We start from the raw sequence: 256,605 nt of genomic DNA on the forward strand, positions 1-256,605 counted from the left end.
CCAACCTCAGCCTAAATATCAGGCATTTTCCTAATTGGTGACTCAAAGAGATTGTGATTGAACTCAGAACTTTTTTTTTCTTAAAATAAACTCTCTAAAACAGTAGAAGAATGAACTAAATTAAATTTAGTGGCCATCATTTTGTCTTTAGGCTTAAAATGAGCTAATTATTGTAACTAGGAATTATATAAATAACTGGGTGATTAAGTAAATTGAGTGAAGTGACCAAGAGTGTATATGGTGAATGAAGCGAATAATAGTTATTTGATTGACCAAATCATTAAGTGTCTTATCTTTCCTTTAAGAGTATATTTTTAGTTTTGGCTGATTGAAAAAAAAACCAACAACAAACCGTAATGTCATGAGTATTCGTACTTGAGAAGTCAGTAAAAGAATCTTTGAGAAGCTTAATGGAGACAATCACTTCTTGAACAGAGGCCATCACTGGAATTATGCAGCAGCCTGTCCTGTACATATATTTATTGAGCTTTTGTTCACCTGCAACTTTGGTTCTTCAGAGGCTATAATGTTCCAAGATTCACATTTATATAGTATTGCCAAGAGAACATTTGTGTTGAAAAGATGGGTCTTTGTGCCACTGAGTAACTTGAGATAATTAAAAACGCTGCACAATTTCCCAAATGCAATCCAGCCTGCTCTCTATCTACTTTTATGTGGGGGCCTAGCTCGTTGTCCATCTTCAATACCTATCCTAAACATATGTACAGATTTGCTAGTGCAATGAACTGACCATCCAACTGAATGTCAGAGCCTAAACAAGAGAGTCGCTTTTCATCAATTTGTTTTTGCCAAATAGACTTTTTAAAAAATTATCATGTATCTTATTAAGGAGGCTCTGTAATGTTCTAAGGTCTACTAGGGATTCCTAGGTAAATTTTAGGGGGTTCATGAATTTAGACAGGAAAATATTCCTTTGTAATCATATTATTTTATTTTGTGGATTTAAAAATCTTTCTGGAGGAGAGTGTTCAAAATACACAAAAAGGTTAAGGTTTAATATTTCATGAGCACAACATTATCTATAAACAATAACGTCTGGAGGACCTTACCATCCATAGGGAATCCTTCTTCTGTTTGGAGTCTTGTACAATGACTTCAGGAATCACGTTTGGCACGTCTACCTCTTTTTGTTTTATATCTTACTTGATGTTAATAATCTAAGGGCTGCCTAATAAAGACATCTCTATGCTTGCATTTCTTGTGGGTTCTTACATGATCTGAACATATGCATATAGGAGCTGAGTTTTTAGACTACAATTTGTTTTACCAAGTCAAATGCCTTTTGGTAATCAATCAATAAACAACCTGGGATCTTGTGCTGCCCAAATGTTTTTCAGACATTTTATAAACTCTAAAAATATAATTTTCTTTAGTATAATTTGTGAGAGCCTACTTGTCTTTGTCTTGTTTTCATCAAAGATACCCTTGATGTGTATACAGATCATTCATTTAAAACTTTCCAAAGATGAGAAAGTAGATATACATTATTGCTATAGTCAGTGATTTCCCCATTTTAATCTACTTGATATTTCTCCCATTCTGACCTACTTTCGAAAGTGATCACCCAGTGTTTTTAAGACTGTATCACCTCCAGCATATACCACATTAGTGCATACTTGGCATGGTCCAACCATTCTTCCTGACTTTGTCTTCCTTTGTGCCATTTCTACTTCTTTTGAGTACCACCTTGTGAACTGAATAGAAGAAAATAGATTTATGGTAGAGAGTGATGAAAAGAAATAATTTCAGATATAGTAACAGATTTTTTTTTCCATTTTATATTTATTATTGTCCTCTTGTCATTTTGATCCATGGACACAAGCTTTTCATATGTTTGTTTTTGCTTCCACTACCTTCTTTCTGTTTTCAAAGGCGATACTACTCATGATATTCTGTCATCCTCCTCCAGAGTATTTTACAAATGCATGTGTATTCTAAACTAGTGTTGTGCTTGGGCTAATGTCTTGTCTGTTGCTACTTATCAAGAAGATCAAGCATCTGCTTGAGGAAGTGATTTCTAGGCCCTTTGTGCCTCCTTATTGTGATGACTGGTTTATGTCAATTAACTTTTGCAGGAAATGGTGATTTAATTATATTTAATTGATTTAATTACATTTGATTACAATCAATATTGACTTTTTCCTTTTTTTCATTTCTCATTTTTTTTTGTCACTAATGGTTTGTTTGCATAGTTCTGGTTAAAGCTGTTGCAACATAGATGTATATTATGTTATATTATACATATATGTGTACAAACATATGCACATATGTATAATATATACATATATATCTTGTTCAGTTTATAGAAAGTATGTTTGCTTATTATACTGAGTCATTTTTTTTTCGAGATGATTCCAGCTAACATGAATTAGCAAACCCCGTGCAGTAAGTCCACTGACCCCCAGGAGCAGCAGTCCACAGGTTGGAAACCAGTGTTCTACATGTGTACTTGTTTATTTTTTATTTTTTGAAATTTTAGTGATGTGCCTCTGTCCCTCATTGAAATTGTAAGCTCATTAAAAGGTGGAAGTAACCACACATAATAGTCATTTCCCACAGATTTTCCATTTAACCCATAGGATTGTTGTTGTTGTTCAGTCATTTTCAGTCTTACCTGACTCTCCTTGATCCCATTTAGGATTTTCTTGGCAAAGATACTGGAGTGGTTTGCCATTTCTTTCTCCATCTCATTATACAGATGAGGAAACTGAGGCACAGGGTTAAGTGATTTGCCAAGGGTCACAAAGCTCATTAATATCTATGGCCAGATTTGAATTCAGGAAGAGAAGTCTTCCTGAATCCAGACCTGGTACTCTATTCATTATGTTCACCTAGCTATCCTGAAACTATAGGATTAGGCCATAGAATTTCAGATCTAGAAGGAGCCTTAGAGACAGTCTAGTTTAGCCCCTTTTATTTTAGAGAAAAGAAATCTGGGATCCAGACAAGTGAAATGAGGTCATTCTAATAGTAAGGAGTAGAGGCAGGATTTGAATTCAGATCTTTTGGGCTCCAAATCCAGTGCTTTCCCTACTATCCCACACTGCCCTTTCCCTTGTATTGCATAATTAAGTTCGCAATATTGGCATGCAATACTGATGGACTGCTCTTCCCTGAAAACAAATATGTGTGAAAGAGCCTCATGCAGCTCTCACAAAAGTCAGTAAGACAAAAGTCAGCCAGAAGTAAAAATTTAAAAATTTAAAAATTTAATTTAATTTAATATTTAATGATTTAATATTAATTTAATTATTAATACTTTGTTTAATAAATACTAAAAATTTAAAAAAATAAAAAATTAAGTGGTAAGCCTGATGAATCTTGTGCCTAGGGATTCAGCATTCTTGGCAGCAAGACCATAGATTTAGAGTTTATTGGCTCCAACCTCTCATTTTATAGAGGAGGAAACTGAGGCTGAGAGAGACTTGCCTAGGATCACACAACTAGTAAATGTTTGAGGTAGGTTTTGACCTCAGTTCTCCCAGACTTCCAGTCTAGCACTCTATCCACTGTGGCACCCAGCTACATCAATCAGTTTGTGAGTTCCCTATGTGCCTGATGGATCTGTATCCAATATAGCTACGACTAGTTTAGGTCATGACTCTCTGAAAATGTGGGTAGTATTGAGATAGAGTATGTGATAACTTTTGTATTTTAAGAAGATTGTGGAACCATTAGAAAGTGAGACAAGGAAGCCAAGTTGGCACAGGATAAGGCAAGACTGTTCAAGAAAACGTAAACATTCCTGTGTCGTCATAACATATCATAGGCTAAACAGTAGACATTCGTCCTTCACTTGGTTTTTCCATTGTAAATAGTTCAGATGGACTCTTGAGTAATTATGTCAGTCAGTAAACATTTATGAAGCACCTACTATGTGCCAGGCACTGCTAAGCTCTGGAGATACAAAGAAAGGCAAAAGACAATTTCTGCCCTTGGGGAGCTTCTGGTCTAATGAAGGAGACAACATGCAAACAATTCTGTACAGACAAACTACATACAGAATAAACTGGAGATAACCAACATAGGGAAAGCACTAGCCTTACAGGAGATCTTATTTAGGAGACTCTGCAGTACTTCAAGTACTGATGATCCCTGAAGTGAGGTCATTTGAATAGTAAATCATTCACAAACAGAAGCATCTGTAGGGCATTACCGGCTCTAGGAAATCCTTCATCCCTCCAGCCTCTTTACCGTGATCCTCCATGAAAATGGCAAAAACTTATTTTCAAGAATATGTAAACCCAGAGAGTGGATCTATTAATTGGATAGATGCTTTTCACGGATGGTGAGCTGGGCCCCAAATTGGACAGGATGAAGAAAGTGGGTGGATTTAGGAAATTGGATTGTGCTTTTAATGACTCCAAACTTCTCCCCCAAAGACCTCTTTCTCTTTCTCTACTCTTCTCCCTTCTCTTCTTTTCTCCCTTCTCTTCTCTCCTCTCCTCTCCTTTCCTCTCCTCTCCTCTCCTTTCCTCTCTTCTCTTCTCTTCCCTTTTTTCTCTTTCTCTTTTTAACAACAAAACTCTTTGTGTGGCCATATTGATGCAAAGCATGGGATACAATAGTCTGATGAATTAAAATTATGGAACACCCAAAAGGCAATGGAGAAGTGCATGGTGGGTGTTAGTAGCTTGTAAAGAATGTGCTAGCCAACAGCTGCTCAAGTGAAGCAGCATAAAGGGAGATGGTATAATCCAGATAGGTGGCACAGTGCATAGAGTTCCAGGCACAGAGTCAGGAAGACCTGAGTTCAAATCCCCCTCAGACACTAACTAGCTGTGTGACCCTGGGCAAGTCCTGAACCTTGGCTGCCTCAGTTACCTCATCTGTAAAAATGAGCTGGACAAGAAAATGGCAAACCACTCCACTATCTTTGCCAAAAAAACCCAAATGGGGTCATAAAGAGTTGGACACAATTGAACAACAACTATGTCAACAAAATCCAAAAAACCTGCTCTTGAGTTAGATGACTTGGGTTCAGATACTGCCTCTGACACTCACTACTCATGTGTGCCCTCGGGCAAGTCACAACTTCCCTGGGGCTCAATTTCCTCATCTACAAAGGAGTTGAAATCAATGACCTCTGAGATCCCTTCCAGCTGCAGATCTCTGTCTCTATGACCTCTGAAACACATGGAGCACAGGCAAGGTATAACCAGTGAATAGCCTATGTGTTCCATTTGCATTTACACACTGGCAAGAGAACTTGAGCAAGGCCTTAGCACATTTGGTGGAAGAATATGGACAAGGGTCACATACGCTGTGACTGTATGCAATCTGAATTATAGGAATGAGTTGCAGCATAGATGAGATCACAGATCCATTGATGTTTCAAAGTCACATGATTTCCATTTTAATTAACAGCTGAAAATATAACAAAGTATTAGTTTACCTTTTACTTGCAAGACAACCGAGGGGGGAAGGTTGAGTGAAGGAGGTGATATTACTGAGCCTGCTTTCTCAGAAGGTTGTTTGATTATCTCTGAACCAAATATTGTTACTCAGAGGCAAGGGCTTAAAGTTAATAAAAAATGTATCAAATTCATAATTAAATGGAAATGCTAAGAGCTCAGAATATGTTCTTTTGTTGGACTCTGTTTTTTCTTCCTGTGTCACAAATTTAACCAACTGAAATTATTTTCTCAGAACCAGATATTTACTTTATGCTCTGAAATAACAGATAACTTTGCATATCAGATTTATTCCATGGTTGGTTTAATGAGAAAGCAGTCAGTGACATGTATTAAACACCCACTGTGTGCAAAAGCACTATAAGTAAGTTGGTATTGTATGAAAGAACAGAGAACACTGTGGTCCCTTCTGAAAGAGTTAGCTATTCATCCAAGTGGGAGAGAAGATGATATTGCAAGATGATAACCTTAAAAATGCTGAAGAAACAGAAATAAATACATGTTGATGTAGTTCAGACAATACCAGAGACTGACATTTAGACAGGGTGTCCCAAAAGTCTTAGTGCAATTTTAAGCTTTAATAATTTATATACTGTATAGCACTTGGAAGTTTACAAAGTGTTTTAAAAACATTATCTTGAGTACAATCCTATGAGACAAGCACTTTTTTTTTTGGCTAGGCAATGGGGTTAAGTGACTTGCCCAAGGTCACACAGCTATTAAGTGTTAAGTGTCTGAGGCCGGACTTGAACTCAGATCCTCCTGACTCCAGGACTGGTGCTCTATCCACTGCACCACCTAGCCGCCCCTGAGACAGGTACTTTTTTTAGGGGTGGGGAAAAGGTGAGAGAACCCTGCCTGTAATTTCATTGATGTGCGGGACTCCTCGTTCGAGTGACTTTCTGACATAGCCAATATATATATTCTAAGCAGGACTTGAACCAAGACCTTTTTTCCAGCTCTTAAATCTAACTGTTTATCCACTGTGCTGCAATGCCTCTTGAGGTAAGTACTGAAAGTATTATTATCCACATTTTACAGATAAGAAAACAGAGGCTTAGAGAGTGATTAAGAGATTTTTCTACAATCTTATAGCTAGTGAGGATCAGAGGCAGGATTTGAACCCAGGACTTTCTGACTCTTAATCTAGCATTCCACCCACCATGATTACTCAGCCAAGTATTGAGAGAACATAGAGTGGCTATTTGAGGGTCAATTAGATGAGGGAGAGAATAGTTAAAATAGAGGTGAAGTCACCTCTCATGGTGTTTGGATAGACCCTTGAAAAGAATTCATGATGCATAGCAAGGGCATTTTTAAGGACAGGGAACCTTGAAGAGACTAAAAGCAAAATAATGGAGTAGGTATAAGTAAGTAAGAATGGATAGAAAGACTGAACATTAAGTCAGAAAGACCTGGGCTCAAGCTTATTATTCTACTTACAGGCTGTAGGAGACTTGCCAAATCAAGGAAACTCCCTCAAGCAATGAGTACAGTGGGTGGTCATTTGCATTCCTTGAGGTGATTTCTTCATCAGGAATTTCCCATACCAATGGAATGTCATTTTATTTAATATTTTTTAAAAATTTCCCCCAATTACATGTAGAAATAATTTTTAACATTCATTTAAAAATTTTTTTTGAGTTCCAATTTCTCTCCCTCCTTCCTTTCCCTCTCCCTCTCATTGAGAAGGCAAGCAATTTGATATAAGTTATACATGTGCAGTCATGCAAAATATATTTCTATATTAGTCATGTTGTGAAAGAAAACATAGATTAAAAAAAACCCAAGAAAAATAAAGAAAGTAAAGAAAAAGTATGCTTTGATCTTCAGTCAGACTTCATCAGTTCTTTATCTGAAGAGGGATAGCATTTTTCATCATAAGCCATTCAGAATTGTCTTGGATCATTGTATTTCTGAGAATAGCTAAGTCATTCACAGTTGGTCATCATATAGTGTTGCTGTTGCTTAATACAATGTTCTGCTGGTTCTGCTCATTTCGCTTTGAATCAGTTCATGTAAGTCTTTCCAGGTTTTCTGAGAGCATCCTGCTCATCATTTCTTATATTACAATTGTATGGAATGTCATTTTTTTTTTTTAAAAATCACTCATCTAGTCTAAAAATGGGAATGCTGGGCAGCTAGGTGGTGCAGTGGATAGAGCTCCAGCCTTGGAGGACCTGAGTTCAAATCCAGCCTGAGACACTTGACACTTACTAGCTGTGTGACCCTGCAAGTCACTTAACCCCATTGCCTAGCAAAAAAAAAAAATAGGAATGTCTTTTTTTTTTTTTTTGGCCACCCTAACCATTTTGGTCTCTCGTCCTACTCTGCAGGAAGGACAGTCACACAAGACTATTCCAGCTCAAAGTTTAAGACTCAAGGCTCAAAACAGCACTGAGACTTTTGGGACACCTATATAGAATCATTAATATAAGTACACGTGTAGTGTGTGTGGTGGTGGTGTGCTATAGAACTATTTCAACATATCCCATGCCTGTTACTTTCCTTTAATCTTCCTCTGCCTTCCTTTCCCCAGCTCTCCATTACATTTCCTTCTTTGGCCCATTGTCTCTTTCCATCTTACCTCACCCTGTTTGGCCCTTTTTTTTGCTCTCTATTTCTCTAGATTAAGACTGGAATTCAGGTGGAATATAAGGAGATGAACACCCAAGAGATGGGTACAGATGGAAGAGACAAGAACCCTAAAATAAGAGCCAGAATGGACTTTACAGCTTTTCTAGTTCAAGCCCATCTTAGGTCATTGCATTGCCAAGAAGAGCTCAGTTTATCAAAGTTGATCATCACACAATGTTGCTACTGTGTACAGTGTTCTCCTGATTCTGCTCACTTCACTCAGCATCAGTTCATATAAGCCTTTCCCAGTTTTTCTGAAGTCCTCCAGCTCATCATTTCTTATAGCACAACAGTATTCCATTACATTCATATACCACAACTTGTTCAGCCATTCTCCAATTGTTGGGCATCCCCTCAGTTTCCAATTCTTTGCCACCATAAAAAGAGCTGCCATAAATATTTTTATGCATCTTCTCCCTTCTCTTTTTAAATGGATGAGCATATGGAGGCTGATGGAGGTTAAGCAGCCTGCCCAAAGTCAGGATTCAAACTCAGGTTCTTTGACTCCAAATCTAGGGCTTTCCCCACTGTACCACATTGCTTCCATGGAGTGATAGAACATCAGGGGGGACCAGAGAAGGCACCCTTTACAAAGTTTTGATTGGGGTCCTAGGATTAAGTTGCCTTGCTAAGTTATAGGGATTTGAGTTTCAAAACTCACCATACATTAGACCTTCTACTTCAGTCTGTTCTAGTCCAAGGACAAGTACAGTTATCCCTTCCACATCAATGGCGTTAGGGGCACAGTACCCCCCATGATCTGGAAAATCTGTGCAAAATTTTCTGTCCCTCCCTTTGTACCAGAGAAGACTTCTGAATTATTATAGTATTAAAAGATAAAAAAGTGGATATTATATAATCATATATATATTATACATTTCTGAATTTCTAAACTTTATCTTTGTCATCAGTGGCTTCTGCAAAACCCTCCAAATTTCCAATTTAATTTCTTATGCTAACCTGCCATATATCGAAATCGCAAAAAGGAAAGTCATGATGTGGAAAGAATAACTGTACATTGGCTCTGAACTGCCACCTATAGTGTTTCTACCCTTCAGTAGCTTTCTCTTCTACCTACTCCAAACTACAAACTGACTCGAGGAGCCATGACATTGCTTCTTCTGACTTAGAGAAAGAGATTTTCATATTTTCTAAAGGGATGTTACCATACCTTGTTAACATATTAACATTTCATCATTCAAGATGGATGAGAACTGAATCCTCCCCAGTCCCCTAGACAAGTACTACTATATTAATAATAATGTAGATCATAAAACTTACACGGAAATAGGAATTAGAAAGGGATGAGGTAATAATGAAATAATAACTGAAACTACAGTCAACAGGGAGTCAGTGTGGGTTACTAAGTAGGGAAGTGACATGGTTCAGACCTGTGCTTAAGGAAAATAACTTTGCCAACTTTGCAGAGATTGGATTGGAGACAGAGAGATAGATGGATAGTTAGATAGATAGATAGATAGATAGATAGATAGATAGATAGATAGAGAGAGAGAGAGAGAGAGAGAGAGAGATAGAGAGATAGATAGACAGATAGATAAGAGCATTCATTAAGTTTTTACTGTACCAGGCACTTTTTCTAAGGTCTGGTCGTAGAAGCAAACAAGGAAGTCCCTACCCCCTGTTGGGGGAAGACAGCAAATAAAGGGGAGCTGGAAAGATGACCTGGCAAAGGGGAAAAGTACCCAATATGGGCAAGGTGGCTGTTGAGAAGGAGGAAGTCTAGAGAGTAGGGTTGAGAGTGAGGTGAAGGGAGATAGGTGAGAGGTGATGAGGGCCTTAGCTAGGGTAGTGACTGTGGGAGTAGAGGGAGGGTAGCTTTAGGCGATATTATAGAGGGAAAAATGACTTTTGGTGGTTGATTAGGTATGTGAGTTAAGAGAGAGTGAAGAGTTGAAGATGACCCCAAGGTTTGAATCTAGCTCACTGGAATGGTGGTGATCCATTCACCAGTAATAGGGAAGTTCAGAAGAGTAGTGGGTTTAGGAGAAGATAATTTAAAGAGATCTTTGAAACAGACTTTGAAACAGATGGCAACTCCTCCATGTTCATCTTGTTCGACTCACTCTGTTTCTCCTAAGATTAAACAGTAGGGGGTAGGCTCTTACTCACTGGTCATAGTGGGCAGATCCTGTAGTCCAATGGATATTTGTCCTAGGAACAAGATGATCTGGGGTGGGGGTGGGGGAGGTAATGTATTGGTATGTTGGGTAGGATTTTGCCCAATGGCACCTACATAGCTATTACTGTGGATGTCTGGGTGGCGGTTAAGTTATAATTACCCTGGAGAACAAATGTCTAGGCTCCAAATAGAGAAGGTTGGGAACTTCCTATGTAAAAGGAAGGAGGGGTTGAAATGAGGAAGTGTTGGGGGATAGAGATAGGTATGGGCATTGGAGACAAGTCCTATGATTGTTAATCATGGAGAAGGGTGGGTTTTAACTCATCTTCCCATAGTCTGGTTGATCACATACCCCTTAAGATAATGCCATGGCCCCCATTTGGAGCCCACTGCTCTAGTATACAATCTAGTGATCAAGCCTATAAACTGTACCCTGAATTGTATTCTTTTATAGTGTTCTAAGTGAGGTGAAGAATAGGGATCCTTTGAAAAAATTTCCAATGGTGATATTTTCCCCTTCTAAAATCTTTAAAATGTAATGACATAGGCATCAAAAATACTATGTGTGGCCATTTAAGGATATGATATGAGAATAGATGAAATTCTTCCAAGTGATGTTAGTGCAGTCTCACCAGTGAAAATAGAGGCTCCTCTAGGGCATAGATGGCCATGACTCATATTTGTCTTGTAAGCCCTGCAGTAGCCAGGCCGCTGTGAAGGGCTCAGTAAATACATACTGGGTTAATTTATCACATCACTGCACCTTTTTTCTTGCATTCATCATCTTCCTTCCAAAACCTGGACAACATTGTGCCACTCTGCCTCACTTAAATCCAATTCATGAGCAAGTGAAGACATAATCTATGATGTCATTGGTCCTCTTCGAAAACAAAGGACAAACACCAACCACAATCTTCCTAAATTCTCCATTTCATTTTATGGCATCACCATTCTCCCAGGTTGGAAAACTTTGGAGTTATTTTATTTTAAAAAATAAGTTTTATTAATGGATTTTGTTTTACATCATAATCATTTCCATATAGCCCATTTGTCTTCACCACCTCCCGACCAAAAGAACCCTCATGATAGAGAGCAAAAGTAACAGTACTGACAGCATACACACCATTCTGCACCCCCAGCATCTCATTCTGAGATTTTGTCTCCCTCACCCCCTAGTACGACCAAGTATGGTCATGCTTATCTCCATAACATCTTGCTTCTAAGTATACTCCTCTCTACTCACTTTGCTAAAACTGAAATTTACAGTTTTATGGTTATGGTAATATTCTAGTCTCCTTTAATTCCAATCTCTCATCTCCAACATCTGCCATACAGTTACTAAAATTACCTTCCTGATTTCACAATTCTGACCATGTTGCCCTATCAAAAAAAAAAAAAACTTTAGTGGCTTCCCACTGTCAAGAGGATAGAATAAAAAAGTAAAAAATAAATGAATAATAAATTTACTAAAGAAAAAAAATTTAATGGAAAAATATAAACATAAAAAAGAGTAAACAATACAAATTCTTTGGTTTGTCATTGCCCTTCACAATTTGGCTTCAATTTGCCTTTCCAGCCTTCCATTCTAATTCTCTTTGCAAATTCTATTCCAGCCAAACTGGACTGAGAGCTATTCTTTTATCTTATTTTGTGGTTTTCAGCCACCAGGTGTTATTGATGCAAGCTCTCCTTGATGCTTGGAACACTAGTCCCTTCTCATCTCTGTTTGCTAGAATTCTTCTCTTCCTTCACTGACTTCCCTAATCCAGTTGGATCAAGGCTCAAGAGCTGGAAGATCTTAGAGGTCATCTAGTCCAACTTTACTCCTGTACAGATGAGGCAACTGAAGCCCTAGTATCTTTCCTTCCTATTTCTTGTAGTAAGTTACCTAGACCTTTCCTTTGCCTTTATCGCATTTTACTTATATTTCTTTCTCTGGTCTATCTCTCCAATTAGGTCCAAGCTTCTATAAGGGCAAGGATTGTGTCATTTATCAATTTTGTAATCCCTAGTAGACAGCACAGTGCCTCAAAACTAGTAGACATTTAAGAAATGTTTGTTGAATTGAAATGTACAGCTGAGTAAGCCAGGGACCAAATGAATTCACTTTTTTTTTTTGGCTTTTTGGTGAGGCAATTGGGGTTAAGTGACTTGCCCAGGGTCACACAGCCAGTAAGTGTCATGTGTCTGAGACTGGATTTGAACTCAGGTCCTCCTGACTTCAGGGCTGGTGGTGCTCTATCCACTGCACCACCTAGCTGCCCCCATGAATTTATTTCTTAATGAAGCACTTTATTTTGGCTTTTATTTTTAAGAAATTATTTAGTATTTTGTTTTCCCCCAATTACATGTAAAAAACAATTTTTAACATTCATTTAAAAAACTTTGAGTTCTAAATTCTCTCTGTTCCTCCCTCCTCATCCCCCATCATTGAGAAGGCAAGCAATTTGATGTAGGTTAGTCATGTATAGTCATGTAAAACATATTTCCATATTAGTCATGTTGTGAAAGAAAACATAGACCAAAAAAAAAAAACCTCAAGAAAAATGAAGAAAGTTTTAAAAAGTATGCTTCAATCTATATCCAGACACCACTATATTCAGACACTAGTTCTTTCTCTGGGGATAGATAATATTTTTCCGCATAAGTCCTTCAAAGTTGTCTTGGATCACTGTATTGTTGAGAATAGCTAAGTCATTCACAGCTAATTATCTCACAATATTGTTGTTATTTTGTACACAATACATTTCACTTTGCGTCAGCTCGTGTAAGTCTTTCCAGGTTTTTCTTAGAGCATTCTGCTCATCATTTCTTATAGCACAATAGTATTCTATCACAATCACATAGCACAATTTGTTTAGCCATTGCCCAAATAATGGGCATACCCTCAATTTCCAATTCTTTGCCAACAGAAAAGAGCTGCTATAAATATTTCTGTACATGAAGGTCTTTTTCCTTTTTATTTTTTCATCTCTTTTTGGATACAGACTTAGCAGTGGTATTGCGAAGTCAGATTTTATAGCCCTTTGGGCATAGTTTCAAATTGCTCTAAAGAATGGTTGAATCAGTTCACAACTCCACCAACAGTGTATTAATGTCTCAGTTTTCCCACATTGCCTCCAACAATGGTCATTTTCTTTTTTGTCCTATTAACCAATCTAATAAGTATGAGATAGTACTTCAGAATTGCTTCAATTTTTGCATTTCTCTAATCAACAGTGATTTAGAGCATTTTTTTCATATGGCTATAGATAGCTTTGATTACTTCATCTGAAAACTGTTCATATCTGTTGGTCCTTTGTCAAGTGGGGAATGGTTCTTATTTTTATGAATCTGACTCAGTTCTCATTTGAGAAATGAGGCCTTTATCAGAGAAACTTGCTTCAATTTTTTTTCACAGTTACAATTGCTAAATATATTTCCCTCCATCCTATCCCCCCTCCTTTATTCTATTCTCTCTCTCCTTTCACCCTGTCCCTCCTCAAAAATGTTTTGCTTCTGCCTACTGCCTCCCTTTATGCCATCCCTTCTATCACACCGTCATTCCCTTCTCTTATCCCCTTCCTCTCCTGCTTTCTTGTAGGGTCAGATAGATTTCTTTACCCAAGTGAGTCTGTGTTATTCCTTCTTTGAGCCAATTCTGATGAGAGAAAGGTTCATTCACTCCCCCCAACCATTATCCCCTTCACTGGAAACACTTTTTCTTGCCTCTTTATGTGAGATAATTTAGCCCGTTCTACCCTTCCCTTCCTCCCTGTGCATTCTTCTTTCTCATCCCTTAATTTTATTTTTTTAGATATCATCCCTTCAAATTCATCTCACATCTGCACCCTCTGTCTATACATACTCCTAAGTGCCCTAATGATGAGAAGGTTTTTATGAGTTACAAGTAACATTTTCCCAAGTAGGAATGTAAATAGTTTAATCTTATTAAGCCCCTCATAATTTCCCATTTCTGTTTACCTTTTATGCTTCTCTTGAGTCTTGTATTTGAAAATCAAATTTTCTATTCAGCTCTAGTCTTTTCACCAAGAGTGCTTGAAAGTTCTTTATTTCATTAAATACTTATTTTTTTCCCTTGTAGGATTATACTCAGTTTTTCTGGGTAGGTGACTCTTCATTGTAATCCTTGCTATAATATTCCTGGGAGTTTTCATTTTGGGATCTCTTTCAGGAGGTGATTGGTGGATTCTTTCAATTTCTATTTAATCCTCTGGTTCTAGAATATTGGGGTAGTTTTTCTGGATGATCTCTTGAAAGATGATGTTTAGGCTCTTTTTTTGGTCATAGCTTTCAGGTAATCCAATAATTTTAACATTATCTCTCCTGGATTTGTTTTCCACGTCAGTTGTTTTTCCAGTGAGATATTTCACATTGTCTTCTATTTTTTCATTCTTTTGGTTTTGTTTCATTGTTTCTTGATTTTTCATAAAGTCATTAGCCTCCATTTGCTCAACTCTAATTTTTGAGGAATTATTTTCTTCAGTGAGCTTTTGTACCTCTTTTACCATTTGGCCTATTCTGTTTTTAAAGTGTTATTTTCTTCAGTATATTTTTGTATCTCCTTTACCAAGCTATTGTTTCATTTTTCATTTTTTTTGCATCACTATCATTTCTCCTCCCAATTTTTCCTCTACCTCTCTTACTCTTTTCTTACTCTTACTACTTTTCAGAATCTTTTTTGAGCTCTTCCATGACCTGAGACCAATTCAAATTTTTTAGAGGCTTTGGATTTTGGATTTTTGACTTTGTTATCTTCTTCTGAGGGTGTGTTTTGATCTTCCTTTGTCACCATAGTAACTTTCTGTGATCAGAATTTCTTTCTACTGTTTGTTCATTTTTCCAGTCCATTTCTTGATTTTTAACTCTTTTTTAAAGTGGGGATCTGTGTTCAGCGTGGAGGGTGCATTGTTCCAAACTTCAGGGGTTTTATGCAGCTACTTTCGAGATACTTCTAGGAACCTGTAAGTTTTCAATTCTTCCAAGGTGTTATGATCTAAGGAAAGGAGTCTACTGCTCTCCTGGTCTGTGCTCTGGTCTGTATGTGACCAACAAGCACTGTTTTCTGCCCTGAAACTGTGATGAGGTTCCTGCTCCACTGTGGCCACAAGCTCTGCTATGCTAGCTCTCCTCCTTGCCCTGGGACTGCCACCCAATACTGTGACTCAGATCTAAGTACGGGCAAAGCAACTGAGTCCTGCCCCTAGTGCCAGCAGAAAGACTGCTGTACTCTCCTTCTGATCAGTTTTTTGAACCTGTTACTGCCACTACTGATTCAGTGTCTCCCAAGGCCTGCTCCTGGTTTGCTGGGGCTGGTACAGCCTTCACTGAAATGTACTACGTTCTCACCTGGGTGTAACGGACCTTTCTTGCTGACCATCTAAGTAGTCTTTGGCCTGAATATTATTTCACCCTGTCCTTTTGTGGGTTCTGCTGCTCCAGGAATTGCTTTATGGCATTATTTAAAGGTGTGTGGAGGGGTTTTGGGAGAGCTCAGGTGAGCTGCTGCCTTTTCTCCACCACTTTGGCTTCCCCCTCTTAGGAAATGAGTGACAGGGATGTTCTCTCCTTTTACAGATTATGAACCAGTAGTGTTCCATTGTAGAGATCACCAGGGATCGAAGGATCATATAATTAGAGCTGGAAGGGACCTTAGAAGCTACTTGAATCAAAGTCCCTCATTTTACAGATGAAGAAACTGAGGCACAGAGCAACAAAATGACTTGACCAGGGTTACACAGGTGGGATTTGAATTCAGAACTACAAGATTAATGCCCTGTCCACTATACTGCTCAGGGGTTTGTGTTGATATGTGAGGGTTGATCTTAAGGATACAGTCCAAGATATCAGATCAATTTAAGTGTAAGTACTAGGGAGCAAGAAATAGGAGGCTGGAAGAAAATACTGAAACAGCCCTCAAGATGAGGAAAGAATTGGGGCAAATGAGAATTTGAATTTGTCAATCACATGTGCAGGTCTTATTAACCAGAGGACCCAGCAGGAACGGGTGCTATGAAGAGCTCTTCTCCCCAGTCTTCCTGCCAATGCTCCTTTCTTTCCTCCTTTCTAGATGCCATATTCCCAGCCCCCCTTCCCCCTTGATGCTGACCTTCCCTTAGTCCCTCTCCCAAAAGGAAGAAACCCTGTTCATACTGCTTGGATGAACAGGGATTCCAGTGACAAAGCTTCTAGTATGATGATAGATCACTTACCCTCTGCCCTGCCACAGTACCTTAAGGACCACAGATTTTACTGTTTGTCCTGCTTCGCTGTTCTCCAGACCTTCAGGTGTTGCCATCTGACTTGCTGCAAAACATTCCTAGGTGAGTTGCTTCCCCCAGTTTGAATAAGAGCTCTTTGAGAGCAGGGGCTGACTGCCCTTTCTATTTGTATACCTAGGGCTGAGCCCAGTTGCTTGGCACATAATAAACCCTTACTAAATGTTTTTACGTTTATTTTTACATGCATGCAAAACCTAACTATGGCCAAGGAGATTCTGAAATAGCGAAATTGTATTTGTTCTTCGGGAGCCATCATTTTTATCTTCTTTTATTCAAAGGTATTAATTCTATTTTGTGATAAAAAAAAGTCTGGTAGGATGGCTATATTATTCATTATAGAATTTCTAAAAAGGTAGAATATTTTAAAGAGTTCTGAAAATTATTCTTAGCCCATAACCAGACTGATTGACAAATAAGATCTAAAGTAGGAAAATTGTAATTTTGTAAATATCAAGAAACTTTAGAATACTCCACAGTATTACATTGACAGTAGGTTTCATTTATTCAACAATTTTCTTCAGATAAAAAGGTAAGGTAATCTAAAACTTCCACCTCACTCCTGTTACCCCAGGGCAAGCTTTGTATTCCTAGCTTTTAGTGCGCTGCTTTGGACAGAGCAAAGGTTAAATAAATATTTGTTGAAATGATCGCCTCAATTCTTGCACTTTATCCTGCAAAAAAGATTACAATTCCCTCCAAATTATATTTTACTATTTCCCGGTTGAGGCCAGAGGGTGGAAAAAAAAGTCCTCAGATTTCTAGGATAGTAGACAGTGTTGGAAGGAATTGAAAGGTCAGTGAATACAAACTCCTCATTTTAGAGATGAGGAAACTGAGGCTCAGAGAATTAAAAGACTTGCCCAGGCATATGAGGCAAAATTTGAACCCAGATCTGATTCTATGTCAAGGGTTCTTTCTGCTACTGCACATCCCCACTCTCTTTTTCACTCACCTTGCTGAAAAACAAGAGGGCAGTTCAGAATGATAGTCTTTGGAGTAAGGGAGCACAATATCCACTGGAAGGTGCTACATCCACAGGGAAGGTAGTGTGAGTGAAATGAACTAGGGTGACAAAATTGGCACTGATTGAAACTACAAACAGTCTCCAGCTGGCTTGGTGTTGAGTGCGGGTAGAAAGCGCATGAAGTCTGTGACATCCAGAGCTAGTAGAGGAGGCCAGACCTTCCCTGCCCGGCTAGGTACACAGTCCAGCAGATTTACCTAATTTTCACCACACTTTGGAAAGAGAGCCGGCCCCTGTTGAGCCCTTCCTGCAAACCCTCCATTCCAGAGCTGCAAAGCCTGGTGGGCCTTCACCCGGTGGCCCAGAGCACCTCACTACTTTCTCTCCCTTTCTCTCAGTACTCAGAACTCAATACTCCCCTTCTCTCCTCCAAAGTAGTTGCCTGGTGAAAAGGGGAAGTCGGCACTAGGCTAAGAGAAAGCAGCGTGGAAAGCACTCCTGGTTCCCTTGCCAGAATAGGCTCCATCCATCAGGGTGGTGAGCTACCTCTGCCGCTCTCCCCCTTCCTCGCCCTCCACTCCCACCCTAGTGGTGCATTTACCTTCTGGTTGTTTGCTAAAGGCTAGGGGAATGACAGGAAGAGAGAGAAGAAAGACTTATGTATATTTTTCTTTTCTTCCCCTCCTTTAATTTAAAGAAGTTAACCGTGCTGAGGGCAAGGCTCCACGGAATGGGCATGGGATAGGAGCGAGAGGGTTTGATGTGGTGCAAGAAATCTCCCTCCCTCCAGAGCTGTGCACTGGGGGCACCAGAGTACGCTAGGTAGTGGCAGCGGCGGCTGCACCCGCGGCTGGCACTTAAGCACGCGCGCAGCCAGGGGCGGGGAAGAGGGAGAGGATGGGTGGGGGGGAGTGGAGGCAGCACACGTGTGTGGGAGCGGCGGAAAAGCGGCGAGTGCACAGGACAGGTGCAGGCGCGCAGCCTTCCCATTGGTCCCGGGCTGCGACCCTCCCGCCCCCGCTGCAGCTCCTGCTCCTGCTCCAGCTCCAGTTCCGACTGTGGGTACGTGTGCACGCGCCCGAGGAGGGGAGGGGAAGAGGGGGCAGGAGGACGGCGCGTGTCCGTCCTCCTCAGGTTCCAACTCCCCCGCCCCTCTGCCCCAGACTGGGTACATCTTCCTCTGTCTCTGCTGCCGCCGCGCGCTCGCGGACACAGGTATGGGGGAGCGCGAGCGCCTCGGGTGCGCGCTGTGTTTGTCATTCCCTCTTGTGCGGGCTTGGGGGAAGCGGGGAGGGAAAAGAAGGGGCGGTCGGGGTGGGGGGGAAGGTTGGAGCTGCTGCTGCTGCTGCTGCGGCTTTCCTCTCGCTCGCGCAGCGGCAGAGGTCGTGTACAGATGCGGGTTAAGCTTGGGGGGGAGGAGGAAGAGGAGGAGGAGGAGGAGGAGTAGGTGCAGGAGGAGGAGGGGGGAAGGAGAGCTGCGTGCATGAAACCCACAGGTAAGATTTCCAGGCAGAAAAGGGCATCCCCATACGGGAGAAGGGGCGTGCGGAGGGAAAGAGTCAGTGTTTTGGTAACACCGCCCCCCAACCCCCTAGCCCCCGGCTGAATGTGACAGCGCGGGGGACATCTCCTGAAGACTGTGCAGTAGGACACATTCTGATCCCTGGGAGGGAAATAAACTGAGAACTAGCTGCAGGAATCCAGGGCCACACTGGGATGTTCTTAAGAGTGAAATGTATAGGCCTAAAGGGGGAAGAAAAAAAGTATCGTGTTAGCCAGGAGACCGTGAGAAGCTGCATACTTTCCTGGCATGGTCGTAACTGCTGAATTGCAGAGACCGGTGCAACACAGATTTGCCTTAAATCCCTGCCCTCCCACACCTCCATTACTCTTTCGCTACAAGAGCATCCCAGAGATTGGCACTCTCCGGACCTCAGTGAGTGTCGTTATTGCACAATGGAAAGAGGGGGTGAGATAGGATGAAGTGGGGATGGGGAGGGCCCAGGGTGCTGAGCATGGAAAGGGGGCGCTCCGGCTTAGCGGGAGCTGGAGAGGAGAGTGCCCTGAACGAGCTCGGGGTATTTTTGTATTCCGCCTCTTGTTTCAGACTCTTGCAAACCTGATGCCCTCTGTGGATAAAAGATGTATCATGGAATGAACCCGAGCAGTGGAGATGCATTTCTAGAGCAGCAGCAGCAGCAGCAGCAGCAGCAGCAGCCCCAGCATCAGTTCCCCCCGAGACTCTTCGCAGTGGTTTTGTGGTTTCAGCTAGCGCTGTGCTTTGGCCCTGCACAGCTCACGGGTGGTGAGTGACTTCCTCATGTGACAGTGTGAAGGGAGACGGGACAGCACTAGAAGGAGAGTCTCTGGCAGGGTCGATGGGGCCTCCCCACCGTCACTTTCAACCTCCGGGGGGCTACTAAGAGATCCTTCTCCTCCTCTTGTGCCCTCTCCTTCCTTTATACCCCATCTACATTCATATGTTTAGAAAAGAAAGCCCCCAGCATAAAGCCAGAGATCACCCTCCTTCAAACGCACATTCCAGCTTACTGAAAAATGCCTTTCCTTTTACTTACTGCCCGACACTAATACACTCACATTTGAAACAGGAGCTTTCCGACAGCAACACCCCAGCTTTTTTGGAGAATCAAACTGAAACCTCCCCCCAACCCCCCCCCCCAATATCCTAATCACTTCAACAGACATCCATTACTAGTTCACTATCCTCGGGGGTTGGGAGAGGAAGGAAAGCGTTGGGTAGCTTAGTATGAATGGTTGTGGATTTCGGTTACCAGTGGCAGTCTTGAGAGAGTCCAATATTTCATCACTGAAGATTTAGGCATATGCTGCTATGGCTACTCAGAGGGGGCAAATTGGAAATTTGGTTCAAAACTTGTGACGTAATTGCCTAAGAATCATCTTGGAAGGAAAGTTAGTCTTTCTTTGCTCTATGTTTCTTCAGGTTTGAAAGGGCTGTTTGTGCAGAGACGTGTCTAATAAAACTGCTTTGCCAGGATTTCTCAATTCTGATTTTCAGTGAAAGAAAGCATAACAAGTCAAGGGCCCTTCTGTGAGGTAGAAATTAGTAGAAATTATATTAATAACCTCAGTTTCATATGTTTCTAATCTAAGGCATATTTAGTTCTTGAAGAGGGGACGTCTTATGGTTGCATTAGTAGAAGACAGAAAAAAGTCCTCTTTACAGTTTTAGAACCCTGAGGGTCTTAACCTTGTCCATCATAGCAGTCCATCCCACATTCACTCTACAAGCTTTTTGATATGGAAAAGTTAAGGTGAGGGGAGTGTGGGGGGGATGTGTTTCTTTAGCTTTCTTTATGTGCTGTTAACATTAGTAAATTACTGTTGGTTGGGAAAAGTCTTGATTGCAATAAGCAAAACTTGAAAAAATACTTTCCAACAAAATAAACTCAGAAGATTTACAATGAAAGAAAGCATAACAAATCAAGGGCCCTTTTATGAGGTAGAAATTAGTGGAAATTATATTAATAACCTCAGTTTCATATGTTTCTAATCTAAGACGTATTTGGTTCTTGAAGAGGGAACATCTTTTGGTTGCATTAGTAGAAGACAGAAGAAAGTCCTTGTCAGAGTTTTAGAAACCTCCAAGGTTCTTACTTCGTCCATCATTGCTGTCCATCCCACATTTATTCTATGGACTTTTTGATATGGAAAATTAAAGTGAGAAAAAGGGATGTGCTTTCTTTAGCTTAGGTACTGTTGACATTAGTAGATTGCTGCTGGTTAGGAAAAGCCTTGATTGCAGTAAGCAAATCTTTAAAAAATTCTTTCCAACCATGTAACATCAGGAGAGTTCAATGTTGAGAACAGAAAAATTGGTGTCAATGAAACTCTGCCTGTTCTATCTTCCTTAAAGGAAGAAAAGAGTTGGGGGAGAGAGAAGAGGTAAATAAAAAATAGAGTTATTATCACAGACAAATTGAAAGTTCAGACATTGCGTTTGGGATTCTGAGTAGTGAGTGTAAAGTTGTTGTGGTTGTGTTCATCCTTCGTTCTCCAAGAGGACTGTGACATCAGGGGAGTGACGTTGGATTTGAGTGAGGAAGGGCTGTGCAAAGCCTCACTCTTTCCTCTGGAGCCATCTGGGTCCAGTGTCAAGATATAGATCAGGATGACTACAGATGAACCTGTGAGTTTAAAGAAACTTGCTATGAATATGCATATCTGGTTATATTTGACTACCACATAAGTTGCGTTGCTTTCCAAGCTCTGCTATTTCATTGCCAATCAGTATCAATGTCAACCTTCCTTCGTCCTTGGTGGAGAAACTTTGTAAGGAAAACATTTTTGAGTGTTTGTATGTGTGATTTTGTTTCCATAAAAATGCTTTAGGTGAGGATAGACCGCCTGCTTATGTTGAGCAAAGTCAAAATTTCACAACAGCAGATCATCAGGATAGGGCATGGTCATAGACTATACAATTAAAATTCCTTTTGGAGCAAAGCACTTCTTTGTAGCCCAAGTATGTAATAATGTTTTGTGAGTAAAAAGTAGTTGGTTTGAGCTGGGCTTTGAATGGCAGAGGACATTTCACCTTTTTCTTTTTTAAAACAGTTTATCTTCTCTTTTCCCTTTTTTCCCCAGCCTCACTTCTTCCATTCCCTTCTCCCAAATGAAACATACTCTGCCTTCTTGCTAGTCCATTTCTGTCTTGTAGTAGACTGTGGAGTGCTAGACTTGGGATCAGGAGATTTGATCTAAACTTAGAATTCTGGGTAAGTCTTTTTGGCACTCAGTTTCCCTCCTGTGAATTGAGGACAAGATGACCTCTAAGTCGTCTCAAGTATTAAGTTTTATGATACTGTCTCTGACACTTACTAGTTGTGTGATCATGCTCAAGTCCCACTCTTAACCTCTCTGAGGCAAAAGAGGGCAGTGTCTATCTCAGAAGCTTGTTGTAAGAAAAGTTCTTTGTTCACTTTAAAGCACCGCATAAATACAAGTTATAATTAATGTAGATATTTGTTAATAAGGATTCAGCCAGTTGTCTTTCAGTGAGTTGTCCTCAGATCGTACTCTTCATAAAGTGAGAAGTTTAAGAAAAGAGAGCCTTTAAGATTCAAAGGCAGAAGTTATTTATTCAGGTCTGACTCTTCATGACCCCATTTGGGGTTTTCTTGGGCAAAGATACTGGAGTGGTTTGCCATTTCCTTCTTCAGCTCATTTTACAGATGAAGAAACTGAGGCAAACAGGGCTAAATAACTTATGCAGGGTCGCAAAGCTAGTAAGTGTCTGAGAATGGATTTGAACTCATGAAGATGAGTCTTCTTAATGCTAAGGCCAGTGCTCTTATCCACTGTACCACATAGTTGCCCTCAAAGGCAGAGGGCCCATATAGCATCATTGCCAGCGCATCCATTTGATTGGTTTCATAGAATTTGGAGCAAATTCAATTCTGGGCTGTATTAAAAGGGCAATGACTTCCAAGACTAAGGAATATTCTTGGCATATTGGAAGTGATAATCCTGTTGTTTGCTGCCATCTGAGACTTCATCTGGAGTATTTCATTCAGTTCTGGGGACTTCAGTTTAAGAAGGAGCTTGATAAGCTGGAGAGTATGCAGAGAAAAGCAACCAGAAGTTGCAGGAACTTGAGACCCCATCCTGTGAAGATTGGGTTGAAGTCCCTGGGCATGATTATCCTGGAGAAGAGAAGCTTCATTGTCGGGTGGGGGCCATGATAGCTAGCTTCAAGTGTTGGAAATACCGTCATATGGAAGAGGGATTAGACTTCTTCTCTTTGGCCCCAGAAGGCAGTACCAGGAGCAGTGGTAACAAAGAAGCCAGTGGAAGATTGGTGTTGGGAAAAGCTGCTAACCATTAGAGCTGTCCACTACTAGTATGGGATATTTGGAGAGGTGGTAGCTCCTCTGCCTTGGAGGTCTTCAAACAAAGGTCTTGATGCAATTGTTGGGTCTGTTTTTTGGCCATTCTTTGGATCTATTGCTGAAGGTCCTTCCCACTCTCAAAAGTCCATGATTCGAGCTGGTAGGGACCTTGAAGGTCATCCAGTCCAGTCTGTTTATTTTGCAGATGAGAAAACTAGGCTCAGAAGTTGAATAACCTGCCTCTAAGATAATAAATAGCAGAGCCGAATTCAAACCCAGTCCCCTTCAGAGTTTTTAAGTACTATTGAGAGAGTGTTGTATTAGCTCTTAAGTTAAACAACTTTGAAATCTGTAAAGAACATGTTTTATCCCTGTCTTCCCATGGAGGTAGGCAATAAAAGAAAATATCTAGAAACTTTAAAAGAATGCTGTAGTGCATCACCTCGCATTTTTACATCCTGGTTTCAGAGAACTCCTTTTGGTCTGCTCACTCTGGAGGAAGTTTCAGCTCTGTTTCTTCTCAAGCTCTTGCGGACTGAGAATGTCGTCAGTAGTAGTAGAGTCATTATAATTGGGTTCTCCTTCAAGCCAACAATTTGGGAGTTCCTGCCAAGATCATTCTTACCTATCATATCTAACAAGACTTAGGGAAGACATTTTGTGCCTGGTCCCAGGGCCATAAAAGTAATACCAAAGCTTTTTTGAAGAAAGAACCAGTGCACATTTGGTTTCAGATTCCCCACTATTCCTGATATCATGTTGCTCAGTTACCCAACTCAATCTAAATGGAAAATAGACATAGAGCCTGAAGCACAGTTGGGACTGGTGGTAGGCAAGGGAGATAGCTTCCTACAGCGCGGGACACCAGGAGGAGCACAACAAGGGATATTTGTAATAGTACCTTTTTAGAAATGCACATTTTTAATGCCAGAAAATTATGCTCTCCATGATAACACACATATTTATTTTGTTTAATGTGTTTATAGTAAAGGCTCAAGGCCTCCAGAATGCTGCTACACACAGGGGGAAGGGGGACAGTTTTCAAATGCAGGGGTCTGGTGTGGAGGAATATTCAGACTCAGTCCAGGACATGTAAATGCCTTGTCATGGTACAGACCTGAACAAGTTTGGTCCAGCGTCCAACCTGGAGGTGATTCACAAAACTGTACGTCAGGCCCCAGCAGGCAAGACTTCCTATAAGCAAAAGGTGCATATTTAATAGATAATCTATTCTTAACCTGAGATTTTCATCTTTGACTGCTTTCAGGGGAAAAAAAAGCCCAAACTCAACAATAGTGGATATATAATAGCTTCATCTAGGAAAAGAAAGGCAGATGCTCAATTCAAATACTATAGCAAGAGCCTGAATCAGAGAGGGAGAAATGGAGACAATGTTCAGGCCCCCCCCCCAAAAAAAAGGAAGTTTTCCCCCAGGATCCATAGATTTCAACCTTAGGGTGGTTTTTATCAACCTGAGTTTATATGTGGGTAGGTTTCTTCCAGTGTTCTTTTGTTAAGTGAGGAGAAGCTAGTTTAAAAATAATAATCAACATTTACATAATGACAGTAGCTAGCAGGAATAGAATGCTTTAAAGTTTATATGGCTATTTATGCATTGTCTCATTTGATCTTGACAATAATCTTGGGATATAGGTACTATTATTATTCCCATTTTACAGATAAGAGACAGAGATTAAATGACTGGTCCAGGGTCCTGCACCTAGTAAGTATCTGAGTCTAGATTTGAACTCAGGGCTTACTGACTTCAAATCTAGCACTCTATCCAGGGGGCCCCCTAGCTGCCACCATTGGGCTTTAAGGTTTGCAGGCTGCTTCAGCGCAGAGGTGGCTGCAGACACTTCTGAGCACCTTGAAGTAGATTAAAATGTAATTGGGAAATGTTGAATAAAATAAATAAAAATACAGTGCAGCATAGATCATGTTAATTTTTTGTTTTCTAAGTCAGTATATGGCTTCAGGGATCTGTTTCTATTTGAGTTTGACAGCCCTGCCTCTTTTTTTTACAACACTGAGATAGGTCTTCAGAGTCTTTTTTTTTTAAAAATCCCTATTTTAGAGATGAGGAAACTGATTCTCAGAGAGGTTAAGCAACTTACCTGTAGTCACCCAGCTAATGTGTCTCAGAGGCAACATTTGAACACTGGTATTCCTGATTCTAAAGTTAACACCCTATCCATTAAGCCAGGATTTAAGAATTTAGGACGCCATGTCACACTAAAAGTAAACCATTTCTCAGGGTGGTATAGAATGGCTGCTAGCATCCTCAGGATCCTTATATCCTAGAATGTCATCAGGCCTTTGCCTGAGGTTCAGAAGCAGTAGGCCATCATTGTCTTAGAAGGGATGAACAAAGAACTTGGCCACAAGTAGATCTAATGGAAGAAGATTAGCATACCTTGGGTTGTGGTGGTACCCACCTCTCTGTCCTCCATCTGCTTTGGGCTTTATTACCAGTCCCAGGAAGAGAAAACAGTTGCCACACAAGTTCAATAAATAGTGGCAATTAAGAAATGAAACATGGCATAGCACAGAGGGAACCGGTCTTGAAACCAGGAACAGCTGGTTTCAAGTTCTGCTCCAATACATACTGGCTATGTGACCTCAGGCAAGTTACTTAACCTGTCAATGATGTAGGCAGCTCTCTAAGACTACAAGTTGAAGAGAAAGTGCTAACTTACATAAATAGAGGCATTTTTATCACCTGGAAATTCCCCGTAGTAGTGAAATTACAGGCCTGGGCTCTATTGCTTTGGCAGTAAACCAGATGACCAGTAGACCAGGTGACTGGGCCTTTTAACAAATTACTAGAACGGGAGAGTACCATAGATATAATATATTTGGATTTCAGGAAGATCTTTGAAAAAATCTCACATTCTATCATTGTGAACATGTAAAGATACATGGACAGGATGGTAGTACTGTTAAGTCGAATGTGTTCAGAACTACTTGAACCATCAAGGCTAAAAAAAAGATAACTATGATCTATATGGCCCCAAAGGAAGGGTTTCTAGTAGGATACCTCAAGGATCCATCCTTGGTCCTCTACTGTTTAATATCTTGATCAGTGATTTAGATAATAAGAATTCTAGACCTACATTGAAATCCTGCCTTTGACACTTATGAGCTGTATGATTATTGAAAGTCTCTTAACCAAAATGAGAATAATAGTAACACAATATAGTGAATGGAAAGCTTGTCTTGGGGGCTAGTAAGACCTGGGTCCAAGTCCAGCTTCTGACACATAGTGACTGTTTTTGCTGTGGGCAAACCACTTAACCTCATAGTATTCTTTTTTTTTACTCTTATTGTATCTTTTTTATTAGTCTATTTTATTTTTTTCTTAATTTTTAACATTTTTATTTAAAGTCTTGAGTTCCAAATTCTATCTTGCCCTTTCTTCCTTTCCACCTTCCTGATATGGTAAGCAATCAGATATAGGTTATACATGCACAATTATATAAAACATTTCCATATTAGTCGCTTTGCACAAGAAGACTCAAAAGAAAAAAAATGAAAGAAAGTCTTCAGTCTCTATTCGGTCAATATCAGTTCTTTCTCTGGAGGCATATAGTATGCTTTATCATTAGTCCTTTGGGATTGTTTTGGATCATTATATTGCTGAGAATAGTTAAGTCATTCACAGTTCTTCATCCAACAATATTGCTGTTACGGTGTACAATGTTCTCCTGGTTCTGTTCACCATGCATCAGTTCATGTAAGTCTTTCCAGGTCTTTCTGAAATCATTCTGCATGTCATTTCTTATAGCACAATAATATTCCATTACAGTCATATACCACAGCTTGTTTAGCCATTCCCTAATTGATGGGCATCCCTTTGATTTCCAATTCTTAGCCACTACAAAAAGAGCTGCTATATTTGTTTTTTGCACAAATAGGTCCTTTTCCCTTTTTTTGGATGTGTTTGGGATATAGATCTTGCAGTGGTATTGCTGTATCAAAGGGTATGCACAGTTTTATAGCCCTTTGGGCATAGTTCCAAATTGCTCTTCAGAATGGTTGGATCAGTTCACAACTCAATCAACAATGCATTAGTGTCCCAGTTTCCCCATATCCCCTCCAAAATTCAATATTTTTCTTTTTTGTCATATTAGCCAATCTGATAGGTATGAGGTGGTACCTCAGGGTTGTTTTAATTTCCATTTCTCTGATCAGTGGCGATTTAGTGTATTTTTTCATATGACTATAGCTTTGATTTCTTTGTCTGGAAACTGTCTGTTCATATCCTTTGACCATTTATCAAGTGGAGAATTACTTGTATTTTTATAAATTTGACTCAGTTCTCCATTTGAGAAATGAGGCCTTCATCAGAGATACTTGTTGCAAAATTCCCCTCCCTTCAATTTTCAGCTTTCCTTATAATTTTGGTTGCCTTGGTTTTGTTTGTGCAAAAACTTTTTAATTTTTATATAATCAAAATTATCTATTTTACATCTTGTAATGTTCTCTATATTTTCTCTATATCCTAAGTTCTTCCCTTATCCATAAATCTGACAGATAAACTATTCCATGATCTGTTAATTTGCTTATGGTATCACCCTTTATGTATATATCATGTACCCATTTTGACTTTATTTTGGTATACAGTATGAGATATTGGTCTATACCTAGTTTCTGCCACACTTTTTCCTATCAATTTCTGTCAAATAATGAATTTTTGTTACAGAAGCTTGGATCTTTGGGTTTATTATATACTAGATTACTATGGTCATCTTCTACAGTGTAATTTGTAGATAATCTGTTCCACCGATCCACCACTCTATTTCCTAGCTAGTACCAAATTATTTTGATAATTACCACTTTATAATACAGTTTAAGATCTGGTACTGCTAGACCACCTTAGACTACCTTCTTTTGCATTTTTTTCATTGATTCCCATGATATCCTTGAGCATTTATTCTTCCAGATGAATTTTATTATTTTTTCTAGCTCTATAAAAATAATTTTTTGATAGTTTGATTGGTATGCCACTGAATAAATAGATTAACTTAGGTAGAATTGTCATTTATATTATATTGGTTTGGCATTTGAGCAATTAAAATTTTCCCAGTTGTTTAGATTTGACTTGATTTGTGCGAGAAGCCTTTTGTAGTTGTGTTCATATAGTTCCTGGGTTTGTCTTGGCAGGTAGACTCCCAAGTATTTTATATTGTCTACGGTTATTTTAAGTGGAATTTCTCTTTCTGTCTCTTGCTGCTGAGCTAACCTCATAGTATTCTACAAAATTCTCCAAGACTATAAGCTGCAGAGCAGGTACTGACTTGCTTTGATAGAAGGAATTTCCTTATCTGAGGGTTTCCTGTACCAGTGAAATCACAGGTTTGGTAGCTATCCATACCCTTCATACAAGTGGTGCCAACCTCACAGGTTTGTTGTGAGGATCAAATGAAATCATGCATTTCATGATGTGTAAGCCTGAAAGCACTATATAATATGATGATGGTGGTAATATGAAGGCGTAGATAGAATGCCTGTAAAATTTGTAGATGATGCAAAGTTGGGAGTGAAATTAATAGTGTGTAACAGAGTCAGGATCTAAAATGATCCAGACTGGAATAGTGGGCTACCACACTTGCCTTCCCACCTCATAGGAATTGGGAACCTGTGCTTTCATTATATGAGAAATTCTTTTTACTGATGCAAATCTGCAGCTGCCCTACAATTTAAAGTCTTTGAGAGTTGTATGGGGAACTGAGAGACTTCTCTAAGGTCCTACATCCAGTATGTATTAGAGGTATTACTTAGACCAAGTCTTCTTGACTCTGAGGCTATTTTTCAGTCTATTGGGCCTCATCTGGAATATTGTGTTCAGTTCAGCTAAATCACTATGATTTAAGAAGAATATTGTTAATTGGGTGAGTGTTCAGAGGAGGGCAACTGGGATGGTGAAGGACCTTGACTTCATGTTGAATGAGGGGACATTGAAGTCTCTGGGCATGTTTAGTCTAGAGAAGAGAATACTCCAGAGGAACACAGTGACAGCTTCGTTATCTTTTAGGGAAAACTAATCCCTCTTGTGAGGAAATGGGGTTCTATCACAAGGTAGATTTTTGGCTCAACATGAGAAAGAGAATTCCTAACAATTCGAGCTTTCCTAAGGTAGACTGGGCTAAGTGTATGTATAGGGTGGGCAGTAAGTTATCCATCTCTCAGGATATACAAGTTGGGGATGGATGACCACTTCATTATCAGAGATGTTGCTGATGGTGTTTATGATTGGGTAGAGGTGTTAGCCTCTCTGAAGAACTTTATTGTAGATTGTGAGACGTGGGAGAAGGTGACACAGAAGTGCCCAGCATTGAATGCCCACATCAAAGAAAGTGCTGTGCTCTATGAGCAAAGTAGGATAGCCCAAAGACAATATGAGATGTGCACATCTAGAGACATCTCCATCCCAAATGTTCAAACCGACTCTTTGTGCCCCACCTTTGGTAGAGTCTCCTAAGCTCGAACTGAACTGATCAGGTACAGTTGATTGTTTTAGTGTTGGTTTTTTTTTTTGGTTGGGCAATGGGGGTTAAGTGACTTGCTCAGGGTCACAGGATCAGCCACAGTTGAACACGCTTTAACCTTGACCCCAACATCATGATGTCATTGGTCCTCTCCAAGTACGAAGGATGATGAACAAAAAAAGAGGTGTTGGACTAGATGACCTGGGAGGTCACTTTCAGCTTCAAGTCTATAAATTTCCTGGCTTTCCTTTTTCTAGCTTTATATCTTTAACTCAGGGAAAACCTCTGTCTATAGGTGTTTTGGGTTTTTTTTTCTGTCAGCATGACTAAACAAGTGTTTAAAGAACTGATGGTGGCTAAGTTCCTGAAGACAAGGACATTGCTGTTTTATTTGATCTGTGTGTACTCAGAATAGTCCAAAAGAGCTTTACTTAAACAAGTTTTCTGGTTTATGAGTGGAGACTTTTCATTTACCACTTCACTGAAAAACTTAAATTTCAAGCTATACTTTATTCAAACTGTAAACAAAGACACAATCTATAGACTAAAGAATTGAATTTCTCCAAAAAGGCAGGAAAAAACCCCACAAACACCTTTTCATCTAATTGTAAGATGAACTCTGAAAGCCCTTGGCAACATTTGAATGGTTTCATACGCAATCAACAAATCTCTAGTCTCACCAAGTGTCAGGGAAAAATTGGAGAATCATTGATGGTGGGGAAATCCTCTTTTTATATTCTTCTTGGTTTTAAGGCACATTAGAAAACTCTGCAAAAAGGCCAAAATGCCATAATCCTTATGGGAGCCAGATTTCTATCGTAACCTAGTGACCTGGGTTCTAATCCCATCTCTGACTCTTGTTATCTGTGTAATCTTGGAAGAGTTCCTTAATTTCCCTGGGCTTTAGTTTCTTCCTTGTGTAAAATGGGGAGGTTGGATTAGATGACCCCTGCAGTCTCCTCTAGATCTAGATCTGTGATCCTACTGCCTTCCTAGGGTAATGTGAAATTTCACAAATTCATTCATTGTAGGAATTTGGTGACTGTTTGTACCTGAATTTGTACCTTGCTTTTGCTTGTGGCCAAAACATTATTTCATGAAAGTTCACTAGTGAAGGCTAACAGTACCTTATAAAAATAAAATCCTGGTCTGTTTTATGGGCCTTATTATCTTATTATTATGTTACATATTGTATTAACATATTACTTACCAAAGGAAATGAGAAATAATGAAGAAACAAGTGAGAAAAGAGATGTTCTAGGTGCTCTTCCCTTTTCTCCCCCATGTTTATTTGTATATCTTGTGGTAAAATAAACTCACATGCAAACAACATCCCCAAGTGAATTGTTGAACAAATGGCTGTGGATAGATTTATCTGAATTAAGTAGACAGAGAGAGAGAGTAACAAAGGGTTGAGGGGCTTTCTCTTTTGTGGCTTTGAAATGTGTGAAAGAGGAGTCATGAGTGTACTTGGTAATATACTGAAAAATACACACACACACACACACACACATTGCTTAGATACGACTTCTTAAATCAATTTTTTTTAAAAAGGAAAAATAACTTCCTGTAATGGCCCTAAATACCCGAAGATGGGAAAGGCTGCTTATTAGAAAACTCCCTTGGGGTATCATTTCTTTTTTTGGGGGGGGTATCATTTCTTCAGGCAATGTTGCTAACCACAAAAAGACTAGGGAGAAAAATGGGAAAAATTTTTAATCTGTCACCATTTTAGGAATTGTAGCAAGTTTTTAAATAAAAGCAAAACTACGCAGTGGCCAAAAAAAATGGTCTGTAATATGATTTGCTACTGTTAGGAATTTAAAAATCATAGCATCATAGAGTTTCAGAGTTTGAAGGGACCTCAAAGGCGGTGTACCTTCTACCCGACATGAAGTCATTCAGCTTTTGCTTTAGGGGCTCCAGTGACATAAATCCAGTGATGTAAATTCCACTTTTGGAATGCTGTAATTATTGAATCAAAGCAGTGTGGAGGAGAGAGCTGAGCCTTGAAGCCGGGAAGACCTGGTTTCAAGTCCTACCTTGGACACATTGGTTGTGTGACTCTGGGTAAGTCCACCATTTTTCAGTGCTATAGGCCAGTTGTATCAGACTCAAATAGAAACAGGGCTACTAATCCATACATGGGCAGCTCAGCGTCTCAGTGGATGGAGCGCAAGGCCTAGGATCAGGAAGATCTATATTCAGATCTGATCTCAGACACTTATTAGCTGTGTGACCCTGGGCAAGTCACTTAATCCGGTTTGCCTCAGTTTCCTCATTTATAAAATTATCTGGAGAAGAAAATGGCAAACGACTCCAGTATCTTTGCCAAGAAAACCCCAAATGGGGTCAAGGGGAGTTGGACATGACTGAAAACCACTGAACAACAACAAAAATCCATATGTATGGATTCTCACCAGCCATATGTTGACTTTGTTTAAAATGTAATGTTATCTATGTTTTATTGTATTTTTATTTATTTTGTTAACTATTTCCCAATTAAATTTTTACCTGTTTAGAGCCTTAGTTGGGGGTGTTGCAGGCTGTGTTTGACACCTCTGCTTAGGCAAGTCTCTAACATTATAAATTACAGAGACGTTACTGACCTGAATTGATAAAGGAAGTTTTCTCACACAGAAGTTCTCCGTACCAATAAAATCACTGGACCAATCCCTATGACCTGTAATTGTTAGGTTTTTTTTCATAACCTGCTTTTCATTTTATCTTGGTCTAAATCTTGAATCTTCGTTTTGCATAAAAAGTTAGTTATCTGTAAAACAGGATGATCATACTGGCAGCATTTACCTCACAGAGCTGTTGTGAGGATCAAATAAGAAAACTATGCAAAGTGACATGGAAACATTGAAGTGCTGTAGACATGCCAGCTTTTCATTTTATGCTTCTTCAGATGTAGATGCTTCCTTTAATGTTGTAGATCACAATCCATTTAATCCTTGTTCCTGGCAATTCTAATCCATGTCTTCCCATAAATATTCATAGCTAGTTCACCCAATGTCCAGAGGGCCTTCTTCTAGATCAGGGGTTTGTAATCTTTTTGATGTCATGGACTCCTTTGGCAATTAGGTGATACCTATGGACCCCTTCTCAGAATAGTGTTTTTAAAAGCATAAATATAAATACACAGGGTTACGAAGGAAACCAATCATTTAATAGTTATCAAAATATAATAATCAAAAAAGAAACAAAGTTCATGGATTGTAGATTAAGAACACCTCCTCAAGGTCTTCTGTACAGAGCAGTAGAGCTTTCAAGTTGTCCATTATTTACCTCCATGTGATTAGTCTATCTTTTTGGGGAGCAACCAATGAAACCAGAAGAATATTAGGTTAAGGAGATGCGCCTTTATTCCAGGGAGTTTTGCCAACTGACTAATTAAAAATATCAAGCAAGGCTTAAAACGGGGAGTTATGCTTGTCAAAGATGTTTGCCACTGTCTTAGAAGATGTACAGAACAGAATCCAAGTAGAAGAGGAATTTCCTCTAGATGACATGGTCTTTCAGACACTCCTGTTTTCAGATGAACATTGTGCTGATTACTTTTGGAATATTACAGAGCCTTCCACTAGATGAGATCCAGGTGTGCTCAAATAGTCTAATTTAACTATCCACACAAGAAAAAAGCCACAAATAAATGAAAATGCTTATTGCCCAAACTATGATATGTGGTTGGATAGACTAACTCTATGGGATATCTATGTATCTAGACATATAATATCTTGGACAGATTCTGTAGATAGGTCATGAATTAGGCCTAGACTTCAAAAGGAAGAGAATGGAGCAGATTTCATTTGTGGAGTGGCCACAAGGTTTTCCTTAAAACAAAGGCCCAGCTGATTTCATAATAGTTAATGAAAATATTTTGTATCTGTGAATCTACCCACCTACCCAAAACACTGAAACCAAAATGGCATATAATGACAGGAGCTTCAGGAACTGAAAGGAAGAGAATGATAAGAGGACCATTTGCTGCATCAGACACTTGTTTCTCTGGGGAAAAGGGAATGGGGACTGAATATCTCATAATTCTACCTCTCCCCTGCTCTAGGAGACAAAGGGTATTAGTGGAAAAATGGTCGGTCCCTTAGATGTCCTTCTTCATCCCCAGGTTACATTGCCTGTTCCCTTGGCCTCTATAATCCTGTTGATGGCACACAGTTTTATAATGTGGGCTCAGATTGGTTCACAGAAATTGTATGAAAAGGATAGGCCAACTGTTCAATTGTTTCCACAACATTTATAGTGTAACTGATATCTTAATTTCAAAAAGGTGTCTTATTAATCTTATTAATAGACAAGAGTTAACAGGCATCAGAAGCTAAAAGAGAAAAATGATATATGAGATGCTTTTCACTTAAATTAGGTATAAATCATCAGAGTAGGTGTAGATTTTTTACCCCCAATAGTTAATTTTTCAGCAACAAGATGTTTCAGTGACTTGTGTGTGGCAAGAAACATGAGTATCTTGGTCTATAGTTTAGGACAGCTAGGTAGGAGTGACATTGATTTAAGCTGTAGTGTTTAGGGGAAAATTTCCCCAATATTTTCCCTTCTTTAAGATAAGCATGCTGTGGTGCTGTGAGAGAGGAAATTATTCACTCGAGAAGAAAAACAAATAGTAATAATTAAGTGAGTTACACATGAACTGGAATTAAAAGTGCATTTTAAAATAGCTTCTTAATTGATAGTATTGTAATTGCTTTATTAATCTTAAATAAGGTAAACGGTGTGCAACAGAGAAGTAAAATAATTCTTGAAATTATTTGGAAGTGACAGTGAACTTGGGAATGTACTAACTAGATAAAACCCATATTATTCTGCTCCAGAAGAAGTAGCAATGATCCTAACACATATTTTGGGAGGACATCATGAAGATATAGTCAAGGCAGCTGCATTTGTGTGTTTATATTGAGTGAGTGGGTACATGCCCCTAGGAAAGAAAGATTCTTAGAAGAAAAAGCAGAAACCCCAAATCTCAGCCATCTGTAACAATAATGAACTTCAAATCTATCTTCCAATAAATTTAGCTTTTTAATAAATAAGATGAGGAAGAGCAGATTTGTTTGGAAATGATGGTTTGACTTGGTGTCTCATGTTTCTATTTGGGACTGAGTACTCTTAGGTCTCTGTGAATCACTAGTGTGGGAGTTACAGAACCAGTAGGTTGGTAGTATACTAGTTTATTCCATTTTCCACATTAGAGCAAAGAAAAGAAAACTTCATTTCTTTGGAAAAATTCCACTTGAAAAAGAAATGTGTGGTTGAATTAGGTACAGTGGTAACAGATTCTTTGAAAAAAAAAGAAAATGGAAGAAAAAGGCATATTGAAAGTAGAAGTTATTAAATAGAACTTGAAAACTGTTGATCAGATTTCCATATATGTGAATGAGACCTACTAAGTTCTCTAAGCCCATGAACGCAGAAGAATTTGACAGATCTTGGGGGTTGGGGGAGTGAGGAGTGACAGAGGAACTTTTTTTTTTTAAACAATATGCTATTATGTTGTAGAGGATCAGGGAGTATCTATCTTTAGATCAGTTTTCTAATTGTTATTGTCAAAGACAATTTAACATCAGGGTTTTTGGGGTCTAGACCTGCATTTTCAGTATTGTCAAGAACTATATGTGTGTGTGTAGAGGGAAAGGAGAATCCCCTTTACTGATATAGATTGACAGCTGTTGTCTTGGTCTTTGAGCATTGGGCACTGAAAAGTTAAATGAATCATCTCACCAGTAACTGCTGCTCCTTCATTGTTTTATTATTAAAAGAGAATCTAATTTCAGGATTTGCTTTAAACTATCACTTTATCAATTCCATCCCCAGAGTCCATTTTCGAGTTTGAGTTAGAGTATTTAGAGTTGGATATTAGGAATGAATTTTTAAGGTGTAATGACTCTGTTAAGTAGTGCTGGAAAGCTCCTGTCTAGAGTGTTGTCCTTCATCTGGTTAGACAGATAGTCCTAAGGATGCACAAGAGACCTGAACAAACACTGTCAGGTCAATTAAAAAGTAGAGCATGTAGACTAGATTACCATGGTGTATATATATCACCTGCACTTGTCTAATTCTGTGCATACAGAGGGCACTCAATTATTTTTAGATGATGGCTCAGTCATCTGTACTTGAATATCCCCCACAGCACATAGCACAGTGCCTTTGGATGCTTGCTGCTCAATAAATGTCTATGGAACAAATGAAGGAGTTATACTGGGTATGCTTTGATTTCATGTCAGAATTAATCTGGAGCATAGGGTTGATGAGGGATATCCTCTAATGGAAAATGCACAGAGCCTGGGAGCCAAGATACTTGAGTTTTAGTCCCTGCTCATAACTTTCTGGGTCATCTGAATCTAATCTGTGACTCCGTTTCCTCTCTTGCAAAATATGAATCAAGTCATGTGGAGGAACAAGCAACATAATAGATTTGAAAGTTTTTTTTCTTTCTGAGAAGTGCTACATAAAATGTGCTGGGTGGCAGCTAGGTGGTGTGGTGAAAAGAGTGATGGGTCTGCAGTTAGGAAAACCTGAGTTCAAATCCAGCCTCAGACATTTACTAGCTATGTGACCTTTTATAGGTCAACTTCAGTTTCCTTATCTATAAAATGAGCTGGAGAAGGAAATGGCAAACCACTCCACTCTCTTTTGCCAACAAAACCCCAAAGGTGGTCACAGAGAGTTGGACATGACTGAAAACAACCAAACAACAACATAAAATGCAGGGTGGGATTGTCATCATCAATGAACCTTTATGGAGATTGTAGATACTTGCATTTTCTGAGATTACAGAAATGAAAAATAACCTAATTTGTAATACAAATGTGAAGACTTGACTCATCCTCAAAAGGAAGAATAGGAAGTATTGTAGGCTAAGTGCCAGATGAATGATAATAACTGCTGTAAAGAGGTCATGGGAAAGAGAAATCAGCTTAATATATTCAGCTCTAATTCAGTCAGTTATTCAGCAAACATTTATTAAATGTTTACTGTTTGCAAAGCAGTGGTCTAGGGATATATGACATATCTTTTGTTTTTATATTACCTTCATTTCTCCCCAAAGAATACACCCGGAGAAATAAAAAAGAGGGAGAACCCAAGTTGGATGTAGTATGCAGTGTTCCCCACACATAATCCCCTTCCTCTACAAAGAAGGAAGGGAGGTACATTTTTCCCATCTCTTTTTTAGGATCTGGTTTGATCATTGTAATTTCACAGCATTCAGCTTGGATTTTTTGTTCTTTTTTTTCTATTGTACATTATTGTGGTTATTGTTTGTGTTGTGTTCCTGGTTCTGCTTAACTCACTTTTCAGCAGTTCATAAAAATCTTCTTAAGCTTTCTCGTGTTCTTCATATTCATTATTTCTTATAGTAATAGTATCTGGTTCCTGTCTAATTGCTGAGCATCTACTTTGTTTTCCTTTCCATGCCACCACACAAAAAGAGTACTGCTGTGAATAGTTGGTGTATTTTGGACTTTTCTTTTTCTCTTTGACCTCTTTGTGGTATATGTCTAGCAGTGGGATCTCTGGGTTAGAGAGCTGACTGCTAGTCATTCATACCGCTCTCATGGAGATCACATCTTGTAGAGAGGCCTGTATTAATGAAGGGGAACGGTGGTGGCAATAATAAATCATTTACATTCAACTTTTGGGTATACGAAGTTATGTTTTTGACCTGTGGGGACTCATGGGTCACCTTCATGCCAGTGAAGCAATGGCATGCTAATAATCCTATTAACAGGGTAGGATTTTGAGAACCCTGAGTTCCTAACAACCATAGTGGAAATAACAAAATCTGGAAGTTTTGGAAGCATCTAGGCAGTGCAGTGGATAGGATAAGTGGCATGACCTTGGAAAGACCTAAATTCGAATTCAGCCTCAAACACTTAGTTGTGTGATCCTGCATAAGTCACTTTATCTCCCTCAGCCTCAGTTTCCTCATCTGTAAAATGGGAATAATAATAGCAACTAACTCGCACGATTATTAAGAGGATCAAATGAGTTAACATATGTAGAGCACTTTGTAAACCTTAAAGAGTTATACAGATACCAGCCATCATGATTATAATTGAGCCAGAAAAACCATGAATTCAGTCCAAGTTCAGAGAAGCTCATTAACTCATTAATTGTAGGATAATGAATTTGTCAGCTATACCAACTCTTTAAAAATGATTATTTATTACCTGCACCTAGAACTGGAGAGGGCAAATGACATAAGACCAAAATGCCAATTAATTATTATTAGTATTATTATATATTTATAAATATAATGTGAAATTGTATTTGTATGTTTTAAAGTCTTTTTAAAAAATTAAATTTCAAATTCTCACCCTCCCTCTTACCCCTCTCCCGTCCTCTGAGAAGGCAAGCAATATGATACCAGTTATACAAGCGAAATCATGTAAAACATATTTCTGTATTAGTCATGTTGCATTAAAAAAGGAGGAAGAATAAAGAAAGTGAGAAAACTGCACTTCCAACTTACATTCAGAGTTTATCAGGTCTCTCCCTGGAGGTGGATAGCATTATTTCATCATGAGTCCTTTGGAATTGTCCTGGATCATTGTATTGATCAGGCAGCTGAATCTTTCACAGTTGATCATCATTCAGTGTGGCTGTTGCTGCGTACAGTGATCTCCTGGTTCTGCTCACTTCATTCTGTATTCGTTCATATAGGTTTTCCTATGTTTTTTGGAAACCATCTCCGTTATAGCACAATAGAATTCCATTACAATCATATACTACAACAAGTTCAGCCATTCCCCAGTTGATGGGCATTCCCTCAATTTCCAATTCTATTCTTCGAGTTTCATGATTCTATTTGTGCATGAATGGAATCATTGGTGCATTACATTCTAGTAAGGGGAGATTACCCTACTAAAGGCAGGATGGCCAGGATAGGGTGTTTTAGATTGTTTTGCAGTTCTTTGTATCCTCAGAATTTAGCACTGTTTACCTAGCACATAGGCAAGAAATGCTCATTGACTGACTATAAATTCACAGAGATGGTGAGTAATACCATAGAGCAGTCAACTGACAAATCCTTTCCAGAAGTAATGGAAGCATTGATTTGATTATCATTACATGGTTTCCTGGACTTGGAGTCAGGAAGACCTGAGTTCAAATCCTACCTCAGATGCTTACTTGCTTGTATGACTCTAAGTCATATAACCTGTCTTAGCCTCAGTTTCCTTAGATGTAAAGTGGGGATAATAACATCGATCTCTCAGTGTTGTTGTGAGGATAAAATTAAATGATATGTGAAGTGTCGTGTATACCTTAAAACACTATATTTAAATACTAGCTAGTATTGTTTTTATTGTTGTTCTCAGAGCAGGGGATAGAAAGGGGTAAGGGGTGAAGGGAAGAAAAACATGGCAGTTGGGTGAATGGAAAAGAGATATATGGGACAGATGGGCAGATGAAATGTGAACTGTGGCCTGGAGTCTGGAACCAGTTAGATCTGGCAGCCCTGTACGTTTTCTTTGGCTGACTCCCAATCAGGACAGCATGACCCTAGGGTGTTAGTTCTAAAGCTGAGTGCATTAGGTCACCTGGGGCATGGTCTCACTAGGTCCAGTGGTCTGGAGGGAGCAAAAGCAGGCGAGCTGAGAATACTGAGATAGCCAGGGTAGATGCTTTGGTGGGACATGACACTCAGGATCAAAATCTGACTGCAAATAATTTATTTGAAGAGAAGATCATTTTCATCCAAATAACTGAAAGTTGATCACAGCACAGTTTGAATGCTTCCTATGTATCTTTCTGGGCACCAGTAGAAGAAACATCAAGCGAAGGGGAACCTCAGTGGGAAAGGGGAGGAGGCCACTCGTAAAATCGTGCATTGCCTCATCCTGAGAAGCTTGGAAGGAGTGGCACAGTGGATAGAGCACTGGCCCTCCGGTCAGGAGAACATGAATTCAAATCTGCCTCAGACACTTACTAGTTGTGTGACCCTGGGCAAGTCACTTAATCCTATTTTCCTCAGTTTCTTCATCTGTAAAATGAGCTGGAGAAGGAAGTGGCAAACCACTGTAGTATCTTTGCCAAGAAAACCCCAAATGGGGGTCATAGAAAGTTAGATATGACTGAAATGACTCAACAACAAAATGGGAAAGATTGGGTGGACTTTCCCCTGCTGGTGATTTACCTTCCTAGTAATTTGCATGTTTGTCCTTTTGTCCTTGCTAGTTGGCAATCCTGCTATCAAGTCCTATTAATGGAAGAGCAAGGCAGAATGACATGTCAAATTCAGTCTTCCCAGGCTGTCAGTTAATCCCTGAGGATGTGGTCAATGATGCCTCAGCCCTGCTTTCCTCTCCACCCAATTGCTCTGAGCTCTGTGGCCAAGTCAGCTTCTGCCCTGCAGATCACCTGCCCCTACCCACCTCTGGGTACTTCATGGGAGGTTGGGGGGAGAGAGATAAAAGAGGCATTGTTCGAAGACAATGCATTTTATTAACACAAATATTTATGTTATTGCCAGTTTGGAAGGAAAAGTCCCTGTGCCGTGCCTTGGGCTATTCTCGCCTTTCGCCTCCCTCTGTACCAAATGAAGCTGAGGATTTTCTCCACAGCATGTAAATGACACCCCACATGTGGGTCTTGATCTTTATGAAAGCTTAATTTGTGCAAAGTGTGATGTTAGGCAGCTGGGAGAGCTGCTCTGCCGCAGAACACACTGTGCCAATCTGCTCTCACTCCCTGTTCCTGGGTGCTCAGTGAATGCCTGTGTCTAAAGATGGAGAAGGTCCTTGTTTGGTTGAGAGGAACTTCTCAATAGCTGTTGGCCCAAGCCCAGTTAGCTTCTTTTGTGTGAACAGAAGCCTCTGAAAAGGGAAGTTAAACAGATGAGGCAGGCTAGAAATTTATTTTAGGTGCTGTGGAGGTGCATGACTCTATTAGGAATTTTTAAGCACATGAAACTGCTGGAGTGTCACCTCCTCACTGCAGAGTGTACCTGACTTGGTAGGATTTTTTCAGGCACAGCCGGCGACATCTTTGCTTCTAAATGAATGGGGAGTTTATGGGTCCATAGAACTAGGGTTGGAAGGGATTTCAGAGGTCATCAAGGCCAGCACCCTCATTTTACAGACAAGGAAGCTGAAGCTGAGGGAGCTTATGTGACTTGCCTACAGCCACAAGGCCAGCAAGCATCAGAAGTGGGATTTCAGTTCAGATCCTCCGATTTCAGGGCCAGGATTCTTTTCACTGTACCATGCCATCTATGCCTACAACTGTAATAATGATGATGATAGCTCACATTTGAGAGTGCTCTACAAAGCAGCAGAGGAGATAGATAGGGTCAGAAGACCAGGCACACCACCAACAGACTTGGAGCTGGGTGAGATTTTTAAAGGTCATCTAGACCAACCCATTCATTTTATAGATGATCAAAATGTGGACCAAAGAGACTAAAAAAGTGACAAAGTCAGTATTCAAACCCAGAACCTCTGATATCAAATCCAGTAATCTTTCCAATGTATCACACTGCTTCACTAAATGTCTGAAGTTATCAGGTTTTAATATTTGTATTTTAAGGGGGTCTTTTTAGCCCCCTTCACATATATTATCACTTTGTGAGCATCCTATGTTCAGTCTTCATGCAGACTGGTAAATAGGCAGATAACTTCATGAGCTGAGCAGAGCAAGTATTTCCCTCATTTTAGAGATGGAGGAAACTGGGACTCAGTGACTTGATTGAGGTCATGTGTTAGAGCTGTGGCCCAGAAGACCTGAGTTCAAATTTTGCCTTAGACACTTACTAGCTGTATGGCCCTGGACAAGTCACTTAACCTCACTCTGCCTCAGTTTCCCTAAAATAGAGAGAACAATAGCTTCTACCTGACAGGATTGTTGTGAGGATAAAATGAGGTTCTCTGTAAGCCTTAAAGTGCTACATATGCTGGTTATCATTTTTATACTGACCTTTTACCAAACCTGGAGATAACTTAGTGACTCTTTCTTTCAAAATGCCTTTGCTTCCATTGCCAGTGGCATATTTTGAGCTTAATGATTTGGTAATAAAAAGACTTCCAAGAATTGACTCTGGTGTTATTCTTGATATGGGCAGCCAGTATTTGGAATCAGGTTTAAGGGACCCCAGAGGTCATAGAATCCACCCCTCTTACTTAGTGAGCCTCATCCTAAGTTCTGAAGAGTTTACGTCAGTTAACATGTCTCATTCCTCATGTCTCTTCTCCTCTCTAACATTTGTCATCCTCTTCAACAATTTACCAACTGAAGGAGATGTCACCAAACTGGATGATGTTCTTGGGCATGTAAAGTAGATTCAGATATGCCACACTTGAATTCCCTAACCTGAGATGGACTTCAAGTTGGAAGGGACCTCAATGGTCACCTTCTCCAACCTCTACCTAAATCACGAACCCCATCTATGACATCCATGATGAGTGGTTGTCCAGCCTCTTTCCTGAAGACCTCAAGGGACGCACAGCTCAGCCCTCTCCCATCCATGGCCCCCTCCACTACAAGACAGCTCTAATGATATATTTGTCCACATGTTGAAGCAAAATCAATCTCTCTGTAAACCCTGGTGCTTGATTTAGGTATGCTCGAAGGTCCAAGTGGACTTCAAGTTGGTTAAGGAAAGCAGAGTTAACAAGAATTTAGCATTAGATGATGTGAGTTAATATCCTGATTCTGATACTTTCTGCCTGTGTGCAACTGACCAAGTCAATCCACTATGATGACCTTCAGTTTCCATATGTGTAAAATGAAGCATTGGACTAAATCAGGAATTCTTTTTTTTTTTTAAATCAGGAATTCTTAACCATTATTCGTGTGTGTTTGTGTGTGTGTGCATGTGTGTGTGTGTGTGTGTGTCTGTGTCTGTGTGTCTGTCTGTCATAAATCCCTTTGATGGTCTCATGAGGCCTATGGACCTTTTCTCATAATAATCTTTTTAATGCATAAAATAAAATATATAGGATTGCAAAGGAAACCAATTATAATAAAAAAAAAGTTATCCACATGTTTAAAAAAATAGTTCATGAATCTCAGGTTAAGAACTCTTAAACTGAATGAGTAACTTTGAAAATTCTCTGATCACATGAACTCCATAAACATACCACTTCCTTTGAGAAGCCTTCCCTAATCCCTGTAGCCTGAGCTCTTCTGCCTATTTTTTTTTTTTGGTGAGGCAGTTGGAGTCACACAGCTAATAAGTGTTATGTGTTTGAGGCTAGATTTGAACTCAGGTCCTCCTGACTCGGGGCTGGTGCTCTAGCCACTGGTACGCCACCTAGCTGTGCCATCTTCTGGGTACTTTTAGCACTTACAGTCTGTCTCTAGTATCTAGAGCCATATCTAGTATATGGCAAGTGGGACTTTTCCACAGGTTGCTAACAGAGACCATGGGAGGGGGCAATTCTCTTCCTGCGGCAACAACTGTTCTTGTTGTAGTTATCTCTGGGCCTCACAATGGAATCCTCAGGAAGTAGAAGATGATCCATGGCCCATGACCACCCTACCCCTTCCTCCCCCAAGGTCTTGTCATAATAGTGCCCCTTTCCCAGGGCTTGCTACCTCCTGCCACCAAACTCTGTGGGAAGTTGGAAGTGGGGTGGACCAACCCCATCAGGTATGACTACAATGATAGTGGCATTGCCCTCTGTGCTGCCATACGGTATTCTAACCCCAGGCTGAATTTGTTCCAGGAACAGTTTAGGCTAGTTATAGACCTTCTAGGTCCTTTGTGAGGAGCTGGGGGTAGGTAGATGGGAGAAGTGAGGTTTATATGGGCAGGAACCCCTGGACCATCACAAAGAAAAACCAAAAGCAAGAGAGAGGAAATGGGAAGAGAAACCATGGAGGGACCCAAGCACCATCATTTTCTTTCCTATACCTAGTTGAACCAACCTAGGGCTCTTTTCATCAGAGCCCCCTCCCAGCTTACTTTCTTTAGGTCACTAACCTTCTGAAACTACTGCCCTAATAGCATGGCACTCAGTGAGACCCTGTTCCCATGACTTTAGCCAGCAGTCCTAGCTCGAGGGCGGGATGGAGGGGCACTAGGTAGGACATATTCCTGGCATCCCACTTGGGAATTTGATCATGTTTTCCTGTAGAAAACACAGGGATGTGCAGAAGCTGATTATTAAATTTTTAGTATGAGCATTTATACCTCAGAAATTGACGAATGCTGCCAATTATGGCTCGATATATTGTTTTGTTGATTGCCTAGACTAAATAGAGAAAATGTTTATAATGCAGGTTAAACTTAAAAATGTGTTGTTGGTCATTTTTTCTTCCTAGAGAGCTAGTTATTAAACATTCATCAGCACACCCCTATGTTAACTTTATGTTAAATGGTGGTTAGAGTCTATACTTTGGATTCATTGTGGGTTAAATACATGTGTGGGCTGGCCCAGAGGCCTGAATGTTTATAAAATTGTTTCTGTGGAAAAAATAGAGTCTAAGTGACAAAGAAAATGGAGATTGCCTTGTCTATGGCTTATTGCCTTTTCATGTATTTATGTCATCTCCTCAAATAAGATTTTAAGCTCATTGAGGGAAAAGATTTGAATTTATCCTATTACAAGAAAAACCAACAGTAACCAAGCTCATGCAGACCCTCAAATCCTTGTCAATTGGTTGTTGATTTAGATTAGATGAGAAAGTCCCTTGTCAGTAAAAATACCATACCAATTTAACATATTTATGGAATCAAGGCATTTTGTTTTTTCGTGTATAATCTTCTCTTCCTACTGCTTCTGCCACCTGGCAAGCACTGTGACAGTTCTGGCAGGAGGAGGGAGCCTTAGAGCAGCTAGGAGATAACTCCTGATGGTTGCTTACTGGGTGACAAGGCTTTGGGAAAATTCTTCACTCCTTCCTGCAGAAGTTCAAAAATGCCCTTGAGAACTAATGGTCCTCAGTTTCTTTATTTGTTAAAATTAGGAGCTTGGATGAGATGACCTCAAAGGTCCCTTCAGACTCTTAATCTCTGGCCACTAAAAGGGGGCCATCTCCAGTCGTCCTGATCTATGTCTTGCCACTGGACCCAGATGGCTTCAGAGGAGAAAGTGAGGCTGGTGACTTTGCACAGTCTCCCCTCACTCAAATCCAATTCACTTGTAAGTCATGGCATCACCTTCATAATGTCATGGTCCTCTTTGAAAACAAAGGACGAACAAACAACAGCCACTAAATTCAGCCTGTCTCCAAGATGCCCACAGAAGAGGCTTAATAAAGTTTAAAATTGAATTATGAGTAGTCCCCCAAGTCACTCAATGGGGTCACGACTAGTCTAGGTGGTTAAATACTGAATCCAAAGGGGGTGGGTACAGTGAGAAATGAGAGATTCATCCTTGGGATAATAGCCCATCTTGAGCCTGGTTTAGAAAATCATGTGACTACCTTTTGGAGGAAGTCTTCTTCATGATTCTGGATCCCTCTCCTTCCCTCTAAGCTCCCTGCACCCCCATGTCACCATACACAAAGTGAAACAAGATTAAAGCCATTACTTTGTTCACATCACTTTCCCTCTTGTTTCTGATCTTTTTTGTCCACCATGGTGATAAGGAGTTATATGAGCCCTTAAGTCCTGGTGTGCTGCCTCCTTAATAATAATACCCTACATTTGTATGCTGTCTTAAGATTTATACATTATCTCATGTAAACCTCGGATCATAGAGGTTAAGAAACTAGCCCACAGAAGTTAATGAGCTAGTATATTTTGGAGGCAGATGTGAACCCATTGGAGAGGGTGGTACAGTGGAAAGAGCACCCGCTGACTTCATGGTCAGAAGACCTGGGGATATCACTTAACATCTCTGGGCCTCAGTTGCCTCATCTGTGAAATGAAGGGCTCGGACTGGATGACCTCTAAGATCCCTTCCAGCCCTAAGTTTTACATACTACCCGCCGTGCCAGGCTGCCTGCCTTTCCTTAGACTACATACATTTATCATTAAAATTCTTACCCATCCCACACCCACTTATTTAAAAAGAGTGGCTTAGCAATCAGCAATCACGTCAACCACTCTAACTTTCTCCCAGTTCTTCATTGCTTATAACCAACCAAACAAACAAATAAAACCCTGCTTTCTCTCAGGAAGCAAGTATGCTCATGAGGAGGGAAAGGTGGATAATGTGTAACGGTTTGAAAAGTGGTCCTTATAGTGGGCTTTGAGTCCAGAACAACCCAGGTTCAATCCCTAGCCCTGATGCTAGCTGTGTGGCAGGACTCATCACCCTCTCTAAGCCCTGATTTCTCATCTGTAGGGACAATAATGTTTATATGACCTACACTTCAGAGTTGTTTTAATGAAAGCACTTTGTAAACCTTAAATTTCTAAATCGTCACACATCATTATCACCATCATCCTCGTTATTAAGAATTTCCTCTCTTGGGAACTTGAATACCTTTCGTCTAGGGGGAGAAGAACCAGCTGACTATGACAAGAATAAGCAAATTCAATGCTTATACTTTCCCTCAGGATTGGAGATTTTTCTAAGACCACCTATTCTTTACTCTTCACTCTGGGATGAATTGCAGACAAGTTCCCAACTCACTTTCGCCTCCAACCAATCATGCTTGTTCTGCCAGAGACATAGTATTAAGTTCAGAAAAATTTCTATCTACAAAATTGCTGTTTCAAAGCAGGAAAACAAGTGTGGGCCTGCTGGGCATGTACCTGGTATGTTTGCACTGGGGGAAAGGGTGGTTGTAAGGAGAAAATATTTTTCTTTTGTTTTCCCTTACAAGTGTGGGTGGAATGAGAAACATTAAAGTAAATAGGGAAGGACCTAGCTTTTGTCTCAGTTATCTGAGTAATTCAGTGTGCTGATATGACGTTTTTATCAGAGTGATAATGACATCACCTGGCTTATAAGCTGATACTTTAGTTATTTGTGAAGAGAGTTTTCTACCATAAAGAATATCAGACACACGAGACAAGCCATGCAGGGTTAACTTTATATACCCTTTGGTCCATTCAGCCGAATTCAACAAATGTGAGTGTACTGCCTACGATGTGCCATGTACTATACTGGGTGCTGGAGTCCCTTCCCTCAAGGGTCTTAACTCAGACACACCAAGAACCATTTGGTAGGAGTGCATGGTGTGCCCGCATCAAAGAAGGTGTGGTGCTCTATGAGTAAAGCAGAATTGCAGTAACTCAAAAGAAACGTGAGATGCACACATTTAGAAATGTCTCCTCTCCAAATGTTCATATGGACTGTGTCTGATGTGTGCTAGAGCCTTCTGAGTTCTTACTAGTGTGAGCAGCCACAGGCGGACACACTGTACCTTGACCTGGACATAGCGATATCATTGTTTCTCTGAGAACAGAAAGCAATAACCAATCAGAATGTTCTTCAAAAATTCCTGGCTTTTAAAAATTGCCCTAATTGAATCAAGCTATGGTGCAACAAATAAAGTATTCAGCTTGGATCAGGAAGACCTTAGTTTAAATCTTGTTTCTGATGTTTACTAGCTATGTGACCTTGAGTAACATCATCTTTTGTGCCTCAGTCAACTCATTAGGATAACAACAACAGCAAGCATTTATAAAGTGCTTTAAGGTTAGTACAACCCTTTACAAATATGACCTCATTTTATCCTCCCAACAACCCTCAGAAAGAAGTACTGTTGTTATCCCTATTTTACAGATAAGGAAACTGAGACAGACCAAGGTTTAAACAACTTTCCCAGGGTGATACTGCTAGTATGTGTCTGAGGCCAGATTTAAACTGTGATATTTAAAAAGGTTTGAGAGACATAATTTCTGGGTAATTTAATCATTTTATTAATAATGCCAACATTTTAAGAAAAGGATGGTCATTTGGCAGGCAAGCTTACTAGTGGGCATGCTTGTGCAACTCTCTCTCTCTCTCTCTCTCTCTCTCTCTCTCTCTCTCTCTCTCTCTCTCTCTCTCTCTCTCTCTCTCTCTCTCTCTCCCTCTCTCTCTCTCTCTCTCACCAAAGACAGGCTTGAGGGCTCAGGCTTGTATACCCCTAGAAAGAGGGGTGTTCCCGAGGGTGGCAATCAACTCTGATTGGTTAACCAATAATGAGAGAATGGACATTACAGTGAGGGGCTGGATCTGTATTTTGATTGTGTCACTTACTTCTTAAATTACCCCCAGCCTTGTGCAATCTATTCAAAGAATTTATTCCACCTAAACCTGAGTAGAACACTAGTGCTGTATATATTGGCAATAGCTGCTCCAACCTGGGTGGGGTCTGGATACAGGAGTAGGTTATCTCAACCTTCAGAGACTGAAGTCTTGAAATGAGGATAAAAGAGAAAGGGAGGAAAATGCCATCCACATCCAGACAAAGAACTATGGAATCGGAATGCAGGTCCTTTTTGTTTGTTTGTTTTTGTTTTGTTTCTTCTTTCCTTCCATTGGTTCTAATTCTTCTTTACCACATGACTAATGTGAAAATATGTTTAATATGAATGTATACATAGAGCCTATATCAGATTGCACACTGTTTTGGGGAGGTAAGAAGGGAAGGGGGGGGAGAAAATTTAGAACTCAAAATCATATGGAAGTGAATGCTGAAAACTAAAAGTAAATTAATTTAAAAAAAAAAGAAAAAGGGGGAAATCTGAATCTTCCCATATCACTAGTTATTAATAATCACCTCTCTCACTCAGGTTTTCCTGGTGTTCTATCCTTTTCCTTCTTTCCTCTCCCCTCCCTTCCCCTTGCCTCCACTACCACCTAGCTGCCTTTACCAAGTAATAGGATGTGATTTTGCTGTCTGGGGGAGATGATTTCTTTATGAAAATACAGGTCCTTCTTTGCTTATTTGCATATGGATTGATTGTTCATTAATTTCTATTGAATGGATTTTTATTTTCAGCCTGTACCACCTCTTTGGTAATGTATTCTACAGATTTGCTCCTTACCAGGTCACATAGGCTTTTATTTGTCCTTTTCTTTTATTTGATTCAGCAGAATAAAATGCCACCTTACAAGCTATTTCATAACACTTCTGTGTCCAATACATATATGAAGATCATCCAAGACTCCTTGGAAAGTGGAACAAAAGAAATAGCCCTCTTTGGTGACCTTCTGTTAAGAAATATCTGGTGAGGCATAAATAAGGTAGGGAAATGTCTGCTCATCAAAGGTATTCCTATTGTGATGGAGCAGATCCAGTGAAGGTACAGGTTAAGCAACAATTTACTTTGGATGGTGAGGTCCTTGAGATGCCCCCATTTGTGGATCATATTGTGCTGTTAGTATCAAGCCACACAACATTCCAGAGACTCTCAATAGAGATCTGTAATGACTCAAAGGAATTTGGCCTATCCATCTACAAAGGAAAGCCCAAATAGATGAATGATGATTATTGCCCCGAGTAAATGGACACCCTGTATAGTTTGTCCAACAGTATGTATATCTGTGAGAGACGGTACAGTTGGACAACAATTTAGGGCCCAGTTGAACCAGAGGAGGAGAGTGAGTTCAGGTTGTTTTCAGGTTTCTACTGACCCCAGGTATCCTATGAAAGCAAGGGCTCATTTCCTCAATATGGCATCAAGACCTGGATTACTCTTGCCTCAGAAAAACTGAAGATGAGTGTCAAATAGTGGGCCATGGAAAGGCGCATGGTGGGTATGATTGGACTGCAATATAAAACTAAAAGGAATGCCAAAGAAGAACAGGAGTAAAGGATGTCATCAGGTATTACATGAGAGGAACAGACGATGAGCTAGTCATATGTCAAGAGCAAGGGATAGCGCTATGACAGCCACTGTTACCCTCTCAGTGTTGGGGGAAACTGAGGAAGACCTTGTTTCAGCACATTGGGTAAAGCCTCTGTGAGTGACTTTTTGGGAGAATATGGAAAAGAGTAACACAACATGGGCAGGCATGAAAGGGTCATGATTTGCTTCCATAGAGGAAATCCTCAAATTGATGATATCACTGATACACTTGAATATTTGTACTAAAACTGCCTCTTTTACACCTCAGTGATTCCCTAATTATTATATTTTCTAATTTTGTGGAATTTTTTCTTACTGCTCTTCTTCTTTTACCTGGCATTTGAACTGGCCTTGAAGGGTGGGTAGATGAGTGGACAATAGGTTTGTAATGAAGAATAAATTTTCATGTATGGTCAACTTGTTTTGTTTTAAATGTACTCATTTGTTACATGGAGTGTCTGTTGTGGGGCAAGGAATAGTGGGGTGGCAAAGGGGAGCAGTGGTGATGTCTTAAATCTATAAAACTTTTAAAAAAATAATAAAGGTAGGGTTTCCATCCTCATGATGAATGAATGACAAAACATTTATTAAGCACTTAATATGGGCCAACCACTGTGCTAAATGCTGGGGATATAAAATAAGAAAGTAAGGCAGTTCCTGCTCTTAAGAAGCTTACATTTTAATGCAAGAAGATACATAAAGAGGAGCTAGAAAGGGGAATGGTGGGATGTACACAGAGGCACAGTTTGGAAACCACTGGAAATCACGTGGAAGACTGGTTGTGGACAAGATAAGGCAAGAGGTCACCTATTTGAGCCACAGTTGGTTCCAAGGTCAGAGTTCAGTGTTTCAGTGAGAAGGAGATGAGGATGATAGCCAGAGTGCAGGCTTGGAAATGGCTGGGAAGTGACCTGAAGGTCTAGTCTTGAGCAAAATAAAGTGCCTATTTTGCTTACTTTCTTTTCTTTTTCCATCTTTGCTATTTTTTCATTGAGGTATGTTGATTGGCTCCACACAAATATTTCATATTGAGAAGCACTTTGATTTGTGCAAAGTTATGGAAGCCTTTTTGTTTCCAGGTTTGGCTGATAATGCCCATCATTTTTGTTGGACTCTTTATTTATCCTTAGCAACACACTGAGCTGTGTCTTTAGGGAATACTACACAGTGATGCCTGGATTCCTTTACTGAGTGATGATGGAAGTTCAAAACTTAATCTCTTTTAAGTATAGTTTGGGCTATTCCAGCCCACCCCATCCCCCATGCATTGCTTTACACTGATCCACAGTGAAGTTCGTCTGCTATTTTCTTACCCACTAAAATAGTCACAAGAGAGTTTTATGCTGCGTGTTTCTATTGGCTTGGCATTTTACAATCCAGGCTCAGGAATAGACTTTCTGAAGAACCCTTAGAGACTTTCATGCTTATGAACATAAGCTGTGATATTTTGCTATGGTGAAACCATCAAAGGGGGTCACAGGAGCAAAACTAATAGGGAGGCAATTAGTGACTTAGAATTCCTAGTTTATGTGAGAATGTTCCTTTTATACTTGTATTTTTTAAAAAAGTATAAAATGGTGTTACTTATGATTAAAGTCTTGTAATTGAAGACACATAGAGGAATGAAATTTATTCCATTCCAGACTTATTTAATATATTGATGCGCATCTCATAATTCATTGGGTTGGGAACCAAGACTTGGCTAGCTTTTCTTCAAACAAATTACTTTATATAACTCTAAGGCATTGTAGTATAATAAAGCAGCAACTTAGGTTCACTCATTCATTCAACAAATGTTTTTTGGATACATAAGATATCCAAAGTACTGTGTTAGGTGCTGTAAGGGGATACAAAGATGGAGCGAATTGCTAAACTTATGAAGCCTATAGGCTGAAGAGAAAGCTAAGAAATGACCCTGAGCAAGTCACTTTACTTCTGAACTTGTTTCTTTTTCTATAAAATGAAGCATTTAGACTAGATGCTAAGCTTCCTTCTAGCATTGACATTTAAACAATTAATTTTTGACATTTTTATTTTACATCATCCAAATATGCAATGTATCTCTCTACCTGTAAAGAAACATTCCCTTATAAAAAACAGAATTAAAGAGGTAGGGGGAAAAGGTAAGCAAAACTAACCAACTCATCAAAAAGTTCTGATACCACCTGTAGTGTCCCATACCCTAAGTCCTCTACTTCTGCTAAGAATGGGAAAGATGCTTTCCTGTATTTCTTCTTTGCTGCAAAACTTGTTAATTATAATTTTACAGCATTCAGTTTTAGTCATTTCATTCTTCTTTCCACTTACATTGTTGTAGTCATTCCGTATATTGTTTATCTGGTTCTTGTACTTTGTATCAGTTCACTAAGTCTTCCTATGCTTCTCTATGTGCTTTATAGTCATTGTTTCTTAGATTGAAGGAATGTTCAGCAGCTTTCATGTACAGCAGTGTTTTAACCATTCTCCAAATCAATGGGCATCTACTTTGTTTCTAGTTCTTTGCTACTACAAAAAGCAGTACTCATACTCTTTGATTCTATTTACAAAATGACTGTTATACAAAGCAGTGTGTTATTGGTGCTCTAGTGTGGCACTTTGCAAACCTTTATATACTATACAAATTTGAGATATTGTTATTATTAATATAAACACGGATGGGAATTCAGAAGAGAAGGAAATCACTTCTTGCCAAAAGGAACCAAAGAATTATAGAATCTGAGTCAGAAGGGACTTCCAAGGTCATCTGATCCAAGCCACAAAGAAGCAAATATCAGCTTCATAACAGAGATAGCAAGTGGCCATCTAACCTCCTGTTAAATAAAGCAAGACCACCAGTGATGGAGAGTGCATTACATCCCAGAGCAGCCCATTCCATTTTAGAAAAGCTGTATTTGTTAGGAAGTTTTTCCTTTCATCAGTTCAAAATCAGTCTGTGTCTTTCACCTATTGTGCCTAGTTTTGCCTTCTAGGCTTAAGTGGAACAAGATTAAAACCTCTTCTATGTGACATCCCTTCAAATATTTTCATTTTCTTTTATGGTTAAACATCCCCAGTTCATTCAGCCTGGTCTACATTTGTCATTGTTTTAAATCTCTTCACTGTTGTTGCTAGATTATATTAGGCCATTTACACAGAAGCATAGCATCCAGAAGAAGGAAGGTTATATATAGTATATAGTATATATATAGTAAATATTGTGTACTTTGCCCTGGTTATACCACAACTGTGTCAGTCAGACTATTTAGTCAGTCTAAAAACCAATGTATCCTTTGGATAGATTCAAGCTTAGCAGTGTTTTTACTATGATATGGCACCCAGAACTGGGATTATCATCCGTTTAAGATGTTTGTCTCGTTTATATAGTTCCTTACTCTTCCTCATCAGAATATATGCTTCTTTAGGGCAGAGACGGTGTTTTTGCCTTTGTATCCCCAGCACCTGGCACAAAATAATAAACACTTAATAAATGCTTGTTGACTGACTCATTGATACAGTTGTGGTCTAAGTGGGGCAACTAAGTTATACACAACTATGTATAACATCCCTCGTTTTGGACACTGTGCTTCTGTTAATGTGGTCTAATATCAAATTCATTTTTTTGTTACCGTGTCACACGAATGACTCAGCATTGAGTTTATAGTCTGCTAAAATATCACAGTATTTTTCATGTGAATTATAGTTTAGTCATGTCTCTCACATACTGTATTTGTACAGTTGCTTAAAAAAACCCTCAAGTGTCATAAGACTTCATAATTATTCTTATATTCTCGTTGTTCTAGTCTCAATTCTACCTTTCGATGTATTAGCCATCTTACCTACTTTTGAGCTATTTGAAACATTGGCAAGCATGACTTTATCCAAGTCATTGATAAAAACCTTGAACCGAGGCCAAGAACCATGCCGGGGCACTCTACTGGAGACCTTCCTGTAGGAAGGTATCACTATGTTGTAGCTCCTTCAAGGCTACATCCCTAATTCCCACATACATTCGAAGTCTGAGTCTCCTAGAAGGTGGTTGACTACTTCTCTCCTCAAGGCTCTTGAGGTAACCCCATTTCTAGTACTATCAATCACAAACCCCAATCTCTGAGGATGGCTTTTAGAAAGTGGTACTTACTAAGTGAAAAAGTAACAGCAATTGGCATAAAGCATTGCTCCCTCAAAGTCTGGGGGCCAACCACCTACACACACAGTTTCATGCAGAGCACAATGATGATGGTGCACAAAGGTAGAGAATACAAGGGGAAAAGGGATAACTCACAGCTCCTGGTTACCAGAAACCCCTTCTTGAGTACATAGCTGGTGTTCTGCTCCAGTGCAAGGGAAATCATACTCCTTGAAACTACTTCTGCCCTCTAGATCTCTCTGTGCTCCATATTTGTATTTGTCCTTGCTATATCTCTCTCTGCTCCAGTTGGTTATGTTTTCTCCTGTTAGTCCCTTCTCTCCAGCAATATGGTCAATGGAAAGCCAGGGGTAAGAAAGATCAGAAGGAACTCTCTCCTCCCAAGAGCAGTTCTCTCTCAGGGCCTTGGCATGAACTGGAATTCTCAGCTGCACAACTGCGAACTTCTCTTGTTGTGCTGGAGCCCTCTAGACTGATGTCACTAATGGATTGACTGATATTTTATACCTAGACTCTGGTCTTGACATCCTTTCAGTCAATGATATTATTCTTTCTTTCTTTCTTTCTTTCTTTCTTTCTTTCTTTCTTTCTTTCTTTCTTTCTTCTTTCTTTCTTCTTTCTTTCTTTCTTTCTTTCTTTCTTCTTTCTTTCTTTCTTTCTTTCTTTCTTTCTTTCTTTTTCTTTTTTTTTGGTTAGGCAATGGGGTTAAGTGACTTGCCCAGGGTCACACAGCTAGTTAAGTGTCAAGTGTTTGTTCTGAGGCCAGATTTGAACTCAGGTCCTCCTAAATCCAGGACCGGTGCTCTATCCATTACGCCACCCACCTGCCCCTATTATTTTCTTTCTTGACCCAAAGAGATTCACACTTCCTCACCAGATCAATGGGTATAAACCATCCTGTTTACATATATAAAACCTCATCAAGTGGTTGGTTGGAGTTGTGGGAAGTCTACCCATATAGCTCCATTAAAACACCCAGTTCTGAATCCCTTCATACCATTAAGCATATATCTCTGCCATCTTGTCCACAGAGATATCATGGAAGGCATTGTATTACTCTGAGCACTTCACTCTAAAAAATTTTCAATTTAATGTAATGGAACAAACAGTTTCTAGTTAATGCTTAGTACAGTGTCTGGCACACACAGGTGCTTAATAAACATTTATTGACTGTGTCCCTTATGTGATCTTTGATACCCCGTAGCATTGTGCTGGAATTATGAAAATTGGCCTGCTTGCTTCAAAAAGAAACCCAGCTCTACCTTCTGTTTTCAATTGTTGAAGCTTCAGTGAACTAGCCAGGCCTCCCTTTGCACTTTGTGTTCACCAGAAGGAGGGAAACATCTGGAAAAGGATGATGCAGAGGGAAATGTATTCTAATTAAATGAGGGTCAGGGGATCTGGAGAATGGGTACCATGGTCTTCAGTTTTCAAAGGAGCCTCATGTAGAATTTTAAATCTTACTCCAGGCAGATTAAGCTTACTGATCAACTGAAAAATAAAGCTGATGCTAACCTTGACAGCCTCTCAAGGACAATCTTTATTTAGAAATAAACAATTATTGAGCAATTTCTCCAGCATATTAGGCACAAACTAGTTCTCCCCTTACCATCAAATCAGCAGGCCAGTTTCATTCTGTAGGAAACATCTTGACTGAAAAGTTAAAGCTTTCTGATATTGGGGATGAGTTTTATCTGTTTGAACATTGAACCCCTATAATAGCATGTTATTTTTTGTGGTCATGGCCCTGATATGGAAACCAGAAAGCTTAAGACCTATTTCTGATTTCATAATGACCTGCCTGGATCTGTTTTCTCATGTATAATAATGGCAATATCTTTTCCTTATCTACCTCACATGGAAATTATAAGATTGCATGGAATCATAGAGACCATTCAGTTCATCTAGCTATCTATAATTAGACCTTATGTTATGCAGTAGAGTCATAGAACATTAGGCACCTTAGAGATCATCTATCCCAGAGCTTCTTAACCTTTTTTGTGCCATGATTCATTTTGGAAGTCTGGTGAAGCCTATAGATCCCTTCTCGGAAAAAAAAAAATTAACACATAAAATAAAATAAATGGGTTTGCAAAGAAAACCAAAAGTTATAATAAAGATGTAATTTTTCTCCCATCCAAGTTCATAAGCCCCCTGACATCTATCCATTTTCCACCTGTGTCCCTCTGCACCACCTATTCCCCATGCTGGAAATGTACTGTCTTCCAACTTCTGACTGTTAGAATCCTTGGCTTCATTTAAGACTCAGTTCAGCTGTCACCTCCTCCAAGAGAGCTTTCCTGATTCCCCTGCTTCTTATGCAATCCCCTCTAAGGTGATCTTCCATTGACTTTGTGTTTATCTGGTGTGTTCTGATAGCTCTCTCTCATATATATATAAAATAAACTCTATATAAAGATAAATGGCTAGTAGTAGAGACTGTATATGAATATATATAATCTATGTACACTAGATAGAGGGATGGGGAATGTGTATCCTCGAGGCCACATATGGCCCTCTAGGTCCTCAAGTGCAGCCTTTGACTGAATCCAAACTTCACAGAACAAATCCCCTTAAAAAAAGGGTTTGTTCTAGTGACTGGAATGTAAGCTCCTTGAGGGCAGGTGCTGCTTTTTTCTTTTTCTTCATATTCTCAGCATTGAGCACAGTACTTGGTACATAGTATTTAACAAATGCTCATTGGTTGGAATGACAACTGTACACATGGTCATTTTCTCTCTCTTTACCATGAACACAGAAGAGGGATCACTCACACCTTCTGGTTATTGGAAGCCCTTTCTTGAGTACAAATCTGACAGTCTCTGGTGCAAGGGGTATCATACTCCTTGAAGCACTTTTCCTCCTTCTTAATCTGTGTCCCATGTCTGTATTGCTGCACCCATCTACTCACCCCTCATAGCTCTTGTAGCACTTTTCAAACTCCTTGCTATGTAGGGGCTCCTCACCAACCAGAGTCCTCTCCTAGTGATGTGCCATGGTATCGGCTCATGTACAACTTAGATGCTTTATTGGTCCCAAGCATCAGTCTTAAAGACTTTTTTCTTATGTAACTACACACACAATTCTACCCACCCCACCTGTAGTAAAAGCAAAACAAAACTGAACAAGGACTTTTGTTTAATTCACCATGGCAAGGATAGTCAAATGAACAATCATTTACTAAGTGTGTATTATGTGTCAGACACTGTGCTAAGTCCTGGGAATACAAAGAAAGAAAGAAAGGTCCCTGCCCTCAAGGAGTTCACAATCTAGTGGAGACCACATGCAAATAACTATATGTGAACAGGATATGTGCATGATAAATTGGAAATAATCATAAAGGGAAGGTACTAGCATTAATGGGGGCTGGGAAAGGGTTCTTGCAGAAGGTGAGATTTTAGCTAAGAGTCAGAGAAGCCAGTAAGCAAAGATGAGGAAGAAGAGAGTTCCAGGCAAAGAGATTAGCCAATGAAAATGCTTGAGGTTGAGAGGAGTGTCTTGTTTGAAGAACAGCAAGGAGAGAAAGGACTCTGGGTCATCAACGTATGTGAAAGGGAGTATTAATGATTTCTTTAAGTGGAGAACACCTATGCATACTGTGGTGTTATTGCCATCATATTTAGGACAGTGATCAAAATGTTGTTTTTGTTGCATTTGCTCTGTGTGTGTGTGTGTGTGTGTGTGTGTGTGTGAGAGAGAGAGAGAGAGAGAGAGAGAGAGAGAGAGAGAGAGAGAGAGAGACCAGTTGAGGGAAGTCTTCAGCCTTCTGGGCACTTTGATGCTGCCATGGGTAACTCAATCATCGTCATACTATTTATCGACCCTCTACTCTGTTGGCTACAAATTTTGTCTCTTGTGCTCCACATGGGAAAATTTAATCATAAGCTGCAATGCTCCTCTCCACTCCCACTCCCCCACCTCACCCCTTTGCAGCTGGCACCCTGATGCTTGGGAGGGCAGAGGGTGAGTGGGTGGCCCTGCTGCTTTTCAAGCATCCTTGGCAGCTGGAATGCCTTGGCATGTGGAGACCCGGCTGAGGAAATTCAGCCACAGCTTTGCTATTTTTAAGCTGTCCGCTATGCTCTGGTGGCGACTGCCTCTGCTCGGATGCTGAATCATGATCTCGCTTGCTAATTGCAGCAGGGCCTGTGACTGCCAAGCACCTGAGCAAGGCATTCTCATCCTTTGAGTCCCCTTGATATTTGGGGGTGGAGGGTGGCAGGACACATCCTCACTGAGAGGAGCACTAGCTGACTTTGATACTATCAGTCATTTTCATAAACCACAGACTTTAATAAACAGTTTTTTTTAAAAAATGTGTTGGGAACAAGTCATCATACCCTGAAGAATTCTACTGCATTAAACTACCTGCTTCAAAATAAGGGAAATATTTTTGGGTCTTTGCATATTAAGAGGTTTGTGTATTATGGTCATTGAAGCAACACTTTTTCTTCTCTTGCAAAAGCAGTCCCACCTTCTACGTCTGATTAAGGAAATTACTGTATATGTGCTATGATGCCAAAGTTGTTTTGTTTTGTTTATTTTATGTCAGAGGAGGAAATGCATATTATATACCCAATTTATGAAGGTTAAACATATATTTAAAGAGAAATTTGTAGCTTTTAGCTTTTCGAACCAAAAAAAGATATGTATCATTCTGTCTCCCTTTGCAATGGAAGACTTAAGTATCTAGGAAGAGAGGTCACAGATTCTATTCCCAACTGAACCTTCTCTCTTCCTAATAAGAACCCTTTAGAAGCCACTGCCCTGTTCTTCCTGAACTGCTGAGGGAGGATGTATACTGTAGTGGGAAAGCTGGGAAGAAGCTGACTTTGGATTTGCTTTCTTCATATATTCATTCAACAAGCATTTATTAAGCACCTACTATGTGCCATACACTGTGTACTAGGGCTAGAAATACAAAAATAAACAGTGCCCCTCCTCAGGGAGCTTTTATTGAGGAGGAAGTGAGGGAGCTTAAACACAGATAAGTACCTGCAAATGTTTGAACGAAGCATTCTCTGATGAAAGGAAACAAGCATTTATTAAAGACTTACTATGTGCCAGGCATTGTGCTAAATGCTCTGCAAATACTATCTCATTTGATTGTCACAATAATTCTGGGAAGTAGGTACTATTATTTTTCCTATTTTATAGTTGAGGAAACTGAGGCAGACAGAAGGTAAGTGACTTGCTCAGGCTCACATGGCTAGTGAGTATCTGAGGCTGGATTTGAACTTAGGTCTTCATGATTCCATCCCCAGCATTCTATCCACAATTCTAGCTCCCTAATCAGGGGAGGGAGGAAGGGAAGGAGGGACAATGCTAGCAACTGGAGGAAGTGGGAGAAGCATTGTGTAGGAGGTAATACTCGAGCTGAGCCATGAAGGAGCTGAGATTCTGTGACGTGGATATGAGGATGGGATGCCCTGTGGTAATGTGGGACAGCTTGTGCAAGAATGTGGAGATGGGAAATAAGATTTCACGTACCAGGAACAGCAAATAGGCCGGTTTGGATAGATCACAGCATTCGTGGAGGGGAGAGCAATGTGCAATAAAAGTTAATGTAAATCCAGATTAGGACAAGGCTTTAAGTGCCAAACAGAGGAGTTTGTAATTTGATTTTAGAGGCGATAGGGAACCACCAGAGTGCCTCAATCAGGGGAATGACATAATCGAACCCGTGTTTTAGGAATATTAATTCATCAGTCACATGGAGGGGGAAGGCTGGATAGAGAAAGATAGGAGGTGGAGAGAACAAGTATGAGGCTGCAGGAATAGACCAGGAATGAAGTAAGGAAGGCCTCAAAGATGATTGTGGAGAAGAAAGGGACAGATTCAGGAGACTGAAGATAGAATTGCTAAGACTCAGCAATTAATTGACTGGGGTGGGGCGGTGGTTAGAGGAAAGAGTCAAGGATGACTGAGGTTGAGAACATAAATGATTGGAAGAATGGCTGTACCTTTAACAGAAATCCAGTATGGGGGGGGAGAAGCTAGAGAGACCTGTTTGGGGCAAGTTGATTTTAAGATACCTGCAGGAAATTCAGAGAGAAATATCCAATGAGACGAGATCTCGGGAGAGACAGAAATGGATATATAGATCTAGAAGTTATCACAATAGAAATGAAATTTGAACCTGTGAAATCTGTTAAGATCATAAAGAGAACGTATTTTCAAGGACCAAAGATTGGTAGCCTGAAGTCTTACCTTCTGAAAATGACATGTTAGTTTTTACATCTTTCAATGCATAAGGTTTTTTTCTTCCTTACTTACTCTAACATGCAATATTATAATTAATGTGATATTATATAATATTTTATATGTAATATATTATACTAGAGCTGGGAAATTGCAGCTAGGTACTGTGAACTCCTTACTCTGAACCCCTAAGTGAACAGCTTCCTGGGGTGTGAAGACTCCTCTGTGTCTTTGGAGCTACCCGTATGTTTTCCCTGCCTCCTTTCCTTTTTGAAGCTGGCACAGAAGCAGGTTTGACAGTACACCGGCTCTTCTGGAGCTTCAGAGAACCTGGATTCCTATCAACTTCCTGTCTCAGGGTAAAGTGTGAGGAAAATATATTTATAGCATGATGGACACTGTGTTCTGTGGAACCACCACCAGTCCCATTGCCTGAGTGTCTCATCTCAGGCAAGGTGGACAAGCGTCAACCTCTGGGATTGTTTTCTTGGAATGCTGCCTATAGGATTCTGCCTTTATTACAGGACATAGCATTCTCTTGGGCTTTTAGAATATGTTACTCTATTTTGGAAGACATGAATTGAACCTCAATATAGCTGAATTCATATAATCATGAGCAAAGTTTTGGAACTTAGGGAATCAGTGATTCAGTCAAGTCTGGGTATAGGAAATCTGTGGTGGGAATTATTTGCATTGTTTGGTGGAGGACAGCTAAGAAAGGCAACTGGAATGGGTCGACACAACAAGATCTATGAGACGGACTTCTTCCACTCACCATTGAGGGATCTGGTATTCATGGTACCACTGGGTTTTTCTGTTTGTTTGTTTTTGTTTTTAGTGACAAAGTCCATCAGCCAGTCATTCCACAAGCATCTAATAAAGCCCTGATATGTGTCCAGGAAGTGTGCTAGGTTCCAAAAGTGAAAGACAAAGGCAGAAGTGAAACACAGTCCCTGGCTTCAGGGAGTTTGCATTCTATTGCTATCACATTCTATTAGCATATAAACATATATACATTATACACAAAAAATAAGCACAAACAGATTTGGGGAAAGAAGTAGGACCACAATAAGGGCATGTTTTAATTCATTTAAGGACAGAAATTAGACTGCAGACTCCTTGAGGGCAGGGACTGTTTGTTTTGCCAGTCTTGGTATCTCTAGAGCTTAGTAGATTGTAGCCCATAAGTGCTTAATAAATGTTTATTGACTACCTGACATAAACCTAAAGAGTCACCCAGGGAGCTTGGGCATGGGGTACATAAGTGCTTAATAAATGTTTATTGACTACCTGACATAAACCTAAAGAGTCACCCAGGGAGCTTGGGCATGGGGTACAGGGACAAGGAAAGAGGAGTTTGGGATACAAGGAGACCACTAGGTTTCAATTGTTGGAGAAGAAAGGGTGGAATTGACTCTCAGGCCTTCGGTATACTGATCATCAGGAGAAGAGCACATTTGGGTGGAGGCCAATAAAGGAAGAAACAGAAATGATTTTGTTATTTGGGTTTACTACAGACCACCAGTACTGAAAGCAGAAATAGATGATGAGCTTAGAAATCAAATTACTGGCTTGATGCAAAGGCATGATGTAATAGTGATGGGGAACTTCAGTTATCCAGATATCTATTATATCTCTCTTGGCCGAAAAGCAGAGAGATCACCCAGAGATGGAAAAGATGGGGGGGGGTGTTGTCATATGAGGATCAGTTGAAAGAACAGGAGAAATTTAGCCTGGAGAGGAGAAGACTGAGGGAAGATGTGGTAGTTTTCTGTAGGTATTCAATGGGGATATACAAGTAGTGTTAGACTCAGAGGGCAGAGTTAAGAAAAATGGGTGGGGTTATAAAGAAGTAAATTTGGACTTAATGTCAGGAAACATCCTAAAAATTAAGGCTGTTCAAAAGTGTAATTGACTGCCTCAAGAGATGGGTGTCTCCACTGCCCTCTACCCCCCCCCCCCAACCTCCGGAGGTCTTTAAGCAGAGGTTGGAGGTTGGGTATGTTATAGTGAGAAGTCCTTTGGGGTATGAATCAAAGTGGGTGGCCACTGAAGTCTCTTCCAACTCCCAATTTCTGTGATTCTTTGAGTAAATGTTAGAGTCTAGATTGAACATCTCCAAACCAAGCTGTTAAGCACATATTCTACCCCTCTTTCTTCTCCCTTATATGTATTGTGGCACATATCTTCCTGGAGAAGTTCATCAGTATTGTATACCAGTTTCACAACGGCATGGTTGCATAGCTAGTGGATAATTGATGGTGCTCTTGAGCTTTCCCAGCAGGGCTATGTGCTCACTCCCGTGCTTTTTAACATGATGTTTTCAGCAATGTTGTTGGACACCTTCAAAGAGGATGAAAACAGCATCAAAGTCATCTACTGCACTGACAGTAAATTATTTAACATGAAAAGGCTACAAGCCAAGACTAAAGTGGAAGGAGAGATGGTGGGTGACTTTTTGTTTGCAGATGATTGTGTACTCAGTGCAGCCTCTGAAGCTGAGATGCAGCAGAATATGGTTTGATTCTCTGCTGCTTGTGCTACTTTTGGCTTGACAGTTAACATCAAGAAAATAGAGATTCTTTGCCAGCCAGCACCATTCCATCCATAATGTGGTACCATCAATTACAGCAAATCAAAACATTTTAAATGCTGTGGATAAGTTCACTTACCTTGGCAGTATACTTTCCAGGAACGTACACGTAGATGAGGAGGTTGATGCATGCATTGCCAGAGCTAGTGCAGTGTACGGGAGGCTCCGAAGGAAAGTGTGGGAGAGAAGAGTTATTAGGCTGCCTCCCAAATTGAGGGTCTATAGAACCATTATGCTGACCTCATTGTTGTATGCCTGTGAAACCTGGACAGTAAATCAGCACCACACCAGGGAACTGAGTCACTTCCATTTCAATTGTCTTGGAAAGATTCTGAAGATCACCTAGCAAGATAAGGCACCAGACACTGAGGTCCTTACTTGAGCTGAACCGCCAAGCATTCAAACTCTGCTGGATAGAGCACAACTCCAATGGGCTAGCCACATTGTTTGAATGCCAAACATGTTTGCCTAAAAGACTATTTTATGGAGAACTCACACAAGGCAAGCACTCATGCAGAGGTTAGAAGAAGTGATACAAGGACATCCTCAAGGTCTCTCTGAAGCCCTTTGGAATTGATTGGGAGACATGGGAGACACTGGCATAGAACCACTCATCATGGCATGCCCACATCAAAGAAGGCACTGTGCTCTATGAGTAAAGCAGAAGTGAAATAGCTCAAGAGAAATGTGAGATATGCAAATTTAGAAATATCTCCACTCCCAGATTGGAAAGGGGTTAATCAGAAGTAAACACTTCTGAGGAGAGACAGGGTCAAAAGAAAGAATAGAATAAATGGGAGGGCAGGATAGGATTAAGGGAAATAGAGTTAGTTTTTCACAACATGTCTACTATGGATGTGTTTTGCATAACTGCACATGTACAACTTATATTGAGTTGCTTGCCTTTTCAATGAGGGTGGGTGGGGAGGGAGGAAGAGAGAAAATTTGAAACCTAAAGTTTTAAAAACATATGTTTAAAAAAATGTTTTCACATGCTACTGGGAAATAAATGTAGGAAAGGGGGTACAGAAGTGTATCCTGCCCTACAGGAAAATAGAAGGGGAAGGGGATAAGAGAAGGGGAGAGAGATAGAAGAGAAGACAGAGTAAGGAAGGGATATTCAGAATGCATGACATCTTGGGGTGGGGGAGGGGGGAGATGGGGTGAAAATTTGGGACTCAAAAACTTGTGGAAGGGAATGTTGAAAACTAAAAATAAATAAATTTATATTTAAAAAAATTAAAAAAGACTATCTCCACCCCAAATGTTCATATAAACTATTTGTGTTTGACCTGTGGTAGAGCCTTCTGAGCTCATATTGGTCTGATCAGCCACAGGTAGAAACACTGTACCTTGACCTGGACATAGTGATGTTATTTTGATCCTCTTTGAGAATTATGGACAACAATCCTGTATTGTCTTTTACTATTAGAGTATAAGCTTCTTGAGGGCAGGAACTGTATTGCTTGCTTATATAATATCCTCAACACTTAGCACAGTGCCTGGCTAAGTTCTCTGTCCCTGCTTCTCTTTCTCTGTCTTTCTGTCCATCTCTCTGTCTTTGTCTCTCAGTGTTAATGATAGAAGAGGCCACCTCGGGTTCTGGGATATTCAGGTTGTGTAGAACTCTCATCCCTTCTCTTGGTTGATAGGGGAAACCTCATATCTATCCTCCACACTAAGACACTTGGAGACAAGGTCAAGGGCTATGGTTTTCATGTATTTCACAGCATCATTGTTGAAGGAAGATAGCAGGAACAGAACTCAGTCCTTTAAGGTCTCATAGGGATGCTATTGCCTTCCAAGAGGAGAGGGAAGCTGGAGAAAAGAACTTGGTGAGGAATGTAGTATCTGGGAGGACAGTTGGGTAGAAGGTGCAAAGTGATGAATCTGTTTAGGATTCTTAGTTGAGATGGCAGAAGTTAAAGAGAGTGGTGAGGGAAAAGGCTTGGAGAAAGGGATGGGAAAGGGAAGCTAGAATTTTACCTGTGGGCCTAATGAACAAGGATCAGCATTACAAGGCCAAGGAGCAATCTTTTCCTCTGGCTTAAGGATGTCTAGGCTTATTTGTGGAGACTTGAATGCTTTGTCCTGATGGAGAGAGAGAGACTGCCTGCATAATCAGACCAGGTCCAGAATGTTGTCACCCTCATTATACAAGCACTTGGCTTTGTTTCTTAAGGCTTTCACTTTGCTTTAAAACCAAATATGTTTTCAATTTCTTTTTATTGTTGTTGTCTCCTGAGATCATACTAAAAAAAATAGGCCTGTTTCTTGCAAACACTGGAGTGATGGCATTGTAAACTAATACTGGAGCAGCTTTTTAGCTGGCACATGCAAGGGAGGGGAAAATGTGTCCTGACAGTCCTGCACACGATGAGCAAATCAAAACATGCGGATGTGGGCTTGGAGTTGGTGGTGTGCTAATTGCTGTCTTTTGAACAAAGAACTTGTGCTGTTATTATTAAGGTTGTAACATAGCTTCCATTATTAACACCAAGTTGCATCAGGAGCTGCAGGATGAGTGTTGGTTTTCAGCTGTTTATCTCTCAATGCCTCACAGCATTTCTCCCTTGGCACCCTCTTTTCTCCTTGTGTTATTCCCTCTCCTCACCCCACCTCCACCCAAGTTCACATGTGTCTTTTCATAGAGGTGGCTAGGTGGTACAGAGATAGGGTGCTGAACCAGGAGTCAGGAAGACTTAACGTAGAATCCTGCTCCAGTCACTTACTAACTGTGTGACCCTGGTCAGGTCATTTAACTTCTTCCTGCCTCCCTTTCCTCATCCATAAAATGAGGATGATGTCATGATAGCATCTATCTCCCAGGGTTGTTGTGAGGATAAGTTAATATACGTAAAGTGTTTTACAAATCTTAAATTGCTATACAAATACAAGAAATTATTGTTATTTTAATGAAGGCTCTGGAAGGCACCATCTTAGCACCATTTCAGGGTACTAACCCTTACCAAAAAATTCAGAGTTCTAGAGTTAATGTTCCTTGTACCAGGCATGGTAAAAACAGGGCCAGACTTTTACCTTCATGTGGTAGAACCAGGGCAGGCATCTATCCTACTTCCATACTGGTGTCAATTTCCAGATTTACTCTTCAATATCAGCCTGATAAAATACTTTGAAATCTCATAAGGGGCAAAGGGCAATGAATGCATTGTTTTCTAAGGGACCACTTTAGTAATATCATTTGTATTCAAACAGTGAATGCACTCATTGTAAATTATTTTTATCTACCTGTTAAAGCATTAAGGAAACATATTTCAATGTCCCCTTTTCTATATATAGAATGTCCAAGTTGTTACTAGATCATGCAGTTGTGTTCAACTCTTCCTGATCCCATTGACCACAGCACACCAAGCCCTTCTCTCTTCCACTATCTCTCAAAGTCTGTCCAAGTTCATGTTCATTGTTTCCATGATACTATCTATCCATCTCATCCTCTGCCATTTCCTTTTCCTTTTGCCTTCAATCTTTCCCAACATCAGGGTCTTTTCCAATGAGTCCCATTTTCTCATAATGTGGTCAAAGTATTATTTAAGCTTCAGCTTCGGTATTTGACCTTCCAGTGAATAGCCTGAATTAATTTTTTTAAGTATTGACTGATTTGATCTCCTTGCTGTCCAAAGGACTCTCAAAAGTCTTCTCCAGCAATTTGAAGGCAATTGTTCTGTGGAGCTCAGCTTTCCTTATAGTCAAACTCTCACAGCCATACATTGCTACTGGAAAAACCATAGCTTTGACTATATAGAACTTTGTTGGTAAGGTGATATCTCTGCTTTTTAGTATACTATCCAGATTTGCCATAGCTTTTTTTTTTCCCAAAGAGCAAGAGTCCAAGTATGTGTTTCAAAATATTAAAATTACATTTCACTTCTAAACTTCTAAAGGTGAGATTTCGTTAATTCTCCCTGACTTCACGCCAACCATTTAACAAGTAGGGGGCAGTGGTAAGAGCCCTAGTGCTAGAATCAGCAGGTCTGGGTGCAAATGCTGATTCTGATGCTCACTACTTGTGGGACCTTGGATGAATCACCTAATTTTCCTTGGTGTCAGTATCCTCATCTGTAAAATGATTGGGTTGAACTAAATGGCCTCTGAACTCCCTCCTATCTCTATATCTGTGATCCTATAATTGATTCAATATATCATGATTTATTTATTTAGATTTGTTGTTGTATAGTTTCAGTCATGTCTGACTCTTAGTGACCCCATCTGGGTTTTCTTGACAAAGATACTGTAGTGGTTTGCCATTTCCTTCTCTAGCTCGTTTTACAGATGAGGAAACCAAGGCAAACAGCGTGAAGTGACTTTCCCAGGGTCACATAGCTAGTAAGTGTCTGAGGTCAGAAGATGAGTCTTCTTGATTTCAGGTCCAGCATTCTATCTACTTTGCCACCAAGGTGCTCCATTTTAAACAATAGCCATGCAGATTAGCACAGGTCCAAAAGGCCAGGGTCCAAACACAAAGAAGTTAAGGCAAATAAGAATATAAATGAATACTGAAAAGAGTTTTGTGATAGAGACTACCCATTCTCACTGTATCACTCTAACTCAAATGTTGATCAAATGTTGATCAGGCGGAAAGTTCAAACAAATCTTCCACTGTAGGAGTACTTTACAGGCACATTTTACTACCTGGTTCATCATCCCTAATTCAAACCCTGTACACTTCTCTTCAATTTCAAGGATACATGATTTTATTGATTCAGGAACTCATTTTAATGACACAGATCACAACCTCCCCAATAACTTATGAGATAGGCTTTTTGAGTGGTTGAGGCTGAAAAATTCACCATCCTCCAGGCAGCCTCATGATGGTCAACCTTAGAGGATAATCCTCTAACAAGCAGATGCAGATCTGTCACCAGGCCTATATTCAAAACCTTTGTAGCTTAGTAGGACTTTCTAGAGCTTATACAGCTAGGAGAGTCTACAGGAACTCAGGTTCACCTACAAGGCATTATGCAGCATCAGAGTAGAACTTTAGGAGACCCTGCATGCATAAAGGACAAAGTCTTCATTACCCTGGGATTTTATATCACAGCCCACTGGCCTAGAGTCTGAATCTGTCGTACATGATTTAGGACCACTTACTAGGGGAAAGCTGTGGGAGGATGTTTTATGTGAAGGAGGCTTCTGAGGGAGTTTGCACACAATTGTATACAGGAAGACATCTGTAGTTATAGTTGGAGAAAATGATAGTAAAGAACATGCAGTTTTTGTTTGCTAAAGTACCAGAGAGAGGGGAGCGGAGGAGACTTGCTTCAGAGGAGAATATTTGGCAGATAGAAAGGCTGAGAAAAATAGATATGGAAGCATCTACTTTCCTAGCAAGACATAGTTTTTCCCCTCCTCCAAAGGTCAGACACATGTATAACCCATGGGTAATGTAACAAGTCTCTGAAGGAGAAAAGACAATCAAGCAGAGAGGTGCCTTGAGGCTTCGGGGAGCTCATCCTCCATCTAATAGTGAGGCAAAAGGTATTTAAATAACATTGAAATGAATCTATTAGGTCCCTTTCCCCTGCCTGGTGCCCCTTTGCTAATTTGTGACACCTTCCCATTCCCGATTATTGCAGAAGGATCAATATCAGTGTCTTCTAGATAAATCCAGGACTAATGATACCTGTGGTCTGGCCCACTAAGATTCACCTCAAGGAAACCCTAAGGTGTTGCTGTCATTGAATAGAGGTGGGAGGAGGGGAAGGGAAGCCTGAATGTCTATACCATTGTTAGATGTACTATATTACCTCTAACTTTTATTACCACGGCCTTCTTATTTCAGGCTCCATCCAGCCATTTCCCCAGATTTAGCTTTGCTCGGTCATCATTTGGGTGTCCTCCATCCCATAGGACATTGATCTTTTATAGAATCTCATCACTAAAGCAAGACTTCTTAACCTTTTGTGTGTGTGTGCATCGGGTCCCTTTGGCCATCTGGTGAAGCCTGTGGAGTCCTGCTCTGAATAAGGTGAAGAATTCTTCCTAGAAGTTCACAGCAGAAAAATATTACTTATGTAGAATTATAATAGCACATGATACCCATTTGTAGTAAGAGAAAAATCATTTTGTAATAGCTCCCAAAGAGAGCAGCAAAAATACTCAAATAATACAGTAGACCTATCACCTCATCCATTTGGGTATTCTCTCCAGCAATGCAGATCATAGCCCACCTTGTCCATGTGCTGCAATAGGTTTTCCAATGTCTTGAGTTTTTTCATTTCTTCTGACGTTATGGAAAACTTCACTTTTAAATTTTGCCTTGGGTGGTCTCTGTCTACTTTCCTGTTCACTAAAACCCAAATCAGCTGTCTTTTAAATACTAAGACCTAGACTTTACCTCCCCCATGTTGCCTGAAATTCTAGCAATTAGAAATTCCTTTAGGTGAATAAGTGAACAGTTCTGCATGGAATAAGGTACAGAACTGGTAGGGAGTCATGGCTAACTATTAGGAAAGTGATCTGATGATGCCATTATGTACTAAAGGAATGGAAATTTTGATTAGAGCTGGGTGGCTTCCTTTAAATCACATTATTCAGCCAAATAGCTGATCATAAGAGTAGGGAGAGGAAAGAAGCATTTGTTAAGTTCAAGTTTGTAATATAGGCTATAGGTGTACCCTTTGAGAGAACTGAAAAGACTTGGGTTCTGCTGATTTACACATCCAGTGGTTTAAAGGGGAAATATCGGTATAATTTCCCATTTTTTTATTTACCCTCAATTCTCCATACCAACCGACCCTTGACATGCTTTTGGCTACTTTAAAGTAAGAGTAGAATCACAGGAATTTTTTTGTAGTTGTTGCTTTTTCTCTGCACCTTTGATAGCATTGGTGTAGGGCAGAGGTATAAAAATGCTGCCCGTGATACTCCTGAATATAGCCCAAACCAGTTTAAAATGTAATTGGGAAATATTTACCACAATAAATAAAAATACAATAAAACACAGATAATGTTAATACGTGGTTTTCTAAGATGGTACTCACTGGCAGGGATCCTTATCTATGGTTCAGTGGCCCTTGGTTCCATCTGAATTTGACACCGCTGGTATAGGGAACTCTTCAAAGCGTATTTGGTCTAACTATCTGACCAATAGAGAAATCATTTTTACATTGTCAGGATATTAGGAACGACAACAAGATGAGATGTCAGAGTGGGAAGACAACATCTAGGGCGTGTTTCCCTTCCTGTTACCCATCAGTTTGAAGAAGGACACAATGAAGGCACTGCTGGGGTATATTGTTTGGTTGAGTGGCAGCTGTTTTGGTTGTTGATGGGCTGTGTACAGAGAGGAGGAGCCAAGTAGGATGTCAGATATGGCAGAGCAGTGGGATTTGGGGGATCGTGTTTCCCGGGCATGTCTCTTTCATCTATGTTAGTTTGCTTTACTGATTGCCTCTCCCTGTAGGAGTAGTGATCAAGGCCATAGGACATCTATTCCCCAGCATCTCCTAAGGATGCAGCTATGGTTCTGCTGTCTCAAAACCATGCATGTTGTACCTAGAAGACTGGTCTGTGATGACCGAGTCTTAAGTTCAGGAAACATTGTATTGTATATAGCTTGAAAACCCTTGCCCTGTCCCTGGTAGGTTACCTTACAGGGAGGATAGGTCTATAACATATCACATTATTCATTTTTAGAGGCAGCTAAATGCTGGGCCTGGAGTCAGGAAGAACTTAATTCAGATCCAGCCTCAGACACTAGCAGTGTGACTCTGGGCAAGTCGCTTAACTTCTATCTGCCTCAGTTTACTCAACTGTAAAATGGGGATAATAGTACCTCCTTCTCAGGATTGTTGTGAGGGTCAAAAAAGATAATTCTTGCACAGTGCCTAGCACATAGTAGGTACTTAAAATGCATATTTCCTTCATTTCTTTCTTTTAATAAAGGGATCAGAGTGATAAGAGATTACTCAGAAAGACTTTCCAGGATAAGTTGGAATCCATGATTTCTAAGATAAAAAAATATATACATATGATTATAAATGAGTCTTGAATAGACTTTTGGAGGAAAAGAGGGCCCCCAAATGGAGGGAGTGGCTTGGCCAAAGGCATGAGTAAAATTAACATTATGTCACCACACTTATGGAAGTGTTGTTGAGTTGTTTTTTAGTTGTGTTCAACTCTTTGTGACTCCATTTGAGGTTTTCTTGACAAAGATATTGGAGTGGTTTGACATTTCCTTCTCCAGCTCATTTTATAGATGAGGAAACTGAGGCAAACAGGGTTAAGTGACTTTCCCAGGGTCACACAGCTTGTGTGTCTGAGGCTAGATTTGAATTCAGGAAGATGTCTTCCTGACTCCACGTCCATCACTCTATCCACTGCACCACCTCATTGCCCCATTATGAAAGTAGCATCATGTAGTGCATAGAGCACTGACTTTGTATTAGGGAAGACCTACCTCAGATAATTACTAATTTTGTGACTTTAATTCTACTAACCTCAATTTCCTCATCTATAAAATGGGGATAAAAATAGCACCTTCTTCACAGGATTGTAGTCAGGGTCAAGTGAGAGATAATATATGTAAAGCATTTTGTAGTGCTTTGCTACAGTTATAGCAACTGCACTTAACAGGCTATATAAGTGTCAGCCATTAATTATTTTTATTGGCATGTAGGTTTGCTTATTCACACTGCATAGTCTATGTTGAAGAGTAATAAAAAAGATGGATGGCAGCGTTGGGGACATTTGGTACCAATGCTCAAAACTCAAGCTTTATCGTCACTGAGATTGAATTCCTCTGACCTTCTACCCTTCCACCAACATCTCAAAGATCAACTGAGGGCTATTCTGAAAACATTTCCGTTGTGTTTGCTGAGTTCGCTTTCAGGAGCCTTTGCTTTAGCTCACTCTGACCATGTGCCTGGGCCTGATGATTGTCAACTTCTCTTCACACTGCACTTGCCTACCCATGTATCAGTCACAATGCTAGAAGTAGCATCTTTGATATTGAGGGACAAAGGTTTATTCTGCAGAAGGATGACCCACACAGTAGTATTGAATCTGACAGGGCCCCTCTCTTAAATGAGGTTACCCAGCCTATGACTAAGGGTAACAACCTAGAAGACTATTTCCATTTCTTTTTTCTTATCCAGGGTGCCAAGTAATAGAGTAGAATGATTCAGTACAGCGAGGCCAGGTTCTCACAATTCAAAATTTCAGTATTTAAAATTCAAAAATTCAGTATTTAAAAATGATTAGTGACCCGACTGGATTTAAGTGGACAGATCCTAATAAACACTGTAACTTAACCATACATTGAAACAGGAAGGCAGATGGTAGGCAGTATTTGTCTCTGAACATTATCGCAGGTATCAGTGGGCAGTAAATGCCCAATTTTAGCCAGAAAGCCCATGGAAGTAATTCACTCCCATTGATACTTACTGGAATTCAGATACCTTGCCTGAATATAGACATGTCATTTATAAGTGTACTGTCATATCTTCTGCAGATATGTGTATATATGATCACATATAAAAGAAGTTGCTTTGAGGCAGTCTCGCCTTGCTTCCTAATAGCATACTCCAAATATTTTATGAACCACATTTTTAGTATTTTATGGCCACATATAGCATTGCTGACACATCACCCGGAATGTCTGTTTAACTCAGCAAGGGAGACCTGAGTATTTGGCATTTGACCAAAAGGATTGCGTTTTGGATGCTAGAGAAAACACCATGCCTTGTACCTAGTGCTTATTTTGACATCGAAGTCTCCAATAGTTGAGCACATTGTCAGTTCACAATGAAATTTCAAACCAGCAAGGAATTCAGGAAGCAAAGGGGTGGGGTATAGTGTGGTGTGGGGTGTGTGTATGTGTGTGTGTGTGTGTGTGTGTGTGTGTGTGTGTGTGTGTGTGTGTGTGTGTGTGAAGATGTAGGGGCCAAAATGAGCTGGGGAGCCAACATTGAAAGTTTTGGATTTAGAGTCAAAAAATCTGTATTCATTCTGCTGTTTAGAGTAGGGAAGCAACTAGTCTCTTCCTCTCTTTTTATAGATGAGTTTCTTTGAGTTTTAGTTTCCTTCAAATGAGCATGATAATAGGTATGCCACTGACTGACTTTGTAGGACTTTTCTGAAGATCTAGTGAGATTATGTGTATTAAAGCATAAATGTAAGCTTGAAAAAAAGGCACTGGTGGTACTATCTACCTGGTGAGTATCATGTAACGCAGACTGGTGACTCATCACTAGCTTATAGTCTTACAGAGCTGCCTGGGACACTAAGAGGTCCATGGACTTTGTGGTCACACAGCTAGTATGTGTCAAAGGCAGGATTTGAGCCCAGGTCTTCCTGACTCTAGGAATAGCCTTTTATCCACCATATCATTCTTCTTTTCTAGACTCAAATCATCAATGGAAAAATGGTCCTCCAAGGTTTTATATAATTTTTTTAGTCATTTTTCTTTCACATCCAACTCTTTGTGACCCCACTTGGGGTTTTCTTGGCAAAGATACTGGAGTAGTTTGCCATTTCCTTCTCCAGCTCATTTTATAGATGAGGAAACTGAGGCAAATGGGGTTAAGTGACTTGTCCAGGGTCACACAGCTAGTGTCTGAGGCCAGATTTGAACTCAGGAAGATGAGTTTTCCTGACTTCAGGCTAAGCACTCTATCCACTGTACCACCTCGTTGCCCTTAAAGTTTTACAAAGGATTTTGATAAATATCATATTATATGTTCTTTCCTGCTCATAGAGTGTAAGCTCTTCGAGGGCAGGGACTATTTTGCTTTTGCTTCTGTTTCTTTAGTGCCTGGCATATGTAGTAGACACTTACTAAATGCTTACTGATTGATTGGTTTTCTGTGCCTTGTTGGTAGGTACCAATATCGCTTCTTTCAGAATTGCTTTTTTAAAATGCAGGCTGGATCTAGCACCAAGTGGTGCTTTGATATCTCCCGCATGGCTTCCTAGTGTAGAGCAAACAAGACCATATGGTCTCCTTGGCACCCCTTGATCAGAGCCATTAGACCATAGCTGGTGTTCCTTAGCTCTCTCACGCTAGGGCTTTGATTACAGGAGCAGATGATTTGGTCTTAATGTTTCCAGCCTGGTTAAAATAAAGACATGAGAGGTCATGTGAACCGGCTGCTTTGAGAATGTGTAAAGCAGGCAGGGTTGGTTTTTTTTTTTTAATATAATCTCAAGCCTCAAGAATCTTTCTTTATGCCTGTAAGATAGGGTCAGAAGGTAAGTAAATTGAGTGCTTTTAGGTAAATGGATGGTACAAAATGACTCACTTCCAGGGCATGTTGGGAGCTGCTTTGCTCTGATCTGACAAGTATTTTAGATTCTACCTACCATATGCAAGACACTAAGCTGACTGCTTAAGACCACAGAAAACAAAGGAAAGAGGGTCCCTGGCCTGAAGGGGTTTGCATTGAGGGGAGGGGGAGGCTTAAGTCTATAGTATGTAGAGAAATAAGTATCTCCATGAGCGTTAGAGAAGAGAGAAAAGAAAAGGCCTCGTGTAGGAGGTGGCACCTCAGGTGAGCTTCCAATGACATTAGGGACTCTTAGAGGCAAAGATCTCTTTATCCTGCTAGATTGAATCAGCCTTTGTATTCTCATCTCATCATTATCCTCTGCCCCTTTGACTGGATGGGAGAATCATGGGCTCTCTGGGCCTCCTTTGTGTGGGGGGCCTGCCCGGCACAGGCTTCTTTGGACTTTTCCATCATGCCTGTGTTCTGGATACCCACCCCTGCCTTGCTTCTTTGGCTTTTGTGCATAAGCTCCTTGAAGACAAGGGACTATCTTTTTAAAAAATTTGTACTTTTATCCTTACCACTTAGCACCGTTCCTGGCACAAAGCTCCTTGAAGACAAGGGACTATCTTTTTAAAAAATTTGTACTTGTATCCTTACCACTTAGCACCGTTCCTGGCACACAGTAGGTGCTTGATAAATGCTTTTTGGTTATTATTGACTAGTTGAGGAGGGAATGGATTTCAGACATGGGAAGTAGATGATGGAATCTTGAAATCAGGAGATAGAAACCACACATTCTCTGGCTTCTCATCTTCTCTTAAAAGCCTTTCCCAATTTCCTTTAATACTCATGCCCTCCCTCTGTTGAATAGCTCCAGTTCACCCCGTGTATAGCTGGTTTGTACGTAGTTGTTTGCATGCTGCCTCTCTCATAAGACTGTGATCTTGAGGGCAGAGACTGTTGTTTTTTTTTTTTTTTTGACTTTGTGTTTCCAGCACTTAGCCCAGCACCTGTCACATAGTAGGCGCTTAATAAATATTCGTTGACTGGCTAACCATTGACTGACTGGCTATGCTATAGAGTACATTCTGAATTTTTTTTTTAGTGGTGCCTCCTCCCAGCTGTGTAGACCAAGAACTCTGGTAGGATTTTTATGTGTTTGGTTTGTTCAGAACTATTTCACAACCAGTTTTAAAAGAGAAGAAGAAAAGGCAAAGAAAAGCTACTATTTATTTGTGGCTGGGAGCTGTGAAGACGAAACGAGACAATATTTGGAAAGCTTAAAGCAATATTTAAGTGCCGATTATTATCTAGAGGACTCACTTTCTGTGTCTACGTTACAAGCTACAGCTGAGCTAACAGCATTTTAAGCTTTGCAGAGAACATTACAAATATTGTCTCATTTTGTCCTCACGACAATTCTATGAGATAGGTGCTATAATTATCCCCCCTTTTCAGATTCAGAAACTAAGGCCAAGAAAGGTTAAGTGACTTGCCCCGGGTCATGCAGCTAATATGTGTCCAAGGATGAATTTGAACTCAGGTCTCCCTGACGCCAGGCCCAGGGAGCACTCTATCTACTGTATCACATAACTGTCTCCATTTGATGTCTGTGTGAAAGCTTATGAATTTGGCAGGTGACCTCAGACTAGGGCCATAGATTTAGAGTTGAAAGAGTTCTTAGAGATCATTTAGTCTAAGCTTTTTATTTTGTGGATGATGAAATTATACCAGATAAGTGGAATGACTTTCCCAGCCTCAGACAGGTAAGTAAGTAGCAGAGCCAGAATTTGAACCCAGGTCATCTAACTCTAAATTTAGTGGTTTTTTTTCATTTGATAATGATAATTGATACGGGCTGTCATCAAGCAAGGGGCAGCTAGGCAGCTCAGTGGTTGGATAAAAGCACTGGACCAGGAGTCAGGAAAACCTGAGTTCAAATCCAGCCTCAGATACTTACTAGCTGTGTTACCCTGGGCAAGTCACTTAATCCCATTTTCCTCAGTTTCTTCATCTGTAAAATGATCTGGAGAAGGAAATGGCAAACCATTCTAGTATCTTTGCAAAGAAAACCCCGAATGGGGTCATGAAGACTCAGACATGACTGAAACAACTGAACAGCAAGTGGTGCAGTAGACAGGACACTGAGCCTGGAGTCAGGATGACGTGAGTTCAAATCCGGCCTCCGACACTTACTAGCTACATGACTTAGGCAAGTTAAACCCTATTTGCCTCAGTTCCTCAGCTGTAAAATGGGGACACACTTGAGAAGGAAACAGGAAACTACTCCAGTATCTTTGCCAAGAAAACTGCACGGACAACATCCATGGGGTCACATAGACACAATTGAAGGACTGAACAACAATAACAAAAACAATCATAGAGCAAGCAAGTATTTATAAAGTACCTACCAGGTGCCAGGCACTATGCTAGGCGTCTGGGATACAAAGACAATGGAAGTGGCAACATGCAAAAATATAGGAACATAAAAAGCAGATTCATTCAAAGAACATTTATTAAAAGTCTACCTGGGGCAGCTGGTGGTGCAGTGTATAGAGCACTGGCCCTGGAGTCAGGAGGACCTGAGTTCAAATGCGGCCTCAGACACATAACACTTAGTAGCTGTGTGACTCTTGGCAAGTCACTTAACCCCAATTGCCTCACCAAAAAAGAAGTCTACTAGGCCTGGGGTAGCCCTATAGCCCTGTGCATGCAAAAATTTGTAGGGCACAGGAGGTTACAATTTAATGGTGGGAAGACATAGTAATTTATGTACTATGATACAAGGGAGAGGAAGAGAAGTGGAGGCCAAATGCTATGAGAAACTTGAGGAGAGATCATTTTTACTTCAATTAGGAGAGGACCAGGGAAGGCTTCTATGGAGGAGATGGCACCTGAGTTAAAGTATTGGCAGGTAAACAGAATGTCAGAAAAAGATAAAATTCTGGGCATGAGTGCGCCTTTGGAATGAAATGTACCAAAAGTCACTATTGGGGGTGGTACGGGTGCTGTGGTGCAGTCTAGTGTAGACCTAGGCTGAGAGTTGAAAAACTTGGGCTCTAGTTTGGGTTTTGTTATCAACTAGCAATATCAAATAGACTGTCAAGCCTCCCTGGACCTCAGTTTCCTCATCTGAAATATGAAGGTATTAGAATAAAAGATCCCTAAGGTCCACTCCAGCTCCACTGTTCTGTGATTCTATGCAATGGAAAATGGAAAATGCAATGGAATGGAATGCAATGGAAAAAAAGATAGCAAGCTACTGATCAGCAACACTCACCGTCCCATCCCATTCTTCTTTTACTTCTCCCTACTCGTGCTTACATATCAGTGGGTTGACCCTCTCGTTGATATGTAGGGGCTGGTTGCATGAGAACACCCCCAGAACATTTTATGGAATTTTTGTGCCAGAAGATGCAAAACAAGCCCCTCCTACCCTCCCCTTTAATTTTTTTTTAATACAGTTGAGGGAACTGAGGTCCAAATTATTTGCCCATTTTCTTTCTCCTTTCTACATGGCCACTACCAGCTACAGTGATTATAAATGCTGGATTCATTTGTATCTACAAATCTTTTTCTTTGAATTTGTTCTCACTACCCTTGCACTCTGTGTCTACCATTGCCTGGGGTGCTGATTGTATATAGGCCGCTGGAAGCTGGGGACATGCAATTTTATTTCACTTAATGCCAGGAGAGAGAAAGTTAAGAACAGTTAACTAAAACAAATGTGGTTTTTTATTGGCAGATATTTCTTTCACCTTTGACTAGCCTATTTTCTTTTTCTTGGTATGAAGTTTATTTTCTTGTTTTCTGTTTTCTGAATCTGTCCCTGTGTTCTCTGCTTAAAATGGGTGGTGGTGGTAGTGGGGGACCCATCAATATAGGACTTAGGAAAGAGTGAAGATGTTTCAGGAGAACTAGGAAGACATAATAAACCATTGAAAGAATGCCTGAAGAATTTCCGGCCAAGAAAACATTTCTTTATTAAAAATAAAACTAGATCAGTAATATCTGGGTCTTGTTTTTAGTTTGAAATCTAACCTTCTCCTCCTCCTCCCACCCCGCTTAAAAATGCCAGTATTTAGTAACAGATACAGAAAGATAACAAAACCTCCAAATTGGGAGTGTGCAAAGGAGTCAGATGAGTGTGATACTGAGGGTGAACAGTTGCTTTAAAAAAAAAAGACAGGAAAGGAGACAATAAGTTGTAGCAGTGTATCCTGTAGAAAACAAAAAAAAATATTCCTTTCCTGATAGTTGTAATTGAGGCACAGGAGTCTGAAGCTAAAGGTCATAACTAGGTATAGAGAACTCCCAATAATACATGTTAAAATGGTGGAGGAGGAGAGGCAGGGATGAACTATAGTCTATATAAATGAATGCTACTGCAAGAAAATCTCTTCTGGATATGAATATCAAAACTCTCTATTAGATCTTTTAGAAGAATTGCTAAAGAATTATTTACTTAAGTTCCACTTAGTTCTCTTCCTGCCTTTAGGGGAAGATGCCAAAGTGACTTTCCTAAAGCACAGATCTAACCATAATCACTCCCATGTTCACAAAGCTCCACAGGCTTTCTTTCCTCTAGGATAAAACAGAAACCTCTCTGTTTGGCCCTTAAGAGCCTAATTTTCCAGACCTGTTACATGTTACTCTCCTTCACACACAAAGAGACCAGACAGTCAACAAGCATTATTAAGCGCTTACTGTATGCTAGATTCTGTGCTAAACACAGGGGACACGCAGGAAGTAAAAATTCTACTATCTTTGCTCTCCTATTGGGTATAGCCAATTCTATACTAGTTCCTACTCTAGAGTCACTGAAGCTGTGATAAGTTCTTTTTGTGAGAGCGAAGATCCTAATCCTAGGATCTATAATGCTATTCAGGTCAGTTTTCTTGACTAAATTCTGAGCCAGTGTCAGCTCTCTCAGAAAAACTGTTCCCCTAAGTCTAGAATCCATAGAGCTATTCAAGTTTGGTCACCTAGCCCCTTCTCAAGCCATAGGTGGGATTTAAAAGCAAGAAGGACAGACCTTTGAGGGGCTCCATTTTTTAAGTTGTAGTGACATTAAAGAACAAGGCAGTCTCACCTTTCCTTTCCCCAGCCAGCTCTTTAAATGGCATAGGATTCTGCTTTCCTTCAATTGTTTTTTTTAAATAAGAGGGCTTTCCTTCAATTAGTTCTTTTAAACAGGAGGGTTTTCCTCCAATCAGAGCAGCTCCCATCAGCAGCTGCAAAGCCTACTTTCCTATACTCAGCTGGTCTTGGCTGAACTTAGCTTGAATCAGCTGCCCTCCTCATCTCTCTTCTCTGCTCTGCTTCAAACCTCTGCGTTTCTATGCTTGGCTTTTGTACTTTGGTTTCTGGCTGACCCCTGCTGTGAGGGAAGATCTCCTTGTGTGAAGAGATTCACTTCTACCTTAAAGGGAGAATGAATTTTTTTTGTGAAATTCATCACAAATAGGCAATGTACAATTGCCCCATAGTTACCAAAAAGGTTTAGTTATCAGGGTTTCTCAACTATCATCCTCCTAGTCTTTACAACAGTCAAATGTCAATGAGCTGCTGGGAAACAAAATACTTTGGCCATCTTTACCACCAATAACTCCTTTTTCTCTGAGTGGCTGCTTTCTCTCAGGGTCTCTTAGAACTATGTTTCTGCCCAACTCTGAAAGGCAGTTTTCTCAGAGGTTTCTCACAAAATGTCTCTCCCCACCCATTGCCCCTTTCAAAAGTAAAAATGTCCAAATAGAAAGAGGTTCTGTTTTTTACTAGCAGAGTAGCAATTCTCACTTTAACACAACTTCTGGGCTAGACATGAATGGTGTGTGGATGGCAGCATGTAGGAATAGGTAACCCCCACCCCTCAGATAAAGTAAATGCTCATGAAGCCATGGCAGGTGGTAGGGATTTAGGTTATCTGTTGTGTCCTCCAGGATTTAGGTATAAAGTACAGTGATTGTCTCATTAACCAACTGCTGATACTTCTTTATCCACCTTCTTCAATAGTTTAAAGTACTAACAGCATAGCTGCCCAAATGTCCATTTAATATTTCAACCTCATGGCACAAGGAATTGCTGTGATTTGACCTAGACCTTTGATATTATGTCCTTCAATACTATGGTCCTTGATGCTACTGTGAGAGATGGAATACTCACTGGGTAGATCATAAATCTAACCTGGGCTGATAGTTCTTAAGGCGGAGAAACTAAGCTGGAACAAACACCCTAAGGACCGTATGAAGTGTAATTTCAAATTGATATGGCCTGGCTGTAAAAACAGTGAGAGAAAACAATGGCAAACAGACTGACTGATGTGTAGCCATCCAGAGACATGTGGTGCATTTTGAACAGACTGAGCTCGAAGGATAACTGGTCCTAAGGCATGAACTTGGTATGAATAATGAATTGGACTTTCTTGTAACTCAGGTGGTGGCTACGGCTGCAAAACTTGTAGGTGTGTTCTGCATGGCAAGGAACTCTGGTAACACTTCAGTTATCTCACTCACACATGAGCCTGTGGATAACAAACTGTGGTGAGAGTAAGCATTGGTGATTATATTAGGGGCTGCTAAGTGGTTAGAGTGTTGGGTGTGGATTCAGGAAGACCTGAGGTCAGATATGGCCTCAGACACTTACTGGCTGTGTGACCCTGGGCTAGTCACTTAACCTCTGTTTGCCTCAGTTTCCTCATCTGTAAAATGAGGATAATAACAGCATCTACCTTCCAGCATTCTTGTGAAAATAGAATGAGATAATAACTGTAAAACACTTAGCAAAATGCTTGGCATGTAGTAAGCGTTACATAAATGTTAGCTATTGTTATTGTTACCCGGTGAGAGTAGACACTGGAAAGCGTCGATGAAGGTCATGAGACTTTCTGAACCCAGATGTTCAAGAGGACTCGTGGATTTAAAGCAGCTCTGCGTTGTCCTGCCTGGGTGTTTCAATTCAAGGTTTCCCTCTAAGGTACAGCTCAGGAGCCTCCTTCTGTATGAAGACTGTCCTGATTCCTTCTGCTTCCTACTCTCACCCCCAGGGGCAAATGCTGTCTCCACCATCCTCAAATTTTCCTAGAGCTCTTTGTCTAAATCTCTCCCTTGCCCTAATCACATCTTCCTTTGTAGCATACTTATTGGTATACATATCTGTATCCCTGGCAAACAGACTTCTGGAGGGCAGAGATTGTTTGGGTTTTCATTTGTTTATCCTTGGCTGCTGGCATGATGCTTTGTACATTGGATGCTTACTAATTTGGATGACCAATAGAAAAGTCCCTTCTAATCCTATGAGTCTGGGATTATCATGTTTAGAGTAGTGTGATAAAGAACTATGGACCACCCAAACAAAAACTTCAGAGAGGTCTTATTCGTTACAAATTAAGTATATCTTCTTTCTCTCTCCCTAGTATTGCAGGAAGAAATATTTACCCCCTAGTTATTTACCTTTGTTCTCAAAGAGGATCAATGACATCACAAGGGTAATGTCTTGACTTGCAAATGAATTGGCTTTAAGTGAAGCAGAGCTGGACAAAGTTGTCAGCCTCACTCTCTCCTACTATGGAGGAAGATAAAGAAGGCAGCTCCTTTAGGGGAATAGTGCCATCTTGCTCTGAAAAATAGTTTGTTCAGAGGCCCATGAGGCATTACCTCACCTCAATAAACCTGCTAACTCATATTCAGCATGAGGCATTTTCTGCAATCTTAAAGTGCTTAGCTGAAGTGCTTATCGTATATAAATACATTGTTTTATGCATTCTCAAAGAACGTGGCTCCTCTTATCACCACCCCTGGCCACCCGTGGTTTATCACTATGCCCTGACTGGCATGTGCCAGCCTATTGTTCTGAGCTATTTTTGCCAATTTGCATCCTTGGGTTGGGTCCCCAGTGGGCATCTGTTACTCTCAGGTTCTAGGTGGGATAATCCGTGTGTCTTGATCTCATGCGATCATTCACAAGCCTCCATCAGTGAGCTTACTTTTAATAACAAGTGGATACAAGTAGCTCAAAGCAATTACATTTACTATAATGACATATTAAGAACAGTGCTGTAGTTACAAAATGTCCACTGCATAAACCTGGGGCACACTCTCCCACAAATACAGCACATATATCCATGGTCAATCTTTTGCTGGCCATTGGCCAGACTCTTTGTTAAAGGATGACAAGATAGTAACACTTTTCCATAGTTTAATAAATTCATATTTCATTTATCACTGTTATTTGCCCCTAGCTTTCCATGATAATATTAACTGGGGGAGTGTGTGGGAGGCCCAGATCCCCTCTTGCAATATACCTACACACATATAGATATATGTATGGGTATGAGAAAAGATTTCAGTTTTGAGTACCGCCTCTACTACACTGGCCCTTTGAACCTGGGCAAGAATCTTAGCTACTCACTGCCTCAAGCAATCTTCCAAGGCCACGAATTAAAATGTGGACTTGTGATTTCATTGGTAGAGAGAACTGCCAGATAAAGAAATTCCTTATAGCACCATGTTTGGTTTTACACCCTTAAAAATCGTGTGAGCACCTCCCTAAAGAGCTTTTGTTGATGTGAGTTATTGTTATAGGGGGTTAGATCTATCAGTATTCATCATATTATAAATTAGAATGTCATCGTATTATTATGAAAATAGTTTTGATCTTGTTGACCCCCTGAGAAGGCCTCTGGGATCACCATTTTGAGAACGTCTTTCTAATGCCAACAGACGCTTGCTCTGCCACTAATTACACTCACCTATCCTCCAACCCCCACTTCCCACCCAACTCACATTCTCACACAGAATCTGAGAGTTGATAGGGATCCCAGTGGCCATCTGGTCCAACTCATTAACCCAAAGATTCCCCACTATGAAATATATGACAAATGGTCACACAACCTGTGTTGTAACATAGACACATACAGAGATACACACATATGTATTCATATACACATGTGTATATAATATCTATTTGTATATAAAAGTGCATATGTATTTATACCGTACACACACATATCCTACCATATATGTAGATATAATATGTTTATATCTATCTATATATCTAACTACATGCATGTATATATTTTTATATAAATATAGATTTACATCTATATGTACATATCTTACCATACACATGCATATGGCATATTTATTTATAAATACTTATAAATTTTACCATATATAATATTATATATCTGCATATAAATATTTATATACATGAATTATATATTTGTATATAAATATATTTATATCTACATACATATATCTTACTATATACATTATATATGAGAGGCAGTATGACAAAGTGCACGGATAGCTGCTTCAGAACCAGGAGACCTGGGTTGAAAGTCCTACCTCTGAGATATACTGGCTGTGTGACTCTGGGCAAGTCACTTAACCACTGACTGCCTCAGTATTCTTATCTGTAAAATGGGGGTAACAATAGCATGTGCCTTTTAAGATTGTTGTGAGGATAAAATGAGATATTTTTAAAGAGCTTTACAAACCTTAAAGTGATATATAAATGCTAGCTGTTGTTGTCATTATCATTATTGTAATTATTATTATTGGCCTTTGCCAAGTTATTTCTCTAGACATGTCTTATGCTCTCTTCCACCTGCAAACTCTCAAACTTCTCAGGGTAGTTTGGTTTGCTGCTAGTAGCACAGTGAATGGAGGGCCAGGCCTGGAATCATGAAGACCTGAAGTTCATAGCAAGCCTCAGGTGCTTTCTAGCTGTGTGACCATCAGCAAGTTACTTAACTTCTGTTTATCTCCATTTCCCCAGCTGTAAAATGGGGGTAATAACACCTACCTGTCAAGGTTGTTGTGAGTCTCAGACGAGCTAGTCCCTGTATGTGGTAGGCACTTAATGTTTATTCCATTTTATCCCCATATGTGCACATGTGTATCTTATCGAATTAGAATCTTTGAGAAGGTGGCACTGTGGGGCAGCCCTGGAAGAGCCCTCCTCCATGACACTGGAAACATTATGGTGCAGTGGAAAGAGCACCGGACCCACTCCCAGCCCAGACCTGAGTTGACATCCCACCTCCATTCCTTACTAGCTTTGTGATCATGGACAAATTCCTTCATTTCTCTGATCCTCAATTTTCTCACCTGTAAAAGGGACATAATCTTGTCTGTACTAGTTATTTCACATGGCTGTTGTGAAGACCAAATGAGATAATATATACAAAGTACTTTGTAAACCTCACAGGCTATTATTCTTATTATCAGTTTATGAGTTGGTTTTTTGTGACCCTCTGATCTTGGTGGATCTTGGTTGGGAGGTAGCTGTGGCTATGATTGTATCAATCTGCTAGAGACAGGACCTCACCATGAAAAAGGAAAACTGTTTTCTCTCTTTAGTTTTCTTCTCTGTTGGTGAATGGGTGAAATCATATGATGAGTTAAACCTGATTTACAAGAAATTGTGCACATCGGTATGAGCTTGGCATGAATTATGAATGGTACTTCCTGGGAACTCTGCAGATCTACTATAATTTTTAAAATAAATTTCCCCCTGTCATTTACAATATATTTCTGTTAGACTCGTGGCTTTCTTGGGCTTTATCTCTCTCACAGCCAAATTAAATCAAATAACGGTATCACTGGGGATTTGTTTGTTTGTTTAAAAAAAGATGATTTTCAGCAGAGTGGGAGGTTTTCCAGCTCTTTCGGGGGACAGAAGACAAGCCCTTTATGGAAAATTCTGCTTTTCGGAGCAGTCTTGTCACTGTCTTTCATGAATGACCTGGTCTTCAGACTGTGGCTTCCGTGTGCCTCAGTTTCCCTTCTGCAAAACAAAAATGGAGAATTAGTTTGCCTGAGTATGCTGTGGAAGTAGGAGCCCCATAGACCCAAAGTGAATATGCCACATTGGTAGTGAAAGGGTTTGGGTTGTGGTTAAAAGGAAAGATCTGTTGTCACAAACAGCCAGTATCATCAGAGAAGACGTGGATCATGGTTCTGCAACTCCCATTTTTGTTGTTTCCTCACTAATTATTGACGCAGAAGGACTAGATTCACTCCCCAGACTCTCCAAATATGGATTCTTTGGCATCGTATCCAACTAAAGAAAGTATGCAAATGACTTTTAAAAGATTGCCTGTGTGGTAGAGTTGGATGGCCTCGTTTTATGTGAAATATGGGAGGTAAAAGAGTATGAGAATGCCTCATTTCTCCAGTTTGGAGCACGAGGTGTTCTCTTATCCATTTTCTATGTAATGAGGATGTGGCCCAATGAGGGCCCAGTTCACGAGATGTTTGGTGATCCTGCTTCTGGAAGTTTGTGATGACATGAAAGGGGGTCAGTCTCTCTACTTCACTGCATATGCTGGTATTCTGTAGCTGGTCCATGTTGGCTCACTGCATGGTGGAGAGGATATGACTTTTGATCGGCTGCTAAAATAGCACTGAGAACTTAAGAAAGCGTTAACTTGCCAAATCAGCCTCTGTCTTTCCTGGTGGTAAGTGAGGCGATCACTGCTGTAATAAGCCCGCAGGCAGAGAGAGATGGGCTTAGGAGCTAGGATAAGGATAGACTGGCTGATTCTACACTCTTCCTGGCAGCCCATCCCATGTAGTTGCATAAGCTTCCATTTGTTTGTGAGTCAGGTCCCCAGAGGGCAGCTACCTCCCCATTAGTATACTGGGGGTGCCACTGAAAGGCAGCAATGATATTCTTCTAATACTGTTATCTTTAGCTCCCCATTCTAGTGTGTTTTTCCCAGTATTAAAAATTGCCAGTTATAGTTAGTATCTCTGCTATGTCAGGGATAAGACACCTCTTTCAATTTAACCAGCTAACATCAATTAGCTTTTACAAAGGGATATTTATTGAGAAGACAACAAGAATAAAAGTCCAGCACTGGATGGACTTTCCCCTCTCTGTTGCCTCACTCCATGGGGAGAGTATACTCAGATTTAAAATGGTAGCTACAAGTTCACTTCACCAGGTTCACTTCAAAGTTCTCCTGGCCATTGGATTAGTCAATGCATTGTTGCAGGACATGACATCTCAGCTATTCAGTCAAGCCGATTACTTCTTGATGCTCCACGGGGGCATTTGGTTTTCCTGCAAATGAACTCTTATAGGGCCTCCAGTTTCTGAATCTTCAGCAGCTTGAAACGTATAAAGTCATATCTATCTCTAGTATTCCTCCATCTAAGAGAAGAAAAGAATAATATATGTATATACACACATATACACACATACATATCTGTCTCTTACTATGTCTGCCTCTCTATGTCTCTCTCTCTTTATCTCTATCTGCCTCTGTCTCTGATTCTGTTTTTCTCTATTTGTTTGTCTCTGTCTGACTCTCTGTCTCTCTCTGTCTCTCTTCTCTCTCTTTGTTTGACTTTCTTCAGCTCTGACTCTGTCTCTCCTCTCTCTGATTCTTTTTTTTGTTCATTTGTTTTGTTTTAGGCAGTGGGGTTAAATGACTTGCCCAGGGTCACACAACTAGTAAGTGTTATGTGTCTGAGGCCAAATTTGAATTCAGGTCCTCCTAAGTCCAGGGCCAGTGCTGTATCCACTGCGCCATCTAGCTGCCACCTAGCTGCCCCCTCCTCTCTCTGATTCTGTCTCTGTGAAACTCTTTCTCTCTGTGTGTGTCTATCTCTGTTTCTGTCTATCTGACTCTGTCTCTTTGTCTCTCTTTGTTTTTCTCTCTTTTTCTGTTTCTCTATCTCTGTCTATCTCTCTGGAGGCTTACAACAATTCTTGCCTTGATCAGCATGGTAGAAGAGGGGAGAGAGAGGGAAAGGGAAAGGGGGAAAGAGAGAGAGAGAGAGAGAGAGAGAGAGAGAGAGAGAGAGAGAGAGAGAGAGAGAGAGAGAGATTGATTGATTTAGCTGGCTGATGGTTTTTGTATTCATTTAGTTCCCCGTCAGCTGCCAATCTAAAGGTTCCTCTCCCCCATGTAGTAACCAGCCTGAACCAGCCCCAGAATAGCTGCATATGTTCTGGAGTAAAGAACTTGGGTCCTCCCCTCCACATCAGCATGGACTTCCAGGACCATGGTCACCAAACATCTATAGAGAACACTACATCATACAGAAGTAGGTGTCTACTGACCACACACTCATTATACCTAAATAGCTAAAAATTCATAATAAGATCACCATTTTAGACTTTCAAGACCAGCTAGTCCAATGCCATTGCTTTACAGATGAGGACATACCCAGAAAGATTAAGTGACTTTCCCAGGGTCACCAAGGTATTAAGTGATTGAAGGGAGATTTAAACCCATGTCCTCTGGCTCCTTCCCCTGTACCATAGAGCTTTTTAATATATCCCTTTAAGAAGAGAAACTTTTGAAATGTTCACTGTTTTAGATGGAAACCTTTCTAAAATGTATTATGCACTTCCTTGCCATCTTAAGCATGGGACACTTAATATGATTTAACATCTTTGAAAAAAAATTAATGTCATCATTTTGAACATCCGTTATTGTACCATGTTGTAATGCAGTTTTGCTTTCAGGAGTTACTGAAGTGTGTAAGACTATTTTCCCATGTACTAAATGGTCCCTAGTGGGCCTGCTTCTATTAGTTTTCCTGTCTCTCTCTTTGTTGTTGTTGTTGTTCAGCCATGGCTGATTCTCTGTGACAGCATGAACCATTCTGTCCATGGGGTTTTCTTGGCAAAGATACTGCAGTGGTTTGCCATTTCTTTCTGAGGCAAATGGAGGTTAAATGACTTGCCCAGGTCATACAGCTAGTAAGGGTCTGAGGCTGAATTTGAACTTAGGCCTTCCTCACCCCAGGCTCAGCACTGTATCCATTCAGCCATCTAGCTCCCCCCCTAAAATAATAGGTAGCATTTATATAGCACTTACTATGTACTAGGCACACAGATAAACGCTTTTACAAATATTATTTTATTTGATCCTTACAACAACCCTGGGAGGTAGGTATTATTATTATTATTATTATCATCATCATCTCTATTTTACTGTTGAGGAAACTGAGGCATACAGAGTTTAAATGACTTATCCAAGGTCATACAGCTAGTATCTAAGGTGGGATTTGAACTCAGATCTTCCTGATGCCAAGCCCAGCACTCTACCCTCTACTCCACCTAGCTGCTCTTTCTTGCTGTCAACCAATCAACAAGCATTTATTAAGCACTATCTGCTGAGTCATGAGGATATGTAAACAACAGTGAAAAAGGTGTTACCCTCAAAGAGCTTACATTCTATCCCTCAGTTGTAATTTTTTAGTCATTGTACCTGCCTCTAGCATTCCTTCTTCCCCAGACTTCTCCTTCACATGAATATTTATTTGTTGTTTTTAATCTGCTCTGGGTTAGGAAACCAGATAATCAAGCTTGAAGGTTCAAATAAATGACTTCCTCTAAGCATGACTGAGTTAGAGCCAGTTTGAAGGAGTTCCCAAGAGCTGATCGTTAAGAGTGTGTGTGTGTGTGTGTGTGTGTGTGTGTGTGTGTGTGTGTGTGTGTGAGAGAGAGAGAGAGAGAGAGAGAGAGAGAGAGAGAGAGAGAGTATTTACACCTCAGAAATTAGCCATTGCTGCAAATCAGGGCTTAATTTATTGTTTTGTTGATTGTCTAGACTTAAATCTGGATGGAAAAAATGTTAATAATACAGATTAAACTTAAAAGTGTGGTATGCCTCCATTTTTCCCCTACTGGAGAGCTAGTTGTTAAATGTTTACCAGCATACTTCTATCTGGAGGTATTATCCATGGATTCCACTATCATGGGCATTTATATTAATGTAAAAAGCACAGTTTGTTTCTTTATTATGATTCTTTATCTTAGGAAGAAAGAAGTAAGCAGGTAGGTACCCTAGAGGGAGGTGCCCTTTTGTTGGGTTTTCAGCCTTGGATTCCTCCTCTTGCAGTGTGTTTAGGGTTGAATTCCTTGCATGGCAAAAGGAAAGGTATAATAGAATTAGAAATAAGCCTAGACAACTGCAACTAAATGTCAAGATCCAAGGGCATATTGGGGAGAAGTGGAGGCTGGGATGATGGTTAAACCCTTTGAAATGTGAGCAGTGTCAATCTAGCACAAATCTCTCCCAGTATGGTCTGCTTCAAGCTGTATTCAGGTTCAAGGTACTCTTCGCATTAACATCTGTTTAAATCCACCTGAGCCCCCATTTATTATCCACTTTTACAGGACTCAACTAAATTACACATTAGGCAAAAGACATTTAATTAAACAGAGCAGCAAGATAAGCAATAATGAAAGGTAGCCCCCCCCTTCTTCCCCAGTATATTCACAGATTATAAGAAGTGGAAGTCAGTCGGTCAATGATCATTTATTAAGACCTGCTATATGTCTGGCACTGTGCTAATCTGGGAATACGGATACAAGTGGAAAAATAGAAAGACAGCCCCTGTCCTCAAGGAGCTTACATTCTAATGGGAGAAGAAGCTGATAGATAAAAGGAAGCTGAAAAGGGGGGGGGAGGTGACACAAAGGTACCCAGAGCATGGGGACATGGTAGAGGAAGTCTGGAGAGCAGCCTGGAGAAGAATGCCGTGTGGCTAATGTGGACATCTCCCTTATGTGGAGGTTCTGGAAGGAGCCCTCCAACAGGAGAGAGGCCAAAGGGGCAGAGGGCAATTCCAACATATGAGTTCCAGGGCTAGGGTGGAAGGAGAGCCTTCTATACAAAAGAAACTCCCTGTGCCAAGGCGCTATCATCCACGGAGAACAGCAAGCAGGCCAGTTTGGCCGAATGGAAGAGTCCCCCAGGAAGAGTAATTGGATGAAAGTTTGGAAAGCCAGGTTGGGGCCAGATAATGAAAGTCTTTGGTGCCAAATAAAGTCATTTTTATTTTCTCTTGGAGGCAATAGGGAGCCAGCAGAACTTGAATTAGGGGATGACAGAGTCACTATGCTTTAGGGATATTGCTTTGGCAGCTGTATAGGGAATAGATTGAAGAGAGGAAAGTGAAGAGACCAGGAGACAATTGTTTCAACAGTCCAGGTAAGAAATGATGAGGGCCTTCCTCAAGGGGCCATAGAGGTAAGGCTAGAGAAAGGGACAGATAATAGAGACAGAAATGTATGAAGATGGATCCATTAAGACATGGCAACTGAATGCACCAAGTTTCTGGGTTTTCGTTTGTTTTTGTTGGGAAGGATAAACTGATTCAAAAAGGGTTTAATTACACACACACACACACACACACACACACGTAACAAACAGCCAAACCCTAAATGTATGCCAAAAGAAGCTAGGTCAAGGTTGGCATCTGGGAGAACCTTCCAGTGGGGCATGTCACTTGGGGCAGCTATATACTAGCTGTATACTAAGTTAAAACAACAGTATACTAGGTTAGCATGACTCTTCTGACCTGAGCCTGTGGCTATGTTCTTATTATAGCAGAATTTATTAGCAATCTGGAATGAAAAGCAACTTCCGTATAAGCGTGGACCAATATTCTCTGGGGCAGGGTCTTTATGACCAATGCAGTGCCTTTCATAGCCCAATTTGCAGAGCCCAGGGACTAAAAGAAAGTTGTTTTTGAATGCCCTCCTGTTTGAAAAATGTTTAGTATGTCCTCCAGCACATCTCTTGCTTCATTGCCTCTGTGCCTTTGAAGGGAAATGTTTATCTTTAGCAAGGAAATATAACCAAATTGGGACACCCACATTCTCTTGGCTCAGGGCCTCCATGTAGGGCCTCAATGCAACCCCACGGGTAACCAGAATGCCTTCCCAGCCCACTGGCAGTGGCCCTGGAACCCCTGGTATCTGAACAAGGAATGTTTGTCAGAGTGGGAGAGAGCAGTCAGATCTGTGCTGGAGCCCCTGGGGTCTGGCCAAGAGGGAGTTCCCAAATATCAAGAAATTGTTCAGAGCTGAATGATGAACACACCTCAGGTCCAGCTGGTCTGATGTAAGTGGTGTTATTAGCCTGGATTTTTCTTTTATCACAGCTTCCCTTAATCTCTTAATCATGATTCCCTAGAAACAGCCCAGAAGTTCCTCCCCAGAGGCAGGGTTTAAAAACAGAATAGAAAGAACACGAGTCATTATTTTCCTTTTTTAAAGGTGTGATGATGGTGGTGGTGGTGGTGGTGGGGAAGGGGAGTTAAAAAGTCCTTTTTCCTAGTTTTACCCACACTCTGGGAAGCTATTCTGATTCTCCCCCCATTGCCCTTCTTCTGCCTCAAGATATCTAGGAAAAACCACTCTATCCTCTCCTGTTCTTTCCATCCCTCAAACATACAAAATGGAAACTGAAGCCTTGGAGGAGATTTGCCATTTCTAAAGGGACCAAAGTTTCCACTGCTAGCATAAATCAGACAATAACATCTTCCCTTTATACAAACTGTGTGTGTTGTTGTATTTTTAACATCCTGCATGTTTTAACTGTGCCAGATGGGTATGGAGTGCTGACCTAACTGCAGTTGTTATATAGGAGCTTGTCATAAGGGCTTCCCCCACTCCCCCTTTCCCACACTTGATTTAGGGACAAGGTCAGAAAATCTCACCCCATGAAACTGAGAAAAAGACAAAGACTGACCATAGGATCTCATTGGTCTAGGAAACTCTTAGGTGACGAGAGGTCCTCTGTGAGTGTAGGTCACCATCTTCTCTGAAACTTAGAATCTTACTTACCTGAATACTGAGAAGTTAAATGATTGAACCAGGAAGAAATGGACAGAATTTGTCAGAGGTCAACCTAGATCTTGGTTTCAAGGCCAGCTCTCTAGTCCCCATGACAGGCTGCCTCTTCTTTTTTGAAACAGAAGCTAACAGCAAGCAAGATAAACGAAAGAGATTGTCTGTCTACAAAAAAATATCTCCCACCCCTGAAACGGTTTGTGAATGGGACGCTAAGACTCTTGCAAGCTCTCTTTGGGAGATAGCACTTTTAAAATGTAGCTGATGTAGAATAAATTGGAATCATTTTAACATCTTTAAACTAATGCGATATCGAAAGGGAGAGTGTTTGAATATGTAATCTAGAAAAGAGAGAGAGTGAAAGAAAGCAAGAGAGAGAAAGACAGAGAGTGAGAGAGAGAAAGACAGAGGGAGAGAGAGTGAGAGAGAGAGAGGCAGAGAGAGAGAGAGAGACAGAGTGAGACAGAGAAAGAGAAACAGAGAGAGAGAGACAGAGAGAAAGAAAAATAGAGACAGTAAGAGAGAGACAGAGAAACAGACAAGAGAGAGAGAGAGAGAGAGAGAGAGAGGAGAGAGAGAGAGACAGAGAGAGAGAGAGACAGAGAGAGAGAGAGAGACTGATTAGGGATTTACCAGGATTTATTCAATCTTGTCCAAAAGAATAAAGAAGACCAAGGTATTCTGGTCCAGGTGACAGATAGGCAGCATAGCTTCTGTGATAAAGAGGGCACTTATAGCTATTATCTCACAGAGGGCAAAGGAAAGACATCTGGTCAGATTGAACAGAATGGGAGTAAGGGATACCATCAAAGAGCTGTATTAAAGAATGAAAAGATGGGCAGTGGGCAGCCAGGTGGTGCAGTGGATAGAGCACTGGCCCTGGAGTCAGGAGGACCTGAGTTCAAATCCCAGCCTCAGACACATAATACTCACGAGTTGTGTGACCCTGGGCAATTCAACCCCGATTGCCTTACCCCACCCCCCAAATGGACTGGTTAGGTAGCAAGATGGGGAAAGGAAGGGAATAAGCATTGCTATAGCGCCTGTTATGTGCCAGGCAGTACACTAAGAACTTTACAAATATTATATATCATTTGTTCTTCACAACAACCCTACAAGGTAGGTGCTATTATTATCTCCATTCTAAAGTTGAGGAAACTGAGGCAAAAAGAGACTTAAGTCACTTGTTCAGTCACTCAGATCTTCCTGACTCTAAGCCTAGCACTGTATCCATTGAGCCACCTAACTGCCATGAGGGAAGTATGAGAAGTAGATGGCCAGAATGCTTTATTGCTATCATCTAGATGTCAGGAGAAATTGAAGAAGGCCTCCAGCACATTTGGTGGACCAATTCCAGGTCACTGTATGGCAAACTTTTGGAATGACATGGATGAGAGTGGTATAGGGAGGGCAGCCATGGATAGGTTGTAAGCTGCATCATTGGAGGGTACTCCAGAAGTTTTTGAATATGTCTATAATACCTCCTCACTTTACATTTACCCTTCCTCCCTCCCCCCACCAAACTCCAAGAAAATGAGGCTATGGCCAAGAGGACAAGAGGACAAGCATTCAAGGACAAGAAAAGGCATGATGGCACCACCACTCCTTTCTAGGACTGACTGGTGAGTCCACATGCCCTACTGTGAAATGGGCTAGCCATGGTCGCAGGTGGTTGGAGTTCCTTCTGATTCTGGGAGAAGCACCAGCCCTCCTGAATTCCATCTCACATAGGATCCTGAGTTCTATACCGTGAGCTAAATCCATTAGGCCCTGGGCTGTGAGTCAAAGGACGAGAGCTCCTACAGAGTTCTGACACTGGTATTGTTGACTGTTCCCATTAGATTTTAGAGGTTCTTAACTGGTTTTGTGCCATAGACCCCTTTGAGATTCTGGGGAATCTTATGGACCCCTTCTCAGAATAATGTTTTTTTGTTTTATAACAAAATATATAGGATTACCGAGGAAACCAATTATATTGAAAGGCAGTTATAAAAGTTCATGGACCTTAAATTAAGAATCCCTGTAATACAGGAATTAATTAAATATCCTGTAGGGTGGGGGTGGGGTGGCTGATATCTACTGAGACGATAGAATTTAGCATTCTATCTTTCACGGCATAAGCAAACCATCAGGCTGGTGTGGAACTCCTCAATGAGTGGTTATCATTGCCACTTGGTGGTCAAATTTCACTTGATTCTCGTAACAAACATTTTCTCATAGGTACTGCCAGTGTCTGATAGGTACTATCAGTGTTATAATTCCCATTTTAGAGATGAGGAAACTAAACTCAGAAGTCAAGTGTTTTGCCCAGTTTTTTTTTTTGTTTGGTTTTTTTGTTTGGTTTTGGGGGGGTGTTGTTTGTTTTTTAGCTGCATTGAATTCAATTCAGCAAGCATATCATAATTTACTGTGGCTAGAGATACAAAGAAAAAAGCACTGTATGGAACTGTTGTTCCATTATCAAGGAATTTACATTCTACTGAAATGTGACCTATTATTTTTATTATTTATCTTCATTTCTCCAGAACCACAACTTAGCGTAGCGTCATGTCCACTGTAGCACTTAATACGTATTTGTTGAATATCACTTGATTTTTGATGGCTTGGTGACCAAAGGAATGCCCAACCAGAGGAGTCAAGTGGCTTTTAGATACATTGACGGCATGTCTATTTTATGGGAAGATCCGTCTTAAGAGGGTGGGGTAAGATTTATAGTCTCAGGTAGATAAAGCAAAATCTGACCATGGCGCTTCCTTGCTCAATAAATTTCAATGGCTCTCTAGTGACTAAAGGATAAAATGCTAATAACTCTTTGGTATTTAAAGCCTTTTACAAGCTAGGTCCATCCTATTTTTCTAGGCTTGTTGCCTATAACCATTCCTTTAACCTACTTGCTGTTCCTATCACTTGGTGCCCCACATCCACTCTCTGTGCCTTTGCCCAGTCTGTCTTCCGTGCCTGCAGTGCATTCTACTTTGACCTCTGCCTCTAAGAACCCTCGCTTCCTCCAAAGCTCAGGTCATGTGTTGTCTCCTGTTCTGAGCTTTTCCTGATGCTCTTAATTATCAGTACTCACTCCTTCCTTCCCAAGTTATATATAGAGTCACCTCCCTCCACCTTATGAATGTTAACTCCTTGAAGGCAGGGACTTTTGTCTTCACATCTACCTTCCCTAGCACAGTGCCTTCAAATGGGAGTTACTTAATTAACGCTTGTTGGATTGAGCTGGATGCCTACCATTTCATAGCTATTTGTGGAATCAGGGCACCACCTGTGATCCCAGGGACATAGCCAAGTTAAAATGGGTCATGGTGAATGGGATTCATGGTTTCATGAGAAATATTGATTTAGTTTATTTTTCTAAAAAGAAGAAAAAGGTGCATCTTTTCAGAAGCATAGGATAAATATGAATTGTTGGCAAAGAATGTTTACCCGAGATTGCCCAAGGGCTTCCTGAGAGACTAAATGTAATTTAGAAATAAAATCTTTCCAGAACCTGATTGAGATCTGGGAAATACAAGAGGTCCTTTTGGAGCATCTGCAATATAAAATTAGTAACCAGGCCTTTCCCTTTTTTTTAACATCAGTTTTCCTAAAAGCTTGTAATAGTAAAAGAATTTACGCCATAAGGAAAGAACAGGAAAAGGTAATATACAGCTGTACGATCAGATTAAGGAAGGAATAAGGGAATAAAGGCAGGGAAGCTTTGGCTCACATCCCAAGTAACCTCAGGTATCGTGTGTCTAAAGGTAGCAAGGACTCATGGGGAGTCAGTTTAGCATAACTGATAACGTGCTGGACTCGAATCAGAAAGAACTAGGTTCAGATCTCTTCTTGGAGATACCTGCTGTGTGATTATAGACCAGTCAGTTAAATCTTTTTGAGCTTCAATCAATCAGTCAATCAGTAAACATTTCTTAAGTGCCTACTATGTGCCAGGCATTGTGCTAAGTGCTAGGGATACAAAAAAGAAGCAAAAGACAGTCCCTGCCCAAAATGAGCTTACAATCTAATGCAAACAAATATATACATATACATGTACATATACATATACACATACACATACACATACACATACCAATACATATACATATACATACAGACCCTACTACGTGACCAATGCTTATTTGCTGGTATTCTGCACTGAGATATAATAAGGAGTTGTGGTTGTAATGGAGCTTTAAAAAACCTATCTGTGGCTCCATCATCTCCTGGCACCTGTAGAACTCCTCCCAACCCCCAAACCATAGAGAATTATAGATAAAAGCATCCTCAGATGCCATCTAATATCTGTGCAGGAATCACCTCCATAACATCTTTAACAATTTGTCTTCAGGCTTCCACTTAAAGCTTTCTAGCAATAGGAAACTCATTAAGTTTTGAGAAAACCTATTCCTCTTTTCAAGTCCTATAATTGTAAGGAAATTGTTCTTTTAAATCTGCCAGAAATCTAACTCTACATCTTCAGCCCACTGATCTTAGTTGTACTCTGTGGGACCATGTAGGATAAATTTAATCCCTCTTGAATATGATGCCCTCTTCCAGTACTTGAGATTAGATATCACGTACCCCATCTTAGTTTTCTCTGCTTTGGGTTCCAGTTTCCCAGCTCCTTCAGCCACTCTCCATTTTTGAGCCCCCCTCGCCATCCTGGTAACTGTCCTCTGAACATATTTAATGCACACATTGATTAAAGACCTACTCTGTGACTGTACTAGGTTTGCCAGTGATGTGAGCACAGAGAACCAAGATTCTAACCAACATCCACCCAGGACAGAGTACAAAGGAACTCAAACCTGCCTCATCATCTGACCAGATGAGTAAAAGAAATAACGTAAAGGACTTCATAAACCTGAAAGCACTCTGAGTGCCGGCTCTTCCTCCTTCTGGATATTAGCTTCTATTAATATAGCCTGAAATCACAGTAGAGAGGCAAAATGCCTTAATGGATAAAGAGCTGACCTCAAGAGTCAGGAAGACTTACGTTCAAGGACCAGGATCTAGCCGCTTACACGTTTTGGCCATGTGGCCCTGGACAAGTGTCCAGTGAGTGCTCTCAGGCAGCTAAATAGTTGTCAGTTTCAAAGGGTATTTCCTCACTGGGAATTACCCCTGCCAGTGAAATCACAGATTGGTTCAAAACCAGCTCATTTTATCTTTGTTGACTGCCATATCACGCAGTTGAATCATGCTGAGTATGCCTATAACCCAAAGTGGAGGGTATTCTATTTTTTGTGTTCAGTTGTTTTTCAGTCATGTCCAACCCTTTGTGACCCCATTTGGGGTTGTCTTGGCAAAGACACTAGAGTGGTCTGCCATTTCCTTATCCAGTGGCAAACAGAGGTTATGTAATTTGCCCAGGGTGACACAGCTAGGAAGTGTTTGAGGTTGGATTTGAACTCAGGTCTTCCTGATTTCAGACCCAGTGCTCTATCTACTGAGCCACCAGCTGCCTCCATGTTTTATTTATCGCTATTAAAATTCATCCTATTAGGCTCATTCTGATCCATTGAAATCTCTTTAGATGTCAGTTCTGTCATCCAGTATGGTAGCTGTCCCATCTAGCTCCAGACCGTTCACAGATCTATTGAGCGCATTACTTGTGCTTTCATTGAAGCAATTAGAGGCAATAGTGTATTTTGAGTCAGAGCCCCCCTAGGTTGGAATTCCAACTCTACTAGCATAGACACCCAGAATCTCAAGAGCTGAAAAGGACTTCCACAGCCATCTGGTCCAGTCCATACCTGATTTAGAATCCATTTACAACAAACACCTAGCCTTGGATTGATGGGCTCAGTAAAAGAGAACCTATTCCCTTCCAAGGGCATTTTTACACTTTGGGATTGCTCTGTTAGAAAATTTTTCCTTTTATAGCATCTCCTCTGGGCTACTTCACCAACTCCCATCTGTGCTGGACAGCCAGGTTCCCAAAGAAAGGCTGACTGATCCTCTCCCAGGGTTCTAAGGGTAACCCTGATGATCACTGGGGTTTTTAGTACTATTGATCATAAGTCTCCACCAGAGTGCACCCCATTGATTCTCAGTCAGAGCTAGTTTTCAGAAAGCATCTAAGAAGCAGGTATAGCAAGGACGGTTGCTATAGAAACAGGCCTCCAAACTGGAAACGTATTCTCCTTTTACATTGGTCAGCAGGTGGTACAGTGGATAGAGTGCTGAGTTCAAATTCAGCCTCAGAAGCTTACTAGCTGTGTGACTCCCAGGGAACTCACGTAACCCCTATTTGTTCAATAGCACCAACCTCACAGGGTTGCTGTGAGGATCAAATGAGATAGTATTTGTAAAGTGCTTAGTGCAGGGCCTGGCACCTAGTAGGTGCTATAGAAGTGTTTATCCCTTTCCCTTCTCTGGGGAAAGTGGGCTCAAACCTAGAGAAGACCTGTGCCCGAGGGTATACCCACAACATCCTGCTTAGTGGAAGTGCTTTTCTCCTGTGGAATGTTCCCGAAACTCCCCTTAGGTGTAGCTCCTTGCTGAGATGTGAAAGTCAGTGCCCTCATAGAGAGTTCCTTTTTTTTTTTTTCCTTGAGACTGAATCTCCCTGCCTTGCCCATTTTGGAGGTAGTGGTTTGGGGATGCTGTGACTGCCAGGACTCTTGGATTTATCTGCCTTTTTGGTGGCAGTTGGTGTTCTTGCTGGCAAGGAAAGTAGGCGCCTTCTCAACAGGACCTATTTCCCCAAATTATGGCTTCCATGGCTGGGATGGAAGCAGGACCAGAAGCGTAGGGGCTACTGCTATTTCTGAGGTCCTTGGGTTTAGCACTCCACTGAGATCTAAGGAGAGCTGTGGGGTTGAGGTGGTGATGGTGGTGGTTTGACATGCCTGGCATATCCCCCTCTCTCCTACTGGGTACCTTATGGCTTCAGTAATTGGAGGTGAGAGGCAGCCATAAGAACTAATGGGACCAGAAAGGGATTCTCCTAAGGAGGCGGCCCATAAATTGAGTCTTAAATAAAGCTAGGGAGCCTAAGAGGCAGAGGTGAGGAGGGAGTTCATTGACCCATTGATCGCCATTCTTTGGGTCTAGTCATTCCACCAGTTCTCATTCCAACTGCATTGCTATCTAATTTACATCTATTCCTTTTCTCTGCAAAGATATGGAAGGCTACCGGATGCTTGGCTGAAATCCTCATATACCAGGGTTCTACATCCCCCTGGTTAAAAAAAAAGTGGTTAGTCTGGAATGCCTTGTTCCTGGTGAAACTGTGCTGACTTGTACTGATCACTCCTTCTCTCTCTAAGTGCTCCTAAACAATTTCTTAAATGAAGCATTCTGGAATTTTGCCAGTATCACAGTAAAACTTCCTAGTCTACAGTTTGAATAATTCACCTCCTTTACCTCTCTGAAAATTGGGCCATTTGCCTTTCTCTAATCATGTACCTCTCCCATTTGCCACAGTTTTTCATAATTCATTGACATCAGCTCAGCATTGACGTCCACAATGTCTTTCAGTCCCTGGAGTATAGTTCATTTGGGCCAGATGTCTAAAATTCATTGAAGATAGCTACATGTTCTTTTATCACCTCCCCGATCTTCTTGGGTTTCATTTCCCTGCTAATTATTTGTGTTCTACTTTCCTGGTCTGAAAATCATTCTTCTTGGTAGAGGAATGGGAGCAAAATTGTCACTGAATAGCTCTGCCTTCACTCTGTTGTCTATTTGCATTATCTCTTCTACCCTAAGCAACAATCTTCAGCCAATTTTATCATCCTTTTGTCCTCAACAGAGCTTTTTTTAAAAAAGGGCCCTCTTTATTATCCTTAGCATTTATTATGAGCTTTAGCTTTTAATTAGTCAATAAATAAACTTTTTATTAAGTACTTACTATGTGCCAGGCACTGTGATAAGTGCAAGAGATACAAAAAAAGAGCAAAAAACAGTTCCTGTTTGCAGGGAGCTTACAACTTAATGGGAGAGAACATGCAAATAAATATACATGAAGCAAGCTGTATACAGGGTAAAAAGGAATTAATTAGCAGAGGGAAGGCGCTAGATTTAAGAGAGAATTGATATTTATTTCAGCAAAAGAAAGGATTTTAATTGGGACTTAAAGGAAGTCAGTAAGTAGAGCAGATTCCTGAAGTTCTTGTAAGACCATACCATCCTTTTGAATTCAGCCTTATTTACCTGCCCTTGGTAGAATGTTCTCTGCAGTTTTCTCTTAATCTGACCGGGATGAGTTCCTTGCACAACCCCATCATTCTCTAGACCAGGGATTTTTAACCTTTTTTGTGTCACAGACCCTGTTGGCAGTCTGGTGAAACCTGTGGACTCTTTCTCAGAATAATCTTTTTAAATGCATTAAATAAAATGCATATGATTAAAAAGGAAACCAAAAGTTAGTGAAAATAAAGACAGTTTTTTTTCCCCATCCAAGTTTATAAACTCTCATAGATCTCAGGTTAAGACTCCTGCTGTAGACATTTTTCTCCTTTATTCCTCATTGGAACAATTGATACTTATATTATCAGAATTTCATTCTTAAAAGCCTTCCATTCTTTTTGAGGGATATCAGATGTGGATGTCTTTGAAAGGCACCTATGACTATCACATCCTATAATTATTGCATATGTTGTTGCAGTATTTGGGAGAGGTCTGGAACTTCCTCACCCTTTTCTACTTTAGGCCTTCCATACCAGAATGGTTTGATATATGTATGGGTAGAGTGGAAGAAGGGCATGGGATGGGTAGGTGGGTCTGTGGCTCTTTATACAATATGGCTGACCATTCATTTTTGGCAACATCTGGTAGTTGGATCTACTAGGAAGGAAAAAGTATGAGAGAAGTCTGTTCTTATCATCACTTCCCCTATGCTCCTATGGTATACTGCCCCTTTCTAATATGCTTATTATTACAAATAATTAATGTATTTATGAATGAACTATTAATGTATTTGTGAGAGGCAGCATGACCTTGCACCCCCTTCTCTTGGTTCACCTCCTACACCCCTTTCTAGCCAACCAGACCGTGCTCTGGAGGAACTTCTGCCCTGTCATCCTGTTTGGTGACTACTTCTCCCAGACCATCATTTAGGAGAACCAGTCACTATCTCTCATTTCACTCCATACCCTCTGGCCATCTCCTCCTCATCAACTCCCTTGCAGCCACACTGGTGTGCCTTTCCACCCTTTCCCACACCTGCCACTCCCAAAGTCCAGTTTTAGTACCATGAACCAGTGAATCATGATCAAATCAATTCTGCCATTTTTCCTGGAGGTGGGTGTGGGAGTCTATACAAATAAATAGTCTTCCTCCCTCAGCACCTAGCTCAGTGCCTTAAACATAGTAGATTCCTAAACTATGTTGCCTCAGATTTGAAGGAGGCAGCACATTTCCAATTTAAGACCTTATTGGTAAGTGAAATTTAAATATGAATCACCATTCATTCTCCCTTCCCCCACTGCCTGAACTACGGCCTAGGTTGCTTCTATTTCCAGTCCTATCCTTTCTGGCAGTTAATGAGATGAATTGTGGGCTCCATACAAAATTTAATAACAGCTGTTTCTTTCTCTGCCTACTGTACTTTGAAATGATGATGGTCTTATTTGCGCAGCAGCCCGAGGTATGAAAATCTGGACTGGCAGGAGCCAGGAGTCTTTAAATTTAACCAGAATCATATGGTTTTTCAGATTGGCTTTTATAAAATATTGTCAGCACCACCTCTCATGCAAACTTAACGATTAGCACTGCAGATGGATAAATGATTGCTGCTCTCCTTCTTGGCTGTTAATTAATAATACCTCACAGGTGTGGGTGCTACTGGAGGCTTTGTGTTGAATTAATGTTAAAGGGATGAAATTACAAAATGAAACAAGCTTATGGAAAATTAGTGAATGGTTGAAATTTAGAGCTAAAGTACTGAAATTCAGTTCTAGACAGAAAAGAAATGGAAAATATGGGTCTTGGTGACTTCCAAGCACCAAGCTTAAAGTTTTATATTTTGCCTGGCCAGTTATGATATTATTAATTCAGATAGTTGTAAAGAGAACATCTGCCTTCATTTTATTGGATCGTATAAGAGAGAGAGAAACCCTAAGCTTGGATCTAACCTGAAAAGGAGCCTTTTCTAGGCAGACGAATATTTAGATTCTTCAGGGACTTTCAGTGGTACAGATTACAGCTCCTCTGTGTGCTTGTATCTGGTCTTTATGATTTTTCTGGGGGATTGGGGAGGCAGGGCATGGTTGAAAATTTCATGGCCCTGTGGCCAAGGCTTTTGAGATTAGCCTCTCTGAACTTAGCAAGGTTGGACCTTGGATAGGATAACACCAGCTTGACAGGATCTGCTAAAGGTTATACTGCAGTGGTGTGATCTTCAAGAGTCCAAGCTCACCTCTAAGCACCCTAAGAATACTTTAGTGATCCGACAGATTCACTAAATCAGCAAGCACTTACTAAGTGCTTACTATATGGTTGACTCTATTCTAGACACTGCGAATACAGGAAAAAAATTGACGGTTCTAGCCCTCAAGGGAGCTCACGTTTCTATCAGAGGAGACGGTATGTACAAATATATTTACAAACTATATTCATAATAAATAAGAAGTAATTGGGAGGGGGTGTACCCACCCATAGCTGGAAGGAGTATGAAAGACCTCATATGGAAGGTGATATTTGAATGGAACTTTGAAGGAAAAGTAGAGATTCTAAGAGATAGAGGTAAGGAGCAAGTGCATTCTAGGCATGGGGAATAATTTTTGTTGTTGTTTAATCATTTTCAGTCATGTCTGACTCTTTGTGACCCAGTTTGGGGTTTTCTTAGCAAAGATACTAGAGTGGTTTGCCATTTCCTTCTCTGGCTCATTTTATAGATGAGGAAACTGAGGCAAATAGGGTGAAGTGATTTACCCAAGGTCACACAGGTAGTAAGTGTCTGAGGCCAGATTTGAACTCATACAGATGAATCTTCCTGACTCCAGGCCTGTACCGATCCACGATGCCACTTCACTGCCCATGGGGAATAATAGCTTGTACAAAATCACAGAAAATAGAGATGGAGTGTTGTGTGAGGGACATCAAGAAAGCCCTTTAGCTAAAATGTAACTGGAGAGGAAGATGGAAAGTCAGGATGTAAAAGGGTTTAGATGCAACCCAGAGGAGTCCATATATCATACTAGAGGCAATAGGGAGCTATTGGAGTTTATTGAGCAGAGGAAGGACATGGTGAGACCTGTAGTTTAGGAAAATCACTATGGCCTCTGAGTGGGGGGTAGACTGGAGAAGGCAAGGAAATCAGTTAGAGGGCCATTGTAATAGTCCAAGCAAGAGGTGATGACGGCCTGAAGTAGGTTGATAGCTGTGTGAGTGGAGGTGAATGGGAGAGGGAAGAGAGTTTTGGTTTGAAGCCAGAGCACCTGGGTTCTAATCCCAGCTTTGCCATTTACTACCTCGGTGACCTTAGGTAAATCATTGGATCTCAGTTTTTCATCTGTAAAATGAGGGGTGGGCCCAGATGACTTCCAAAGGTCCTTCGAGCTCTAAATTCTGTGGCTGTCAATAGAGGAGGAAACCCATTAGATTTAGAGTGAGAGGAACCAGCATTAAATCTATACTTAACGATTGGTCTAAATATGTGACTTTTGAAATAGAGATAGAAATGTCCTCTCATCAGACTAGGGAAGACCCAGATGAGGAATTCCCTCTACTGATATTTGTTGGCACCATCTGTGCAGTTACTTAGAAAACTTAAGAGGCTAAGCAACTTGCCAGGGGAAGCCCAGACCATCATGGTCAGTCAGTCAAGAAACGTTCATTAAGCACTATGTACCTAGCTTAAGGAAGGACCTTTTGAGGTGGAGAAGAGAAAGACAGACATTTATGAAGCATAAAATGTGGCACACTGTGCCAAGCACAGGGATAACAAATGCCAGCTAGCAAGACACTCCCTACCTTCAAGATGCTTTATTCTTTTGGGGAGAAAACAACACATAAAGAGGAGCTGGAAGAGGAGAGGAGGGCAAAGGGAGTTGGCAAAGGAGGAGAAGAGAAATCCGGAGAGTTGAGAGTAGAACTTGAACCCAAGGCTTCTTGTTTCTGAGACCAGCTCTCAGATTATGCGAGACTGCCAGTGACTTTATGAAAATACATGTTGAAAATAATTCTCCTGCTTCCCTTTCCAAACGCTTTCCTCCTTTGTCCATTTGACTGCACACAGCCACACTCTGACTTCATTATTACAATAACCTGTCATTTTTAATGAGCCTTCCAAAGCAGTAAATAAGAATGGAAACCTGGGGGTTGAAAAAGCCCATGTTTCAGGTGCCCTCAGTGAAGAGAGCTTTCTGAAGAAAGCTCGTCACCACCGGTGCAGGGCCTCCTGGAGAAATCCTCACGTCATTAGTGGTATTTTCCTTTATCCTCTGGGTAGTTTTCAGGCTCAGAGAAGGAGACATTTTCAAGGAGACTGACAACATTTTGTCAAACTGCTTCTGATTCTCATCTCATCACAAACCGAATGACTCCGACGACAGCATATTTATAACAGCATTTCTGAGATTCAGTCATTTGGTAATGGCTCATAATGAACCTCAGACAGACCCTAGCATTTTCAGGAACCTTCTGTTTTGTTTCTTTATTATTCTCATGGTACTCGCTTCACTCGTCCCCCTGATTGTTTTCTGTGTGTGATGGTCCCACTTGTGCAGGAAAACAATAAGCTAAAACCAGCAACGTTCTCAATGTTACAGTCTACCCTAGGTAACCCCCAAGGTGTTTACTGTGTGAGCCACTCCAAGATGAACAGCAGCGTGCTCTTTGGAACCATCGCCCCATCACAGTGCATCCTGCCACTTCTTTTTCTAGACCTTGTGTGTGTGCAGATAAATGACGTGGACTTGGAGTCAGGACAACCAGAGCTTGAATCTCATTTTAGATACTTACTCTATGACCCAGGACAACCTACTTCCTCTCTCTGAGACTCAATCTTCTCATCTATAAAATTGGACACAATAATGGCAACTACCTTACAGGGTTTTTTAAATGAGGTAATATTTGTACAGTGCTTTGCAAACCTAAAAGTTAGCTAAGTGAAAATGAGTGCAAATAAAGAACAGCTAGCTGAAATGGTCAGTGGAGCCTTGGACCTGGAGTCAGGAAGACCTGAGTTTAAATCCAGCCTCAGAAATTTACAAGCTGTGTGTGATCCTGGGGAAATCACTTAACCTCTTTCTGCCTCAGTTTTTTCACCTGTGTAATGGGGACAATAATACCTACCTTTCCGGATTGTCATGAGGATTAAATGACAGAATGTTGTAAAGTGCTATGCAAATTTAAAAGTGCTATATAAATGCTAAAAAACAAAAAGTCTAAACATATATAGCGTTTAATATCAGCTCTTTGTTTTTGTTTTCTTCTTTGTATCCTCAGCACCTGGCACAGGGTTTGGCATATAGTAATTGCTCAGTAAGTGTTTATTGATTAATACAGAGCATTTTCCTTAAATAGCCTTGTAAAGTCCATAGTGAAACTATTATTATCCTCATTTTGCACATGAGGAAACTAAGGTTCAGTGTGGTTAAGTGATTTGGGGCACCTAGGTGGCACAGTGGATAGAGTGAGGGGCCTGGAGTTAGCAAGTTCAAATCCAGCCTCAGACACTCAGTAGCTGTATGACTCTGGGCAAGTCACTTAACCCTGTTTGCCTCAGTTTACTCATCTATAAAATGAGCTGGAGAAGGAAATGTCAATGCTCCAATGTCTTTGCCAAAGAAATCTCAAATGGGGTCACGAAGAGTCAGACTTGACTGAAATGACTCAACAACATTAACAACCCATGATCACAATTATTAATTGCTTAAACTGTACCTTAACTGAGATATTCAAACTCTAAACCCTGAGACCCTTTCTAATTCCAGGATGTGTCATCAACATTGATCTCTCTAATAAGCAAAAAAGAGAAAATATTATGCTGGTGTACCTTGCTTTTATACATTAGATGCATCTATGATGATGATGATGATGATGATGTATCTCACACTTACATGGCTTGTTCTAATTCCCAAGGGCTTTGTATATAATTTCTTATTTAATCTTCACAGCAGCTCTTGGAGATCAGTTATTGGTCTAAGTATTATTACCCTTATTTTATTTTTTAATTTTTTTAGTGGTCCTTTCTTATTTTTACTGATAGCAAAACAATACCTTTCCTGTTGACAAGTATTATAGCCTATTTAATCAAGCCAGCTACAGAAAGTGTAAATCCACCTTCTTTCTTTTTTTTTTTGTAATTCAACCTCTTTATTTTTTTCCTTAATTTTTAAAACATTTTTACGTAAAGTTTTGAGTTCCAAATTCTATCCCTTCCCTCCTCCCTGAGATTGTAAACAATCAGATAAAGATTATACATGTGGAATTATGTAAAATATTTCCATATTAGTCATTTTGTACAAGAAGACAAATAAAGGAGAAAAATGAAAGTGAAAAATAGCATGCTTCAGTCTGTATTCAAAATATATTCAAATATCAGTTCTTGCTCTGGAAGTGGGTAGTATGCTTCATCATTAGTCCTTTGGTATTGTCTTGGATCATTGTATTTCTGAGAATAGCTAAGTCATTCATAGTTCTTCATCAAACAATATTGCAGTTACTGTGTACAATGTTCTCCTGGTTCTGTTTACTTCACTATGCATCAGTTCATGTAAATCTTTCAAGGGTTTTCTGAAATCATGCTGCTTGTCATTTCTTATAGCATAATAATATTCCATTACAATCACATACCTTAGTTTGTTTTGTCATTCCTCAATTGATGGACATCCCTTTGATTTCCGATTCTTAGCTACCATAAAAAGAGCTGCTTTAAAGTTTTTGTACAAATAGGTCCTTTTCCCTTTTTTTTTGGATCTCTTTAGAATATAGACCTAGTAGCAGTATGGCTGGATCAAAGGGTATGCACAGTTTTATAGCCCTTTGTTCCAATTTTATGGCCCTGTGAGTATAGTTCCACATTGCTCTTCAGAATGGTTGGATCAGTGCACAACTCCACGAACAGTGCATTAGTGTCCCAGTTTTCCCACATCCTCTCCAGCATCCAACATTTTTCTTTTTTGTCATATTAGCCACTCTGACAGATGTGAAGGTGGTACCTCAGAGTTGTTTTAATTTGCATTTCTCTGATCAATAGTGATTTAGATCATTTCTTGTATGACTATAGATAGCATTGATTTCTTTGTCTGAAAACTGCCTGTTCATATCCTTTGATCATTTATCAATTGGGGAATGATTTGTATTTTTATGAATTTGAGTCAGTTTTCTATATATTTGAGAAATGAGGCCTTTATCAGAGATACTTGTTGCAAAAAATTTTTTCCCAGTTTTCTGGTTGCATTGGTTTTGTTTGTGCAAAAACTTTAATTTTATATAATCAAAATTATCTATTTTACACTTTGTAACATTATCTGTATCTTCTTTGGTCCTAAATTCTTCCCTTATCCATAAATCTGACAGATAAACTATTCCATGTTCTCTTAATTTTCTTATAGTATCATCTTTTATGTGTAAATCATATGCCCATTTTGACCTTATCTTGCTAAATGGTGTGAGGTGTTAGTCTGTACCTGTTTTCTGCCAGAATGTTTTTCAGTTTTCCCATCAGTTTTTGTCAAATAATGAGTTTTTGTTCCAAAAGCTTGGATCTTTGGGTTTATCATATGCTAGATTACTATGGTCATTTACTATAACATAATTTGGAGCAGATCTATTCCACTGATCCACCACTCTATCTCTTAGCTTGGTACCAGATTGCATTGATAATAATTGTACTTTATAATACAGTTTGGTATCTGGTATGGCTAGACCATATTACCCTCATTTTAAATATGAGGAAACTAAACTCCAGAGAAATTAAGAAACTTGCCTAGTTACAGAACTAGGAAGTGACTCAGACCTGACTTGAACCCAGATCTGATTATGTGACTAGTGTACTTTGTTACTGAAACACAGTCCTCCTCTTCAAGTGTTCCTGACAGTTACATTCTAAGGCAGCTAGTGGAACAGTGGATAGGGTGTTGACCTCAAAGTCAGGAAAACCTGAGTTCAGATCCTAGCTCAAAAACCTACTAGCCCTCTGGGTGAGTCAGTTAGCTGCTGTCTGCCTCAGTTTTCTCATCGGTAAAATGGGGATAATAATAGCACCCACCTCCCAGGATTGTTATAAGGGTAAAATGAGATAATCACATGTAAAGTCTTCTGCGAGCCTTGAAATGCTATATAAATGATAGCTATTATTATTATCTCAAAATGTAGCAAATTGATTCATATTTATAAATGGATTTAAAATATACTTTTAAACGATGTATTTCAACAGAAAGAAGAAAAAAAGTATTTCCTATCCTCCCATAAGCTGTAGGGCTGTTGCTAGGATCTTTGGGCTAACCTAGAACCTGTAGGTTCTTCTACATGTAGGCTGTGATGATCCTGTAGAAGGTGACAATGCCTACAGTACAGCTTGCTTACCTGAAAGCCCTTGCCAGGGAAACTTGCTACACTCATAAGTAACTGATTAGTGAGGGCCTCTAGATAGATGGCTTAAATAAAAACATAATAAATAAAGTTGCAAAGATGAATGAACTGTTTAAAAGCAGCATTGCCCAAACTATGTCTTTGGAAACATGGCATTCCAGTCAATCCAATAAACATTTGTTAGTGACAGTGCTTGGAACATAGAAAGTGCTTAATAAATGCTTTTCATAAATAATAACAAGATTTATCTGGAAGAACAAAAGGTCCAGAATATCAAGGGAACTGATGAAAAGAAATGCAAGGGAAGGTGACCTAGCCATACCAGATCTTAAATTGTATTATAAAGCAGCAGTCATCAAAACTACTTGTTACTGGCTAAGAAATAGTGGTGAATCAGTGGAATAGGTTGGGTATAGTCAGTGACTATAGCAATGTACTGTTTGATAAACCCAAAGACTTCAGCTTCTGAGATAAGAACTCACTATTTCACAAAAACTGCTGGGAAAACTGGAAAAGAGTTTGGCAGAAACTAGGCATAGAACAAAATCTTACATTGTATACCAAAATAAAGTCAAAATGGGTACATGATTTAGATATAAAGGCTGATACTGTAAGCAAACTGGGAGAGCAAGGAATAGTTTACCTATCAGATTTATGGAGAACAGAAGAATTTATGACCAAACAAGAGATACAGAACATTATGAAATGTAAAATAGATAATTTTGATTACATTAAGTTGAAAAGTTTTTGCACAAACAAAGCCAATGCAACCAAGATTAGGAGGGAAGTAGAAAACTGGGAAAGAATTTTTACAACCAGTGTCTCTGATAAGGGCCTCATTTCTAAAATATATAGAGAACTAAGTCACATTTATAAGAATACAAGCCATTCTCCCGTCGATAAATGTTCAAAAGATATGAACAGGCAGTTTTCAGATGAAAAAAAATAGAGCTATCTATAGTCATATGGAAACATTTTCTAAATAACTATTGATTAGAGAAATGCAAATTAAAACAACTCTGAGGTACCACATCACACCTATTAGTTTGGCTAACACAACAAAATAGGAAAATGATAAATGTTGGAGAAGATGTGGGAACATTGGAACATTAATACATTATTGGTGTTGTAAACTGATCCAACCATTTTGGAGAGCAATTTGAAACTATACCCAAAGGGCTATGAAAATGTGCATACATACCCTTTGACCCAGCAAAAGCACTTCTAGGGCTGTATCCCAAAGAGATCATAAAAATATGAGAAAAGACCCACATGTACAAAAATATTTATAGCAGCTCTTTCTGTGGTAGCAAAGAATTGGAAATTGATGCCCATCAACTGGAGAATGGCTGAACAAGTTGTGGTATATGAATGTAATGGAATACTGCTGTGCTATAAGAAATAATGAGCAGGCAGACTTCAGAAAAACTTGGAAAGACTTGTATGGACTGATGCTGAGTGAAATGAGCAGAACCAGGAGAATGTTGTACACAGTAATAGCCACGTTGTGCCATGACTAACTTTGATAGACTTAGCTCTTTTCAGCAATGCAAGGATCTAAGACATCTCCAAAGGTCTCATGATGGAAAATGCTATCCACATCCAGAGAAAGAACTATGGAGTTTGGATACAGATCAAAGCTTACTATTTGCTTTTTTTCCTTCTGTTTTGTTTTGTTTCTTCTTTCTTGTAGTTCCTCCTATTGGTTCTAATTCTTCTTTACAACATGACTAATGTGAAAATATGTTTAATAGGAATACATATGGAGAGCCTATTTCAGATTGCATGCCATCTTGGGGAGGGAGGAGGAGAGGGAAGAAAATTTAAAAATCAAAAGCTTATGGAAGTGAATGTTGAAAACTAAAAATAAATCAATATTAACAAAAAAAATGCTTTTCATTCAACTATCTACACTGTGTAAAACACTATGTTAGGCACTGAGGAACCTGAAGTATACCACAGCCCCTGAGCTCAAGGACCTAATTAGCAGGGAGGCCACATGCACCAATAATTCTAATATGAGGGGGAGTGACATGAGTCCTCTGTGGGCATCCATTTCCTCCTGTGGAAAATGAAAGGAGCATGACTAGATCATTTTTGAGGCTAATTTTGGCTCTAAATCTGTGATCCCATGAAGTAAATAGGAGAGCTCCAGGCAAAGGGCTATAAGAAATTTGAAGAGGGAGGGAGGGAGAGAGAGAGAGAGAGAGAGAGAGAGAGAGAGAGAGAGAGAGAGAGAGAGAGAGAGAGAGAGAGAGAGAGAGAGAGAGAGAGAGAGAGAGAGCGCCCTTTCATCTCCACTGGTTCAGGCAAAGTTTTATCAAGTAGGTAGTGTCTCAGCTGGACCTTGAAGAGAGGGATTGTAAGAGATTTTAACTAAGGCAGGGTGTTTGCATGCTAGGTCATTCATTACAATGTGAATAGAAAAGTTTGAAAGAGAATTTAGATGCTAGTGATAATTCCCCCCATACCTCCAATATATTCTGTGACAATATTTTATCCTATTCTATTTCTTCATATTAGTATGGCTAGGACCCTTAGTTCTCAAAAGCTATGCCAGAAAAACATAAGCTCTTACAGATCCCACCAAGCTGAAAAAGGTTTGGATTGAGTCCTAGTGATACATTGGATCTGCCCAGAGTCTGAGGACCAGTCTGGCTAAGCATGGAAAGGCTCGCCACTAGAAACTGGTGACTATGGATTGAATGGCTTTGGAAACCTACGAGCCAATTAAAAAAATACAAAATGGTACCCAGTCTTGCAGTGATGTTAGCAGAATAGTGGAAAAGAGAGAAGAGAACACTAAGAATATCAGGGCTTTCATACAGTCTGTGACCATTAATTTAATTGTTGGTACTATGAGAATGTTGTTTAAAAAAATCAAAACAATGAATTGGTGCACTAATTATATTATTCTGATAATACTATGTTTAACTTTTAAAGCCTTCGCCATTTGCCTCTAGTTTGCCTTTCCAAATTTGTTCCTCTTTCTATCCTCTGAGGTCCAGACAGAGTGACCCATGTGCTGTCACTTCTCGGTGACCTCTGCTTAAGACCTTTTTTGGAGCTCCCAGGTGCAAGTGCATCCTTCCCTGAAACTACCTGTGTTTCCCTGTATATATTTTTATGTCTACTTCCATATATACATATGATTGTAAGCAGCTTGAAGACAAGGATTGTTTCATTTCTGTCTTATGGTATCTGTAGCAGCTAGCACAGAGCCTCACATATATTAAATTCTTAATAAAAGTTTGCTAATCTGTCAGTGAATGCTGCCAGATTGACATTTGTACTAATGAAACCAGAGGATGTTGTAACTAACTGAAAGGGTGGCTCCTTAGAGAGGGCACAAAGAAGCTGGCAGAGTTTGTTTCATTATGGGCCCACGAGAAACGATTTCAGGTATGTCACTTTCCAGTGCACGTGATGAACATAAAAAAGTACCACAAGGGTAGTGGCAGCTTACGTTGTCAACATCTGCTGCAGAGGGTGGGGAGATGGAGAAATTCTCTGAAGAGATTGGCAAGATGCTCTCAAGCAAGATACTGCATACATTCTTACTCAGTAACTTCAATGTGAAGATACTCACAGAAGAAATAGTCCAAAAAACTGGTTACTGATGCGAGTCATTTTCATATCAGCTATCTGTGTATAGCCAATTCACCTATTTATTAGAGCAAAGGTCAGGACAGGTCAAACTAGGAGAAAAGATGAAGATATAAATATATATATGTATATGTGTATATGTGTGTGTGTATATCTATATGTGTGCACATGTACATATATGTGTGTATACGTGTGTCTGTATATACTCACACACATATATAGAGGGTAATTACAACTCCAACCTGACCTATTCTGATGACCCACAGATACAGAAAAATAAGAATTGTAGAAAAGAGGAAAGGGGCAGCTAGGTGGTGCAGTGGATAGAGTATAGGGCCTGGAGTGAGAGAGACTCATCTTCATGAGTTCAAATCTGGCCTCAGACACTTAATAGCTGTGTGATCCTGGGCAAGTCACTTAACTTCTGTTAGCCTCACTTTTCCTCATCTGTAAAATGAGCTGGAGCAGGAAATGGCAAGCCACTCTAGTATCTTTACCAAGAAAACTCCAAAAAAGGTCACAGAGAGTTGGACACAACTGAAAAATGATTGAACAACATAAAAGAAACATTAGTAGTATCACTATTCCCTATAAAAGTTTAACCAGTTGAGAGCAATTACCATGACCAGGAAGCCAAATAAGCCCAGAAGCCACCTCAGCCAGAGATATGTTGGGGCCAACTTTTACCAGCTCATAGGAGTCAATGATTAAATTTTTAGTGTGAGCATTTATACCTCAGAAATCATTAAATTCTACAAATCAGACTTTGATTTATTGCTTTGATTATTAAGCTAGACTTAAGAAAGTGATGGAGAAATTATTAATAATGCAGACTAAATTTCATAGTGTGTCATGTATATATTCTTTTTCAGAAAGCTGGTTGTTAAACAATTACCAGCACACTCCTGACGTCAACCACCATATTTGATTTCCTTGCTAAGTGTAAGAATATGGGAGCCAAGGGCAGTGATAGTCTGTAGGCAGCTTGCTGTGAGACTCAACTAAAACCAGGTCATTGCAAGAATATTTATGGAAGAAACCAGAAGGAGGACAAATCTCTTCTTTCTCCAGTTCATCCTCCAAGCAGCTGCAAAATGATATTTCTTAAAGCACAGGTCTAATTAAGTCATTCCACTGATTACAGATGCCATGTCAAAGGTAGAAAGCACTTGAGACCACCTGGACTAGTGCATTCATTTTCAGTTCAGTTCAACAAAAAACATTCCATTAGAGTATGTCTTTTCAAAAAGATTATATATTAATTTTCAGTATGAAAATAATAATAGCTAACATTTATAAATCACTTTAAAGCTTGCAAAGCACTTTATATATGTTCTCTCATTTAACCTTGGGGCTATTATCATCCTTGTTTTATAGTTGAAGAAATTGAGACTGAGAGAGGTTAAGGATCACACAGCTTATAAAAGTGTTTGAGGCAGGGTTTGAACTCAGATCTTCCTGACTTTAATTGCCTCTATTTTGCTTTAAAAAAAATCCCCTGATTACACTTTTTTGTTTCAGGGGTGTGCTGGAACCAGCTTGTACTTGCTGGTAAGAAGCCGATTATTAAATTTTCAATGTGAGCTTTTATATCTCAGAAATATTCAAATGCCACAAATCAGGATTTGATTTATTATTTTTTGATTGTTGAGACTTAAGAAAATGGTGGAGAAAATATTAATAACGCAGATTAAATTTAAAAGCGTTATCAAGTATGCAATCTCCCCCCTGCCCTGAGAACTGGTTGTAAAACATATCCCAGCACCCTTTACTTTTTCCCCAAAGTGATTGGAGGATTACACTCAGACCCACTAAGTCACAGTTTACGAATTATTCAGTTTATCTTAAGCCCTCAATTGTTCTGCAGTCAAATGTATTTGGGAAACATTGCTTTAAAGGGTTAACCATTTAAAAAACAGTGGCAGTAAAGTCTTAATTGAGTAAAGAGCCCTACAAATGGGGGAGAAAACTCACAATCTTAGTTAATTTTTTAATTTAAGGTTTTCTCCTATGTTACATAAACCTATGATAAAACTCCCTTGTATACATAATTGACTATAACTTACAGGACTCTAGCAGTAAAAGAATAAAAAATGCCCTCCCTGCTACTCGCCTTGGCCTCCCAAAGATGTATTTTCTATCCTTTCATTTCAGGACATCCAAAAAAATAAAAGGAAAATATTTATAGATACTGAGACTAATAAAAGCTTTCAGAATGTGATTCAGTTATATGACTGAGGACCAGAGATCTTGCTCTAATCCTGACTTCATTTAGAATGAGTCTTGGGCCAGGGGGCAGTGGAAGTGAGGAATTAGGAAGTATTAAGAGAGGGAGAAAGGGAGTCATAGTCATGGGATTTGAAGCTGGAGGGGACTTTAGGGACCGTCTAATCTACTTCCCTCATTTTACATATTCAGACTCTGAAACCCAGAGAGGTGAGGCAATTTACCCAAGCTACTAAGAAGTAGAAAAGCAAGGATTTGGACCCGGGGTGGAGCATTTAGAAGATGATGGAAAGATGCCACTTTATCAGTTGGAATTTTTTAATGTCTTGAATATTTTTGCTTTCATAATGTGTAATAAAGCTGTAAGTCATAGGTGAAAATACAGACGAGATTGTTATCAAAAAAAAAATAAAGATTCCAAGCAGATTCATGATGATTTTATGTGTCTTAAATATTTTTAAATCATTTAAGAATTTTTCATCCAGTGCTTTGAAGACAAGAAGAGATTAAGCAGTTTGCAGAACGTCTGAAATGATCTGTCAGGATTATGTAAATGGTTTGGGGAGACTGGGTATCAACGATTATCAAAAAAAGATTCATAGAATATCAGAGCTGGAAGGGACTGAAGAAGTCACCTAACCCTGCCATTAAGGAGTTTACATTCTACATGAAGAAGGCATATAACATAGACATAAAAAAGTAAATATGTATACAAAGTTATTCAAAGTAGTTTAAAGAGGGAGACAGTATTTAAAAACTGAGGCAGTCCCAGAAAGGGTCATGTAGGAGGTGGTATCTGAGCTGAGCTTTGAAGGCAGCTAAGGATTCTAAAAGGTGGAAGTGAGGAAAGAGTATATTCTAGAAATGGGATAGCACCCGTGCAAAAGGACGGAGATGGGAGAGGGTTTGTCCTGTATGGTTGCTCTTGAAGAAAATCAAAATGACATCACTGTTAGAGTCAAGGTGCAACATATCTGACTGTGGCTGATCAGACTAATATGAGCTCTGAAGGCTGTACCATAGGTTGGGCACAAACAGTCCACCTGAACATTTGGAGGGGAGATGTCTCTAAATTTGCAAATCTCACGTGTCTTTTGAGCTACTGCAATTCTGCTTCACTCACTGAGCACAGAACCTTATTTGATGTGGGCACGCCATGCTGGCCGTTCCTTTGCCAGGGCTCTCATGACACACAATTGATTCCAGAGTTCTTCAGAGAGTCCTTGAGAGTGTCCTTGTGTCATTTCTTCTGCAGCTAGCAGGCCAATTTGACTGAAACACAAAGTGTGTGAAGGGAAGAAATCTAAAATAAGCCTGGGAAGGTAGGTGGTAGCCTTTATTGTGGAGGACTTCAAATGCCAGGCCGAAGAGAATACATTTTATCCTAGAGATAATAAGGAGTCACCCAAGGTTTTGAGTGGGGGGGGGGGACAATGTCAGATATATGTTTTCAAAATATCAGGTTAGCCACTATGTGAAGAATATAGGGGACAGCTAGGGGTGGTGCAGTGGATAAAGTGCTGTGCCTGAAGTCAGGAAGACTCATCTTCTGAGTTCAAATCCAGCCTCAGACATTTACTAGCTGTGTGACCCTGGGCGAGTCACTTAACCCTCAGTTTCCTCGTCTGTAAAATGAGCTGGAGAAGGAAATGACAAACCACTCCAGTATCTTTGCCAAGAAAACCCCAAATGGCATCACGAAAAGTCAGACATGATTGAAAAACGACTGAACAACAGCAACTGAATGATAAATAAAGTAGATCAAAGTGAGACTGAAAGGAATATGACCAATTCATAAGCTAGCACAGTAGTTCAGGTAAGAGATGAGGGAGTCCTGAACTAGGCTAGAAGGTGTTTGAGGGGAGAGCAGGGGACAGATGTGGGATGTGTTGTGCAGGTGCTGTTGATAAGACTTGGCAAGCGATTAGGTTAGGATTGAGTGAATGAATAATTAAGAATTAAGCGTGATTCTGAGATTGCTAATTTGAGTGCTTAGAAGAATGGTTCCTGGAGTTCTCAATAGGGCTTGGGGTAGGAGAGTGAGAACAAATAAGATATTTTTTAAGAAAAGAAGAAGAAGCAAGATCCCAGGGAACTGAGTGGCATAACTCCTCCTAAATCTGGGGTAAGAAAGCATGGTTCCTGTATGGTGTCTGTACCTGTTAAAGAGGCTTAGACTTTCAGTTAAGAGACCTGAATTCAGATCCCACTTCCTATACTTATTAGCTGTGTGAATCCTCATCAAATCACTTCCTCCCTGTGACCCTCAATTTCATCTGTGAAATGGGGATTATAATACTTGTATTGCCCCCACAGATTGGTTATTGTGAAGAAAGTGCTTTGTTAACCTTAAAGTACCATATTAAATGTGTGGGTGGTGGTGGTGGTGGTTGGTGTTATTGTCTTGTGGTGCAAACATTTGCTCTGGGAGGAGCTGATTTTGTTTAAGAACTGCAAGAAACAGATCAGAGTAATTTGCATAACCTGGCACAGATGCCCTAAAGGAGGATAGGCATGTGAAAAAGTAAATAGGGAGAGAGTAGGAGACGTACCATCCAGAGCCTGGAGGAGGGAGGAGACAAATTACTACCAATCCCTTATAAACCATTTCAGATTAGGAAACAGAGACTCCTTGAGAAATCTAGTAATGACATTCCCACAGCCATGTGAGGAGACACTGTGTAGAGGGTGGGAATGTAGGACTAATGTATAAACCAGAAGGTCTTTAGATAGGCCAGAAGCAATCCCCAGAAAACTGTAGGAATTTTGTCTTAAAGGGATCATATTTGTGCTTGTTTCATTTCCAAGCACAAAAAAAAAAATGTGCTGTGATTTGACATCTGGATTTCTGTCATAATTTTTTATGGCATAGCTGAAGAGAACAGTATCACAAGACTGGTATTATAAAAAAAATCATTATGAGTTGTCACTGTTTCTAGTGTTATAAGAATTGAAACATAGTAAAAGATTTAGAAGTAGATGGGTAATCAAAATGGATTCAATCAAAATGTGGAAAAAGATCCCACTAAATGAGGAAGGCTGTGACTGTCGCATCTGCAGTGTTTACACATTTTAATCATCTCTAATTTAGATGATATTAAAAAGCTTAATTTTATCACCTATGCTTGCTCATACCAAGCTTTTTTTTTTTTGCGTATATCTCTCGATGGTTCCTGGAATGTCAAACTATTCCTACCAATTATAGAGGAAAGCTAGATTGCTTGATTACTGTCTAAATATGAAAGGTTGCTCCTGGATTCATAATCTCAATGTAATATATGGCAAGGATTCTGTAATGAATCGTGTGCCAAACTTTCATCCCTTGTTGATGAGCTTCTGAATTCCTGTTTGTTGTTGTGCCTTCAAGAAAGCTGGGACAAGTGGTATTCCATTAGGATTTCCCACAATAAATTGTATGTCATGTAGTGGAAATATCGCTAGAGTAAATAGCCTAGATTTTATTTCTGACATTCCTTTGCTAAATTTCCTGAGGGGTATTTTTGCAGCATAAAATCTGTTTAACGTAATGAATGGGAACAGTAATCAATTTTGTTTCCTTCAGACCACTCTAAAGTATGTGACTGATAATACACAGGCTTAAGAGTTAAACTAATGTTAAATCCATAAACAAAAACAAATTAAATTTGAAAGCCTCTGGCCTTAATTTATTGGGTTCATTGTTCATCTTGAACTTCTTATTTTTTGCTCTGAGGTCTTTGAGGGTGTGTGTGTGTGTGTGTGTGTGTGTGTGTGTGTGTGTGTGTGTGTGTGATATTATAAACTTTGAAGCTCTATATAAAGTTGAATTGTTATTTGTAAGGCCTAATAACCTGGGCAACCTTTTTTCCTTTTCTTTTTCAGTCTACTGATGGATAAGGACTTGCTGAAATTATTGAGGAAACTGGTGGAAATTTTGTACCTTAGTCCAACCAAACCAGAAGGGCAGAGAGAGTGGCTTGTACTTGGGAGCTGCTGCTATGTATTAAATGCCACCATTACTCACAGGCTGCCCCACAAAACTTTGCTTTTCATTTAAAAAGATCAGAGGATAGTTCTCCAGACTTGCATAGGTTAGGATGCTCTGCCTTATAACCTAACAATTTTGCTTTGAGAGAGCCTCCTTTCAGAAGCATTCATCATGGCTAAGGAAAATGGCTTATTTTCAAAGACTTTACTTTTAGGGAGAGTTAGAGAAGAGAGTAGGTTTTGACTTCATGGTCTCAAATCAAGATGGGTCTGGAAAACTGTCCTCCTGGGAAAAGAGATAAGCTGATGTTCTGTAGGGTATTGGTTGAAATTTAGGTAGACAGATAGATAGATAGATACAGAGATATATAGACATATCTAGATCTATATCTTTCTATAGATAGAAATATATAGACATAATCTATATATCTAGATACATCTAGACATGTCTGTATCTATACATATAGATATGTCTATATCTATATTTTACTAGTATTATTTTGTCTTTTACTGCTCCCGTTTTTGTTATACCTGTTTTATTTATTTATTCATGCATCCATCTATTCATTTATTTATTTGTTTATTTGTTGTTCAGAGCTAAGAGCTTAATTGTGCAAGAAACTGAGATTATTTAGATGTGGGAAACGATCAAGGTGCCACTTTATAATGATCTTCTAAGTGCAGGTATACCTCATCTTGTGGAAAAGTTGTGTTCCGGAAATAGTTACTGTAAAGTGACTTCCTGTAAAATAAATCACATTTCCCCATTGGTTTCCAATATAATTTCCAAGATTTGTTATAGAAATGTGTTTTTATGCCCACTGTTAAGTGGATTTTGTGGTCTCCTTCATAGCTATATAAATCAAGTATTCTTAACTTGGGGACCATGAGCTTTTTTAATAGTAATTGAATTTTAATAAAATTGATTTAAAAGTATTATTCTGAGAAAGGGTCAATAGGCTTCACTGGAGACACAAAAGGCTTCATGGTACAAAAGGGGCAAATGTCTAAATATTCTTTTGAGCTATATCTGTTCTATATTCTGATCTAGAACCAGTCAGTTTGATAACAGCCCTGCTTTTAGCCTGGAGTAGAAGCTTCTTCAGGGAAGTGTCGGCAGGAATCTGGTTTGTTCTCAAACATATAGAATTCCAGTGGAAATGTTTGGGAGTCTCTTAATTGACCATCTTTTTTCAGAGACCTTTGAATTTTTGAACCCGAACTTGTTTTATAGAAGAGGCTTAAAGCTGTGAGTGTCCTGAGTAGATGAGTCTTTGGACATTTTACCATTGGCATGAACCAAACCTACTGGATAATACCCTGCTCAGATGCTGCCTGGGACATGCTACCTACCTAGGTATGTAGGCCAAGGGCACCCTGCAGCGTAATTATGTGCGTGGCTGAAAGGTGGCAGGAAACTTCTAACAACCTATTTATCAGCTTAGTGACATGGAACCATTTTGCACCAGCTAAAATTACTTTTGATTAAGAATGATTTTATTTATGTGATTGATGTTGTTTAGTCAATTAGTCGTGTCCAACTCTTCATGACTTCCTTTGGGGTTTTCTTGGCAAAGATACTTGGAGTGATTTGCCATTTCCTTCTCCAGCTCATTTTACAGAGGAGGAAACTGAAGCAAACAGGGTTAAGTGATTTGCCCAGGGTCACACAGCTAGTAAATGTCTACTTACAGGTTCCAGAGTCTGAAGGGAACTGGGAGATCTAATCCAACCACTGGAGCAGAGAATGGGTCAGTGACTTGCCCAAGGTCATGCCAATAGTAAGTGGCAGAACCATGATTTGCACTCAGGTCTTCTCATTCAAGTCCAGTGCCATTTCTACAACAGCATGCTACCTCCCTTAATCTTGCTTCTTTTATATCATCTTCATTGCTGAGTCTTTGTTAGAGATGAAGTATGCTGCTCTCAAAAACATGAACCAATGCACTGCTAGGCAAAGAGTATTATTATCGCCATCACTTTAAAGCTTTGGATCGTGCCTTATGGGAGTAGCATACTTCATCTGTAACAAGGAAGATAGAAGTGAAGATAGAAGCAAAAATCCCAGATATGCCCAAATACTTACAGAAGCATCTTTTGTTGTAGCAAAGAAGTGGAAATAAAGTGGATACCCATGAGTTGGGAGGGGAGATGGCTAAACAAATAGTGATATATGAATGTAATGGCAGTGACGAATATGAAGCCTGTGAAGAAGCATAGAGGGACTTATGTGAACAAGATTGGAAAGTGAAGTAAGCAGAACCAGGAAGATGATATATATGCTAACTTTAATGTAAATGGAAATAACTACTCCCCCAAAATAAAAGTGAAATAGTTCTAATAACTGTGCTTGACTCCAAAGAAGAAATGAGAAAAGGTACTTCCTTTCTTTGCAGAAGTGGGGGACTGAATAGGTATGGAACACTGTGCGTCCAGTAGGACGCGATGTGTTGGTTAGTTTTGCTGACCTGTTCTTTTTCTCTCTCTCTTTTAAAATTTTGGGTTATAAAGGATAGTTTGAGTAGGAGAGATTTCTCATATTGAGAAATGAATGTGATATAGAATGAAAGTAGGAGAAATTTCTCGTATTGAGAAATGGAAGTGTTGTAGAAATGAAAAATATCAATAGAAATTTTTAAATAATTTAAGGTTGGGGCATAGGAGGTGGTGTTGTCAGGGCTGTGTGTATTTCAGTTTATGATATTTAGGATTAACAGTCTCTCAGGGGGTCAAGACTCACCTTAGCCCCTTTTGTTGCTGAGGCCAGAGTGTTTGGGGATTGATAAGATGTTGAAGAGGATTTTCAGCTAATGCTTATGAAACCCTATGTGATTCAAGCAGAATTACATGGGTTTTTTTCTGGTGATAAGCCAATAGAAAAGCCAGATTCTAGCTTGGTAAGCTGGGATCTGGGGGTCCAGTTATAGCAGGAAAGATTGATTAAATGGTTGTAACTTCCAGTAACTTCCAGAAGTAGCTTGCAAGCTTGAAAATCCTCCCTCTTTTAGGATCCTTGAGGTCATGGATTAATTTTTGCACTTGTAATCCTAGCATAGTACTTGATACTTAGTAGGTACTTAAGAAATGCTTAATTAATTGTTATCTAATAGAGTCAATGGCCTTTCTTTCCCTGGAACTAACAGGCTTTCATGGTATTAACTGCAATGAGGTAAAAAAGTAGATTGAACTGAGGAATCAGGAGACCTGAGTTCTGATCTCAGCTCTGCTACTGCCCCACTGTGAGGTCTCCCTGGTCAGAAACTCTGAGGGTCTTCCCTTTCCACATTGATATTTCTGTGATGGTAAATTAGGCCATATTTGTCTCGATTATTACCTAGCCCTTAGTCATTGAATGGGTGTTGCTTCAGATAAACCGAAGCCTGGGAAAGTTCTTAATTTAGAAAGGCCAAGGTCATCCGCTGCATCCTGAGCCATTGCCAGCCCTCTAGACTTTTGTCTCACCACTGGACTTTGATGATCTTGGAGGAAGAGTGAGGCTGATGACTTTGCACAACTCTACCTCACTTAAATCCAATTCGGGAGGAAGTCAAGACATCACCCTCATGACGTCATTGGGTTGTGGTTTTTTGTTTTTTGTTTTTGAGAATAGAGGACTAACAACATAAATATTTTTGGACCTCAGTTGCCCCATTTGTTAAATGAAATTATTAGATTAAATTATATGTGTTTTAGATAGATGGTTGACCCTGGAATCAAGAAGACCTGGGTTCAGATGCCGCCTTAGACATTTACTAGCTATGTGACCCTGCCTAGTATACTTAACCTTCCTATGCCTTAGTTTCCTCATTTGTAAAATGAGAGGGTTGAACTCAATGACTTCTAAAGACGCTTCCAGCTCTAAATCTATGGTCTATGACATCCAGCTTTTATATTCTAACTCTTAGTGCCAGAGACTGCAATTTTCAAAGGCAGGTCCTGAATCTTTTCTTTTACCAACCTGGTTCATACTCAGGTGATTTTCTTGTTGAAGAACCGGATTTGTGAATGCCTGGAATAATGAGCCAGGTTTTCTGTTCCTACCTTCGTGTCTCTCAGACAATCACTGTGAGTCTGAATTCTGAAAGCATTTTTTGGAGCCGGGAGGAAAGTTGTCATATTGTTTATCCAGTATACATTTATTAAATACTGTACCAGATATTGAGAAGGTTACAAAAAAAATGTAAAATGGGTTTCCTGGTCTCAGGAAGCTTCCAATCCCATTGCTGATATAAGATGTACATCTGTACAAAGCTGTAAAGACAATATACTTATCCGTTCCACATCACAGGGGTTAGGGACACAGTGCCCCACAATCTGGAAAATCCATGTAAAAATTTTTGGCCCTCGCTTCATACCAGAGAAGAAGTCTGAATTTTTTCTTTTTCTTTTATGGGGTGTTGATAGTACCTTATTGTAAACTTTGGGTTAAATATTTGGTCATAGGTTCTGTGTGATCTGATGGCCTTTGCATGTTTTCTACAGCTTCCACAAAACTCCCCCCCAAAATTCCCATTTAATTTTTTATGCCAACGCATGATATATCAAAACCTGATGGGTAAAGTCATGATGTGGAAGGGATAACTATGCAAGACTATAGAATATTAATGGAAGACAGTAGGATAGTGGAACCTTAGTTCCACTCAGCTTTGCCACTAAGAGCCTCTGTGGCTTTTGGAAGACCATTTAACCTCTTTGGTACCCCCATCCCTTCACAGGAAAATGTGAGAGGGCTAAATTAGATTATCTCTGTAGTCCCTTCTGGCTTAGACACACTATGGTTCTAAATGCTGAATGAATGGACAAATGATAAATGTTATACAAGTTCAAATGAGAAGTTCAGAGGAGCTTATGGTCCCTGTTAAAATTCCCAGGTCCTTTTATAAATAAAACAGTTCTGCTTAAACTTTAGCAGGCGTGCTGCCTTCGCTTTACCCTCTGACCCCCTCACCAGATAAATGGAGCAAAATTGATTCTTTGCCTGTATTCTGTTTCCTCCCTAAAGGCTCATCCAGCAATTTACAGAGGCATGGAGAGCCAGCCTTAGCCCTAAATTGATTTAACTACATTTGATACACTCTTCCTGTCTTGAATGAGACTTTTCTGTTATAATAACCTAAAAGATTGCTTTTCACACCTCCTTCATTTTTATGATTCTTTTCAAAGGCTCCTAGTGTAGTTCACAGTAAAATTCTCTGGTTGGTTTCATCACACTGAAGAGTAACCAAAGTAGAGGTGTCAGGTCCTCATAATGAGACGGAGGGGTTACTACTCTTTTTTTATGTGAGAAGGCAGAGCTACTTTCAAACAACTGTTACTAATACATTCGTTTGGGCAGGAGATAGTAAGAAGAAAGATTTTGTGCAGAAGGAGAATGGAAAGATGGCCACTCCCTTGGCCTTCTCACAGGAAGCAGCAGCTTCTGTTCTGTTCTATAATGTGTCATACACACACACACACACACACACACACACACACACATGCATACACACACACACACACATCCTGGAACCCAGGGTTTGACTCCCAGGTCCACTGGTGACTTGTTTCACACCAAGAAATAAGAGCAAGGAATAAATAATAAAACAATAATAGCTAACATTTACGTAGTGCTTTAAAGTTTGCAAAGGATTTTCCAAATACTATTTCTTTTTATCTCCACAATAACCCAGGGAAGTAGGTGCTATTATTATCCCCATTTTACAGATGAAGAAACTGAAGCAGCTGGCATTTAAGTGATAAGCCCAGGATCACACAACTAGTAAGTGTTTGAGGCTAGATTTGAACTCAGGTCTTCCAGACTCCAGGCCTAGCAGGATATTCATTGCACCACCTAATTCACTTTATTTATTTACTTTTGGCAGGGAGGCAATTGGGGTGAAGTGACTTGCCCAGGGTCTCACAGCTAGTAAGTATCTGAAGCCAGATTTGAACTCAGGACCTCCTGATTCCAGGGCCAGTACTGTAGCCACTACACCACCTAGCTGCCCCCACCTAATTCACTTTAAAAGGTAACACCAGCCTGATGATTGTGACTTAACCTGAAAAGAACCATTTATTCATATTAACATGAAAGACCATATTGAAGGGAAACTATTGTCCATTCTACATAGTTTTCTCCCTTCCTTTAAGTGACAAGTCCTGGAGTTGGAGTCAGGAAGATCTGGATTCAAATTCCACCTTTGACACTGACTAGCTTGTGTGACTCTGGGGCAAGTAACTTAATGTCTGTGAGCCTCAGTTTGGCCATCATGAAATGGATGTGGTGCGAGGAACAAGTTAGAAAATGTGTCTAAAGTGCTGCATAAACTTAAGTTTAAAGCAGTTGTAAGTCTTGGCCTTTATGCTTTGATTCGCCACTTCTGTGAGAATGGAGTTTAGGACATAGAATGGGAGTTGTTAAGTACCCAAAAAAGAATGATTCCCAACTTTGAAAGGCTTAGGGTCTCTGGTCAATCCCATGACCAACTATGACTTCAGAGGAGTCACGCTGAAACAAGCTACTTGCCTTATGATGGAGAGGTGATGGACTCAGAGTGAAGATTTTGGGGAGGATGCAGCCAATGCAGGAATTTGTTTGGTTTCACTACACATGTTTGTAACGGCAGTATTGGATTTTCTTGCTTTCTCGGTGAAGGTGGGGGAGGGGAAGAGAAGGTTTCATTTAATAAATTTTTCATTTAAAGAGCTATGTACAAATTTGGAAAAAAGAAAAATGTTTAAAAGATGATTGATTCTTAGGTTAGAAGAGATAGCATATTATAATGAATCAAGCATTGGAGTAGGAAGGAGGAAATCTGATTTCTAGTCTTGACTTTATCACTAATTAGCTATGTGATTTTAGCCAAGTTATTTAATACCTCTGGGCCTCAGTTTCCTCATTTATAAAATGGGGGAATTGAACCTGATCATCTCAGAGGTTCCTTCCAGCTCAAACATTCTATGATTCTATGATATTCAACAGGCCTGCATGCTTTTTATTTTTTTCTTTCCTCTTTTTCACTTCCTGATAGAATAGAATACCTATTGTCACTTAATGTACATGTTATCTGATCGACTAGTAGATATATTGGTTGAGGATGGTGGTTGTCATCTTCATAGGGTGACCCTTTACAAAATGGCCTTAGGGAAAATTAATCCAGTTTGGAAATTGATCTGAAGGGGGACCAGAAGGAAGGTGATCATTTGAAAAGTGGCATTTGTGACTCTGACAATCCCAGGCAAAAATACTTATCTTGCTCAATAGAAGTAATTTCCCATAGTTCCTCCCTTTACCATTCCAGGCTTATTTGGTCCTGCTTGCACATTTCCTTCCTTTTTATTCTAGAGATTGCATCCCTAAATCCATATTTCTGTTTGATTGCTGACATAGGCATATCAAAAAGTCAAGGAAATTTGGCACTGAGACTGAAGTATCATGCAGTATTTCGAAGCAGAAAAGGTAGATAGGCTATACACGTTTTCAGACATAAGGTTTCTTTTTGTTATGTTGTTTTCATAAAGTGTATAGAATTGACTTTTGGGAAACACTGCCATTCTCCCGTCCTACATTTCACGAATCTCACATCTTTTATTTATGATGGTGGGACTCATTTATCTGATAGAGTCGAAGCTAGATGTTGCATCTTCAACTTTCTAATAAAACTATTTCTCTCTTCATGATGTGGATAGAAGGAGTCTCTCTAGCCAAGAGGTCTGTGCCTAAAATATGGTCATTGGGGTCCATAGGCTCAAGTTTTTGAAGTATGGGCAGGGGGTGGAGAGATGGGAGGGCTGGGCTTTCACTTTTCCTAGCTCAGTCTCCAGCACAGCCCTGTATCTCATTCATAGGGTCAGAGAGAGGGAGAAAAGGGGAGGTATTTGGGAGGATTAGGGAAGGAGGAGAGAAGGTAATTTATGTGGATGGGGAAAAGAGAAAAAGTTGAAAAGGATTTGAAATACAATGTGTCCATCATTGAATCATAGGTGGTCAAAGCTGAAAAGGGTACTTGGGGATCATCTAATCCAACTCCATCTTCATTTTACAGCTGAGAAAACTGAGCCCCAGGCCAATTGGCTTACCCAAGATGAATGAGTGACAAATCTAACACTAGAACCCTGATCTCCCAGTTCCTGATTCATTCTGTGACACTGTTTCACCGCACTATATAAAAGAAACAGTGACTGGAAGCTTTGAGCCAAGCAGACCCTGAGCCAGTGTGAAAGAAGATTCTGAATTTAGTGGGAGAGACTGTAACTAATTTTATATTAGACAGGCAGACAAAGGCTCCATCATGCCTTTAGCTAGCAAATTGGCCAAAAAAAAAAAGAAAAAAAGAAAAAAAACATCATGGCAGTGGCTATCAAGGACTCCCTATGTATGTGCTAAGCTGTGATTTTATAAAGAATCTCATTGCAATTAATTTTACTTCGTGGACGACATAAGGAACCTGTGATTACGTTTCCACCACCATACCAGGTTCCCTCCCCGCTTTGTACACTCTCTAAAGGAAGTCATTGGCATTCTTTGTGTCGGGAACGTTTGCTGACCTGTAATGCCTTGTTCCCAGAATGAAAACATAAAGCCACAGTTTGATGGCTTTCCAATATTTCTTGGGGGCCCCCCTATGAGCATTAATTGCTTCACTGCTGTGTGAGAAAGCAATTTGTACATTAACAGCACAGCAATAAACAGCCATCATGTATTGGGAGATGAGGCGAGGAGAAAAGAGAGAAAATTTCTTCTTCGAACAAGTGACATTAGCTACATTTAAGCTCATTTTGATAAAATGCCAGACATTCTTCCAGTTCACAAGTGGCAGAATTTCTGATTTGGTTCAGAAGTAGGTGTGGTCTGTCCTCCTTGCCAGTTTCTACCACCACATCCCTTGTATTGATGACAACATAAAGCAAAATTCTTTAGCCAAGACACTATGGCATCCAGTTCTCTTACTGTCTTCTCTGTTACCTTTTTTGTTGGGCTGCCCTGGCACAATCAACAGAAAACTGGCATAGCATCTCCTATCTGAATGCACAAAACTGCTGGAAAAATTCAGATCCCTGCTAAGGACAACCAAGTTCTCTTTTTCATCATCCTTATTTTATAATCCAAGTAAGACTGTGCTAGAGAAAAATAAAAATCCCAGGCACCACCATGTAATCTATTACATCCTCAGGGATTCTCATTTTCACATGGACTCTCTGTTCCTAAGACTGTTCTTTTTTAAAGTTCAGAAATAGATCATTAAGATTTTATAAGGTACATATACATTCATTACAGCTACATGAAACATAACAACAACAAGATCTGATAATGACCCAGATGAAAAGGACTGGAAGGAGAAGAGACATAATTAGTAATTTTTGCACCTAGGGTAAATAGTACAAAATGTACCCAGGATAAATGGCCCAAAAATATTTCTTCAGATATTGCTTTAAGATAAATTCAGTGGGAGCAGGGGTAGATAACCTACAATAGCCAGTAGGCAGAGACGCTGAGATATCATAAAGCTAGGGGCAGGAAGAAACAGAGCAGGTCCAGGTGGGAAGGAGCTTACCTGGTGTGTGCCTTGCCAGGAGGAAGAAGGCACCATCTGGTAGCTTCCCATTTTAACTAATTATCTCATTAACCAGTATCTAAACTCAGTTGTTTCTGTACTGCTGAAGGAGTACAAGTACTGTCAGTGCCCTCTAAAAGGCAGGACCCATGAGCAAAGTTCTAGTTGCTCCACCTTAGTTATAGTTCTCAGAAGGAAACTCAGAACCAAGTAAGAGATTATTATTATTATGTATAATAAAAGTGTAGACCCACAGGCATAATCCTCTAAGCAGACTACAATTTGGAATTTACAATTTTGTTGTGCTCCTTTTTATTCCTTATTTTGTTTATTTGATTTTTAATGACTTGATGGTTATTAAGTCTGTAATAAAAGACTATTTGTAAAGAAAAAGATTGTGTAAGGTGGCACGATTCATTTTCTCTCCCTCTGCCATGCAGCATGTTGTCATGGCTCTTGGAGATGGTCAGTTAGCTCCAGTGAGCAGCCTGCAGAACAGGAGGCTGACACACCAAGCCTTCCTGAGGTAGAGGAAGACACAACTTCAATGACGTGACTCAAGTTATGCATACATAGCTCATACATGAACACTCAGGAGATATTTGGTGAATTTGTGAGTGTCTGAACAACATAAACAGAGCCATGCTAATTTGGCAGAATGTCCACCAAAAGATAGCCTCTATGTCCAAGTTATAGAGTATGGCTCCCTCTGCAAAATGGGAATACCAGACCTAGAAGTAGAACTTTCAGGTCTGGAGGAACAGGAAAGACAGACATGTGATGGGGATTATCATATCTGTTGAAGGGTCTACTCTTCAGCTCACTCCTGCTATAAAGTAGATCTCATAAGGTTTTTCATCCCTCCTCCGTCAACCTGAATCCTGCTAGCTTAGTCATTAAACAGGAAACTGTGAGGCCTCCTGGGTAAGTGATAGAATGATGAATTGATGGGAAGCTAGGTGGCGCAGTGGATAGAGCACCAGCCTGGAAGTCAGGAGGACCTGAGTTCAAATGTGGCCTCAGTCCAAACACTTGACACTTACTAGCTGTGTGACCCTGGGCAAGCCACTTAATTCCAAATGCCTAAAAAAAAGAATGAAGGATGGAACGGGGCCTGGGATTACCCCCTTGAGCAATTTTATTTCATCATGGGTCCCTTGTGTTTGAAACTTCTACAGAACCAAGCCAGAGTGATCCTAGAGGGTGCTGGCAATGGGTTCAGAGACTTCTCTGATTTATCCTTACAGGGTTTGATGATCTCCGTGCTTGTGCTGACCCAGGAATCCCAGACTATGGCTCTCGAACCCCCAGTGGAAGCGTTTTCTTTGAAGATTCCGTAGCCCGATTTCACTGCCAAGAAGGCTACAAGCTTAGGGGCCCACCAAGGAGACTGTGTATGAAACACTTGAATGGTTCCCTAGGCTGGATACCGACTGATACACCGGTGTGCCTACCAGAAGGTAAGCTATTTGGCATCCTGTGAAAGAACCAGACCTGAGATAGGTTTACCTGTCTCCTGTGGTGTTTACTGAAGATTTTCAAGGTTGTATGTGGGTCAAAACCTAGTACTCTGATGGATGTTTCAGTTGTTAAGAACCTTGTGCACATTGACCAATAGGAGCATATAATGAGATCTAGGAGAGAGGAAGACAATTTCAGCAACTGAAGGAATACCGTGTCTTCTTTATCCCAATTATAATTCTCTTCATCACCATTTTTGTCAACTCTGAGGTAGCATCCAGCTAACATTAGGGCTCTCTGTTACTAGGTTGCCAAATCTGTGGGCATTTCCATTTTACTCAGAGAGAAGCTTGGCATTGTTTGAATACAGTATAGGATGATCTCAAAGATAGATGTGTTTCTCAGAGGATTAAATCAATTACTACTTATTAGTTCCATGCCAGGGCTAATTCATTTAAAAGAAGAAAGAAATGTGGAAAGCAGTGACAGATGAGCAAGATAGAGATTTATTTCTCGCCATTATCCCTAAACCTATTGGAAGAAATAACTTGAATTTTGCTATATGAGTATGTATTTGGGGTTTCAGAAATGTGTTTAGTTTAACTAATTGGGATGATAAACAGTTCTTCATCTATCTCAATGGACTAACTGAAGCAGTCCTATGCAGATAAATCAAAAACATTAATCTGGGCCTCACATTTCAAGGTGGCATAAAGCTTGTATTCTAACGAGTTCATTAGACATCAGAATTTTGGCTTCTGACAAGTATTGATTTTATTTCTTTGGACAAAGCCTTTATCATCACAAGTCATAAAAATGTCCACTGAATTTAGTGTGTGTTTCCCCCCTGAAACCCTTTAAACGACATTTGGCCTGAGAAGAAGAAAGAGTTGACAGCTTTTTGGGGCAGTCTTGTTTCTAAGTTGAAGACAAGCACACACACTACCAGTTTAGAAAAGCAACATAATAGAGGATTTGGATTTTTTAAAACTAAGTAAAGAAATAAGCATTTATTTAGCACCTACTATATGCCAGGCACTATGCTTAATGCTTTGCAAATATTATCTCATTTGATCCTCACAACAACCATGGGAGGTAGGTACTTTTATTATCCCCACTTTACAGTTGAGGAAATTGAGGCAGATAGAGGTTAAGTGACTAGCCCAGGGTCACACAGCTAGTAAGTGTCTGAGGCCAGATTTGAAGTTAGGTCTTTCTGACTCAAGGCTTGGCATTTTATCTGATGAGCCACCCAGCTTCCCCTAGCTTTTCTCTGTGAAGTGAAAACCCCAAGCAGAGAGTCCTTGATTGGACTGGCTGTCCATAGCTTCCAGGTACACGGTGAGTAAGTCTTTTGCAGAGACTGATCAGGTCTTCCTTCTCAAATCAGCAATACAAATAAGCATGTGTGTGTGTGTGTGTGTGTGTGTGTGTGTGTGTACATGTATATATGTATACGTGTATATATGTGTCTGTATGTGTATATATGTATATGTGTATATGTGTGTGTGTATATATATATTTATATTTATATATTTATGTATATAAAGTTTCCTTACAACTACTCAGAAACCAGGAAGCGCAGGTTTGAAGTAAAATCTAAAATTGAATCTTTAATGAAAGGGAAGATCCAATAACCTATTTTGTTAAGTTATTTCTAATCATAAAACCCTGCCTACTTGTCCCAGTTAGAGACTTGGAAGGGTAAGGGTGAAGTATATGGATGTCTGAATTGTTTTTTCTCCTATAAAGTTCTGCCAATGTTACTGTGATCCATGAACCCTGCTTCCCAAGCACACTTATACTGTTCATGTTAATAACCAGGACTCATCTTGTGTCAGAATCACTGTAAGCCAGCTGGGCAGGGAGGGTGGCACCTTCCTTTAAACCTGGCTACTAGGGAAGGCAGGCTGTTGAATCATTAGAGTTCTGGTGTTCTGAGCTGTACTAAGCCTATAGCCAATCAAGGGTCCCTGCTAAGTCTGGCACTAATATGTTAAGGCTCTGAGTTGGAGGAGAGAGAGATGGTAAAAGATCTCCAGGCTGTGTAAGGAAGAGGAAGCAGCCTAGGTAAGAAACAGAGCAGATCAGTGCTTCCGGGACTATCTACAATGAGGTTAGGATACACTTCCAAACTGGGCAAGAAATCATTGCTCTTCTCTGGTTTGGGGATGCTCTGGGTATTTAGACTAGAGTCTAGACCATGGTGGCTGCCTCTACGAAGATGTTGTCTATGAGTTCAAGGTAGCCAGGTGAGGTTCCTCAGCTCTTTTGGCTTCCTGGCCAGGAGAAGAGGAGTGGGCAGGGCTGTGGATAATACCAGCGCCTAGCAGATGCCCTCAGTGGCCACTGATTTCCATACTGTGAGAGTATTGTCAACTTTGGGACTCAGCAACAGCTCCTGCTCTAGGACATCGAAGGCCACAGTCAACCACGTTCTCATTTGAGAACTTGACCAGGAAGATGCTGTAGTGTCATTCTCAAACATAGCCAAGTCTATATGCTGTGTCACTGTGTCACATGGACAAAAATGACCAAAAAAAACCCCCCAAAACCATGAATCACTGGGATTGTAGTTATTTTGGCCCTTCAAGACATTTTCACTTCTTTCAGTGTCTTAAGGTCAGTCACATGCAAGTCAGCAATAGGTGATAGCTTCATCAGGGTCTGAAACCACTGAACCACTGGGCCACAAGTGTCTGCTGACATACAGGCATCCATGGTCAGCTTGGTTTCATTGATCAGCTGCCAAAGTGATTTTCCTAATGTGCAAGTCTAACCATGTCACACCCTTACTCAGTAAGCTCCAATGGCTCCCTATTAAAGCTTTTTGTTTCCTACTTATTCTAGTCTTCTTACTCTACTCCATATCTTCCAGCTCTGTCCTTTGCATTGGCTGTCATTGCACAGGCCTGGCATGCCCTACCCTTTCTCAGCTTCCTGGGATCCTTGGCCTCTTTCAAAACTCAATTCAAACCTACCTTCCCCAGATCTTTCCTGTCCCCTACCCCCATTGCTAATGCTTTCCTTCTAAGATTACCGTACACTTACACTGTATATGTCCTGTTTATAAATGTGAACTCCTCAAGAGAAGGGACTGTATGTTGGCCTTTTTTTGTGTGTTCTCAGCACTTAGCTCGGTGCCTGGCCCATTAAATGTTAGTTGACTGAGCCAGCATCCGCATACAGTTTTATCACCCTTGTTAGAAGAGAGCCAAGGTGTCCAAGCCAATGAAAGCAATCTCTTCCCATCAGAAGCTGTGGGGCCCAGGAAGCCTTCTGACATTAGACACAGGGTGCTGTTCTGATTGAACTGGGAAAACTAGGCATAGCTATGTTGTTGGAACTGTGTGATAGTCAGATGGCCAGGTCATGATTAGAGATTTTTGCAGGCAGCTAGGTGGTGCAGTGGATAGAGTGTGGGACTTGGCATTAGGAATTCTGTCTTAGACACTTACTAGCTGTGTACAAGTGGACATAGTCTGGACAAGTCATATACAGTTATCCCTTCCATATTGTTGGAGTTAGGAGTGCAGGGTCCCTGCAATCTGGAAAATCTGTGTAAAAATTTTTGGTCCTCCTTTCATGCCAGAGAAGAAGTCTGAATTCTTTCTTTTTCTTTTATGGTATATTTACAGTACCTTATGTAAAATTTGGTTTAAGCATTTCTGAGTTTCCAGACTTTTTCTGTGTCATTTGCTGGCCTTTGTGTATTGTCTGTGGCTTCTGCAAAACTCTTCCCAAATTCCCATTAACAGTGATTTCTTATGCCAATCCATGACATATCGAAACCACGGTGGGGAAAGTCACAATGTGGAAGGGATAGCTTTATGGTCTCTCAGCCTGTTTCCTCATCTGCAAAATGGGGATAATAATAATGATAATACCTTCCTCACTAAGTTGTTGTGAGGTTCAAATAAGCTAATATATGTAAGATGCTTTGCAAATCCTAAAGCACTACATAAATGCTAACTATTATTATTACATTTATTGTTAATTATTATTATTACAGTACAGTGCTTGGTGTACAAGAAAACAGGTGTCCTGGGTGTGAGAAGCTGAGGCAGAGGACCTTAATAATGTCTTCTCTCAAAGTCTTTGCTGCATGTAAAGGAAAGTGACATACAGCTTCTGAAACTACTTATACCAGGAGGCAGCAGATGGCATGGGACATCTTGAGTCACCTGGTTGTAGGAACAGAACTTTCCCTTTCAGAGAAACTCATCTTGAGATCCTACATGGTCCTGCAGCGTGCCAGCCCTGCTAACTAGCACGCCCTTATGAGTCATGCTGAGGAAGATATGAAAGACAATAGTTTGGGGAAGGAAAGGGTCACCCCTATTGTTCATGACATCATTTTCCCCCCAAGGGCTCAGAAATCATGTATACCACTCCCTTTGCTTCTCACCGCAGGGAAGCTGGAGCCGGGACAAAGGACTGTCCAGGCTAATGGAGGGGAGCAAGAAGCTGCGCTTTACCCCAGGCTGTTTTGCCCCCAGGCCCCTGCTTCCTGTCCCTTGCCAGGCCTTTGCAATTCAACAACATTTTTATTAAAAGTGCCTTATATATACCAAGTCCCTGTTAGATGCTCTTGAGAGAAAGATATCAAATAACATATATTTCTACTGGTATGTAATCAGAATGTTGATTTTACTTCTTAGATGCCTTGGAATAGGATGGCTTTTTCTGACACTGATTTTTGCAAAGCTGTCTCTATTCTCTGATCTTGTTGATATCAGCTAATCAGTTATATTGTGGTGAATGATCAAATACGGAGAATCATAATTAATAGCTTCGATGGACCATTAATCTTGTCAACATGGATACTCTTTCCACTAGTTCAGTTCTCCGTATAGTTAAAGAATTTTAAATCTGGAAAAGACATTGAGATCATCTCATTGGAAAGTCTTCCCACTCCCAAGAAGTTAACTAACTTATCTAAGGCCATAGTTAATAGAAGAACGTGAACCAAGAACCTCAGACTTCCATACTTCGAGGCCAACCCTTGGGATGTTCTTCCATACAAGCAAATATTCTCTTATTCAAGTATATTTCTCTTCATTTTCCTTCTCACATATCCACATGTATTGCTGTCTTTCATTCTTACATAGATAGATAGGCATTCATCCCATATTTTTCTTTGAATATCCCACTTGTTTCAAATATAATTGATATGCTGAATTTTGAACTCACAAAATTGTTAATTTAAGGAACCATATGACTTTGGAGAAATCATTTCCCCTCCCTGTTTCTTTGTAATTTAGGGGGCTAGCTTAAGTCATGTGACTCTGACTCTTGTCTTCATGACCCCATTTGGGGTTTTCTTGGCAGAGATATTGGAGTGGTTTGCTGTTTCCTTCTCCTACTCACTTTACAGATGAGGAAACTGAGGCAAACAGGGAGAAGTGACTTGCCTAGGGTCACATAGCTAGTAAGTATCTGAGGCCAGATTTGAATTCAGATCTTCCTGACCTAGCATTCTATCCACTTCACCACCTAGCTGTCCCACTAGCTCACTAGCTAGCATTTATTTAGCATTTTAAGATTTGCAAAGTGCTTTTTACATGGTATCTCATTTGATCCTACCAGACATAATCTAGAAATTCTCTAAGGGAAAAAAAAAAGGAAGTGTGAGTCTGGAGTCAGTAGAACTACATCCAAAGAAGACATTTTTATGGCCTGAAGATGATAGAAGTGATAGCCAGGGATAGAAGGTAGATACCAGTAATGGCTATGTTCAGTAGAGAAATGGTAACTGCTAGGTGGGGATTATAATTCCAGATAAGACTCATCCTTCTGGTGCATTACAAGCAATGTGCCAGGGAGCTGGGCACCATCTTGATGTCTTCCTCCCTGAAAGCTTACAACTAAATTTACTGGGGAAATTTTCCCAGTAGGAATGTCCCTCCAATATTATAATAACAACTTACGGAAAAATACGATTCAATTTGTAAGCGACTTTTCCAGCAATGTACCTTGTAAAATAAAAAGTACCCATATCTAAAAAAATAGATGAAACAGACTGAAATTAATCAACTTAGGATTTATTTTTACCCTGAACAAATGATAAGACTGAGCAAAAGTGAGTCTGTTTCTAGAAGAAACCAATTTTTAATTAATGTTAAAAGGATTTGCTTGCTTAACTGCACTTTGACGTAGCTAAGAAACTAAATCTATACCAGGTATTATACTAGTAGTTACACTGGTTAAATGCAAGTTGTTGTTGTTGCTTTTTTTAAATTAAAAGCTAAATAACTTAGCAAAGCTCTTGTTCAGGGTCATAATGTTAATTAGGTTTAGCAGAACACTCTAAAACACACCATCTCCTTAGTTTGGATTATTCTTCAAGGAAGGACATTTTTTTAAAAATTTCAGCACAGCTCTTCCACAAAGGGTAAAAACCTTTTCTTTTGGCTATTTTTATTTTCTAAATTTTATTGATTCTTTTAAAAATGAAAACTTTTGGGTTTTACATCCCATTCAGTTCAGAATCACTCTCCCCATCCCCCATCCAGTTAGCCTTTCTTTGTAACAAAGACTAAAAAAAAAACCCAACGCACTGACCAGGCCTGACTGTATATGTCTTAGTCATCTACCTCTCCAACAAAAAGCCAAACTTAGCCAATATAATTATATAACCTTCAATTTCACTATGTTCTTTAGTATTTTTCCATTGCAAATAATACTAGCTTTTGGCATTAGATATAGACTTTAAATTAAATTTAAAATGGCATTTCCATGCCTTTGTTTTTTAGTTCGTTTTGCATAAATGACTTGTACTTTCTCAAGAGACTTAATTTTTTTAATTAAAAAAATAATTGATTATGATTATGTGGTTTGGGATGATTTTCTTTTTAATATGATTTATTATTTTCATTGTTTCCTAATGTCAAACCATTCTTGTATCTCCAGTATATGTCCAATTTGGTAATAGTGAATGGGGTTTTTTTTGGATATATTGTTGTGGTCCTTTTGCTAGGATTTTATTTTAAAAATTTCTATATTAGTATTTATTAGTGATACTGGGCTATAATTCTGTTTTTTTATTTTATTCTTCCTTGGTTTAGGTGTCCTTGACACATTTGTCTCATAAATAAAGTTTAGTAGGAAGCTTTCTTTCTTAATTTTTAAGACTAATTTTTGTAGCATAGATATTAATCACACTTGAAACATTTGATGGAATCCATCTATAAATCTTTCTGGACTAGGGTTTTTGATAGTTCCTATGAGGCTTGTTCCATTTCATTTTTTAGATTGAGTTAAGATCTCTATTTCATGTGCTGTTCATTTGAGTATTTATGTTTTTTTAGATAAATACTCATTTCTTTGGACTCTTGGTTTTGCTCATATATAATTGTGTCTACTAGGTTATGATAATTCTTTTAATTTCTCTGCTGTTGTGATTTCATCTCATTCATTTTTTATTTTGGTAAATTGATTTTTTCTGTCTCTTTCATTTCTCTGATCAGGTTAGCTAATAGTTTTGCTTTTGTTAATCTTTTTAAAGAATCAACTTTTAATTTTGTCATTTTGTAGAAATATTTTATCTATTTCTCCTCTAATTTTCAAAATGTCTTCATTTGTGCTTATTTTGGTTTTGTTCATTTGTTGCTTTTTTGTTTTTTTAATCACATACTCAGCTGATTATGTTTTTTTCTTTTTATTCAATCCATGCTTTTCTCCATTTGGAGGGGGGAGGTGAGGCAATGAGGTGAAGTGACTTGCCCAGGGTCACACAACTAGTAAATGTCAAGTGTCTGAGGCCAGAGTTTAGCTCAGGTCTTCCTGAATCCAAGGGTGATGCTCTATCTACTGCACCATCTAGCTGCCCCCATCAATACATGCTTTTCAAGAGATAATTTTTCTTCTGTGTACTTCTTTAGTAGTACATTCCCAAAAAGTCGATGTATGAATGTCATCCTCTTTCAAGCAGTTCTGTATTGTTTCCATGCTTTGTTCTCTGACCCACTCATTATTCAGGATGTCATTATTAAGTCTCTATTTTGGTTCATATCTTTTTCTTGTGTTTCTTCTACTAATTAGAATTTTACTACATCATGGTCTACATAGAATGCTTTTGGTGTTTACTTTTTTCTTACTTTACTTATTTACATCCATAATTTTTCTATGCCCTAGCAAGTGGTCCATTTTTGTACAGTTACCATGTGATGCAGAGAAATATGTATATTACATGTGTAATATTTGTAGTTAGAAGATGCCATATCTTTCACCTATAACTTCTCCAATTTGTCTAGTTCCATAGTTTCCTTTTTGTTAATCTTTCTGTTAGATTCATCCAACTCTGAAAGAATAATATTAAAGGCTCATACAATTATTGTTACAATAATTGTTACAGTTGATATGCCTTTTATCAAATTAGTTAACTTTCCTTTTATGAATTTGGATACTACACCTTTAGTTTGTACATGATTGGTATTGGGATTGTTTCATTATAACTACTGTACCTTTAAGCACAGTGTAGTTTCTCAGTTTATCCATACTGACATTGTAATTTTTATTTTTGCTTTGTTTGATAGCATGATCACAACTTTTGCTTTTTAAACCACTTCTTAAATAGAAAATTTTTATTCATTCTTTCATTATTTTTAGATATTTCTTATATACAACAATTTGTATCTCTTTCATCCATTCTTTTTAATTTTATTGAATTTCATTTTATTGAGTCACATTTAAAGTTATAACTGTTAGGATTGTGGTTTTTTCCCATGTATTTCTTTTGTACTAATTTTATACTCTTCTTCTATTAACTCAGTACTTTCTTTGAGTTTAAATTTTGTTTATGCTATTTTGATTCTAGTGCATTCCCATAAATTCTTTCCTACTGCTACAATACACTATTGACCTTCCCTATCCAAAATTCCTTTAATTTTACTGTCTTACAATTTATTTTACCCCCCAGTACAGTTTTTTTTTAATAGTATATAAGCATGAAAGAATTGTTTTTTCCTGGTACTGTGCTTAACTTCCTTGTGCTTTTTTTAATAGTACATAAGCATGAAAGAATTGTTTTTTCCTGGTCCTGTGCTTAACTTCCTTGTGTTTCTCTTGTTTAGTCAGGAGAATTGAAAATTGAATGTATGTTCACCTCTTCATTTTGCTATTTTGTCTTGCAGGAATGCCTTAAAAGATTAATATTTTTCACTAATGATTAGACTTAGTTCATTCTGTAGGGTAGGTTATTTTGTGTTGTAACTTGAAGATTTTTTACTTTTTGAAATATATGATTGCATTTTTTCCCTTTGATTCTTTGTGGCTGCTGAGTAATCCTGAGTTATTTGAATTGATGTGAACTCCTTTCTCCTAGATATTTGCAAGATGTATTGTTTTGTATTGATACTGTGAATTTTAACTGTTACATATCTTGGAATTCCAGTTACAGAGTTTTTCTCTGCTAGTGATCTATAGATTTGCTTTGTTATTAATTAGTACTTTGTTGTCTGTATACAAAAACCTTGGGCAGTTTTGTTATATTATTTCCTACTGTATGGCATTCAGATGTTTATGGTATATAGTATTATTTGGGGAAGGCTTTGATCCTTTCATTTTCTCTGTGCACCCTGTTTTCTGTATTGGTTATTTTGGCTTATGCACAATTTGTGTGTTCCTTTAAATTCTCGCTTGCTTTTCTTCTGTCAAATTTCCTTCCATCTTGTTATTTTTTTTCATTTTAAATAAATCATTCTTTCTTTTAAGATCTCTCTCTTTGAAGAGATTCTCTATCATGAGTTATATTTTTTCTACTTTATTATTTGCCTTCTTTAATTCTTCATTGAGGACTTTGATTTCCATACTAATTTCCATCCCCTATGCAGCTTGTCTTCAACATCCTCATGTTGGAGGATGTTGGGAGACATGTTGGTTCCCTGGGTCAGGTAATCTCTGTGGCAAAGACTAGCCCAGGGGTGGGGAACCTGTGGCCTTGAAGCCACATTAGTCCCAGCTGGGTTTAGATTCCCGGTTCTCTCAGGTATGTACTTCCCTAGACATTCACCTCTAGTCACTCTGCACTGCCATTTTCTCCCTCCCTGCCACCCACAGTTAAACTTTTCCCTCCCATGGTTGGACAGGATCAATATTCTCTGCTTCTTGTAGTTTGTTGGTATTACCACTATATCTTGTGCCTTACAGTCTTAGCATATTAAGAGAGATTACGTGTATCTGTCTAAGAATCCTTTATTTAAAAATTAACTCCTTCACCACAAGACTTTTTTTCGGGCATTTATCCTTCATCCCTACAATTGGTCAATTGATTCTTGTGGAGCTAGGGGAAAGCAAAAATGCTAATTAGGAGACCAATGATTGAAGAATATTGCATGACTCACACACTTAATATTTTGTCCTTTACATCCAAAGATGATGTTGCTGACCTGCCATCTGTAAATGTAGTATGCGCTTTGAGTTGTTTTTCCAGCACTGGGAATAGATTTGTACCAATCTAACCATATGCAATTATGCCATCTCCCTCCAGTCCATTCCCTACTGCTAGTTGTCTAAGACAACAGTTAACCATGCAGGCCTGAACCATGGAAAAGAATAAAGTTAAATGTCGTAAATAGGGACTGAACCTGTGAACTTAACCTCGTTAGCATTATATTATAACCAACCCAAGCAAATTAGCCGGATACTTATAAATATAGTCTTTTCTGGCCCAAGGTGAGTATAGGCATAGACTCTGATCTTTGGAAATGCTATTAGAGGCTGACTAGTGACTCCTACAGTGTGCTGGGAAGGGGGCAAAAGGTAGGATAGAAATACTTGGTTGCCAGTTTCATCTAAAGAATTGATATACATATCTACAATGCCCCAACAAACACCATTTTAAAATAATTCTATAATACCTCATACCAACCCCAGTGTAATCTTGAGGTTTGCTAATCATTAAAGACATAATTTAAATGGCCTAACTATACTTGAGAGGTAGCATAGAATGGTAGATAGAGGACTGATTTTAGAATTAGAAAGACCTAGGTTCAAGGCCTATCTCTGATACATGCTAGTTGTGTGACCATCATCACCAAAGTAAAGCTTTCTTTGGGACCAGAGAGGGCTACAGCAAAGGTGAATAGGACAGTGTTGAGGTGGGGCTTTGAGCTTCCTGGGAGAAAGGCATCATGTGAATTTAAGTACTAGCATGGTGTTATAAATATTTTCTTTAAAAGATTCAGCTTGATTCATTAGCTAAAACTGTCAGTTAAAAAAAAATCTTTGTTCATTAACACTATGTTATGGGAGTGCTTTTCAAAGGTAGAGTGTCATATGTCTTTTTATAGTTATTCATAAATTAAGGTGAACTGCCTCCCAGCTTCAGAGACCTCACCAAAACAGTGGGAAGCTTGAAAAAAAAGTTTTGTTTAGAACCTTCTTCTTTCCATATGCATTTTCTATTGCCCAAAGTGTATTTCCTTGATGCCTTTGATGTAAGTTGTCAGAAGGAGTAGCCTATGCCTGGAAGGGCAGTCATTTACATGCCTTCCCCTAAGGCTTTCATGGCTAATCTATTGTTCTCACCAAAACGGAGGAGTAGGTCGGCACTTTCTCTCTTCAGTTGCCCCACTGTCTTTTTTCATTCAACTAGGGGCCTTTGTTTCTTCCATTCCAAAAAGGTGCAGCTTGAACTGGATGGCCCAATCTCTGAATTCTACAGTGAGGGGGTTCTTAGCTGGACCATCTCAAATTCCTCTTTTGTAGTGTGTTTGTGTGTGCCTGTAATCATCTAATTACTCTCATGGTCAGGACCTGAAAAATCTGGGCAAATGAGAGTAAGGTTAAATCATAGGGTAGGTGGAACTGATCATAGAATCATAGATTTAGAGCTGGAAGAGACATTTGGGTCACCTAGTCCAACCCTCTTATTTCACAGAGGAGGAGACAAAGGCCTAAGAGAAATTAAGTAGGTTGCCCACTCTTGCACAGGCAGCAAGTAGCAGAGTAGAATCTGATCCCAGGTTCCTAGATGGCACATCCAGCAACATTCTGACCAGAGATATAGTAACTGAAACAATCAGGTATCTTGGTTGTTGCGCGCACACACACACACACACACCACACACACACACACACACACACACACAACTTGGCTGCTCCCAATGCGATTTAGTTCCAAAATGGTGTCACATCACCCAGCTTAAAACCTGTGGATTTTTTTTCATACTTGAGAGTGAAACCAAACCACAGTAATCGCTGGTTTTCTTTACCAAGAACATTGCAAGTCCTGTCTTCTTGTTATTCCTTTTTGGGGCTAAAAGGAGTATGAGGTGACAGTGAGCTAGCTGTCTGAGCTTCAGAAAAAGGAGGCAAGTGGAAAGACACGGGTAGAGCTTTGTGTCTGATTGTATAAAGGTCACAAAATGATCATTAGCCTCTCTGAACATCATGCTGGTTGTAGAGATTCCCCAGAAAGTATTTTTTCACAAACGACCAACCGAGACTCCACAGAATTAGGTTGGCAGCTTATGAAAAATGCAGTGCTACTCCCACAGGTCTCCTGCCAACCCCACTGCAAATTAAATTCATTTTTCCTCATGCCAGTGTTCTGTGGCATTGAGGGCGGATCGAAAGCTTTGCCAGACCAAAAGAACAGGGAATCAAGATGCTTATGATTTCATATTACCTATTCAGACCACTTCCAGGGCTCAGCATCAGCTGTACAGAAGGGTGAGGACTCCCTGTTCAGAAGAGCCTCCCAAGATTGCTCCTTTATTCTGCTCCTTAATATGTGTGCCAGGCATGAAGAATGATAATAACGCTAATAACAATAACAGCATTTCTATAGCACTTTAATGTTTGCAGAATGTTTTACATGTGCCATCTCATCTGATCCTCACAACAACTCTGAGATGTACGTGCTGTTATTATCCCCATTTTACAGATGAGGAAACTGAGGCTGAGAGTTTAAGTTGAAGGACTAGAGACCTAGAAAATCGCTAGATCTGGAAACAACATGAGTATTTGGGCTGCTACTTTTGACCCAGTCAAAGCACAGAGCTATTCCCTGTGGTCACTCATTCAGTAGTATTTCATAACAAGGGAGCATGGATCGTTAAGTACATGGATCAGAGATGTATACAGTGTGGTTCTTTTTTTCTTTTTTTCTGGTGGGGTGGGGTGGATCTTAGGTTATAAAGTACAACACTGGGTTTCTTCAAGTCAAATCAGCAAACATTTATTAAATGCCTACTATGTGCCAGGCACTGTGCTAAGCATTGGGAATACAAAGAGAGTATATGTGTATATATGTGTGTATGTGTGTATATGTACGTGCATATGCATATGTGTATGCATACATGTATATACGTGTGTGTTTATATGCAAATGTATGCATGTATATGTATACACACACACACACAGAGTCCCTTCTCTCAAGGAACTCATAATCTAATGAGGGAGAAAATGTGCAAACCAGTCTGTATCAACAAGATCCATCACTGAAAAGGAGGAGCCCCAAACTGGGTAAGTTTACTATCTTTGCAGTGCCACAGGCAAGCCTTTAAGACTATTAGGAGCAGAGCAGTTTAGTTATTCATTGGTAGAGGTTGGTCCAGACTAGAGTTCCCTATGCCAAGGGAATCACAATCATAAAATCCTAACCATAAAAAAAAAAAGATATGACCCCAGGCAAGTCACTTAACCCCAATTGCCTCACCAAAAAGCAAGAAGAAGAAGAAGAAGAAGAACCAGAACCAGAACCAGAACCAGAACAAGAACAAGAAGAACAAGAAGAAGAAGAGGAGGAGGAGGAGGAGGAGGAGAAATAATGCCTTCTAGAGCAAGGTCCTTTGAACTGAGGATACTTACTCAACCTCCCCTAGAGGTTTCTTTGCCCTCTGGAAACCACTATAGTCAAAGGTTAAGGGTTTCAAAACGCTAGGCATTTGGAAGTGACAACTTAAATTTCAAATATACCTCTGCACGATTGTACAGATTACATTGAACCAGGAGTCCAACTGGCTGTGTGACCATGGGCAGATCACTTGACTTTCCCTGAGTTTCAGTTTCCTTGTCTCTGAAATGGGAATAATATCCACCTAACTGCTTAGATTGCTGTGGAGATTAAATGAGATAAAAAATGTGAAAGCTCTTTATAAACTAAAAAGTTTATAAAAAGCTGTATAAGTACATGATGATGTTATCATCATAAACATCGTCATCACCATCATCATCGTCATCACCCCTCATTCTTTGTAACTTTGCCTCCTTTGTTGCCTCCTTCTGCATGGTATTATTTATCATTTTTAGCTTTTACACAGCCCTCTCTTGAATGATAGATCATAGGACTTTCTATACTGAAGAAGGAAACACACTTGAATTCTTAGCAATGTTGGTTAAGTACATCTGGAAGTTCTCAGATTGTAGACAATATTTTGTAATAGATGCAGAGTTCCTATACCAAAAGACTATTCCATTATGCATGGGCTTTTTTTTACATCTGTTTGAGTGCATATATGCATATCTTATGGGAAGCTAAAGCTAATAATAGCTCACATTTATATAGTACTATGTAGCACTTTAAGATTTACTAAATACTCTCCTCACAACAAGCCTGTGAGGGAGATAGTGCATGCATAATTATCTCAAATTTACAGAAGAAGAAATTGATGCTCTAGTGGGAAGAATAGAAGTCAAATTACAAAAGGTTGATGAGAGTGTCTTGCCCAAGATCATATAATTGGTATGTGGTAGAGGGAGGAAGGAAGGAAGGAAGGAAGGAAGGAAGGAAGGAAGGAAGGAAGGAAGGAAGGAAGGAAGGAAGGAAGGAAGAGGGAGGGAAAGAGGGAAACAAAGAAGGAAGAAAGGGAGGGAGGGAAGGAAAAAGGAAAGAAGGGAGAGAAAGAGGGGGAAAAGGAATCAAAGGAGGGAGGAAAGGGGAGGGAAGGAAGAAGAAAAAAGGGAGGAAGGAAGAGAGGAAAGGAGGGGAAAAGGAAGGGAGGGAGGAAAAAGGGAGAGAGGGAAGAAGGAAAAAACAAAGGAAAGAAAAGGGGAAGGAAGACAGGGAAGGAGGAAGAAAGGAAGGAAGGGAGGGAAGAAGAAGGGAGGGAGGGAAAAAGGGAAGAAGGAAAAAAGGAAAGGAGGAAGGAAGAGAGGAAGGAAGGAAGAAAAAAGATGGAGGAAGGAAAGGAGGGAGGGAGGTAGTGCATGCATAATTATCCCAGCCCCAGGGAAGGAAAGGAGGGAGAGGAAGGAAGGGAGGGAAGAAGTAAGGGAACAAGCATTTATTGAGTATCTGATATGTGCCAGGCATTGTGCTAAGTGCTTTACAAATATTATCTCATTTGATCCTCACAACAATCCTGAGTAATAGGTGCTATTATTACCCACATGTTACAGTTGAGGAAACTGAGGCATAGTTAAGTGATAGTTAAATGACTTGCCTAGGGTTACAACTTGAACCCAAGTCTCCTGAAAGAATCTCAAAATACCTGCATTGGGTGGGACTTTGGAGGTTACCTGGCCCATATGTTCTATGTCCCAGGCAGCTGTGATTGCTGTGATCTCTGTGATCTCTGAAAATATAATAATGTTAAAAGACTTTTTTATAGAGCTTTTGCACAGATTACTTAATTTGATCCTCAACAACCAGATTAGCTAAGTATTAGTTATTATCCCTGGTTTATAGAGAAGGAAACTGAGGCTGGAAGAGGTTAAACAACTGGCTTATGATCACAACTGGCTAATGTCAAAGGTGAGATTTTAAATCCTTTAAATTCTTTTTGGATATTCACCACTTCATCCACCACTCCAAGTCTATCTATGTATGTATATATGTATATGTATGTGTATATGTGTGTGTGTATATATGTGTGTATGTATGTATATATATGTATGTATGTATGTATGTATGTATGTATATGTATGTATAGGAGATAACATAGAATATTGGATAGCATTCAGGCAAGCCTGGGTTTGAATCTTGCCTCAGACATGTGTGACTGTGTGACTCTGGGTAAATTACTAAACCCTTCTGAGTCTATTTCTTCATCTTTAAAATGAAGATAATATAACCTGTGTGTATGTGGTATGTGGTAGTGGTAAGGAAGGAAGGAAGGAAGGAAGGAAGGAAGGAAGGAAGGAAGGAAGGAAGGAAGGAAGGAAGGAAGGAAGGAAAAGGAAGGAAGATGTACATATACGCACACATATTCATTATATAAAGTACTTTGTGAACCTTAAAGTACAATATCAATCCATGAGTATTTATTAAGCGCTCATCATGTGCCTGGCCCTGTGCTAGGGACTGGGAACATAAGTACAAAGAATGAAACAATCCCTACCTGCAACAAACTTACATTCTAATGAGGGAGACAAGAAATATGTGTATAATTATATACAGTATAAATTCAGTTTGTGCACATACACGCACAATACAGTTAAATGTAAGGTATTAGGGGAGGAAGGGAAGTTGGGATTAGGAAAGGCTTCCTACAAAAATGGTGTCTAAGTGGCTTCTTAGAACAAGAGTGTCTTGATAAGGCAGAGATAAGGAGGGAATGTATTCTAGGCATGTGGATGCCCAATGCAAAGATATAGATTTGGGAGATGGAACTAATGAACTAATAAATTTTGAAAATCTTTCACTCCCACGTTCATATTTTTAAGAATTTGAAATGCTATTCAGTGAGTCCTAAATACTATAAAATAATAATATTACTTAGTAACATAATAGATTAATGTTAAGGACAGTTTGGGGGGCAGAAAGCAGCAGTTAAGATTGTAGATTGATGACAAAACCAGGTAAATCACCAGTAAAAGTGTGTGCAGAACAGGGAGAAGGCCTGTTTGGTTGGATCACGTGTATGGGCTGGGGAGTGACGTCCAATGAAGCTGGAAAGACAGGGTGGGGCTGGTTGTGAAGGGCTATAAAAGTCAAACTGAGGAGTTTTTGTTTTATCCTGGAGGCCACTAGAAATGATTGAGTAGGGGAGTCACATGGTCAGCTCTGTACTTAAGGAAAATCACTTGGGCAGCAGAGTGTGAAAGATGACCCTGAGTGAGGAGAGACCTGAGCGGGGGAGGCCAATTAGAGGCTGATTCAATAATCTAGGTGAGAGGTGGAGTGATGAGGGCTTGAACTAAGTAGGTAGCTACATGAATAGAGATAGGGGGTTAGATGTAAAAGATGCTGTGAAGCCATAAATGGAAAAATTTGGCAACAGATTGAATATTTTCAGTGAGGAGTGGAGGATGATGCCAAGGTGCCAAGCCTGAGAACCTGGGAGGATGGCAGAGCTTTCAAAAGAAACAGGGAAATTTAGAAGAAGGGAGAGTTTGAGGTGGGGAGAGATAATTACCATGTAATTATGAGCTATCATTGTTATTACTATTACCCAACACTTCCTCTTAGAGATCTCAAAGATTCCAGAAAATTAGAGATGTACTGCTGAATTATAGAAAGGCGAATATTCAGATTTTTGATTTAAGGAAGAGAATGGGAAGGACGGGGGAGGACTATTGACCAGTGGGCTTTATTTCAACTTATGGCAAAATTCTAGAACATATTATTGGGCATATTATTAAATGGTTAGTGAAAGGCCTAGGAAAGGAAGTAGTAATGATGAAGAGCCAGTATGGCTTGATAAAGAAGAGATCATGCCATTATAATAACAACTAACATTTATATTGCTCTTACTAAGTGCCAGGCACTGGGCATTATTATCTCATTTGATTTTCACAACAAGCCTGAGAGAGGTACTATTGTTATCTCCATTTCACAGATGAGAAAACAGAGACAAACAGGGTAAAGTGACTTGGCCAGGGTCACACAGATAGTAAGTGCCTGAGGCCACATTTGAACTCAGGTCTTCCTGACTGTAGGCCCAGGGCTCTATCCACTGTGCTACCTAGCTGCCTTTTTTTTTTAAACTAGATTTCTAGACAAATAGAGCAAAGGAATACTGTCAAAAGAGGTTACCTAGGCTTTAGGGCAACTAGGCGGTGCAGTGGATAGAGTGCAGGGCTTGAAGTTAGCAAGACTCCTTCCTGAGTTCAAATCTGGCCTCACTTACTTAGCTGTGTGACCCTGGCCAAGTCACTTTACTCAGTTTCCTCATCTATAAAATGAGCTGGAGAAGGAAATGGCTAAACCACTCCAATATTTCTGCCAAGAAAACCTCAAATAGGGTCACGAAGAATTAGACACTACTGAAAAACATCTGGACAACAACACAGGTTTTTTTTTCTAATTTTTTTTTATTAAATTTACTTATTTTTAGTTTTATGTGTAAAAATACACATTTTCTTGGGTTTATTCATGGGGGGAATATTGGATAAAATATATTACTGAAGAAATGTAAGACCAGAAGGGAAGTCTGGTCATGTTTTGAGGAGTAAAGAATAACTAACTGATGGAAAGATAGGCCTTGGGTTCAACTGGTGTCCACATATATCAGGAGATTTAGGAGGAAGGCCTTGAGGAGGATTTTCTGGAGGCCATGACAGTAGTTGCAGAGAGCGAGAAGACATAAATGGAGTTCAAACTCTATCTTTGAAGGAAGTCCCCATGTCAGAGAGAGAATAGATCTGCTGAAGTATCGAAGTATTCACAAGGGCAGAGAGCCATATGCGGAAATAACAAAAATAGGACAGAAGGGAACTAAAACCCAGGCAGAAGAATACTCCTCAGCACAGACTGAGTACCTACCCATCATTGAGAATTAGAGACAGAATCCCCTCAAGTGGTCACATTATTCCTATTCACAGCCTAACTTCCATTGGGCTGGAACCAATGACTGTCTTTTACACCATGATAGTTTGAAATAGTGCAGATTTGAATAGATCGAGCTGCTTCAGGGGACTCATTATGTACACTAATCTCAGAGCTAGTCATACCCAAACTGGCTACATTTTTGTAGCTAAGTCTAAGTCAGCCTCATAGTTTAACTACTCTCTCTCTCTCTCTCTCTTTATATGTATATGTGTGTGTGTGTGTGCGCGTGTGTATGTATACACACGTGTACATGTATATATTTGTATGCATATATACACATATATGTATGTGTGTATGTATTGTATACATGTATACATATATAATACATAATATATATTTGTATTTATTCACTTTATATTTATGTTGTATGTGTTTCTATACTCAGTTGTCTACTCATTAAAATGTCATCTCCCTGAGTGTAGGGATTGTTCTATTCTCTGTACTCGTATCCCAGCACCCAACACAATTCCTGGCACGTCCTAGGCACTTAATAAATGCTTTTTGACTGGTTGATTCCTAGCACTAGAGATGACATCATGGTCTTCTATTTCTGTTCTTGTCTGCCAGAGAATGGTGTGTTTCCTAATGGAATGCCATTATACCATTTTGGGATTTGTCTACTTGGGTGCTGTGGACCCGGGCTCACTCTAACCCAATCAGACAGCCTTCTGTTTGCCATGAGTTTTTGGTATTCTACTAATATTCTAATGTAATTAATAATTAAGTAAGCATGAGGCAGCTAGGGGGTACAGTGGATAGAGTGCTGGGCCTGAAGTCATCTTCCTGAGTTCAAATCTGACCTTAGACATTTATTATCCTTGTGACCCTGGGCAAGTCACTTAACCATGTTTTCCTCAGTTTCCTCATCTATAAAATGAGCTAGAGGAGGAAATGACAAACCACTCCAGTATCTTCTGCCAAGAAAACCCCAAATGGGGTCATCAGAGCTGGACATGACTGAAAAACAAATGAACAACAGACAAGTACTTCTTACTCATGGGGAGAGAGGAGGGGAAAAGACCTCCAAAAAGTCTTCTTGGCTCCAAATCTAGCATTTTATCCACTATTCTAAGACCAGCATTCCTATGGGCTATGTATGAGAGTGAAATGGGGCTTTAGAAGCTGTTTATTCCAATCCCCTAGTTTTATAGATGAGGAAACAAAATTTTATGTGACTTGTTCAAGATCACACAGAAAGTTAGCATCAGAGGCAGGATTTGAACCCAGGTCCTCTGACTCCAGTGCCAGTGATCTTTCTATTATACTTGTGATGTTGATGTTTTGAATCCAAGCACAAGACTTTGCATGTATCTCAATTAAATTTCATTTTATTTTGTGCAGCACAATGGTCTAGCCTGTCAAGGCTATACCCCTTTTTTTTTTAGTTGATAATCTGCAAATTCGCCTTTATTCAAATCATTGATTGAAAAAAAATGTTAAACTGTACAAGGCCAAGTACAGATCCCTGGAACACTCCACCAGAGACCTCCACCAAGGGACATATTAATGACTGCTCTTTGGGTAAAGCCATTCAGTCATTTCAAAATCTGCCTGAGGCATTGTTATCTAGCCCTGTCTCCATTTTTAAAAAATTATATCTAATTTTTAATTTGTGGAATAAAACAAGCATTTCCACATAACATAGTACAATAGAAAAAAAGATGATTATGCAAAGAATAACATGAGATACCCTGATGCATACATGCTCTGCCAGAATCTAGGTAAATAATTTCTATGGCATCACCTGAACAACCATTCTAGTAACTTGTCCAAAAAGGAAATGAGATTGGTCTGCCAAGACTTCTCCCTGATGAAGCTGTGCTGGCTCCCGGCAATCACCTCTTCCCATCCTAGATGTTTAATGACTATCCCTTTAAGAATATATTCCAGAAATTCTAGCAGGAATGGAAGTCAAGCTTCCTGACCTAAAGTTTTCAAATGCCAGACTCCTCAAGAGCAGAGCAAAATCCTCTCTGAAATATCTCCTTCCTTATCATTGAGATCAACTCTCTATCAGCCATTGTTTGCCCTCTGCTTACTAGTCTGAATATCAGTCTCCTTGGTATGGAAAATGGAAGCAAAATACAAATCAAGCAACTCTTCCCTCTCTTATTAATTAAATAGCAAGGTCCCATCCACTTCAAACACCAGGTGGTGCAGTGGATAGAGTCCTGGGCTTGGAATCAGGAAGACCTGAGTTCAAATCCAGCCTTAGACCAAACACTTAGGAGATGAACTCCAAGCCACAGTAGATCCATAACTATTATAAGTGCCTTACTGGTGAAGGTATTTGGATGCAAAACAAGTAAAATGAATATACAAGATTTTTCTAAAGCTTCTTTAGAAACATCTAATTTCCTAATAACATTATAACCTTTTTATATTAAAATTTTAGTAATCAAATTACCTATCCAAAAGTTGTTGCTAGAACAGATTTTCAAAACATCCCATTATGTATATTAGGTGTGCTCTCTGCATAAGATAGATAAAAGGATATTGAAAAGTAAATAATTTTTTTAAAAGAAAAAAAATCCAACCTCAGCCACTTATTAGCTCTGGCCTAGACAAGTGATTTAACTTCAGTCTGCCTCTGTTTCTTCAACTATGAAATGGGGATATAACAGCACTGACCTCCTTAGGTTGTTGTGAGGATTGAATGAGATAATAATATTTGTGGAGGACTTAGCATGGTGCCTGGACCTTGGAAGGTGCTTAATAAAATGCTTGTTTCCCTCCTATTCCTTCTGTGATTGCTTAAAGGGGGTTGTTGGCTCCTTCTTGGGTTATGCTCTTGCTTCGACTGCCATTAAGTAAATTTTCAGAGTAGCTAAGGCAAAACAGATTTTAGGACCAGGTGATCAAGAAGATCCGGAGAAATACCACAATAGTGTTTCTTAATACATACATACATACATATGTGTGTGTGTGTAATTATATATGATATATAAATTATATATGATATATAAATTATATATGATATATAAATTATATATTTAAATTATTAATAACAAATCAAAAAAATAAGATAATTCACTGCATTGCTCACAAATAAATAAAATAAGACTATGATGCAGAGTACAGAAAAACTACTCCTACCCCCATCCCCCAAAAAAATCTCCTAAACATAAGAAATATGTTCATTCTTACTCATTATAATCATGGCAGGTCAGAATTATAAAGGGAATTCAGGCACTCTGATGCAAAAGCAAGCATTCTTTCCATGGCGCCACACTGAAATGACTGGCTTGACTTTCCTGTTCCCATCACCTCGCCTCAGATATTTTTAAACAAAGCCCCAGTAACAATCCTGCATGACTCTCATTCTGTTACTCTGCGAAGAACCATAAGATCTTGAGAGCCCCATTCTCCTGCTTCTTTGGGGTTCGAAACAGCTCATCTCCTTTTGAGCACATAGCCCGAAGCAAGTCTCTTCCCCTTTGGTTTTTCTCCTCTGAAACCAGGCCTCCTTTTAAGCTTCTCTGTGGAGCAGTTTTCTCCTTTCTGGTTGTTTCTCTGAAGCAAGACTTTCTTCTGAACTAGAGAAAGTTTCTCCCCAGAGGTTTTTGCTGCCTTTGTGCCATATACCAGAGGATTATTGTATTGTCACTGAGGCTTGTACAATTTTAAAGCTGGAAAGGACCTTAGAGATACCATCTAGTACAAAACCTTCATTTTTACACATGAGGAAACCAAAGCCCAAATATAAGAGGCTGCCCAAAGGTCACAAAATCGGACAGAAGTGGAAAGCAAACCCATGTCTTGACTCCCAGCCTGATGAGCTTTCTATAACCTCACACTGCTGCCTCACACGACTGATTCTGATCGCTCCTCACATGTTGACTTGACTGTTTAAAGGGACCAGAACTATTTTTGGATATAGGTAGCATATGTTAAAGCAAAATTAATTCAATTCACAAAAAAAATCATTTAAATGAATACTATTTTTCATTGTGACCTGTCCTTGTTAACCATGTGCTTTCTGATTTAATAGAGGAATTTGTGCCCAGTTGCTAGTGACTAACAATGGTATAATGTCTTACTCCCATCCAAAGAACATTGGCATTTTCATTCAGTGCATAGGTAACGTGGGTGTTTACAGACAAGGACAGAGCTTTGGCACCACTCAGATACCACAGAGGAGACATTTGCTTTACATAAACATTGGGCTGGCCTTGAATATTAACCTGATTCTATAGATGCCTAAAGTTTGAAGCTGGTTAAATTATTTTGATGGCCACTGGCCTCCTTCTAGTGAGCTGTTGTTTTTAAAAATTATGAGTTTATGTTTAACGTGTAAGTAAGTGCATATGCTACAGTAAGTCTTAATTTTATTAGGAATTACAGAATTTCAAAATGCAGAAGTTTATTTTCAGATAGTAAAAACACCCAAAATTATTTTTAGCCATGGAAAGAAGATTAGTAATAAGCACTTACTACACCAGGCTAACCTGCTATGGGACATCCATTTATACAAAATTCCCTTAATTATATCCTTGCACTCTTTTTATGTTATATCTAGAGAGTGTCAGTATATGTCTGAGTGGAAACATTAAGTGCACAGAAACTCACTGTGTACTAAGTAGCTCTCATATACTGTAATACCTAATTTATACCTGTAATACTTGATCTACTCTGATGCTACTTTCCCAAGGGGTAGAGCCTTCCCTCATTCACCTAGCTGTGGTTACTTCCTCCCAAAATTATATTATATGTATCTGTCTATGTGAATGCGGCATCTCTTCCAGTAAAATATAAGCCCCTCAAGGGCAGGTACATTTTTATTTTGCTTGCTTTTCTATGCTCCTTGCCTTGCATTTAGCTTTGCACAACCTTGCCTCACTTGAATCCAATTCACTTGCAAGTCATGGCATCACCCCCTGATGTCAACGTCCTCTTCGAGAATGAAGGACAAACAACAACAACAACAACAGTAATAATAATAGCTAGAATTTATGTGACACTTTTAGGGTTTGCAGAATACCCTGCAACTATTATCTCGTTTGATCCTTACAACAGCCATGTGAGGAAAGTGCTGTTATTATCCCCATTTTACAGATGAGGAAACTGAGGCCAAAAGAGGTTCAATGACTTGCCAAAGGTCATACAGCTAGTAAATGTCTGAGACTGTGTTTGAACTCAGGTCTTCCCGGCTCCAAGTGCAATGCTCAATTCACTTTGCCATCTAGCTGCTTCTTAGTAGGTGCTTTATAAATGTTTGTTGAGTTAAATTCTCAGGTAAGATTGATGTTCTCTTTTTAAGTCTAAATATCACACCCTGGGACTACATAACTACAAAATACTGTATTGAGAAATCCTTTATGAATGTGGCATGGCATAACAGGTAAAGGACAGAATTTGGAGTCAGGAAGAACTGGGTTCTAATCCTTCTTTTTACACACCATCTCTCTGAGAATGGACATGCCACATGTAAGCTTCTCTGAGACTTATTTTCTCCCTTATAAGATAGAGCTGACGATATTCGTAGCATCTACTTCTCAGGGTTATTGTAATGGAATAATGTGGGTAAAGCTACTCTGCCAGTTTCAAAACACTATATTATTGTCATCTGTTATCAGTAGAGTTATTACAACAAAATCTGGACATTATTAATACTAGATAGCCAGTTTCCAGAATGGCTTAATAAAAATTGTACAATCCGTTCTGCCACAAATTAACCATGGTTGGCCATTTGTGATATTGTCCAATTTCTCTCCTGATCTAATCAGAAATGGCTAATAGGTAGGTCAGAATTAATATGGATTCACTGCTATTTTATACATGTGAATGAGTATTTCTAATCAATCAAGAAACATTTGTTAAATGCTTATTATGTGCCAGGCACTGTCCAAAGTGCTGGGGATACAAAAAGAGGTAAAAGACAGTTCCTGCCCAGAAGGAACTTAAAATGTAATGGCAGAGACAACATGCAAGCAGATATATACAAAGCAAGCAAGTTATGTATAGGAGAAATAGGAAATAACTGGCAGAGTGAAGGCAATAGAATTAAGAGGACTTAGGGAAGGCTTCCTATGGAAGATGGGATTTTAGTTGGGATGAATGGACTTATGACTGCTCTTTTACAGATGGATGCTTGGAGAGTTGACTTGAGGTGTCCAGTTCCTGTTTTTCAACCTTCTATTTCTTATATTGGCAATGGAAGAAAAGATAGTTCTTGTTTCCTACAGACAAGCCCAACAAGGGCAGGACAGCATAGGAAATCATGGGGTAATGCTGAAGGATGTTACTTCTCTGGTGAATCTAAGCTGTGTGTTATATAGTCAGCCCATCCAGCTTACTCCAGAACATGTTAGGAAATTCAACCTCTCCTAATAGATGAACAGTTTGGTTGAATGTAGGCCATTTGGGAACCTCTTTCCATAGACTGAAACATCAGTTGGAGGTGAAGTTGAAATTAGAATAAAGCTTTCTAGCCTAGAATGTCCATAGAGAACTAGTTTCACAGGCAGTGGGAAGGGCTGATAGCACAGCCTCTGTATAGAAGTATTATTCGTAGCAAAAACACTGAGGCCTCATTAAAAAGAGCCTGGTGCTGAGGCTGAGGTTGAGGTGGTATGCTCTAGGTAGTCCATGGCACCAATTCAAAAGATCATTTTCAACAACGGTATTTACTGAGCGCCTGCTATGAACAAAGTGCCATTCTGCGCTTGTGAGGTGTTGGTGAAGGAATTTCTCTCAAATTTACTGTTAGGGACTACTAGTAGGATCCAGACATTGTCCATTTCACAAACACTCAGCCTACAAAGAAACAGATGTGGCATCTGCTGCTGCCCCTCAGCTTGCCCCCAGAGACTTCCTTCATGGTTAAAGACCCTCTAATCCCTGGGCTCGCTCTTGTCACTGCTGCCTTCTTCTCCTAAAGCCTTCTTTCTCTTACTATTGTTATGGGGGACATCAGAGCTTGCCTGACTTCCTTCCTGTCCCTCTACTGCTGGATCCTTCCCTGTAGTTCCCACTTCACCCATTTTAAGACCCAGAAGGCTGTAGAGGAACTTGGGGTGCAGGGCTATTATTAGAGCCATTTCTTTTTTTTAACATAAGTTCATCAGTCATTTGTGATTATCAGTTTCCCTGAGCCTTAGTTTCCTCATCTGTAAAATGAGAATGAGATGTCTTCTGGGGTGGAATAGGTAAGATATCTCTCTCTCCTTTTTTTTGGCCCAGACTGGTGAGTTCATCAGTCTAGGGAGTGCCCAGTGGGGAGCCTCCTCTGCCAATGTAGCTGCTCTGTACTTTCTCTGCAAATTCATGTTTTAGAGAATTGTGACTTGCCCAGGATCATACAGCCAGTATGTGGCAGAGAGAGGACTTGAACCCAGGTCTTTCTGACTCAGAAGTCAGCTCTCTAATGACTGTTCCGCATTGTTTCTAAGAACTCCCACGGTAGTCAGAAGCGGTAAGGGACACTCAAGGTCTCTCTGTCCCAAATGTTCTAAGGGACTATTTGTGCCCGACCTGTGGTAAAGCCTTCCAAATCCTCATTGGATGGATCAACCACAACTGGACACACTGTACCCTGATATCGTGATGTCATTGTTCCCCTTCTAAAACAAAGCATGAACAACAGGAACAATATATAGGCAATTGTTTGTGTTTTTTTCTTACCTGTTTTATAAGGAGTGCTGTGAATACGCCCTTCTCCCCATGAACTTCATTTATGTATTAACTTTTTTTCTGCATTGTAGCCTTCTTCCACCCTTTCCCCTCCAAACCCCTTAATTCCAGGATTAGAAGACAACAATACTACTTAGAATTGTAGATTTATAGCTGAAAGGGAACTTAGACTTCATCTAGGCCAGTCTTCTCATTTTGAAGCTTACAAAACTAAGACCTTGAATCTTGTCCAAGGGGCTTGTCTGTAGTAGTAATAAATGGCAAAATCAATATTTGAATCCAGGTCCCTTGACTCTAAATGAAGCATTCTTTCCATTACACTAGAATATTTGTGGTATTAAAAAAGATAGCATGGTGTAATGGACAGAGCACTGTAATTGAAGTTGTAAGACTAGTCAACTATGGGCAAGGCTTTGAGCCTCATTTTACTCATCTTTAAATAGGGGATAATAATTCTTGCCCAGCCCACCTGACAGAATTTATGTGAAGATGTTTTGTGAAGTATAACATAATGAATGTACACTACTCTGTTATCAGAACCTATATGTTTCTTTTTTTTAAATCTGAATTTTGCATTTCATAATGTTCTCTGTCTCCTGTTTGGTCATAAATTCTTCTGTTCTCTGTAAATCTGACAGGTAAATTATTCCTTGCTCTCCCAGTTTGCTTATAGTATCAGCCTTTATAGCTAAATCATGAACCCATTTTGACTTTATTTTAGGGTGTGAGATTATGGTGTATGCCTAGTTTCTGCCATACTCTTTTCCAGTTTTCCCAGCAGTTTTTGTCTAACATTGAGTTCTTATTCCAGAAGCTGGGGTCTTTGAATTTATCAAATAGTAGATTACTATAGTCATTGACTACTGTGTCTTGCATACCAGAAGAATTCATGACCAAACAGGAGATAGAGAACATTACAAAATGCAAAATGGATAATCTTGATTACATTAAATTGAAAAGTTTTTGCACAAACAAAGCCAATGCAACCAAGATTAGAAGGAAAGTAGAAAATTGGGAAAGAATTTTTACAACCAATATCTCTGATAAGGGCCTCATTTCTAAAATATATAGAGAATTAAGTCAAATTTATAGGAATACAAGTCATTCTCCAATCGATAAATGGTCAAAGAATATGAACAGGCAGTTCTCAGATGAAGAAATTAAAACCATCTATAGTCATATGGAAAAATGCTCTAAATCACTATTGATTAGAGAAATGCAAATTGAAACAGTTCTGAGGTACCACATCACACCTATCAGATTGGCCAACATGACAAAACAGGAAAATGATAAATGTTGGAGAAGATGTGGGAAAATTGGAACACTAATGCATTGTTGGTGGAGTTGTGAAATGATCCAACCATTTTGGAGAGCAATTTGGAACTATGCCCAAAGGGCTATAAAAATGTGCATACCCTTTGACTCAGCAATAGCACTTCTAGATCTGTATCCCAAAGAGATCATACAAATGGGAAAAGGACCCACATGTACAAAAACATTTCTAGCAGCTCTTTTTGTGGTGGCAATGAATTGGAAATTGAGGGAATACCCATCAATTGGGGAATGGCTGAACAAGTTGTGGTATATGAACGTCATGGAATACTATTGTGCTATCAAAGATGATGAGCAGGCAGACTTCAGAAAAACCTGGCAAGACTTGTATGGACTGATGCTGAGTGAAGTGAGTAGAACCAGGAGAACACTGTACACAGTAACAGCCACGTTATGCAATGACTAACTTTGATAGACTTAGCTCTTCTCAGCAATGCAAGGATCTAAGACATCTCCAAAAGTCTCATGATGGAAAATGCTCTCCGCATCCAAAGAAAGAACTATGGAGGTTGAATGCAGATAGAAGTATACTATTTGCTATTTTTTTCTTCTGTTTTGTTTTGTTTCCTCTTTCTGATGGTTCCTCCTATTGGTTCTAATGCTTCCTTACAACTTAATGTGAAACTCTGTTTAATAGGAATGTATATGTATAGCCTGTATCAGACTATGAACCATCTTGGGGAGGAAGGGAGGGAGAAAATTTAAAACTTAAAAGTTTATGGAAGTGATTGTTGATAAATCAAAATAAATTAATAATAAAAAACTTCCTAAAGTTCAAAAGAAAGACATTACCCCCTTCAAAAAAAATCTGATTTAATTTTTTCAGTGAACAAAAATCTGTTTTCTCTCTTGCCTGTCTCCCCTTCCATCCCTCCCACCTCCACCTTGGAAAAACAAACAAAACCTTAAAACAATTTTCATAGCCAAGCAAGACAAATTCCTGCATTGGCAATCTCCACAAAAATATGTCTTAATCATGTAGTCATCACCTCTCTGTCAGGAGGTGGGTCACATGCTTTAGCTTTGGTTTTTTGGAACTGCGGTTGGTCATTGCATTGACCATAATTCTTAAGTCTTTTAAAGTTATTTGTTTTTACAATGTCTTTGCTATATTATAAATGGCTTTTCTGGTTCCATTCATTTCACTCTGCATCAGTTCATACAAGTATTCCCAAGTTTCTATGAAACTATCCACTTGTATAATTTCTTATAGCACAATAGTATTCTAATCAATCATTCAGTAAGTATTTATTTATTCCCACTGAATAGTGTTTTGTTTTTTTCTGATTACATGCAAAGATAGTTTTCAACATTCACTTTTACAAGATTTTCAGTCCCCAGTTTTTTTTCTCCCTCCCTCCTCTCTTCTCTCCCCAAGACTGGCATGCATCAATAAGTATTTATTAAGCCCCTGCTAAGTACCAGACATTTTGTTAAGTGTTGGGAATAAAAGGAGAGCAAAAGATAGCCCCTGCCCCGGAGGAACTCATAATCTAATTACACACACACACACACACACACACACACACACACACACACCACACACAACATCCACCACAAAATTAAACAGCTGGATTTCAGGTTGTGTTATTACTTAAATGAACTTCATAAACCACTGATTTGTTGCCATCCTCTGGGCAGTATTGGAGTAAACACATTTAAAATGTCCAGGCCTTTAAACCTCTCTGTTCCTTACATTCATCTTTTTTTGCTTCTCTCCTATGTCTCTCTCCATTTTATTTTAAAAATGAATGAATGATTAAGCAAATAAATTTGTTGAGTTGTTTCTCAATTGATAGGTATTCCCTTCATTTTCAGTTCTTTGTTACCACAAAAAGAGCTACCAGTAATAGTTTTTTTTAACATATTTGGTAACATTTTGGTATATTTTTAGTGTCTATATTAGTATTTTTGTACATATGGAAAACTTTATACTTCTCTTTGATCTCTTTGGGGGTATATTCCTAGTAGTAGTATCACTGGGTCAAAGAGTTTACATGGTTTTAGTAAATGGGGGATGTGTGTGGGGGTAGAGGGGTACGGTTACAAATTGCTTTTCAGAATGGCTGGACTGATTCACAGCTCCACCAAAAATGAATGAATGTACCTGTTTTCCTGCAGCCTGTCTAAAAATATGGAATGCTTCCTGAATTTATGCGTCATCTTTGTGCAGGAGCCCTGCTAATCTTCTCTGTATTGTTCCCATTTTAGTCTGTGTGTTGCTGAAGAGAGCAATCCACCTTTCTTTCTGAGACTGGACTGGAATGAGATGCTAATGGCAAACTCTACCACAGGCCTCATCCACCTGCTGTTCTGCAAAGCCTAGGAGCATATGTCCTTATCAGTCCCATGCACTGCACTGCAGACGCAGTGTGGATTGGGGGTGGTAGCGAAGTGGTGATGGGTGTTAGTTAATCAAACTATATTTTGTGGTGTGTATAGCATAAAGAGTAAATTTACAGGAAAAAAAAAGAAACAGCAGATAGGTTACCCTTAATTTCTGCCTTTCTTCATCTCTTTCCCAAAGATTCTAAAAACCCACTTGTTCTTTGTGAAATGTTCCAGGCAACAAGCCCAGTTCCTTGGGTATATTCATTCCATCATCTCTCCTGTAGCATCCCTCTAAGTGCCTCTAAACTGTGAGTCCCAGTAAGCAGAGTCGGTTATTCATTGCCAGAACTGTTTTTCACCCTGCAAATATGGATATCCATGCTGCTTTTGAATTTCCTGGTTTGTTTTTTGGCTTTGTTTTTGTTTTTTAAAGGTCCAGATTGCCGCCTTCCTTACATTGAAGATGCTGATATTGGTAATAAGACATACAAACATGGGGACAAGTTGATAATCAGCTGTCATGAAGGATTCAAGATTCGATATCCTGACTTGTACAACATGGTGTCAACATGTCGCAGCGATGGATCATGGGATAATCTGCCCATTTGTCAAGGTTTAGTACACAAAACAATTCATTTTATTGATCGTAGGTAGACCTTACTGCTATTTACAAGTTTCTACAGGAGTACAAGATATAGAGAGTGAAAATGAAGTCTTTAACTTCAGAAAGGTCCAGTTGTACCTTGGATATGATGACAAAAGCCTCTTTCCCCCAACTCCCAACAGTGACTGTCTGCTTTTTGCATTCCAGTTCTGCATGACAGCAAATTTTCATCTTAAAATATTTGGAAAAAAACTTAGTCCATGGTTGAAAATTTGCAAGTGAAACAACTTTCTCTTTAGCCTGTTAGGTGCCTTGTTCACTCTAAGAAATTGAACATCATTTAAAAATTAGGAAGCTTGTAACTGGGCTGTGAGTGTAATGATGAACTGTTGCATATTTAATGAAAATGTGAGAGTTTCTAAGAAAGTACTAGGGCGTATATACTTATTACAGTTGTGTGAGAATATATTCAAAACCAATTTTACAGAGGCTATCATTTTCCTAATAATGTTATCACCTTTTATAATGCATGAAGGGCTGGAAAATAATCAAATCCAAATTACATACAAACTCCATAGTGAATGTTTATCCTTTCCCAGTCCTTAAATTTGTAAATCCTAACATGCAGGGGCCCTATTCATGAAAACAAGCCCTTGAGTTCATATTAATTCTGATCTTACTTTTTGAAATGTGACTTGGGCTAAGAATCTAATGCATGATTCATGATGAGAGCAGGAGAAAGGTCTTATTTGCACCAAAAGCACCGGCATGTTAAAGTTGAGACGAATGCTAACTTTGTGCTTGGAAATCACGCTTGGCAGCGTCCCATATTATTACCTCGCACTCCCCATAGTTAAGAGTGTACCATTTCTCTGAGTAAGATTTTTAGAGCCATGACCCAACGAAGAAATTGAGCTGAATTAGAAGGACAGAAGGATCTCAGACTGCAAATTTCTATTCCTTTCTCTCTGGCAGCTTATGTATGTATGTATGTATGTATGTGTATGTGTGTATGCAGTACATGTATGTGTATGTATGCCTGTGTGTATATGTGCACATATATGTGGATATGTGTGTGCATATGCACACATTTGTATATAGATACACATATGTGCATTTTAAAGGGGTCACATCCTTTATTTTACATAAACAAGAATTGTTGACAAAATAAACAGACAGGGGACAGCTAGATGGGGGCAGTGGGTAAAAGCTTTGGCCTTGGAGTCGGAGGACCTGAGTTCAAATGTGGCCTCAGACACTTGATACTTACTAGTTGTGTGACCCTGGGCAAGTCACTTAACCCCAATTGCCTCACCAAAAACAAACAACAAAAAAAACCCAAACAAAACAAAACAAAAAATGAACAGCCAGATTTTAGGTTGGGTTATTACTCAAATTAACTTTATAAACCACTGATTTGTGTATCTGAGTGTTATTGTAGTTAAAGGCATGGAAAATGACCTTTAAACCTGGTTTTTTATTACATTCATCTTTTCTACTTATTTCCCAGGTTTTCCCCCATTTTTGGTCTCCTTTAATTTTATATGCATACATACACAAATGGATAAATGAACAAATAAATGAATGGATAGATAAATGGGTAGATGAACAAATGACTAGGTTAAACAAATACCTAAGTACACTTCTCTCTACCCAACACCATCTTTTTATAGGAAGGCTAAGCTTTTGAGTGTCTTGTTGGGGAGCGTGTGCTTGGGGTGGGAAAATGATTTTATGTACAATTCAGAGAAGCTCTAGACAGAAACTTTTAACTTTCAAGCACATTCGATTTTTTGAAGAGGTCCTATGTTGTCAGCCTTAAAGATTAAGACCTCCTTGTCCACAGAAAAGGGATATTTTATGCAGCAAGGAACACTTTCTCTCATCACCCTCTCCTATTTATTTAAGTCTGAGATCCAAGAAGACTTTGAATGCAACAGGAATAACCTGCTGTAGGCTGGTGAAAAATATTTGTTCAAGCACCATAAAAACAGAATAAACAAAATCTGATCCAATCCAACAGGCATTTATTAAGTCTTTGTCACATGCTTGGCCCTGGGGATAGAAATGCAAAAAGGAAAATAATCCCTGGAATAAAGCATAATAGAAACTGTTAAATGTATGCATGATGACTTGAGGAAGGAAGGAACAAAGGAACACAAAAATGACGGGTATCAGGAAAAGCTCCTGTGACCTGAGCAGAGCCTTGAAGGAAGTTAGGCATTGGAAGAAGTGGTGGGGAAGAGAGAATGTATGTTAGGCCTACAGATTGTCTTGTGCATCAGGAAGTAGAAAGAACAGAAAGTAGGCCACTTTGGTCAGATTATTGAATGTGTTATGGGGAATAATACGAAATAAGTGTAGAAAGATAACCTGGAGTCAGATTGTAAAGGACATTAATTGCCAAGTTAATGAGTTTTAATTTTTTGCTAGAGGCAATAGGGAACCACTAAGATTCTTGAGTAGGGGAATGGCACAATCAGACGTGTGCTTGGGGAAGACTATTTTGATAACAGTACGGAAGTTTTTTTGGAGAAGGAAAAAGACTGGAAACGGGGAGTCCAATTAAGATGCTGCTGAAATAGGCCAGGGGAAAAGTGATGAGGGACTAGGGTAGTGACCAGGTGAAGGGAGAGATGGGGATAAATGCTAGAAATATCATGGAGGTAGAATCAGCAAGACTTGTCAACTGATTGCATATGGAGGGTAAGAGAGAGAAAAATGTCTAGGGCAACTTACATACCTGGGTGCCTGGGAAAATGGTGATAGTCTCAACAGAAATATAGAGACAGAGTGAGTTTAGGAAGCAAGATTATCATTGTTTTGTTCACATTCAGTTTGAAATGCCTACAAAGCGTTCAGTTGGAGGTGTCCAAGAGACAGTTGGTTATATAGGTTTGAATATCACATACATGGAAATGATAACTAAACCCATGAGAGCTAATTAGATCAGTAGTAGTACTAGTAGCAGCAGCAGCAGCAGCAGTAGTAGTAGTGGTGGTGGTGGTAGTAGTTGCATAGTAGTACTAGTGGGGGGGTAGCAGTAGTAGTAGTTGTTGTAGTTGCAGTTGTAATAGTAGTAACAGTAGTAGCATTGTAGTAATAGTGACTAGCATTTATATAGGCCTTTGGGGTTTGCAAAGGACTTTAAATATGTTATCTCATTTGAACTTCAACAGCAACCCTGAGAAACAGGTGTTATTATTATGTCATCCCTATTTTTACTGATGAGGAAACGGGCTGGGAGAGGCTAAGGGACTTGCTCAAGGTCACACTGTTAGTATCTGGGGCAGGATTTGAACTCAAGTCTTCCTGATTCCAGGGCCAACTCTCTATCCACTCCTAGCTGCCCATTAAGGGAGGGGGGCAGAAGAGGGGAGAAACAGGGGAAAGAGAGAAAAAGAGAGAGAGGGAGACAGAGAGAGAGAGAGGGAGACAAAGAGAGAGAGAGAGAGAGAGAGAGAGAGAGAGAGAGAGAGAGAGAGAGAGAGAGAGAGAGAGAGAGAGTAAGAGAGAGAGAGAGACAGAGAGACAGAGAGGCTAAAGGTAAGGCAGAGCCTAGAGTTATACCCAAGGCTACAGGGCAGGATATGGATGCTGATCCAGCAAGGTAATTGAGGAGAAGCCAGAAAAATAGTAACACTAGGGAAGAATAATGTGGAAAAACTTAGGGAGGGGTTTCCATCAGGAGGGGATGGTCAGCACTGCAGAGAAGTCAAGAAGATAATAACTGGTAAAAGTACATTGGATTTAGAGATCATTGGTCATTCTGGAGTGCAGTTTTTTTTCATCTCCAGGGTTTATTATAGTGGCTGGCTCATAATGAGCATTTAAGAAGTATTTGTTGACTGACTGACAGTAGTTACGGTTGAGTGGTAAGGTCAGAAGCCATATTTCAACGGGTGAGTAAATGAGTTGGGAAGTCAAAGCTACTTACACTACTGCTTCCTCTCACATCTTTATGTAATTCTTGTCTCTACACTTCAGGAAGGACCCCCAATGGCAGCTCTGGTGAGGAACTGGGAAATAAAAGGGAAAATGTGAGAACAGGCAGGCTGTGACTTCTCCCAGCCCACAAGGGAAGCATGATTGATCCTTGGGGCAATATTTCACCCTGAAACTCTGATTTACACCTCTAGATGGAGGGGGCTGGGTGCTGAGGTGCTCTTTCTTTATTACCTGGAAGTTCAAATAGAAGTCACTTTGAGCTGAAAACTGTTTTCTTCTCTTTTATATTTGAGATGGTGACTTTCAAGAGAGAACATATCCTAGCCTTTTAGGTACATAAAGGCTGAGATTTACAAAAATGAAAACAGACTCTCATAGCCATTTTCCCACATGGCTGTGTTAGAGTAGAGAGTGTGTGTGTGTGTGTGTGTGTGTGTGTGTGTGTGTGTGTGTGTGTGTGACAGAGACAGACTCAGGTTTCTTCTGCTATTTTGAATGTGTTAATGTTCATTTGTAGGGAAGCTGAGCTCTAAATGTGTGTGATTTATACAGTGGTTCCAAAATGCAAATGACTGTCTTGGGGAGAGAAGGGTGAGGGGTGGGGCAATTATACATTGTTAATGGCGTAATTTACTGCCTGCTGATACCTCCCAGGACACCCACCGGATACTCATTGCTCTAAGGTATTCCATCTACACGTGTTAATTTTGTAATCTTTGATGGGGGTTTTCTCAGAGCACTAATTATATCCATTTCTGACTTTCTCTCCTCTCTTTCCCCATGAACATTGCCAGTTGATGGCCCAGCCATGTTATTCAGTACCACAGGGGCCAGTTTAGATGATGACTTTGATTCTGATCCTTCTCAAATAAAGCTATTCCTTAAAATCTGAGCACTGGCTTTGGAGAGGAGTTGATTATCCTGAGCTCCTCTGACACAAATCCATAGTCAACATATAGTTTGGCTTAAAAAGAAAAAAAGGGGGGGGATGTTTACTGAGCCATCTGTTGTAAACTCCCTTCCAGGTGCATATGATACTCAGCCATTCTGCACCTAAAGTCAGTCGTGGGATTTGTGAGTTCCCTTGATGCTGCAATTATGTCCCGATCGAATCAATCTCTCTTAAAATAATCACAAGATACCATTTATGGGGAACAACAGAGTCCTAACTCTGCAGTTTATATGTATCAGTCTTCATATATTAAGAATTTATCATATGTAAGTTTACAGCTATTCAGACAGCAACATTTTGTATATGTGTGTATGTATGTATGTGCACATAGAAAAATGTATGCTTCCATGCTTCAGGAATCTGTGATTTTATCGGATTTCATCTCTCCCTCCACAGACACAGATTGCAACCCTTCTGCAGTAGAGTAGTTGCTCTAGCAGAAAAATTTATTATCACCATGCCACCAATCTGGTGATGAGTAATCTGGGCTAATTCTCAGGCAATAAATGTACAGCTTTATTATTGGTTAATGCCCAAAGCCTTTCCATCTTTATAGAAAATGCAAGAGTCTGCCCTTAGCTAGCATAGACTTCAGGAGGCCAGGGTCATATGTGTTCCTGTAGATTTATATGCATGTATAGATATTTATAAAATATAGTATTATGTAATATATTATTTAATAGATATAATAGTTATATAACATGATATATAATATTTATGGAGGCAGCTAGGTGGCTCAGTGGATAGAGCACTGAGCCTGGAGTCAGGAAAACCTGAGTTCAAATGTGGCCTCAGACACTGACTAGCTGTGTAACCCTGGGCAAGTCACTTAACCTCTGTTCGCCTTAATCTACTGGAGAGAGAAAATGGTGAACCACTCTAGTATTTTTGCCAAGAAAACCCCATAGATATTATTAATGTGACATGGTCCACAGGGTCACAAAGAGTTGGACACGACTGAATGACTGAACAATAACAATAAATATATTGTGCATATGTATGCATGTATGCCTACTTGTCCACAGAGTTCTACACTGATGCTTTGCTGTGCTCTGGAGGTGTTCTTGGACAGGTTCTACCATGTTAGAAAGGCATTGGATAAGACCCCAACAACAGACTGAGTCTGTTTTCTGAGGATTAATCTAGCTAACTACAAAGGAGCATGTTGCCAGTAGACTGGCCATCTGGTGATGAAATTTTTTTTGCCCGTGGCAACCTATGAGGGAAGGAAAAACATGAAATAACTCTAAGTCCTGTGTAAACCATTCCTACTTCTACAATGATGATGGTAGGGAGGTGAGAAAGAGAACAGAGGATACTAAGAATTACTCAGTTTTTAGACCATCGATAAACTTTCATTTGACTCTTGGTATTCTAAATGTGAAATCCTTACCCCATGACTAACAAGTAGACATATTGCTAGAGGAGCTGAATGAATCATTACAATTTTGATATCCTTGCTATAAGTGAAACTTGGAAAAAGAAGGAAGTTATAGTTAAATGGAGGGATGGTGCTCCTTGGAGAGACAAAGATAAAAGTTTGCTTTATCAAACACCCAATAGCTACAGGAACTATTATTTCATGGCATATTTGGTCATCACATGTTGCAATCTGGTGATACATATTTGCAAAAAAAAAATCACCATGAAACAATTGCAGTTTATGCTGCAATCGGGCAGCAACATCAGTTACTGAAGAAGTGGTGAAGTGATTCTATGTAGAACTCGATAAGATGTCCCACATTAAAAACAATAACAACAGATGCTTGATGACTTCAACACAAAGATGAAAACATAGGGAGGATGGGGAGAAGTATATGGAAAAGACTGATTCATAAAGAAGGGGTGAAACAGACCAAGGACTTGTAGATTACACAGAAATTTCACACCTATATATCATGAATACCTTCTTTAAAAAAATTGCTTGGTGCTAGACATAAAAAACACTAGATCACACTCCAAAGAATAATATTGATTTTTATTTTAACATACAGGAAAAGATTTCTTATTGATGTGGGAGTTATCTCTGAGTCAGCTCTCTGTGTGCGATTCAGAACATCAAAACGAGAATCATAGAAAAAAGATGTAGAATACAATTTAAACAACTTAACCCTGAACCGTTTAAACAAATAATTTAAGATCAAAAATAGGAAGTGGACAATAGTTAGTCAACAAGCATTTATTAGGTATTTCCTGTGTGCCCGGCATTGTGTTCAGCCCTGAGGATACAAAGAAATGCAAAAATAGCCTTTAAATTGCCCTTCAGGGAGCTTACATTCTAATGAGGGAGATATGGAAATAACTAGGTATATATAAGACATATTAATGGTATATGGAGGAACAGAGAGGTGGTGCAGTGATAGAGCACCAGCCCTGAAGAAGGGAGGACCTGAGTTCAAATCCAGCCTCAGACATTTACTAGCTGTGTGGCCCTGGGCAAATCACTTTGCTTTCCCCAAAAAACAGCATATGGAAGGTAATCTTAGCAGGGTATGAACAACTTAGGGGCACCAGGGAAGTCCTCCTGAACAAGGAAGGATTTAAGTTTGATATTGAAGACTAGGAAACTATGAGGTAAAGGCAAGGCAAAGGAGCAAATCACCCCAGACATGGGGCCCAGGCAGGGCAGGGTACAAAGATGGGAAATGGAACATCACATGTAAAAAAACATGAAGTAGGCAGTGTCCCTGTATCCTAGAGTGCATGGAGGGGACTAAAGTGTGAGATTGGAAAGGTAGGAAAGGAACAGTTATGAATAGCCTTAAATGCCAGACAGAGAAATTTATATTTGATCCTGGAGGTATTAGGGGGCCATTGAAGCTCACTGAGCAAAGGAATAGAAATGAGCTCAGAGGATTTTATCCAGAAGCTTAACGAATGTAAATGAACTTGCCCCAACAAGGAGACCAGAAGAACCTGGAGGTTTCCTTCATAAACAAAAATGTTTCAGAGAAAGATGACTGTCAGGGGTGACATCAAGCAAGAATATAAACTTGTTTGTAAAATCTTATGAAGTAGGATGATGGATGATTATGAGGCACATTATCTCATAAAGCAGAGAGAAGCAGTGGAGGGTAAAACGAGTTTAAAGAAAGCTAGTCAAAATATCTATCGAAGCAAAGTCATCTCAAGGGCATTCAAGGATGAAAATGGAAGCAGAAGACACATGGAAAATCTTTGCAAAAATTGTTACAAGTTGTTTTCTCTGTCAAAGACAGTGGAACCAGCATTTGACACAGTGCCTGGCACATGGTAGCCACTTAATAAATGCAACATAAACTGCAATTATGTTCATGGTGATTTTTTTTGCAAATATTTATTATTAGTATCTCACCACGTGATGACCAAACATCCCCTGAAATAATATTTCTTGTAGCTAGTGGACTGCACCACACTTGAACTGTAACATCAGAGTTCCAAGTATACCTCCAGAGGAGGTAGAAATAGCACTCAAGAGAACAAAGGTAGGAAAAACCGGTTGATTGAGCCAAGTGTATATGAAGTGATTCATACTGAAAGCAAGCAATTGTGACAGTGTTGAGGGAACAATATATGTTATCCAAAGGAAGGGCGGCTAGGTGGCGCAGTGGGTAGAGCGCTGGCCTTGCAGTCAGGAGGACCTGAGTTCAAATTCGGTCTCAGACCAAATACTTGACACTTAACTAGCTGTGTGACCCTGGGCAAGTCACTTAACCCCAATTGCCTGAAAAGAAAAAAAAAAGTTTTCCAAAGGAGAGGAAGATATTAAAGGTATGTAAACATCTCAGGCCAAAATTAATATTGAAAAAGGTGATCAGTAACTATCAGCCTGTTTCTTTACTTTTCTATTTATACAAAATCTTCATGAGAGTCATCGATCCATGAAATGATGGCATCTTTGATGAAGCTATTCATAGGGAACAAGCAGGCATTCACAAGCAATGCTGAACAAGAGATCATATCTTTACCATTTCATAATTAATGCAGAGATGTAGGGAATAGAATATTCCATTGTGTATATTGTTTGTTGATTAAGAAAAGGCATTTGACTGAATAGAACAAAACACAGTTTTACAGGTTCTGTTACAACAAGATGTCTGCCATCTAGACATGAAAATCATTCAAGATTCCTTGGCAAAATGTAACAGTAGAAATGACCCTGTGGAGTGACCCTCTGATAACATGAGGAAATGTATAAAATGGTGAATGTAGTATCATGGAAAAAAGCATTTACTATGTGACAAGAACTGTACTAAGCATTGGGAATATAAATAGAAAAACTTGTTATTACATGTTTTTAAAGATCTCACATTCTAATTGGAGAATACCAAACATAGAAGAGTTTATGTGCAAGGCCAGTGGAAGGTCTCTCTGGTCCATCAGTTGCAGCAGCAAGGCCAGAGGCTTTTAGGTTGTATATTTGGGAAGGAGAGATCCTGGGGGGAATCTACATGGTGAGGGTTCATGGTCAGACCACTGGGGAAGGAGTCTCATGGTGGTTCCAATATTAGCACCTTCTGGTGGTCTCTGTGCATGTGGGCTCTGGTGATTGGGGGGGTGGACATTTGAGGGATGCCTCAAGTTTCTGGTGGACTCTGCTCTCTAGGGGCATAGTGGTCTCTGGACATGAGGGCCTCATATACTACTATGACAGAGGTAATCAGTGCAAAGCAAGTCAAAGAGAAATTCCCTGTGAATAGTGAAGTCCTCCAAATGTTCCTGTTTATAGATGACATTACACAGATACAGCATGAAACTCCTTCCCCAGTGGTCTGACCCTGAGCCCTCACATGTAGATCCCCCCAGAGTCTCTCCTTCCCAACTACAACCTAAAAATCCCTGGCCCTGCTGCTGCAAGCAATGGGCCACAGGGACTTTCCATTGGCTTTGCACAGACCCTGAGACTTTCTGGAGTCTCCTGGAAGAGATCTGTAATCGCTCAAAGTAGTTGTGGCCTATCCACCCACACAGGAAATACCAAATGGATGAAGAATATCTATTACTCATTTTCCAACATACATTTAGATGGACATACTATAAAGTTGGCCCATCAGTGTGTATATCTAGGACAGTCAGTACTGATAGACAACGATTTGGGCCCAGAATTAAACAAAAGTTGAAGAGTGGGCTGTTTTGCATCCAAAAATTGCAAACCTCCCATAAATGCAAAGGCTCATCTTTTTGGAACCAACATTCCACCACTGTTGCTCTCTGGCAGTGAAACACGTAATATAGCTGCCTACAAAGAACTGCAAATGAGTGTCTCAAGAAGGGAAACAGAGAAGCACATGGCAGGTGTGAGCAGCCTGCAATATATAACCAATAAGAAATTGAATAAAAAAAATAAGAGTAAAAGGTATTAACAAGGAATTGTATGACAAGAAGAAAAGATGGGCTACTCTGGCAGCCAGAACGATGGATGACAGATGAACAATCAGAGTGCTACCCACTGGTACCCTCACCATGTTGAAAGGAATTGAGGCAGGCCCCAAATTTGTTGAGTGGACCTCTTGTGGTGAACTTACTGAAGGCCAAGAATGAGAGTCACAAGGGATGGGAAAGAATGGATGAGTTTTGATCTGTAGGTTTGGAGAGAACTTCCAAAATCGATGAGATTGCAGATCTATTTGAGTATATACATTTGTATATATGGGTATAAATGTCTACATCTATATTTATATACATATGTGTGTGTAAATGTAACAGGGTATTTGGACAGGAGGCTTAGACTTCTTTTTGGACTGTGCGTATTTTCCCTACGAGTAGAGAGAGAAAAGGAGTTGAAAATTATCTGGGAATAATGGGGGCTATAGTCTGAAGGGATAAAGACTGGCCTATCAAGAAATCTGAGTCCGGGGTATGGAAAGGAGTGTCAGACTAGGAGATTGTGAATTTATCTGAGAGTAGCACAGATAACAGTTAATGAAAACAGTTGGAGAGTGCAGTTGGTGATACAGTCTACAGTGTAGCTTCCAGAGAGGCAATCCCATCCAGATCCCAGCGTCCCTATCCAACTCCAGAATATCCTTCTTCATTCTTCAATGAGCTTACTGCCTGATTCACAGTCTTTCCCTCCTCCCACACTCTTGCCCTCATGCTGTTGTTGTTGTTGTTGTTCAGTTGTTTCCAGTTGTGCCCTACTCTTCCTGACCCCATTTGCAGTTTTCTTGGCAAAGATACTGGAGTGGTTTGCCATTTCCTTCTCCAGCTCATTTTACAGATGAGGATCTGAGGCAAAAAGAGTTAAGTGACTTGTCCAGCATCACCCAGCTAGGAAGTTTCTGAAGCCAGATTTGAACTCAAGAACATGAGTCTTCCTGACTCCAGGCCCAACACTCTATCCATTACACCACCTAGCTCCCTCAAATATCCTAAATTTTTAGTTCCTCAATCAAATCAATTCCTACAAATTGGGAATTCCTCCACTCTTCCATTTCACCTCAGCTATATCAAGAGATAGTATGGATATAAATCCATGATCTTTGCATCACATATAAGTGTTCCACTTCCTTATTTACAAACTCTGATTTCCTTTCATCTGATCAAAATCTCTTATCATTCCACCTTTCGTTTTGCCTTACACCCCTAATCCTGTACTTTGTCCTCACAATAATCTCCCATCCTTCCACCCCTCAGTTCTTTCCCAGGCTATCACCCCTGCACTGGCTACATTCTACTCCCTTCCATATCTAAACCCTTTGGTAAACTATCTCAACTCCACACTTTCCTCTACTCATAAATCCCTTGCGCCCTTGCCCTGTCACCAATAATATCTTGCCAAAACCTAACCCTGAATTACTTACATTATCACATGTTGCTGAATAGAGCTCAAAGAAATCATGAAACTTTGCTACCTAAGTCTATGACAAATTTTACATTCTCCTATCTCAACTAGGTGTTCATTTTATCAAAGTAATCATTCTACTCCTTCCTGGTTAATTCTATCCTACTCTCCACAGTAGCTGTATGGAAGACTTGTGTCTCCTCAAGTTCTCCATGGCATCTCTTCCCCCCACCCTTTCAGTTGACACACTGAAAAAAATGGATCCACTCACCCAGATCTCCCCCTTCTCTCTTCCTCTTCCTTCTCCTCAACTCGTATCACTCAGTCATCATCACACATTTCACCCATTATCTCCTCCTCCACTCTGTTCTTAGATAAAAAGATCACAATTCTTCTTGCCAAGGCCAACCTCTTTACATGTACCCATCATCTCATCCTCTTCTGTCCTCTCCAGAAGATTGTTACCTCCAAAACCTTCACTTTCTCTTATCTTCAGTCTTTTCCTGTCTGCTGTCACCTTCCTTTCTTCATACAAGTATGTTTTTTTCCTCAAAAAAAAAACAAACCCTCATTTGATCCAAACAGTTCCACTAGCGGTAGTTGTATATCTCAAGGGTTGGGGTTTTTTTTTTGTTTTGGTTTGGTTTTTTGTGAAAAACACCTTGAGAAAGCTGTCTACACTTAGTACTTCTTCCTCTCTTTTTCATCTCTTCTCAGTCTTCTGTAATCTGGCCTCCAAACTAATCTTTCAATTCATACTGCTCTCTGCAAAGTTACCAGTGATCTCTTAATTGTCAGATCTAATGGCCTTTTCCCAGTCTTCATCCTTCTTGGCCTCTCCTGTAAGATTCAACAGAGTTGATCACCTTATCCTCCCTATATGATCCCTTGTCTGGGTTGTTCTGACATTGCCCTCTCCTGGTTCTCCTCTTATCTGTTTGCTCCTTCTCAGTCTGCTTTGCTGGTCTTTCATCCATGTCACACCCACTAACCATAAGGAATCCACCAGGCTCTGTCCTAGGCCTTCTTTTCCGTTCCTTCTGTGAAATCTTAGTTAAGGACTGAGCAGCTCCTATGGGTTCAGTTATGTTCTCTATGTAGATGATTTCCAAAAATATATATCTAGCCCTAATTTCTCTCCTAAGCCACAATCCTGTGTTATCATCTGTCTTTTAGACATCTCAAACTCGATGTTCAGATGGTTTCCAAATTCAACATGCCTAAAACAACTCATTATCTTCTCACCCAGATCTTCCCTACTTCCTGACATTTTTATTATTCTTGAGGTCACCACCACTTTCTCAGTCCCAGGAATTCACAAACTCAGTCATCTTTTACTCCTAACTTTGAGTCACTTCATATGTTCTCCAATTCAATCCATTGCCAAATCTTGTTATTTCTGCCTTCACAATATCTCTCATATGTCCCCTTCTCTCTACTCACATAGCCACCACCCTAGTTAAAGTCCTTATCACCTCTTCCTTGGACTACTGCAATAACTTTTTTTAGAAAAATTATACATTTTTTTTCATTCAGCAAAAATCTGCCTTCTTTTCTTCCCATCCTAGGCCCCTTTTGCTACCTGAAAAATGAAGAACTTCCATTATAAACATGTGTAGTCAGGCAAAACAAATTTCTATATTGTCCATATCCAAATATATGTGTGTGTGGGTATACATATACATATATATGCACATATAAATACATACACATCTATCTATATCTGTATATATAACATATTATAATTTTAATTATAATATATAACATATAACTGAGTCCTTCTCCTCTCTATCAGAAGGCAGGTAGACTAACGAAGCTATCATTTGTCTTTAGGAATTGTTGTTGGTCATTACACTGATCAGAGTTCCTAACTCTTTCAGATATGTTTGTCTCTACCACATTATTATCATTGTATAAATTATTCTCCTGGTTCTTTTCACTTTACTCAGCATCAATTCATATACGTCTTCCCAGGTTTCTCTGAAACAATCTCCTTCATCATTTCTCTTTCGTCACAATGGTATTCAATCACATTTATATACCATAACTTATTCATCCTTTCCCCACTTGAGGGGCATCCCCTTAGATTTCCATTCTTTATGACCTCAAAAAGAGCTACAAATATTTTTGCATATTATTAGTTAGACTTTGTTTTGCTTTGGATTAATCTACTCTCCCTCTAATTCCCCCCAATCTCTTCTCCCTTTTCCTTGCTGTTTCCCTGTTGAGTGAAATACATTCCTGTACTCAGCTGTGTATAGGTATATTCTTCCCTGCAATAATCTTCTAATTAGTTTCCCTGCCTCACATTTCTCCCCACTCCAATCCATCCTCCACTCAGCTGTCAAAATGATTTTTCTAAAATGTAAGTCTAAGGGGCAGCTAGGTGGCGCAGTGGATAGAGCACCGGTCCTGAAGTCAGGAGGACCTGAGTTCAAATCCGGCCTCAGACCAAACACTTGACACTTAACTAGCTGTGTGACCCTAGGCAAGTCACTTAATCCCAATTGTCTAGAAAAAAGAAATGACCGTGTAAAATGTAAGTCTGACCATATCACTTCCCTGCTAAAAGAGCCAAGTGGCTCCCTGTTACCTCTAGGATTAAATATAAAATCTTCTGTTTGTCATTTAAAGCCCATCATAACCTGATCTGTTTCTACCTTTCCAGTTTCCTTACGCCTTACTGCCTTCCATATACTCTGAGATCCAGCCGCACTGGCTTGTTTGATGTTTTTCACACACAACAAACACTCCATCTCCCATCTCTGCCTTTGCCTTGGCTGGTTCCCAGGATATCATCCCTTCTCACCTCTGCTTCTCAGTTTCCATGCCTTTCTTCAAGATTCAGATCAAATCCTGCATTCTCTAGGAGGTTCTACCTGGTTTCCCCATCTGCTAGTACCTTTCCCTCTGAGATTACCTTCCATCTACTCTGCATACATCTTATAGGTACCTAATTATTCTCACACCATCTCCTCTATTTGAATATTAGCTCCTTGAGGACAAGGGCTATTTTTAGCTTTCTTTATACCTCCTGCACTTAGCACAGTGCCTGGCAGATAGTGAACCCTTAACAGATGATTGTTCATAAATGACAGTGGAAGGAAAGGTGGAAATGCAAACAACAGAGAGAGTAGCAGCCCGAGCAGCAATATGATGGTGGGTGATTTGATAGTTAGTGTTGATGAAGCTGGAGCTTCGCCTCTTTGTTGTTCCTGTTGAAGAAACCCTTCAGAGGAGCAGAGCTAAACTATTTCTCTCTGAGAAACTCCCAAAATCCATGATGTGCTCCAAATTTTCCTTCCCTCTCTGATTTATTTCCACCTTCAAACAGAGGTCAGTTTACTACTATGTACTTTTCTGGTCTTTACGTTTCTGAATATCTTCTGATTGAACTGTTTTCTTTGAAATCATTTTCCTTGACATAAAGTTCATGATCAGTGATGACTGCTGTGTGTTGTCATTTATAAAGTGCTTACTGTATGCCGGGCATTGGGCTAAGTACTGGGGAAACAAAGAAAAGTTAAAGAGAGTCCCTGCTTTCAAGGAGCTCACAATCTAATCGGAGAGACAACACACAAACAATCTTTTTGTTGTTGAGTCATTTCAGTCATGTTTGACTCTCCATGACCCCATTGGGATTTTTTTTTTTTGGCAAGGATACTGGAGTGATTTGCCATTTCCTTCTCCAGCATATTTTACCGATGAGGGAACTGAGGCAAAAAGGCTTAAGTGAGTACCTACAAGCTATGTTCAGGATAAACTGGAGATAATCAACAGAGGGAAGCACTAAAATTAAGAGGGATTGGGAAAGACTTCCTATAGAAGGTGGGATTTTAGCTGGTACTTGAAGGAAGCCAGGGAATCCAGGAGGCAGAGATGGGGAGGGGGAGTATTCCAGGCATGAAAATGCCAAGTGGGCATATTTGTATCTTTATTCCATTTCAGGCAAAGAGGAATGGAGGACAGCAGGGGCTGTCTGGAAATACACAGAATTTAAATAGGTCGGAGATCTAATTCTTTGCCAGATGTTGGGAGCTTTCTTAACTGGGGCCTCAGCAAGCTATACTTGATGATGTATAGTTATGACTTTGTTAGTAATTTCCTGACATAGATGCTTTCTCCTAAATAGCAAAAATGAACCACATAGAGCAAGGGCCATTTTCCCCCCAGGAAGAAATAACTTGGCACGGTGTCTATTTCATAATTCCAGGGTTTTTCAGACTGCTGACCTGACACTTCATCCACCTTGTTGTAAACAGGTGTGACTGCTAAAAGACTCTAGTCTCCAATGCAAAAAGGAAGGGGCATGGTAGAAACAGGAAACCAAAGCAAAGATTATGTCCCTGCTCCACCTCAAGCAAAGAGAAAGCTGTGGTCTGAGAAGAATTGGGCCCTCACTTTTTTTTTTCCGTTGGAGAAAGGAAACATAGAAGAAGGAGGAGGAGGAGAAGTATTCAGGCAATTTTTTCCTCTCCAACAACTACTAGGTTGCCTATATATGTGTGTCTACATGTACATATATACATATGTGTGTTTATTTGTATATATCTCTGTATCTGTATTTGGTGTGGACCCATTCTTTCATTGGGATAGGGAAACTCCCAAGGAGGAAATTCCCTCTACTAATGCAGATCTCAACTATTCTGAAACATAATTTTAGAGAACTGCCTGACTTTCTAAGTCTAATTGCTTCTGATAGTGTCAAAGATGGGACTTGAACCTAGTTTTTTTTTTAATTATTCCAAAGCCAGCTCTCTATCTACCATGTATATGATATTCTAAACCACCTTATCCAGAATTTTATTGCAGTCATCTGTCATCTTTCCTGATCCTCCCAAGAACTAGTGCCTTTTCTTGTCCCCAAATTATCTTCTGTGTACTTTAGCAGCTAAGCGCCATAATGGATAAAGCTCTGGGCCTGTGGTCAAGAAAGACTCAGTTCAAATGCAGCCTCAGATACTAGCTGCATGACGCTGGCAGGTCACTTAACCTCTGTTTTTGGTTTCCGCATTGATAAATTGGGGATCATAATAGTACCTACTTCATGTAGTTACTGGGAGTATTAAATGAAATAATATTTGTAAGTGCTTAGCACAGTGCCTGGCATGGAGTAGGCATTTAATAAATGCTTTTTCAAAAATCTGTATGCATATTATATTTCCCTAGCAGTCTCTAAGGGCTAGTGATATTTCATTTTGTCTTTGTACCTTCAGCACCTTGCAGCGTCTTGCTTAATAAATGCTTGTTGAATTAAATTAAATATGTATACACCTTAGCTTTAAATTGCATATAGGCAACATTTCCAGGGATATGTAAACGAAATGTTGAGGGATGATTTTCACAGCCGACCTTTTGCCACAATTGGCCTTTATTTGGGGACTAGTTAATGTTTATTAAAATCTAATGCTGAGCTAGAGGCTGTGCTTAGCAGATGGTTCTCCATTTTCTATCCCCGATGGTCAGACAAGAAACACACAGATGGTTAAATCAGAATGTGCCCCAGTCACGTCTCAGTGGACAGATCACAAATCTTTGATAGTCTAGACTGGGGAATCTCTCCAAAATGCAGCCACAGCCATGTCTCCCAGGTGTTACTATTTCTCTTACCAATTTCTCTGATCTCCACCCAAAGCAATCATAATCCCATTGCTCGAGTCTTTAGACTACGATACTCAGTGACTGCCAGTAAACTTGACTGTAGGTTCATTACATATTATTTATCTCATATGAAGTTGTTTCTCTTTAGGGGTTCCATCCCAACAGCAAGCAGTTCCCTCTAGCAAAAGCATGGCTGTGGATAGCAGAGAATAATGACCACACAAATCAGAATTTCCTGAGATCTAGTGTGATCCCCTACAGGTGTGCAGGCATAGCCTCGGGGGAAAACATTACGGCGGGCAACAGTGAAAAATCTGAGTCTCATTCCTAAACTGATACATTAAAGAAAGATTCTTCACTGAGGTAGAAGAATCTGCTATAGCATTCATTTTAGAAAGCGGACCATCACTGTTGTTGCTGTTGAGTTATTTCAGTCATGTCTGACTCTTTGTGACTCCATTTGGAGTTTTCTTGGCAAAGATATTAGAGTGGTTTGCCATTTCCTTCTACAGCTTATTTTACATATGAGGAAACTGAGGCAAACAGGGCTAAGTGACTTGCCCAGTGTCATACATCTCGTAAGTGTCTGAGGCCAGGTTTGAACTCAGTTCTTTCTGACTCCAGGCCTGGTGCTCTATCCACTGTGCCATCTAGCTACCTGGACTATCCTACATTATTGAAAATATGATTCAGTTTACAAAAATTCAGTTGACTATTAACTTTTCAGTAACTCATCTGTTAAATGAAATATGAGAATGCTGCACTTGAATTGACTTTAGGCAACATTTTTCTTTTGCTACCAATTACACAAATCAGAAGTTTGATTGTGTCTTGCTCTTCTTGGCTTAGAGAATTGGAATATGCAATCCCAGGGTCACAGGATCATTCCCTGTTTACCTACTTTTACTTATCTGACTGTGTAGAAATTAGATACCATTTGAAAAGGCAAAGCCAAATTTTCTCATTAAAAAGAAAAGGCAAAGAGGTGAGAGACCTGGAAAATGAGACCAAGTTGTTGAGTATTTGCTCTTTTTCCTAAGAATGTTGCAGTAATAGATGGTGTTTTATTTTCTAGTTTTTAATCCCTAGGACTCTATCTGAGATGTACAAAGACAAACTGAAGAAAACACTTCCTAATAAAAGATTCCTACTTCTTTTATTTTAATTTGCAGGTTGCCTGAGACCCCTGGCTTCTGCTAATGGTTACGTCAACATGTCTGAGTACCAGTCCAACTTCCCCGTGGGGGCAGTGATTGCCTACCACTGCTTCCCAGGATTCAAACTAGAGGGGTCAGAGTATCTCGAGTGCTTATATAACCTTATCTGGTCATATAGTCCACCCAGGTGCCTTGCTTTAGAAGGTAACACATCTTATTATCTTCTATGTTTTATTGAGGTCTATTAAACATGTACATTTGGATGAGTGGAAGAAAAACTCAGAGGAAATGCCTGGTAATACATTTGGCACAGGGGTGTATTGTGTCCTGCCCTAGTCTTGAGTCCATAGAGTCACTTACAACATCTTTCATGACATCATGTTGACAGTTGACCAGGAAATAAAATTGGTTTCCCCAATTTTTCTATTTTAAACAGGGAGTGGGAAGGGGTAAGAGAGAATGAAAGTTTCAAGCATCAAAGGCTAAACTGAAAAAAATCACTGTTAAATGAATAGTCTTATAAAATTAATTTTTCTACAACATATGAAAACAGATTGTATTATAGCATCATATCTCTCACCAGTTTTTTTCATTGTTATGTCGATGCTTCCACTGTATTTTCATGTACTTTATAGCTGGGTTGTAAATGTTTTGCTGCAAGTGCGAATGAGATAGCCTGAAAGCAAAAGCTTTATTTCTTTTAGTTATATATGCATAGATAGATGCACATACATGGACCTGCAATTACTTTAGAAGGCCGTAAATACTTGAGACCACTGACCAACACATAAGACAAAAAAGGGGAATGGGTGAAAATTGTCAGCCAAAAGGAGGGCCCACGGGGATGGAATTCATAAAAATTTCTCCTTACCATAGGGAATATGTACACCCTTCTCTCATTGTTTTTCAGGGGTAAATACCATAAACAAAGAGCACCATTGGATTGGTTTCTGTTCCCACTTCATCTGTGAAACAAGGGGATTGGACTGGATGATCTTAAGGGCCTTTCTAGCCCTTGGTTCCTGTCATCTCCAGCTCACAGTGTAGCACTGTTCATTAAACAACAAGGTGCTGTGGGTGGGAAGGGGAGAGACAGCTAAAATAAAAGAGCTAGGAGATAGGGACCCTTCCTTCAAGGAGCTTGCAGCAGAATTTACAGTCTCAAAACTTAAAAGAAAACAAGAAAATGGTGACACATCAATAATATAAAAAAACACAGATTCATAGAGTTGGGAGGGACCTCAGAGGTCATCTATTCCAATCCGTATCCAAGTTGGAATGATGTCTACCATATCCCCCCAAAATGGCCATCTGGCCTTCTAGTAAACACCTCCAGTCTTTGTGGGGATTTTACTATGTCATGAGGAGCTGAGGTGTTCATTCTCTTCCTTGGACAGTATCAGTTGTTGGGAAGTTTTTCTTTATATTAGGCTGAAACTTACATCTTTGCAATTTTCACCTATGATTTCTATGAGGCACTTGGTGGAAGAAATGGTTGGAGAACAAGGAAATGGATAGCATCAAGCATACATGTAGAAACATTGGCCTTGGCAAGGAAAAGGGCCATCTCTTTGTCATGAAATGAGGAAAAGGAGAAGAAAGTGAGGTTATATCAAGGGGTTTTGAGATGAAAAGAAAGGAAGAAGAGGGAGCCCATGGCTAATAGCCTCTCTTTTCTCACAAAAGTAAGAGACAGATAAGATACTCAACTTTATAAGGTGGGGAGAAGGGAAGGTTATGTGAATAGAAAGAAGAGAAGGTTTGGAATAGCTCCTGTGGGGAGTGATATAGGGAATGAAGTAGGGAGAAATAAAATAATAATAATAATAATAATAGGTAACATGTATTTAATATTTTAATGTTATTTGTATAATATTTTAATTACATTAATGATATATTAATGTTTTATTTTTAAAGCATTTTTTATATATTGCATGGTATTTGATCCGTACAACAACCCTGTGAGATAGATAGGTGCTATTATTATCCTCATCTTACAGATGAGGAAATTGAGGCAAAGAGAGGTAAGTGAATTGTCTACAGTCACCCAGATAGTAAGTGTCTAAGGTAAGATTCAAACTTGGGTCTTCCTGACTACAAGTTTACTCTGTCCACTGCACCACCTACCTGCCTTTATGGATTGAAGGCCAGTTGAGGTTTAATAGCCTAAATTTGTAGTGTACCCTGTTAGCACAATTGTGGGGCTTCCTTTAGTTCTGTCCAGCAGCCCCTGAGTAGCAGTGGAGAAAGCAAATGGTGTTTCAAGCTAATCTCTCTTCCACGTGGTACCCTCTCAAATACTAGAATTGAAGCTAACTGCCTCATTCAGGTTAAAAATTCACAATAGGTTTCTTCAACTATTTTCAAGTCCCCTCAGTATTTGGGTTAGCTTCCTTTGTATGTATTCCTTTGCATGTCAGTGTCCTTCCTAAAGAGGTACCCAAATGTGAAGGAAATACTCCATCTATAGTCCGGGTAAGATGGAGGGGCAGCAGGATTAGTACAGCCATCATTCTGGATGCAGCCTTTCTAGTGTTAAAGGAGCCCAAATTTGCATTAGCTTTTCTGACTGCCTCCACACTACTAACTCACATTAAATGTTCAGTCCCCTAAAAAAAACCCAAAAACAAACAAAAAAACCCAGTGGCTTTCTTTTTTCACATGAACTGTTGTAGAGTTTATTTTTCTGAACTCATGCAAGATTGGCATTTGTCTCCCCATGAAGTGTCTTGTCTATGTGTCATTGATACTTTTTTTAAGAAGAAAGTCAGAAGTCACTAAACATAACCAGTACAGAGAGGAATGAAATTTACTACATCTTAACAGAAGAGAAATGACTCATTACTGATGTGACGTTCATTTGAAAATAAGCTTCTCTGTGTATAGTTAGATCATCAGCTGTTTAAAGCAAAGTTCAAAATCACTGCTAAATAAAGGGAAAGTTAAAAATGAGAAGACATTGCGTATGGTTGCAGCGGCTCCAACTCAACCTGTCTAAACACTGCTAACAGCAAAGAAGGAAATGAACAGGGGAGAGGAGAGGAAGAAAAGAAAAGAAGAGGAGTAGAAAGGAGGGGAGCAGAAAGGAGAATAGGAAACAAGAGGTATGAAGGATAAAGATGTTGTTACCTTATACTGAAGAAGGTTAACCAATACAAAATGAGAAAGAATTCAGTTTACAGGGGACCTAAAATGTCAGGCAAAGAATCTGAACTCTATTTAAGAGATAATAGGGAGCCATTGAAGATTTTTGACAAGAAGAGTGACATAATATCTAGTCACTCTCTAAGTCTCAGTTTATCTATCTGTAAAATGGGGATAATACACTAGAGATAATACTACCTCGTGAGTTTGTTGTGAAAATCAAGAGAGATAATATGTAAAGCCCATTTCAAGCTTTAAAATGCTTCAGAATGGGAACTGTTATTCTATCTGTTCATAAGAAAGATTATTCTCACTGAAATACAAAGCATGGATTGAAAGGAGAGAATGTAAACAGGAAAACCATTTGGGAAGCTGTTACGAGAGTCTAAGCAGGTAGTAATAAGGACCTGAATTAGCATGGCAGTAATGGGAATAAAGGCAGCTAGGTGACACCATAGTGCACACAGTGCCAGGCTAAGACTCATCTTCCTGAGTTCAGATCTGGCCTCAGACACTATCTGGGTGACCCTGGGCAAGTCACTTAACCCTGTTTGCCTCAGTTTCCCCATCTGTAAAATGAGAAGGAAATGGCAAAACACTCCAGTATCTTTTGTCAAGAAAAACCCAAATGGGGCCATAAGAGTTGGGCATGACTGAAAAATAACTGAACAACAAAAATGGGAATAAAAAGAGAAGAGGGCAGAGATGTGAGAGATATTGCTGAGCTCAGCCTGGGAAGTGTGGTTAACTGATCATAACTCCTGAGAAGTGCCTGAGTGGTAGGAGTCAAAGATACCCCAGGGTTGAGAATGCAAGCGACTGAATAGACAGTGTTTCTGCCACAGAGAAATCGTGAAGTCAAAAGAAAGAAGAGATTGAGAAAGAAAGATAGGCCGCTGAGTTTGGGCATAGAGGGTGTAAAGAGACAGTGGGGCAGGCAGGAGGGTCTGGCTCCTTCTGGGGCCACCAAAGCACACAGAAGTCCAAATTGGAAAGGTAAGAAGAGAGCCAAGAAAATGTGGAGTCCCTGAAGCAAAAGAAGAAAGAGTATTCATGAAAAGGGAGAATGATCAACCATCAAAAGTAACAGAAACCAAGGGAAACATTTAAATATGAAAAACAAACAGGTAGATGAAGTGACTCAGGTACCGTGAAGCAGTCAGGTATAGTGAGGTATTTATCAGAAGCAGTTCCCAGGCTCTGATTCCCCTGGACCCACAGCCTGCTTGACAAGGAACTCAATCCATATCTATGGGAGTCAGGAGTGATGGATTTCTTCAGGGTGGCGTCCCAAAAAATGACAAGAGGACAAGAGAAAGACTCATGGTGGGGGTCACAGGTGGCAACATATTATCTAGCACCCCAGATAGCTCTCTGTGGGAGATTTGTGATCAAATATGGGCAAGATGGGTAGCTAGGTGGTACAGTGGGTAGAATGCAGGGCCTGGAGTCAAGAAGAGTCATCTTCCTGAGTTCAGTTCTGGCCTCAGACACTTACTAGTTGTGTGGCCCTGGGCAAATCATTTAACCCTGTTTGCCTCAGTTTCCTCATTTATCAAATGAGGTGGAGAAGGAAATGGCAAATGACTCCAGTTTCTTTGCCAAGAAAACCCAAATGGGAATACAAAGAGTCAGATACGACTGAAGTGATTGCACAAAAAAAAAAATGGTGTGAGGCTTTGTTATGTGAAAAATATTTTGTGTAGTGGTAAATCACCATATGAAGTTAAATTGCTGCTGTCATAAATATCCTGCAGAGCACCTCAATCATCTTCTCTGTTTCTAGTTAGCACTGTGATAGAACAAGCCTAAAATTGCAAAATCTTAAACAATAACAATAAAATCACAACTTAAAAAAAAAAAACATTGGGAACCTGAAAGGATCTGTTTATCTCTGTCACATTCATAATCACACCCAAGGCCAAGGCATATTTGGAATAACCAACATTTTTATGGGGAAATAGTTTCAATTCCCCACTTTCCCCAATTCCAGTTCCTGAGAATTTAATTCAGAAAGGGTCAGCAGCATTTTTTCTTTTGGCTAGGCAATGGGGTTAAGTGACTTGCCCAGGGTCACATAGCTAGTAAGTGTTATGTGTCTGAGATCAGATTTGAACTCAGTTCTTCCTGAATCCAGAGCTGGTGCTCTATCCACTGCACCACCTAGCTGCCCCAGTCAGCAGCATTTCTTGACTACCTTCTTAGCACAGTGCTTGGCACACAGTAGGTACCTAATAAATGTTTATTTACTAAATGACCTGCCAGGCTTAGTAGGGTGTGAGCCCCTGTGGAGCTACGACAGAGAGTTAAGCCCATGATCCCTGATTTGGAAGAATTTGTAGTCTAAGAAATAAAAGAAACTAGAGAAGAATGATCAGTGATAGCCCCTGCATGGGTCTCTACAAAGATGAACCTAAGTATTTATTCATTTGGAAGAAGAGGATGATTTTACCACCCTTTGTCTCAGTCAGTCAAGTGCCTACTGTGTGCCAGGCACTATGCTAAGCAGGTGATCAGTAAATGCTACTGACCTTACAATGTCACAGTATTAGAAAAATAAAATCATAACCAAGGATTTACCCCTTTCTTGGATCAGAGACTTAGAGCCAGAAGGGACCCCAGAGCCCAGCTAGTCAAACCCCTTCATTTCTCAGATAAAGGACATTGAGGCCCCGAGTCACACTGTTCATGACCCCATCTGGGGTTTTCTTAAAGATACTGGAGCCATTTTCTTCTCCAACTCATTTTACAGATGAGGAAACTGAGGCAAACAGGGTTAAGTGACTTGCACAGGGTCACACAACTAGTAAGTGTCTGAGGCCAGATTTGAACTCCTGAGTCTTCCTAACTTCATTACCCAGTGTGCCACCTAACTGCCTTTATTCCTATCACTGCCATGCTAATTCCAGTTCTTATGACTACCTGTTTAGACTCTTGTAATAGCCTCCCAAACGGTTTTCCTGTTTATAGTCTCTCCTTTCCGTTGGACTCTAGTCCACTCCTTTTCCATGCTTCTTCCCTTTCACATTTTTCCCACTGAATGTCAATTTAAACACATGTTGCTACTGTTGTTGTTGTTAGAACCAGAGGCTCCCCATTTGATTAACCTGGGTGGGTGGCTCAGCCCTGACTATTCCTGCTGTTTGTGTCGTGTAGGCCTCTCCCTTAGAAAGGACTGTATGTTCTGAGAAGCTTATTTGTGAAGGTTGAAGCTGCTTACTTTGTGTGAGGTACAGAGGCAGCATAGACGTGTGTTAATAGTCTGAAGGGTGGGAAAAGAGAAGAAATATTGAGGGTTGTAAAAATAAATAATATGAAACCACAATGCAGTAAACCGTTTCTGAGGAAATGTCAAGAAGGATGCATGCAGAGGCGGTCTTGGGAGAAGAGGTAATAAAAACACACTTAGAATCCATTAAGCGCCCAGTTCCATTTAGTCTGGTACTGTGCTCACTAACAATGTGTGACGGTAGAAGAGAAGAGGTGCCTTTCCTTCATGGTGGAGAGTCATTCAAAAGTCATGGAGTGTTTGGGGCTTTCAGCTAGCATCCTGACTCCCCAAAAGCTGGAAACAGCTCAGGTATCCAAGTACAAACACAGACTTAGATTTAGAGTTAAATCTAGCCTCTCCTCAAAAGGCAGGATCATTATAAGATATTAAAGCCCGGGTAACTAGAGACAGAAGGGAAGGATGAACCAGGAAGGGATCAAGAGTTTGAATGCTCTCTGTGTCTCTGTGTGATGGTAGCTATAGGGCATGAAGCTTTCCCAAGGTGCTGGGGTTTTTTTGTTGTTCAGTATTGTATGACTCTTCATGATCCCATGTGGGGTTTCCTTGGCAAAGATGCTGGAGTGGTTTGCCATTTCCTTCTCCAGATCATCTTACACATGAAGAAATGAGGCAAACAGGATTAAATGACTTGCTCAGGATCACACAGCTAAGTGTCTGAGGTTGGATTTGAACTTAGGAAGATAGGTCTTCCTGCCACCAAGTCCAGCCTTCTATGCACTGTGCAATCTAGCTGCCCCGGGGTGTTGTTTACCTAGTTGCTAAACGAAGACAATAGGTTTCCCTACCAGACATCTTTACTCCAGTGGATCTCTAGGAAGGAACATGAAATCAATGCTAGAAAAGATTAGTTGGTCTCATTATTAGGAACAAAGAGTAAGAAGGAAGCATTTGGACTCAGAAATGTGCAATACTTTGTAGAAGGGACCATCATAATTGACATGTCTCATCCAGTGCAATGGAAATTCTCTTACATACGGCCAGATCACCCTATGTGTCCCTTATTCCCTAGAATTAAATAGAATAGTTGGAATGGATAGGCTAAGTTTTGAGAATATTTCAAAGCCTTGGCAGTAAGATATCTATGGCATTGAAAGAATTAGAGTGGGTTAGGATGCTAAGGTCTTTTCCTGATTTTGTGTCTGCCACTTCCTAAATCTAATATGAGATTACCATTTAGAAGGGGGAATGGATTCCAGGGAAGCTTTACATGAGGTCACAGAGGGCTCAGGGGTGGAGTTTGGCCCTCTTGCTTGTTTGTTTTTTCTCTAATAATGACTCCAAGGACTACAACTTCTAAAAGGTTTCATTTCTAATGACTTGGGCAATGGCTTCTCCAATGCTGACATTTTCAACAGGCTTCTTCTGTCTATGTTTCTGGCATTTCTCCCAGGAACGAGGGGACCTGACCTCATTAGGAACTGAACATCTTAAAACTTTTTTTGCTGTTTTTATATTTCACCAAACACAGAGGGCAGAATGTCCCAAGTGGTTTTTTTTCCCCCTTCCCCTGTTCACTTCAAAGCTCACATGGACTGAGAGAAAAGTTTAATCAGACAGGTTCTGATTCAATTACATGGAATACAGTGGTGTTATTTCGTAAGAGCCTTATAGTGTCTAGGGAGCCTTTTAAGTCTATGTCTTTTTATAAGAGGGGAAAAAAAATAAGAAACTGAAAAACCTGTTTGGCCAAATGTAAAATAACTTGAAAGGTTCCCATTTGGGTTCAAAACTCAAAGCCCATGTAGTTTTTGCAGGTTCTAAACTCTTGTCCTAGATTTTTCACTGGACTTTTTTTATCAGTAAAAACACACCTAGATAAAAAAAAGGCCTATCACAATTTCTCCTACCAGGAATCCCCTCTTAACTCAAAGAACTCCTCTAGACTTCAAAGGGAATTCTGAGTAAGGGACAGGATTTGAACAACAGAGAAATCTGGCCTTTAACCCTATGTTAGAAAGATCAGTAATTTATTGTTTCTGGCCTAGGCTCCATCGATCCGAGCTGAATCCTTTCCAAGTCATTCCAGGGATGATTATTACTAGACTACAAAACGTTTACTGTCAATAGGTCCTGTAAGAAATTAAGCCTATGAACTTAAAACCAACTCCTCCCTCCATCCTGTTCTTCCCTATCTAACCAGCTTTGTACTCTGAGAATACAAGGAAGCAAAGGAAAGCCATTCTGTTGAGCCCGTGGAGAGCAGAGAGACCCATGTGAACAATTTACATATTTTTTACCTACTCTTCATCATACCTCATTTACTATTCTTCAGCTAGCAGTCCTTTGCAATGATAATTACAGATTTTCTGCAAGTATTGTTATTATTCACACTTATCAAAAAGGAAGCAGGAAACACACAAGATGGGCTGAGGCAGGTGGGATTGTGGCTGCTTCACACTACCAAGAGGGCCCTTAACACCACAGCCAATAATGAGATGTGATTTTGTCATTTTAATCCCCCATTCCCCATCCCCCCACCCATCAAACAAAACACAGAAATTAAGGACTATTTCAAAACATTTATTATTACCCGGCCACCTCCCTTCCCACATTCCAATTCCAGGAGAAAATATGACAGAGCCAGTTACAAGTAAGGGATTTCACATGTCTGAGGGTCAAAATGTATTGTCTTCATTGTCCGTTGTTATTATAATGGTTCTAACATCCAACTTGAGCAAGTTGGGGTGAAGTAGGGCTATGTGAAGAGTGCCTTTCTACTCCTCTCCCCATCCAGCATGCCAATAAGTTCTTTTCTCATAGGAAGGTGGAAACAACTATTTCTGATTGCCCCAGGCAATATCCCTGGCCTTAGAATCATAGAATATTGGTGCTACAAGGTCGGTAGATCAAAAGCTAAGGTCTAAAGAATGAGGTATCTTATCCAAGGTCACACTGCTACATCTCCCTCCCAACTCACCCCACTCCATCCCCCGTCCCCCATCCTTAGCTAAGCCATTAATTACATGGCTATATTATAGCTTGCATTAGCAGAAATCTCATTGGATCTTATATATCTCATTTCTTTTTTTTTTTTAATTAGTTCTCTTGGAGAGAAATCTGTCCTTCCTAGAACTGAAGCAAACATTGGCAATACCAGGCTTCCATTTTTTCCCCTTCTCTCATGACGCATGTAAGCCCTGTCTGAAACAATATGGAGGCCACTTTGTAAACAGAAAATGTATTCTGGGATATTGGCATATACACTATTGCCCAACAGCTTCCACTGTCATGTTTGCTCCCAGGCAATGTTTGCTCCCTGGCAACCAGAATCCCTCTATCTGATACAACTTGTATCACAGCCACCTTGTCCGTGACCCTGGCAGGGTTTTTCATTAGAGAGAAATGCAAAATAGCAAGCAAGCCTGTTAATGTATCGTTCTTAAACAACAGTAACTTATTCGAAGAGCATTCCTTCTTCTGTTCCTACAATGCAAGAAAATCATAGCCTACAGGTCTTACTAGCATTTCATAGGGATTGCAGGGCTTATGATGATTTTTTTTTAAATAAGAAGTGATTGACATTAGAATGTCTTCCTCTCTGAGTCATGTAGCATTCTTCTCAGGCGTGGGTTGTGCTATAGCATCAACTGACCAACATCATCATCATCTTCATCTTCATCATGTTGAGTCCTGAAGTGCTGATCCTTACTATATTAAAGAACAGAGAAGCCTTTTTTCTGTTTTTAACCAAACCCCAAAATCATTTCCTGTCCCCCTATTTTTGCATGGTAGGAGCATAGGATAATAGGTATTAGAGCCAAGAAGAAACTTAGAGATCGTCTAATACAACCCTCTTCCCATTTCAGGGATGAAGAGACTGAGTCTCATAAAGATGAAGTGGCTTCCCAAGCATCAGACATAGCCTTTGACCCCCAGCCCTCTGACTCCAAATCTGGCACTTGTTCTACTAAACTATGTCTCTTTCTTCTCCTTTTGGATGGTGTTACTGGTGTTCAGCCCAGTAATCTGGAATTCCTCCTCATCCCTTGGCCTTAGGTAAGAGTTGCACCAACATAGAACGTCTGACTTCTAAAGTTCCAGACAAGATGAGGAGAATGTTTTCTTTTCACCAGCCTTGCTCTACCTGAATGCCATGTGCATCAGGCCCTTTCTTCCCTTACTTTTCTAGAATGTGGCTGTCATTTACTATTCTTCAGCTAGCAGTCCTTTGCAATGATAATTACAGAGTCACAGTCCCATCTGCTTCCCACTCTCTGTGGTCTGATGCTTCTCCCTTACACCTAGGGAGTCTTATACCCTTCCCTTACATGAGGGCCTTAGTTATGGGTGTGTGGCAGAGGAAAGGATAGGGATGGTTCCTTTCCCTCATTCTTTTACTCCCTCATTGAAAGGTAACCCCAAAAAGTGATATTTGGTCATGGATTAAAGTAGTGATGTCAAACTCAAATAGAAATGGGACTCACTAAAGTGAAGGATCCCTGTAGGAACATATTGACTCAGAAAACCACATATAAGCATCATCTATGTTTTATCATATTTTTATTTACTTTGTTAAATATTTCCCAAATATTTTAATCTAGTTTCTTGCTGCACTTGGGAATAATGTAGGCATGTGTTTGACACCTCTGCTTTAGAAAAGTAGTAGAAGGAAATAAAAATACACAGAGAAGGACTAGGTCAGAAAAAACAGCTTGTGCAGGAGTTAGCAGGGGGTTCTCAAGCTCTGCTTATACCCCTTGCTTTCGCCTGTATAAAGCAGGGATTCAATGTATGCATAGTTTTCTATATTGAACTTAGAAAGACCAACAGTAGAGTGGAGTGGAAAGAATACTGAATTTGGAGTCAGAAGCCCTGGATTCAAATCTTGGTTCTGCTACATCTACTACATCACTAATGTGACCTTGTACAAAGCATACAATTTCTGTGAATTTTGGTTTCTTCATATGTAAAATAAGGGTTCTGAACTAGATTATTTTGAGAAAGTATTAAATACCTTTGATGCGCTGGGAACTGAGTCAGGTGCTGGGGATTCAAGTCAAAAACAAAACAGGCCTCTTCGCCACTGCTAGTGTCTTCCCTCTGAGATTCCCTTCCATTTACTCTTTATACAAGGGCAGCTAGGTGGTGCATAGTGCACAGAGCACTGGGCATGGTGTCAGGAAGACTCCTCTTCCTGAGTTCAAATCCAGCCTCAGACATTTACTAGCTGTATGACCCTGGCCAAGTCACTTGACCCTATTTGGCTCAGTTTCCTCATCTGTAAAATGAGCTGGAGAAGGAAATGGCAAATCACTCCAGTATCTTTGCTAAGGAAACCTCAAGTGGGGTCATGAAGAGTCAGACACTATTGAAACAACTCAGTCTGAAACAGCTCAACAACAACAAGGAATTCTACAAAGTGGAGGTAAGAAGGAAATACCCTTCAGGAAGGAGGGCTTGCCTGAGATGGGGTGGTGGGAAGAGCCTGTTCAGGGACAAAGGCAGGAAGTGAAAGGTTGAGTATGAGGAACAGCAAGCAGTCAAATCTGGCTGGAATGTTAATTTCATGAAAGAGAATATTCGATAAGCGTGGAAAGGTAAGGTACGAGACAGATTGTGAAGGGTTTTAAATGCCAACCAGAGGAGTTTTTGTTTTTTTCCTAGAGGCAAGAGGGAGCCACTGAAGCTTCTTGAGCAAGGTAGTGACATGACTGCACCTTTGGAATATCAGTTTATCATCTGGTGGAGGATAAATTGGAGAGTGGAGACACTATAGGCAGGACTTGGGAAGTTATTGTTGTAATGGTCCAAGAGAGTGGTGATAAGGGCCTCAGCTAGGAAGGCTGGGGTGTGAGTGGAAATAAAGAGGCAGGTTTGAGATATATTGCAGGGCTAGAATTAATAAGACTTGGTACTTGGTATGACATGAGAGGAGAGGGAGAGTGAAGATGATTTTCAAGACCCCTTCTAGCTTTGCGTAATCCCAAAAACTATGGCTTCCCACCAGTGGCTTCACACCACCCCAACTGCATGTCTCTGTCCAAGAGGGTCTATGAGAACAGAGAGACCATAGGTCTGAACTAGTTTGGCAAATGCGATATCCTTTTGGAATGACCCTTGCATTTAAAGCTTTGAAGTAGGAGCAACTAGTCATCTGTCTAGATCATCTTTTACCTGTCATTGGGAATGCTTTACTTTTTTTTTTTTTGCAATGAGAACCACACTTGTACAATGACAATCACCAACTTTTCTTTATGTGACAATTTATCTTTAATCATTCCAGATTCCAAACCATAAGAAACTCTGGTATGGTGCTGAGAAAGTATAATAGCAAGTGCCCACCCTAAAGCTATACAGGAGTCAACTTAGCTTAGTTTAGGTCCAGGTCTTATGAATTATAATTATCCCTTTTAATCTGGCTGCCTGGGGATAATTTTCTCCTGAAGACAGAAACAGAAAAACGTGTTCCTTACCAAGGTCTCTTGCTCTCCTAGGAAACACACCATCAAGGCATTGCTCTCCAGGCCCAAGTGGGCCAGATTCCGAAGGAGATACACTGACCTACACAAGGCTGAACTCACAGCATTGTAGGAAGGAAGGGCCTTGCTTCAAAGGAACCTTGGCTGTGAGCATTCCACTTGGAAGGCCAACAGCTCTCAGAGAGAAATTCCCTTGCATGAGTAGATGCCAGCTCAGATCACCAGCATTAGGCTCGGCCCACCATTGATCTTTACAGGCTATTTATTGCTTTGGGGAGGAGGGGGAAGAATGACATGATGAGAACATTTTTTCATCTGTGTAACTCCCACTGTTTTTCTTCTTCCAAGCGTCAGGGTGGACAGATATGTCAGCCATGCTCCTTGATACAACACCTCAGCATTGCTCATGAGCCCTTTTAGCTCCTGCAAAAAGGCAACTAGTGGGTGATAGATCTTGGAAGCCTCTCTCAGTTTGTGTGTGTGTGTGTGTGTGTGTGTGTGTGTGTGTGCGCGCGCGCGCACTTTTCATGGAGTTCATTAATCTGACCAAAATGAGTTCCCAGATTGCACCACGCAATTTCTTCATGTTCTTGAAAATCCATAGAAAAATGAAATCTTTATTTTGTGATATTTTAATGAGTCAGGTTGCTGAAACCCATGTAGAGTTGAGCAAGGATGAAATGCACAAGTGGGGAAACACAAATTCCGTTGGGCTGAACTTTCCAGCTCATGTCAAGTGAGTGACATCATCATGCTCAGAGAACAGATAGCCAGAATCTTCAACCTGAAAATCTTAGTGCTTCTGAAGTTCCTGAATAGTGTCTTCACCCCTTCTTTGAACATACTTTGCCTCCCCTCTCATTTCTGGGAAGTAGAACATTTTCTACTTCAGAGTAATAACATCTCCTTCTCTGGGATGACATTGTGCTGATTATATCAAGGCCAAACATCACAGAGCTTCCGAAATGACAGCCATAACCCTTTAAAAGAGTGTGGCCCATGGGGCAGCTAGGTGGCACAGTGGATAGAGCTCTGGCCTTGGAGTCAGGAAAACCTGAGTTCAAATATAGCCACATGTGCTTACTAGCTGTGTGACTGTGAGCAAGTCATTCAACCCCAACTGTCTCCTCCCACAAATATATACATATATGCAAATATATATATGTCCCCACAAATATGTGTGTGTGTGTGTGTGTGTGTGTGTGTGTGTACACACACACACACACACACACACACACACATAAAGAGTTTGGTCCAAGAATCCACACTATATGTACTGATGTACCAACACTTGGGAGTTTCCCTTTATAATCCAGACAACCTATCATCTGGATTATGAGGGGAAGCCACCAGTACGTATATTTTGGACAGACTTTGCAGATGAATAATGAATTGGGCCTAGAATTCAATAGAAGGAGGAGAGTGGGCTGAGTTACCTTTGTGAGATTGGGCAGTGCTTTTAATGATCCAAAGCTTTTCCCTGAAACAAAGGCCCATATTTTTATCAGTGTTCTTCCTGTGGTGTTGTGTACCTGGGAATCATGAAATAACAGTCTCTGAAGAATTAAAGTATCATGTCGTGAAAAAGGCAAAGTCGGCTGAAACATAGACCAACAGAGAAAGGACAGAAGGAGATTGCACGGGGGAGCATCAAGGGGATAGGGCTGCCCGAAGAGAGAAGGTGGACTGATTGCACAGCAGGAGTGAGGGACCACCAGTGGTGGGCATTTGCTCCTTTTTCATCCATACAATGTCAATGGATCTAGAAGCCCCCCCCCAACATGTTGGGTAGGTATCCTTTGGAGGATTCATGGGGGGACATAGACAAGAATAGAAAGGCAATGTGGCATGGTAGATAGATAACTGCCTCAAGTCCTGTCTCTGATGCATACTGATTATATCAAATATAAAATCCTTTGTTTGGCATTCAAAGCCCTTTATAACCTGGCCCCTTCCTACCTTTCCAGTCTTCTTATTCTTTACCCCCCCTTCACACACTCTGCAATCTAGTGGCATTGACCTCCTTGCTGGTGCTTCAAAAAGACACTCTAACTTGTGACTGTGCAGGGGGCAGCTAGGTGGCACAATGGATAGAGCACTGGCTTGGAATCGGGAAGATTCATATTCATGAGTTCAAATGTGGCCTTAGACACTTACTAGCTGTATGACCCTGGTCAAGTCATTTAACCCTATTTGCCTCAGTTTCCTCATCTGTAAAATGAGCTGGAAAAGGAAATGGCAAACCACTCCAGTATCTTTGCAAAGAAGACCCCAAATGGGGTCATGAAGAGTCAAACAAGACTGAAACAACTCAAAAACAACTACTGCTCCAATACTTGGAATTCCTTCCCTCCTTATCTCTACCTCCTTCCTTCCCTAGACTTCAAGTCCCAGCTAAAATCCTGCCTTTCCCAATTCCCCTCAATGCTAGCGCTTTCTCTCTGTTGATTGTATCTTAATTTATCCTGTCTATGACATGTTTGTACATAGTGGTTTGCATGCTATCATCCCCATTACATTGTGATTGTCTTTCTTTGCATCTCCAGTGCTTAGCACAGTATGGTAGGCACTTAAGAAAGGCTTTTGTGCTCCTCAGCCTCTCTAAGATAAGTCGTGAAGCAGGTGCCAGTCTACAGGGGCAGAAAGAATTTCTTCATCAGGCATTCAGGCAATGAAATCTCAGAACTGAAAACCAGATTCCTCCCTTCCCTCAAATAGACAAGAGATTATCACTGGATGAAGTTTGGTTGTATGGCGTTCTGTATGTTAAAGAGCAGCACTCGCATCAATGAGGTCTCAGATCTCTCCAACAACACTTTGTGTTATCAGGTGTAACACACCAGCTAATAATCCTTTTAAGCTATTAATATGGATCAAGCGGTTCCTAACTGCCAGCCCTGAGATCCCTCAGGATTCTTCATTTGGAGTTTCAGGGCACTGTACTCCTGGTATTTCTTGGCTTCTCTCCCAGGATAACTTTTTGGGGAGAGCCAGATAGAAAATGCTTGCATTTCCTGCTCCTTCTGACTTCTTGTTATCATTTGCGCTTTTATAGAGCATCTGTAACACTAAAGCCTGCATCCACAATCCTTTGATCCTTCTGTAAGGGATGTGATTCTTTATAATAAAATGATACTAGATTATAAACCATTCCCAGATTTCGATCAAGTTAGGGTCCTTGGAGACAACTTTGCGCTTCCTCTGATAACTCATCTTTCTCTCAGTAATAGTTGCTTTTGAAGAAAGGTCCAGGTCTTCATTCTCCTATTCTGGCCAATTCATTCAATATAGGATGAAAATATAATGCATTTTCTATCCCCATCTCTTCTGCTGATGAAAGAGAGTTTAAGAGGCTCAGATGCCACAGGGGAAAGAGTGGAGGAAATAGTTTGATGAAAAAGAAAAGAAAGCCCTGTGTATTGGAATTTAGCTTTTAAAAAATTAGTTTTTGAGCAGAGCTACCCCTTGTTTTCAGACATAAAACAGTTTCTTTTTTTTTTTCAGATGTAAAATTTTATCCAAAAGGAAGTACTTTTTAAGGGGTAGGGAGAGTAATTCTTGTAGAATAGTAGGAATCATCAAGTTCCAGAATTCTGTCCCTAAAACATCTATCCCTATACCCACTCAAAGCATGTAAACCCCCCCCTTCTTTTCAACAAATTCTCCAAACATCAGTAAGTAGCCAGCTAGGCCCCACTTAAAGACTTCCAAGTGACGAGCAGCTCACCACCTACCAAAGCATCCATTTCTATTTTGGGGACATCTCTAATGGTTAGAAATTTCTTCCACATCATTGTTGTTCTGTCATTTCAGTCACGTCCAGCTCTTTGTGATGCCATTTGGAGTTTTCTTGGGTTTTTCTTTGTCATTTCCTTCTCCAGTTCCTTTTACAGATGAGGAAACTGAAGCAAACAGGGCTAACTGACTTGCCCAGGGTCACACTGCTGGTAAATGTCTGAGGCCAGATTTGAGTTCAGGTCTTCATGACTCCAGGCTTGGCACTCCATCTGCTGTTCCACTTAGTTGCCCAACAGATGAGGAACTGAGACAAACAGGGTTAAGTGACTCACCCATGGTGACACAGCTAGTACGTGTCTGCGGCTGGATTTGAACTCATGAACATGAGTCTTTCTGATTCCAGGCCCAGTGCTGTAACCACTATGCAACCTACCTCCTTCTTGTCCTTGAGTTGAGTCAAAATCTAAGTCCCTGGAACTCATACCTCAAGTCTAATCTCTCTTTCATATAATAGTCCTTAAAATGCTTGAAGATTGCTACCATTTCTTTGTCCAACTGGTCATAGTTTCTGTGACCATACATGATATAGTTTCTAGTCCCCTCATCACTCTGGTGTCACTCAAAGAGTCCTAGAATCTCAAAATTAGGAATAACCTCAATAGAGATCTAGTTCATCCTATACCTGAGCAGAACCTCCTTTGGCAGTTTAACCATCCAACCTGTATTTGAAGACCTCTAGTGAGGTCAACCTACTGTCTCCCAAGGAAGCCTATTCTTCTCTGGCTCCGTGGCTCATTGTTTAGATTTTCATGACTTGAAAAGTGTAATTAGCAATTGCTTTCTGTTCTGTCCAGAAACTCTGAGAGTCTTCCCCTCCCAGACTGATACCTTTGTGATGGTAAATTGAGCCAACTTCCACTAAGGCTGGCCTGTCTCTCTGAGATAGATTGGGCCCTGAAGTAGTAAGGGCCTTCACTATTTGAGCCCCAGGTAAACATACTTCCCTTCAGGCTGAAACTATTCTCTTCACAGAGATCTGAACTAGCCCCAGTATTTCGATATCCCATAACTCTACCCAAATACATTCTCTTTTCTAGCTTTGCCTCTATTCTAGGTACACAGTTCTCCTATAAATTCCTATGAGCTGAGCTTTTAATCTCCATGAGCACATTCTGTGTTCTCCCTAGCTCTCCTTTCTCTTGTCATTGAATCTCAGAGTCTGAAGGCACCTGAAACCAGTCTTCTAGAAGCATCAAGTTCCTTCTAACAGCCCTAACAAGTAATTATCCAGCTATTACTTGAAGACTTCAGTGACAGGAAATTCATGACCTGCCATGGCAGCCACTCTAAATATTTCAGGCTTTTAAACAGGTTTTTCCTCTATGGTATGGCTTTACAGAGCTTATAGCACATATGTGCAAAATGTGTTAAAGAAATCCTCCTTTAGCTGCCTTCCTAGCCCTTAGATAGCCATTGTAGTCCCAGAGTTGGACATTCCCTTAGGAAATGAACATAGTTAAAATCCTACGTTTAAATTTTCTTGTACTTTCCCACCATACTAGCACCCCTGGATCAAGCCACAGTGATATTGTAGAAGGATATTGCTACTTTATATTTCCTCTTTCTGTCTCTCTGTGTCTCTCTGCTTCTCTCTCTATGTCCCTTTCTCCTGCTCTCTCCGCCCCCACACCTCTCTCTCTCTCTCTCTCTCTCTCTCTCTCTCTCTCTCTCTCTCTCTCTCTCTCTCTCAGTTTCTCTCATTATCTTTTTTCTTTCTCTCTTTCTCTTTTTCTTTCAGTTTCTTTCTTTCTCTGTCTTTCATTACCTCTCTTTCTGTTTCTCTCTCCTTCTCTCTGACTCTGTCTCTCTTTCTCTGCTCCTCCTTCCTTCATTCTTTCTTATTCAGTTCTTGTAGTTCCCCTTTCTGTTTTCTTCCTCTCCCAATCCCAGAGGCATCTATGGGAATTGTTCAACCCTACTTTAATATGGAATTAAAGAGATTACTCAGTGTTAGGCTAGACTGAAAAAGGAAGCCCTTGACATTAAACCGAGCTTGCTCTGTGTCCTGTAGGGAAAGTCATTTCCTATTCATTTTCTGTGTACAGTTTTCTACTTTTCGGAAAACCCAGGTGCTCAGCCTTCCACTGGATAATTCTGGATTGCTGGGATCAGTCATCAAAACAAGCTCAGCCCATTGCTACCATTTTGCAGAGGATTCATGGTAGACTTCTAAAAGTTGTGCTTGATTTACCTGGTGGCGTTCTTCTCATTTCAAGGAAAAATGAAAAAAATCTAATCAGCATCCACAGTCACTTGTCAGCTTTTTATTTTGCTATCAGCTTTTTCTCTGAGCTCTCTATAGGGCTGTCAGAATAAATCACAGTTTTATACCTGCTTTGTCACCTGGGTTCTCTACAGTGGCTTCATGGAGCCTCCAAACAGACCAAAGATTTCTTACGTGAAGCATAATTTTTGGCACTAAAGTTCCTCTGTTGTCAACAGATGTATGTTGCATTTCTTCTGGGGTGTCCAAATGTGCTAAGGATGAGATAGAGAGTAGATCAAGCCTCTCCCTCAGGGCTGCCTTGTCATATAGATCTTAAATTTAATCTGTCAGCACACCTCCCAGCAAATAAGTTCAATAGAGCAGCATACCAGGAAGGAAAAGAGAACACCCTCGCTTCTCCATTATTTCCTTCAGCCTGGTTCCAGCAAATCAAAAGGGTTGAGTTGTCTGTTGCATTATGTCTTTCTGTTTTTTTCTAAGTTAAAACCAAAGCTCCAGCCACTTCCACATGGTGGTGATGGGGAAAGAGTGCTATATTTAGAACCAGAGGCTAGCAATGTGGCCTTGGGCAGCTTAGCCTTCAAGGGAGAGGCATGGGGTCTGACCACTTGTCAGGTGTGTTGTAGAAGATATATACCTGGTTAGGTATAAGTTGGTCTCCAAATCTCATTCAGTTGTAAGATTTTGTGACTCAACGTTCCTTTGAGAGCAGCTCTTCCTTCCTCTATAACGTGGGCCGCAGAAGAGTTGTACTACCTATCTTGCAGGATAAAATAAAATAGTACATGTAAAGCACTTTTTAACCATGAATGTGGGTTGTCATGATCACAGATATGTTTATCTCCTTTCCGCTGACTGTCTCCTGTGCCCAAATGATCACCTTCCTCACCTCTGCCTCCTGGCCTCCCTGACTTTCTTCAAGACTCGTATAAATCTCTCTTTGTACCAGAGGCTTTTCCCAGGCCCTCTGCGGCTCGTGACTTTTCTTCTGGGATTATCTCCCATTTACACAATTTATCTTGTATGTACCTAGTTGTTTACATGTTATCTTCCCCCTTAGATTGTGAGGTCTTTGAGGGGAGGAACTGTGTTTTACCTTCTTTGTAGCTGCAGTAGTGCCTACCTCATTTTAAGTGCTTAGCAAATGTCTGTTGATTGATTGATTGACATACAAAGCTCCACCGTTGTTATTTGTCCTCGTTGTTATTATTACAATCATCTGAACTGCAAGAAAGGGAATTTGGGAGGGACTTGGGTGAACTAGAGAGATCACACTGTTGATTGATCCAAAGGAAAGTCAGAGCCACAGGGCTGGACTTGAAATCCTTCTGTAATGGCTGGTGATAGCAGGGAAGGTGCTGTTTGTGTTTTTCTAGAGCCTAGATCAATGCCATTGAGTCACACAATCTAACTGCAGCATTTAGAATACAAGGTCTAACGTGACTTTGGTAAAATGGGGGTGATAAATCCAATGATCACCCATTGATGTAAGAGGGCTGCAGTGAACGACAACAACAACAATAACAGCATGCCGTGGTTGGGTGCCCTGATGCTGATTGACAGTTCAGCTAGCCAATGACTGGGAGCAGGCACCATGGAGGATGGCAGATGGATTCCCCTCTTTTCTAGTTCAATAGCAGGCTTGCCTTGGCATTGACATGAGAATGAAAAGAGTCTGATGGTGCCTTAGAATTGTCAGAGCAACAAAGGACGCCGGAAATCTAAGCTGATGTAATGGAAAGGACAGGTTAGCAAACATTTATGAAGCACTTACTGTATGCCAAGCGCTGTGCTAATATAACAAATACAAACACAAAGAAAGACAGTCCCTGGTCTTGGGGAGCTTTAATTCTAATGCACTGTTTTGGTAATCCTTAAAAGGGAGCTGAAAGGAGAAAAAGAAGGTACCCATATAGGTGATGGATCAAAGTCTAGGGGGTCAAGAGTAGGGGGATGGCTGGCTTAGGCGCTGCCTCAAAATGGAAGTTCTGAGAGGAACTCACCAATAGGAGGAGGGAGCTATGGGGGCAGATGAATGTTACAGGGTGAGAAGAATATTGCATTTATATTCAAGTGGCTCTGCCACTTACTAGTTAGAAGACCTTGAGCAAGGCATCTATCTTCTCTGGGCTTCAGTTTCCTCATTTGTCAAATGATAGGGTCAGACTAGATGACCTCTGTGGTCTCTTCCAGCTCTAAAGCTATTGTCCAAATTTACCTTAACAAGGACTCAGCAAAGATAACTTGAAGTGCCTTCCACTGCCAAGGCTGGAGGATTTAGTGGCTTTACACTTGTCATATAAATAGATCAGGACACTATCCCCAGAATGGGAAATTCTCTTGGAAATCCCTTCCCAACTCCTGTACCAAATGCAAACCACGCAAAGCATTTAGTAACCCCGCCCCCCCATCTCTAGCCTAGGACTCTGTGACCCAGGGACAGAGCTTGTTTGCTGTTTCTTTTTGCTAGACCCTACATTTCCCAACTCCAAGCATTTTCACTGGCTGTCTCCCATGCTTGGAAAGCTCTCCTTCCTCTTCTCTGTCTCTTGACTTTCCTGGCTTCCATCAAGTCCCAGCTAAATCTCATCTTCTATGAGAAGCCTTTCCTGATGCCCCTTATTTCTAGTGCTCTCCTTTATCAATTAGCACTTATTTATCCTGTATTAACTTGTTTGCATGTAATTGTTTACATGTGGCTTCCACCATCAGAATGTGAGCTCCTTGAAAGGTTTTTGTTTTTTTTAACCTTCCTTTGCATCCCCAGCACTTAGTGCAGCTTCTGGCACATGGTAGGCACTTAATAAATACTAGTTGACTCACTGGTATCTCCACATCGTCCAAAATGTTTGTCCTTGGACCTAAGTTTGCAATAAGGAAGTAGAGAACTCTTCCCCCCTCTTTGTCATCCATGAACTTGGGCATGATGACTGGACCCGGGAAGGGATGCCAAGACAACTGAATTCAGAGGCTGGCTTCACCCCCAAGGTCCCTGAAAGCATTCATGCTACAGAGATTAGGTGGTGAAGAGAGGGGAATTTCTTGCCCATGTGTCTCTGCTGCTGCTACCTAGATCCTTGGGTCACAGGATATAGCAGACATATTTAGAATACAGACACCATGCGTTCTTAACATCATAACCATGAACAGCCAGGGCAAGCAGGCAGAGCCACTTCTGTAGCAACAGTACATGCTGACAGCTCTGTGGGCTGACAACTCCATAATGGATGTTACAGTTATAAGAATTAAAATTGAAGAGTAGTTGATCAGAGTACCAGTGGAAGGACACTCACAAATGTGAAACTGAGTTAGCAGTTTAGGACTGTGATTCATTGGGGTACCAGGAATCCAGAGGACACAAGCAATAATCCCAGCTTCAGCCCCTCCCCAAATCTATGTCCCTTTGTTGCATCACCCTAGATGAGTCCCACAACTAATCCATGCCTCAGTTTCCACATTTGCAAGATGAAGATGTTAGTCAACTAGAATTTATTATTTAGTTCAGGTGGTCAGAGACTGTGGTGCAGGGTACTGTATACACAAATGTATGGATGGAGTGTGACGTTTTTTCACAGAGAGCAAATTACACTCTTCCTGAGTATGGTCAAATTTCAATTATGTGTTTCAGAGGTGGGGATTGGGAGAACTCACAGCACTGATAATCCAAACACTGAAAATTCAAAGTTCATTTCTACTAGCTTTTGAATGCCAGGCATAGTTTTTTGTAGCAGGCTTGCTTTCCCAATTATATTTCACTTCAGCTGTTATGATGGAAAGCAATAAGTATGTATTAAGTATTTACTTTGTATAAAGCATCATGTTAAGAAGTAGGGTTACAAAGAAAAAGCCCCTAACCTCAGGGAATTTACTATTGATAGGGATACAACATTTAGACGAAGAAGTAAATACAAAATAATTTGAGTTGTGAGACCGGACTAAAGGAATCAGGATAGGGTTCCTATTGCATATGGCACCTGAATCTTGAAGGAACATTCTAAGACTTCCAAGAATTAGAGATACATGCTGAGAGTTTAGATGGAAAGACTTGGAAGGAGCGATGGAATGGTTGCTGTCCTTTCTTGAAGAGGACATCACTGTGTTAGAGTCAAGTTACAATGCGTCTTGACTATGGCTGATCAGACCAATATGAGCTTGGAATGCTCTACCACAAGTCAGGCAAAAATAGTCCATTGAAACATTTGGGATGGGTTCTCTAAACTTGTGCATCTGACGTTTCTTTTGAGCTACTTCAGTTCTGCTTTGCTCAGCTCGTCTGATGAGGGCATGCCATGCTGTGTGGTCCTCTGCCGGGGTCTCCCATGTCACACAATCAATTCCAGAGCTCTTAAGAGAGACCTTGGGAGTGTCCTTCTATAGAATACTGAGACCAGGAAACAGCAAATAAACCTGCTGACTAGAGAGCAGTGTGAAAAGGAAGAAGTCTGGAAGGTAAGCTCTATCCAACCTCAGAGCGGTTTGGAGGCCAAGTCGAGAAGTTCGTATTTTATCTTAGAGGTGAAGAAATCTCAGGATGCTGGTGTAGTGGAAAGAAAATTAGATTTGTTCTCAAGAGACTGCATTTTGAGTGCCTGTGCTGCCCCTGTAAGACTCAGGAAGTTCCTAGAGATTCTTCAGGAAGGAAATGTGGCATCGTCAGGCTTGTGTTTCTAGAAGGTTATTTTAGCAGCTGGGTAGTAGAAAATTGATTAGAGAGGGGAAAGACTGGAAGTCAGGAGACCAGGTAGGAGGCCGCTTCAGTAGTCCAAGTGATGAATGATAAGGTCCTGAACAAGGGTGGTAGCTATGTGAATTAAGAGAAGGGGATGGTTTTATTATAGTACCTTTTGTACAAAGATATATCAAATGGTTTGGAGATGAAGGAATGTGTAAGAGTAGTCATTTTACCTCTCCAGTGATCAAAAGCAAACACTCTGCCTGACGCTTCTGCAGTTGGTCTGTATCATCATTTCTCGACGGTTTCATTTTAAATTGACTTATGGAAAATAAATAAAAATGGAAAGCAAAATAAAACTAGAGAAGGGGATGAATCTGGGAGATGTTGTGAAAGCAAAACTGACAAGAAGTGACCACTGATTGGACATGGGGAATGAAGAAGAGTAAAGAGTTGAGGATGCACCCCAGATTTCAAACCTGAGTGGCTAGGAAGGTGGGGGGATCCACAACAAATAGAGGGAAGTATGGATGTTTCAAGGCAGAAAGTTTTAACATTTTTAATTGCAAAACTTAAAGTGCTATATAAATGTCAGCTACTTTCATTGTAGTTACCAAAAGAGAAGAGGAGAGGGGGGAAAGGAGTCTGGGATTAAAAGTTAATGTCAGCCACACATCTATAATAGAGCGGGACTATACACTGTTGATGCTACTGAAAAGTCCACCAAACACAAGGTAGCCTTAGCAGTTCTACCCCTATACTATGGCAATCTCCCTCCCCTTCTATGTGTTACACTCCTGCAGAATACACAGATACAGCTCCTGTTCCAATGAGAAAAAATGAAGGGAGCTGGGAAATAAAAATGCCCATCTTAACTGATTTAAAAATTGTTGTTGTTTAGTCATTTTCCAGTTGTGTCCAACTCTTTGTGACTGCTCTTGGGGTTTTCTTGGCAAAAATACTAGAGTGGTTTGCCATTTCCTTTACTAGCTCATTTTACAGATGAGGAAACTGAGGCAGAGTTAAGTGGACTTATCCAGGGTCATACAGCTAAGTAAGTGTCTGAGACCAGATTTGAACTCAGGTCTTCCTGACTCCAGGCCTGGCGTTCTATCCACTGTGACACCTAGCTGTCCCAGATTTCTCCCAGATAAGAGGGGACAATTGCCTACCTCCTCTATGTGGAAGAAGAACAAAAATCCTGGTAGCCCCCGTGGTAAGCCAGGGAAGCCTGAACATACACAGGGATTATGCTCCTGGCCTGCTGAAAAAGTCTGCTAGGATCCTAATGGCGAGTTAGGAAAGAAGCCTCATAAAAGCTTGTGCAGGAAATGTGGCATTATTTCATTAAGCCTGTTAGGTTTGTTAGTATTACAGGCCCCCCGGATGCAAGGAAGCATATGTTCCCAGGCGAAGCTTCTTTGGAGCCTTCCCCCAAGATGAAATGAGTAGTGATCATCTGTTCATGTTAGGAATCTATGTGCAAACCACTTTATTCTGCAATTACCATCTGCTTCATTGTAGCCACAAACAGAGTCTGGCTGGGGGTGGTGATGAGAGAGAGTGTGATGCCCTCAAATCAGGATCTGGTACCATCTTAATGAATGTGGAAAATGTAATTATGTGGCTGGTACACGGTTGGGCCCTGAAGAGGAAGGAGAGGTGGTCAGGTCAGTGGACAAGCTCTTATTATATGCCAGGCACTGTGATAAATAAAGGCTGAAGATACAAAAAAAGGCCAAAACAGTCCCTGCCCTCAAGGAGCTCGTTGTCTAACGGAGGAGATAACATATAAATAACTAGGTATATGTAAAATATATACAGAGTAAGCAGAAGGAAATCTTTGAGGGCAGGACACTAGCAGCTGTGGGGATAAAAAAAAAGGCCTTCTATAGAAGGTGTTTCATGTGGTTCAATTATGTCCAAGTCTTTGTGACCCCATTTGGGGTTTTCTTGGCAAAGATACTAGAATGGTTTGCCATTTCCTTCTTCAGCTTATCTTACAGATGAGAAAGCTGAGGCAATCAGGGTTAAATGACTTGCCCAGGGTCACATAGCTCATAAGTATCTGAGGTCAAATTTGAACTCAGGGAAATGAGTCTTCCTGACTCTAGACTTGGCATTCTATCCACTGTGTCACCTAATTTTCTCTCTACAGAAGGTTGAGCTAAATCTTAACAAAAAACCAAGTTGTGAAGTGCCTCTGGTTAACTTTCAGATATCGTGTTTGTCTGAGTTTGACTTAATGATAGCCCTGTATGTATCAGGCAGGGGAGCAAAGGAATTAGGAGAGGTTCTCACTGAGAGATGATATGGGTACAGAAGTAAGAGGCACACAGAGGAATGCCAGAGTATGGGAGAGCTGGGTGTGCTACAAAGCATGTAAATGTTTTCACCTAATGTTTCTCTGCATCTGAAATCATTCTGCCATCATCTGAAATCCAACCCCTTGGAAACAACCCAGATTTAAAAGCTAGAGCCCATCAATTTACACACCAGGGATAGAGATGAGGGATAGAGATCATAAGCTTTAAATTCTAAGCCTTATTCTTCTGGATATACTGGTTAACTGGGTGATATTGGAGAAAACCTTTTAGCAAAGCATTTGTTAAAATGTCACAGAGCCCTTGTGGATAAGATACAGGATATGGGTTTGGTGATGAAACAGATTTGGGACTGGTTGAATGATTAGACCAAATAATCATAACAAAAATAATAATCCTCCTCCATCATTTATATAAATAATTTTGTTTGCATATATCATTTCACTGAATCCTCCCAACAACAACCTAGCTACCACAGGTGGTATTATCCCAATTTTACAAAGGTGAAATAATTTACCTAAGACCACTCAGCTAGTTAGTGCCCAGAGACAGGATTCAAACACAGGTTTCTCCTAACTCCAATCCTGGTGTTCTTTCCACTCTACCCCCACTGTCTCCTAATATCATTAAATTAATGATTTATCATTAAGTTAATTTGTCATTAAATTGTCCATTTGAAAGGAAAGTCACTAGTGGTGATCCTGTGCTTGATTCTCCTCAAACACAAATACTCAGATGACTTCTCTTTCTCTTGATTTTGCAAGGATAGGAGTGGAGAAGCCTGCCTGTTTCTTCCTTTAAAAAAAGAAAGTTGAATCACTGCCTTTTGTCATTATATGACAGTCATTTCTGGGAGGGAGAAAATAAACCTCTTCCCTCCAGATGAAATTCTCCCTTATAACTAAAACAGCTAAGCAAAAGCATCCAGTGGTGGCCACCTATGACAGTGTATACATCATTCTACCCGAGTGGTACTTTGCTTTTCTTTTTGAGGGAGAAGATAGATTTCATAACCTCTTTTCCAGGATCCTCAATGGTTTTTCAGTTTCGCAGAGTCTGGTTTCCATTTAGTGATCTCTTCATTTGCATAGTCTAAGTAATAATAGCAGTAGTAGTAGTGGTGGTGGTGGTGGTAGTAGTATATCCTTATGACTCTGGGAGGTAGGTGTTATTGTTATCCCCATTTTACAGATGGGGAAATTGAAGCAAGCAATGATTAAGTGACTTGCCCAAGATTGTACATCTAGTAAGTATTCGAGGCTAGATTTGAACTAAGGTTTTCCTGACTCCAAGTTCAGCATTCTGTTCACCACACTGACTGGCTGTTTTAGTCATTATGTATAATGCCCTTTTGGTTCTGCTTATTTCCTCCCACAGTTCACTGAATTCCTTGTATTTGTATTTTTTTCCTACACAATAGTATTCAGTTACATTCCTATGGAATAGATTTTTCAGCCATCCCTTAATTGATGAGTACCCGCTTCATTTCCCAATTTTTGTCAGTTCTCTTGTAACACACTCATCAAGGATGTCCTTGAAATATGTTCAGATTATTCTCATAAAAATTTTATATAGATAGAAAAATAGGCATATAGGTCAGTAATTATTCATGTCTTCTTAGTTGCTTTTTTTGTAATAATAAAATATATTCCCCCCCCAACCCCCATGCCTCTGGTATCTTCCCTTCCTCAGCTACCTTGAGAATTGATCCCTTGATGCCCTCACCATTGTCATCTCTAGCATAGACCTCCTTTTTGTACATTTGATTTGGTCCAGCTGCTTTCCCCATCTTTGTTCCTTTCAGTGCCGTTTCTCTCTCTTTTATAAGCCCATCTGGCACTGTGAGGTTAGAATCCAAGTGTAGCGTTCTATTATCCTCAACAGTTTGTTGTAAAAAAAAGAAATCTTTGCCGATCTTTCTCATCTTGTGTATCTGTCCGTCGTCCTTCTAGCTTCCTTCTTAAATGTCCTCAAGATGACTTGGCTTAGTTGGATCTCACATTAAGCTTTCTTGAAATTGGTTTAACCCTCCACTGTTTCTGTTTCATTAGCTGATACTGCTTATGATTTTTCTACTATGTGTCTCTCTGTAAGATTTTACACACAATTTGTATTTTAAATCAGCGTTGCCTCTGTCTGCTTTATCTCTCTGCTTGGCAAGTAAGTCAAGTGTTTACTGGCTAAGGTGTTGTTTAGACCCTTTTGGTTTCATTGCTATGGCAATTGATTTGTATTCATTAAACTTCAGTATGAAATTATTGTAATTGTTATTAATGTTCTTTCCTCTGGTCATATCCCATTTCCAGCATGAATAGCTTGATAAAATAGATTAAACTGGAGTTGTTTTAACTGCATACTATATCTTTTTTCATTTGTGTTATTCTAGCTTTGCATTAATTTTGTTTTTGTTTTAATAAGTTGGCAGCTGATTCAGAAATGAATCCCATATCAGTAATGAGTTGCTTCCTGTCTGTTAAAATATAATCAGTTTCATTTTGTGTGGCATCATCGGACTCTGTCTAGTGCCTCCTAATTCTTTTATTGAAAAAAAAATACATTTGTGATGCATAGACATCTGTGTGCAGTCTACAAACAAGTCTTTGGCCTGTCTCATTCTTTATTCCTGATCCGTATTTTCCCATTTTTAAAAACTATTCTTTCTGCTTTTCATTGAAGTTACCAAGTATCGAAGTATAGATTGGTTTAATTTAGAAGATCCTATTGAGTTCTTTGTGGAATTTCTCTGCCTCTTTTTCCTTTGCCCCAGATTTTGTTGCACTCTCTAAAATGATTTGCATGGTAGTCTTTTTGGAAATATGTATCGTAAGTCCTACAATATGGAATGACAAGATGTTCCACAAAGCCACATTTCTTATTGTCTTTAATATACAATAAAAACAACTTTGCCAACACCTTTATTTGCTTCTCCAAGGAGAACCTGTAAACCATCCCATTTAGTTTCAGCATTCTTTTTGTCTTTTGTTTTCACTTTTGGTGATATTATCAATACTGATATAATTCTCTTCCTCCAAGAATATGCTCACTTACCCATTGCTGGATAAGAATCTCACACTATTAAGAGTACCAATAACTAAGTTAACATTTATAGGTGATCTAAGAAACGAATGATGCTGAGGACTGTCCGTTCCTCTTACTTTGAGGCTGCCAGTATTACTGCAGAAACCAGGGGGAGTTAGACTGAAAGAGGTATTGTAACACTTCATTTCATGGATTGCTGTGGACAAAGATTTCATCACCAAATGGCCAGCAATCAATCAGCGTATATTTATTAATCATCTACTATGTGTCAGGCACTGTGTTAGGTGTTGAGAATACAAGGACAAAATACAAAACAATCCTTATTCATAAGAAGCTTACAAGGAAGGAAGGAAGGAAGGAAGGAAGGAAGGAAGGAAGGAAGGAAGGAAGGAAGGAAGGAAGGAAGGAAGGAAGGAAGGAAGGAAGGAAGGAAGGAAGGAAGGAAGGAAGGAAGGAAGGAAGGAAGGAAGGAAGGAAGGAAGGAAGGAAGGAAGGAAGGAAGATAGATCATAATAAGCATACTGGTTATGAGCCTCTCTGTTCCTAACTAAGCTGTCCCTTGGAAGACAGACACAATGTGTTGCTGGGAGTGTACTCAAAAGTATTTCCATCTTTGTTAAGCTTTCCAGAGTTTCCTAGCCTTCAAAAACCCAGGATTGCCTGCAAGCACTGATGAAGCATCATAACAGAAACATGTGGCTACTCTATGATAATTAACATTCCGATCAATGGCATTGATGAATGAACTATGAAAGCACAAAAGTCCCACCTCTCAAATTTGCAGAAGACACAAATCTGTTGGCAAAAATCTTGTCAGCCTGGAGTGATAGGCTAAATCTAATAAGGTGAAATTCCATAGAAGTAATTGTAAAGCTAGCATTCTGGTTTAAAAAAAAGTCAACTTTATGAGTTTCTGTTTTCTCTTTATTTCCATATGCTCCTCTGTAAAATGGAAATAGCAAAATTATTCCCAGGCCACTGGAATGACTAATTAACAATAGTCTCTCAGCCTGAGAGTACCAAAGGCTATACAGTAAGTGAACTAGTCTATGTGCCAGGCACTGTGCCAAGTCCTTGGGATACAAATGCCAATAAAAAGTAAATAGTCCTACCCTCAAAGCGCTTATATTCTCATGGGGAAAACAGTGTTTAAAAGGGAGCTAGAAAGAGTTAGGGGGAATAAATTTGAGCAACATAAAGATGAAATCTGAAGAGTAGGAAGAGAAAAGAAGGATGACTGGGTCCTTCCTCAATAAATTCCCCAGAAAGAGCTGATCATCATTTTGCTTTTGGACTCTTGGTTGTTCAACTAATGCCAAACACAAGAGAAGACAGACTAACTAGGTCGATTGGCTTCTTGTTTCCAGACCTGGGAGAATTCAGCGACTCAGAAATGCATCTTGACCAGCAGCCTTCCCCAAGTTTAATATCCTGATGGAAATCTCAAAGAATGTGTGTCGCAGCAGAGGAAAGATGAGGCTAAGGGGGAAAAATGGAAAGAAGCTATTCTTGTCAATCTGATACCACTAGCATTTTTTTAAAAAAGATTGACAGCTTCAGATTGACAATAAACAGCTTCTTTACATTTTTTTAAACCAATTATTCTGCTTCCTTAGGAAGACCTGGGATTTTTTTACCCTTCCCCCTACATACATCTGCTTCATTTTTCACACCTCAGATTGGCAACTGTTGTTTTTATAGTTTTGTTTTTTGGTTTCTTTGACTTTCCCCACATCCACCACAACCACCTCGATATTCTAAATGTTGTTGGGATGCAATTAAAGGAGTTTTGCATTAAAAATTCCATTTTTATCACACCTTATTGTACTAAGATCTGCACGATCCTGGGAATAATTGTCATTCGTCAGCTGCATTTGTGAAGAAAGAATTAAATAGCTTTGTTTTGAAAGTGTTAAGAACATTGCCTAATTTTTTCTGTTAGGATTCTCAGCGGTGGGACAGGCTAGGTCCTGACTTTTCCCACTAAAAATACACATAAACACTGTCATGTTGTAGCAGTATGGAGGGTGAAGAAACTTTAGTAAAATCATTATAATATGGGTCTCTCTTTAGGGGAAAAAATGAATAATTTCCATTAGTAATACTGAGTTAATATAGGATGAAAATTGGAATGAATAATTTCCATTAGTAATGCTGAGTTAATATAGGATGAAAATTGGAACTGGGACCCTCTGGGAATTTTGCAGGGTAGGGAATATTCTTGTTTACTGTGAACACATTGGAATCTTTATTTGTTCAGCACCTACTAATGTGCAAAGCATAGTGAGAGTTATATCTGACTATTGTCCCCCAAGCATGGGAATCCCCTAAGTCTCCATCCCTGCTTCTCTTCTTTCTCTTTCCACTCTCTTTTGATGATCTCATCATCCCTGTGCAGATGTTACTAAATAATTAAATACTTCTTGTTGTTGAGTCATTTTCAGTCTGTGTCTGACTGTTTGTCACCCTATTTGGGGTTTTCTTGGCGGAGATACTGGAGTGGTTTATCATTTCCTTCTCTAGCTCATTTTACAGATGAGAAAATGGAGGCAAACAAGGTTAAGTGACTTGACCAAGGTCACACAGCTAATAAGTGTCTGAGGCTAGACTTGAACTCAGGTCTTCCTGACTCCAGGCCCCATGCTCTATCCACTGTACCATCTAGCTGCCCGAATTACATACATTCATTTGTTTACTTATTTAAGATTCGTCTAGGGGCAGCTAGGTGGCGCAGTGGATAGAGCACTGGCCCTGCACTCAGGGGACCTGAGTTCAAATGTGACCTCAGACACTTAAAACTTACTAGCTGTATGATCCTGGGCAAGTCACTTAACCCCATTGCCTAACTAAAAAAACAACAACAAAAAACCCCACTCATCTATATAGCCACATAGATAAATATGTGTATATGTATATATTATGAATAATATATAGATATATAGAAAGGTTTTCTGGCACACCCTGCACATATATACACACATATATAATATATAACATATGTATGTCACATGTTTAGTAGTTTTAAGCTATTAAAACTTAAAATTTCACTAAGACCCAGTAATATATACATCTCCAGCACTAATCTCTCTCTCTAAATTCTAATCCTCAATCACCAATGCCTTCGGGGCATCTCTACTTAGTCATCCCATCAAACTCAATATATATGAAACCCAACACATTTTTTCCTTCCTTAAACCTTCCCCTCTTCCATACTTTACTAATTCTGTTTTGGGCACCACCATCCTCCCTTCCACCTCATTACCCAGGTTCATAATCTTACCCTCATCCTTGTTTCATCTCTCTCCTCTAAAACTTGTTGATTCTGCCTCCACAGCATTCTTTCAGTCTATCCCCTTCTCTGCTCTTCATACAATTCGTCCGCGTAACCTCTCAACTAGAATATTGTAATAATCACCTAATTGCTCTCCTTCCTTTCAGTCTCTGATTCCACCCCACCCCCAATCTTTCCTCCACACGGCTTCCAAACTAATCGTCCTAAGGTACAGGTCTGGCCATGCCACTGCTCTGCTCAAAGTTTTTCGGTGGCTCCCTATTGTCTCTGGGATAAAATCCAGATTCCTCAGTTTGGCATTCAAAGCCATCCACAGTCTGGCTCCCACCTACCTTCCCAGCTGTATTTCACATTATTTCTCTTCACATCATCTAAACTCAGGCTAAACCAGAGTACTAATCATTTCCCAATATTTTGAACTTTTTCTTCACTCCCTACCCCCGCCACCCCGCCCACCTTCCTATCACTGCCAAGTACCACAGAGAGCCAGTTGGATAGTGAGAAACTGTGCTGTGTGACCATGTGGATTATTGGACACCATTTATTTCCAATCAGATAGCAACAGTCCTAATGCAGCCAGGAGACTGCAAGTATTAGAATTGCTGTCGTTATGATTTATTATTGACTGTTCTTGCTTGGACACTGCCTGTAACCAGTGAATACCCACATTTTGAGCCTCATAAAGTCCATGACTGTTGCAGATATTTCCTAGATTTGCAGGAATCATGAAAGAGGGGATGTTGTGTCTACTTTTTGCTATCTTTACCCAGATGCTATTCTGTTCATAATAGCACTGATGAGCTCTGAGGCACAGGCTGGAACTGAAGGGGTCCTAAAGAAGAAACCTAATCTTTTCTAACTCAAGTGTGTAGGAACACAGGTTATTTTCTAAGTATTCTAGTTATGGACATTTGGGGGTGGAGTGGGAGAGGATTAGGTCTTGATAGGGAGAAGATGGAGAGGATATAAAGAGGCTTTTAAAATACAGAGAAAGATTTTTCCCCCTTAAGCCCTCAATTAAAAACATTTTTTAAAAATTACTTCAGCTCTTAGGTTTAAGGATAAATGCCAGGAATAAGGATGGAAGTCAGAACTAAGATGGGGAGAGCTAAGTACCCAAAAATGTGTAAGTGGACAGAAGAAGGGCTGAAGAATTAAATTATCTAAATAAGCTCAGTAATAGACTGACTCCGCTTTAAGATTTTGACTCAAAATGGCCCCATGTATAGGAATTTTGCTGATGCGATGACAGCTACAAAAGCTACTGCTAAAAAATCCATGTGCACTCCCCCACCCTGTTCTTTCCTGCCCATGATTCAACCATGTTGTCCAAGTCTCAGTTAAAACACAAAAGCATTAGAAAAAACAACTGGTTTAGAAGCGGGGAAGGTCTTTAACTAAAGATTTGAGGACAGAACTTGGGGTTTTTTGAGCTGTTTCTCCAAATACTATGCTAGCCTTTGATGATCTCTCCTTTTTCTGAATTCCCAAGGTACTTAAGAGGATGTACTATATAATAATAATAATAGTAATAATAATAATAGCTAACATTTATATAACTATGTGCCAGGCACTACGCTAAGCACTTACAATTAATTACTATCTCATTTGATCCTTATAACAACTCTGTAAGGTAGGTGCTCTTGTTATCCCATTTTACAGATGGGGAAACTGAGGCCAAACAGAGGTCAAATGACTTGTCCAGGGTCATGCAGCTAGGAAGTATCTGAGGCTGGATTTGAACTCAAGTTTTCTTGACTCCAGACCCAGCACTATATTCACTGTACCAATTAGCAGTTTCTTTATATCCTTTCTTGCAGTACTAGCTAGTTACTTCATAGAATCACAGATTTAGTGTTTGGGAAGGACTTCAGAAGAAGCCATCTAATCTAACTTCGTCATTTGATAGATGAATAAACTGAGGCTCAGAAAGTTTACATGACTTAACTAATCATGGGCATATGTCCTTTGAGACTGTCTTCTACATCCCTTACATTTTCCCATAGTTTCTAGGCTGGTCCTAACCCATCTTTCTATCCTCATTATACATTATTCTCCATCCTGAAGTCTATAGTTGAGGTGAACACCATTCCTCTCTATTCCTAACACATAACACATTATCTCCCACCATTATCCCTGGGCCTTTGTGCCAGTGGTCCTCCATGCCTGGAATGTACTCCATCCTCACTGCTGCCTCATAGAGTCCTTCTCTTCCTACCAAATGCAGCTGAAGCATCACAAAATTTTTCCTAGTCCTTCCAGCTGATGGTGAGGATAGATGGATGAATGGGTGGATGGACAGGTGGATGGATGGATGTTTGGATGGAAAGAGATAAAGAGGGCAAGAGAGAGACACAGAGAGAGAAAGACAGAGAGAGAGAGAGACAGAGAGGGAGAGGGAGAACACATATTACATGCATATTATGTGCCAGGCACTATGATAAGGGATAGGGATATAAATATGAACAAGCAAGACATTCCCTCCCTTTAAGGAGCTTACGGTGGAGGAGTTTACACACTCTTTGAGAATAGGTATTATTCCATTTTTTGAATTTGTATCCCCAGTGTCCAGCACAGATTCAATTATATATAAGCACTTAATAAATGCTTATTGTGAAAGTGACTTGCCTATGTTTATATAGCTAGTGTCAGGCAGCTAGTGTCAAACCTAATTATGTCCTGACTCCAAATCCAATAATTTTTCTTTTTTTTAAATTCTGTTTTATTATGACTAATATGGAAATGTTTTATATGATTGCACATGTATAACCTATATTAGATTGTTTACAGTCTGGGTAGGGAGAGAGGGATAGAATTTGGAATTCAAAACTTAAAAAACCAAATGTTTAAAATTGTTTTTACATGTAATTGTGGAGAAAAAAAATATTATTTTTAAAAGTTCTATTTTCCTTTTTAAATCAGCAAAAATTGATATTCTTTCCCTCCTACCCACCCCACCCCTCTTGAGAATGAAAGAAAAGCAAACAAAACCAAACCTCTCTTACAAACATGAAAAGTCAAGTAAAACAAATTTCCACATTGGCCATGTGCAAAAAAAAAAAAAACCCATCTTCCATTTTGCACTCCTAAGTCTTTCACCTCTCGTGTTTAACATTAGTCCTCTGGAATCGTGTTTGGTTATTACACTGATCCGAGTTCCTAAGGTTTTCAAAGTTGTTGTCTTTGTCATATTGCCATCACTTTATGTAAATTATTCTCCTGGTTCTGTTCACTTCCCTTTGCGTCAATTCATACAAGTCTTCTCAGTTACCTCTGAAACCATCCATTTCATCATTTCCTACAGCATCTTACTATTCCATCATATTTATATTACATTACTTGTTTAGCTATCCCCCAGTTTATGGGCACCCTCTCAGATTCCCATTCTTTGCCACCTCCAGAAAGATCTGTAAATATATTTTTTAAATTTTTTTGTTTTTTAAAGAGTTTTTTTTCCAATTACATTCATTTTCCAATAACAGTCATTTTTATAAATTTTGAGTTTCAAATTTTCTCCCTCCATCTCTCCCCTACCCCTTCCTAAGACGGGAAGCAATTTGATATAGATTACATATGTGCAATCATGTAAAACTTATTTCCATATTAGTTATGTTGTGAAAGAAGAAACAGAGCAAAAGGAGAAAAAAGCACAAAAATTAAAAAGTGAAAATAATATGTTTCAGTCCATCACTTCTTTCTCTAGAGGTGGATAGCATTTTCCATCACGAGTCTTTTGGAATTGTCTTAGATCATTGTATGACTGAGAAGAGCTAAGTCAGTCATAGCTGATCATTGCACAACATTGCTGTTGCTGTGTATAATGTTCTCCTGGTTCAAGAGCTATAGATATTTTTGCACATTCTTATTTGTTTTGCTTAACATTAATCCTTCCCTTAAACTGCCATCTCACTAATTCCCACTTCTCCTGTTTCTCTATTGAGTGACATGTAATTTTTATACCCATCTGTATGTGTGTATATCCTGCCTTTGACCATTTCAGATGAGAGTAAGGTTCAAGCTGCTCTCCCTATCACCTTCTCCTCTTTGTGAGATTGCATGAGTTAATTTCCCAACCCTCCTTTCCATTCTGCACCTAGTATATTCTTCTTCCCCTCTCTTTCCATCTTCTCTTAAGATCATCCAGAAATGACATAGAACCACTCCTAAGATTTCCATCTAATTAAATTCCCTCTATGACACCTGATGATAAGGTTTGGTGGGGACACATGTATCATCTTCCCATATTAGGATATAAGCTATAATGTTCCTGGAAATTTTCATTTGGGAGTTTCTTTCAGAAGCTGACATGTGGATTCATGTTTCCCTTTGGTTTGAAGAGCTCTGGGTGGTATTTCTTTGAAATAGGATGTTGAGGCTCTTTTTTTGGTCATGGTATTCAAACAGTCCAATGATTCTTAAATTTCTCCTCTATCTGTTTTCCAAGTCAGTGGTTTTCGCTATGAGATATCCTACATTTTCTTCAAAAAAAATTTTTTTTTAGTCTTTTGACTTTGTTTGCTATTTCTAGTCTCATGGAGTCATTTGGTTCTATTTGGCCCAATCTAACTTTTGGGGAGTTTGTTGATTGGGCAAGGTTTTGTACCTCTTGGGGCAAACTATTGTCTCCTTCCAGTTCTTTCTTCCATAGTTCCAAATTCTTTTCCAATTATTTTTTCTTCTAATACTCTCATTTCATTGACAAAAACATTTTAAAACTTCTTCTCTTTTTAAGCTTTTGCTTCATCTCTTCCAGGAATTTTAGCTTAATTTGTGACCACACCATTTGGGGCTTTGCTTATAGACTCTTTGGAGTCCTTCTCTTCTAGGTTTGTGTCTTGAACACAGCTATTTTCATAATAGTTTTTATGGTAGGATTTTTTTTTCATTTACTCATTATGCCAGTCTATTTCCTGATTTCAAGCTTGATGTTAGGGTCAGGCTCTATGCACTTCTGGAAAGGGGCTGATCTTGTCTCTGTTTTCTTGGGGTATTAACTATTGTGTTGTTCCAGGACCTCAGGGACAACTCAGGCCACGGACCTGAAATCTTTCAGTGCTTCTGAAATAACCTGACCCAAGGTAACATCTGATTGCTGTCTGTCTGGTCTGAGCTCTGCAATCTAACTTGGATTTAGGTCTGAGCAACAGTAGGTTACTCCTGGATTTGGTCATTATCAGTCAGCTGAGCAGCTCTGCTGGTTCTGAGACACAGAACTACAGGCTCTTCTTTGGGCTGGGATTTCTAGCCTAGTTATTTCTCAGCAGGCTTCAGAACCATATCATGGTTACTCGCTTTTGAATCTGCTCTTTCTCAGAACATTGCCAAGGGCCTCCCTAACCAGAAACACCACCCCAAGATGCAGGTCCCCTCATTAGTCCATCCTGGATCTGTGACCCAGAATTGGATAGTGGGAGACAAAGCTACCAGCTGTCCCCATCAAACTGCCCTTGGTATGAGTCTAGCGATACTCTAGTAAGGGTCTGGGACCTGTACTTGTTCTGATGGACAGCTTCTCCTGGCACCACACCAGAGTGAGTGTTCTGTGCACACTACTGCTGGCCAGACCACGTTCCCAGAGTCCACAGACCTCTCTATCTCCCTGTGCTGACCAGGGATGGAAAAAGCACTCACTGACTTTGTCTTAGATTTTCCCCATCAGGAATGTGTGCATTTTCTCTATCTGTTTGGAGGAGTTTGGAGGAGGAGCTCACTCTATTGTTTCCTTCTACTCCACCATCTTGGCTCCCCCAGTGAACTTTTCACACAAGCACATTACCTCGAAGAATCTTCTTCTATTTCTGGCCCAAAAGAGCAGACACAATGAGGCCCTGAAACTACATCCTGAACTGCCATTTTTCCAGCCCACTTAAGATCACAGCTGGAAGTGTAACCAAGAGAACAGTCCTTCAGAATTTCTAGAAGAAAAAGATTGCTGTAGGTTGAAACATATCGTGGCTGATCTTATGACAACATCACAGAATCTCAGAGTTGGAAGGGATCTCCAAGGCCATCTAGTCCAACCTGTATACCATCAGGCATGTGCTGACAAATGGCCATTTGGTGTGTGCCTGCTATGTTGGAAAGTCTCCAGTGGTGGGAAACTTAGCTACCTCCCAGGCAGCTGACTCTACTATTGGAGAGCCCTGTTTGTTTGCAATTTTTTCCCCTTGTTTTGAGCTGAAACCTTCTCTGCAAATTCTGTCCCACTCTTCTAAGTATTGCCCTTTGTGTCTGAATAAATCAAATATAATCTCTCTTCTATGTGATAGCTCTTAAATACTTGTGGACAGCTATCTTTTATCCTTATTGAATTTCATCTTATTATATTCCACCCAATGCTCTTCCCTGTCAAGATCCTTTTGTCACCCAGTGTGTTAGCCATCCCTCCCAACTTTGTGTCATCTCAAAAATAAACATTCCATCCATGCCTTTTACCCAGTTTTTTTGATAAGAATAGTAAAACAGCACAAGACTCAACCAAGATCCTTGGGGAACTCACTGAAGATCTCCTTCCAAGCTTACATCATACCCTTATTGATAATTCTTTAAATCCAGACATTCAAGTAGTACTGAATGAATCCACTTAATTATACTAGCATCTAACCAACACTTCACCATATTTTCCATAAGAATATCATGAAATACATGTCAAAAGAGCTTTTCAGGAGCGCAGCTGATAGAGTAGTGGCCCTGGAGTCAGGAGGACCTGAGTTCAAATGCGGCCTCAGGCACATAATATTTCCTGGTTTTGTGACTCTGGGCAAGTCACTGAACCCCAACTGTCTCACCAAAACAAAAAAACAAAACAAAACAAAAAAGAGCTTTGCTAAAATCTAAGTAAACTAAATTACCAGTGTTCTCTTGGTTTTAGGAACCCCATCAGAAAGGAAAAAGTCATTCTAGAGTGACCTCTACTTGACAAAGCCATGGTCAGTTATTATACGATTATGATAAGGTTCCTTCTTTATCTGCATATTCACTAGCTGTAGCTTTAATAATGGATTATAAAATTTCTCTGGAAATCAAAATCAAGTCCCTTGTTTGCATAGTCTGTAGTTCCCTTCTTTTTCCTTTTTTGAAAATCAGAATAAAATATGCCCTTCTTCAGTCCTATGATTACAACAACAGCAATAATAATAAGCATTTACATAGCACTTTTAGTTTTGCAAAGCACTAATTGTGTCATTTTCTCCTCTCAGCAATCCTGGGAGATAGGTACTATTACGACCTCCATTGTACAACTGGGGAAACTGAGGCAGACAATGGCTTGCCCTAACTCACACGGCTACTAAGTGTCTGAGGCTGTACTCGTATCTTCTTAAATGGCAAACACTCCAGTATCTTTGCCAAGAAAACTCCCAATGGGGTCACGAGGAGATGACACAACTGAAATGACTAAACAGCAAATTCTTAACTCTAGGTCCACTGTACCACCTAGTTGCCTCTCCTGTTCTTCATTGACTTTGAACCTGAGTATGTTCATCTATGACTTAAATTCATCAAGGAAATTACTTGCTCTCTTTCTGTCTCCTTCTTTGGAGAACTGGTCATTAGTCAGGAAAGCTTCAGTACTCATCTGGCCTCAGACATAGTGGCTGTCTGACCCTGAGCAAATGACTTTTAATCTCTCTAAGCCTCAGTTTCCTTTTCTATAAAATGAGTGTTTACCTTCAAGGTTTCTGTGAGGAACAACGGACCAATATACATGAGGTGCTTTGCAAAACTTAAATAGTTACATAGTGTTATTATTTGGAGGATTAGCCCCTTGGTGGCCATTTTTGTTTCATCTTTCGGGTGGAAAGATCCTTCTCCTCCACAGATCAAACTAAATCGAGAAGTGAGTTAAATAGCCTGCCCTCTCTCTTTTGTCAGTTATCATTGTCCTGTCCATCCAGAGCTTCAATCCCATCCCTCATTTGGTCCAGCTCTTTTTGCCCAGTCAAGGTAAAAAACAAAATCTTCTGGTCTCCTCCTTCTCCCCTCCAGCCTCGGCTCCTTCTGAGTTTTAGCTCTGCTGACTACTCTTACAGGTTCTTGCCGTGCTTTTATATTCATCTTCTGTCTCCTTTACTTCCGTCTCTGGTCCATTTCCTTTTAAAATCACAGTTGGTCGATGACTCTTTATGCATCCATACGCATTGGTGCCTCCAGCCAGTTCTTGCTTTTTCACTCTTCAGGAAATTTTTCCTTTTTTTTGGAATTGTTTCTTTTCTGTGTCTTTATATTTTCATTACCAAGAATCTCTCATCCCTCCTCAGCCTACTTACCCTGTAGAATTTCAGTCCATAGGAACCTACTTCTCTTTCCTCTGAGTCCCTTGAAATCTGTTCTCCTCAAATCTAGGGTGTGTGCCAGACTATGCCCAGCTTATTGTATCACCAACTCTAGGAAAAAGTGTTGGCTACCTTCACATCCCTCCCCCACCCCTCCCCCAAGATTCCTATTGTCCCTCCCTGATGATGGGGAGCAGTTCTAGGCTAGAATTCCCCTTTGATGATTTCTCCACCTTCTCCAGCGCTCAGCACAGTGACTGGCACATTTTTGTTGTTGTTTAGCTGTTCTTCAGCCCTGTCTCACTCTTCACGACCCCATTTGGGGTTTTCTTGGCAAAGATACTGGAAGGGTTTGCCTTTTCCTTCTCCAGCTCATTTTACAGATGGGGAAACTAACATAAACAGAATTAAGTGACCTGCCCTAGGCCACACAGCTAGTAAGTGACCCAGGCTGGATTTAAACTCAGGAAAAGGAGTATTTCTGACATCAGACCTGGTGCTCTATCCTCTGCACTCCCTAGCCACCCAAGTCTCTCTATAATCTTCCTACTCCATTCTCCATTCTTTTCCTACTTTTCCAGTCTTCTCTATACATTTTGTTGTTGTTAAATCATATCAGTCATGTCTGACTTTTTATGACCCCACTTAGGATTTTCTTGGCAAAGATACTGGGGGGAGGGGGAGGAGTTTGTCATTTCCTTCTCCAGCTCATTTTACAGATGAGGAAACAGAGGCAATCAGGGTTAAGTGACTTGCCTAGGGTTACACAGCTAATAAGTGTCTGAGGCTTGATTTGAATTCAGGTCTTCCTGACTCCAGGCCCAGTGCTCTATCTGCTGCACCTAGCTGCTCAGCATTTAGTAGGTGTTTAATAAATACTAGTGGACTTAACAAATCACTGACTAATCTTTTGACAGATATAATTATTATTAAGGCAAGCGTAAACTGTGAAAGGTCTGAATTAGGGTTGGGAGGTAGGGGATACCATGGCAACAAAGACCCACAATGTAGGATAAGCAAGAATAATTTCATCAAAGTAATAGAAAAGATAAGTGAAGGTGAGCATCCTCTTCTAACAGCAGAGAGAGGCCCTGACATGCTGGCAGAGTAGATCAGTTATATGGGGTGCACCGAGTGCTATGATGCTAACTCACTGGAGCTGGGCCAAAGTGGTCCTTTTGTATGAAATTGAGTTCTTTGTCAGGCACACAGCTCTCAGTTGAATCTTGCAGACCAGCTATCACTCATTAGCATAGAGCTTAGGTGTTATAAACACATGAAGACAAATAAAGGAATTCCAGTGGCTAGATCAGTAGCAGAGGTCACAGCAAGTCCGAAAACAAAAGAGGCATTTTGTTCCATCTGTCTTTACATAAATAAACTCTTAAGCAGCATTCCTCCTCAGGCACAGCTGGTCAAGAGAGCTCTTCTTGTGGCCAAGAGAGACCTCCAGCACGTAGCTGGATAATAGAAGTCCGCCATCACTATGCTTCTGTGGCGGGCTTGTGATGTTTACCAAACTCCCCATCTCCCCATCTCGTTCCTCTTTCTATCTAGGTGGTCTGCAGTATATACTCCAATGACAAAATCACTTCAGTTTCCCCCTCCATTGATCGCCCAAGTGTTCTCTAACCATGAATGCCTCCCCCACCACAAACACACACACACACACACACACACACACACACACACACTCTCCTCTCTCTCTCTCTCTCTCTCTCTCTCTCTCTCTCTCTCTCTCTCTCTCTCTCTCTCTCTCTCTCTCTTCTTGAATTCCTCACACTGGAAAAAAAAAAGAATCTCTTTTATGATTTCCTTTGCAACATAATTTGACAACACCTGCTTGGAACATTTCAACATGCTCCCTACCTGACCTTTCCTGGCTAAGATATAACAGAAGCAATGACTTTATTGTCTAAATACTAAAATACAATGCCACACCTCCCTTCTTTTACTTATTCTGTTCCTTTAGAATAAGGCACAGCTAAGTCCTGAATAGTACAAATAAAGAATCCTGTGAAGTGGTTGTTATTATTTGAATTCAGAAGCACAGCCATGTTCCATGGGAAAAATTAAACTACAAGCCAGGAGTATGCTAGAATCAGCTCCTACTGGCTCATAAGCGCTGATTGTTAGATTTCCAGCTTGAGCATTTGCACCTTGGTAAGTGCTACAAGTCAAGGCTTGATTGTCTTAATGATTGTTTAAGCTTAGGAAAGTGATGGAGAAACCGTCAATAACGCAGATTAAACTTAAAAGTGCCTCCATCTTTTTGGAGAGCCAGTTGTTAAACATTTACCAGCCTACCACAGATACCAGAGCAGCACCTAAGATATTCCTATAGCCCATGAAGCTGTCACCACCCTCCAAAAGGATGCATAAGTGGGAAAAGACTGGTTTCTTTGGGGAGTAAAGCCACTTGTTTGAATTGAGCAAAAACCCTCAGTCTCTAATGGCTTCTCCACCCAAGCCCCAGCCACCCTGTGGATAATCGAGGTATGTCCCAATCTGAGCTTTCTATATTCTAGTACCAGAATGCATTCCCTGCCTGTCCCTCCAGGGAGACATGAAACCATCTTCTTTCTTTTTCATCTTCTTTGCATTCCACTGAGTAGAAGAACATTCCAAAACTCTAGGGCTTTTGTATTTAATTAGTCACTCTTCCTGGAAGAGGTAGAAAGTGTGAAAGAGCTCAGTATTACCATGCTTCTTCAAGTTCCTCTACCTGATGGGTAATGCCAGGAAGCTTTTCTGTTGTTGTTGTTGTTTCTTCCTTCCACGTTAAAGAAAGGGCATAGTTACCAAAGATCAAATTCCTGCCAGAAAAGGTTTCCCTTGAAGCCAGGCTAGCAGTCTGTCAGGTGTCATCCTGAAGGAAATTAGGAGGTGTGAAGACGAATGTTTCTGCTGTTGAGCTTGGGGTAAAAATACATCTCCATTACAAGCAGGTTATGACAGCTTCATAATTAAGCCCTCTGCAGTGGGTGGTTTTTATCTAGCTATTGAGAAAACTTGGTGATCAGACTGGTATTCTGTCTCCAGATGCTCTGGAGGCCAGCCCCAATCTGGCTGTCTCCTGATGTCATGCAGAGACTTGGAATTCCCAACTCTGAGTGTGATAGCAGGTGGAAGTCTAGCTGCTTGGGCATTTGCCTCTTTGAATGGCTGATCTGAGAAGTAAAGGGGTTGTTTTACTTGTCATACAACCTCCCTCTCCTCCTCATTTGGTCCAGGGTTGATGAGGTTCCAGTAGTTTTTGTCTCAGGATACTGACAGAGGCCCAGATAGGTCGGGCAGAGGGAGAGAAATCACCCCCTAGTAACTCAGTTGGATGCATTTCTGGGGAATAGGCCAATCTGTCAGGGCATTATCTTGGTTTTGATAAACAACCTTGCTAATTCCTTGTTGTCCTACCCTCTCTTCAGTTTGAGAGAATTAGCTTAGCCTGAGAAAAACAAGTCCTGAATGCCCCTCCAGGCTTCTAACAAGATTGCCCTGTCTGTTTTCCCCCCAGTGACTGTTGAGCACTGCCTGAGGGCCTTCATCTTGTTATTTTTCATCCCCTCATTTTTTGATCTCAGTTGTCAAAAAAAGAGGGTCTTGGGAATATAAACAGAGCCCAGGGTCTCTGGGGGTTGGGGAACAGGCATTGTCACACATTATAATCAGCCTCCCAGGAATGCATATTGGACTGTTTTCTCTCTCCTATCTGTTTTTCCACCTCCCTCACTTTGCCTCCTCTTAACTTTTATGCTGCATTCTATGTCCACTGGGGCTTTCAGTTAAAAAAAAAAAGTATGAAGGTCATGGGTTTCAAAAGAACTCAAACATGCATTGTTCAAATTATATCAAAATCATCTGCATCTATTTACATCTGCTGCTTCCCCAGCAGGACAATTCAGACACAGAACTCCAGGCTGAGTATGACCCACACCCAGAGTGGCATTTCTGATTTGTTTTTTTTTTTTTTATGGTCAATCCACCCTGAACCAGATATAGAGAATGAACATCAAAAAGCCTGAAGCTGAGCCTTGGCTGACAATTTTTGATAAATTAGCCAATAAACTTAGTCCTTCATATTTGTATGTTTGCATATGATTGTGTTCACTGCCAGGCACTGGCTTAAACTATTTAATTATACCAAGTGAAGGACTTGAAAGCAGACTTCCTTTCTGTGGACTTCTTGGCAGGATCCCTTGGTGGCTCAAGGCATGGGTTTGAAGATATCCACAGCAGCAGCTGGGTTGGATTATTTAGAGCCATCAAGGTAGAGAAACTAGAGTTGGAAAGAAACTGTGAGATATCTTACTCAACCTCCTCTCATCTAACTGATGAGGAAAGTGAGGCTCAGAAAGGTAAAGGGACTGCACCGCACACAGTACATTTTGTGGCAGAGCCAGGAAGGGAAGCCCTTTGCCTCTTGTCTCCCAAATCAGAGTTCTTTTCACTGGACCACAGCCCAACAGTGGCATATGCATAAAAAAGGAAGGAAGGAGGGGAGGAACGGAAGGGAAGGAAGGAAAGAAAGGAGAGAGGGAGAGAAGAAGGAGGAAGGAAGGAAAGGAGGGAAAGGAGAGAGGGAGGAAGAAGGGAAGGAGAAAGAAAAGAAGTAAAAAAATAGAGTGACAGAGATTGAGACAGAAACCAAGATAGAGAGATTAGTATTTGATATGTACCAAGCACTGTGCTAAGTGTTAGAGATACAATTAGAAAAATAAAAGAATATTCTAATTAAGGAAGATGGCACATATAGAAGAGTTCAACTTCAGGGTGGGTGGACAGACATAATGATCCTTTGGATTGAGCAGCAAGTCAGACAACCATTCCCAGTGGTCTGCAGGGTCCAGCCACAGATCAGATGCTAAGGCCTGGTGGTGCCTCATCTTACTGAAGGGATTGTAGTTAGTTACTTCTTTCTCATAGAAGCCATGTGAATGGCCATGTCTGTCTCACACTCAAAAAAAGTTTCTGTTATAGTTAGAAAGAAGCTGGCTCTCTGGATTTCCTCCAGTAGGATAGGGCTAGGGGACTGGCATCCAGCTGGGAGAGGAAAAGGGAAAGGGGACATTGGCAGGGAAGCTGGCAGGAAGGGGAGATCACAGTGATATCTGGGCAGAGGGTGAGTTGGGGCAGATGGAAAGACGTGTGTACACATGGTCGACTTATAGAATACATCTTCTTAAGAGCAGGAATTGTATCAATTCTGTCTCTGTATTCCCAGTGGCTAGCATAATGCCTAGCACATAGTAGGTACCTAATAAACACTTTTTGATTGATTGATTGATTGGAAGATAGATTAGAAATAGGAGATCCTAGATGAAGGAAGATCAATAAACAGCAAGCATTTGATAAGTTCCTTGTATATGTTGTGGATTGTGCAAAGAACTGGGAGTACGAAAACAAAAACTAGTTCTTGCCTTCAATGAGTTTATATTCTAGAGTAGCTGATAGGACCAGGAATGGCCACTCGTAGACAGTGATGCTTGAAGCAAACCAGTATGTGCAGAGGCCAGACGAGAGCCCAGCCCTTCCTGGCTTTGAGGTCCATTCTCTATTGACTGTGTCATGGTGCTTGCATAGTATATGTTGGTAGCTGTGTAACGGATAGATTGCTATATGAAGTAGATAGAGTACTAGGTTCAAATTCTATCTTCAATACCTGTGTTAACTAACAAGTTGAATACTAGAAACTTATTTAGCTTTTCTGTGCCTCAGTTTCTTCATAGGTAAAATGAGGAGTTGGGTTGGATGACTTTGAAGGTCACTTTCAGTTTAGAATCTAGAGGGGAGAGATGAGGCAGAAATACCAATGAGAAGGGTTTTTCAGTAGGCCAGATGAGAGGTGATGAGGCCCTGAACTTGAGCAGTGGCCATGACAGTGGAGAGAAGAGGGTGGGGGTAAGGTGTTGTATAGGTGGAAAAGACAAGACTTGGGGGCTGATCTGGTACCTGAAGTGAGGAAGAGTAGAGAGTGGAAGATGACTCCATGGAAGTGAAGCTAGGTGACTGGGAGGATAATGGTAACTCTCAACAGAAACAGGGAAGTTTGGAAGAATTGTGGGGTTTGAGGGAAGGATTATGAGTTATTTTCATTTGGCGGGGCATTGAATTTGAGATACTTTTAGGAAATTCAGTTCAAAATGCTCCAAAACAGCCTGAGCTGCACACCTATCCAAAAGGCACCAGTGATTCTTCATTAACTTTAGGACCAAACATAAGCTTCTCTGGCGATGAAGCCCTTCAAACTGCCTAGCCTTTCTCTCCAGGCTGTTACATTAGTGCCCTTCACACACTCTGTACTCCAGCCCAGTGGACCCACTTACCCCCTTCCATATGGGACATTCTGTCCCCCATCTCTGTACCTTTACGCAAGCTGGCCCCATCCCTGGAATGCCCTTCTTCATCACCACCAGTCCTCAGAGACTTTAGCTTCCTCCAAGGTGTGATTCATAGGCCACGTCCTCCTAGAGGCCTTTCCTGATGTCTCCAGTTCTTGGTGTTCCCAAGCCAAAATCAAAACAAGACACGTGTATTTATTTTCTGTAAATCTCCTATGTTTACTTGTCTGTGAACACTGCTCTGCCCTCCTCCCCCTTGCCCTCTCCTTTAGAGCAACGATTGTCCCACTTTGGCATTTGTAACTCTAGCAGTGTCTAGCACAAGGCCTTTATGTCCTGTCCTTCTCCCGCCTTTCTAGTCTTCTTACACCTTACTCACTCCCACCTATTCCGCCTCTTTGCTAGTCTCTGTACAGGACACTCCATTCCACTCCTCGGTGTATTTTCACCATCTCTCCATGTCGGGAATGCTCTTCTTCCTCATCTCCCCCTCCTGGCTTCCCTGGCTTCCTTCAAGTCCCAGCTAAGAGCTCACCTCCTACAGGAACCCTTTCCCAATCCGGCTTACTTCTAGTGCCTTCTCTCTGCTGATTATCTCCAGTGTATCCTGTGTCTTGCTTGTTTGCTGGCATGTTAGATCTCCTGTTAGATTTTGAACTCTGATGGCAGGGACTGTCTTTTGCCTTTCTTTGTATGCTTAATACTTAGCACAGTGCCTGGCATAGTAGACATTTAATACATGTTTATTAACTGACTGATTGACCCATTGTAAGCACTTAAAAATGACTATTGATTATTGACTGACTGTTACATCTATTTGGTAAAGCCAGTTCTCTGTGCTGCAAAATATAAGGCCACCAATCACCACTAAGGCCATGGCAACTGCTTGGAGTGTTTTTTCCTTCTGGCCATTTTACTATTATTAATAATAAAATAGCTAATGTTTATATAGTGCTTTAGGGTTTAAATATACATACATTTAAATATATATATATATACATATATATATACATATATACATATACATATATACATATACATATATATATATATATATATGCATTATCTTACTTGATCTTCACAGCAACCCTGAAAGGTTGATGCTATTTTCCCGTTTTACAGATGAGGAAACTGAGGCTGAAGATGATTAAGTGACTTGCTCAGAGTCACATGGCTAATATGCATTTGAGGCAGGATTTGAGCTCAGGCTTTCCTGACTCCAAGTCCAATGCCATATCTTCTTTGCCACCTATTAATGTAATTCTTCCTGCCTTACAATCCAAGGCACCTTAAACTGGAGAACTGATGTTGTCGTTCAGTTGTTTTTTACTTATATCTGACCCTTTATGACTAAATTTGGGTTTTTCTTGGCAAAGATACAGGAGTGGTTTGCCATTTCCTTCTCCAGCTCATTTTGCAGATGAGGAAACTGAGGCAAACAGGGTTAAAGGACTTGCCCAGGGTTACCCAGCTAGTAAGTATCTAAGATCAAATTTGAACTCAGGAAGAGGAGTCTTCCTAACTCCAGACCCACCACTCTATCCACTGTGCCAACCAGCTGCCCCGAACTAGAGAATTAGAAATGGATTTTTTCTCCCTTTCCTTTTTCTCATGGTGATGCTTTGAGCAAGATTCATAAGCGCAGCCAGATAATAAATAGATTAGTAGCTGACCACCACCAAAACACTTGTGATTAGGCATTTGGGTAAAAACATGAGGACCACAGTGTTGTAATCTTAGATGTTACCCCCCCCCACCCCACCCCCATCTATCACATTGTTTTAGCAGCAGGGTTTGGGTTTAGGATATTTGTCCCCTTCTGTATTACTTATACATACCTTAACATTATTTACTAGGTTGCCTGGCATATGATGGTATGCGTTATTAATAGAGCAACTTGATATCATCTATTTAATAGGTACATCTTCTGCATTGTAAGAAGAATCTCTTTTATGATTTGCTTCTTGACATTACATGACAGCAATGCATGCTCAGAATATTTCAGTGTGTTTCCCATTTGACCCATTGACTAAGCTGGAGAAGAAGCAGTGACCTTATAATCTAATAACTAATTTAGAAGAGTATCTTTAATTAATTGAATTTTCTCAGGCCTTACATAGGTCAAGAACACATGTACTGAATGTTTTGTTCTTTCCTTCTGTCCAAGTATGTCCACTTCCACCTATTGTGAGTCACGGAGACTATATCTGCCATCCAAGGCCTTGTGATCGTTTCAGTCATGGAACTGTGATTGAGTTCTATTGTGATCCTGGTTACAGCCTCACCAGTGACTACAAGTATATCACTTGCCAGTATGGAGAATGGTTTCCTTCCTATCAAGTCTTCTGCATAAAATCAGGTAAAAAGGGTATCAGGATTGCATTGTTCCTGGGGGACTTTTTTTTTCTTTTCATCAGAATTATCAATCATTCAATCAAGAAACTTTTCTATGTGCCTATTATGTGCCAGGAAGTATGTTAGGTACTAAGGATATAAAAATAACAATGAAACAGACCCTGCCCTCAAGTAACTTATCATCTGCCCAGGGAATTATGAGCATGTTCTATTCGAACTGAGCCCCAAGGCTATGAATTTGTTCTTCTTTGTTTGTATTTGAAGAGGACCAGTGACAGCATAGGGTGATGTCTTGACTCGAGCATGAATTGGATTTAAGTGAGGCAGAGTTGCACACAGTCGTCAGCCTCACGCTCTCTTCCAGAGTCATGGAAGTCCAGTGGCAAGCCAAAAGTCAGGACGACTAGTGATGGCCCAGGATGGTACAAGTAGGATAATTCTGAAAGGCACGTGAAGAAAAATATTAGAAGGCAATGTGATGCAATGGAAAGAGTGCAAGATTTGGAGTTAGAGGTCCTGGGTTCCAGTTCCCAGTTCTGCCACTTAATATCTGTGTGACTTTGGCAAAGTCACTTAGCCTTCCTGGGGCTCAGTTTCCCTAGATGTAAAGTGAGTAGATTGAACTAGATGTCCTCTAAGGAAGGTCAATTTCAGTTCTAAATCTATAATCCTATAATTTGCCTTTACTTCAATGTTTCTTGGAGTGAAAGGGACCCTGCATAACCTCTGTTAAGAATGGATTTCCTTGTAGTGGATGGGGGAGATTTCCTTGCTCAATAAGTAGAATCCCAGAGAGTCAGAGGCGGCTTGGTTGGAAGAGGATCTGAGACTAGATTCCTATCCAAGTTAGCTAGTGTAGAAGTACAATGTTGTTGCTTCCCATCTGAGTTCTGGGCAAATCTCACTTAGCAGATTCATTTTAAAATGTTATGTGGCATCTAATGTGGTGTAATATGTGCTGGATGGTTGTCAACCATTATCTCTGCAGAACCCTAATGGGTACAGTAGACTTGCCATGAGCTTTTCAGTTTGTCCAATAAATCCAGCGAATGAGCACAAAGGGAACCTTTACAAACCTGCTTGTCTGTGATAGCTTTCTTGAAAATCTGGAAGGAAGTTTTACTGTATTGCTGTGTTCTCTTCTGTAACAGAGCAAATTTGGCCCAATCCCCACGAGACCCTACTGACAACATGGAAAATAGTGGCGTTCACAGCAACCAGTGTCCTTCTGGTGCTTCTGTTGGTCATTCTTGCCAGGATGTTCCAGACCAAATTCAAGACACATTTCCTTCCCAGGTCAGTACCATTCGACTTTCCATAGATCATGAAGTCCCCCACTATCTGGTCATTCTCCCAGCTACCTTGAGCCAGAAAAACAGAAGAGGATTGGCTAAGTTTTTGAACAGTGCAGAGTGGAGGTTCTGAGTAGGGGCATGAGGGAGAAGTAGCTGGCTTTGACAAAATGCAGGCTTTGAAGTCAGTAGGACCTGAGTTCAAATCTTGTCTGGGTCATTCACTGCCTGTGAGGCCATTGGCAAGTGATTTAACCTCTCTAGGCTTCATTTCCTCATCTATAAAATGAAGGAGTTAAACGACATGGTTTCCAAGGTCCCTTCCCGCTCTAAACCTATGAACTCTAGGAAACCTAGACATGATGCTGACTCACAGTCATGGGGTCATATCACATTTGGGAACTTAGACATCCAAGACGAAAGATCCTTTCTTCATCTTTTCTTTTCCTACCTTGATCAAATACCAAAAAAAGGGGGTTTCATTTGGTTAGCATCATTGTCAAGTAGGATTTAATTTCTCACAACTGTATAATGAGCTTAAGCATTGTACAAGATAAGTCAAGCGTGCATGGTCCTTTACACTCAGATAGCTTACAGATAAGAATGGACATGTGATGATTAAAAAGGTTCAAGAGATATAGTTCTGGGTAATTTAATCATTTTATTAATAAGGCCAGTATGTTATTAATAGAAGGATGGTCGTTTGACTACCTCTCTTAGACCAAACACAATCATGGCAGAGAACTATACCCTTTGAAAGAGTAGGAGGTGGTCAATGAGGGGCTGAGATTGACCCTTGGACAGAGAAATTATCTCTATTCAGACCACAGAAGCTTTCACTGTCTAGACGAAAGGACCTGTCTTCACCCAAACTTGATAGAACACAATGGGCTTCCCTACCTTAGATTAAACTCTTTGTAAGGTTAGGTGGGGTCTGACCAAGATCAAGAGTTAATGCAATCTCATTATCAGTAGAAACTGAACTTAAAATGAGGAATTTAGAATAAGAAGAGAGCTCTGAATCTCCCCAAGATATTAGTTATTATTAATCATTTCTCTCAGACAGAAATAGCATGCTTACACACACACACACACACACACACACACCACAGTAAGGCCTCTAGTCCCAAAGAAGGAGTTGGTCTAGTAGCACAATTTGTTGTAGTTAATTTTGTTACAAGAGGTAGAAATCCAAGAGGAATTCCAGGGTGTTTGCTGTTTTAGAAAAGGAGAGCCCAACCTACCTGAGCCATCTCTTAGCTCTCACTGGTTGTTCTTTTCCCCCACCCCAATCAGCTAGGATAGACCACTGAATGTAGAGTCAGGAAGACCTGAGTTGAAATCCCACCTCAGATAGCTAACTATTCACTGTGTGCCTCTGGACAAATCACTTGGCCTCTGTTTGACTCAGTTTTCTTATCTGTAAAAATGGAGCACCTACCTCCCAGCGTTGTTGTAAGGATAAGAAAAGAAGAAAACAAGCAGGTATTAAGCCTGTACCATGTTCTAGTCACTGTACTAAGCACTTTACAAATGTTATCTTATTTAATCCTCACAAGAACCTTGTGAGAGGTAGGTGCTACCATTACCCCCATTTTACAGTTGAGGGAACTGAGTCAGACAGGTTAAGGGAAATGTCTGAGGCTGGATCTGAACTCAGGTCTTCCTGACTCTAGGATAAAATGAGGTAAGTGGTATAAGACAAAATGCTGTGTAAATGCTGGAGTGGGAGTGGGAGAAGGGAAGCATCCATCTTTTCTCCTCAAAACTTGAATGGAAATCCTGCCTCCTCCCTGAAGTTCTCTCTATTTAAATAATCAGGATATGAAAATATAACAATGATAATAACAAATCATAATTACTAACACTGAGATGGCGTTTTAGGGTTTACAAAGTATTTTATGTATGTTGTCTCATTTGACCTCAAAATATCCCTGTGTGGTAATTTTCTGCAGGAATTATCCCCATTTTACAGATGAGGAAACTGAGCTTCAGAGAAACTAAATGGCTTGCTGTTAATTAAATTAAGTGACACAGCCAGCTAGTTTCAGAGACAGGATTCAAACCCAGGCTTCTACTAACTCCAAGTCCACACAACCTAGCTAAAATCCAGAAGTAGCTGGTAGGGCACTTAACATTTGAGATCAACATTTTCTTCCTCTTTTGTGTTTTTTGGGTCTCAATCTGTGATTTTAGGGAGAGGGGGAGGCTCCCTGTATGGAAACTCATTATGCAGACTGGCAAATTATCTATACCTCTTTATTTTAGAGCCTGGGTTCTTAACCTTTATTGTTTCATGGAACCCTTTGGCAGCCTAGTGAAGACCACAAACCTTTCCTCACAATAATGTCTTAAAATGAGTAAAATAAAATTCATAGAATTAACAAGGAAGTCAATTCTGTGAAATATAGTTATCAAAAAGACAAGTTCACAGACCCCCGGTTAATAACTCCTATCTTAGAAAATTGTCTGAGTCATTGAGGGTAAGCGATTTGCTTGTGCTCACATACTAGTCTGTGTCTGAGGAAGTATTTGAACCTTTTGTTGTTCAATCATTTTCAGTTATGCCTGATTCCTCATGACCTCATTTGGAGTTTTCTTGGCAAAGAAATTGGTTTGCTATTTCCTTCTCCCGTTCATTTTACAGATGAGGAAACTGAGGCAAAGTTAAGTGACTTGCCCAGGTACACATAGCTAGTGAGTATCTGAAGCTAGATTTGTACTCAGAAAGATGAGTCTTCCTGACTCCAGATCTGGTGCTCTAGCCACTGCACCACTTGGCTAATTCCAGGCTGGCCTTCTATATATACCATAGCGTATGCCATGCTACCTCTGCCCTTGCTTATGTCTCCTCCCCCTCCTTTGCTTCTTCCTCTCTTTTTATTTTTCTCCTCTTCTCTCTCTTTACATCTTCCCTCTCCTTTTTCGCCTCTTGTTTCTCCTTTACATGTGATCATCAGGAAATAATTTATTGTTGTTTGTTATTATCATTGTTATTATTATCATTTCAATAACAGCTCAGTAATCATCTGTTAAATGCATAGCACTCTTGGCTCATACCATTGACCTCCATGTAAGTCCAATTCCTTTCATCGCCCACCCAATGCCAATAATACAGTGAAATTCCTAGTAAAACACCAATCCAGAAGTATAATCTCTGGAATTTGTTTCCCAGTAAATTCCTATCAGTGGCCCATGGATACCTTAGATAAGAAATCATTCACTGGACAAGGGCAGTGTCACAATTTGCCGTGATCCTCCTCTCCAAGGAAGGTTGGCTGTGATATTTTTGGCCTTCGTAAATGAAGGGAGAAAAGGAAAGGGAGAAAGAGAGAACCCTTTTTTTAAAGGCCTTCTACCAAGCAGTTTTATGTTTTCTCCCACTATTTCCTTGTGTATTTGTTTCTTCATATGAAGCCTGCATCTTCCCTCTCTCACTTAGGAGTATGCCCTTCTTACTGATTTCTGTCCTCAAAACCAGGTCAGGTATTTTACCTCCTCCATGAAGCCCTCCCCAGTTAAGATTAACAGAGTATGGCCATACCACTTTTTACCTGCTGTCTTCAGTATGTCGCAACTCATCAACATGGTCAGATTTCATATAAGTTAACAAGAATTTTGTTTGGCACTTACTATATAACCAACCATGTGCTAAGCATTGGGAGGATCAAAGAGAATGAGAGATTCGGCTTCTCTCCTTGTGAAACTTGTTGTCAAATAGAAGAGGCAAGGCATACCTCCAGAAAGGAATGAGGACATAGAAAAAATACAGTCTGATCAAATGATTTGGTCACGTATGAGACTGTGGACCACAAGTGCCTTGAAAGTCAGGAAACACCTTAGGACAATCATAGTTTTATAGATGAAAGGGACCTTATAGATCCCTGTAAATAGGGCATTTAGTCATCTGTTCCAACCCCTACTTTATAGATAGGGAAACTGAGGCCTCATCCAGGTTCATACAGGTAGTAAGGGTTTGACCAGAGTCCTTTGACTCTAAATCCAATGCTCTAAACCCTTTTAAATACTTGAACACATAGGATATAGACTGTTTCCTTATGCATATATGTAAATAAAGAAGGAAGGAGGAAGGAGAGGGAAGATGCAAAGGGAAAGAGGAGAATTTAAAAGTAGAGAAAGATAGAGGAGGAGACAACCATCTATTCTCTTATATCTCCTCAAAAAGAGGCTTTTTTTCCCGTCTAAGTTTTGGCCAGTTCCTCTTCAAAGTCTTAAAAATGACCCTACAGAGCTTCCCAGTGACCACAGACCTCACTCTTGGCTTCAAAGACTTGGCTTTATTAGTAATTAGAGATAGGAGAAGCCAGTACATGTGAAGCCGTTCCTTCACTCTGCTAAGCCTGGGGCTTTGTCCCCCCCCAAGATGGTATAGAAGTGTCATCCCTCCCAGTGTGAAATACCTCAAGCACTGTAACCACTGTGGTCAACCCTGGGTTATTTAGAGACAAGTTATCTAGCTGACTTTTTTTTCCCCTCTTCTTCCCTCCTACTCCCTGATCTTCTGGCTACTTCATTCATCACTGATTTTCCAACAAAGATAGAAATAGGAAAAAATGAAAATCAAATAAGTTTCAGTCATTAGCAGTTCTGCATGTGTGTGTGTGTGTGTGTGTGTGTGTGTGCACATGCATGTGAGAGATTTGGAGTTGTTTACTTGGTTTTGGTTTTTTAGTAAGGTAAGAGGAAAAATACAGCTCCATTTTTTTGTAGCTAGAGAATAATCAAGAGAAAGAGAGTCAGAATCAATAAACATTTATTAAACATCCACTGTGTACCAGGCACTATCCTAAGTGCCAGAAATACAAAGAAAAGCAAAAGACACCTCTGCTCTCAAAGAGCTCACAAGGAGGAGATGGAACACTAACAGCTATGTACACCAACCAGAGGAGTGTGAAAGGAACAGTGAGAAAGGCAATTATTAAGGAATGGCTCTGACTAGGCAGCACATTCTCAGCCTGGAAGTCAGGCTAAAGACACCAAGGCTGTTCTACTGTTTGGGTGAGATCATCTACACCGACCCTGCCACCTGACTTGCAAATAGGTCAAGCTGCAAGTGAGGATGGAAGGATTGAGGCCCACTAAGTGTGACTGTCACGTGAACGTACATACAACTGCACTGTCTCACAGCTTGTAGGTCTGACCACGTGGTAAATGTTTGAAGCAATGATATATGTCAAATCCCTCTCTCTGCCATTAAGGCCATGTTGTTTCAGTTGTGTCTGACTCTTCATGACTACATTTGGGTTTTTTTTTTTGGCAAAGATACTGTAGTGGTTTATCATTTCCTTCTTCAGCTCATTTTACAGATGATGCAACTGAGGCAAACAGGGTTACATGACTTGCCCCGGGTCACACAACAAGTAAGAGTCTGAAGACTCATGAAGATGAGTCTTCCTGACTTCAGACCTGGCACTCTATCCACTGAGCCACCTAGCTGCTCTGTTAAGGCCATGAGGCACTCTGTATCTCTGTCATTAGAAGTTTCCTATCAACAGTAATCAAGGGCTTAAGTCCGCATCAGAACCTTCTATATGTGTGTGGAAATCCAGTTGGAATAATACCTTATTAGATTGTAAGCTCCTTGAGGGCAGAGACTGTCTTTTTGTATCCCTAGCCACTTAGCACAGTGCCTGGCATATAGTAGGCACTTAATAAATGTTTATTGATTGATTTAGTATTAGTAAGTTTTACCTTGAGGGGTAAGATCAAGATCTTTCAACCTCAGATTCGTGGCTAGAATATGTTTCTAAAAGGGAACACGCTATTCAAAAGAAACAATAAAACTTGGTAGGGATAAATGTTAAGTCTCACGTTTGAGTTCAGAAAATCAGTCTCACAAGTGCACAATGTCCATCTTAGGCTTGACAAAAAGAAGGATTTCTTAACAATTAGAGCTATAACAGTTAAATAAAATGAGCTGTTTTGGGGGTGGTAAGAATTCTTTCATTAGAGGCCTTCATGGAAGGCAGGTTGATCCCTTTTCAGATAATAGAGAGGACCCTTGTTCAGGTATGAATTAGATTAAATAGTCTTGGATATCCCTCCTAACTCTGTGATTCTGTGATTCTCTAACAAGTTAAATCATTTTTTTCTTTATTATTCATGGATTTCAGTTTCCTTTAATAGCCCTCTCACCTAATAACCAGAAATAGTGAAAGGTTCATTCTAAAGGCATCGCCTTCTTTTTGCCCTAATATGTTCCTAGAAACCATAGTGGAAAACAAAATAAAGGGAGGCAAGGTGGGGAGGGAGGGAAAAGTATGCTATCATTTTCCATCATGTTCTGGCAATGAATGCTCTAAGTAGATTTAGAGAACACAAGTGAAAAACTTGTAGTCACTCATTTAGTCACCAGAGGGCAGGCCAACATAATTGGTAAAGGAAAGTGTTGCCTAAATTGTCTTAGACTTGTTTTTGAGACCTGCCGAAGGTTGGCAAATTAGTGGATTGCTCATTTGCCAACATTATGTGATCAATTATCAAAAGGAAAAGTAACAAAAATAGGGGGAAAAAACTACATGCATTTCCCTGCAAGTAGGTTCCCATATACCATAATTATAAGACTCTTGAGCTAGAAGAGACCTTGCAGAAGATCTAGTCCAATACCTTAATTTTATAGATGAGGAAATCATGACTTGCACAAAGTCATGCAGTAAAGAGCAGAGAGAATTCAAACTCATATCTTCAGACTCCAAATCCAGTGTTCTTTCCACTTTGTCATACTTAAGCACATATTGGTCTTCTACGTTGGAGTCAAAATACGACTAAGCAGGAGGCAAGCTTGAAGGTCTCAGTAGATCGCAGAGGAAACAAGGAGAAGGCCAAAAAACCAAGGAATTGTGTAAGACAGGCTAGCCGACAAAGGGAGGAAACATGTATGCCTTCTTGAAAGGAAACAGGTGGGTGACAGTATCGACATCTGGGGAACTTACTTCTTTTATGCCTCAATAAACAACGGGCATTCATTTTAGCACCTACGGTGTCCAAGGCACTGGTTATTGTAGGTACTAGGGATACAGAATCAAAAATGAAACCGTTCTTACCCTCAAGGACCTTATATTCTATCAGGAGAAATAACATGTGCTTATAAAGGCAAAGTAGCTAGGTGGCACAGTGGATAGAACACCAGGCCTGAAGTCAGGAAGACTCATCTTTGTGAGTTCAAATCTGACATCAGACGCTTACTAGCTGTGTGACCCGGAGCAAGTCGACTTCATTCAACTCAGTTTCCTCATCTGTAAAACGAGCTGGAGAATGAAATGGCAAAACCGCTCCAGGATCTTTGCCAAGAAAACCCCAAATAGGATCGTGAAGAGTTGAATGTGACGGAACAACAACAAATTTTGAGAAATGTGTTGTCATTTGTTTTAGACCTAGGAAATTCTTCAGGATTTTAGCTTAACAGATTTCCACTGACCTGTGAATGGGCAATATTTGAAAATCCTAAGATCATTGAATCATAATTGAGCTGGAAGGGACCTTAGAAGCCCTCAAGCCCCAGCCATCTCATTTTATAAATTAGGGAACTGATGATAATATCATATCTCAGGGAGGTTGGGAGCAGGCAGCCTGATGAAATAGTTATAGCTCATATTTATGTAGCCCTTTAAGATTTACAAATCATTTTACTGATCTAATTTTATTTGATCCTTGTAACAACATCTTAAGGGAGATATTACAGGGGCTACTGTTCCCATTTGTACAGAAAAGGTGACTAAAATTCAATAATGCCCCCACCCCCATAGTTCTGTTATTAATGATGAGATGATAATGAGGCTAAATGAGATAACCTATATAAATGCTTTGCAAAAAAAGCTGCATAAATATAAGTTGTTTATTATTGCTGTGTCAGAGGTAGGATTTGAACTCAGTTCATGATGCTCAATGGGGCCTTGTGTCTGCTTTCCTCCAGGTGGCATTTCAGATGTCAGAGTCACTCATCTGGTTCTCTTTGATCTAGGGGCCTCTCAGGGAGCTCCAGCAGTGACCCTGACTTTGTGGTGGTGGATGGGGTGCCCGTCATGTTGCCTTCCTACGATGAAGCTGTGAGCAGCAGCTTGAACGCTTTAGCCCCAGGATACTTGTCTTCTGTGGGCCAGGGCTGCCCCATGCCAGCAGAGGATCAGAGCCCGCCAGCATACCCTGGCTCAGGGGACATAGACACATTGCCAGGGGAGGGTGAAACCTGTGACGGCGTATCAGGCTCTTCAGAGCTGCTCCAGAGTTTGTATTCTCCGTCGATGTGCCAAGCAGGAGCACGGCCCGTTTCAGAAAGAACAGATGCATTGGACAGCACCACTGCAGAGGAAGTGTCTACCAGCCCAAGTGTTGATATTGCTGATGGTAAACTTTTTCTCTAGTATAAGTTGGCCTTACAAAATTCAACCCATTTCAAGAAAAAACAAAAGCAAAAAACATTCTTCTTTGCATGGTCTACCCTGCCCCAAAGTGCAATACCCCAAATCAGGCTGCTTCCCACTCACTCAGCACAAATTGCTTCTCTCTGAGTACAGTGGAAAGACTAATTATGATGATGAATGATTCTCATCACCTCACAAATAAGCCAATTAGCTAAGTTTTCAGGAGCTATAAAAGAATGCCAAACAGTTCAGGGCAGAAGGTTTGGAGTTGGGACTATTTAGTCTTTGTGTTATAAAGCCTAGATTATTATGTTTAAAAATAATTCCAAAAACTTCATTAAAACATTGTTTGGGAAAAGAATAGTATGCCTTTGTGTCAGGGGAGAGGAAAACACAGTAGTCTGTTATGAATATATAATGGGTATGTATGTATCGATACCATATTTCTGCAGAAGAGGGATGGGACAAGGACTGAACCTGAGATTGGCTTAGGGATGGCCCCGAGTTCTGTGTCTGGTGCAGTGGATCACTCAAAGCCTGAGGGTCCAAATGAGCAATCCATTTAATAAAGATATATTTGAATCCCCCTTCCCCCTGGGTACAATCATTTTCCAAGGCAATCAAAATGAAGTTCAAGAAGAAAAAGGCAGATAAAAGCCAAGGGCAAGGAGGTTCCCTGGGGTCTCAGGTACTCTTGCCAACATTCTAAAAACTGCTTTCATATTCTTCTTGCCCATAGGGCCCACAGCTGGGTCCCAGATCAACCCACTCGGGGCAAAGTTAACTCCAACCGCCCCACGTCCTCGCCATAGCTTCTTTGCTCACGACAGTTCCAGCTGGCAATGTGGGAATGTGGGGTGTTTAATTCATGCCTCTCCCCAGTTCCACCGGTATCCTGGCGGACCACAAGGGAGCTCCCAGTGAGAAACTTCCCCTACCAATGCAGGTCAGCACCTTCTCTGAAACTTACAGTCTTAGAGAGTTGCCTAGAACCTTGGTTACCCAGGGCTCACATGGCCAATATGTGTCAAATATGGGAACCCACATCTTCCAGGCTGGCTCTGAGGACAGCATACTGTCCACTAGGCCAAACGGTCTCTCTCGTGAAGCTGTTTTACAGTTCATAGAATGTGAAAAACAATTTAAAGCATATATGTTCCTGTCATGACTAAAGACTGAGCATTGGTTAATAGTAAAAACAAAGCAACATAATGACTATATTCACAGAATTTTCCAATTTTAGAGCTGAAAGGGATATCAGGAACCATCCAGTCTAGCTCTTATAGAATGACAGATACAGGACTGGGAAGCATCATCTGGTTCAGTAGTGTCAAATTCAACTAGAAAGGGATCCCTGCCTGCCTTATATTGACTCAAAACCACAAATTAACATTATGTGTGTTGCATTGTATTTTTATTTATTTTGTTAAACATGTCCTGCTTGGCAGCTAGGTTGCACAGTGGATAGAGCAACTGCCCTGGCTGGCATCAGGAGGACTTGAGTTCAAATCTGGCCTCAGACACTAGCTTTGTGACTCTGGGCACCCTGATTGCTTCAAAAAAACAGACAAACAAATGTCTCAATTACATTGCAATCTGGCTCCAGCCACACTGGAAAGTTTTGCTGCTAGGGCCAGCCATGAGTCTGACACCTGTGATCTAGTCCAGTCCCTTTATTTTACAAATGATATAGTTGAATGACCAAGAGGTTAAGTGACTTATTGAGGTCACATAGTAAGTTAATGATAAAGAAGGTACTAGAACTCAGGTCTCTTGACTCCCAGCCCCATGATTTTTTTTTCTACTGCACTGTATTAAATAATCATCTATTAAAAGTTATTATGTGCTTATTTTAAGCTGTCTTTCCATGCCTCACTAAATTCCTACTCTGATGCTTTATGATGGTGTGGCTGTAAACCTGGACAATCAAAGACTCTGGCAGGTCATAACAAGCTAGGAAGGCTTCTGTAATCAAGAAAGTTCAATGAAGTGTATCACCAGGAGGCTGGCCACCAAGTAACTAGTTTTGTTTTGGGTTTTTTTGGTCACAGAAACTCAAGAAGTATCTGATCTCCTTTGCTCAAGGGAATACCCATACCAATGAAATTGTACATATTTAAAGTACTAGGTCCTTTCAAAATGAAAACCAATGGTACTCAAGTCAATCAATTAACAAGTATTTATTAAGCCAATGAAAATGGATCTCAATTTTCCAAGTATGTTTGAATTATATTTCCTAGAAGGGCATTAGGCCAACACTTTTTAGGGGCTGTCATCTGCTATCAAAGCATAGGTAATAAAGCCAACAGGTGATTACCCTTTACAATAGAAAAATAAACAGAGCCCTGATTTATAATCATATAATCGATTGTAACCTGTATAGGCCCTGGTCTGCACCTTGCAAACAGGGCCAACCAGATAAAGTTATATCACAGGATTATACACATATTTTCCAAGCCTAACAAGACTAGGAACAGGAGAGAAGGGAATAGCTGGAATGTGGAGAGGGAAGGGACAGGGAAAAAAAAATTTATTAATATCTGGGGAAGGAGGAAGCACAAATAGGAAAGACATAAACTATTTGCTTATAAGTTTTGGAAGAAGTTAGCTTGGCTATTTCTTATGCTTCTGAATGCTTGTGGGAAGAAATGTACCTTATGGGATCCAGATTTAAAGTTGGTAGAGACTTTGGAGGTAATGTCATCCAACCTCTCTCCCCCTTATTTGCAGATATAGACAATGAGTCCCACAGAAGTAAAGTGATTTGTCCAAGGTCACATAGGTAGTAAATAGCATTGCTAAGATTTGAACCAAGGTCCTCTGACTCAAAATCCAAGGGACTTCTCCCTGCATCACAATACCTTTAAGTTCTTCAGGAATCATGAATTCATCCCCTCAACTGGAGCAGATTCCATGCCTGCAAATAATTCAAGAAACATTGAGTAAATACCTCCTATGTGCAAGGTATTGTGCTAGGCACTGGGGTTACCAAGACAACAAAATTCAGTAGGCCCTGCCTTCAACAAGCTTACATTCTACTGAGGGCATATAACATTTACAGAGATGAGTAAGTGAAATAGTTCGAGGAAGGAAATGGAACTGAGGATAAGGCAATGCTTCTAGTAGGTGGTGCTTGAGATGCGTTTTAAAGGAAGATTGGGATTCTTTGGGGAAAAGATGAGGAGGGAGTACATTCCAGGGGTAGGGGAAAACCTCTATGAAGACACAGAATCAAGAGATTAAATGCCAAATTCAGGGAACCTCAACAAGGCCAGTTGGTTGGAAAGTGGACTGTGTAAAGGGAAATAACGTGAAATAAATCTAGAAAGGTAGACTGGAGCCAGATTGTCATCGTCTCAGATGATTCTTCATGAGTCACTGTAGCCAAAATAACGTGTCCCCTGGTGGTCAGACTTGTGATAATTTTCCTCTTCAAAATCACATGGCCTAGTCCTCAGAAGAAAGACATGGAGTTTGTCTGTGGGCTTGTTTGTCCACTGGGCCTGCGTTCAGTCTTTCCAATTTGATAAATATTGTTGACAGGCCTTTAAGAGCATAGAGTCAATTCCATGCCTCAATAAAGCATCAGAGTAGGGCTTTAGTAGAAATTGAGGGGGGCTATTTTCTTTTCCTTTCTTTTTGGGGAGGGGGTCTAGACCTGTGATTTCATGGGTTTAAGAGATAATCCAGTGTGGAATCTCTCTCCACTGATGTAGATAGGCCACTTATCTGCAACTTATAGCTTTAGAGAGTTGCCCAGGACACTCAGAAGTTGAGTGGTTTGCCTAAGGCCACTTAGATAGTATGTGTCAGAAGTAGCAGGTGAATCTGGGTCCTTCTGACTCTAAGACCAGCCTTCTAGCCACTAAACTCCATTGTGTCTCTAAGAGAAGGAGAGCCATTACCCTTGTAGGAACCTCTTTTACTCTTCTTATCTTCTTATGATGACTCATTCAGCATCATAAGCTTTGAGAACTCCTTAAAGGAGATTTTACAGATTGAGGTAAGTTGAATGAAGTGACTTGCCCAAGGTCGCCCAGCTAAATAAGCCAAGAAACTTGATTGGCAAGCCTATCTTCTAATAATACTCAGTATGGCGTTCTTGCTGGATGGATATTTTGAATAAAATGTCTTCAAGCTAGGCATCTCATAGCCTTTCAGTTTAGTTGACTACTTGGGCAGATGGCAAAATGTAATGAATTCTTCAGTCTGTAAGGTGACAATTGTTTCCCTTTGGACATAGGAAATTTGAGCACTCCTTTTCAGCTCAAAAATTCTAAGTTAGGGTCAGTCTAGGTCAGGGGTTCTTAACTGTTTTTGTGTGGTAGACTCCTCTGGCTGGCTGTTAAGGCCTGCAGGCTCCTCCTCAGAATAATGTTCTTAAATGCATAAAATAAGACAAATAGGAATTTAAAGGAAACAACTTACATTGAAATACAATTAGAAAAATATCTTTCCATCCAGTTTCTTGGACCCCCTGGAATCTATCGTTAGATCCCTTGGGGATCCATGGACCTCAAGTTAAGAACTCCTGGTTTAGTTAGTCACATATTAAAATGCTGAGTTATCTATCATTTGTGGTGAAAACATTTTGACAAATAAGGGAGAAGGGGGGAAGGGGATTTCAATACCCATTGACTCTAAAATTCATCTTGAATAATTGATGTTTTAATGGTTTTAATAATTGCTGATTCATTGTCATATTTTCAACTGCACCACTCTGTGTTTTGTTTTGTTTTTGCAGAAATCCCACTGATGGAGGAAGAACCTTAGCCTGATCAAAATGTTTATTATTCGATTGCACCTTTGGGAGAGGAAATCATGCACTCTAGGGGGTGGGGTGTAAATGCAGAGATTTTGGGGATCGGGGAGAGGTCTTTGTTTTTCCTATTTATCCTCAAGGCAACAGCACCTGACTTTGTGCACCTCGGATACAGCAGTGGAGTTGCCTACCTCAAGAGTGATGGTTCTTTCACATGAGACTTGGGGATTTTGCCAATGCCAATAGTCCAAGATGGGAAGGGGGAACCCTTGCAAGTTCTTGGATTAAGATAATTGATGTATCTCCATGTTGAGGGAAGTTGAACAGTTCCATACAAATCCTACTGAATTACACATCCCATTGAATTATTGTTATGAGTAATATCTGCCTCCTCTGAAAGCATGTCATACTATGTAAATTTGCTTCTAAAACCTGCTTTGTGCAATCTCTGGATTCCGGTTTAGGCTGAATCAGTCTAAAGAAAAAGAATCTGTATTGGTCTACTGAAAGCAGAACTGATCCCCTTTCCACATTCAGAAAGAAATGGGTTTCTAAAGGGAATATCTTTCCTTGGTTCTTGGACAGTTTTCTTCATTGTGGATAATTTCTGTCCCAAATAAGGCTGAAGATAAAGGACATTCAGTAATTTGGATGTGGCAAATTAATAGCCAGCCACCCCATACTCTCAAAAGAAAGACTTGCAGCCAGACTGGGCTCTCTGGAGATTTCTTTATTCTGTAGGTGAAGTAGGCCTTCTGTCCTATAGACCATCCAAGGTGAAGTGTTGGTATTTATATTTATGGAACACGAATATGAATCCATTGCATTTGCTAAACCCTGTTATTTTCCAGATGGCCAAAAAAGTGTTGGAATACCAGTCTCATGATGGAGGAAGTATTCAAAAGGATGCTTTGTTGAAACATTTTTTAAAGAAAAAAAAATACCCTTTACCTGTTGTTTGTATTTCTGTGAGTCACTAGCTTATCTCCTATTGATCATCACACTGCAATTGTTTGCACTATCCCCCACCAGCCTGCCATAGCCTCATTTTCTGAAACAGAAACGAATTAAGGAGAAGGAAGAAAGTTCCTGAATTGAAAGGCATTTTTCTTAACATAAGTAGACAGAGTGGTGGCATGCAAACCCATCCCACAGCAAAGTCTTGGGATTTTCTGGTTCTCAGCAAAACAGCTGCAAGATGGTCTGCCAGCACCTCTGTTCCTGCTCTGGGGAGCCTCCATTATCGGGGCGGAGGATGCCCACCCTGCATAACTAACACTTGTGTTGCTCCAGTGGGTGTTTTAAAAATAACAAATGATAAAGTAAGATCCATGAGTCCTATAGTATCTCACCAAGTACAGGGTGATGGGGGGTGGGGGGAGAGAGTGGAAGGAAGGTGCTGATTTCTTTTTCTCTTCTGGGTTCCAGACAAATTAAAACCAAAGCCCAGTCCCTGAAGGAGCTCCTCCAGTGAAGCAATGATAGCAAGAAATTTTGACAAAATCCTAGGTATTTATTAAGTAGACTGATTAAAATTAAGAAAACAACAATGCTTATAGAAAGATGGTGTAGGGAGAAGAGGGAGAGAGTGCCAGGATATGAAAGCAAGATTTAGGAATTAAGCACATTTTTGTTTGAATATAACCTCTTCTGTTTCCTCTCTTGTGGCTTACAGTGTTAAACTGTACAACTCATTTCTCAGAAAGCATTAGGCAATGAAGCACAGACCCCTTCATCCCACTAACCACAGCCTTTTTACAGACGTTCACATGTGAAGAATATAGTTTATGGGAGTTTGCCAAAGGTATGGGATGTGGAGCATCCCTGGCTGGAAGCAGACTGGCCAGACAAAATCAGTGTGTGACATGGAACCCCCACTGACAGAGCCAGGGAAATCAGGGCAATGCCACACCACTAAGCAAGGCTCCCAGGACAGCAAGCCATCACTACTCTCCCATCCCCACTCTCCTTCAACCCCAGAGTGCCAGTTGTTGGCTACTGGGAAGTAGATTCCCATCACCTTCTCAAGCAGCCCATAAAGATTATGCCCCCCTGTACCTAAAGTAATTTACCTCCTTTAGGATTACCCTTTCAGGACTCAAAAAATATGACAGGATCCCAGGACCTCAGAGGCCATCATGTTCAAACCCCTCATTTTCCAGGTGAGGAAACTGGCCCCCAGGGAGGTTCAATAACCTGCCCAAAGTTACATAGCTAAGTAAGCAGGAGAAACTGGATCAGAACCCATGTCCTTTAAGTCTAAATTCAGTGTTCTTTTTACTGCACTCCATGAAAAGCCAGACTTTGGCTTCATCACATTTCTACTGATTTGGGAACTCTGAGCTCTTAGGCCAAAAGTGAACCCACACAAATTTATCATTATCATCAGCAGATGTAGGCTGACTTACTTGTCAGCCATGTGATAAATTCCAGTTGAAGCATCCAAATCTTATTCTCTTGTTTCAGTCAATCCTGATTCTTCATGACCCCATTTGGGGTTTTCTTGGCAGAGATACTGGAGCACTTTGGTATTTCCTTTTCCTGCTCATTTTACAAATGAGGAAACTTAGGCAAATAGGGTTAAGTGATTTGCCCAGGGTCACACAGCTGGGAAGTGTCCTGAATCTTCTAACCAACCCCTGTGGTTCCAGGTAAGATCAAGGTCCCACACAAGGTGTTGCTTAATGTAGGATTGAAAACTGGAAGAAACCTTAGAGACCCCCTAATGCAATCCCTTATTTTGGAGCTGGGGTAACTAAGGCCCAGGAATGTAAAATAATTATCTCCAAGACGCACAGACAGAATATAGAAGAATATAGAATATTGAACCCAGACTTTAAAAAAAAATTTTTCCTTAATAGTATTTTTTTTTCTAATTACATGTAAAGATAGTTTTCAACAAACCCAGACCTTCCGACTCCAATGCCAGTACACTCACTATCTACTACACTAGATTGCATCTTCTCATTTTTACCTCCAGAAGGAGAATGTGTTTGTGTGCCCTGAGTTGGAATAATTTATAAGCTATAATAAATTTTTTGGTTAAAATCCCAGGTTGGGAGGCCCTCTTCAGAAGAATGAATTTTGTCAGGTTAAAGTCTGTTTCCTGAATGAATTCAAATCTACCAACACATGTTTTTTATTGTTTTTATTAATTTTATTTGTCTATTTTATTCAAAACAGACTTTTTTATGTCACTTTATTTCTGAATACATCCTTTCTTCTTCCCTACCCATCTATAGGAATAGGGAAAGGAAAATAAGGATGGCTTTTTTATGTTATCCTTTATAACAAGAATTTTTTAAAAAGAAAGAGGAAAAAAAGTAGTTCAACCAAACTAACAAAATATCAACTATGTCTGAACCATACACAATGTTCCATACCTTTTGTCTCCAATGTTGGCAAAGAAGAAAGGGAGGTCCGTTTTCTCACCTCTTCTATCTAGAGCTGGGATGCCCTTTGATAGAATCCAAACTTCGCAGAACAAATCTCCTTAATAAAAGGATTTGTTCTGTAAAACTTGGACTTCGTCAAAGGGCCACTCTTGAGGACCTAGAGGGCCACATGGGGCCTTGAGGCCGCAGGGTTCCCCCCCCCCCCAAACTGTAGAGGAAACCCTTGGTCTTTAAAATTATACGGCAATTTCTTCATGTTGTTCATCGATTTACATTTTTGGAGTCATGTCTATCTCTTTCTTTCGAGCAATACTGATTAGGCAATCTACTTTGTGTGAAACACTGTGGGAAGATACGATTTATAGTGACGAGGCATTATTAGATGTTTACAGAGAATTCCATGCCCAGCTAGAGCTAGGCTTGATTAATGTGAATAATGAATCTCCTGAATTGGATGTATTTGAATTTGAATTATATTCAAAGTTATGGTTACATAACATTTGGTAATTCATTCTAGCCCAGTGGAAATGCACAGTGTGAATTCAAATAATGCCACCACTTTAAGAGGGGATTGGGGAGGGGAAAGAGAGAATTCATTATTCACATTAATCAGGACCTAAATCTATTGAATAATACTGGCTTCTGAAGACATCTATCCAGAATATAGGCCCAGCTCAGAACTCAGTAGGTACTAAGGGGCATAGACTAGACTTCAAGGTGGAAGGGATTTTAGAGGTCATCTAGTCCAGAGCTTCTTAACCTTTTTCCACTTGTGACCCCTTTTTCATGTTTGGGCAGCATTTGCTGGTGTTGTGTGGCCTGAGGGCACACTCAGTGCAACGTTCACATGCTTTGTGTTCAGAACCAAGACTGCAGTGAAGTTGTGTGATACCACACAGGCAAGCACTGCCAGAAACACCTCAGATTCACTGCACCTTTGATTTTGGATTAATTTTTGGTTGTTGTACATTCAGAAACCTTTTACTGTTGCCAAATTTTTCTCAACCCCATGGGGTCGTGACCTACAGTTTAAGAGGCGCTGAACCCTCACATTTTATAGATGAAGAACCCAAGCCCAGAGAAGCAAAGAGATTTGTCCAAGGTCAGACATAGAAAGTGGAATAGCCAGGATGTTCTGGGGTATACAGACTCTCTCCACCAGGGCCTTGGACTCCTAATCCAATGCTTTCACGCTACCATGTTGCTTCTGACTTGCTGGTGACAGTCTAAGGTACTTGTGTCATGTCTGACTCTTTGTGATCCCATTTGGGGTTTTCTTGGCAAAGATATTGGAGTAGTTTGTCATTCCTTCTCCTGCTCATCTTCCAGATGAGGAAACCAAGGCAAACAGTCTTAAATGATTTGCCCAGGGTCACGTAACTAGTAGGTGTCTGAGGAAGGATTTGAACTCAGAAAGATGGGCCTTCCTGACTCTAAAACTCCACTGTAACACCTAGCTGCCCCAAGGTATTTTACATAACTATTTAAAGGAATGAAATGCTAAACAAAGAATTTTTTGGTTGTCAAATTACAATTCCCTTCAATTCAATTATTTTTTTAAATCATTAAGTGCCTCCTGTATCCCGAGCTGTGCTAGGGCCTGTGGAGAGGCAACATTTGAATAAGACGTGAATAACTGCTTTCAAATCACATACAGGCTGGCAGAGCCATAAGACAGAAATGACTACACATACATTGAATGGCAAGTGCATTATGGGTAGACGGACTGGACCTTTGGTATAGGGAACTCTTGGGGAGACATTCTTTCTCTGAATTCAGGCAGACATTTTCTCTGCAACTTATCTTAGAGGACTGAGAAGTAATTAGTGACTTGCCCCGGGATAAGACAGATCAGACAGGACTCTAGCCCAGATCTTCCTACCTCTGAGGCCGTCCTCTCTGTCCATTACACCATGCTGACTCGTATGTGTTATGGTTTCAAAACAACTATTGGTGAGGGAAGAGGGAAAAGGGATGGAAAGGAGGATGGCTTAGGATCAAGGAAGATTTAAAGATGTTGGAGCTGTGCTTCAAAGAATGTTAGGAATTCAAAACAAGAAATAAGGGGAAAAGTATGAGCAAAGACACAAAGAGGGAAGAACATTTTCAAGGATGAGAAAATAATTCAATTTGTCTGGAGTCTACAGGACATGGAGAAGAATAATAGGAGATAAGACTAGGAAAGTAGAGTGGTAGCATGTTATGAGAGGCCAAGCAATGCCTGGATTTTCCTCAGTAGGCAATGGGGACCCACTTAAGGCAATTGAGCAGGGCAGGAATATTCCAGATGTGTGGATGAAGTAGCTTAGGGTGGCAGTGATATGAGAGCTAGATTGAGAGTGGAGGCAGGAAGATGTGCTATGGTTATGGCAATAGCCCAGGAGGCTCTGTCTGTAGGTAAATCAATAGGAACAAATGGAAAATAGAGAGGAGGGAGAGCCCAGGGCTTCTTTACATGTCATGTTTTTGTTCTTTCAGAGTTGTGATTTGCAGGATAGAATCTTTAGAATTTTCCCTACCTCTACTACTTATACATGGGCACCTAGCTCCTGCCATGGAATCAAGCCTTCTTAATATTCCAGGAAAAATTATTTGTCCTAGTGATCGGACTGCTGGCATAGTTAGGTGGGATTTGAGCTTAAAGCCAACTTCAAATACATTGATCTTTTTTTTTCCCTTTCTTTCCTCTTGCCTTTCCCTCCTCACCTATCCTTCACCATTTTATGCCAGGCAGGAATGAATATGAGTACTTCATCTGAAAAATACCCATTATATGTCTTTTCATTTCTCCAGTTAAAGCACTGAGCATTTGTAGTCTTGGGAAAAGTAGTTGGGGTGGTGGAACTTTGAAGACAAGTGTTATTGCATTGATGCTTTGGCAAAGCTAGACTTGCCCGGGGCCATTAGCTCTTGAGCCTGCACGAGTCACTATATTGGATTCCCCAGTTTCTAGAGTGGAATGAAAGGTGACACCAGTTTTGAAGTACCCAGATGAATGGCACTCAATGTATGCAATACACACAGTCACATTTTCAAAATGGCCCCACAACCATTTGCTAAGTTACATTAAACAGAAGCACAAGGCCACACTGTCTTGGGCAGATATCTTATGAAATTTCCCCAAAGATTATGAACACATCCCCAATGGCAGCCCCTTAGATTAACACTAACCTGCTTGCCTAATTTTATTGTCTATTTTGAACTTAAAACATAAAAGTTAATGTCCATCCATTTCTAGGGTGATAAAGAGAAAAATCACAGGAACAATGCTCGGTCTAATAAGCAAACAGGACCCCAGAGAGAAGCAGTCACTTGTTAGGAAGGGCACATTCTGAACCATAATAGTATTGGAATCATAAAAGTTAATGTAAAACGTACTGCTGCATTAAATGCTGGAGCAGTCGGCAGTTTTGGTGACAACATACCATGTCCCCACTGTAGTTAGAAATTTGTCCTTGGTACCAACAACTCTCAAGTTTAAATGGCAAAAGAATAATAATAGCTTATACTTGCATAGCAAGGTAAAAAGGCACCTTATATATTTGTCTGAGCCAGACAAATACCTTGGGAGGTAGGGAGGGAAGTCAGGCAAGTTTGATTATCTTCTGACTTGGCATATGGGGGAGAGACAGAGAGAGGAAAAGAAAGACAGTCAGAGATACAGAGAAAGGATGAGAGCGTTTATGAGGCATTTGCTTTGCTCCAAATATTGTGCTAAGAGCTGGGGATACCGATACAAACCAACATGACTTTGCCTGTCCTCAAGGAGCTTACATTCTAATGAAAAAAAAAGACATAAAGAGGATCTGGAAAAGGACGGGGGAGGATGGCTAGGCAGGGGTGTAGTCCAAGTTTTCCAGCGGGGTAGAATGGAAATGATATTTGTACAATCTGCCTCACAGGTTTGTTGTGAAGAAACTGCTTTCCAAAATTTAAAGAACTGTATTAATGTGGGTTCCCACTATTATCCCCTGTGTTATGCCCTGGTCAGATCACAGCCAGAGCATCATGTTCAACTATAGGCACTACATTTGAGATAGAACATTAGTAAACTGGAGGGTATGTTGCTCATACAATGGTAAGGGGATCTTGAGATCATGCCTTATATGAACAGGTTAAAAGAATTGGAGGTGTTTAGCCTAGAAAAGAATGCTGGAAAGAAATACGTTTAGGCTTGAGGTAAGGACAAACTTTCTAAAAATTGGGCCAAAAGCAGAAAGGGCTGCCTTAGGAGGTAATGGATTCTACCTCTCTGGAAGTTTTCGAGCAAATAGCTGAAAGACTATTTTTGGAAGGCAGCTAGGTGGCGCAGTGGATAGAGCACCGGCCCTGAATTCAGGAGGACCTGAGTTCAAATCCGACCTCAGACACATAACACTTAACTAGCTGGCAGACCTTGGGCAAGTCACTTAACCCCGTTGCCTAGCCAACAAAAAAAAAATCTAAAAAAAAAACTATTTTTGGGTAAGTTTTAGAGGGGATTCTTTTTATTCTGTCTTTTTTAAGCAATTGGGGTTAACACAACAGCTAGTGTCAAGTGTTTGGTCTGAGGCTGGATTTGAACTCAGGTCCAACTGACTTCAGGACCGGTGTCCTATCCACTGCGCCACCTAGCTGCCCCATTAGAGGGGATTCTTTCAGTGTGGGACAGATGAGATGGCCCCAGGGGTCCCTTCAACCCTGAGTTTCTGTGATTGTGAAACTAAGGCTTTGGGTGGTTAAAGTCATTTGAGCAAGAGGTGGAGACAGGACTCAAAGTCTGGTCTTCTAACTCCAAGCCCAGCAGTCCTATCTAAGTCTTCACTCCCAACTCAGTGGTCTTTCAGTGACACAAGTGGCAGGCTGTGCTACCACTCCCATCCCCACCCCACAATGGGACAGCTAACTAACACTTGGAATCTTATCCTCATGCCCCACCCCCACCCCCCAGCCACTGCTTGGTTGTGCGGTTGGAGTCCTGTGACCTTTGGTTCTCCATTCTCCAAAAGCTTCCAGAAACAATCTGCCCATAAGAGGAGATGGAAATTTGGAGGAAAGGGCTAGCAGCAGCTAAAAGGCAGGAAAAAAAAATAAGATATTCCATGATCACGGGGTCTCATTCTTTCCTGCCTTTAGGCCTCTGAGTTCAAAGAGCCTGTTCTAATTTTGATCCCTCTATTTCTATTGCATTTTTGCCCCATGGAGAGGGGCTTTTGAGACTTCGCAGTAGCTCCCTCTTTCTCTTCTCCTAAGTGCTCATTTCAGTATCCATTCCAGCACCAGTCCCCCAACCTTTATGTGTTTCACACTGGATCCCAGTGTCAAACAGTATTTGTGACTCAGTAGTGTCCTATACACCACATCCCAGCAGACATCTCTCCCTTCCTCCCTCCCCAGTGAAAACATGTTACCAGATATTCCAGTAGACCAGGCATCTGGAGAGCTGAGTAGTATTCCTAGCCCTGCTGTACACTGACCTGACTTCATTGTCAATGTGAGCTTCAAAGAGTTCAGGCAGCAGCTCCCCTCTCCTTGGAGCAGAAGAGAATAATCAATAGCAGGATTGACCTCTCAGATATCAGGTTTTCTGCACCATACCTAAGACTGTCTTCTCTTTCCAGAGCTTTGGTCCAAGGAAGGATGTCAAGATGGCAGCATTAAGCTTTGCCCCTTTGTCCCACCCATCTCACTATAATAATTCAAAGTGACTAAAATTTCAAACATCCATTAAATCAAATCTAATCCATTAAATCAAATCTAAGGGATATGAGAAAGTATTTCATCACATTTCTTTGTAGAGGTGGGGGAGGAGTGGGAGGGGATGGTAGGAGTGTAGAACACCAAATACGATGTTATGCCCTCTTTGTTATTCCTTGTAATAAGGGATGGCTCTGTAGGAGCTAGAGAGAGAAGGAATAATACACTGGAAAAAGGGAAAAGATGCAAAACCAAAACATATCAAAATTTTATTTTAAAAATTAAAAATAAAGGGGCAGCTAGGTGGCGCAGTGGATAGAGCACCAGCCCTGAAGTCAGGAGGACCTGAGTTCAAATCCGGCCTCAGACCAAACACTTGACACTTACTAGCTGTGTGACCCTGGGCAAGTCCCTTAACCCCAATTGCCTAAAAAAATAAAATAAAATAAAAATTTCAAAAAAATTAAAAATAAGTAAGTTGAATCAAACACTTGACAAATGAAAGATAATATGAAAGAAGTCATCGCTAGACAGAGGAATTCAGATAATAAGTCAATGATTCAGTAACACTGCACATATTTTCATTGGTAGTAGGGCTAATAATAATGTTAATACTATTACAATACAAAGTTTCCACTGTTATAAAACAACATTGAAGACACATTCTTTTTAAGGCATAGTGTCTCAGTCTCCTTAAGATGTAGGGGGAAAAAAACCCCTAACTTTCAAAATCTTAAAATTCAGAGAATGATAGCATCAGCAGGTTGGGGGAAAAAAATTTGAGTGGTCTAACAGATCATCCTGCCTTCGAATTAAAGCATACCTATTCTATATCTGATGTGTAGAAATGTGCCTTACTTTTAAAGACATCCAAGACAAGCTCTATTATTAATTACTCTTTCTTGTGTCTTTATAATATTCTCCTTTATCTCTAACTAGAGAAACAGCATGACATAGTCGATAGAAAGGCAGTCTTGGAGTTAAGATGACCCAGATTCAAGTCCTCCCTCTGATGTATACTGGCTATATGACCCTGGGTAAGTCACTTAACTACTCTCAGACTGTTTTCTCATCTATAAAATGAAGATAATAATAACTCCCAATGCACAGGGTTATTGTGAGAACCAAATCAGATGAGATAACGTATATAAAGTGCTTTGCAAACCTAAAATGCTATACAGATGTTTACTACAAGTGAAACCCTCTGGGCTTCAGAAAAGATGTAGTCTTGCATGAGTAAAGAGGACTGGAGAGTTCTCTCTACCGGTAAAATGACAGGTCCAATCCCTATGCCAGATCTCTAATCGAACAATGGATGTTTGACTAGGATATCTCTCTGAGACAGACACTGAGGAGGGAAAATGAATTGGACCCAGAACTGAACAAGGAGAGGAAAGCAGATTTCACTTGGGAGTTTCGAAATGCTTCATAAGAGCCCAAGCTTCTCTCTGAAACAAAGGCTTGTCTTAATAAGACTAACGTTCCTCTAGTGGCTTTGAATCACGGAATAACATAGTCTCTGAAAAATTAAGATTGGGATTGACTCCAAAAGGCAACAAAGAGATATGTATATAACAACCACAACAACAATAATAATAGCATCTGTGTAGTGTTTTAATGTTTGTAAAGCATTTTACGTGTTATCTATCTCATTTGATGCTCACTACAATCCTGTAAGGTACGTGCTGTTATTATCCCCATTTCATAGATGAGGAAACTGAGACAGAGATTAAGTGACTTGCCCAGGGTCACATAGGAAGTATCTGAGGTGTGACTGTGAACCAGAAGAGATATAGAAAATGTCAAGGACAGTCGGAAAGGAAGCGAGCTAGGCATGTAACAAGGACAAGGGATCCCTGATGGACAGTCTGTCTCCTCCATGTATACCCACACAACGTTCAGAGGACAGGAAAGGCCCCAGTACATTACAGTTATCCCTTCCACATCGTGGGGGCTAAGGGTATGGCACCCTGTGATCTGGAAGATCCGCATAAAAATTTTGGCCCTCCCTTTGTACCAAAGAAGCCTGAATTATTATGACATTAAAAGATAATATATGTTGACAACATATAATACTATACATATATTTTATGCATTTCTGAGTTTCTAAACTTTTTCTATGATCGTCTGCTGGCCTTTGCTTGTCATCTTCAGCTTCCACAAAACTCCCCCAAAATTCCTATTTAATTTCTTATCCCACAATATAGCAAAGCTATAATGGGGAAAATCATAATATGGAAGGAATTACTGTAATTGGGTTCCTTGCAGAAGATACACCCAGAGTGCATAGGCAAGAGTCACACAGGATAAACGGGCATGGATGGGTTGTGGCTGGAACCACTGGAGGGACCACCTACTTCAGGGAAATTACAGAGAGACTGAAGTGTGGAAATAATTTATCTAAATCCCTATGATTCAAGGTAAGCCCATTTCTTCATGTTTAGATGCTCATTAGAGAGACACTGGGGTGTGGTGGAAACAGTTCTTTTTTCCCTTACTTGCTGTATAACCTTAGGCTAGTTAATTAACTACTCTAAGGCTCAGTTTCTTCATCTCTAAAATGGGGAGAGTACCTTTCCTGCCTACCAGTATTATTATGAAAATCAAGTGAACTTATTATGTACGTGAAAGTACTTTGTACAGTAGAAAGGGCCATATAATTGTACCATCATCAGGGAGATGGCAACCAGCTTTGTATACATCTGAATAGCAACCTCATAGAACTAAAAACAGTTATTAAATGATCACCAGCTAAATGATTATAGGCTAAATGAGCCCAATTCCTTTCATCTTCCTTCATATTTCCAACCCTTTAATCATCTAAGTTCTCTGAACATCCTCCAAATTCCTTGGTTTGGTGTGTGGGCCCATCAGGACCTCTTAGGTCAGTTTTTAATTCATACTTTACCACCTGGCAAATGTTAGTGCAATTTGCTTTTCTTCCTAAGGATTACTACTCTGCAGTTTTACCTAAGAAGTTAACAATTTTCTGAACACACACTAACTAAACTTCTTCAGAAATCCAATGCTACCATCAAAACTACTGGCCAGCTTCCCCTACCTTCACCTCCAGAGCTACAGTATTTCTAGTTGTTGCAAACAATCCACTTATTCCCTTAAGAAATTTTTATTGCTCTCTTTCTGTTTTTAGATCGCCTGCATTTCCCAATATATCCCCCTGTGCGTCACCCCCCCCGCCTCAGAGAGCAACTCTTTCTTAATGAAAAATAAAGAGGTAGAAAGCATTCAGCAAAACTAAGCAGGATGCTGAAAAAAGTCTGACATTTTCCCTCACCCATAGCTCCCCCCAGCCTCTAAAAAGAAGTGAGGTGAGAAGCTTTCTTAGCATCTCTTTTGGGGACCTAGTTTGTTCATTATGGCAATATTCAATTTTGATGGTGGTGTTTGATAGTTACATGGTGGTACTCAGTGTATACATTATTTTCCTAGTTCTGTTTACTTTGCTTTGGATAGATTTCCACATGTTCCAGATCAGAGCTTACCCATGTCTTGCTGAAACTTTTTTGTAAAAAGTTTAAATAAAATGAAGAAGGAAATACAATCTTCTTCATCTCGAGCACATTTCAGCCTCCTGCAGAAATCACAGCTAGCTAACTTTCAGAAGACAATTTAAGGTTTGGAAAGCACTTTATACATTATTTCATTTGATCCTCACAACAACACTGTGAGAGGGAGGTGCTATTTTTATCTTCATTTTACAGATGAGGGCATTGAGTCTGAAAAAAGATAAGTGACTTGCCCAAGTTCAGTGTTTGAGGCAGGATTTGAACTCAGTTCTAGCTGACTCCAAGTCCAGCACGCTATCCACCCCACCACCTACCTGCCTCAATAGCATTGGGAAGGACATGGCTCATAAGCCTCTCAAAGGCACTAATGAAGAAATAGGTTGAAGGGCTTCCTTCTTTGGGGGTTCTGATGGCAGCTTAGAGGCAAATAGGAAGACCTCTCAGGGTTCCTTTGAGATCTAGAATTTCCCTTTCCTTCTGCCTGTCCTACTGTCCTTCAAAGGAGAGCTGTTGTTTTTCAACTCCAATTCACCTACTTTCTGGAAAGAGGTTTTATTTTCCTATGAGACAGCAAGGTGGCAAAATGGATAGAGTGCTAGACCTGGAGAAAGGAAGAGTTGAGTTTAAATCTGGCCTCAGATACTTAATAGCTGTGTGGTCCTGGGGAAGTCACATAGCTTCTGTCTGTCTCAGTTTGTTCAGCTCTAAAATGAGGATTTGGGTTGTTGTGAAGATCAGCTGAGGTATTATTTGTAAAGCACTTAGCACAGTGCTTGGTACACAGTAAGAGCTTAAGAAATGCACGCTCTCTTCCTCTTCTCCCCCTTCCATGTGGATTCTGTGGTGTTTCTTTAGATCGAGAGCCGTGACAGTAATGAATGGGAATGGATCCAAGTACAGGCAGACGGTAAAGAGAGATGTAGCTTCAGAAAACTTAGCTCTCCTTCCCTTGGGCATGGTAAAAGGCTCCATATGCTATAAAGGGCACCAGAAAATTGGATCACAATCTACACTGGAAGAGTGACGTTGGTGTTATCTCTAGACATGAAGGTCAGGCATTTATTTATATTAGTGCCTGCTATGCGCCAAGCACTGTGCCAGGTGCCAAGGATACAAAGATGGAAATGAAACAGTCCCTGTCCTCAAGGAGCTTACACTCTCTGGAGGAAAGGACATGTATGCCAAGAAGATAATATATAATATGCACAAAGTAAGGGCACTAACAACCGGGGATCAGAAAAAGCCTTGGGTGGTATTTAATTTGAATCATGAGAGAAGCTAGAGATTCCAAAAGGTAGAGGTGGGGAAGGAGTGTCTTCCAAGCATGGGGGACAATCTTTGCGAAAGTGCAGAGTTGGGAGGCATAATGTCATGTGTGGGGAATAGGAAGTAGATCAATTCAGCAGGAAGAAGAATGATGTTCAGTTGCTGTGTTTGTCCTTCGTTCTTGAAGAAGACCATGACATCAGGGAGATGATGACATGACTTGCCATTGACTTTGGTTTGAGTGAGGGAGGGCTGTGCAAGGTCACCAGCCTCACTTTCTCCTCCAGAGCCATCTGGGTCCAGTGGCCAGATATTCATCAGGATGACTGGAGAAGGCTCAGGATGCCATGAAAGCTTGGAAAGGAGGTCTGGAGATAGCCTGTGAATAGCTTTAAATGTCAAACAGAGGAATCCAGTCCAATTCAGTCAACTCAATGAGCATCCTACTATGTATTAGATACTGTGCTGCCTGCTGGCAATACAAAAAAATTAATAATAATCTTGTCTTTCAAGAAGGTTAACAGTCTAATGGAAGAGATAACATGAAAATAACTATGTACAAACAAGAGAGAGATAGATAGATAGATAGATAGATAGATAGATAGATAGATAGATAGATAGATAGATAGATAGACAGATAGATAGACAGACAGACAGACAGATAGATAGATAGATAGATAGATAGATAGATAGATAGATAGATAGACAGATAGATAGACAGACAGACAGATAGATAGATAGATAGATAGATAGATAGATAGATAGATAGACAGATAGATAGACAGACAGATAGATAGACAGACAGATAGATAGACAGATAGATAGACAGACAGATAGATAGATAGATAGATAGATAGATAGATAGATAGATAGATAGATAGATAGATAGACAGACAGATAGATAGATAGATAGACAGATAGATAGATAGATAGATAGATAGATAGACAGATAGATAGATAGACAGATAGATAGATAGATAGATAGATAGATAGACAGACAGACAGACAGACAGACAGACAGACAGACAGACAGATAGATAGATAGATAGATAGATAGATAGATAGATAGATAGATAGACAGACAGATAATCTTAGAAGAAAGATACCAGCATTAAGAAGGAGTTTGTATTTGATCTTAGAGAGCAGAAGAAGCAAAGCCACTGGACCCCCTTGGACAAAGGTGTGAGGTCTGGCTTAGGAAGGTCACTCTGGCAGCTCTTAGATGGATCATAGATGGGATTCTAGATGCAAGGACACCAATTAGAAGACTGTTCGGATGACCTACCGGGGTGGGGTACCTGCAGCCTCCAGGCCACATGTGGCCCTCTAGGTCCTCAAGTGCAGCCCTTTGACTAAATCAAACTTGAATTCAAACTTGAGGACCTAGAGGGCCACATGTGGCCTCGAGGTCACAGGTTCCCCTCCCCTGAGTACTCCATGCAAAAGATGTTGAATGAAAACAAGGGGGCAGATGCCAGGAGGTAGATGTTAAGGTAGAATTGACAAGACTTAGTAACTGATTAGATATATGGGGTGAAGGACGGTAAAG

General features: G+C 40.1%; 1 protein-coding gene and 1 non-coding gene across 5 annotated transcripts; one reads left to right on the forward strand and one right to left on the reverse strand.

Moving 5' to 3' along the window:
- Nucleotides 1-18,400: 18,400 nt before the first annotated feature.
- SUSD4 (sushi domain containing 4) lies at nucleotides 18,401-242,142 on the forward strand. 4 transcript variants are annotated; one of them, XM_020982193.2, is made up of 10 exons: nucleotides 18,401-18,672; nucleotides 19,565-19,762; nucleotides 128,333-128,545; nucleotides 158,993-159,172; nucleotides 177,600-177,788; nucleotides 226,570-226,761; nucleotides 227,909-228,053; nucleotides 236,031-236,413; nucleotides 237,170-237,376; nucleotides 241,175-242,142. In XM_020982193.2, the coding sequence occupies exons 2-9, from the start codon at nucleotides 19,600-19,602 to the stop codon at nucleotides 237,352-237,354; spliced, it is 1,650 nt and encodes a 549-aa protein (XP_020837852.1). In that variant the 5' UTR covers nucleotides 18,401-18,672; nucleotides 19,565-19,599; the 3' UTR covers nucleotides 237,355-237,376; nucleotides 241,175-242,142. The 4 variants fall into 4 exon arrangements, with proteins under 4 accessions (XP_020837852.1, XP_078012424.1, XP_020837856.1 ...); XM_078156298.1 differs by lacking the exon at nucleotides 177,600-177,788; XM_020982197.2 differs by lacking the exon at nucleotides 237,170-237,376 and having other exon boundaries at nucleotides 18,402-18,672.
- Nucleotides 158,357-158,463, reverse strand: LOC144458016 (U6 spliceosomal RNA). The gene has a single exon (XR_013487579.1). It is a non-coding gene; the product is annotated as a U6 spliceosomal RNA (small nuclear RNA).
- Nucleotides 242,143-256,605: the final 14,463 nt, after the last annotated feature.

Source organism: Phascolarctos cinereus, unplaced genomic scaffold (assembly GCF_003287225.1).
Source record: "Phascolarctos cinereus isolate Bilbo 61053 unplaced genomic scaffold, phaCin_HiC Scaffold_5;HRSCAF=322, whole genome shotgun sequence".
Classification (NCBI taxonomy): domain Eukaryota; kingdom Metazoa; phylum Chordata; class Mammalia; order Diprotodontia; family Phascolarctidae; genus Phascolarctos; species Phascolarctos cinereus.

Excerpts from the sequence above, each read along its gene's own strand:
- SUSD4 (XM_020982193.2), top strand. The coding sequence starts at position 19,600 with ATGTATCATGGAATGAACCCGAGCAGTGGAGATGCATTTCTAGAGCAG. Across the intron at positions 177,789-226,569 it reads CAGGTGCCTTGCTTTAGAAG|TATGTCCACTTCCACCTATT; the intron begins GTAACACATCTT and ends CTTCTGTCCAAG. Across the intron at positions 226,762-227,908 it reads AGTCTTCTGCATAAAATCAG|AGCAAATTTGGCCCAATCCC; the intron begins GTAAAAAGGGTA and ends CTTCTGTAACAG.